General features: G+C 46.0%; 1 protein-coding gene across 1 annotated transcript; it reads left to right on the top strand.

Annotated features, from left to right (window-relative positions):
• The first annotated feature begins 896 nt into the window (after positions 1–896).
• ptprja (protein tyrosine phosphatase receptor type Ja) lies at positions 897–229,448 on the top strand. The gene is made up of 31 exons (XM_086007664.1): positions 897–1,254; positions 58,665–58,683; positions 70,620–70,886; positions 77,735–77,995; positions 112,398–112,670; positions 115,297–115,563; positions 120,855–121,130; positions 122,460–122,732; positions 124,386–124,652; positions 129,944–130,219; positions 131,549–131,821; positions 133,699–133,965; positions 135,531–135,806; positions 140,836–141,117; positions 142,204–142,476; positions 143,275–143,535; positions 153,072–153,365; positions 159,319–159,465; positions 166,780–166,981; positions 173,785–173,900; positions 176,032–176,116; positions 178,945–178,995; positions 183,784–183,795; positions 185,334–185,415; positions 187,340–187,430; positions 196,038–196,111; positions 201,264–201,398; positions 203,141–203,260; positions 210,811–210,971; positions 212,530–212,665; positions 224,871–229,448. The coding sequence occupies exons 1-31, from the start codon at positions 1,189–1,191 to the stop codon at positions 225,024–225,026; spliced, it is 5,739 nt and encodes a 1,912-aa protein (XP_085863790.1). The 5' UTR covers positions 897–1,188; the 3' UTR covers positions 225,027–229,448.
• Positions 229,449–288,358: the final 58,910 nt, after the last annotated feature.

Raw genomic sequence — 288,358 nt, forward strand, 5'->3', positions numbered from 1 at the left:
AGTGTTCAAATCCCTCCTTGGTTCCACCCCTTCCTATCTCTGTAACCTCCTCCAGCCCTACAACCCTCCGGCATCTCTTCATTCCTCCAATTCTGGTCCCCGATTTCCATCACCCCACCAATGGCGGCTGTGCCTTCAGCTGCCTAGGCCCCAAGCTCTGGGTTTTCCGCCCTAAACCTCTCTTCCTTTAATTACATAGAATTTACTGCACAGAAACAGGGCATTACGCCGATGTTTATGCTGCACAGGAGCCTCCTTCCACTCGACTTCATCTCACCATACCCTTCTATTCCTTTCTCTGTCATCTACTTATCTACTGTGCTATTCACCTCAACTACTCCATGTGGCAGCAAGTTCCACATTCTAACTCTCCCAGCCCTGCCTTTCGATCTATTTCATTTCCTTTCCAGTTTTGAAAAAGGGTTAGACCTGAAACTTCGACTCTATTTTCTCTCCACGGATGTTGCCTGGCCTGCTGAGTTTTTCCAGCATTTTCTGTTGTTATTCCACATTCTAACTCATTGGGTAAAGAAGTTTCTCCTGAATTCCTAATTGGATTTATTAGTGACTATCTTATATATTTATGTTTTGGATTCCCCACCCCCACAGATGCTCCTTCAAGTCCACCTCTTCCACCAAGCTTTTGATCATGGCTCAGTGTCAAATCTTGTCTGATAACGCTCCTGTGAAGCGCCTTGAAATGATAAATGCATGTTGTTGATGATTTACACCCTGTTTCAGGTCATTCCGTTTATTTAATATACAGATTAAATATTTGTTGGGGGGGTCTGGGTCTGAACACCTTGCCTCAGACTGTCGGTAACGGATGAAGTTTCAGGTAATTGGGAGCTGCCGCTTTATTCGGGCGGCCCTGGAGTTTCGGCGCTGCTTGAACTTACAGCAGCAGGTCAACGCTCAGCCGGAATCTCTGACGTTTCAGAAAACCGGGCCCCACCCTCTCTCTTTTAATTAAACTTTCTTCCTTCTCCCAGCTTAGGTCAGTGTCTTGGAAACTCCGCGTACACTATGGGCTTCGGCTGAGAGTTTATGAAAAGCGAGATACATTTTGTTCTTTTTTAAACGTTTACAAAAATCGGCGCCGTGAATGTCGTGAGTTGAAAGACGGAGAGGAGAGGGGGGAAAAAAAGGTGGAATAAAAGTTTCTCAAGAGTTGGTGTCGTTTCCTGGATGGGGATGGAGCCAAGTTGGCGGAACGCTGTGGTGTTGCTGGTGGGCAGCGTCTTCCTGTTCCAGGTGAGGACACTCTGGGCAGTGAGCTGAGGTTGGCAGGGCCCCTCCGTGTGTGTGTAAGGCGGGGTGGGGAAGCTCGCTGTGTTGGAGCTGAGGCTGCTCTGTGCACCTGTCGAGCGGACCCGGCCAGCCTCGCCTCTCCTCTTCCCCTCCCGCTGGGAGACAGCCCGGGCTGTGGGGGCAGAGGCTACCCCTGGATGTACGGGTTTTGCCTGCGGTGTTGTGCTCTCTAGTATAACCTTCCCAGGGTCCTAACGCCGAGGCATCGCTAACTTGTTTACCACTTAACTCCACTACATTTACATCATCACGATTTAACAAACGGACATTTAAATCTCAGAAGTTTTAAAAGTATAATGTTTTTCAATCCCTGATATAGAACTGACCCTGTGATCTGTGTAAACAGGTCTGCACTGTTTTATTAGTAGCTTCAATCTATATGTAAAATTAATATACTGTATAAATATGTGGACAGCAACCAGGATTTAGGAGACCTTTTTAGAATACTACATATTTAAAATGCAGGTACCTTATTGAAAATATGTAATATTGTGAAATGCTTCACTGGAATCTTTCAATAATCTTTAGTTTCTTTGTACTATGATTCCCAACATCCAGAAATAGTGCCTTGGGTTACCCATTACACTACTTTAAACTACATCTGTGGTTAATTCTGTGGATGTTCACCCTAAGAAGGAGATGAACCATTCCAACATAATTCTGGGGAATCTGATGCTATACTCCTCAGGGATATTCTCCTTTTTGCTTTCTGTTCCAGTAAAACAGGTGACAGGGAGCAGAAGGGTCCTTGGTGATTTCTGGAGCAGGGCATTAAGTAACTGTAAACCTGTATCTGCGCTCATGTGACCTGGTGTGAATGATGACTGGCATATCTTGAGGATCTAATGAAATATTTCATATGTAAACAATTAATTTCAGACATTACGTTTTAACGAGTAGAATTCACGAAGAATTCCTGGAGAAAAAGCACATATTAAGTTTTTTGTTTTCTATTCAGTAATTTTTATAGAAATAAATCATTGTGTTTCTTGAAATTTTAATGTCCCCCCTCACTGTGGGCAGAATACAAGTACAGCTGAAAGGCAGTCGGAATACGCAAACACCTTATCAGGTTCATGGGTAATCGTCCATAATAGCGTTCTGACTAACTGCTTCTAAATGCAGCCAGCAGGGTCGGGTGCTTCCCCACCCACTTCTTTTCTTGCATAAACGGATTTGAGATTACCCAGTTTGTTTCCTTTTATAAGAACTTCAGTAACCCAACATAGGCACTGGTTGATGTCATGTCGCATTTACTCAAAGTCCCAATTGACAATGAGTCGAGCTCCAGGTTGACTATATTTAATTAATAGTTTTGTTTGTAAAATAAACTTCCTTGTTGTAATGGTTTCCTTTTTTTTTACTGTAGTTTCACATGAACGCTAAGTCAGTTTCAGTCTCTGGCTCAGTTTCTGCAAAGTGTAGTTCACTTCAGTTAGTCGTCTTGAGGGCTGGTTTTCTGAATAAAATGACAGCAGGATAATAATTATTTTGCCGTCAAGATCTGAGAATTCAGTACCAGGTTCTGAAGTGTCAGTAAACAGGAGATGTTAAAACTATTTAGTTAAAATGGCAGCTTCTGTTCATTTGGGCTCTGTGTCGAGAAATGCTAGAAGTTAATCCCTAAACAAATGTTCAGATCTGATGTAGAGCAGATATATTATTACTCACTCGCATTTCTAGCTTCAGTTCTACACTAGAAGTGGAACCATTAAATTGCTGGTCAATATTAATATTGGGGTAGGTGTTCCTCCTGAGTTTTTCTCTCTCGTTACTTAGGTTCCAGTATTCTATCCTATGCCACCTTCCTCCTTGCATTCTCACGATGTTCGAATCAAGGCTCGTCACACCAGCTCTTACTCCTAGGATCGCAAAGCTGTGGAACTTGTTACTTCCCTCAGTCTGCCACTCCAGCTCTGAACTACAGCCTTTTAAAATTCAAGCTTGGGATCCCCTAATCCTCCCTCCTGTGACAAAATACAAGAAGACATTAATAAACTTGCAGATTGGGCATGTAATTGGCAAATGAATTACAATATAGAAAAGTGGTAGGAAGAATAAGGAGACCACACCATACGTGGTTAATAAGAGTCTAAATGGGGTAGAGGAGCAAAGGGATCTAGGGGTACAGATACACAAATCACTAAAAGTGGTGACGCAGGGTATTAAGGCCATTAAAAAAAAAGCAAACCAAGCAGTGGAAGCACTCTGACTCATTTCTAGAATTGAAAAGCAGAGAAGTTATGTTAAACTTGGATAGAACCTTGGTTTGAATACACTTGGAGGACTGTGAACAGTTCTGGTCTCCATATTATAAAAAGGATATAGAGGAACTGACGAAAGTGCAAAAAAGATTCACGAGGATATACTTATCACGAAAGGTTGAACAGGTTAGGGCTCTTTTTGCTAGAAAAGAGAAGGCTGAGGGGTCACCTGATAGAGGTCTTTAAGATTATGAAAGGGTTTGATAGGGTAGAGAAAATGTTTCCACTTGTGCAGGAGTCATAAATATAAGATAGTCACTAATAAATCCAAGAAGGAATTCAGGAGCAAGTTCTTCACCCAAAGAGTGTTAAGAATGTGGAATGCGCTATCACAAGGAGTAGTTGAGGCAAATAGCATAGATGCATTTAAGGGGAAGCTAGATAGGGTTAGATGACGAGGGGTGGGAAGATGCTTGTGTGGAGCATAAATGCCGGCATAGACCAGTTGGGCCGAATGGGCTGTTTCTGTGCTGTTTACTTCCTGATTTACCTCATCATTGCTCCTACACTTTTGCAGTGTTGTCCTGCAGTCTAGGTTTAGGCTCTCCACTTTGGTTTGTTAAAAATTGCAGTGCTTGTTGGGTCTCAACTCAATGGAAGGGGTTGGATATTCATTTATTGAATTGCATTCACGCATGTTGACTATCAAGTCAACTCCCGGAAATGTGAAGTATTTTGGTTAACACATCTTCTTTGATCTTTCTGAACTACACACTGTCCATGTCCAAGAGGGTAACCTAACCCTTACCCTAACCCAAGAGGGTAGTTTGGCAACCTGCTCCTCGGTCCCAGCTGTTGTATGTCAACACGAGGCTACATGGCAGTGGCCTGGAGTGAATCGCCCTGCGATGTCATTTTTTGTCCCTTTGCTTCCTCTGGGAGATGCTTGGGCAACACTCTGCACCTCCCCAAAGCAGTATAACTGATTGGGAACCTAGCATGTTGCATTTCATGGTAGGGAGCTTGGGTGCTACCACTCTGCTGCCCCTTACACTGCTTTGTTCTCACTGCTGTTACCCTCTATTTCATCTCATCCTTTCTTGAAGTTGCTGATTCTGTTGGGGATGATTCTTCAGATACCAAGTGCTTATTCTGCATATGAGAGTCTTGACAGATGGTGTCAGCAGGCAATTCGACTATGGGGCCAAGTCTGATTGTGTCCTTATTCGCCAAAGGCACCTTCTAACAGGAGCTATTGGCTAGACTGGGACAGAAGCTTTCATTCTTTTTCTGCCTGTGTGAGGACGTATATATATTGTCAGAAGTGAAGACATTTCTTGATGGTTGGCCGAAGTCATGTTTTGGTCTTCTGGGACGGGCAGGGTTACATACATTCAGTTGTTTATGGAAAAGTCGGCTCCTCCCTCCGACCTCGAGAGATTTCTACCTCTGTACTTTGTCTAAGTTAAAATGGGGCACTGCAGCTCTGTTTCTTCTCATCTCAAACCTTGTTCAGTGGTGTCTGCGTATATTAATTAAATTGGTCACTGGCCGGCATGCCCAGTTTAGTAGCACCAAGTTCAGCTTTTTGTGTTGTAACCGACAAGTGTAATTTTTCTCAAAGGACAAAAAATAATTGCAGCCTAGCACCTCTCTCTCACCCATGGTTCATTAGATTGCTGACACTCAACTGTCCAGGTTTACAGATAAAGAATAGCCATTTGGGTGAGATGTTGAAAACGCCTCTCAATGGAAAAACCCCTCCCTTCTCTACAATCTATAGGCTTTTAAAACCAAAGTTTGACATTCCTTAATCACTATCTTTGTGAATTAACGCCTCCTCTCTTCTACTCTGTCCAACCTCTATGGTGCCGTTCACAGGTTTTTCAGTTTAAAAATAAATCAAAAAATATGAAATTTTGCTCCACCAGAACCTTGAATTTCATGGTGCAGATGGAAATCTACTGGTTAATGGATTAAGTGTAACCTTGTCTTTTAAGAAGTTGTGAAATCTCCCTTCCAATCTGCTGATTTTTCTGGAGGTCCTACAGTTGGTCCTACTACCATCAGTATATATTTTTTTGAGGAGCATATCCTGCTTAGAGGACATATTGCCACTTTAACACTGGCAGTTACTGTAATCAGATTATATCAGCCGATACCAGGGTGGGGATCCCATAACCCATCGACGAGGAGCGGGGGCGGCACCCACACCCACTGGGCGCAAGTAGGCTGCTGGATGTCAGCCCAGAATTTGGAACCGGAGCTCCAGTCTCCACTTACTAAGGTTGCCTGTAGTGGGGCTCGAACCTTACGCCTACTAACTCGGAGGTGGGAATGCTAACCACCAAGGTAAAGGCTTGCTTCTGACAATCAACATATGACTTTCGTAAACTACAACTGACAGATGGTTTCAAGTGGAAGGTGTCTACACACTGATGCTACTCTGAGCATTAGACCTCCCTCCTACGATGTTTTGTTTATGTTGAAGTGTCTAGGTCAACTGTAAACCTGCTCGTGAGGTGAAGCGGCACACACACATGCCTGCTATTTTATTCTTTTATGACCCTCTTGCCTCCGGTTTGTTAGAACATCCTTTGATTTCCTGTTTCATGAGGAGAATATGGAAATGAAGAAGAAAGAACTTGCATTTATATAGCGCCTTTCACACCCTCGGGGTGTCTCAAAGCGCTTTACACTTGTATTTTTGAAGTGTAGTCGCTGTTGTAATGTAGCAAACGCAGGAGCCAATTTGTGCATAACAAGGTCCCACAAACAGCAACATGATGATGATGAGATAATCTGTTTTAGCGATGTTGGTTGAGGGAGAAATATTGGCCAGGACACCGGGGAGAACTCTAGTGCCATGGGATCTTTTACGCTCAACTGAGAGGACAGACAGGGCCTGGGTTTAATGTCTCATCTGAAAGATGGCACTTCTTGCAATGCAGCACTCCCTCAGTGCTGCACTGGACTGTCAGCCTAGATTTTGTGCTCAAGCCTCTGGAGTGGAGCTTGAACCCATGACCTTCTGACTCAAGAGGCGAGGGTGCTACCAACTGAGCCATGGCTGACACCGTGACCACTTGCATTTGTGTCAAGGCTTTTACAGAGTACAACGTCCCATGGTTCTTCACAGTTGCCAGTTATAACTGAGCAGAGTGGAGATGACCAAAAGTGCTGTCAAAGTCGTAGGCATTATGGAGGTTTTGAAGCTAGGAAGAGATGAAAAGGTAGGCAAGGTGACTGCTGTGCTGCCAATGGTGGAGGGGAGGACTGCTACAGTGTACTTTGTCTAAGTTAAAGCGGGGCTTTGCAGCTCTGTGCAGGAAAAACCTTGCAGGAACATGCAGTGTTGGAAGAGTGAAGGGTGCGAGCAGGGATATGGGGCTGGAGGAAGTTGCTGAGGACCGTTGTGGCGTAATGGACATGGACAGTGTGTAGGTTAGAGAGATCAAAGAATGCTGTGAGCCCCTGGAGGAAAAAATGGGGATGGAGTTGGGGGGGATGGAGTTGGGTGACATGGAGATGGAAGTAGGTAGTTGTGGTGTTGGACTGGACGTGAAGTTTGAAGGTCAGGTCAGGGTCAAGCAGGAGTTGTGCACTGTCAGGTTTAGCTTGATCGTAAATGGAACTTGCCTGCCGAGGTCAGCACTCTTCCCACAGGTTCCAATTTTACGCTCATCTCCTACAAATATGCAGATTGGGCTCCGATGATGTAATCGGGGGCCCAACTGCTATTTTAACCAGAGGCCTGCATGGAGAAGCCATTGTGGCTTTCCTGCCTGGTCAGCCTTGTGGGAAGAGGAGTCTGGGCCAGAGGAGGCTGAAAAGGTAAGTGTTTTTACTTTTTTTCACTTTCCTTGAGGGGCCAGGAGGAGCAGGAGCCCTTCCCAGCCACTCACCTGTTATCATTTATCTAGATATCATTTGTTTGGACTTCCAGAAGATCTTTGAAGTGCCACATGAATTACTGATTTAACCAAAATCCTGGGAATCCATGGTAGATTGTGGGTCTGAATAAGAAATTGGATTTAAAAAGTGGAAATTGAAATATTCATGAGCAGTCTAGTGCCAGACTTGATAAAGATGATTGCACTACTTTATCTGGTAGGTAATCAAGGTGGTTGCAGTGTATGTAACTGTTCTACCTTTAAGAGAACTATTGTATGTAACCGTCCACCTTTAAGAGAACTATTTTAGGTGTGGCACTACTTTATCTTGGCTGCTGTATACTGTAATACCGACGGTGACCACACCGGTATATAAGTGCTGTGTCAGGATTTATTGGGCAGATTCGCCCTGACCTTCGAATAGTAAAGTCCTGTTAAAGTTACTCTTGTAGTCTGTGTATTAATTCGCCATAATACCTACAGACTTTACAGTGGCGACGAGTTCGATCTTACCCTGCGGCAACAATACTTCCGAAGCAGTTAACGAGCGTCGAGAAGAGGCACCCGCCCTCGTCATGCTGCTGAGAGAAAACTCGAGTCTGCAGAGCAAGGAAGAAGGAAGAATTCAGACACGAAGCCTTCCATCAGTAACAGGCACTGATTGTCCCTTCTGCCACGGTGGTGAGTGAGCCGATCAGCACGAGAAGCAAGTCGGCCACGGTGACTGTGAGTAAAGGGAAAATTAAAAAAAAATAATAAACGGAGGATAAGGGCGGTGAACTCGACCACGGTCGGGGGGAAAGGAGCCGGACAGAAGTCGGGCCCAGAGGCGCTGAGACTGGGGCAGCGTGGAGCACGGAAGCCACGGTACAAGCGGGCTGGGAGACGCAACGGCGTCGTGAGACAGCTAGACCGCGACCGGCGAAAAAGGCCGGGCAGCTACCGAGGCCACGAGGCGCTGCGACCGGGATCGTAAGGCGCGGGAAGATATAAAAATAGATAAACCGCGGTGAACTCAGCCGCAGCCGGGGAGGAAAGCACCGGACTGCGAGAGGGCTGGGAGGCGCGATTGGAGTGAAAAAGGCCGGGCAGCGACCGAGGCCACGAAGCGCTGCGACCGGGATCGTAAGGCGCGGGAAGATATAAAAATAAATAAATCGCGGAGAACTCAGCCGCAGCCGGGGAGGAAAGCAACGGACTGCGAGAGGGCTGGGAGGCGCGATTGGAAGCCGCTGAGGGAGAGACAGAGCCCGAGCGAGGGAGACTGAGCGAGATCCAGCCCAGCGGCTGAAACTGTTCGCCATCAACGGGTTGTACCCAGCGCCGGTTGCCCTGCTGAGAAAAGGGAACAAGGAACGCACTGAAGCCGACGCGCAGGCTACGAACCCCGAAAGCCAGCGGTCATCGCCCGAGGGAAAAGCTTACCCCTCCCGCCAGGGGAAGAAACGCGGGAAGCCGCCAGTAGGCGGGGAAGAAGACAGAAGCGGGAAACCGCCATTTTGAAAGTGGGCGGGGAAAGAAGACAAGCGCGGGAAACCGCCATTTTGAAGAGTGTGAAGATGCCTAAGCGTAGTAACATCAACGGGTTCGATTCCGATGTGGAAGATTGGGCCACGTATGTAGAACGCATCGAGATATATTGTAAGGTCAATAAGATAGCAAATTATGACAAAGCTCTAACCTTACTAAACTCAATGGGTGCGAAGACATACGGGTTATTGAAGCATCTTCTATCACCAGCTAAACCGACGGATCAGTCTTTCGCTAATATTGTTGCTGTCCTGAAGGATCATTTTAACCCCGCACCGCTGATGTTAGCGGAACGATCTAAATTTTACATGAGAACGCAACGAAAAGAGGAAAGCAACGCGGAGTACCTGGTTGAACTGCGTAGGCTAGCAAAATACTGTCAGTTTGGGGTAAATCTGACAGAGGCGCTGAGAGACAAGTTCGTGTGCGGGATGTCGAAGGAAGGAACACAAAAACGACTGCTCGAAGAGAACGATCTTACACTTGATAAGGCTGTCCTTATTGCAGCATCGCACGAAGCCGCAGCGAGAGGCACGGCGGAAATGCAGCGGAAGACAGCGGTACTCAGTGTGGATCAAATGACTTCGGGTACAACGAAATGTTATCGTTGTGGGAAGACAACACACGACCAGAACCAATGCTGGTTTAAAAACCAGGAATGTAGGAAATGTGGCAAACTTGGTCACATAGCTAAGGTATGCCGGTCAGGAAAGAAGACCAGCAATAATAAGTCACCGCAGAAGAAGTACAGAAAGGTACATAAGGTGACTGGGAAGAGTCCAGATGAACAGAATTCGGACTCAGACTCCAACAGCAAGGAACTGGGTAGTCTGAGGATTCACAATGTGAGTAAAGAAGCTGACCGACAAACTATCTGGGTCACACTACAGATTGCAAAAGTCCAAGTGAAGATGGAAGTGGACACCGGATCGGCGTTGACGGTCATGAATAAGCAAGATTACAAAAAGTTATTCAAACATATTCCCCTACGGGATACGGAGATAGTATTGCAGACATACACGGGGCACAAAGTATACCCCATCGGAAAGATAAAAGTCAAGGTGAGATACAAGGACAAAGATCACCAAGGGATGGACATGTATGTGCTGCCCAAGGGAGGTCCACCACTTCTGGGATGGGAGTGGATCAGGAAAATAAAGATAGACTGGCATTCACTAAACACAATGACGGTAGATTCTGGAAAGGAAGATGTCAAACCTGAACGGTTGTCCAGAATATTGGACGAAGCTAAAGAGGTATTCCAGCAAGGACTGGGAACACTGAGAGGAATTAAAGCAAAAATCAAGATTGCAGAACATGCAAGCCCAAAATTTTTCAAAGCCAGATCGGTACCTTACGCGATACGACCTGCTGTGGAGGCAGAACTGGAAGAGCTTGAACGTTCAGGGGTACTGTCTAAGGTGGACTGGAGTGAGTGGGCCACGCCCATTGTTCCCGTCATGAAGTCTTCATCAAGTAACAAGCCAGGGGGACCGGGAAAGGTCCGCATCTGCGGAGACTTCAAGATCACAGTTAATCCGGTGCTTCACACGGTACAATACCCGCTTCCGCGGATTGAGGATATCTTTGCTTCATTGTCTGGCGGGAAACACTTCACCAAGATAGACCTGGCACAAGCATACTTACAAATGGAAGTCGAGGAAGAGTCGCGCCAGTATCTCACAATCAACACGCACAGAGGCTTGTATCGTTATAATAGACTGGTTTTTGGAGTAGCTTCGGCTCCAGCAATTTGGCAGAGGGCCATGGAGCAGGTCTTACAGGGTATTCCAAGCACGCAGTGTTACTTGGACGATATCCTGATTACGGGAGAAGACGAGGAGGAACACCTCACAAATTTGAAACTGGTGCTCACCAGGTTGAAGGAATATGGCCTTCGAGTTAATCGCCAGAAATGTGAGTTCTTCCAGAAACGGATCTCGTACTGCGGTCATGTCATTGACCAAGAGGGGCTGCACAAGTCACCTGACAAGATAGCAGCTGTCGTGAAGGCCCCCGCTCCGGAAAATGTATCACAGTTGAGATCGCTTCTGGGGTTGATTAATTATTACCACAAGTTTCTGCCAAATCTATCCACGGTGCTGCATCCGCTGAATGCTCTGTTGCGGAAAGAAGTACCATGGAAGTGGAGTGAGGACTGTAAGAAGGCCTTTCGCAGAAGCAAGGCGTTGATTACCTCTGAGGAAGTGTTGGCTCATTTCAACCCAACGTTACCTCTTCGTCTAGCTTGTGATGCTTCCCCTTATGGAATTGGAGCAGTACTTTCACACAAGTTACCAAATGGCTCGGAAAGGCCAGTCGCATTTGCGTCCCGATCATTGACCTCCGCTGAGCGAAATTATGCTCAGATAGATAGGGAGGCCCTCAGCCTTGTGTGGGGAGTAAAGAAATTCAATCATTACCTGCAGGGCAAGAAGTTCACATTACTGACAGACCACCAGCCGTTGGTGTCCATATTCAACCCTAACAAGGCCGTTTCCACTATGACAGCGCAAAGGCTACAGAGGTGGTCCGTGTTACTTGGGGCACACCAATATGACATCGAATACAAAAGGTCCAAACAGCATGGAAATGCTGATGGGTTATCGCGCCTACCGTTGCCAGTAGTAGAAGAGGCGGCTACAGTGGACCTGGTAGAGATGTTCCACTCATCCATAGTGGAATGTCTACCAGTAACAAATTCGATGATCGAAAATGAAACAAGAAATGACCCGACTCTCTCTCGAGTCTACGATTTAACAGTGGAGGGATGGCCAGCACATGGCGAACCAACGCTGCCCGCATTTTCGCAAAGAAAAGAACAGCTGTCAGTGTGCCGAGGAACCTTGATGTGTGGATCTAGAGTGGTGATTCCACCCAAACTTCAGCATAAGGTGCTAAAGGAGCTTCACGAGGGGCATCTGGGTGGAGTGAAAATGAAGAACCTAGCAAGAGCGTTTGTGTGGTGGCCAGGTATTGATGGAGACATCGAAGAAATAACCAAGAGCTGTCTAGGATGCCAGAAGGTCCAAAACGCGCCACCACAAGCTCCTCTGCATCCATGGGAGTGGCCCTCATCTCCTTGGCAAAGGGTACACGTCGACTTTGCTGGTCCATTTATGGACTCAATGTTTCTAATCGCGGTGGATGCACACTCCAAGTGGTCGGAGGTAATAAAGATGTCCTCCACCACCACGGAAAAAACCATCACAGTATTAAGGACCATATTTGCCAGGAATGGGCTGCCGGAACAGATCTGTTCTGATAATGGACCGCAATTTGTGTCCGAAGAATTCAGGAAGTTCTTAAAAAGGAATGGGGTCAAGCACGACACGTCAGCCCCATACCATCCCGCCGCCAATGGATTAGCTGAAAGGTTTGTCCAGACCTTCAAGAAGGCCATAAAGGCCATGGGTAATGAAGACATCAACCTACAACATAAGGTAGATAACTTCTTGTTGGCGTATAGGAATGCAACACATGCGGTCACAAACCAAACTCCCGCCATGATGTTTTTCAATAGAAGACTAAGATGCCGGCTGGATTTGATTAAGCCAAACGTCAGAAGGGACGTAGAGAACCGGCAATTTCAGGGCATGAATGAAAGGCCAACTAGATCCTTTCAGATAGGTCAACAAGTTTTGGCCCGGGACTACCGTACCGAGAAATGGCAGCCTGGAACTATTGGGAAAAGGCTAGGGCCGCTGATGTATACCGTGGACATTGGTGACAGCATAATAAGGTGCCATGTTGACCAGATCATAGGGTCATCCACAAAGGACCAACCTACGCCACAACCTTACACGGCTAATGTTGAAGCAGAGATACCCAGAGCACTTACCTCCGATCTGGTAATACTGGAATCAGATGAACCTGACACTGTCCTTCAAGCCGAATCGACCTTGTCAGAAGAACCTACTACCCCGCCGAAAACTACTACACCACCGAGGCGTTATCCGGACAGAGTCAGGAAGCCTCCAGAGAGACTGAATCTGTGAACTGTTTTGCATAAGTTGTATATATGTTATGTTAATGGGGAATAAGTATGTTGTAAGCTAAAAAGGGAGGATTGTAGTGTATGTAACTGTTCTACCTTTAAGAGAACTATTTTAGGTGTGGCACTACTTTATCTTGGCTGCTGTATACTGTAATACAGACGGTGACCACACCGGTATATAAGTGCTGTGTCGGGATTTATTGGGCAGATTCGCCCTGACCTTCGAATAGTAAAGTCCTGTTAAAGTTACTCTTGTAGTCTGTGTATTAATTCGCCATAATACCTACAGACTTTACAGTGGTGAGGGGTGTTCATCATCCAAAAACACAGCATCAGGTTCCACATGTATGCTGACAACACCCAGCACTACCTCACCACCACCTCTCTCGATCCCCTCACTACCTCTGATTTGCCATGTTGCTTGTCTGACATCCAGTATTGGATGAGCAGAAATTTCTTCCAATTAAATATTAGGAAGACCGTTTAGTCCCTGCTACCGACCTCATCCTTCTCCCTGGCCACTGTTGGAGGCTGAACCAGACTGTTCACAACCTTGATGTCCTATTTGACCCTGAGCTGAGCTTCCAACTCCATCTACTCTCCATCATTGCTCATGAAGTGAGTTACCAATCTCTGCCATCCCCTCGTGGTGGAATATTGAATGGATTCCCATGCCGAGTTTCTCCCGATCCTACTATTTTGCAGATGCTCAGAGGTTGTGCCAGAGGCCTGGGGCTGGGAGGTAGTCCGATTTTGCATTATCGCCAATAGAGGTAACGAGAGGAAGGGCAGAAAGTTCAGCATTTTTTTAAAATTTGAGGTTCCATGAATCGGTTACAGGAAGCTCAGATAGCATTGGCCCCGAGCTGCCTGTCACAGATTTGCTGGCCCATATCTATATTTTCTTCATAAATGAGGATGCAGCATACAATGGGTGGTGTTCTTTCAATTTTTGTTACTTCCTCCTTAATTAACCTGTTTGACTTAAACCACCGGCCCCTCTATGGCCTACGTTGACCAGTTTACCTCACATTGGAAGGCTAATCAACGACTCCTGGTAATTGAAGTCTCTTTGGAGTCAAAGTACCTCCTGGGTGACATGCCTGGAAATGGAAGTTAGGAACAAAGTCAACACCTTTGAATCAAGCAGGTCACCGTTCTCCAGGACACTGTTAATGAGTTACCAGTCAGCCTGGCTCACTAATAAAATCTAGAGAGAGAGAGGCCCATCATCAGGGGCTGGGGGGTCTTCCCATATGACTTCAGATAATCACACAAGTTAATCACCAAACAGTAGGGTGTTCTTAGCTGGACAAGCTACCAATGGTTTTAGCTGGTTGATCTCTAGCAGCACCCCTGTGAACACACTGAGTCAATAAACCTTCCCTCTGCAAACCTGTACCTATGCTCTGTGGAGCTAGCTAAGTCGGGTGTGTCCCTATGGGGATATAATGTCAGCACTCCATATCAGGCAAACAGAAATTCTTCCGATGCAGATATCTTAGTAGCTTGGTTTAGAGACTATTAAATATGGTGTCCGATTTCGGCATGTGCCGGATATCTCGATAATTAAAAGAAACCTCGTAGATTTGGTAACCGACCAGAGTTTGGAATGAGCTTTAACACCGGTTTATAAAAGAAAAGCAGAAGATGCTGGAAATACCTTTCAGATGCTGACAGACTTGCTATGTAACAGTCAGGGTAACAGGTACAGAGGGACCCTTTATCAAAACTTATTTTTTCCTCATCTGCCATTTAACGTCTACTTCTTAAGCATTTACAAGGATGGAGTTCAAATGGCTTGTGTATAAAATGAAGACAGTAAGTGTCGGGCTGGACTCTTATTGGGGGGAACGGGGGGGACAGGGTACTGCTGGAGATTCGGATTGTTTACATGTAGATTAATAATCTGTGACCCAGTCATGGATATTAATCTTTTACGTAAAATGTTTTTTCTGTCTTCTTCATGAGGTTTGTCTAGTATATTGGTGAGACGACTTCAGTGAAGGGTCTCTGACGTGCTGCTGGCTCACCAGTGGAAAATTGCTCGGTGGTATTTATAGGTTGGTGGTTGGGTTGTGACCTTTTTATAAATCTCATATGAACCACATGGGATTAAATAGGGTGAAAAGGGGAAGTGTAGAGTACAGCTCTCATTGCTACACTGCTGGGTGCAAAACTAAAATCTCCTAAAAACAGCCTGGCCAGTTCTAATCATGCAGAAATATGTGAAGAAAAGGATGGTGGAGCCCATTAGCTTGAGCCTTTACTGTTACTGTGTTTCAGATTTGTTCATGTTGCTAGAAGTTGTCTCGCTCTCTTTTTTGCTTTCAGTTTCCTCCACTCATTTTCTGAAGGCATTGACATGTTGGTGTACAGTTCCACAGGTGCTACCAGCCCTCCAGTATCTCACCCAAGTAGTTATGTGTGACCCTAGACAGTGAATGTTGATAGGATAGTCAATTATGGAGGGTGTCACAACTGAACCCAGTCAGATCCTTGCCTAACATCTACACAGACTCATTTTTAGCAAAAGTTACTGGATAATGATCAGAATCAGGAACCCCTTTCTTAATTCAGTAACCTTGAGGCCAATTGTAATGCCTCCAGTACCCTGGCTGGGGTCAGTTAACTCATCACAGACCATGGATGCTATGCTTCTGGTCTTGATGGTGTTCAACTTGCTGCAACCCTTGATAATTTCCTGCAGTAACCCAGGGGCCTAGTTACTTCAGACCAGATGGGGTGAAGTAACAAAAAGGTGCAGTGATTGGCAGAATGTATAAAGCACTTATGACAAAATGTAATTTAAAAGGATTATTTGAAAAAGGAACCTATCACATTAATACTGATAATTATACTAGCTTCCCCTCATGCCCTGAGTAATCCTTTTAAACAAAAAAAAATAGACGCGAGAATGTCCTTGTCAATGGGCTCCGAATCCCCGATGGGGAACTATGAAACACCTCTTTGCTAGGCAGGGGGAAATGCTCCAAGGAGCCCTGCTATTGATAATTATCAAGCGACTTCTTCTGGAAAATGCATGTATGGACTTGACTGAAGGCAGAATCAGGCTTGGCTGTGAATCCCCACCCCGCCCCCTCCCCCTCCAATTGGTTGAAGAGCACACCAACATTCTCAACTAACACAAAAAGAAAATACTGCAGATGCTGGAAATCTGAAATAAAAACAGAAAATGCTGGAGAAACTCAGCAGGTCAGGCAGCATCTGTGAAGAGAGAAACAGTTAACGTTTCGGGTCCATGACCTTTCGTCAGAACTGGCCAGTTATGGCGAAAAGTCATCGACCTGAAACGTGCTGGTGCATGTTGGACTGGAGCCTGAAAAGAGCCTATGCCTTCAAGAAAATAAGGGAGAAAACTTGCAAGAAAAAGAAACTTGTGGCTGAGAGGCATGGGACATTGGTAGAGAGAGGGGGAGCTGCATCAGGACTCGAGGGTATGTTTCCTCCAGCTCAACACCCAAAATGCCAACATGCATAGATATTTAAAAGAAATAAAATCAGAAACTGAATTTTGAACTATTCTGGGTGTTTGTTATCCAGTTTTTTTAAAGGTTTTAAGATAAAGCAAACAGTCTGATACACATTGGATGCTCGGGTATTGTGGGAAATCAAGGTTAAGGACATGGACAGTCCAGGACATAGGTGTGTGTGTGTGTTCTGTTCAAGAAGGCTCCTGGGCTGGGAGCTCCTTTGCTGTGCAACTTGTTCTATCCTTGCCCATCCTGTGCCCTTTCTCCCCCGCTATCTTTCATTGTTTTAAGTTCCCCTGGCTCTAATAGTGGGTGCATTTTAGCTCGAACTACAAGTTCAAGCTGCAAGTTTAAAGTTACCTGGGCCCCACTGCCCCCAGCCATGCCTGCTCTTTTTGTTTTCATCAGTAACTGTTAAATCCGTGTATCTTGATGTTGTGTGTCCTTCAATAACTAGACAGAGACTGCATGGGAACGATCAACAGGTGTTTACTGGATGAGGGTTACTCTAAAACTAACAGTACAGATCCCTACTCAGGGTTTATATACAGGTGTGGTCACTGCCGGTACTACAGTATACAGGAGCTGTAAAAAGTAGTTCTCCCCTTAAAGGTACATACACTACAATTCCTCCCTTTTTAGATTAACAGTACCATAACATTCATTTAACAATTAACACTTTTAACATGCAACATTAACTGAAAATAGTCCATTTATAAATTCAGTCTTTGGGGCGGCTTCCTGATCCTTTCTGGATAGCGCCTTTCCTGAGTGTCTTGCTCTTGGTGCGGAGGCGATTCTGGCCCCCTGTCGTCGGTTTGTTCATCAGCTTCCGATGCTACTGTTTCTGGGGTAGATGCTACCTGTATGTCGGGTTCATCACCAGGTACGCGAGACATGGGGTTGACTCGTTCCTGTGACTCTAGGATCTGGTCGACATGGCGTCTCACAATGTTCTCCCCAACATCCACTGTGTACATTAGTGGCCCCTGCCGTGTGCATATCGTTCCTGGTTGCCATTTCTCTGTTCGGTAGTCGCGGGCCAAGACTGGTTGCCCTACATTGAAGCTCCTTGTCGGCTTCTCATTGATGTGCTGGAATTGCTTATTCTCAACATCTCTTCGTACATTTGGTCTGAGCAAATCCAGACGAGATCTCAACCTTCGGTTAAAGAACATCATGGCCGGGGTCTGGTTGGTGACTGCATGTGTCGCATTTCTGTAGGCTAACAGGAAATTGTCCACCTTATGCTGCAGTGGAATGTCGTCATCGCACATGGCCCTTACTGCCTTTTTAAAGGTTTGTACGAACCTCTCAGCCAATCCATTTGATACAGGGCGGATGTGTAATGCCTTACCCCATTCCTTTTCATAAATTTCCGAAACTCTTCGGACACAAACTGTGGTCCGTTATCAGAGCAAATCTGCTCTGGCAAGCCATTCCTGGCAAATATGGTCCGTAGGACTGCAATCGTTTTCTCCGTGGTGGTGGAGGACATTTTGATCACCTCAGGCCATTTCGAGTGCGCATCCACGGCTATTAAGAACATTGAGTCCATGAATGGACCAGCAAAATCAATATGCACCCGTTGCCATGGAGAGGAGGGCCACTCCCATGGGTGTAGAGGGGCATGTGGTGGTGCATTTTGGACCTTCTGGCATCCTGAGCAGCTCTTTGTCAGGTCCTCGATTTGCTGATTGATCGATCCCCGGCCACCACACATAAGCCCAAGCAAGGCTTTTCATTTTCACCCCTCCCAGATGGCCTTCGTGAAGCTCATTGAGCACTCTCTCCCTTAACTTGGGTGGAATTACCACTCAGGATCCACACATCAAGGTCCCCTGGCATACTGACAGCTGTTCTCTTCTGGATGAGAATGCTGGCAACAGTGAGTCGCCATGTGTTGGCCATCCCTTCACCATCAAGTCATATACCCGAGACAGTGTCCGGTCATTTCGGGTCTCCTCTATATCCGCGTTAGTTACTGGCAAGCGTTCAATTATAGTCGAATAAAATATTTCGACAGGGTCCACTGCTGGTGCTTCCTCCGCAGTAGGCAGGGGCAGGCGTGATAGCCCATCAGCGTTTCCATGCTGTTTCGTGCCCTTATACTCTATTTCATATTGGTTCGCCCCTAGAAAAAGGGACCATCTTTGTAGCCGTTGCGCAGTCATCACCGGAATGCCCTTCTTTGGATTAAAGATGGAGACAAGTGGTTGGTGGTCAGTTAGCAAGGTGAACTTCTGCCCGTGCAGATAGTGGTTGAACTTTTTCACTCCCCACACTAGGCTGAGGGCCTCCCTGTCAATCTGGGCGTAGTTACGCTCGGCTGAGGTTAGTGACCGAGACGCAAAGGCTACCGGCCTCTCCGAGCCGTCCAGGAATTTGTGCGACAGCACCGCTCCAATGCCATAGGGTGATGCATCACACGCCAACCGAATTGGTAGTGCTGGGTTGAAATGAGCCAACACCTCTTTTGATGTGATCAATTCTTTGCACTTCTGGAAAGCTTGTTTACATTCGTCATTCCACTTCCATGGTACCCCCGTTTGCAGTAGGGTGTTCAGTGGGTGTAGTACTGTAGACAAATTCGGCAAGAACTTATGGTAGTACTTCACCAGCCCGAGGAACGACCTCAGTTGTAACACATTTTCCGGTGCTGGAGCCTTAACTACTGCCTCAATCTTTTCAGGGGACTTATGTAACCCCTCTTCATCAATAACGTGGCCACAATACGAGATCTGCTTCTGGAAAAACTCGCATTTGTGGCGATTAGCTCGGAGCCCATATTTCTTCAATCTAGTGAGCACCTGCTCCAGGTTGGCGAGGTGATCACTGTCATTTTCGCCCGTGACCAGGATGTCGTCCAAATAACACTGGGTCCCTGGAATCCCTTGCAGGACTTGATCCATTGCCCTTTGCCAAATAGCCGGAGCTGATGCTACCCCGAACACCAGCCGGTTGTATTGGTAGAGACCTTTATGAGTGTTGATCGTGAGGTACTGTTTCGAGGCTTCTTCTACCTTCATTTGCAGGTACGCCTGGGCCAGATCAATCTTAGTGAAGCGTTTCCCTCCAGATAGCGAGGCGAAAATATCTTCAATCCGCGGAAGCGGATATTGTACAGTGTGAAGGATTGGGTTCACTGTCACCTTAAAGTCCCCACAGATGCGAACCTTCTTTGGTTCCCCAGGCGTATTACTCAACGACCTCTTCATTACAGGAACGATGGGTGTAGCCCACTCGCTCCAGTCCACTTTGGACAGTACTCCTGAATGTTCCAAACCTTCCAGCTCTGCTTCGACGGCTGGGCGGCTCGCATAAGGTACCGGTCTGGCCTTAAAAAAAACTTTGGGCTTGCATTTTCCACTATTTTGATCGTCGCTGTTATGCCTTTTAGTGTTCCAAGTCCCTCCTGGAACACTTGTGTGTCAGTTAGCATTTTTGACAGTCGTCCAGGTGTGCCGTCGTCATCCTTTTTGGCATCTACAGTCAGTGCTTGTATGGAATGCCAATCTAGCTGTATCTTCCGGATCCATTCACGTCCTAGTAGTGGTGGTCCTCCATCTGGCAATACATATAGGTCCATTTTTGGTGTTTCCTTGCCGTTATATATAACGTTCACCCTTATTTTTCCTTGGGGTAGACTTTTTGCCCCGTGTACGTCTTCAAGACAATCTCTGTATCTCTCAAGGGTATATGTGAGAATAGCCGCTTGTAGTCCCTTCGGTTTATGACTGTTAGGGCTGATCCTGTGTCCAATTCCATTTTCACTTGGACTCCATCTATCTTGAGCGTGACCCAGATAGTTTGGTGATCCTCCATTTTGATTACATTATGTAGTTTCAGACAACCCAGCTCCTTGCTTCCGGAGTCTCACTTTTCTGTTCATCTGAACTACTCTCCGTCACCTTATGTACCTTCTTGTACTTCTCCTGTGGAGATTTCTTGCTGCTGGTTTTCTTTCCCGACCTGCAGACACTTGCTATGTGTCCTACTTTTCCACACTGTCTGCACACTTGGTCCTTGAACCAACAATCCTTATGGTCATGTGTTGTTCTGCCGCAGCGATAGCACTTCACTGTTCCGTATGACATTTCATTTGTGCCATATTCTTGCGGTCTCCGTTGTATCTCTGCAGCGCCCCATGCGGCTGCTTCGTGTGATACTGCCATGCTGAAAGCCTTGTCCAGCGTAAGATCCTTTTCTGATAGAAGCCGTTTCTGGGTTCCTTCACTTTGAAGCCCACACACAAACTTGTCCCTTAAAGTATCTGCTAGTCCCGTTCCAAACTGGCAGTGTTTCGATAGCTTGCGCAGTTCCGTTAAATACTCAGCATTACTTTCATCTTTATGTTGGTTCCTTTTGTGAAACTTAAATCTTTCTGCTATCAGCAGCGGTGTGGGGTTTAAGTGGTCCCGTCGGATTGACACTATGTTTTCAAAATTCTTTTCCGCTGGTTTCTCTGGGGTTACTCGGTTTCGCAGTAAGCCATACGTTTTTGCACCCATGGAATTCAACAATACCAGTGCTTTCCTGACATCTGGTACTTCATTCGCCTTGTAGTACACTTCTATGCGTTGGACATATGTTGCCCAATCTTTGACTTCATTGTCGAACGCTGTGACACTGCCACTCTTCGGCATCCCTGGGTGTGGTTAGACTGGCTAAAAATGGCGTCTCCCGCGCTCTCCCTTCTCCGCTGTGGCTCAAAATGGCGTCTCCCGCGCTCTCCCTTCTTCTCCGCTGTGGCTCAAAATGGCGTCTCCCGCGCTTTCCTTTCTTCCCGCGCTCTCCCTTCTTCTCCGCTGTGGCTCAAAATGGCGTCTCCCGCGCTCTCCCTTCTTCTTTGCTGCGGCTCAAAAAAATGGCGTCTCCCGCGCTCTCCCTTCTCCGCTGCAGCTCAAATGGCGTCTCCCGCGCTTCCTTTATTCCCCGCGGACGCTGCTCAGCTCTTGAACACCGGCTGCGCTCTGCGTGTTTTCCTGCACGCCTCTCTCGTTGACGCCGCTCGGTCCTGAACAGCGGCTGTGCCCTGTGCGCTCTACCCTCTCTCTTCTCGCGTCGACGCCGCTCGGTCCTAAACAGCGGCTGCGCCCTGTGCGCTCTACCCTCTCTCTGCTCCCGTTGACGCTGCTCGGCCTTTTCCTGTGCCGTCGGTCGGCACTAGCTGCCGCTGTGCGGGAAGGGTCTGCGCCGTACCTGTTGCTAGCCCATTTCGCTGGAGTCTCCGTTGGATGGTCGACGCCCGTGCTTCTGGAATCGGCCTTCTGCAGAGTTGCAGGTAGGTTCAAATCGACTCATTGCCAATGTTAAATCCATGTATCTTGATGTGTGTCCTTCAATAACTAGACAGAGACTGCAGGGGAACAATCAACAGGTGTTTACTGGATGAGGGTTACTCTAAAACTAACAGTACAGATCCCTACTCAGGGTTTATATACAGGTGTGGTCACTGCCGGTACTACAGTATACAGGAGCTGTAAAAAGTAGTTCTCCCCTTAAAGGTACATACACTACAGTAACCACTGGATCTTTGCTCGAATTTGGCTTCCAAATTCCTGCAGTCCTCTGGACGTCAAAACTACACTTCTCCACTAAACTACACTGTAAGACTCGGCTGCTGTGACTCTGATCTTCTGGTCAGTTGCTTAAGTTTTACAGTAACTTTGTCTAGTTTACAGCCCATCCCCCACTGCTGCTATTACCTGCTGACTTTCTGACTGTCCTACAGGTCCTACTGGTTTTTCAGCATTATTTTGCTACAGTGTAGTTCCTGGCTAGAAATTCACTCTCTCCGCTTCTGAATTTTATAGTGACTTCCTACTTCGCCGTTGTTTTTCTGCCCTGCGATTGATTCTGCACACCTCCTGGCTCTTCATTCCCACAGATATGCTTCCAGCAGCGTGACATCTAATACTCTACCCTTCAATTAGTTCCTGGACTCACTTGTTTTCTACACCTGTCTCTGAACCTGGACATCAGTTCACCGATGCTCCAAGCTGACCCCATCCTATCTATGTCAACTTTATCCATTGATGACTGTACCGGAAAAAGAGGCAAGGGAGGCGACCAGAGTGGGACTGGAACAAAGAGTGTTCCACATATCCCACGAAAAGGCAGGCATAACTAGGCCCCATGCAGGTTCCCATAGCAACACCTTTAATTTGGAGGAAGTGAGTGGAGTCAAAGGGGAAGTTGTTCAATGTGAGAACAAGTTCAGCCAGGCGGAGGAGGGTGGTGGTGGATGGGGACTGGTTGGGCCTCTGTTCAAGGAAGAAGCTGAGCGTCCTCAGGCCATCCTGGTGGTGGATGGAGGTGTAGAGGGATTGTACGTCCAGTGAAAAGGAGGCGGTTGGGGCCAGGAAACTGGAAACTGTTAAAGCTTCCGGTCGCCTGTCATTTTAATTCTCCGCTCCACTCCCACTCGGACCTCACCGTCCTCGGCCTCTTGCATTGTTCCACAGAAGCTCAGCGTAAGCTCGAGGAACAGCACCTCATCTTTCGATTAGGCACTTTACAGCCTTCCGGACTCAACATAGAGTTCAACAATTTCAGATCATAACCTCGGCCCCTATCGTATATATATTTATATTTTTTATCCACACTTTTTGTCTTTTTTTTCTCCTCCCCCACATGGCAGCTGTCTTTCATTCTGCCAGCGCAATTCACACTTCATCTGGAGCCATCCTTTGTTTCTTAACCTGTCCCATTACCATCTCCTTTTACCTTGAATATCTCTTAATGTCTCTTAACCGCTTCCACCTTCTATCCTATCACTGACCTTCCCTTTTGTTCTTTCATCCCCTCCCCCCTTTCCCAGCCTCTTCACTTGCTTAAAAATCTGTTCCATTTCCTGCTTTTTTCCAGTTCTGATGAAAGGTCATCGACCTGAAACGTTAACTCTGTTTCTCTCATCACAGATGCTGCCTGATCTGCTGAGTTTCTCCAGCATTTTCTGTTTTTATTACACATATGTAATGTAAGTTTCCATATGTTCATTCATGAGCACGTTTTGGCTGTCACTCTGGACCCGAGCCTATCACTTCTATTTCCCCTTTTTCCTCCCCGTTTCTTAATTTCTCTTTACCCTTTACCCCTCCAAGGCCCTGTTCTTCTGTCATCATGCCTCCTTTCATTTCTGCCCTCCCAAAATCCCAACCCCAACCCTTCAGCGCTCCTCCAATTCTGGCCTCTTATGCATCCCCGATTTCAATCGCTCCACCATTGGCGGCTGTGCCTTCCGCTGCCCAGGCCCGAAGCTCTGGAATTCCCACCCTAAACCTCTCTGCCTCTCCACCTCTCTCGCTTCCTTTAAGAGACTCCTTAAAACCTACCTCTTTGACCAAGCTTTTGGCCATCTATCCTAATATCCCCTGATGTGACTCTCAAATTTTGTTTGTTAACGCTCCTGTGAAGCGTCTTAGGGTGTTTTACTCCGTTAAAGGCGCTATATAAGTGCAAGTTGTTGTTGTTGTGTAGGTGTTTGGTGAGGATAATCGGGGGGCAGTACTGTTTGGCGGGGGCAGGTTGGTAGAGGACCTTTGTCTTACGGATGCTCTCGTATGCTTCGGTGAAGGTGTTGACGATGGTTTGGAGTTCGACCTCCGAGTGAGCGCAGACGCAAGCGTCGTCTGCATACTGTAATTCAACGACAGAGGATGGGGCGACGGAGGTTGAACAGTTTCCCGTTTGTTCTGTAAATTAGCTCCATTCCAGTGGGGAGTTTACTGAGGGTGAGACGGAGCATTGCAGCAAGGAAGATCGAGAAAAGCGTTGGTGCGATGACACAGCCTTGTTTGACCCCGGTTCATACGTGAATTGGGTCTGTGGTGGAACCGTTGGTCAGGATCACGGCTTGCATGTCGTCGTGAAACAGGCGGAGGATGGTGACAAACTTTTGAGGGCAGCCGAATTTGAGGAGGACACTCCATAATCCCTCATGGTTGACAGTGTCGAAGGCCTTTGTGAGATCAAAGAAGGCCACGACAAGGCCTTGGACAACATGGACCACTTTCCATACCTCGGGAGCCTACTGTCAACAAGGGCAGACGTCGACGACGAAGTCCAACACCGCCTTCAGTGTGCCAGTGCAGCCTTCGGTCGCGTGAGGAAGAGAGTGTTTGAAGACCAGGACCTCAAACCCGGCACTAAGCTCACGGTCTACAGAGCAGCAGTGATACCCGCCCTGCTGTATGCCGCAGAGACATGGACCATGTACAGCAGGCACCTCAAAGCACTGGAGAGGTACCACCAACACTGCCTCCGCAAGATCCTGCAAATCCATTGGCAGGATAGGTGCACCAACGTCGGTGTTCTTGTTCAGGCCAACATCCCCAGCATCGAAGCTTTGACCACGCTCAATCAGCTCCGATGGATGGGTCACATTGTCCGCATGCCCGATGCGAGACTCCCAAAACAAGCGCTCTACTCAGAGCTCCGGCACGGCAAGAGAGCCCCAGGTGGGCAGAGGAAATGCTTCAAGGACACCCTCAAAGCCTCCTTGAAAAGGTGTAACATCCCCATCGACACCTGGGAATCCCTGGCCCAAGACCGCACAAAGTGGAGGAGAAGCATCTGGGAAGGCACCGAACACCTCGAGTCTCTTCGCCGGGAGCAAGCGGAAGCCGAGCGCACGTCAACCCAAGCGCCCCTTCAACCACCGTCTGCCCCACCTGTGACAGAGACTGTAGGTCCCGCATTGGACCCATCAGTCACCTGCGAACTCATTTTTAATGTGGAAGCAAGTCATCCTCGGCTCCGAGGGACTGCCTAAGAAGAAGGTGAGGATAGGATTAGGCTCAGTTGTAAGCTTGCATATCCGCCCCCACCCCCAGTCAGATAGGGTCACACAAAGAATGGGCACTTGGATGAGGTGCGAATGGAACTGTACCCATAAGAACCTTCGGCAGAGGAGGGAAGAAAACTTGGGGGGGGAAGAAGGATTGGGTGAAACAGTTTCTTAGTGCTTTGTGAGATGTTGCATGCCCCTTGCTATGACACTCTGCCATGTATCCCTCACAACTCAGAAGGGAGTCCTGGCTCTCTTGCTTTCAGTTCTTTTTGGAGCAGTATTTGCTTTCCCCATGGGGCTGTGCTGTTTTGGAGCTGATGCTTTTGTGTTCAGGATCCATTTTAACCAGAATAACTTCTATTTTGAAACGAGCTGGAAGAGACAGTACTGGATGGGATCTGCAGTCAAATCCAGGGACTGCGACTAGTTATTGGATGAATGAATGTCTGGAATGTCGGCGCTTGGTGAGTTTCAAAGTACAGTATTTAGAACCACTTTTTAAGCAGATTCTCGATCTTATCAGCAGAGAGTTCAGTGCTCTAACAATTTCCTCCTAAACTTCCTGATTTAGTTTCAGTGGATGCTGCAGCATTCAAAAAGCCAATACATTCTTAAAATTGCTTTTAAAATTTTTTTTTAAGCCAAGCAAGCACCCGGATTGTCCTGTTGATTTGGGATTTCCATTTTTTTCCTGTTTCTATAGAAGTTCCTTAGAAAACTGAGGGGATTAGCTTATCTTTATTGTTCATCAGCTGTCTGAAGATTGAGTTGTTCTGACCTTTCCTGAACAAGGAGGCTCCCTGCATTATAAAACCATATCCTATCCAACTTTTCATTTCAGACCACTGGCAGTTAAATGCAGGCCCAAGTCTCCCGCACATTTCATCCATTTATACAGCTGGAGCCATGCCACACAAATTACGCTGGCATTGGGGACTGGGTGGTGCACTGTTCTTTCTCCTTCTGGGAGCTTGGATCCAGCTCAGGCCGATTGGATGAAAATCCCTGTTTTCCTTTTCCCCCCACCTCCTCCTCCCCACCCCGTCTCTAAGGGCCCTAACATGAAATTATTTCGGGCAGTCCTAACTTAGTTCCCAGTTGGCAATTTGGGTCCACAACACAAACTTGTGAATATTTGGGCACTCGTTGTCATTCTCACTCCAGCAACAAGAACGGCTGCAAAATGATGGTCATGCTGGTGAAGTGGGAAGGTGCTTTTGAGGCGAGGATTGAGGCATATTGTTGCGACAGGATACCTGGAGTTTTACTGTGTCTAGCGAATGCTGCAGCTCACCTGGAAGTGTTTAATGGGAAAGTGTAGAAAAGTTTTACTCTGTATCTAACCCATGCTGTAAAAGGCATTTACTCTGTAGCTAACCCATAATATGCCTGACCTGGGAGTGCATAATCATCACACTTGGGTAAAAGTTTTAAAATCCCAGCACTGACATCCCTTACTTCATGGAGCTCAAAGTTTGCCAAAAAGAAAAATTGACTGAGATTGTAATGGTGATTGGAGCTGGGCTTGTAATAATTTTTGGAACATTTACAAAGCCTCGGTGTTACTTCAGAATTCTGATATTTCAGCAGTAGCTTGTGGTTTTAAATTTGAGTTGAACTAGCAAAGTGTATTTGAATTTTGCTTTTGCTCCTCTGTAGTTCCCATTGTATCATTCCCAGGCTGAGACAGTGGAATCCGAGTGTCCTGTTCCCAGGCTGAGACAGTGGATTCCGAGTGTCCTGCTCCCAGGCTGAGACAGTGGATTCCGAGTGCCCTGCTCCCAGGCTGAGACAGTGGATTCCGAGTGTCCTGCTCCCAGGCTGAGACAGTGGAATCCGAGCGTCCTGCTCCCAGGCTGAGACAGTGGATTCCGAGTGCCCTGCTCCCAGGCTGAGACAGTGGATTCCGAGTGTCCTGCTCCCAGGCTGAGACAGTGGAATCCGAGCGTCCTGCTCCCAGGCTGAGACAGTGGATTCCGAGTGTCCTGCTCCCAGGCTGAGACAGTGGCACTCTGTAAGCAGCATTTAGGCAGATTTGATATGGGCCTGTCGGTGTGCCCCAGCTGCACCCCCGCCCAGCTCCGTCATCTTTTTAAAATTTTTGTGGGGTGTTTTCTACTGCTGCGTGATCATTTCTCGTTTTCTCTCGGTGGAGATTGACAAATGGTTGTGTGTGCACACTGACACAGTAATGGTAACATTGTACTGCACAAATGAGCTGATTAAATCTGGTTTTATTTTAAATTACCTGAATAACATTTGCTGCAGTGCTCCTTTGTGGTCATTTGAACTCTTTTTGAAAAAAATTACATTTCATGCTTCAAATTCCATTTGGTGTTGAGTGACCAATGGCGAGACTCCACCTATTAACCTTGCGGGATCTTGTTTCAGGTTAAGATCTGCCCAAGTTGGCCTCCCAGGCTTTGCTTGAAGCTATTTGCTTTCTGTTCTGTTCTGTGTGCACGGCTAGTCCTCTGAGCACACGGCGTCCAGTACATGCTGTTAACTGACTCATGTCGCACCAGTTCATTATTTAGCATTTGGAGAGAAAATCCTAACCAGTCTCAACAGCATTACAGAGTAAAATCCTAACCAGTCTCGACAGTATTACAGAGTAAAATCCTAACCAGTCTCGACAGCATTACAGAGTAAAATCCGAACCAGTCTCGACAGCATTACAGAGTAAAATCCTAACCAGTCTCGACAACATTACAGAGTAAAATCCGAACCAGTCTCGACAGCATTACAGAGTAAAATCCGAACCAGTCTCCACAGCATTACAGAGTAAAATCCGAACCAGTCTCCACAACATTACAGAGTAAAATCCAAAAGCTCTGAAACTGAAAAGCTGCCAAGGTCAAAAAAGTATAAAAATGAAACTGCACTTATTTGAATAATTTATTTCTGAAACCCTCACTCTCACCAGAAGCTGTGTGACCGGACTGTGATAATTTGTTTAGTGTGATAATAGGAGACAGCTGATGATAACGTATTTTTTTAAATATTTGTTCCTGGGATGTGGGCGTCGCTGGTAAGGCCAGCATTTATTGCCCATCCCTAATTACCCCTGAGAAGGTGGTGGTGAGCAGCCTTCTTGAACCGCTGCAGTCGGTGTGGTGAAGGTACTCCCACAGTGCTGTTAGGGAGGGAGTTCCAGGATTTTGACCCAGTTAAAGGAACGGCGATATACTTCCAAGTCAGGATGGTGTGTGACTTGGAGGGGAACTTGCAGGTGGTGGTGTTCCCATGTGCCTGCTGCCCTTGTCTTTCTAGGTGGTAGAGGTTGCAGGTTTGGCAGGTGTTGCCGAAGAAGCCTTGGCGAGCTGCTGCAGTGCATCTTGTAGATGGTACACACTGCAGCCAAGGTACACCATTGGTGGAGGGAGTGAATGTTTAAGGTGGTGGATGGAGTGCCAATCAAGTGGGCTGCTTTGTCTTGGATGGTGTCAAGCTTCTTGAGTGTTATTGGAGCTGCACTCATCCAAGCAGGTGGAGTGTATTCCATCACACTCCTGACTTGTGCCTTGTAGATGGTGGAAAGGCTTTGGGGAGTCACGAGGTGGGTTACTTGCCGCAGAATACCCAGCCTCTGACCTGCTCTTGTGTCCACGGTATTTATGTGGCTGGTCCAGTTAAGTTTCTGGTTAATGGTGATCCTCAGGATGTTGATGGTGGGGGATTTGGTGATGGTAATGCCATTGAAAGTCAAGGGGCAGTGGTTAAAATCTCTCTTGTTGGAGATAGTCATTGCCTGGCACTTCTGTGGCATGAATGTTACTTGTCACTTATCAGCCAAACCCGATTGTTGTCCAGGTCTTGCTGTATGCGGGCATGGACTGCTTCATTATCTGAGAAGTTGTGAATGGAACTGAACATTGTGCAATCGTCAACGAACATCCCCACTTCTGACCTTATGATGATGGGAAGGTCATTGATGAAGCAGCTGAAGATGGTTGGGCCGAGGATACTGCCCTGAGGAACTTCTGCAGCAATGTCCTGGGACTCAGATGATTGACCTCCAACAACCACAACCATCTTTTGTGCTAGGTATGTCTCCAGCCAGTGGAGAGTTTTCCCCTGATTCCCATTGATTTAAATTTTACTAGGGCTCCTTGATGCCACATTCAGACAAATGGTGCCTTGATGTCAAGGGCAGTCACTCTCACCTCACGTCTGGAATTCAGCTCTTTTGTCCATGTTTGGACCAAGGTCTGGAGCAGGGTTGTCCTGGCGGAACCCAAACTGAACATCGATGAGCAGGTTATTGGTGAGTAGGTGCCGCTTGATAGCACTGTCGATGACACCTTCCATCACTTTGCTGATGATTGAGAGTAGACTGATGGGGCGGTATTTGGCCAGATTAGATTTGTCCTGCTTTTTGCGGACAGGACATACCTGGGCAGTTTTCCACAATGTCAGGTAGATACCAGTGTTGTAGCTGTACTGGAACAGCTTGGCTAGAGGCGCGGCTAGCTGTGGAGCACGACAGCCGGGATGTTGTTTGGGCCCATTGTGGTGTATGTGCCTTTAAGAGCAATTATGGTGTATGTGCCTTTAAGAGCCCCAGGTGTGCGTAATGCCTGTGTATTGTGTATATCCTTTAGAAACCCCCCCCCCCCCAGACTTGCTTAGTAAATACCTATGAACCAACTCCTGTCTTCAGTGTTTTTATCTACACACGGACACTACAGTGGCGACGAAGTGGAAACGGACTTACCTGCAATTCGGCAGCACCTCAAGGACATCGATTCCTCCAGCGTCCAGAAGACTCAAGGAAGTAAGAGAAACTGTGGTTTCACCAGCTGGCCAAGCTGGTGACAGGTACTGCGCTAATCCTTCCTGGGCGTCAGGCTGGAGCTCCAGCGGTGGGCTCTACAGCTAAGACAGGCAGCGAAATCGGAGGCAAGCAATAACGGACTGGGAGGGTGCACTCGAGAGACGGCCGGCGCGGCAAGCAGGTCAGCGTTTAGACCTCCGTCGGGAACGAGTCTCCAACAGTAAATAAACGGAAACCACAGTAAAACAGCGTTGTTATCGGTAGCAGCGGCGGGAAAGCGCGGGAAGCGCCATATCGTTGCTATAGAGAAAAAAAAAAGAAAAAAGAAAAAAAAGCGCGGGAAGCGCCATATCTTTTCTGAAATGCCTAAATCTGGTAATATTGAGGCTTTTGATGGCGAAATAGAAGATTGGACCACATACGTGGAAAGAGTAGAGGTTTATTGCACTGCAAATGGAATAACAGATGAAAAAAAAGCTTCAGTACTTCTGAACTTAATGGGCGCGAAGACATACGGGCGGTTACGAAATTTAATCACTCCAGCCAAACCAAAGGACAAGACTTTTAAAGAAATTGTTGATACCCTGCAGGAGCATTTAAACCCAACACCGCTGCTGATAGCGGAACGATTCAAGTTCTTCAAGAGAAATCAACACAAGAATGAAAGTAACGCTGATTACCTAACTGAATTAAGAAAGCTATCAAAGTACTGCCAATTCGGAGCAGGACTATCGGATTATCTTCGAGACAAATTTGTTTGCGGTCTCTTAAGTGAAGGAACACAAAAAAGACTGCTTTCTGAAAAAGATTTAACATTGGACAAAGCTTTCAGTATGGCTGTATCATACGAAGCAGCAGCAAAAGGAGCTGCACAGATACAACAAGAGACACAGGACTTCGGCACCCATAAAATGACACAGGAGTTCGGAAGATGTTATCGCTGCGGCAGATCCACCCATAACCAGAGGGACTGCTGGTTCAAGGGCAAAGCATGCAGGCAATGTGGTAAGATTGGACACATTGCACGGGTATGCCAATCTGGACAAAATAAATCCACTGACAGAAAACAAAAAATCAATAAAGAAAAGTACAGGAAGGTACAAATGTTGACGGACAATAGCTCCGAAGACCAGAATAGCGATAGCGACTCCGGAAACAAGAGACTAAGCTGTCTCAAATTACATAATGTACTTGCCAAAGAGGATTACCAAACCATTTGGGTTACCCTCACAATAGCAGGGTCCCCAGTTAAAAGGGAGCTAGATACAGGATCAGCTCTAACCGTAATAAATCGACGAGATTACGAGAGGCTATTTTCGCATATACCTCTAAAAGACACATCCATTATCTTAAAAAACATATACGGGGCAGAAAGTCTACCCCAAAGGAAAAATAAGGGTGCCTGTGGTATACAACGGCAAAGAAATACAAAAGTTGTATTTATACATTCTACAAGATGGTGGTCCACCGTTGTTGGGACGTGAATGGATAAGGAAGATACGTTTAGACTGGCACTCCATTCAGGCACTGACGGTGACCAGTAAGGAAAAAAACAATGATGACATCATACCTGAACGATTAAAAGACATCTTGGCCAACGCCAAAGAAGTGTTTCAAGAGAAACTAGGAACCTTGAAAGGCATCACCGCCTCAATAAAAGTGGAAGATACAGCAATTCCAAAATTTTTTAAGGCAAGACCGGTGCCATACGCAATACGTCCGGCAGTCGAGGCAGAGCTGAAGAATTTGGAAAAGGCAGGCGTATTATCCAAAATAGATTGGAGCGAATGGGCAACACCCATCGTTCCAGTCATGAAAAAAACATTGAAAAATAACTCTGAGGAACAGAAAAAAATTCGCATCTGTGGGGACTTTAAGGTGACTGTAAACCCGGTCCTTCACACGGTACAGTATCCTCTTCCGAGGATAGAAGATATTTTCGCCTCACTATCCGGAGGGAAACGTTTCACAAAAATTGACTTGGCACAGGCATATCTACAGATGGAGGTTGAGGAGACCTCTTAAAAAGTATCTCACAATAAACACACACAAAGGCCTGTACCAGTACAATCGACTGGTTTTTGGAATAGCATCGGGCTCCAGTATCACCCTCCAATCTATTTTGGATAATACGCCTGCCTTTTCCAAATTCTTCTCTGCCTCGACTGCCGGACGTATTGCGTATGGCACCGGTCTTGCCCCATACCATCCCGCCACCAATGGATTGGCTGAAAGGTTTGTCCAGACCTTCAAGAAGGCCATCAAGGCCATGGGTAATGAAGACATAAAACTTCAGCACAAGGTGGATAACTTCTTATTTGCATATAGGAATGCAACGCATATGGTTACTAACCAAACTCCCGCCATGATGTTCTACAATAGAAACCTAAGATGCCGGCTGGATTTGGTCAAGCCCAACATCCGAAGGGACGTGGAGAACCGGCAGTTTCAGGGCATGAATGAAAGGCCAACTAGGGCCTTCCAGATAGGCCAACCGGTTTTGGCCCGGGACTACCGTACCGAGAAATGGCAGCCTGGAACTATCTGCACACGATTAGGACCACGGATGTATACCGTGGACATCGGAGACAGCATAATAAGGCGCCATGCTGACCAAATCATCAAGTCATCCGAAAAGGGACAACCTACACCACCACTCTATACATCTAACGATGAAGTAGAGATACCCATATCTACCTCTGATCTGGTGATACTGGAGCCCGATGAACCCGACACTGGCCTTCAAGCCGAATCAGCCTTGCCAGAAGAACCTACTACACCACCAGAAACTACTACACCCCCGAGGCGTTATCCGGACCGAGTCAGGAAGCCTCCTGAGAGACTAACTTATAATTAATTAATACAGCAATGTATATTATTTTGCATATAACATGTAATTAATAATTACTTAAAATATGATGTACTAGTTAGCTAGAAGGGGAGGAATTGTGGTGTATGTGCCTTTAAGAGCAACTATGGTGTATGTGCCTTTAAGAGCCCCAGGTGTGCGTAATGCCTGTGTATTGTGTATATCCTTTAGAAACCCCCCCCCCCCCCCAGACTTGCTTAGTAAATACCTATGAACCAACTCCTGTCTTCAGTGTTTTTATCTACACACGGACACTACACCCATAGCCTTTGCTGTATCCAGTGCACTCAGCCATTTCTTCATATCATGTGGAGTGAATCGAATTGGCTGAAGACTGGCTTCTGTGATGGTGGGAATCTCAAGAGGAGGCTGAGATGGATCATCCACTCGGCACTTCTGGCTGAAGATAGTTGCAAATGCTTCAGCCTTGTCTTTTGCACTCGCACGCTGGGCTCCACCAACATTGATGATGGGGATATTTATGGAGTCTCCTCCTCCTGTTAGTTGTTTAATTGTTGCAGCTTCCCCAGTTTGGCACCTCATTTTTAGGTATACCTGGTGCTGCTCCTGGCATGCTCTTCTACACTCCTCATTGAGCCAGGGCTGGTCCCCTGGCCTGATGCTAATGATAGATTGAGTGATATACCAGGCTACAGATTGTGATGGAATACAATTCTGCTGCTGCTGATGGCCCACAGCGCCTCATGGATGTCCTGTTTTCAGCTGCTAGATCTGCTAGTGAGAAGGAGGAATTAAAGGAAATTAGTATTAGTAAAAAAATAGTGCTGGAGAAAGTAATGGGACTGAAAACCGGGAAATTCCCAGGGCCTGATAGTCTGCATCCCAGAGTACTAAAAGAAATAGCCATTGAAATAATGGATGCATTGGTTGTTATCTTCCAAAATTCAATAGATTATGGAACAGTTCCTGCAGATTGGAGGGTGGCAAATGTAACCCCTCTATTTAAAAAAGGAGGGAGAGAGAAAACAGGGAACTACAGACCGGTTAGCCTAACATCAGTAGTAGGGAAAATGCTAGAGTCTATTGTAAGAGATGTGATAACAGGACACTTTTATGAAAGGAAAATTGTGTTTGACAAACCTACTGAAGTTTTTTGAGGATGTAACTGGTAGAATAGATAAGGGAGAACCAGTGGATGTGGTGTATTTGGATTTTTAGAAGGCCTTTGATGAAGTTTGATGATAAGAGGTTAGTGTGCAAAATTAAAGCACGTGGGCTTGAGGGTAATATACTGGCATGGATTGAAAATTGGTTAACAGACAGGAAACGGAGAGTAGGAATAAATGGGTCTTTTTCGGGGTAACAGGCAGTGACTAGTGGGGTATCATAGGGATCAGTGCTTGGGCCCCAGCTATTCACAATATATATCAATGATTTGGATGAGGGAACCAAATGTAATATTTCCAAGTTTGCTGATGACACGAAACTAGGTGGGATTGTGAATTGTGAGGAGGATGCAAAGCGGCTTCAAGGCGATTTAGACAAGTTAAGTGAGTGGGAAAATGCATGGCAGATGCCGTATAATGTGGATAAATGTGAAGTTATCCACTTTGATAGGAAAAACAGAAAGGCAGAGTATTATTTAAATGGTGATAGATTGGGAAATGCTGATGTGCAAAGGGACCTGGGTGTCCTTGTACACCAGTCACTGAAAGCAAACATGCAGGTGCAGCAAGCAGTTTGGAAGGCAAATGGTATTTTGGCCTTCATTGCAAGAGGATTTGAGTATAGGAGCAAGGATGGTTATACAGGGCCTTGGTGAGCCCACACCTGGAGTACTATGTGCAGTTTTTGTCTCCTTACCTAAGAAAGGAGAAACTTGCCATAGAGGGAGTGCAGCGAAGGTTCACCAGACTGATTCCTGGGATGGCAGAACTGTCGTATGAGGAGAGATTGGGTCGACTAGGCCTGTATTCACTAGAGTTTAGAAGAATGAGAGGGGATCTCATTGAAAAGTATAAAATTCTGACAGGGCTAGACAGACCGGATGCAGGGAGGATGTTTCCCCTGGCTGGGGGGGTCTAGAACGAGGGGTCACAGTCTCAGGATACGGGGTAGGACATTTAGGACTGAGATGAGGAGAAATTTCTTCACTCAGGGCGGTGAACCTGTGGAATTCTCTACCTCAGAAGGCTGTGGAGGCCAAATCACTGAATATATTTAAGAAGGAGATAGATAGATTTCTAGACACAAAAGGCATCAAGGGATATGGGGAGAGAGCGGGAATATGGTATTGAGATAGAGGATCAGCCATGATCATATTGAATGGCGGGGTAGGTCCGAATGGCCTACTCCTGCTCCTATTTTTCTATGTTCTGAATCTATCCCATTTAGCACGGTGGTAGTGCCACACAACATGATGGAGGGTGTCCACAGTGTGAAGATGGGACTTAGTCTCCACAAGGCCTGTGCGGTGGTCACTGCTACTAATGTAAACAGGACAGGGTGTGCCATTGTCGTGTCTGAAGCCAGTGCCTAGGTCGATGCCAGGTGGTCCATCTAGTTTTATTATTGTTTCTCGTAGCAGTGGCTTGCAGTTAAGAGTCAACCACGTTGCCGTGGGTCTGAAGTCACACATAGGCCAGATTTCCTTCCCTAAAGGACATTTGTGAACCAGATGGGTTTTTACAACAATCTGATAGTTTCATAGCTTTTTATTTAATTGACTGAATTTAAATTCCCCAGTTGCCGTGGTGGGATTTGAACTTGTGCCTCTGAATCATTAGTCCAGGCCTCTGGATTACTAGTCCAGTAACATAACCGCTAAGCTACCATTGCCAATAATGGAATGGTCAAGAGATCAGTGTATTGGCTGGAAGTCTATCTGAACTGTGTAGGCTAGTGGCCAAAGTTCCAGATTGGATTAGGTAGAATACCCAAAGGCAGAATAATAACAAATAGACAGGATTTCTACTTGAGATTACTAACCAGTAACCCCCACTGGAAAACATGTAGAGTTCAGGTGAAGACAGGTTTGTGTGTTGCTGTGATGTTCTCCATAGTCGAATACTCTGGTTGACATATTGTCTAGACTTACCATGAAAAATGGTCACCTGGGTGAGGTACTGGAGGGCTATCAAATGCCTTTGAAACTGTAACCCAGAAAGAATCTGCACTTCAAGGAGAGGGAAAGAAAAAACAAGGAAGTGCAGTTACTTGCCATACAGGCAAAAAGGAATGAGTTTGTAAAGTGTGGCAGTCACTGTTCCACTCAATTTGCTGTAGCTTAATGTTTGACTCAGTTGCCTGTCTCTACTGAATGGGCCACCTTTCCATTAGTGATTGTTCAGTTGATGAATCTAAATATCTATCGGTTCAACTACTCTAATTGGTCTGTGATGGATTCATTGATCCTCACACAGCTGACTTGAAGTAGCGATTTTCATCTTCCTCTCCTGCAAGCACTAACTTCCTCGGCTATGGTTCCACAGACATTGCCTGCCCTCTGTACCCTGCACAAGTGACCATTTTTAATGCGTGAGCCTGAAAAGTAAGTGTCCATGGGGGATTTACTATGAGGGGCATCACAGCCAGAGCCAATCCTGTCATCAGCTAAACCCATAGGTGCACTTTACAGCATGAATTATTGACCAGGAGCAAGAACATGGCTGATTTTTTTTTTCATTTCCTAGCTGAGGGTCATTGAGGCATATTGCTGCACTCCGATCACTCTGAGATCATCTAACTCCGCACAGGCCGAGATGGAACCGGGGATTTTCTGGTCTACATGGTGCAGTACAACACCAGACAGTGGCCTAGAAATTCAGTATAGCCACGTTTGGGGCGCTACAGCCGGGCGGCCGCTAAAGTTTGCGCCCGGCGCAAATTCGCGCCACCTTCGCCGATATTCAGTGGCATCGCCCCAAGAGGTTGCTGCTGCGCTAAAACAGGCGATGCACGACTATCATTAGGCGCTAAGCCGGCAGCCCGGGGCGAAACCCCCGAGGGCGGGCGCAGCGCAGGTGCGGCGAGCTGCTGATTGATGGCAGACACTCTGGCGCCGGTGAGCTCTTAAAGGGGGAGGGTGGATTTGTTTTTTTGAAAGGCCAAGACTGGTGTATTTGTGTTTTTTGAAAGGCCGAGACTGCTCGATTTGTGTTTTTGGGGGGGGGCTTCTCTGCATTAGTTTGTTATGTGGGAAGGGCACAGAGGTATCAAAGTAATAAATGTTCTTAAATCGCACTGTCCATGCTTTCTTTTGGAAGTCCTGGTTGCCCTGCTCGGCTGAGGGCTTGTGGAGCGGCTACATTCATCTTCTGCCATTGGCATAAGCCATTCCCTGAGAGGGGGCCTAGAACCGACGTTCAATAAGCCGCCGACGGGCGGCCCTTGCACTTTCTGCCTCCCTCCTGTGCTGGTCCTCCTCCTCCTCCTCTGGTGGTCCTCCAATGTCTGCTGGCAGTGGTTGAGTCCTGCGGATAGCCAGGTTGTGCAGCGTGCAGCATGCAGCACACGACCACGAAATGGGAGACTCGCTCGGGCGAGTACTGTAGGGCTCCTCCGGAACAATCCAGACAGCGGAACCGTTGCTTCAGGACGCCGATTGTTTGCTCAATGAGGTTCCCGGTTGCTTGATGGCTGTCATTGTATCCCTCTTCAGCAGGGGTGCTGGGCGCACGGAGCGGGGTCATCAGCCAGGTGCACAAAGGATAGCCTTTGTCCCCGAGAAGCCATCCTCGTGGGTGAGGCTGGGCCTGGAACATGTCTGCCACAGAAGTCTGGCGCAGGATGAAGGCATCGTGGCTGCTGCCTGGAAAGCGGGCATTGACAGCTAGGATGATCTGCCTGTGGTCACACACCAACTGCACGTTGAGCGAATGGTAGCCCTTCCGGTTGCGGTAATCCTCGGCATGCTCTAGAGGTGCCCGCAAAGCCACATGCGTGCAGTCAATGGCGCCCTGCACCATGGGGAAGCCCGCTAATGCTGCAAAGCCCATTGCACGCTGTTGCTGCTTGACAAGGGCCATGGAGAAGGAGATGAACTGACGTCTCCTTCTGAAAAGGGCATTGGTCACCTGGCGGATGCAGCAATGTACGGCAAACTGGGAGATGTTGGAAATGTCCCCAGCAGCGGATTGGAAGGAGCCAGTGGCATAGAAGTTGAGAGACACCGTCACCTTCACTGCCACCGACAGAGACGTCCTGCTCCTCAGCTGTGGCTGCAGATCTCCGCGAAGCAGGTGGCAGATCTCCGTGACCACCGCCCTTCGGAATCGCAGCCTCCGAACACACTGCTCGTCAGACATGTTCAGATATGAGAACTGCTGGCGGTATACCCTGGGTGGGTAAGGCCTCCTTAGCCGACGCCTGTTGCCCCTTCTCCCTCTGGCCATGACTGCCACTCTCTCACGGCGTCTCTGAGCCCTTTGAATGCAATGGAGAAGGCCAACGTTTGCACCCATTGCAGCCCCCATTATATGTTTCCAATCAATGCTATGGCTCTGAAGTTAAAGACAAGTGCAAAGCTGTGGCCTGAGGCCACAAGTACCTGTGCGAGTGTTGAGCCAAACCAGAAAGCTCTCTGCCTTTGTCTCTCCGCAAAGATCCATCTCTCACAAAGAAGGAGTGTTGCAAAATGGCTGCCATTTCTACTGCAGGAGGAGTGCCCTTTAATTAGCGCGCCCCGCAGCGACTGGGAACCGTTCCCCTCTACCAGTCGCTAGGGGCGCCAGGCGCGCAATAGGCCGGCGCCACTGAATTTCCGGTTTGGGGCGCACAAAGGGCGTTGCACGATGAAATGACGTCAGGATCTGCGCGCGCAGCTGAGCGCGCGCAAAGGCTTTGCGCCGCCGCTAAATCTTTACTGAAGTTGGGGAGAGGCGCAGATCGCACAGCGCCCGGCCGCTAGCCGCCTAGCGCCCCACATCTCCTCCTCCTAAGGCGCTAGCGGCTGGCGCAAACAACTGAATTTCTAGGCCAGTGACTTTACTCATTGAGCCATGGGGAGAGCATGAATTAACATTGGATGACTTGTGGAGCCTGTGCTTAGAGTTGGGAAAGCTCTGCCAAGACTGGTGACTGTAGGTTTGTGTTCGAGTGTTTACACATGCTCAGACAAACCAGAACTAACTACCAGCACCCAGCTGCTTATAGAAAGGGTTCTTAATGACCTACAGATTAACCAGTTAAAGCACATTCCCATAGACCTGGTTGAGCATGCAGTTATGTACACAATTCTGTGTTGTGATGGCCTTTTATAATTGGAAGGTTTGACAGATTTTGTCACCACCTGGCCCTTCTTTTCTATAGAGCCATAGAGTTATACAGCACAGAAAGAGGCCCTTCGGCCCATCGCGTCCGCGCTGGCCATCAAGCCCTGTCTAATCTAATCCCATTTTCCAGCATTTGGTCCGTAGCCTTGTATGCTATGGCATTTCAAGTGCTCATCCAAATGCTTCTTGAATGTTGTGAGGGTTCCTGCCTCTACCACCCTTTCAGGCAGTGAGTTCCAGATTCCAACCACCCTCTGGGTGAAAAAGTTCTTCCTCAAATCCCCTCTAAACCTCCTGCCCCTTACCTTGAACCTATGCCCCCTTGTTATTGACCCCTCTACTAAGGGGAAAAGTTCCTTTCTATCCACCCTATCTATGCCCCTCATAATTTTGTACACCTCAATCAGGTCCCCCCTCAGCCTTCTCTGCTCCAAGGAAAATAACCCCAGCCTGTCCAGTCTTTCTTCATAGCTGAAGCGCTCCAGCCCAGGTAACATCCTGGTAAATCTCAGCTGCACCCTCTCCAAAGCAATCACACCCTTCCTGTAAGTGTGGCGACCAGAACTGCACACAGTACTCCAGCTGTGGCCTTACCAGCGTTTTGTACAGTTCCATCATAACCTCCTTGCTCTTATATTCTATGCCTCGGCTAATGAAGGCAAGTATCCCATATGCTTTTTTAACCACCTTATCCACCTGTTCTGCTGCCTTCAGGGATCTATGTACATGCACACCAAGGTCCCTCTGATCCTCTGTCTTTCCTAGGGTCTTACCATTCATTGTGTATTCCCTTGCCTTGTTAGTCCGTCCAAAATGCATCACCTCACACTTTTCAGGGTTAAATTCCATTTCCCACTGTTCCGCCCATCTGACCAACCCATCTATATCGTCCTGTAGCCTGAGGCTTCCCGCCTCGCTATTTACCACCCCACCAATTTTTGTGTCATCTGCGAACTTACTGATCATACCTTTTACATTCACATCCAAATCATTAATGTAGACCACAAACAGCAAGGGACCCAGCACCGATCCCTGCGGTACCCAGGCTTCCAGTCACAAAAACAACCTTCCACCATCACCCTCTGCCTTCTGCCACTAAGCCAGTTTTGGATCCAATGTGCCAAGGCACCCTGGATCCCATGGGCTCTTACCTTCCTGACCACATCCACTGCACTACCCTCATCCACACACCTAGTCACCCCCTTGAAAAATTCAATCAAATTGGTCAGACATGATCTTCCCTTGACAAAGCCATGCTGGCTATCCCTAATTAATCCCTGCCTCTCCAAGTGGAGACCAATTCTGTCCCTCAGAATTTTTTCCAATAATTTCCCTACCACTGATGTTAGGCTCACTGGCCTGTAATTCCCTGGTTTATCCCTACTACCCTTCTTGAATAATGGTACTACGTTAGCTGTTCTCCAGTCCTCTGGCACATCCCCTGTGGCCAGAGAGGTTCTGAAAATTTGTGTCAGAGCCCCTGCAATCTCCTCCTTTGCCTCACATAGTAGCCTGGGATACATCTCGTCTGGGCCTGGGGATTTATCCACTTTTAAGCCTGCTAAAACCGCTAGTACCTCCTCCCTCTCGATGCTAATATGTTCAAGTATATCACAGTCCCCCTGCCCGATTTCTATGTCTACATTGTCCTTCTCCATAGTGAACACAGATGCAAAAAATTCATTTAAAACCCCACCTACACCCTCTGGCTCTACACACAGTTTGCCACTTTGGTCCCTAATGGGCCCTACTCTTTCCCTAGTTATCCCCTTGCCCTTAATATACTTATAAAACACCTTAGGATTTTCCTTTATTTTGCTCGTCAGTGTTATTTCATGGCCCCTCCTTGCTCTCCTAATTTCTTTTTAAGTATCCCCCTGCACTTTTTATACTCCTCTAGGGCTTCCTCTGTCTTTAGTCCTTTGTATCTGCCAAAAGCCCCCCTTTTTTTCCTAATCCATTCTCGTATATCCCTTGACATCCAAGGTTCCCTGGGTTTGTTGGTCCCACCCTTGACCTTTACGGGAAGATGTTGCCATTGTACTCTCTCAATTTCCTTTCTGAAAGACTCCCATTGCTCCGATGTGGATTTTCCTTCAAGTAGCTGATCCCAGTCCACATTGGCCAGATCCTGCCTTATCATATTAAAATCGGCCTTCCCCCAATTTAGAACCTTTATTTCCGGTCCATCCTTGTCCTTTTCCATGACTACCTTAAATCTCACCGAATTATGGTCACTGTCACCAAAGTGCTCACCTACTAACACTTCTACCACTTGCCCAGCCACATTCCCTAGAATTAGGTCCAGTACCGCCCCCTCTCTTGTAGGGCTTTCTACATGCTGGCTCAAAAAGCTCTCCTGGATGCACTTTAAGAATTCTGCACCCTCTAAGCCTTTCACACTCTGACTATCCCAGTTAATATTGGGGAAGTTGAAATCCCCCACTATAAATTACCCTATTATTTGCACACTTCTCTGAGATTTGCCTACATATCTGTTCCTCTATCTCCCCCTGGCTGTTTGGGGGCCTATAGTACACTCCCAGCAAAGTGCTAGCCCCCTTTTTGTTTTTAAGTTCAACATTAGAGGAACCTGTTAATATATCATCCCTCCTTACAGCAGTAATTGTCTCCTTAATTAATATTGCGACACCCCCTCCTCTTATACCCCCCCCCTCCCTCTGTCTCGCCTGAAGATTCTATACCCCGGAATATTGAGCTGCCAGTCTTGCCCCTCCCTCAACCATGTCTCCGTGATAGCAACAATATCATACTCCCATGTGTTCATCAACAACTTCAGTTCATCCACCTTATTCGTAAGACTCCTTGCGTTAAAATAAATGCCATTTAGCCTTGCCCTACTCCCTTGTGCCGTTACATATTTGCTCTGCCTTCCAGCCTGACTCATTTTTTCCTCTATATTTGGCTGTACATCACCCCCTATTATAGCTCCACTCTGTATCCCATCCCCCTGCCAAGTTAGTTTAAACCCCCCGAACAGTGCTAGCAAACCTCCCCGCAAGGATATTTGTCCCGTTCTGGTTCAGGTGCAACCCGTCCGACTTGTACCAGGCCCAGTGATCCAGGAAACTAAAGCCCTCCCTCCTGCACCAACTCTAGCCACGCATTCATCTGCTCTATCCTCCTATTCCTATACTCACTAGCACGTGGCACCGGGAGTAATCCAGAGATTACAACCTTTGAGGTCCTGCTCTTTAATCTGCTACCTAGTTCCCTAAATTCTTGCTGCAGGACCTCATCCCTCTTCCTACCCATGTCATTGGTCCCAATGTGAACCATGACCTCTGACTGTTCACCCTCCCCCTTCAGAATGCCCTGCAGCTGTTCAGTGACATCCTTGACCCTGGCACCAGGGAGGCAACAAACCACCCTGGAGTCACGTCTACGGCAACAGAAATGCCTATCTGTTCCCCTTACGATAGAATCCCCTACCACTATTGCTCTCCCACTCTTTTTCCTCCCTTCCTGAGCAGCAGAAGCACCCCTGGTGCCAGGAAGTTGGCTGCTGCTGCCTTCCTCTGGTAAGTCATCCCCCTCAACAGTATCCAAATTGGTATACCTGTTTGAGAGGGGGATGTCCACAGGGGACCCCTGCACTACCTGCCTGCTTCTACTGCTCCGCCTGATGGTCACCCATTTCCCTTCTGCCTGTGCAGCCCTTACCTGCGGTGTGACCAACTCACTAAACGTGTTACTCACGACCCTCTCAGCATCGTGAATGCTCCAAAACTCATCCATCCGCAGCTCCAGCGCCACAATGTGGTCTACTAGTAGCTGCAGCTGGATACATTTCTGGCACACATGGTCGTCAGGGACACAGGCAGCATCCCTGAATTCCCACATAGAGCAAGAGGAGCATAACACGGGGCTGGGCTGTCCTGACATGACTTACCCTTTAATTAATTTAAATTAATTCAATACCACCAATTAAAGATATACACTAGGGCGCTTGTAGGGTTTACCAACAGTCCCCGCTACACCAGAAAGACCTTAGCAACTATAAACCAGAGTTAAAGTTTAAAAAATAGAGAAATACTCGCCAACCAATCACTTACCTGCTCCCTGGTGATGTCACACTCTGATTACTTTTTACCTCTCTCCCCACTGCTGAGTTGGTCGGGCCTCGCTGCTGCTCTCCCCCAGGTCCAGCCGCTGTGGTCGGGCCTCGCTGCTGCCACCGCTTTTATGCTCCGCCTCGGTCGCTGCTCTCCCCCAGGTCCAGCCGCTGTGGTCGGGCCTCGCTGCTGCCGCCGCTTTTATGCTCCGCTTTGGTCGCTGCTCTCCCCCAGGTCCAGCCGCTGTGGTCAGGCCTCGCTGCTGCCGCCGCTTTTATGCTCCGCCTCGGTCGCTGCTCTCCCCCAGGTCCAGCCGCTGTGGTCAGGCCTCGCTGCTGCCGCCGCTTTTATGCTCCGCCTCGGTCGCTGCTCTCCCCCAGGTCCAGCCGCTGTGGTCGGGCCTCGCTGCTGCCGCCGCTTTTATGCTCCGCCTCGGTCGCTGCTCTCCCCCAGGTCCAGCCCTGATCCTCAGGGCCCAATTTTTCTTTTCAGGTTGAATTGCATAGAATTATCATTACCACCATTTGTTCCTTTCTATTGTACCGTTCCAACTTGCATGACCCTTTATTTGTGATTATCATCAGTCGGGCCCTGTTTTACCGCAGTCCGGAGAATCAAATCTACATATTTATAATCCTGGGAATTCTTGGTCTCAAAAACCCTTTCTTGAAGGAAAAAATTGATCCAAAGAAGTGAATGGAAATTAAATAATATGAGGTAGTAGGAGAAACAATTGAAAGATCAGCCTGCCCCTTTCTCCCCCACTCCAGGATCAAACAACTCAATCGGGAAAAAGTACTATTAGCTTCAAACTTTGGTATTGATTCCCCGATGCCTTATGTGTAAATGCACCATCCAGTGTGGTACTGAGCTAGGAAGGTCTCTGATTTAATCTCCGCTCAGTTAGCTGGGATGGTGATAGGGCTGCTACAACTAGCCTCAGACCACTGGGTTAAGGAAGAGAAAATTCCTGGCATTGAATTCTGTCTGCCACTTTTTAGCCCATTTCCCCATCTTATCAATATCTCTGCAGCTTTGTTACGTCTTCTAAAAAAATTAACTATACCTCCTATTTTGGTATAACTTATAAATTTGACCACTCCCTCTTGGCCTATATCAAAATCATAATATACACAGTGAATGGAAGTGGCTTCAGAACTGAACCCTGTGGGACATTACTACCTAGTTCCAACCACTCTGGAAAACAGCCCTCAACTCCTACTCTCTGTTTTCTCCCTTTGAACTAATTTTTAATACTTTACAATCTGGTTGATATTGACCTCTGCAGATGGCCCCAAAATTGCCAGTCATTCATTCACTGCATCTACATTGAGTTGACTAGGGGAAGGTTAACAACTGCCACTTTCTATAGGCTGCCCAACAGCGAGTTGAAACTCTCTTTGATGTTGGCGCACAACAGGGTAGTGGACTCCACTTCTATCCGAACCATTTGGTGCACATCTTGGGAGAGGCCATGCAGAACCTCCATGTGTGTGTGATGCTCTGCTAGCATCCTTCTCTTCATGGCAGGACCACTGTTGTTCTGCAGCCAGTGGCTGACATGTTTTACACCTCCGCTCAACTGCATCGAGCTCCCTTCCATATCGGCATCATCTTTTTTTGTGCTCTCTGTCTCACTGTGTGTCAATTCCTCATCTACACTATCTGTACTCCCTCGAGTTGATGCCTTTGGGCTGCTGTGTCCAGGGGAAAGGTGAATGACTGGGTGCGTGAGTGGTTGCCAGAGGTACAGAGGATTGCAAGGTCTTGCTCTTGACTATTCTCCGCTGTATCCTGGTATGCAACCTCCTGGAGCAAGTAACAATACTGTTAACTTTGGTGTGTGTAAGCAACAATTACTTATAGATCTCTGGCTCGCACTCCAGCGCAGTACTGAGGGAGTACTGCACTGTCGGAGGTGCCGTCTTTCAGGTGAGACATTAAACCGAGGCCCCCCATTAACCTCCTCAGGTGGATGTAAAAGATCCCATGGCACTATTTTGAAGAAGAAATGGGGAGTTCTCTCTGATGTCCTGGCCAATATTTATCTATGATTCTAGATTCTCTGTGATTCCGCTATCTGCCATTATTCATCTGAAAACACTCCGTTTTGCTGACCTTGTTAGATCATTAAACGGCTTTTGACACGACAAAGGGGTCCTTGGGGTTATGGAGGTGCTGCCTACAGCCACCTGTTTCCACATGGCATATACTGCTGCATGTAATGCCCTCTCCTTTGGTACTCCAACTATTGGATCCCTCTTTTCTCCAATTTGGGCAGCAGCACCTCACATCAGCCATACAAAAATAGATGCTCACCTTTTCCTTTCCACTGCACCGTCCACTTCGGTCCCTCCTCCAAGAGCCTGCTCAGCCCTTTAACTTCATGCAGCTCTTGAACTATTGCAGTTGATCCACCCCTTCCCACACTTTTTGGCCTATGCTGGTGGGACTATGGTCCTTGCATTATTTAAATTAGTTGACCCTGGGATTTGTGATGGGGTCAGTGTTCTCCAATTTTGACGGGCACAAGTCATACCCTGCTGCACTTGTGTCACTACATCGGTGACCCAGGAATTTGCAGGCTTGTGTGTATGTGGACATTGGATGAAAATAAAATTGGGCTCAGCTGTCATGACCCTGTAGTCAAATAGCTAGCCAACACTCGCTATCAAGGTTCACATATGAAGAATGGTCACTTGGGTGGGATACAGTTGAGAGCTATCAGGACAGCTACAGTACAGGTACGATGCTGAGTAAACCTCCCTCTACACTGCTCCATCAAGCACTCCCACAAGTATAGCATGGGTTATATGCAATGAAGATACCTTGAACAATCTGCCACCTCCTGCTTTTTGATTATTTCTAACCAGCTTATCCCCAAGAGCAGGTCCAAGCTGTTGGAGATTGTCTGCTTAGGAGCAAGAAATGTTTATAGTTATTACAGCCTCCAGTTGTAGTGCACTCTGCCTCCCACGGCCTATTCTCCTCGGCTATGGAGGGGAAAATCAGCCAGGGTTCCCAGGACTGATCTCCTTCCGTTGACCACTGCTGGAAAGTACACGTATGTGAATGATGAGGAATGATTTGATGGCACACACAGTCAAATAGCCAGCTGACATTCACTGTCTAGATTCATGCATGAAGAATGGCGATCTTGGTAACAGAGAGCTGCTGATACCCATGGGACCGTATCCCAGCGAGATATGGCATCTTCAGAAGAGAGGAGAGGAAATTGAAACGCAGACACCAGAAGAAAAGTCTCCTTTTTAAGCTCAGCTGGGTCTGCGTGCCGCTTGCTAGACCTGAACTATAACCTTTTGTTGGAGGAATGCAAAGCTCCTTTTGTGCCCTGCAAAGGACTAACCGGTTTTGTTTTACTCCAAATACTTCCCCATTCCTACATGTTTTTTAGTTGAATATTTCATAAACCTGACCACACCTACACCGAATCTTGTCCAGTAACAAGGTGAAAAAACACAGAGCATCTTTGTATCAAAGAGCTGCAACCCACAAAGGAATGTAGGTGCAGGGGGGTGGGGGGGGGAGGAGGATGTTGGCGGTGGAACCTTGTGTAAGATAATATCCCCTCCCTGGGCCAGTGAAATCTTTAGACTCTAGCACAACCTATCTTTGTATTTCACTTTTTGAACACTATCATGCCACTGCTGCTATGCATTTTTTTCTCACTCCTTCCTCCTAGATTCTAAGTGTGTTTTCTTACATGCTCTCCTTTCTCCCTACATTCTCTGTTTTGAAATGAAGACTTGGGGCACCATCTCCTACTCTAACTCATTCTTTTCCAGCCTAACTCCTCACCTCTTTCAGTTTTTCCTTCCTCAAAAAATCTACAGTCTTTTGGAACCCAAGCTTGATGTTATCTTATTACTATTTTCTGATTTACTTTCTCCTCTCTCCTACTCATTTCAATGTTGGTATCCTGCACTATTGGTCCTTCACCTAGGAAGACCAAATGATGAAAAAAGAGCAAATAGGATTCTGTGTGGGATAACAGATCCACTGGGAGCAGAAACATTGAATGAAGACTTGTTGCTCCTTCAGTGAGATATTTTTAACTCCATGCTGGATGAATGAATTTCAGTGTAACTCCGCTTTAGTCAGAAGGGTAGTAGTGGCAGTCTTCTGTGAGGTAGATGCATCCCAGAGAATTGAATGAGGCTTTTGAAAGTTTGTAGCCACCTGAATAAATGGAGCTGTGGCAGAAGCATGGCCAGTTGGTGACTGAATCAGATATGTTCCGGTTCCACAGAGCAAAGGCATATATACATACCAACCATTTGTGAAGAGTCAATGTTAAGGAATCAGTAGCCACTTACCAGAATTTAGGAACAAAATAAGTGATATTCCAGTTCTGCCACGTTCCAGTTCGGCCACTCCCAGGTCTGATCTGATTCTGTAGCTCTGGGGAATGATTCTGCATGATTTGCAGGGGAATTCTTGTGATATTTTTGAGAGATCTGGAATTCCCACCCACAGCTTGCGACAGGGTTCCATCCTCTGGGGCAGCAACAGAATTGGGTGGGAGCTGGCAATGGTAATGAGAGGAGAAGATGCCAATGTGAAGTGGGAAAGGACAGAGAGAAGAGTGTCAGCTTGGACTGGAGCAGGGGAAAGGGAGCGCTGGTATGAACTGAGAGGGGTGAGGTGGAAGAGTGCCAGAGGACTGGAGGAAGAACCAGGAGTGCCATCTTGAACTGAAGGAGGAAGGGGAAAGAGTGGCAATGTGAGTGCTTCCATGTACCTGTGATCTTAAACAATTTATTAATGCGATTTAGCAATGGAGAGTACAAATACAGTAGCCCACCATTTTGATTGAGTGTGTTTGTTTTCCTCCCTCCTTTCCGAAAAGCATTGACCTTCGTTGTAGTGCTGTTCGAAGGGTACCTGCAACCCTCTGGTATCTTGCACGAATAGCTAGTCTCCATATGTGAGTCCAGAAGTGTTCACAGGTTGTTTGGCTGTGGAGTGCACCATTAGTCAAGCCCAAATCTGTCCCTGCCCAACATCTGAACACGCGTACTTTTCAGCAGGAATTACTGAACTGATTGCTCCTTCCTAGCCCAAAGCACGGCTAAAATCAGTTAATTCAGAGAATGGGAATTAAACCTGGTAAATTCTGGGTTCTATGGTTACATATCACACCATGTGTATTATCCCACAAGGCCACAGGAAGAGCTACAACACAACCATTTACATCTAGAAAAATCATATTTGAAAATTATCACATTATCAAAGAAATTGTGACTACATTTTGAAAGCACTTCATTGGCTGTTTTGGATGTCGCAAACAGCACTACATAAATTAAATTAATTATTTCTTTCATTGTGCCTGTGCTTCTAGAGCACACTGGCTCCTCCTCTGTACACTGGCCCCTCCTCTGAACACTGGCCCCTCCGTGTACGTCAGGCCTGGGGCCTCTCTCCCTCCACTGTACCTCGGGCCTGGGGCCCCTCTCCCTCCACTGTACCTCGGGCCTGGGGCCTCTCCCTCCACTGTACCTCGGGCCTGGGGCCTCTCTCCCTCCACTGTACCTCGGGCCTCTCTCCCTCCACTGTACCTCGGGCCTGGGGCCTCTCTCCCTCCACTGTACCTCGGGCCTGCGACCTCTCTCCCTCCGCTGTACCTGGGGCCTCTCTCCCTCCGCTGTACTCGGGCCTGGGGCCTCTCTCCCTCCGCTGTACCTCAGGCCTGGGGCCTCTCTCCCTCCTCTGTACTCGGGCCTGGGGCCTCTCTCCCTCCGCTGTACCTCAGGCCTGGGGCCTCTCTCCCTCCTCTGTGTATCTCAGGCCTGAGGCCTCTCCTTCCCTCCTTTCCCCCACACCCTCCCTGCCTCCCCCCCCTTCCCCCCCACTCCACTGTACCTCGGCCTGTTGCTGTAGGGGTCAGTTAACTAAAAATTGCGGTCTTTTGCAACTCATTGCTTGATAGACACAAGAAGGTTAACCACACTGCCACCTTTGCCCTCAGCCTGGGCCATAGCCTTCTTGCACTATTTTTCCCATTCTGCTGTTTAAAATACCAGTGTTTCCTTTTCCCTGCCCCCCCTACCCCTGCCAACAGAGATTTGTTGCTTTATCAGTGCTCAATTAAATTATTTTCTAAATATTTTGTTCATGCCAGTAAAATAATAATTCTCTGTTCCTCCTGGTGTTGTGTCCCTTCTGTTTTGAAATGTAGATCTTTTTGTTGCTAACTCCAGCCTTGTCATCAAGTAATTTTCAATTAAGAATAAAGCTGGCAAATAAAACCATTTATGGTGGATCGAATGGATCATCCCAAGGGATCACGGCAGGGGTACTGCTTGGCTACGTTACATAAGCCCCTCTCACGGTGTGAAACGCCCTCTCTGTCCTTTTAATCCTGCCTGTACACGGCCTCATCGGTCTTTTGTTCTGTCAATACTGTTCATGTTGTTTTGTTTTGAGTGTGTAATGTTGCTGTAGTGTTTGATTAAAGACCATTTTTTAGTTTTTATGGGATGTGGGCGTCGCTGGCAATGCCAGCATTTATTGGCCATCCCTAATTTCCCTTGAGAAGGTGGTGATGAGCCGCCGCCTTGAACCGCTGCAGTCAGTGTGGTGAAGGTACTCCCACAGTGCTGTTTGGTAGGGAGTTCCAGGATTTTGACCCAGCGACGATGAAGGATTGGCGATATACTTCTAAGTCAGGATGATGTGTGACTTGGAAGGGAACTTGGAGGTGGTGGTGTTCCCATACGTCTGCTGCCCTTGTCTTTCTAGGTGGAAGAGGTCACAGGATTGGAAGGTGCTGCCAAAAAAGCCTTGGTGGGTTGCTGCAGTGCATCTTGTAGATGGTACACACTGCAGCCACGGTATGCCGGTGGTGGAGGGAGTGGATGTTTAAGGTGGTAGAGGGGCTGCCAAACAAGCGGGCTACTTTGTCCTGGATGGTGTCCAGCTTCTTGAGTGTTGTTGGAGCTGCACTCATCCAGGCAAGTGGAGAGTATTCCATCACACTCCTTACTTGTGCCTTGTAGATGGTAGAAAGGCTTTAGGGAGTCAGGAGATGAGACACTCGCTGCAGAATACCTAGGCTCTGACCTGCTCTTGTTGCCACAGTATTTACGTGGCTGGTCCAGTTAAGTTTCTGGTCAATGGTAACCCCCAGGATGTTGATGGTGGGGGATTCGGTGATGGTAATGCCATTGAATGTCAAGGGGCGGTGTTTAGACTCTCGCTTGTTGGAGATAGTCATTGGCTGGCACTTCTGTGGCGTGAATGTTATCTGCCACTTATCAGCCCAAGCCTCAACGTTGTCCAGGCCTTGTTGCATGTGGGCATGGACTGCTTCATTATCTGAGGAGTTGTGAATGGCACTGAATACTGTGCAGTCATCAGTGAACATCCCCATTTCTGACCTTATGTTGGAGGGAAGATCATTGATGAAGCAGCTGAAGATGGTTGGGCCTAGGACACTGCCCTGAGGAACTCCTGCAGCGATGTCCTGGGGCTGTGATGATTGACCTTCAATCACCACAACCATCTTCCTTTGTGCTAGATATGACTCCAGCCAGTGGAGTGTTTCCCCCCCCCCGCCCCCCCAATTCCCATTCACTTCAGTTTTACTAGGGCTCTTTCATGCCACACTCGGTCAAATGCTGCCTTGATGTCAAGGGCAGTTACTCTCGCCTCACCTCTGGAATTCAGCTCCTTTGTCCATGTTTGGACCAAGGCTGTAATGAGGTCGGGAGCCGAGTGGTCCTGGCGGAACACAAACTGGGCATCCGTGAGCAGGTTATTGGTGAGTAAGTGCCGCTTGATAGCACTGTCCATGACGCCTTCCATCACTGTTGATGATTGAGAGTAGACTGATGGGGTGGTAATTGGCCTAATTGGATTTGTCCTGCTTTTTGTGGACAGGACATACCTGGGCAGTTTTCCACATTGTTGGATAGATGCCAGTGTTGTAGCTGTATTGGAACAGCTTGGCTAGAGGCGCGGCTAGTTGTGGAGCACAAGTTTTCAGCACAACAGCCGGGATGTTGTCAGGGCCCATAGCCTTTGGGAAGGCTATATCCTGTTTTGCTTAGCATAATTATTTTCTGCGGTAGACTTATTATTAATGAGATGCAGAAAAACAAAATTTTAAAATGGAAATGGAAAAAGATGCTTCCAGCAATGTTTAATTATATCAGGACTGAGCTTTTCAAAAGAATCAGGTGTTTGGCTGAATTCACTCTACCCAGAATGATTATTGAGACATTACAATGTATGTGTGCGTCCTCTTCATATGTCCTCTTGCTCTGTATCTGTCATATGTTCACTCTCGGCCACTCACTCTCTGCCTGACTATTAACAGTATTTATTTTATTACTTTTGCTGAGTTGAGTAGGTATTGGGCGGCTCCACTCTCTCCTGTTCACACACTGATTTATTTTTGTTGCTGTTGTAATGGAAGTTCCTCTTTCAGACTGCAATAACTTCTGATACAGTGTCTTCTCTTTGAGCTGTTTCTCCATAAATTGGGGACAATAAGCCTTCCTGAAGTATACAGAAGTCGATACAGTGAATGGTCTCTCTCAATTCTATCAATTATGAAGCAGCTTCTAGTTTTTAAATGCTTGTGTTTGTTTTATGGCCCGGCTAGTGCGGAACAGATAACAGTGAATGTATGGATCATTGTGTAGGAGCTGAGTCAGTTCCTGTCACTCTGAGAGTTTCCTCAACACCAGTCACTCTGATGATGTGTGTGACATCTTGAGTTCAAACTATGAAACAAATTTAATATTTATTACACGAGGATTTGACTAATTATTGTCTCTTTATTCTATTGTACTTTTTTAAAAAAAAAAACAACTCTCCCAGATCTGGCCGAATTCTTATGTCAGATTATGGTCCTTCATCCTCTGTCTCAGCAGCATAGTCTCCCACATCTACATACTATACTGTTAATTTCCAGGCCTATAGTTTTCATAGCAAACTTTAACTACCACTGTGAATGCTCGGACAGCCCCATCTCCAAAGCTTTGCCATGCTCTCAAGTAAGGTAAAGAAAGAAAAAGCTTGCATTTATAAAGCACCTTTAACATCACAACCTCAGGATGTCCCAAAGCATCTCACCGACAATGAAATACATTTATCTTTTTATCTACTTCGAAAGTGCCATGGGATCTTTTATGTCCATCTGAGTGGACGGTTTAATGTCTCATTCGAAAGACGGCACCTCCAACAGTGCAGCACTCCCTCAGTACTGCATTGAAGTGTCAGCCTGGATTACGTGCTCAAGACTCTGGAGCAGGGCTTGAACCCATGACTTTCCTGACTCCGGGGCAAGAATGGTACCCCTGAGCCAGACTGACACCTTGCAATTACTTTAAACCAGGAACTCTCAAAGTCAGATGGGCATTGAAAAAATGGAGAGAGTGGGGAGAAAAAGTAGGAGAGGAGCACAATACATTAATCTCTCTCCACGGATGCTGCCTGGCCTGCTGAGTATTTCCAGCATTTTCTGTTGTTATTTCAGATTTCCAGCATCCGCAGTATTTTGCTATTACAATACATTAATCAGTGTGTATTCTTCCATGTACTGGGGAGACCAAATGCAGATAGGGTGAATCCTTGCCCAATAACTGCCTTTATCAGAAGCATTATCCCGATCGCCCTGAGGTTATACATTTTGACGCCACCTCACATTTTTACTTTGTCTTTTCCACCTTTAGCTCAACACAAATTTCAGCAGTATCTCTTCCTCCCGGGCACTCTAGTTTGAACATTGATTTTAGTTGCTGTTTTTCTTTACATTCATATTTTACTTTATTAGTTTGGAGCTGTTATTACTCACCTGTCTTTCTAATCTATTTTGACAGTCTGACTGAGATGTACATTGTTATTGAGCTGTTTCCAGTTTAAAAAAAATCAGTTTAAGCTATGAACCTCGTGAGCAGTTCCTCTTTTTAGATCAGCATTTGGCATGTTTGTCCAATGACCTCTGAGCTCTGTCCTCCACTTCCATTCCATTTATCCCTCCTGTAAAGGGGTTTGCCTGCCTTCATTTTCCAGGTCTGATGAGGGCTTTGACCAGAAATGTTATCCTGCGCTTTTTTTTTTAAATGCTAAAAGAATTTATCTGTACTTCCAGCACTTTGTTTTATTTCAGATTTCCAGTATGTGTAATTTCTTAATGTAAATATGCTAACTGCTGCACCAACCGCTGTACATGGCCTTCTTTGATCTCACAAAGGCCTTCGACACTGTCAACCGTGAGGGATTATGGAGTGTTCTCCTCAAATTCGGCTGCCCTCAAAAGTTTGTCCGCTATCCTCCGCCTGCTTCACGACGACATGCCGTGATCCTGACCAACGGTTCCACCACAGACCCAATTCATGTACGAACCGGGGTCAAGCAAGGCTGTGTCATCGCACCAACGCTCTTCTCGATCTTCCTTGCTGCAATGCTCCATCTCACCCTCAGTAAGCTCCCCACTGGAGTGGAGCTAATTTACAGAACAAACGGGAAACTGTTCAACCTCCGTCGCCTCCAGTCCAGATCCAAGGTCGTCCCATCCTCTGTCGTCAAATTACAGTATGCAGACGACGCTTGCGTCTGCGCTCACTCGGAGGTCGAACTCCAAACCATCGTCAACACCTTCACCGAAGCGTACGAGAGCATGGGCCTTACACTAAACATCCGTAAGGCAAAGGTCCTCTACCAACCTGCCCCTGCCACACTACTGCCCCCTGATTATCAAAATCCACGACAAGGCCTTGTACAACGTGGACCACTTTCCATACCTCGGGAGCCTACTGTCAACAAGGGCAGACGTCGACAACGAAGTCCAACACTGCCTTCAGTGTACCAGTGCAGCCTTCGGTCGCCTGAGGAAGAGAGTGTTTGAAGACCAGGACCTCAAACCCGGCACTAAGCTCATGGTCTACAGAGCAGCAGTGATACCCACCCTGCTGTATGCCTCAGAGATATGGACCATGTACAGCAGGCATCTCAAAGCACTGGAGAGGTACCACCAACACTGCCGCCGCAAGATCCTACAAGTCCATTGGCAGTTTAGGCGCACCAACGTCAGTGTTCTTGCTCAGGCCAACATCCCCAGCATCGAAGCTTTGACCACGCTCAATCAGCTCCGATGGACGGGTCACATTGTCCGCATGCCCGATACGAGATGCCCAAAACAAGCGCTCTACTCGGAGCTCCGGCACGGCAAGAGAGCCCCAGGTGGGCAGAGGAAACGCTTCAAGGACACCCTCAAAGCCTCCTTGAAAAAGTGTAACATCCCCACCGACACCTGAGAATCCCTGGCCCAAGACCGCACAAAGTGGAGGAGAAGCATCCGGGAAGGCGCCGAACACCTCGAGTCTCTTCGCCGGGAGCAAGCAGAAGCCAAGCGCAAGGAGCGCACATCAACCCAAGCACCCCAGCCACCCACCCCTTCAACCACCGTCTAGCCCCACCTGTGACGGAGACTGTAGGTCCCGCATTGGACTCGTTAGTCACCTGTGAACTCATTTTTAATGTGGAAGCAAGTCGTCCTCGGTTCCGAGTGACTGCCGAAGAAGAAGGAGAAGAAATATGCTAAAGCCACTTGGCAGTCCTTCCAGCTCGCACGACAAACACAGCTCGGTTCCACCCGCCCGCCCCTCCAATCTGTCTGTCTCTCTCACTGTGTTGTGTGTGTATCTCTCTTTATATGTGTATCTCACTGTCTGTTGTTCTGTCTTTGTCTCTATTTCTTGCCTTTTTTCCTTTTTTTTACTTCTGATTTTCCTCTACTCCTCTGCTGAAGCTGCTGACTGATGCTGAAGTGTGGAGCCACTGGTACCAGCTTCCCTCCAGTATCTTGCCTAAGTGGCCATTCTTAACAAGGGGGCCTGGACAATAAGTTTGGCTAGAAATCTAGAGTGTCACAGGTTGGCAAAAGAGAGGGCAAACAATTCATATTTCCAACTACGTAAAAAAAAAATTCCCCAACTGCTTTTGAGTCAACACTATATTTGAAATCTCGGACTAATAGAAAATACTGTTGGAATTTCCCCAAGGAATGCTGTTTACATCAAGTCTAAAGGCCAAAAATTGTGGTCTGCTGCACATGAAATGTTTATTTCAGCTACCAGGTTCCAAGGTCTGTCCACACCATCTGAATACAAGCAACTATTTCCTGGTGTCCAATGCAGAATTTTGCACATGTGCTGATCATCTGATTGATACTCAAGGGAAACACTTTCAAGCCCAGCAGTTCCCAACTGAGACTGGAGGGAAAGAAAAATGCCGCATGTCCTTGTGGCACAAGCACTTTCTGGTTGCATGCAAATAAAAATGCTTTAGGTTACTGTTTCACAGAGGTCACTGGAAACATTAGTTAATTATTCAATCATTGCTGTGACAATGGTAGTTTTCAAGAGCTGATAATTGGTTATAATGTAAAATAACAAACTCTCATTTATACAGCGACTTTCACATCCTCAGAACTTCCCAAAGTGCAGCACAGCCGATGAAGTACTTTTGAAATGTAGTCACTCTTTTGGTTCTTTTGTAACCTTTTCATCCAGGACTATTCCAACAATCGTATTTTAGATCATTCTTGAAGGTCCTAGCTCCATTTACCTTCTGTTGTCACCTCAAGTTCTAGGTTACTAGTTAGACAAGCATGGCAGCCAGTTTGCACACAGCAAGGTTCCACAAATGGAAATGAGATCACTGGCCAGTTAATCTATTTGGTGTGGTGTTTGAGGATGTTGTGTTGGCCAGGACAACAACAAAGCTCTTTGTATTTCTTTGAATATTGCAATGGGATCTTTCATGTCTGTTTCAACAGGCAAATGGGGTCTTGGTTTAATGTCTCATCTGAAAGACTTCACTTCCAACATTGCAGTACTCCCTCCATACGACACTGCAATGTGGGCCGAGATTATGCACTGAAGTCCTGAAGTGGATGTTTAACCCATGATCTCTGACTTAGAGGGGAGGTTGTTACCAAATAAGTGAAACTGACACTGTGGTATAATGTACAAGTTTTCCTTTCACTTCCTTTCAACAAAACAAAGCAACCTTGTTTACTTTGAACCAATTAGCATTCATCAGCTTGGGAGATAAACATTCTAATTAAATGAAGCTATTCCCCATGACTGGCTAGACGTACCATATATACCAGATCCACTACTAGTGGTTGTCTGTGTTTTGAAGTCATCTAGATTTAGCGATAAGGGGCACGGCCAAGATTTCCCATCATCTGATGGTGAATGCAACTTTAAAGGGTGCACATGCATCATAACTTTACAATTCTGTGCACGTGCCGGTTGGGGAATAACAGCTATGTGATGTATCGTTTGACTGAATGTCATAAAGACAGTTGCAGATCCCTGATGGCCTAGTGAGTAAGGTGCTTCACTGTTGCAGTACTGAGCCATACTGGCCAGGATGGTCCTAAGTTCAAACCATACTGTGAGTATATAAGGATATACATCAAGTCCAAGAGCAGTATATCTGACAACAGCACTGGTCTAGAACATTCTGTGTCAACCACTGGAATCCCAGTTTCTTTTTGGCTATGGTGAGACTAAAATACAGAGCGACTCACTCTCTCGAGTGATGTCTATGAACTTGCTTGCTCAGACTCTGATCCTTATCATTTCTCCACTTACCTGCTCCATTAGATCCTTTGTGTCCTCGTGCAGCTCTTCCCGCTCCTGCTGACTGCTTTTTGGGGGTGGTTTATTCCCAAAATTCATCCCCATTAGGCACTGAGTTCGCGGTCGGCGGCGTAGCTAAGGAGTATGCTGCCAACATCCAAACTAAATCCGCACTTGCTTCATGATCCCCCTTCGAGAAGTTGCTTTCAAACGCTGCAGAGTTGTGCGCAGCGTAGTGCCCCCCAGATCCCAGGAGCACACCGCTGTGCGTCTGTGAACCCGGGATCACCTGGGCCGGTGCTCCTTTCACTTCCTGACTCTGAGCCCATCAGGAAACCGAGGAGATTGCTGATTTCCCCACAACTCATTTAAAATAATTTAGCAACCAGAAATGCTATTTTATTAATAAATTATTTGCAATAGTATTTAAAACACTAACCAAGATTTCAACATTAATATAATTCGATCAAGCGCTGAAAATTCTTGAGAGACTTTTTACTGAAGGTGTCCTTAAATCCATAAAACTTGATTTGGATGCTTTTTATACCAAGCATGCAGCTGAATTAACATCGGCCTTTTAATTCTGGTCCATGACAACATTAACCTGTAATTACAGTCTTATAGTCCTATCGAATTGGTTTCTCCTCTATTAGAGTAAATAATTTTTGATTAATTTAAGTAATCTAAAATCGAGAGTTTAAATGTCTGATAACATGAGGAAATCATGAAAATGAATTAAATCCTATCTAAATAAAAGTTGGGAAATAATTAAACTGAAACTACAAAAGGCTTTTGGGCAGCAAAGACAGTGACACAAAAAGGCCCTGTTTTCAAACTGGAACCAATGAATGTTTTTTTCAGAGTTTGTATCCGATCAGATACGAACCAGTGTCTCATTGTTATGGACTGTAGCATAAATCTAGCTCAACACTAATACAATTTTCTCATCCCTCCTCCGCTTACGCTGTTCAACAGGCTTCCTGCGCCTGTTTGCACCAGACGTAAAAATTTTCCGGGTAATTAATTCGCAGTAGGTGGGCAATTAGCCCAACTTTTCGCCAGCACGTTGATTTGAATGAGGAGGTGAAACGTGCAGCGAAGCCGATGCGCAGTTGGAACTTGATGGATCGCAAGTTTGGGAATTAGCGCTTGCGGAAATCCCAAACTTGTGGTCAATTTCAAAGGCAGTATGACGGCGTACTCAGAGTACGTCGTCATGCCAACCGTGAATTCAGGGCCAATGCCTTGTAAACTCTGATCAGTTGACGTCATGTGCAAAAGGAACAATGACTGAAATGCAAATTGAGTTTCCTAGGCTCCCATACTCTAGCACCTGCCATCACCACTTAAAGCACAGCGAGGCTGAGACAACAAAATGGAGGCAGCAGTAAGGGAATAATAAAGAAGGTTTTTGTGCTATCTGATGACTCGGTGGTTAAAGGCATCATCCTGTGTGGTACTGCGCCATATGGACCAGGAAGGTACCAGATTCCATCCCTGATCTGTGCTTAGTCAGCTGATATCTACCACGACAGCAGTAAAAGCATTAGAATCAGCATCTAGGATTAGCGAAGGGAAAACAATCGGCAAGGGTTCATACTCCTAATTGTTATCTAGTGACGCCAGCTACAAAATGTGCTTGTGTTGTCATCAGGTGAGAACAGAATAAGCCTCAACTCTAATGTTCAGTTTTGGTTCACAATGGAAAATTATCATTTGGTCAAAGTATCAAGGGGCTGGCTGTTGGTGCCTCTGGAACTGTACTCCAGCAAGAGTTGGGGCCTTCAGGAGAAGAGGGGAGTGGGGGGAAGGGGAATATTCAAATATTTATCTAACGTGTTTTATTGGTTTTTTTTCCTCATAGGGCATCATCACTGCTAATTGTAAGTATCCTTTTTAATTCTATAAGTAATCATATTTATTGCAAACCAGGCTATTGAATCCGGTGCATACATGTCAATGTTTAAAAAATCTCTCAAAAGCTGACAAGCAGTCCAAAAAAGCTGACTCTTCAAATACAACCAAAAACTCAAAAGCAGCCCTCCATATAGGCCTATGAGCAGGACCACTTCATTACAGTTACAGAATAAGTTCAATTATCTTTTATTACATGGCATTCCAGAACTTTTACCATAGGAACATCAGCAGGCCATTCAGCCCCTCGAGCCTGTTCCACCATTCAATTAGATCTGTTTCTTAACTCCCATCAACCCACCTTGGTTCCGTAACCTTTAATACCCTTGCCTAACAAAAATCTATCAATCTCAGCTTTGAAATTTTCTCACGCTCGCTCTTCCCTTTCTCACACTCTTCTGTTTGTCTCTCCAGCGTCTTTGTCTCTTTTCTGTTTCTAGTTCCCTCTCTCTTTTACTTACCCCTCTCCCTGTCCAGCCATCGGGCAACGGTGGAGAGCCTGATTTAGACACAAGCAAAGGAACAAATTGGAGCCTGGAACATAGGAACAGAAGTAGGCCATTCAGCCCCTCGAGCCTGTTCCAGCATTCAATTAGATTATGGCTGATCCATATCTCAACTCCATTTACCCGACTTGATCCCATATCACTTAATACCCTTCCCTAACAAAAATCTATCAATCACAGTTTTGAAACTTTCAATTGACCTAGCCTCTACAGCAGTAAAGGAGTGAAGCACGCACAGTTCAAGAATCCGATGAGGAGTAGAAGTTGATCCAGGAGCTGCCACAGGATTAGAAGTGATCTTGTAGCCATTGAATGGGCAAGGAATTGACCAGGAGTTGCTTCCAGAGGATGGTGGGCAGTTGGAGATTGATCCAAGGGAAGGAAATGGGGGGAATGAGAAACAGAATGCTGCATATATAGCATTCAGGACGCTTCTGAGGTTTGGGAGTTTGCCAACAGCAAACATATTGAACTCTCTTTTTCTCTCTTTTCAATTTGTTATTTATAACTTTCAATTTAAATATTTCCCTGTGTAGTACAGCTTAAAAAAAACCTACTGAAGTTTAAATATGTTGCGATGAATGAAGCTCTAATATTTAGCATAGTTTGATGTTGTGCTGTGAAACACTGAGGCCAGCAAGAGCTATTAGTGCCACCTAGTGACAGAAGTAACCTGGTACCTGGAAAGGATTCACTGACATCTGCTGGATTTACCACAACTTGCATTCATGAAATAATTTTGCATTGTTACCTTTGTTCTCCACAAACTGATTTGGGATTGTGCAATCTTTGGAAATTGAAGTAATTTTCCTGAAGAATGTATTTTTCAAAAATTTCACTCCTCTTCTATTAAAGGTTTGGTTTACTTGTTACTTCACCATCCCATCGAGTGTTACCCCTAAAGCTTCACAAATCCTCCAAAATGAGCAGACAAGGAAAGTTGCAAATGGTTCTGAATGAGCCTGGCTGAACACAGATGTCTAGTCGGTGCAGAGGGAAGGAGCAGGAGTGCACAGAACAATCTAAGCATGCCTATAGGCTGTCCTTTTCAACCATCCTCCCACTGCCAGAGATATCTTCATGCTTCTTCTATGCAGGCTTTCTTTCTGACTGGCATATCGAAGGCAGAAGAGCAGGAAAATCTATGACAAGACTGAGCCCTATGATGGCTGGTGCAATCCACCCCCAACAGAATGGGAGAAAAATTGGACTATTCCAATGCTCCCCTGGCTGGCCTCCCACCTTGCACCCTCCATAAACTTGAGCTCATTCAAAACTGTTCTGCCCGTATCCTAACTCGCACCAATTCCCATCACCCTTGTGCTCGCTGACCTACATTGGCCAGCAATGCCTCAATTTTAAATCCTTGTTTTCAAATCCCTCCATGGCCTCACTCCTCCCTATCTTTGTAACCTTCTCCAGCCCTACAACCCTCTGAGATCTCTACGCTTCTCCAATTCTGGCCTCTTGAGCGTCCTCAATTTTCATTGCTCTACCATTGGCTGCTGTGCCTTCAGCTGCCTAGGCCCTAAACTCTGGAGTTCACTCCCTAAACTTCTCTACCTTTCTCGACTCCTTTTAAGATGTTCCTCAACACCTACCTCTTTGACCAAGCTTTTTGTCACCTGTCCTAATGGCTCCTTGTGTGGCTCAGTGTCAAATAATGCTGATGTGAAGCACCTTGGGACATTTTACTATCTTCAGGGCTGTGCCTTCAGCAGCCTAGGCCCTAAGCTCTGAAATTCTCCGCCTATGCCTCTCTACACCTCTCTCCTGCTTTAAGACTCTCCTTAAAGCCTTTTGACCAAGCTTTTTTGTCACCAGTCCTAATATCTCATTATATGACTAGGTGTCAAATTTTGTTTGATAACATAGAAACATAGAAGATAGGAGTAGGCCATTTGGCCCCTCGAGCCTGCTCCGCCATTCAATGAGATCATGGCTGATCATCCAAACTCAGTACCTTGCCCCTGCCTTCTCCCCATATCCCTTGATCCCTTTAGCCTTAAGAAATATATCCAACTCTTTCTTGAATATATTTAATGAATTGGCCTCCACTGCCTTGTGTGGTAGGGAATTCCACAGGTTCACCACTCTCTGGGTGAAGAAATTCCTCCTCATCTCAGTCTTTAGACTGTGACCCCTAGTCCTGGACTCCCCTGCCATCGGGAACATCCTTCCTGCATCTAGTCTGTCTAGTCCTGTTAGAATTTTATAAGTTTCAATGAGATCCCCTCTCATTCTTCTAAACTCCAGCGAGTATAAGCCCAATTGACCCAATCTCTCCTCATACGTCATTCCTGCCATCCCAGGTATCAGTCTGGTGAATCTTCGCTGCGCTCCCTCCATGGCAAGAACATCCTTCCTCAGATAAGGCGACCAAAACTGCACACAATACTCAAGGTGTGGTCTCACCAAGGCCCTGTACAACTGCAGCAAGACATCCTTGTTCCTGTACTCGAATCCTCTCACTACGAAGGCCAACATACCATTTGCCGCCTTAAACGCCTGCTGCACCTGCATGCTTACCTTCAGCGACTGGTGCACAAGGACACCCAGGTTTCGTTGCACTTCCCCTTCTCCCAATCTATTGCCATTCAGATAATAATCTGCCTTCCTGTTTTTGCCACCAAAGTGGATAACCTCACATTTATCCACATTATACTGCATCTGCCATACATCTGCCCAATCACCCAACCTGTCCAAATCATACTGGAGTTTCTCGGCATCCTCCTCGCAGCACACACGCCCACCCAGCTTTGTGTCGTCTGCAAACTTGGAGATATTACATCTAGTTCCCTCGTCTAGATCATTAATATATATTGTGACTAGCTGGGGTCCTAGCATCGATCCCTGCGGCACCCCACTAGTCACTGCCTGCCACTCGGAAAAAGAGCCGTTTATTCCAACTCTTCTTACAGGGTAAGTTCAGCACTGCGCTAATGTTAAACAGCAGGCAGCACCAAAATACCAGTGCTGCCCCACCAACTCTAACGCTTCTGTGAAGCGACTTAGGACATTTTACTATGTTAAAGGCGCTATATAAATACAAGTTGTTGATGATATTGCTATGACATATCTAGGATTGGGGTTCATCAGGAAGCCTCCCCAACCAATTTCTCTTTTTTTTTCTGGGGAGTTAGAGCGCTAAAAATTCCAGTCCGTCGAAAAGCTGCTGGTGCCACCATGGGCCGCAGTTAATAGCCGCCCGAATTAATCGCGCAGGCAGCACTGGTATTTTGGTGCTGCCTGCTGTTTAATATTAGTGCAGTGCTGAACTTACCCTGTAAGGCTGGTTTTCAGGCGCTACTCTCAGCAGGAGGCCCAATGTAGCATCCCTGCTGCAAGAACAGTGTTATCTTAAAGCTAGCCTGTCATTTTAGAAAGCAGTTTAAAGGGAAATTGCCTTCTAAAATGAAAAAAATAAAAAATCATTTTACAATAGGTGGGCCTAGAAATTGAGTGCCCTTAGCGCCGATTTTGCGGCGCTAGAGGGCCTAGCGCTGCATTTGGCGCCGGCGCCGAAATTGCCTGGGGCCCTTACGCCGCGGTAGACCGGTAGCGCTGCGCCGGCACCGATGACGTCATCGGTGTGCGCAGCGTCCCGGTTGCCATGCCGACGGGCCCCAGCGCCGAAATTCAGTTGCGGCCGCCTCGCCCGTGACAGCCGCAACTAAGACTCTGGCAACAGAGTCTTACGAGTCTTTGCGCCGGCGCATTAAAGGCCCCGCGGCGGCCGGCCACTTTCCCGCCGGCCGCCTGGCCGCAGCTCCCTCCCCGGACTTCCCCCCCCCCACCCCCCGGAACAGAAGCAAGCCCGGCACTTGTCCGAGGTGCCGGGCTCATTTTTTAAAAGATTTTCGCGGCCCGCGATCGGGTGCAGGCAGCTCCTCCTTAAGGGAAGGAGGAGGCCTGCACGTCCCAAGCCTGCCGCACCGCATCGGGTGCCGCAGCGCCGGAATTGCGGCGCGAAACGGCAGTTAGCGCCGATTTACCGCCGCAAAGACCCTTCAGTAGCGCCGGCAGCCGTTTGGGCGCGGCCCTGCTGAATTTTTGGCGCGCGCAGGGGGACTTAGCGCCAGCACTAACTTCCGGCGCTAAAGCCCTGGCTAAGCCAAAACTCAATTTCTAGGCCGTGGTTTTTAATCCTTAGAGCTCAACTGCCTTCTGAAAAAAAACATTTAAAAGAATTCCCAGATAGCAGTTTTCAGCTCTTAAAGCTGAATTGCCTTCCGCACCTAAAAAAAAAAGGGTAAAGTGCATCAGCACTAACACAAGTGGCTCAGCAAGCCAGGGAAGGGCACCCAGGGTCTCGCACACAGCACTCCAGCTTTGTGCAGGGGGTCAACACTACGAGAGGTCCTCTACCCACATCACCGAGGCTGTCACTGCCAGCAGTGTTGCCCCCACAACATGGCTCCAGTGCCCAAAGAAGCTTCTTGACCTCAGACCAGTGGGCAAGGTCAGTGCATGCATCTTCAAAAGCCATCTCCGACCGCCTGCACCACTAGCCTCACACACTTCTCAATGCACGACCCCCATCCCCAATCACTCACCTACCAAACACAAGGCACACTTCCCATTCCTAGCCTCACCTCGCCCCCTTGGAGGAGACAATGCTGGCCATTCTTGGCAGGGGCATGGCTAAGCCCTTGGCCAGCAGCGGGGCTGAAAGGATACAAGATGCTGGTATCTTCATACGTTATCCTCCTTCTCACATGCACCTCTTAATTTCCTTTCCTCCCCTCACCACAACTGCACAATTGTGCCTTTCTCATTTCACACACCCAAGAAATGCAGTCTGCCCAGCCAATGGTTGACCGAGGAGAGTGAAGAAGAAGAAGAAGGAACAAAGTCACTTGATTTCACACTCCCAGCGCTTCGAGGTTGTCTAGCAAGGCCAACTGCAGTGTCCCCAACTGAAAGTCAGCAGCTTTCCAACAGCCATGCTGCAGCCACTGGGGTAGCACTGTGTGTCATCAGGAGGATAGGCAAAGGCACACACAAGACCGTCACTAAGGGAATGCATAAGTGAGATGAGTTAATTTCTTGATGTCATGAGGGTTTCTGCCTCTACCACCTTTTCAGGCAGTGCGTTCCAGATCCCCACCACCCTTCAGGTGAAAAAAGTTCACCTCAACTCCCCTCTATTCCTTCTACCAATTACTTTAAATCTATGCCTCCTGGTTATTGGCCTCTCTGCTAAGGGAAATAGGTCCTTCCTATCCACTCTATCTAAGCCCCTCATAATTTTATACACCACGGGAACAGTAGCGTAGTGGCAATGTCACTGGGCTAGTGATCCAGAGACGTGAGTTTGAATCCCACCACGGCAGCTGGAGAATTTAAATTCAGTTAATTAAATAAATCAGTGTCAGTAATGGTGACCATGAAACTATCGGATTGTTGTAAAAACCCATCTGGTTTACTAATGTCCGAAATGGCCGAGCAAGCCACTCAGTTGTAACAAACCGCCATGAAACAAAATAATAAGAATGAAACCGGACGGACCACCCGACATCGACCTCGGCACCGGCTATGGACACGGCAACGGCACACCCAGCCCAGTCAACCCTGCAAAGTCCTCCTCACCAACATCTGGGGACTTGTGCCAAAATTGGGAGAGCTGTCCCACAGACTAGTCAAGCAACAGCCTGACATAGTCATACTCACAGAATCATACCTTTCAGCCAACGTCCCAGTCTCCTCCATCACCATCCCTGGGTATGTCCTGAACCACCGGCAGGACAGACTCACCAAAGGTGGCGGCGCAGTGGTATACAGTCGGGAAGGAGTGGTCCTGGGAGTCCTCAACATTGACTCCAGACCCCATGAAGTCTCATGGCTTCAGGTCAAGCATGGGCAAGGAAACCTCCTGCTGATTACTACCTACCGCCCTCCCTCAGCTGATGAATCAGTACTCCTCCATGTTGAACACCACTTGGAAGAAGCACTGAGAGTAGCACAGAATGTACTCTGGGTGGGGGACTTCAATGGCTCGGTAGCGCCACTACTGACCGAGCTGGCCGAGTCCTGAAGGACATAACTGCCAGTCTGGGCCTGCGACAGGTGGTGAGAGAACCAACCTGAGGGAAAAACCTACTTGACCTCGTCCTCGCCAATCTACCTGTTGCAGATGCATCTATCCATGACAGTATTGGTAGTAGTGACCACCGCACAGTCATTGCGGAGACGAAGTCCCATCTTCACACTGTGGACACCCTCCCTCGTGTTGTATGGCACTACCACCGTGCTAAATAGGATAGATTCAGAACAGATCTAACAGCTCAAAACTGGGCATCCATGAGGCAATGTGGGCCATCAGCAGCAGCAGAATTGTATTCCACCACAATCTGTAACCTCATGGCCAGGCATATCCCTCACTCTACCAGTACCACCAAGCCAGGGGACCAACCATGCTTCAACAAGGAGTGTAGAAGAGGATGCCAGGAACAACACCAGGCGTACCTAAAAATGAGCTGCCAACCTGGGGAAGTTGCAACACAGGACTACATGCATGCTAAAAAGCGGAAGCAGCACGCTATAGACAGTGCTAAGCGATCACACAATCATCGGATCAGATCAAAGCTCTGCAGTCCTGCCACATCCAGTTGTGAATGGTGGTGGACCACTAAACAACTAACGGGAGGAGGAGGTTCCAAGAATATCCCCATCCTCAATGATGGTGGAGCCCAGCACGTGAGTGCAAAAGACAAGGTTGAAATGTTTGCAACCATCTTCAGCCAGAAGTGCCGAGTGGATGATCCATATCGGCCTACTCCTGAGGTCCCCACCATCACAGAAGCCAGTCTTCAGCCAATTCGATTCAGTCCATGTGATATCATGAAATGGCTGAGCGCACTGGATAGCAATGGCTATGGGCCCTGACAACATCCAGGCTATCATGTTCCAGAACTAGCCACGCCTCTAGCCAAGCTGTTCCAGTACAGCTACAACACTGGCATCTATTTGACAATATGGAAAACTGCCCAGGTATGTCCTGTCCACAAAATGCAGGACAAATCCAATCTGGCCAATTACCGCCCCATCGGTCTACTCTCAATCATCAGCAAAGTGATGGAAGGTGTCATCAACAGTGCTACCAAGCGGCACTTACTCGCCAATAACCTGTTCACTGATGCCCAGTTTGGCTTCCGCCAAGACTACTCTGTTCCCGGCCTCATTACAGTCTTGGTCCAAACATGGACAAAGGGGCTGAATTCCAGAGGTGAGGTGAGAGTGACTGCCCTTGACATCAAGGCAGCATTTGACCGAGTGTGGCATCGAGGAGCCCGAGTAAAACTGAAGTCAATGGGAATCGGGGGAAACTCTCCACTGGCTGGAGTCATACCTAGCACAAAGGAAGATGGTTGTGGTGATTGAAGGTCAGTCATCACAGCCCCAGGACATCGCTGCACGAGTTCCTCAGGGCAGTGTCCTAGGCCCAACCATCTTCAGCTGCTTCATCAATGACCTTCCCTCCAACATAAGGTCAGAAATGGGGATGTTCGCTGATGACTGTACCGTGTTCAGCGCCATTCACAACTCCTCAGATAATGAAGCAGTCAATGCCCGCATGCAACAAGACCTGGACGGCATTCAAGCTTGGGCCGATAAGTGGCAGGTAACATTCGAGCCACAGAAGTGCCAGGCAATGACTATCTCCAACAAGCAAGAGTCTAACCACCTCCCCTTGAATTCAATGGCATTACCATCGCCGAATACCCCACCTTCAAAATCCTGGGAGTCACCATTGACCAGAAACTTAACTGGACCAGCCACATAAATACTGTGGCAACAAGAGCAGGTCAGAGGCTAGGTATTCTGCGGCAAGTGTCTCATTTCCTGACTCCCCAAAGTCTTTCTACCATCTACACGGTACAAGTAAGGAGTGATGGAATACTCTCCACTTGCCTGGATGAGTGCAGCTCCAACAACACTCAAGAAGCTCGACACCGTCCAGGACAAAGCAGCCTGCTTGATTGGCACCCCATCCATCACCTTAAACATTCACTCACTCCACCACCGGCGCACCATGGCTACAGTGTGTACCATCTACAAGAAGCACTGCAGCAACTCACCAAGGCTTCTTCGGCAGCACCTCCCAAACCCGCGACCTCTTACACCTAGAAGGACAAGGGCAGCAGGCACATGGGAATACCACCACCTCCAAGTTCCCCTCCAAGTCACACTCATCCTGACTTAGAAGTATATTGCCAATCCTTCATCGTCGCTGGGTCAAAATCCTGGAACTCCCTACCTAACAACACTGTGGGAGTACCTTCACCACACAGACTGCAGCGGTTCAAGAAGGCGGCTCACCAGCACCTTCTCGAGGGCAATTAGGGATGGGCAATAAATGCTGGCCTTGCCAGCGACGCCCACATTCCATAAACAAATTTTAAAAAATTATGTCTCCCCTCAGCCTCCTCTGTTCCAAAGAAAACAACCAACTTCTAAAAAGCGTTCGACAAAGTGCCACATAATAGGCTTGCCAGCAAAGTTGAAGCCCGTGGAATAAAAGGGACAGTGACAGCATGGATGTGAAATTGGCTAAGTGACAGGGAACAGAGAGTAGTGGTGACTGGTTGTTTTTCGGACTGAAGGAAGGTACACAGTGGGGTTCCCCAGGGGTAAGTACGAGGACCACTGCTTTTCTTGATATATACTAATGACTTGGACTTGGGTGTACAGGGCACCGTTTCAAAATTTGCAGATGACACAAAACATGGAAGTATAGTGAACAGTGAGGAGGATAGTGATAGACTTCAGGAGGACATAGACAGGCTGGTGGAATGGGCAGATGAAATTTACCCAGTGCGAAGTGATGCATTTTGGTTGGAAGAACGAGGAGAGGCGATATAAACTAAAGGGTACAATTTTAAAGCGGGTGCGTGAGCAGAGAGACCTGAGGGTATATGTGCACAAATCGTTGAAGGTGGCAGGGTAGGTTGAGAAAGCAGTTTAAAAAAAGCATACGGGATCCTGGGCTTCATAAATAGAGGTATAAGAGTACAAAAACAGAGGTTCAGACTCAACTGGAGTATTGTGTCCAATTCTGGGCACCGCACTTTAGGAAGGATGTGAAGGTCTTAGAGAGGCTGCAGAAAAGATTCACGAAAATGATTCCAGGGATGAGGGAATTCAGTTACGTGGATAGACTAGAGAAGCTGGGGTTGTTCTCCTTAGAGCAGAGAAGATTGAGAGGAGATTTGATAGAGGTGTTCAAAATCATGAGGGGTCTTGACAGAGTAGATAGAGAAACAGTTCCCATTGGCGGAAGGGTCAAGAACCAGAGGACACAGATTGAAGGTGATTAGCAAAAGAACTAAAGGCGACATGAGGAAAAACTTTTTTATGCAGCGAAAAACTTTTTTACGCAGCGAATGGTTAAGATCTGGAATGCACTGCCTGAAAGGGTGGTGGAGGCAGACTCAATCATGGCTCTCGAAAGGGAACTGGATAAGTACCTGAAGGAAATTTTTTTGCAGGGCTACGGGGAAAGGGCGAGGAAGTGGGACTAGCTGAAATGCTCTTGCAAAGAGCCAGCATGGGCTCGATGGGCGGAATGGCCTCCATCTGCGCTGTAACCATTCTATGATTCTATAACCCCAGCCTATCCAATCTTTCCCCATAGCTACAATTCTCCAGTCCTGGTATCATCCTCGTAAATCTCCATTGTACCCTCTCTACTGCAATCACATCTTTCCTGTAATGTGGTGACCAGAATTGTACGCAGTACTTTAGCTGTGCCTAACTAGTGTTTTATACAGTTCAAGCATAACCTCCCTGCTCTTATATTCTATGCCTCGGCTAATAAAGGAAAGTATACCTTCTTAACCACCTTATCTACCTGTCCTGCTACCCTCTGGGATCTGTGGACATGCACTTCGAGGTCTCTCTGTTCCTCTACACTTCTCAGTATCCTACCATTTATTGTGTATTCCCTTGCCTGGTTAGCCCTCCCCAAATGCATTACCTCGCACTTCTCTGGATTGAATTCCAATTGCCACTTTTCATCCACCTGACCAGTCCATTGATAGCTTCCTGCAGTCTACAGCTTTCTTCCTCACAATCAACCACACGGCCAATTTTTGTATCATCTGCAAACTTCTTAATCATGCCCCCTACATTGAAGTCTAAATCATTGATATATAGCACAAAAAGCAAAAGACTGTGTACTGAGCCCTGTGGACTCCACTGGAAACAACCTTCCAGTCACAAAAACACCCGTCGACCATTACCCTTTGCTTCCTGCTACTGAGCCAATTTATATAGCACCTTTAACAGAAAACATTCTATAGCACTTCATTAGAAAAAAGGACACAGATCCGAAATGGAAGAGTTAGGAGCCGTTACCAGAAACATAGACCAGAAATACATAGGAAGTCAAAAGTCGGAGGATGAAAGGGCATGGGCAGAGATATAATGGAAGAGGTTGCAGAAATAGAATTGCATGAAGCCGTGGAGGGATTTGTAAATGAGTATGAAGATTTGGAATTCATTGGATTGATGGAAAGAGACTGAATGGTGATGGGTGAGTGGGACTTAGTGCACAATAGGATGTGGGTGGTGGAGTTTTAAATAAGTTGGAATTTGTAAAGGGTGGGGGGAATTGGGCATAACAAAAGTGTAAGGGCTCAATTAAATTGTGCAAGTGCTGAGATCCTCTCTTTGTTTTTCAGCTGTCTCAGTAGAAAGACTTGGATGAGGGAAAAGGGATCCTATAAAGGGAGAAGTGAATTGGGAGAAACAAGGAATAAAAATGTGGGAAGATAAAAAGGGTTGGTTAAAAAAAAATGGAAATACACAGCAGCTCAATCAGCACCATTTTGGGTGGAGACTGTCTGAAATGCTGTAAAATTCCAATAGTTCCTGTTTTTATGTTACTAAATTAGTCAGATGGTTTATTGATTTAGATGGTATGCTAGAGCTGAAGTGGGAGCACTTATCTGAACTCTTACTGGTTATGAGCTCACTGAGTTGTTCATCTCCATTTTGAGGGGAATGTTGGAAAGCTACAGGGAATCACTGGCTCATGACCTGGTTTGCTAACTGATCCCTGGGATTTTGAGATTTTAAAACCTTAAGGAGTTTAGAGTGAAGGAAGTAAATGACCAAGGAGATGAATTGTCAGTCAGCCACATAATGTAGGCTTTGAGATCAGAGTAGTGTCTGCACTATTGCACATGATGTCTTTGTTTGTGAATACAGCAGCTACCAGAAAAGGCACTCCATTTAAAATCTTTCACCTGTCATTGTTTGTTTTGGGTTTTACGAAGGAGATATGTCTGTGAAGTGAACAACTTTTTTTGCATTATGTCAATTGCAAATGAAGCATTCAGTTAGATGCTATGGTTTTAATGATGGTATAACATTCAGTATTTTGTTTTAAACAGCTGTTGCAATGCCTGGAGATATTGTGGTGACGAGCATTACCAACACTTCCATAACTCTGAGCTGGGGCAGACCTGCAAACATGAGTGGCACCCAATACAACTTCAGCATTACGTACAGTCATTCTAATGGAAGTGATTTCATTACAGTAACTCCAAACTTCACCACAATAACTGGCTTACTTCCTGGAACCAATTACACTATCTCTGTAGTGACTATTAATCAGAATGGGACAGCGAGTGCTCCTCTAGCTATAACTCAATTTACAAGTAAGTAAAGCACGGTTTCTGTGAGGGGCGGGATCAGCAAATTGCACCCAACACTGCGCTGGCTTTGCCATGCTGAAGTTACTCCCAATTTTTTGCGCAGACTCATTAGCATAAGCCCGCATGTAAAATCTCCTGTGAATCAGCGCAATCAAGCAGTATAATCGCGCGTAATGGGTTTGTGACTGGAACAGGGCCAATGGGGCCTCAAGGTGCTCAGGTGGGGTAATCTAAAAGGTAAGGGGGAAAAAATGTTCCTTTACAGTGAAACTGGAGACCGCAAGGTAAGCACCACTTTTTTCTCTGTTTAAACTAATTGATGATTTCTGCAGCAGCAGGGCAGACCTGTGGCTTCAATTGACTGCTGTTTAGATGATTAATGCTGGATTCATGTGACCACGGTGTCTGTGCGCCTGAGAATCTGGGCGCAATGTGATGAGCACACACCCCACCCACCCACCCCAAACAAACGCAAACAGCGGAAACGCACCTTTCCAGCCTGGGGCGTGCCCAGTTTTGTGGGCAGTGATTCAGTGACTGGTTCGAACGAAGAGACTGTTGAACTGGTGTAAAAGATACTTGAGCATAAAGTTGTTATGGGCACAGCTCACTTGCGCTTAAAATTCCAGAATCTTTTGCACTATTTGATTTTATTCCACCCGGATTAAGCTGTTATGTGTGTGGCGATCATGCGGAAACGCCAGGTCAATTTTTGACGCAAAACTTAGTTGAGCTGCTTGTGAGCAGGGACACAACCCACATTTTGTTGAAATTTTCAACTTGTGGAATGGCTATAAAGTTATTGCAGTTCTGTTGTTGGATATTTTACACACTCTATATTGGTTAGGTTCAGATTTACTGGGCACTTCCAAAAGTGTACCTTGCCACCCTACCAATCTACCAACCACTTTGTGCTGTTACCCGTCGAATGTCAAGGTAAATCTATTAGGACCCAGGGTTGAATAGAAAAACCTTATGACTGTACTCTGGCTTCTTGGTTATATCATATTCCACCACTTAACATCCTTGACTTCAGAAGGTAGAAAAAAGTAACACTATATTAGACTGTAGCACAGTTTCAAAGTTCAGACTACTCTTGCTGCAATTTTGCCAAGATATAAGAAAGAACACTTTTGAATATATTTCTGTTAATTACATGTGGGTGCTCATTCATCCTAATGATTCAATAATACAGCTGCTAAACAAACCGGTACTGTATAGGGCCCCACAGGAGTCTTGTAATTGAATGTAATGGCTTGGCCCCGCAAACACTTTGATTAACCTGTGATTGCAGGAAATTGCCACTTGTCCAGACAGCTATCGGGGATACTGCTGGACATGATGGGGTAAAATGTCAGCTTGTGGCATAGGCATAAAACTGGAGTTGCAGTTGAGCCATCCATTCCAAAAACCGCCTGTTTTTCATTTTCATAAATTTCCAAATCCTCCATTCAGATTCCTCCCTAGCTCTGCAACCTCCTGCAGCAATGTTCCCTCCCTCACCTTCAACTCTTCAAACTCTAGCCTATATAAATGGAAGTTATTACTGTAACATCAGTGTAATACTAAAAATGTACACTCTAAACAAGAACATTCTTAAGAAACCTAGCTCAGCCTTGCATCTTCCATGCCGGAGAGTCAGTGTCCCAGTTACCCTGTCTGTCAAATTATGTTTTCATGCTACATGAGCACATTCCATGGATCATCTCCATACAGAGAGACAGATGTACATGAAGGAGCCCAAATGTGAGGTGTTTGTTTGAGAATCATATATATTTGTTGTTAAGTTCTAAAGAAAAGCATGATGGTCCATTTTCCAAGTGGGGTGATTGATTAAGTTTATTTCAGGTCTTCAGAAATCATCCCATCTCAATGTTATGCACTGAATTCTGTTCACACTCCTTGTGTGGAAGACCTGGTTTAAATTAGCTAAAAGTAATTTAATATGTGTGTTTGCAATAGAAACAATTAGATGCAGAATGGACCAAGCTCCCACTATTTCCATAACATCTTTTGGGAACATTTCCAAAAGAGGTCGAAGTGGCCTGATCAACACTACTTCATTTTCACCATTCTTGTTAGATGGCATAATTATTGCAATCGGCAATTGACACACTCATTACAAAGTTTATCAACGCAACTCACAGTTGGAACATACATCACTTTTCCCTCAATTTGTCCTCTCTGCTTAAAAGCACTAATGTAGAGAGGTGCCATTCTAGGTGCAACGAAGTCCAAGAAAAGACCTTGGGGTCCTCTTTGGTATTCAGAATCAGGACCTCTCGACAGAGAGGAGTCGGTCTGTTTTTCATTTGGACCTTACTGAGGAAGTTATCAAATTGGCCTTTGTTACCATTTTATTTGTGAGTGATATGAGAATATTGAAAAACTTACACTGGAATTGACATGACTGTCAATGGGAGCACTGTCACTGTTGGAAGGAAATGTGGATTGGATATTGGTGTAGTAAAAGTCGTGCAGAAATATTCAGGTGAGATTGATGTAATGCCCAGCACCTCTGAACAATGTAATTGTGAAGCACAAGACCACTTTAGTAACTGGAATGGGACACCACACCTGACTAAGACCCTGAGTACAATTAGAGGATGGAAAGAATAGGAAGTCTTTATTCAATTACAGGCTCTAAAATTCACTATGAGACAGAACCCTAAAACTAGTTACATGCTCAATGTGTCACACTGTCAGCAGATATCACATCAACTGCTCATCAGATCTTTCACTACAGGTTGGAAGTGTTGGGAAATCTGGTCTCATGCTTCATGTGAGGACTTCCATGTTCTTGTTAGATGGCGAAGAGGAAGGAAACTCCATTCGTTAATTGGTGCTTAAGAATGTATGAGTGAATCACATTTAAAACTGAATTTGAAATTACGTAACTATACATTCCAGATGGAGAGGTCAAATATATTTGTTCACTGTTTGCCAGCTCTCCCAGTGGATGGACTTGGTTGATGGGAAAGGTCTTCTACAGAAGGAAGTCCACTGACAATGTGGAATCAAAAGTGTGATAAGAAATTTGTATAGGGTCGGTTACCTGTTTTTGATAGTGATGATGTCCTGATGCGCAACTGGTAACACTTAACCGCACATGGAAGGACTCTGCATTCTTCTGGGTTGTGAGCACCATGTCCTGAGCAGTCCTGCGTTTACATGGGAAAGCAAGTATTGGAAACCTGCAGACAATCGCAACTCTACTAAAGGTTTAGTGGCTCAAGTGACTCCTGTGGTTTGAGATTCTGCAAGCCTTGAAGAGTCAATCCTGAATGAGTCAATTGGCCAACCAGACAACTTGTCCACCTTTTTGGCTTGGCCAGCACAGTTGTAATTATAATTCATTAGGACGATTGAAAGTGGTTGCATTGTTTTAAAGGATCTTCTTGAAGTATTAAACAGCCACAAGCAGGTCGTTGATGTGATTGGCAGTGCCATCACAGTGGAAAGGAATTTTTAAAAATTTGTTTATGGGATCTGGGCGTCGCTGGCAAGGCCAGCATTTATTTCCAATCCCTAGTTGCCCTTGAGAAGGTGGTGGTGAGCTGCCTCCTTGAACCGCTGCAGTCTGTGTGGTGATGGTGCTCCCATAGTGGTGAGGTAGGGAGTTCCAGGATTTAGACCCAGCAACGATGAAGGGTCGGCGATATACTTCTAAGTCAGGATGGTGTGTGACTTGGAGGGGGACTTGGAGGTGGTGGTGTTCCCATGCGCCTGCTGCCCTTGTCCTTCGAGGTGGAAGACGTTGCGGGTTTGGGAGGTGCTGCCGAAGAAGCCTTGGCGAGTTGCTGCATGCATCTTCTAGATGGTATACACTGCAGCCACGGTACGCCAGTAGTGGAGGGAGTGAACGTTTAAGGTGGTGGATGGGGTGCCAATCAAGCGGGCTGCTTTGTCCTGGATGGTGTCGAGCTTCTTGAGTGTTGTTGGAGCTGCACTCATCCAGATAAGTGGAGAGTCTTCTATCACACTCCTTACTTGTGCCTTGTAGATGGTGGAAAGGCTTTGAGAAGTCAGGAGGTGAGACACTTCGCCGCAGAATACCTAGCCTCTGACCTGCTCTTGTTGCCACAGTATTTATGTGGCTGGTCCAGTTAAGTTTCTGGTTAATGGTGACCCCCAGGATGTTGATAGTGGGGTATTCGGTGATGGTAATGCCATTGAATGTCAAGGGGAGGTGGTTAGACTCTCGCTTGTTGGAGATAGTCATTGCCTGGCACTCGTGTGGCGCGAATGTTACCTGCCACTTATCAGCCCAAGCCTGACTGCCGTCCAGGTCTTGTTGCATGCGGGCATGGACTGCTTCATTATCTGAGGAGTTGTGAATGGCGCTGAACACTGTGCAGTCATCAGCAAACATCCCCATTTCTGACCTTATGCTGGAGGGAAGGTCATTGATGAAACAGCTGAAGATGGGTGGGCCTAGGACACTGCCCTGAGGAACTCCTGCAGCGATGTCCTGGGGCTGTAATGATTGACCTTCAGCCACCACAACCTTTGTGCTAGGTATGACTCCAGCCAGTGGAGTGTTTTTAATGGGAAAGGTAGTGTAGTGGTAATGTCACTGGGCTAGTAATCCAGAGGCCTGGACTAATGATCCACAGACATGAGTTCAAATCCCACCACGGCAGCTGGGGAATTTAAATTCAGTTAATTAAATAAATCTGGAATAAAAAGCTAGTATCAGTAATGTTAGCCACGAAACTATCGGATTGTCATAAAAACCCAACTGGTTCACTAATGTCCTTTCGGGAAGGAAATCTGCCGTCCTTACCTGGTCTGGCCTATATGTGACTCCAGACCCACAGCAATGTGGTTGACTCTTAACTGCCCTCTGAAATGGACTAGCAAGTCACTCAGTTGCAACTAACCGCTACGAAACAAAATAAAAAGAATGAAACCGGCTACAGACATGGCAACGGCACACCCAGCCCAGTCGACCCTGCAAAGTCCTCCTCACCAACATCTGGGGACGTGCCAAAATTGGGAGAGCTGTCCCACAGACTAGTCAAGCAACAGCCTGACATAGTCATACTCACAGAATCATACATTTCAATCAATGTCCCGAACTCCTCCATAACCATCCCTGGGTATGTCCTGTCCCACCGGCAGGACAGACTCACCAGGGTGGTGGCACAGCGGTATACAGTTGGGAAGGAGTGGCCCTGGGAGTCCTCAATATGGACTCCCGACCCCATGAAGTCTCATGGCTTCAGGTCAAGCATGGGCAAGGAATCCTCCTGCTGATTACCACCTACTGCCCTCCCTCAGCTGATAAATCAGTACTCCTCCATGTTGAACACCACTTGCAAGAAGCACTGAGACTTCAATGTCCATCACCAAGAGTGGCTCGGTAGCACCACTACTGACCGAGCTGGCCGAGTCCTGAAGGACATAACTGCCAGTCTGGACTTGCAACAGGTGGTGAGTGAACCAACACGAGGAGAAAAACCTACTTGACCTCGTCCTCACCAATCTACCTGTCACAGATGCATCTGTCCATGACAGCATTGGCAGCAGTGACCACCGCACAGTCATTTTGGAGATGGAGTCCCGTCTTCACACTGAGAACACCCTCCATCGTGTTGTGTGGTACTACCACCATGCTAAATGGGATAGATTCAGAACCGATCTAGCAGCTTGAATCTGGGCATCCATGAGGCAATGTGGGCCATCAGCAGCAGCAGAATTGTATTCCACCACAATCTGTAACCTCATGGCCAGGCATATCCCTCACTCTACCATTACCACCAAGCCAGGGGACCAACATGCTTCAACAAGGAGTGTAGAAGAGCATGCCAGGAGCAGCGCCAGGCGTACCTAAAAATGAGCTGCCAACCTGGGGAAGCTGCAACACAGGACTATATGCATGCTAAAAGGCGGAAGCAGCATGCTGTAGACAGGGCTAAGCGATTCCACAATCATCGGATCAAATCAAAGCTCTGCAGTCCTGCCACATCCAGTTGTGAATGGTGGTGGACCATTAAACAACTAACGGGAGGAGGAGGTTCCACGAATATCCCCATCCTCCATGATGGTGGAGCCTAGCACGTGAGTGCAAAAGACAAGACTGACGCAACCAACTTCAGCCAGAAGAGCCGAGTGGATGATCCATATCGGCCTCCTCCTGAGGTCCCCACCATCACAAAAGCCAGTCTTCAGCCAATTCGAAACACTCCACGTGATATCAAGAAACGGCTGAGCGCACTGGATACAGCAAAGGCTATGGGCCCCGACAACATTCCGGCTATCGTGCTGAAGACTGGTGCTCCAGAACTAGCCGCGCCTCTAGCCAAGCTGTTCCAGTACAGCTACAACACTGGCATCTATCCGACAATATGGAAAACTGCCCAGGTATGTCCTGTCCACAAAAAGCAGGACAAATCCAACCCGGCCAATTACCGCCCCATCAGTTTACTCTCGATCATCAGCAAAGTGATGGAAGGTGTCATCGACAGTGCTGTCAAGCAGCACTTAGTCACCAATAAACTGCTCACTGATGCCCAGTTTAGGTTCCACCAAGACGACTCGGCTCCCGACCTCATTACAGCCTTGGTCCAAACATAGACAAAGGAGCTCAATTCCAGAGGTGAGGCGAGAGTGACTGCCCTTGATATCAAGGCAGCACTTGACCGGGTCTGGCATCAAGGAGCCCTAGGAAAACTGAAGTCAATGGGAATCGGGGACCAAACGCTCCACTGGCTGGAGTCATACCTAGCACAAAGGAATTGGAATGATACAGATTGACTCTGCACAGGTTATCATGGATCATCGACGACAGCGGAGCATGAGGCGGTGTGAGATTGATATTATTCTCAACATCTCATTAATATTTGCAGAACCAAATCCTGTGACCAATGTAACAGTTTTGAATCGCAACACCACTTCAGTTACTCTAAGCTGGGTCCGTCCAATCGGCCACAAGCCTCAGTACAGATACAGGGTGGAGACGAGGGAAATTCCATCTTCCAATAGCACTGTTACTAATGAATCCATTACCGTGGCACAACTGGACCCTGGAACCAGATACACGTTCAGCGTGTTCACACTGGCGGCAGATAATACATCAGCAGATCCGGCCACCATCTCTCTGTCTACAGGTAGGAGGGCGGTTCACTATGTACTTTGGTTTAATGAGAGTTCCTCCATGACCATGATTTTGAAAAACACTGGTTAGGCCTCAGCTGGAGGATTGTGTTCAGTTCTGGGTACTCCACTTTTGGAAGGATGTCAAGGGCTTGGAGAGGGTGCACTTGACCGGTACCAGGGATGAGGGACGTCTGTTGTGTGGAGAGACTGGAAAAGCCAGGGTTGTTCTCCTTAGAACAGAGAAGGTTATGAGGAGATTTGATAGAGATGTTCAAAAATCATGAATGGTCTTGATAGTGTAAATGAGGAGAAACACTTTCCAGTGGCAGAAGGACCGGTAACCAGAGGACACAGATTTAAGGCGATTGGCAAAAGAAGCAGAGGCGACATGAGGAAACATTTTTTACACAGTGAGTTGTTGTGATTGGGAATGCACTGCCTGAAAGGGTGGTGGAAGCAGATTCAGCAGTAACTTTTAAAAGGGAAAGTGGCTAAATATTTGAAGGGGAAAAAGTTGCAGGGCTTTGGGGGAAAAAGTGGGCGAGTGGGGCTAGTTGGCTAGCTCTACCAAAGAGCCGGCACAGACACGATGGACCGAATGTCCTCCTCCTACGATAGATGGGTAAAACTGGAAACCGTCGCTTCTTATTCAATCCTAAATAAGTGGACACCCATGAACAGAATGAAAACATCAAGGTGAAAATTCATGTGACGGATGTAATTAGACTTTCAATCTTCTAGAATTGAGATCCAAATAATGGTGGATGCCTTTTATGTTAGCAGGTGGAAAGGGTCTAAAGTCAGAAACTTAACTGGACCAGCCAAATTGGGCTGTAGGCCAAAGAAATTAGCTAAGAAAACAAACTAGCCTTTTCCATTTCAGTCAGCAACATTTGTTGATTTGACCCTGACTCACATCTTGGATGGTTCAATATCATGATTTTTGTGTGTAACTTTCCTCCAACAGCTCCTTCCAAGCCTGGAGCTATTACAGTGACAAGCTTTACCAACAGTTCAATCTCTCTGAGCTTGGGGAAACCTACAGGCATGAAGGTCGCTCAATACAACTTTAGCATTATATACAGTCATCCTAATGGAAATGGCTCTTTCATTGAACGTACAAACTCCACCACAATAACTGGCCTAGAACCTGGAACCAATTACACCATCTCTGTAACTACCATTGTTTCTGGTGATGTGAAGAGTGAAGCTGTAGTTATAAACCAATTCACAAGTAAGTGAGACACAATTTCTGCTGTGGAACTCGATCTTAATGGACTGTGTGCGTGGATGGATACAACCAATAAATGGCCTGCTCTAAAGCAATTGAGAACCCTAACTGTGGAATGGCTCTGATGAGAGGTTATTGGAAGGTGCAAGGTTGGCATTGGCAGAAACCTTGGTGAACTCTGTTAATGACCGCTGTAGAGTGTATCGGTTTATTGGCAACCTTTCACACAGAAGAAGTGAATATTTTGTGTAAATGCAACCTTGTTGAGAAAGATGGTACTTTTGAAATGGGATAGACTAATGTATTGAATTGGCAGGCTCTGGTGTCAAAATTTGATTGATGAGTGGACATTTCTTTGACATAGGTATCCATAGGGGTAGTAGAAGAGGAGACAAGATGAGTGGACTGGACTAATTGCCAGTATAAAGCATCTTCGTTATCAAGATAGGCTAAAAGAGCTGGGGCTCTACACTTTAGAGAAGCGTAGACTTGGGGTGATCTGGTTGAGGTTTATAAGATGATGAATGTAATAGATTGTGTACCAGTTGTCTCTTTGTTCCAATTAAATAGGTTAGGGAGGACTAGGGGGTCACAATTTGAAGTTGTGTAAGGCCAGATCTAGGTTCGATGTGAGGAGGTGGTTCTTTTCCCAGAGAATAGTGGACCTCTGGAACAGGCTGCCCGTCTCATGCAGCGGACGCCGACTCGCTGAATTCCTTCAAGCGAGAGCTGGACCTGTTTCTGGTTGGGGTGGACATCACCTCTTACGAAAGGTAGGTATTTCACGGAATTCAGCGTCCGAGTGATCTCCTGGACTAGTTTTGTTCGCCTAGAGGGTCAGTGAGGAATTTCCCAGATTTCTTTTCCCCAAATTGGTCTGGGTTTTAAAGATCACATGGTTTCGGGTGGGGTGGAGATATTACGATTGTGTGGGGCATGCTGGATGGAGCAGAGGGCTTTTACCTGTCGGTCATTGTTCGTATGTTTGTATATTTGCTGTAAATTACATCAAAGTTTTAGTAACTAATAGTAACCGTTTCTCACCAATGGAACATTGGACCCATTGGCTCCCTGATACATTTGGCACAGAAGACCACAACAACAGCAACTTGCATTTATATGATGCCTTTAACGTAGGAAAACATTCCAAGGTGTTCCACAGAAGGGTTCTGGAAACAAAAATTGACACCGCTGCATATCATTGAAGAATACTGTCTGCAGTGGAACACATGGGAATATATTTCAAAAAATGGCGTGGATGGAACAGATGGGACAGTTGTGCAGTTGTGTGGAATCAGCACTGTTGGCGTCATCAGTTGATGGGCAACTGAGATCGAGGAAAATTAAGGCTGTTGCAAAAGTTGTTCAACTGAAAGGCAAGGCAATGGTTTATTGGACACAAATTGCAGTAATGATGATTGACATCTACAGACAGGTAGCCTGTGATGATGTGACAAAGTCAGCTGTGGCCATCGGATGTTGCATCAAACTGGTGGATTCTGCCAGCGGCTTGGAATGAAGATGCTTAGAGGCGAGGACGCTTATAATCTCAGGGTTGACATCAAGTTGATGTGTGCACATTGCAGTACCTCTGCCCATTATCTAGTTATGAAATCTACTTGCTTTTCTATAATGCTGTTCCTGTGCAGAGAAATGTCTCAAACCTGTTTGCAGGGTGGCAGACAAAGCGTAAGCATCTAGCACGAGTGATGGTCAAAATTCTGTAAGATATTTTGTAGATAGAGGGGCCAGAAATATATGTTCACTGTTTGCCAGCTCTCCCAGTGGAAGGACTTGGTTGGTGGGAAAGGTCTTCTACAGGAGGTAGTCCACTGACAATGAGAATCAAAAGTGTGATAAGAAATCTGTGTAGATCAGGTTGGTTACCTGGTTGTTGAGGTTGACATTGAGGAGTTGACCCTGAATGAGTCATTTGACCAACCAGACAACTTGTACAGCATAGTTGTAATTATGATTAATTAGGACGGTTGAAAGTGGTTGCATTGTTTTAAAGGATCTTCGTGAAGAAGTATTAAACAGCCACAATGAGGTTGTTGATGTGATGGTTGTGATTGGCAGTGCCATCGCAGTGGAAAGGAATTGGAATGATATAGATTGACTCTGCACAGGTTATCATGGATCATCGACGACAGCGGAGCATGAGGCGGTGTGAGATTGATATTATTCTCAACATCTCATTAATATTTGCAGAACCAAATCCTGTGACCAATGTAACAGTTTTGAATCGCAACACCACTTCAGTTACTCTAAGCTGGGTCCGTCCAATCGGCCACAAGCCTCAGTACAGATACAGGGTGGAGACGAGGGAAATTCCATCTTCCAATAGCACTGTTACTAATGAATCCATTACCGTGGCACAACTGGACCCTGGAACCAGATACACGTTCAGCGTGTTCACACTGGCGGCAGATAATACATCAGCAGATCCGGCCACCATCTCTCTGTCTACAGGTAGGAGGGCGGTTCACTATGTACTTTGGTTTAATGAGAGTTCCTCCATGACCATGATTTTGAAAAACACTGGTTAGGCCTCAGCTGGAGGATTGTGTTCAGTTCTGGGTACTCCACTTTTGGAAGGATGTCAAGGGCTTGGAGAGGGTGCACTTGACCGGTACCAGGGATGAGGGACGTCTGTTGTGTGGAGAGACTGGAAAAGCCAGGGTTGTTCTCCTTAGAACAGAGAAGGTTATGAGGAGATTTGATAGAGATGTTCAAAAATCATGAATGGTCTTGATAGTGTAAATGAGGAGAAACACTTTCCAGTGGCAGAAGGACCGGTAACCAGAGGACACAGATTTAAGGCGATTGGCAAAAGAAGCAGAGGCGACATGAGGAAACATTTTTTACACAGTGAGTTGTTGTGATTGGGAATGCACTGCCTGAAAGGGTGGTGGAAGCAGATTCAGCAGTAACTTTTAAAAGGGAAAGTGGCTAAATATTTGAAGGGGAAAAAGTTGCAGGGCTTTGGGGGAAAAAGTGGGCGAGTGGGGCTAGTTGGCTAGCTCTACCAAAGAGCCGGCACAGACACGATGGACCGAATGTCCTCCTCCTACGATAGATGGGTAAAACTGGAAACCGTCGCTTCTTATTCAATCCTAAATAAGTGGACACCCATGAACAGAATGAAAACATCAAGGTGAAAATTCATGTGACGGATGTAATTAGACTTTCAATCTTCTAGAATTGAGATCCAAATAATGGTGGATGCCTTTTATGTTAGCAGGTGGAAAGGGTCTAAAGTCAGAAACTTAACTGGACCAGCCAAATTGGGCTGTAGGCCAAAGAAATTAGCTAAGAAAACAAACTAGCCTTTTCCATTTCAGTCAGCAACATTTGTTGATTTGACCCTGACTCACATCTTGGATGGTTCAATATCATGATTTTTGTGTGTAACTTTCCTCCAACAGCTCCTTCCAAGCCTGGAGCTATTACAGTGACAAGCTTTACCAACAGTTCAATCTCTCTGAGCTTGGGGAAACCTACAGGCATGAAGGTCGCTCAATACAACTTTAGCATTATATACAGTCATCCTAATGGAAATGGCTCTTTCATTGAACGTACAAACTCCACCACAATAACTGGCCTAGAACCTGGAACCAATTACACCATCTCTGTAACTACCATTGTTTCTGGTGATGTGAAGAGTGAAGCTGTAGTTATAAACCAATTCACAAGTAAGTGAGACACAATTTCTGCTGTGGAACTCGATCTTAATGGACTGTGTGCGTGGATGGATACAACCAATAAATGGTCTGCTCTAAAGCAATTGAGAACCCTAACTGTGGAATGGCTCTGATGAGAGGTTATTGGAAGGTGCAAGGTTGGCATTGGCAGAAACCTTGGTGAACTCTGTTAATGACCGCTGTAGAGTGTATCGGTTTATTGGCAACCTTTCACACAGAAGAAGTGAATATTTTGTGTAAATGCAACCTTGTTGAGAAAGATGGTACTTTTGAAATGGGATAGACTAATGTATTGAATTGGCAGGCTCTGGTGTCAAAATTTGATTGATGAGTGGACATTTCTTTGACATAGGTATCCATAGGGGTAGTAGAAGAGGAGACAAGATGAGTGGACTGGACTAATTGCCAGTATAAAGCATCTTCGTTATCAAGATAGGCTAAAAGAGCTGGGGCTCTACACTTTAGAGAAGCGTAGACTTGGGGTGATCTGGTTGAGGTTTATAAGATGATGAATGTAATAGATTGTGTACCAGTTGTCTCTTTGTTCCAATTAAATAGGTTAGGGAGGACTAGGGGGTCACAATTTGAAGTTGTGTAAGGCCAGATCTAGGTTCGATGTGAGGAGGTGGTTCTTTTCCCAGAGAATAGTGGACCTCTGGAACAGGCTGCCCGTCTCATGCAGCGGACGCCGACTCGCTGAATTCCTTCAAGCGAGAGCTGGACCTGTTTCTGGTTGGGGTGGACATCACCTCTTACGAAAGGTAGGTATTTCACGGAATTCAGCGTCCGAGTGATCTCCTGGACTAGTTTTGTTCGCCTAGAGGGTCAGTGAGGAATTTCCCAGATTTCTTTTCCCCAAATTGGTCTGGGTTTTAAAGATCACATGGTTTCGGGTGGGGTGGAGATATTACGATTGTGTGGGGCATGCTGGATGGAGCAGAGGGCTTTTACCTGTCGGTCATTGTTCGTATGTTTGTATATTTGCTGTAAATTACATCAAAGTTTTAGTAACTAATAGTAACCGTTTCTCACCAATGGAACATTGGACCCATTGGCTCCCTGATACATTTGGCACAGAAGACCACAACAACAGCAACTTGCATTTATATGATGCCTTTAACGTAGGAAAACATTCCAAGGTGTTCCACAGAAGGGTTCTGGAAACAAAAATTGACACCGCTGCATATCATTGAAGAATACTGTCTGCAGTGGAACACATGGGAATATATTTCAAAAAATGGCGTGGATGGAACAGATGGGACAGTTGTGCAGTTGTGTGGAATCAGCACTGTTGGCGTCATCAGTTGATGGGCAACTGAGATCGAGGAAAATTAAGGCTGTTGCAAAAGTTGTTCAACTGAAAGGCAAGGCAATGGTTTATTGGACACAAACTGCAGTAATGATGATTGACATCTACAGACAGGTAGCCTGTGATGATGTGACAAAGTCAGCTGTGGCCATCGGATGTTGCATCAAACTGGTGGATTCTGCCAGCGGCTTGGAATGAAGATGCTTAGAGGCGAGGACGCTTATAATCTCAGGGTTGACATCAAGTTGATGTGTGCACATTGCAGTACCTCTGCCCATTATCTAGTTATGAAATCTACTTGCTTTTCTATAATGCTGTTCCTGTGCAGAGAAATGTCTCAAACCTGTTTGCAGGGTGGCAGACAAAGCGTAAGCATCTAGCACGAGTGATGGTCAAAATTCTGTAAGATATTTTGTAGATAGAGGGGCCAGAAATATATGTTCACTGTTTGCCAGCTCTCCCAGTGGAAGGACTTGGTTGGTGGGAAAGGTCTTCTACAGGAGGTAGTCCACTGACAATGAGAATCAAAAGTGTGATAAGAAATCTGTGTAGATCAGGTTGGTTACCTGGTTGTTGAGGTTGACATTGAGGAGTTGACCCTGAATGAGTCATTTGACCAACCAGACAACTTGTACAGCATAGTTGTAATTATGATTAATTAGGACGGTTGAAAGTGGTTGCATTGTTTTAAAGGATCTTCGTGAAGAAGTATTAAACAGCCACAATGAGGTTGTTGATGTGATGGTTGTGATTGGCAGTGCCATCGCAGTGGAAAGGAATTGGAATGATATAGATTGACTCTGCACAGGTTATCATGGATCATCGACGACAGCGGAGCATGAGGCGGTGTGAGATTGATATTATTCTCAACATCTCATTAATATTTGCAGAACCAAATCCTGTGACCAATGTAACAGTTTTGAATCGCAACACCACTTCAGTTACTCTAAGCTGGGTCCGTCCAATCGGCCACAAGCCTCAGTACAGATACAGGGTGGAGACGAGGGAAATTCCATCTTCCAATAGCACTGTTACTAATGAATCCATTACCGTGGCACAACTGGACCCTGGAACCAGATACACGTTCAGCGTGTTCACACTGGCGGCAGATAATACATCAGCAGATCCGGCCACCATCTCTCTGTCTACAGGTAGGAGGGCGGTTCACTATGTACTTTGGTTTAATGAGAGTTCCTCCATGACCATGATTTTGAAAAACACTGGTTAGGCCTCAGCTGGAGGATTGTGTTCAGTTCTGGGTACTCCACTTTTGGAAGGATGTCAAGGGCTTGGAGAGGGTGCACTTGACCGGTACCAGGGATGAGGGACGTCTGTTGTGTGGAGAGACTGGAAAAGCCAGGGTTGTTCTCCTTAGAACAGAGAAGGTTATGAGGAGATTTGATAGAGATGTTCAAAAATCATGAATGGTCTTGATAGTGTAAATGAGGAGAAACACTTTCCAGTGGCAGAAGGACCGGTAACCAGAGGACACAGATTTAAGGCGATTGGCAAAAGAAGCAGAGGCGACATGAGGAAACATTTTTTACACAGTGAGTTGTTGTGATTGGGAATGCACTGCCTGAAAGGGTGGTGGAAGCAGATTCAGCAGTAACTTTTAAAAGGGAAAGTGGCTAAATATTTGAAGGGGAAAAAGTTGCAGGGCTTTGGGGGAAAAAGTGGGCGAGTGGGGCTAGTTGGCTAGCTCTACCAAAGAGCCGGCACAGACACGATGGACCGAATGTCCTCCTCCTACGATAGATGGGTAAAACTGGAAACCGTCGCTTCTTATTCAATCCTAAATAAGTGGACACCCATGAACAGAATGAAAACATCAAGGTGAAAATTCATGTGACGGATGTAATTAGACTTTCAATCTTCTAGAATTGAGATCCAAATAATGGTGGATGCCTTTTATGTTAGCAGGTGGAAAGGGTCTAAAGTCAGAAACTTAACTGGACCAGCCAAATTGGGCTGTAGGCCAAAGAAATTAGCTAAGAAAACAAACTAGCCTTTTCCATTTCAGTCAGCAACATTTGTTGATTTGACCCTGACTCACATCTTGGATGGTTCAATATCATGATTTTTGTGTGTAACTTTCCTCCAACAGCTCCTTCCAAGCCTGGAGCTATTACAGTGACAAGCTTTACCAACAGTTCAATCTCTCTGAGCTTGGGGAAACCTACAGGCATGAAGGTCGCTCAATACAACTTTAGCATTATATACAGTCATCCTAATGGAAATGGCTCTTTCATTGAACGTACAAACTCCACCACAATAACTGGCCTAGAACCTGGAACCAATTACACCATCTCTGTAACTACCATTGTTTCTGGTGATGTGAAGAGTGAAGCTGTAGTTATAAACCAATTCACAAGTAAGTGAGACACAATTTCTGCTGTGGAACTCGATCTTAATGGACTGTGTGCGTGGATGGATACAACCAATAAATGGTCTGCTCTAAAGCAATTGAGAACCCTAACTGTGGAATGGCTCTGATGAGAGGTTATTGGAAGGTGCAAGGTTGGCATTGGCAGAAACCTTGGTGAACTCTGTTAATGACCGCTGTAGAGTGTATCGGTTTATTGGCAACCTTTCACACAGAAGAAGTGAATATTTTGTGTAAATGCAACCTTGTTGAGAAAGATGGTACTTTTGAAATGGGATAGACTAATGTATTGAATTGGCAGGCTCTGGTGTCAAAATTTGATTGATGAGTGGACATTTCTTTGACATAGGTATCCATAGGGGTAGTAGAAGAGGAGACAAGATGAGTGGACTGGACTAATTGCCAGTATAAAGCATCTTCGTTATCAAGATAGGCTAAAAGAGCTGGGGCTCTACACTTTAGAGAAGCGTAGACTTGGGGTGATCTGGTTGAGGTTTATAAGATGATGAATGTAATAGATTGTGTACCAGTTGTCTCTTTGTTCCAATTAAATAGGTTAGGGAGGACTAGGGGGTCACAATTTGAAGTTGTGTAAGGCCAGATCTAGGTTCGATGTGAGGAGGTGGTTCTTTTCCCAGAGAATAGTGGACCTCTGGAACAGGCTGCCCGTCTCATGCAGCGGACGCCGACTCGCTGAATTCCTTCAAGCGAGAGCTGGACCTGTTTCTGGTTGGGGTGGACATCACCTCTTACGAAAGGTAGGTATTTCACGGAATTCAGCGTCCGAGTGATCTCCTGGACTAGTTTTGTTCGCCTAGAGGGTCAGTGAGGAATTTCCCAGATTTCTTTTCCCCAAATTGGTCTGGGTTTTAAAGATCACATGGTTTCGGGTGGGGTGGAGATATTACGATTGTGTGGGGCATGCTGGATGGAGCAGAGGGCTTTTACCTGTCGGTCATTGTTCGTATGTTTGTATATTTGCTGTAAATTACATCAAAGTTTTAGTAACTAATAGTAACCGTTTCTCACCAATGGAACATTGGACCCATTGGCTCCCTGATACATTTGGCACAGAAGACCACAACAACAGCAACTTGCATTTATATGATGCCTTTAACGTAGGAAAACATTCCAAGGTGTTCCACAGAAGGGTTCTGGAAACAAAAATTGACACCGCTGCATATCATTGAAGAATACTGTCTGCAGTGGAACACATGGGAATATATTTCAAAAAATGGCGTGGATGGAACAGATGGGACAGTTGTGCAGTTGTGTGGAATCAGCACTGTTGGCGTCATCAGTTGATGGGCAACTGAGATCGAGGAAAATTAAGGCTGTTGCAAAAGTTGTTCAACTGAAAGGCAAGGCAATGGTTTATTGGACACAAATTGCAGTAATGATGATTGACATCTACAGACAGGTAGCCTGTGATGATGTGACAAAGTCAGCTGTGGCCATCGGATGTTGCATCAAACTGGTGGATTCTGCCAGCGGCTTGGAATGAAGATGCTTAGAGGCGAGGACGCTTATAATCTCAGGGTTGACATCAAGTTGATGTGTGCACATTGCAGTACCTCTGCCCATTATCTAGTTATGAAATCTACTTGCTTTTCTATAATGCTGTTCCTGTGCAGAGAAATGTCTCAAACCTGTTTGCAGGGTGGCAGACAAAGCGTAAGCATCTAGCACGAGTGATGGTCAAAATTCTGTAAGATATTTTGTAGATAGAGGGGCCAGAAATATATGTTCACTGTTTGCCAGCTCTCCCAGTGGAAGGACTTGGTTGGTGGGAAAGGTCTTCTACAGGAGGTAGTCCACTGACAATGAGAATCAAAAGTGTGATAAGAAATCTGTGTAGATCAGGTTGGTTACCTGGTTGTTGAGGTTGACATTGAGGAGTTGACCCTGAATGAGTCATTTGACCAACCAGACAACTTGTACAGCATAGTTGTAATTATGATTAATTAGGACGGTTGAAAGTGGTTGCATTGTTTTAAAGGATCTTCGTGAAGAAGTATTAAACAGCCACAATGAGGTTGTTGATGTGATGGTTGTGATTGGCAGTGCCATCGCAGTGGAAAGGAATTGGAATGATATAGATTGACTCTGCACAGGTTATCATGGATCATCGACGACAGCGGAGCATGAGGCGGTGTGAGATTGATATTATTCTCAACATCTCATTAATATTTGCAGAACCAAATCCTGTGACCAATGTAACAGTTTTGAATCGCAACACCACTTCAGTTACTCTAAGCTGGGTCCGTCCAATCGGCCACAAGCCTCAGTACAGATACAGGGTGGAGACGAGGGAAATTCCATCTTCCAATAGCACTGTTACTAATGAATCCATTACCGTGGCACAACTGGACCCTGGAACCAGATACACGTTCAGCGTGTTCACACTGGCGGCAGATAATACATCAGCAGATCCGGCCACCATCTCTCTGTCTACAGGTAGGAGGGCGGTTCACTATGTACTTTGGTTTAATGAGAGTTCCTCCATGACCATGATTTTGAAAAACACTGGTTAGGCCTCAGCTGGAGGATTGTGTTCAGTTCTGGGTACTCCACTTTTGGAAGGATGTCAAGGGCTTGGAGAGGGTGCACTTGACCGGTACCAGGGATGAGGGACGTCTGTTGTGTGGAGAGACTGGAAAAGCCAGGGTTGTTCTCCTTAGAACAGAGAAGGTTATGAGGAGATTTGATAGAGATGTTCAAAAATCATGAATGGTCTTGATAGTGTAAATGAGGAGAAACACTTTCCAGTGGCAGAAGGACCGGTAACCAGAGGACACAGATTTAAGGCGATTGGCAAAAGAAGCAGAGGCGACATGAGGAAACATTTTTTACACAGTGAGTTGTTGTGATTGGGAATGCACTGCCTGAAAGGGTGGTGGAAGCAGATTCAGCAGTAACTTTTAAAAGGGAAAGTGGCTAAATATTTGAAGGGGAAAAAGTTGCAGGGCTTTGGGGGAAAAAGTGGGCGAGTGGGGCTAGTTGGCTAGCTCTACCAAAGAGCCGGCACAGACACGATGGACCGAATGTCCTCCTCCTACGATAGATGGGTAAAACTGGAAACCGTCGCTTCTTATTCAATCCTAAATAAGTGGACACCCATGAACAGAATGAAAACATCAAGGTGAAAATTCATGTGACGGATGTAATTAGACTTTCAATCTTCTAGAATTGAGATCCAAATAATGGTGGATGCCTTTTATGTTAGCAGGTGGAAAGGGTCTAAAGTCAGAAACTTAACTGGACCAGCCAAATTGGGCTGTAGGCCAAAGAAATTAGCTAAGAAAACAAACTAGCCTTTTCCATTTCAGTCAGCAACATTTGTTGATTTGACCCTGACTCACATCTTGGATGGTTCAATATCATGATTTTTGTGTGTAACTTTCCTCCAACAGCTCCTTCCAAGCCTGGAGCTATTACAGTGACAAGCTTTACCAACAGTTCAATCTCTCTGAGCTTGGGGAAACCTACAGGCATGAAGGTCGCTCAATACAACTTTAGCATTATATACAGTCATCCTAATGGAAATGGCTCTTTCATTGAACGTACAAACTCCACCACAATAACTGGCCTAGAACCTGGAACCAATTACACCATCTCTGTAACTACCATTGTTTCTGGTGATGTGAAGAGTGAAGCTGTAGTTATAAACCAATTCACAAGTAAGTGAGACACAATTTCTGCTGTGGAACTCGATCTTAATGGACTGTGTGCGTGGATGGATACAACCAATAAATGGTCTGCTCTAAAGCAATTGAGAACCCTAACTGTGGAATGGCTCTGATGAGAGGTTATTGGAAGGTGCAAGGTTGGCATTGGCAGAAACCTTGGTGAACTCTGTTAATGACCGCTGTAGAGTGTATCGGTTTATTGGCAACCTTTCACACAGAAGAAGTGAATATTTTGTGTAAATGCAACCTTGTTGAGAAAGATGGTACTTTTGAAATGGGATAGACTAATGTATTGAATTGGCAGGCTCTGGTGTCAAAATTTGATTGATGAGTGGACATTTCTTTGACATAGGTATCCATAGGGGTAGTAGAAGAGGAGACAAGATGAGTGGACTGGACTAATTGCCAGTATAAAGCATCTTCGTTATCAAGATAGGCTAAAAGAGCTGGGGCTCTACACTTTAGAGAAGCGTAGACTTGGGGTGATCTGGTTGAGGTTTATAAGATGATGAATGTAATAGATTGTGTACCAGTTGTCTCTTTGTTCCAATTAAATAGGTTAGGGAGGACTAGGGGGTCACAATTTGAAGTTGTGTAAGGCCAGATCTAGGTTCGATGTGAGGAGGTGGTTCTTTTCCCAGAGAATAGTGGACCTCTGGAACAGGCTGCCCGTCTCATGCAGCGGACGCCGACTCGCTGAATTCCTTCAAGCGAGAGCTGGACCTGTTTCTGGTTGGGGTGGACATCACCTCTTACGAAAGGTAGGTATTTCACGGAATTCAGCGTCCGAGTGATCTCCTGGACTAGTTTTGTTCGCCTAGAGGGTCAGTGAGGAATTTCCCAGATTTCTTTTCCCCAAATTGGTCTGGGTTTTAAAGATCACATGGTTTCGGGTGGGGTGGAGATATTACGATTGTGTGGGGCATGCTGGATGGAGCAGAGGGCTTTTACCTGTCGGTCATTGTTCGTATGTTTGTATATTTGCTGTAAATTACATCAAAGTTTTAGTAACTAATAGTAACCGTTTCTCACCAATGGAACATTGGACCCATTGGCTCCCTGATACATTTGGCACAGAAGACCACAACAACAGCAACTTGCATTTATATGATGCCTTTAACGTAGGAAAACATTCCAAGGTGTTCCACAGAAGGGTTCTGGAAACAAAAATTGACACCACTGCATATCATTGAAGAATACTGTCTGCAGTGGAACACATGGGAATATATTTCAAAAAATGGCGTGGATGGAACAGATGGGACAGTTGTGCAGTTGTGTGGAATCAGCACTGTTGGCGTCATCAGTTGATGGGCAACTGAGATCGAGGAAAATTAAGGCTGTTGCAAAAGTTGTTCAACTGAAAGGCAAGGCAATGGTTTATTGGACACAAATTGCAGTAATGATGATTGACATCTACAGACAGGTAGCCTGTGATGATGTGACAAAGTCAGCTGTGGCCATCGGATGTTGCATCAAACTGGTGGATTCTGCCAGCGGCTTGGAATGAAGATGCTTAGAGGCGAGGACGCTTATAATCTCAGGGTTGACATCAAGTTGATGTGTGCACATTGCAGTACCTCTGCCCATTATCTAGTTATGAAATCTACTTGCTTTTCTATAATGCTGTTCCTGTGCAGAGAAATGTCTCAAACCTGTTTGCAGGGTGGCAGACAAAGCGTAAGCATCTAGCACGAGTGATGGTCAAAATTCTGTAAGATATTTTGTAGATAGAGGGGCCAGAAATATATGTTCACTGTTTGCCAGCTCTCCCAGTGGAAGGACTTGGTTGGTGGGAAAGGTCTTCTACAGGAGGTAGTCCACTGACAATGAGAATCAAAAGTGTGATAAGAAATCTGTGTAGATCAGGTTGGTTACCTGGTTGTTGAGGTTGACATTGAGGAGTTGACCCTGAATGAGTCATTTGACCAACCAGACAACTTGTACAGCATAGTTGTAATTATGATTAATTAGGACGGTTGAAAGTGGTTGCATTGTTTTAAAGGATCTTCGTGAAGAAGTATTAAACAGCCACAATGAGGTTGTTGATGTGATGGTTGTGATTGGCAGTGCCATCGCAGTGGAAAGGAATTGGAATGATATAGATTGACTCTGCACAGGTTATCATGGATCATCGACGACAGCGGAGCATGAGGCGGTGTGAGATTGATATTATTCTCAACATCTCATTAATATTTGCAGAACCAAATCCTGTGACCAATGTAACAGTTTTGAATCGCAACACCACTTCAGTTACTCTAAGCTGGGTCCGTCCAATCGGCCACAAGCCTCAGTACAGATACAGGGTGGAGACGAGGGAAATTCCATCTTCCAATAGCACTGTTACTAATGAATCCATTACCGTGGCACAACTGGACCCTGGAACCAGATACACGTTCAGCGTGTTCACACTGGCGGCAGATAATACATCAGCAGATCCGGCCACCATCTCTCTGTCTACAGGTAGGAGGGCGGTTCACTATGTACTTTGGTTTAATGAGAGTTCCTCCATGACCATGATTTTGAAAAACACTGGTTAGGCCTCAGCTGGAGGATTGTGTTCAGTTCTGGGTACTCCACTTTTGGAAGGATGTCAAGGGCTTGGAGAGGGTGCACTTGACCGGTACCAGGGATGAGGGACGTCTGTTGTGTGGAGAGACTGGAAAAGCCAGGGTTGTTCTCCTTAGAACAGAGAAGGTTATGAGGAGATTTGATAGAGATGTTCAAAAATCATGAATGGTCTTGATAGTGTAAATGAGGAGAAACACTTTCCAGTGGCAGAAGGACCGGTAACCAGAGGACACAGATTTAAGGCGATTGGCAAAAGAAGCAGAGGCGACATGAGGAAACATTTTTTACACAGTGAGTTGTTGTGATTGGGAATGCACTGCCTGAAAGGGTGGTGGAAGCAGATTCAGCAGTAACTTTTAAAAGGGAAAGTGGCTAAATATTTGAAGGGGAAAAAGTTGCAGGGCTTTGGGGGAAAAAGTGGGCGAGTGGGGCTAGTTGGCTAGCTCTACCAAAGAGCCGGCACAGACACGATGGACCGAATGTCCTCCTCCTACGATAGATGGGTAAAACTGGAAACCGTCGCTTCTTATTCAATCCTAAATAAGTGGACACCCATGAACAGAATGAAAACATCAAGGTGAAAATTCATGTGACGGATGTAATTAGACTTTCAATCTTCTAGAATTGAGATCCAAATAATGGTGGATGCCTTTTATGTTAGCAGGTGGAAAGGGTCTAAAGTCAGAAACTTAACTGGACCAGCCAAATTGGGCTGTAGGCCAAAGAAATTAGCTAAGAAAACAAACTAGCCTTTTCCATTTCAGTCAGCAACATTTGTTGATTTGACCCTGACTCACATCTTGGATGGTTCAATATCATGATTTTTGTGTGTAACTTTCCTCCAACAGCTCCTTCCAAGCCTGGAGCTATTACAGTGACAAGCTTTACCAACAGTTCAATCTCTCTGAGCTTGGGGAAACCTACAGGCATGAAGGTCGCTCAATACAACTTTAGCATTATATACAGTCATCCTAATGGAAATGGCTCTTTCATTGAACGTACAAACTCCACCACAATAACTGGCCTAGAACCTGGAACCAATTACACCATCTCTGTAACTACCATTGTTTCTGGTGATGTGAAGAGTGAAGCTGTAGTTATAAACCAATTCACAAGTAAGTGAGACACAATTTCTGCTGTGGAACTCGATCTTAATGGACTGTGTGCGTGGATGGATACAACCAATAAATGGTCTGCTCTAAAGCAATTGAGAACCCTAACTGTGGAATGGCTCTGATGAGAGGTTATTGGAAGGTGCAAGGTTGGCATTGGCAGAAACCTTGGTGAACTCTGTTAATGACCGCTGTAGAGTGTATCGGTTTATTGGCAACCTTTCACACAGAAGAAGTGAATATTTTGTGTAAATGCAACCTTGTTGAGAAAGATGGTACTTTTGAAATGGGATAGACTAATGTATTGAATTGGCAGGCTCTGGTGTCAAAATTTGATTGATGAGTGGACATTTCTTTGACATAGGTATCCATAGGGGTAGTAGAAGAGGAGACAAGATGAGTGGACTGGACTAATTGCCAGTATAAAGCATCTTCGTTATCAAGATAGGCTAAAAGAGCTGGGGCTCTACACTTTAGAGAAGCGTAGACTTGGGGTGATCTGGTTGAGGTTTATAAGATGATGAATGTAATAGATTGTGTACCAGTTGTCTCTTTGTTCCAATTAAATAGGTTAGGGAGGACTAGGGGGTCACAATTTGAAGTTGTGTAAGGCCAGATCTAGGTTCGATGTGAGGAGGTGGTTCTTTTCCCAGAGAATAGTGGACCTCTGGAACAGGCTGCCCGTCTCATGCAGCGGACGCCGACTCGCTGAATTCCTTCAAGCGAGAGCTGGACCTGTTTCTGGTTGGGGTGGACATCACCTCTTACGAAAGGTAGGTATTTCACGGAATTCAGCGTCCGAGTGATCTCCTGGACTAGTTTTGTTCGCCTAGAGGGTCAGTGAGGAATTTCCCAGATTTCTTTTCCCCAAATTGGTCTGGGTTTTAAAGATCACATGGTTTCGGGTGGGGTGGAGATATTACGATTGTGTGGGGCATGCTGGATGGAGCAGAGGGCTTTTACCTGTCGGTCATTGTTCGTATGTTTGTATATTTGCTGTAAATTACATCAAAGTTTTAGTAACTAATAGTAACCGTTTCTCACCAATGGAACATTGGACCCATTGGCTCCCTGATACATTTGGCACAGAAGACCACAACAACAGCAACTTGCATTTATATGATGCCTTTAACGTAGGAAAACATTCCAAGGTGTTCCACAGAAGGGTTCTGGAAACAAAAATTGACACCGCTGCATATCATTGAAGAATACTGTCTGCAGTGGAACACATGGGAATATATTTCAAAAAATGGCGTGGATGGAACAGATGGGACAGTTGTGCAGTTGTGTGGAATCAGCACTGTTGGCGTCATCAGTTGATGGGCAACTGAGATCGAGGAAAATTAAGGCTGTTGCAAAAGTTGTTCAACTGAAAGGCAAGGCAATGGTTTATTGGACACAAACTGCAGTAATGATGATTGACATCTACAGACAGGTAGCCTGTGATGATGTGACAAAGTCAGCTGTGGCCATCGGATGTTGCATCAAACTGGTGGATTCTGCCAGCGGCTTGGAATGAAGATGCTTAGAGGCGAGGACGCTTATAATCTCAGGGTTGACATCAAGTTGATGTGTGCACATTGCAGTACCTCTGCCCATTATCTAGTTATGAAATCTACTTGCTTTTCTATAATGCTGTTCCTGTGCAGAGAAATGTCTCAAACCTGTTTGCAGGGTGGCAGACAAAGCGTAAGCATCTAGCACGAGTGATGGTCAAAATTCTGTAAGATATTTTGTAGATAGAGGGGCCAGAAATATATGTTCACTGTTTGCCAGCTCTCCCAGTGGAAGGACTTGGTTGGTGGGAAAGGTCTTCTACAGGAGGTAGTCCACTGACAATGAGAATCAAAAGTGTGATAAGAAATCTGTGTAGATCAGGTTGGTTACCTGGTTGTTGAGGTTGACATTGAGGAGTTGACCCTGAATGAGTCATTTGACCAACCAGACAACTTGTACAGCATAGTTGTAATTATGATTAATTAGGACGGTTGAAAGTGGTTGCATTGTTTTAAAGGATCTTCGTGAAGAAGTATTAAACAGCCACAATGAGGTTGTTGATGTGATGGTTGTGATTGGCAGTGCCATCGCAGTGGAAAGGAATTGGAATGATATAGATTGACTCTGCACAGGTTATCATGGATCATCGACGACAGCGGAGCATGAGGCGGTGTGAGATTGATATTATTCTCAACATCTCATTAATATTTGCAGAACCAAATCCTGTGACCAATGTAACAGTTTTGAATCGCAACACCACTTCAGTTACTCTAAGCTGGGTCCGTCCAATCGGCCACAAGCCTCAGTACAGATACAGGGTGGAGACGAGGGAAATTCCATCTTCCAATAACACTGTTACTAATGAATCCATTACCGTGGCACAACTGGACCCTGGAACCAGATACACGTTCAGCGTGTTCACACTGGCGGCAGATAATACATCAGCAGATCCGGCCACCATCTCTCTGTCTACAGGTAGGAGGGCGGTTCACTATGTACTTTGGTTTAATGAGAGTTCCTCCATGACCATGATTTTGAAAAACACTGGTTAGGCCTCAGCTGGAGGATTGTGTTCAGTTCTGGGTACTCCACTTTTGGAAGGATGTCAAGGGCTTGGAGAGGGTGCACTTGACCGGTACCAGGGATGAGGGACGTCTGTTGTGTGGAGAGACTGGAAAAGCCAGGGTTGTTCTCCTTAGAACAGAGAAGGTTATGAGGAGATTTGATAGAGATGTTCAAAAATCATGAATGGTCTTGATAGTGTAAATGAGGAGAAACACTTTCCAGTGGCAGAAGGACCGGTAACCAGAGGACACAGATTTAAGGCGATTGGCAAAAGAAGCAGAGGCGACATGAGGAAACATTTTTTACACAGTGAGTTGTTGTGATTGGGAATGCACTGCCTGAAAGGGTGGTGGAAGCAGATTCAGCAGTAACTTTTAAAAGGGAAAGTGGCTAAATATTTGAAGGGGAAAAAGTTGCAGGGCTTTGGGGGAAAAAGTGGGCGAGTGGGGCTAGTTGGCTAGCTCTACCAAAGAGCCGGCACAGACACGATGGACCGAATGTCCTCCTCCTACGATAGATGGGTAAAACTGGAAACCGTCGCTTCTTATTCAATCCTAAATAAGTGGACACCCATGAACAGAATGAAAACATCAAGGTGAAAATTCATGTGACGGATGTAATTAGACTTTCAATCTTCTAGAATTGAGATCCAAATAATGGTGGATGCCTTTTATGTTAGCAGGTGGAAAGGGTCTAAAGTCAGAAACTTAACTGGACCAGCCAAATTGGGCTGTAGGCCAAAGAAATTAGCTAAGAAAACAAACTAGCCTTTTCCATTTCAGTCAGCAACATTTGTTGATTTGACCCTGACTCACATCTTGGATGGTTCAATATCATGATTTTTGTGTGTAACTTTCCTCCAACAGCTCCTTCCAAGCCTGGAGCTATTACAGTGACAAGCTTTACCAACAGTTCAATCTCTCTGAGCTTGGGGAAACCTACAGGCATGAAGGTCGCTCAATACAACTTTAGCATTATATACAGTCATCCTAATGGAAATGGCTCTTTCATTGAACGTACAAACTCCACCACAATAACTGGCCTAGAACCTGGAACCAATTACACCATCTCTGTAACTACCATTGTTTCTGGTGATGTGAAGAGTGAAGCTGTAGTTATAAACCAATTCACAAGTAAGTGAGACACAATTTCTGCTGTGGAACTCGATCTTAATGGACTGTGTGCGTGGATGGATACAACCAATAAATGGTCTGCTCTAAAGCAATTGAGAACCCTAACTGTGGAATGGCTCTGATGAGAGGTTATTGGAAGGTGCAAGGTTGGCATTGGCAGAAACCTTGGTGAACTCTGTTAATGACCGCTGTAGAGTGTATCGGTTTATTGGCAACCTTTCACACAGAAGAAGTGAATATTTTGTGTAAATGCAACCTTGTTGAGAAAGATGGTACTTTTGAAATGGGATAGACTAATGTATTGAATTGGCAGGCTCTGGTGTCAAAATTTGATTGATGAGTGGACATTTCTTTGACATAGGTATCCATAGGGGTAGTAGAAGAGGAGACAAGATGAGTGGACTGGACTAATTGCCAGTATAAAGCATCTTCGTTATCAAGATAGGCTAAAAGAGCTGGGGCTCTACACTTTAGAGAAGCGTAGACTTGGGGTGATCTGGTTGAGGTTTATAAGATGATGAATGTAATAGATTGTGTACCAGTTGTCTCTTTGTTCCAATTAAATAGGTTAGGGAGGACTAGGGGGTCACAATTTGAAGTTGTGTAAGGCCAGATCTAGGTTCGATGTGAGGAGGTGGTTCTTTTCCCAGAGAATAGTGGACCTCTGGAACAGGCTGCCCGTCTCATGCAGCGGACGCCGACTCGCTGAATTCCTTCAAGCGAGAGCTGGACCTGTTTCTGGTTGGGGTGGACATCACCTCTTACGAAAGGTAGGTATTTCACGGAATTCAGCGTCCGAGTGATCTCCTGGACTAGTTTTGTTCGCCTAGAGGGTCAGTGAGGAATTTCCCAGATTTCTTTTCCCCAAATTGGTCTGGGTTTTAAAGATCACATGGTTTCGGGTGGGGTGGAGATATTACGATTGTGTGGGGCATGCTGGATGGAGCAGAGGGCTTTTACCTGTCGGTCATTGTTCGTATGTTTGTATATTTGCTGTAAATTACATCAAAGTTTTAGTAACTAATAGTAACCGTTTCTCACCAATGGAACATTGGACCCATTGGCTCCCTGATACATTTGGCACAGAAGACCACAACAACAGCAACTTGCATTTATATGATGCCTTTAACGTAGGAAAACATTCCAAGGTGTTCCACAGAAGGGTTCTGGAAACAAAAATTGACACCGCTGCATATCATTGAAGAATACTGTCTGCAGTGGAACACATGGGAATATATTTCAAAAAATGGCGTGGATGGAACAGATGGGACAGTTGTGCAGTTGTGTGGAATCAGCACTGTTGGCGTCATCAGTTGATGGGCAACTGAGATCGAGGAAAATTAAGGCTGTTGCAAAAGTTGTTCAACTGAAAGGCAAGGCAATGGTTTATTGGACACAAATTGCAGTAATGATGATTGACATCTACAGACAGGTAGCCTGTGATGATGTGACAAAGTCAGCTGTGGCCATCGGATGTTGCATCAAACTGGTGGATTCTGCCAGCGGCTTGGAATGAAGATGCTTAGAGGCGAGGACGCTTATAATCTCAGGGTTGACATCAAGTTGATGTGTGCACATTGCAGTACCTCTGCCCATTATCTAGTTATGAAATCTACTTGCTTTTCTATAATGCTGTTCCTGTGCAGAGAAATGTCTCAAACCTGTTTGCAGGGTGGCAGACAAAGCGTAAGCATCTAGCACGAGTGATGGTCAAAATTCTGTAAGATATTTTGTAGATAGAGGGGCCAGAAATATATGTTCACTGTTTGCCAGCTCTCCCAGTGGAAGGACTTGGTTGGTGGGAAAGGTCTTCTACAGGAGGTAGTCCACTGACAATGAGAATCAAAAGTGTGATAAGAAATCTGTGTAGATCAGGTTGGTTACCTGGTTGTTGAGGTTGACATTGAGGAGTTGACCCTGAATGAGTCATTTGACCAACCAGACAACTTGTACAGCATAGTTGTAATTATGATTAATTAGGACGGTTGAAAGTGGTTGCATTGTTTTAAAGGATCTTCGTGAAGAAGTATTAAACAGCCACAATGAGGTTGTTGATGTGATGGTTGTGATTGGCAGTGCCATCGCAGTGGAAAGGAATTGGAATGATATAGATTGACTCTGCACAGGTTATCATGGATCATCGACGACAGCGGAGCATGAGGCGGTGTGAGATTGATATTATTCTCAACATCTCATTAATATTTGCAGAACCAAATCCTGTGACCAATGTAACAGTTTTGAATCGCAACACCACTTCAGTTACTCTAAGCTGGGTCCGTCCAATCGGCCACAAGCCTCAGTACAGATACAGGGTGGAGACGAGGGAAATTCCATCTTCCAATAACACTGTTACTAATGAATCCATTACCGTGGCACAACTGGACCCTGGAACCAGATACACGTTCAGCGTGTTCACACTGGCGGCAGATAATACATCAGCAGATCCGGCCACCATCTCTCTGTCTACAGGTAGGAGGGCGGTTCACTATGTACTTTGGTTTAATGAGAGTTCCTCCATGACCATGATTTTGAAAAACACTGGTTAGGCCTCAGCTGGAGGATTGTGTTCAGTTCTGGGTACTCCACTTTTGGAAGGATGTCAAGGGCTTGGAGAGGGTGCACTTGACCGGTACCAGGGATGAGGGACGTCTGTTGTGTGGAGAGACTGGAAAAGCCAGGGTTGTTCTCCTTAGAACAGAGAAGGTTATGAGGAGATTTGATAGAGATGTTCAAAAATCATGAATGGTCTTGATAGTGTAAATGAGGAGAAACACTTTCCAGTGGCAGAAGGACCGGTAACCAGAGGACACAGATTTAAGGCGATTGGCAAAAGAAGCAGAGGCGACATGAGGAAACATTTTTTACACAGTGAGTTGTTGTGATTGGGAATGCACTGCCTGAAAGGGTGGTGGAAGCAGATTCAGCAGTAACTTTTAAAAGGGAAAGTGGCTAAATATTTGAAGGGGAAAAAGTTGCAGGGCTTTGGGGGAAAAAGTGGGCGAGTGGGGCTAGTTGGCTAGCTCTACCAAAGAGCCGGCACAGACACGATGGACCGAATGTCCTCCTCCTACGATAGATGGGTAAAACTGGAAACCGTCGCTTCTTATTCAATCCTAAATAAGTGGACACCCATGAACAGAATGAAAACATCAAGGTGAAAATTCATGTGACGGATGTAATTAGACTTTCAATCTTCTAGAATTGAGATCCAAATAATGGTGGATGCCTTTTATGTTAGCAGGTGGAAAGGGTCTAAAGTCAGAAACTTAACTGGACCAGCCAAATTGGGCTGTAGGCCAAAGAAATTAGCTAAGAAAACAAACTAGCCTTTTCCATTTCAGTCAGCAACATTTGTTGATTTGACCCTGACTCACATCTTGGATGGTTCAATATCATGATTTTTGTGTGTAACTTTCCTCCAACAGCTCCTTCCAAGCCTGGAGCTATTACAGTGACAAGCTTTACCAACAGTTCAATCTCTCTGAGCTTGGGGAAACCTACAGGCATGAAGGTCGCTCAATACAACTTTAGCATTATATACAGTCATCCTAATGGAAATGGCTCTTTCATTGAACGTACAAACTCCACCACAATAACTGGCCTAGAACCTGGAACCAATTACACCATCTCTGTAACTACCATTGTTTCTGGTGATGTGAAGAGTGAAGCTGTAGTTATAAACCAATTCACAAGTAAGTGAGACACAATTTCTGCTGTGGAACTCGATCTTAATGGACTGTGTGCGTGGATGGATACAACCAATAAATGGTCTGCTCTAAAGCAATTGAGAACCCTAACTGTGGAATGGCTCTGATGAGAGGTTATTGGAAGGTGCAAGGTTGGCATTGGCAGAAACCTTGGTGAACTCTGTTAATGACCGCTGTAGAGTGTATCGGTTTATTGGCAACCTTTCACACAGAAGAAGTGAATATTTTGTGTAAATGCAACCTTGTTGAGAAAGATGGTACTTTTGAAATGGGATAGACTAATGTATTGAATTGGCAGGCTCTGGTGTCAAAATTTGATTGATGAGTGGACATTTCTTTGACATAGGTATCCATAGGGGTAGTAGAAGAGGAGACAAGATGAGTGGACTGGACTAATTGCCAGTATAAAGCATCTTCGTTATCAAGATAGGCTAAAAGAGCTGGGGCTCTACACTTTAGAGAAGCGTAGACTTGGGGTGATCTGGTTGAGGTTTATAAGATGATGAATGTAATAGATTGTGTACCAGTTGTCTCTTTGTTCCAATTAAATAGGTTAGGGAGGACTAGGGGGTCACAATTTGAAGTTGTGTAAGGCCAGATCTAGGTTCGATGTGAGGAGGTGGTTCTTTTCCCAGAGAATAGTGGACCTCTGGAACAGGCTGCCCGTCTCATGCAGCGGACGCCGACTCGCTGAATTCCTTCAAGCGAGAGCTGGACCTGTTTCTGGTTGGGGTGGACATCACCTCTTACGAAAGGTAGGTATTTCACGGAATTCAGCGTCCGAGTGATCTCCTGGACTAGTTTTGTTCGCCTAGAGGGTCAGTGAGGAATTTCCCAGATTTCTTTTCCCCAAATTGGTCTGGGTTTTAAAGATCACATGGTTTCGGGTGGGGTGGAGATATTACGATTGTGTGGGGCATGCTGGATGGAGCAGAGGGCTTTTACCTGTCGGTCATTGTTCGTATGTTTGTATATTTGCTGTAAATTACATCAAAGTTTTAGTAACTAATAGTAACCGTTTCTCACCAATGGAACATTGGACCCATTGGCTCCCTGATACATTTGGCACAGAAGACCACAACAACAGCAACTTGCATTTATATGATGCCTTTAACGTAGGAAAACATTCCAAGGTGTTCCACAGAAGGGTTCTGGAAACAAAAATTGACACCGCTGCATATCATTGAAGAATACTGTCTGCAGTGGAACACATGGGAATATATTTCAAAAAATGGCGTGGATGGAACAGATGGGACAGTTGTGCAGTTGTGTGGAATCAGCACTGTTGGCGTCATCAGTTGATGGGCAACTGAGATCGAGGAAAATTAAGGCTGTTGCAAAAGTTGTTCAACTGAAAGGCAAGGCAATGGTTTATTGGACACAAATTGCAGTAATGATGATTGACATCTACAGACAGGTAGCCTGTGATGATGTGACAAAGTCAGCTGTGGCCATCGGATGTTGCATCAAACTGGTGGATTCTGCCAGCGGCTTGGAATGAAGATGCTTAGAGGCGAGGACGCTTATAATCTCAGGGTTGACATCAAGTTGATGTGTGCACATTGCAGTACCTCTGCCCATTATCTAGTTATGAAATCTACTTGCTTTTCTATAATGCTGTTCCTGTGCAGAGAAATGTCTCAAACCTGTTTGCAGGGTGGCAGACAAAGCGTAAGCATCTAGCACGAGTGATGGTCAAAATTCTGTAAGATATTTTGTAGATAGAGGGGCCAGAAATATATGTTCACTGTTTGCCAGCTCTCCCAGTGGAAGGACTTGGTTGGTGGGAAAGGTCTTCTACAGGAGGTAGTCCACTGACAATGAGAATCAAAAGTGTGATAAGAAATCTGTGTAGATCAGGTTGGTTACCTGGTTGTTGAGGTTGACATTGAGGAGTTGACCCTGAATGAGTCATTTGACCAACCAGACAACTTGTACAGCATAGTTGTAATTATGATTAATTAGGACGGTTGAAAGTGGTTGCATTGTTTTAAAGGATCTTCGTGAAGAAGTATTAAACAGCCACAATGAGGTTGTTGATGTGATGGTTGTGATTGGCAGTGCCATCGCAGTGGAAAGGAATTGGAATGATATAGATTGACTCTGCACAGGTTATCATGGATCATCGACGACAGCGGAGCATGAGGCGGTGTGAGATTGATATTATTCTCAACATCTCATTAATATTTGCAGAACCAAATCCTGTGACCAATGTAACAGTTTTGAATCGCAACACCACTTCAGTTACTCTAAGCTGGGTCCGTCCAATCGGCCACAAGCCTCAGTACAGATACAGGGTGGAGACGAGGGAAATTCCATCTTCCAATAGCACTGTTACTAATGAATCCATTACCGTGGCACAACTGGACCCTGGAACCAGATACACGTTCAGCGTGTTCACACTGGCGGCAGATAATACATCAGCAGATCCGGCCACCATCTCTCTGTCTACAGGTAGGAGGGCGGTTCACTATGTACTTTGGTTTAATGAGAGTTCCTCCATGACCATGATTTTGAAAAACACTGGTTAGGCCTCAGCTGGAGGATTGTGTTCAGTTCTGGGTACTCCACTTTTGGAAGGATGTCAAGGGCTTGGAGAGGGTGCACTTGACCGGTACCAGGGATGAGGGACGTCTGTTGTGTGGAGAGACTGGAAAAGCCAGGGTTGTTCTCCTTAGAACAGAGAAGGTTATGAGGAGATTTGATAGAGATGTTCAAAAATCATGAATGGTCTTGATAGTGTAAATGAGGAGAAACACTTTCCAGTGGCAGAAGGACCGGTAACCAGAGGACACAGATTTAAGGCGATTGGCAAAAGAAGCAGAGGCGACATGAGGAAACATTTTTTACACAGTGAGTTGTTGTGATTGGGAATGCACTGCCTGAAAGGGTGGTGGAAGCAGATTCAGCAGTAACTTTTAAAAGGGAAAGTGGCTAAATATTTGAAGGGGAAAAAGTTGCAGGGCTTTGGGGGAAAAAGTGGGCGAGTGGGGCTAGTTGGCTAGCTCTACCAAAGAGCCGGCACAGACACGATGGACCGAATGTCCTCCTCCTACGATAGATGGGTAAAACTGGAAACCGTCGCTTCTTATTCAATCCTAAATAAGTGGACACCCATGAACAGAATGAAAACATCAAGGTGAAAATTCATGTGACGGATGTAATTAGACTTTCAATCTTCTAGAATTCAGATCCAAATAATGGTGGATGCCTTTTATGTTAGCAGGTGGAAAGGGTCTAAAGTCAGAAACTTAACTGGACCAGCCAAATTGGGCTGTAGGCCAAAGAAATTAGCTAAGAAAACAAACTAGCCTTTTCCATTTCAGTCAGCAACATTTGTTGATTTGACCCTGACTCACATCTTGGATGGTTCAATATCATGATTTTTGTGTGTAACTTTCCTCCAACAGCTCCTTCTAAGCCTGGAGCTATTACAGTGACAAGCTTTACCAACAGTTCAATCTCTCTGAGCTTGGGGAAACCTACAGGCATGAAGGTCGCTCAATACAACTTTAGCATTATATACAGTCATCCTAATGGAAATGGCTCTTTCATTGAACGTACAAACTCCACCACAATAACTGGCCTAGAACCTGGAACCAATTACACCATCTCTGTAACTACCATTGTTTCTGGTGATGTGAAGAGTGAAGCTGTAGTTATAAACCAATTCACAAGTAAGTGAGACACAATTTCTGCTGTGGAACTCGATCTTAATGGACTGTGTGCGTGGATGGATACAACCAATAAATGGCCTGCTCTAAAGCAATTGAGAACCCTAACTGTGGAATGGCTCTGATGAGAGGTTATTGGAAGGTGCAAGGTTGGCATTGGCAGAAACCTTGGTGAACTCTGTTAATGACCGCTGTAGAGTGTATCGGTTTATTGGCAACCTTTCACACAGAAGAAGTGAATATTTTGTGTAAATGCAACCTTGTTGAGAAAGATGGTACTTTTGAAATGGGATAGACTAATGTATTGAATTGGCAGGCTCTGGTGTCAAAATTTGATTGATGAGTGGACATTTCTTTGACATAGGTATCCATAGGGGTAGTAGAAGAGGAGACAAGATGAGTGGACTGGACTAATTGCCAGTATAAAGCATCTTCGTTATCAAGATAGGCTAAAAGAGCTGGGGCTCTACACTTTAGAGAAGCGTAGACTTGGGGTGATCTGGTTGAGGTTTATAAGATGATGAATGTAATAGATTGTGTACCAGTTGTCTCTTTGTTCCAATTAAATAGGTTAGGGAGGACTAGGGGGTCACAATTTGAAGTTGTGTAAGGCCAGATCTAGGTTCGATGTGAGGAGGTGGTTCTTTTCCCAGAGAATAGTGGACCTCTGGAACAGGCTGCCCGTCTCATGCAGCGGACGCCGACTCGCTGAATTCCTTCAAGCGAGAGCTGGACCTGTTTCTGGTTGGGGTGGACATCACCTCTTACGAAAGGTAGGTATTTCACGGAATTCAGCGTCCGAGTGATCTCCTGGACTAGTTTTGTTCGCCTAGAGGGTCAGTGAGGAATTTCCCAGATTTCTTTTCCCCAAATTGGTCTGGGTTTTAAAGATCACATGGTTTCGGGTGGGGTGGAGATATTACGATTGTGTGGGGCATGCTGGATGGAGCAGAGGGTCTTTACCTGTCGGTCATTGTTCGTATGTTCGTATGTTTGTATATTTGCTGTAAATTACATCAAAGTTTTAGTAACTAATAGTAACCATTTCTCACCAATGGAACATTGGACCCATTGGCTCCCTGATACATTTGGCACAGAAGACCACAACAACAGCAACTTGCATTTATATGATGCCTTTAACGTAGGAAAACATTCCAAGGTGTTCCACAGAAGGGTTCTGGAAACAAAAATTGACACCGCTGCATATCATTGAAGAATACTGTCTGCAGTGGAACACATGGGAATATATTTCAAAAAGTGGCGTGGATGGAACAGATGGGACAATTGTGCAGTTGTGTGGAATCAGCACTGTTGGCGTCATCAGTTGATGGGCAACTGAGATCGAGGAAAATTAAGGCTGTTGCAAAAGTTGTTCAACTGAAAGGCAAGGCAATGGTTTATTGGACACAAATTGCAGTAATGATGATTGACATCTACAGACAGGTAGCCTGTGATGATGTGACAAAGTCAGCTGTGGCCATCGGATGTTGCATCAAACTGGTGGATTCTGCCAGCGGCTTGGAATGAAGATGCTTAGAGGCGAGGACGCTTATAATCTCAGGGTTGACATCAAGTTGATGTGTGCACATTGCAGTACCTCTGCCCATTATCTAGTTATGAAATCTACTTGCTTTTCTATAATGCTGTTCCTGTGCAGAGAAATGTCTCAAACCTGTTTGCAGGGTGGCAGACAAAGCGTAAGCATCTAGCACGAGTGATGGTCAAAATTCTGTAAGATATTTTGTAGATAGAGGGGCCAGAAATATATGTTCACTGTTTGCCAGCTCTCCCAGTGGAAGGACTTGGTTGGTGGGAAAGGTCTTCTACAGGAGGTAGTCCACTGACAATGAGAATCAAAAGTGTGATAAGAAATCTGTGTAGATCAGGTTGGTTACCTGGTTGTTGAGGTTGACATTGAGGAGTTGACCCTGAATGAGTCATTTGACCAACCAGACAACTTGTACAGCATAGTTGTAATTATGATTAATTAGGACGGTTGAAAGTGGTTGCATTGTTTTAAAGGACCTTCGTGAAGAAGTATTAAACAGCCACAATGAGGTTGTTGATGTGATGGTTGTGATTGGCAGTGCCATTGCAGTGGAAAGGAATTGGAATGATATAGATTGACTCTGCACAGGTTATCATGGATCATCGACGACAGCGGAGCATGAGGCGGTGTGAGATTGATATTATTCTCAACATCTCATTAATATTTGCAGAACCAAATCCTGTGACCAATGTAACAGTTTTGAATCGCAACACCACTTCAGTCACTCTAAGCTGGGTCCGTCCAATCGGCCATAAGCCTCAGTACAGATACAGGGTGGAGACGAGGGAAATTCCATCTTCCAATAGCACTGTTACTAATGAATCCATTACCGTGGCACAACTGGACCCTGGAACCAGATACACGTTCAGCGTGTTCACACTGGCGGCAGATAATACATCAGCAGATCCGGCCACCATCTCTCTGTCTACAGATAGGAGGGCGGTTCAATATGTACTTTGGTTTAATGAGAGTTCCTCCATGACCATGATTTTGAAAAACACTGGTTAGGCCTCAGCTGGAGGATTGTGTTCAGTTCTGGGTACTCCACTTTTGGAAGGATGTCAAGGGCTTGGAGAGGGTGCACTTGACCGGTACCAGGGATGAGGGACGTCTGTTGTGTGGAGAGACTGGAAAAGCCAGGGTTGTTCTCCTTAGAACAGAGAAGGTTATGAGGAGATTTGATAGAGATGTTCAAAAATCATGAATGGTCTTGATAGTGTAAATGAAGAGAAACACTTTCCAGTGGCAGAAGGACCGGTAACCAGAGGACACAGATTTAAGGCGATTGGCAAAAGAAGCAGAGGCGACATGAGGAAACATTTTTTGTGGAGAGAGAAACAGAGTTAATGTTTCAGGTCAATGACCTTTTGTCAGAACTGGAAGAAATTTGAGACGTAACAACAGGTTTTAAGCAAGTACAGATGCAGCGAAAGTGTGGGGGAAGGAAGGAAAGAACAAAAGCGAAGGCCTGTAATAGGGTGGACGGCAGAAGTGCTTAAATGACCAAAGGATGATGGTGCAAGGCAAAGGGGGATGGTAATGGGATAAGTAAAGAAATAAAAGATGAGTTTAGAGGCGCTGTATATGGCAACAGCAGAGCTATTACCAACACCTGCTGTCCGAAAAAATTGGAGCAGTGGTTATGATCTGAGATTGTTGAGTCCGGAAAGTTATTAAGTGCCGAATCGAAAGATGAGATGCTGTTCCTCGAGCTTCCATTGAGTTCCATTAGAACAGTGTGGGAGGCCAAGGACAGAGGTTAAAGTGGGAGTGGGGTGGAGAATTAAAATGGCTAGCGACCGGAAAATCAGAGTCCTGCTTGCGGACTGACTGAGGTGTTCAACAAAGCGATCACCCAATCTGCATTTGGTCTCCCCAATGTAGAGGAGACCACATTGTGAGTGGCAAATATAATATACTAAATTGAAAGAAGTGAAAGTAAATCGATGTTTCACCTGGAAGGAGTGTTTGGGACCCTGGACAGCGGAAGGGAGCAGGTGAAGGGGCAGGTGTTGCTCTTGCACTGGAAGGTGTCATGGGAAGGGGAGTTCTATCTCCCTGGTAAATACTGAAGCAAAATAATTATTTAATATTTCTGCCATCTCTATCATTACCTGTGGTATCATCCTGTCTATCCCTTAATGGCCCTATTTCCATCCCAACCTTTTTTATTGATTTGCCTGTAAAATATTTTACTATTTTGTTTAATGTTCCTTGATAATTTAATTTCATAGTTCCTCTTTGCCTTCCTAATTTTTTTTGACTTCTCTCCTAATCTCTTTGTATTCTCCCTTATCATGCACTCCCCTGCTGTCTGTGTAATTAATATATGCCTCTTTCCTTACCCTCAGTTGTTCCCTTATGGCTTTATTCATCCATGGAGTCTCAGTGGTGTTTAGTTTGTTCTTTCCTTTTAGCGGAATATATTGTTCCTGCACTCTGTTGAACACCATTTTAAATGTTTCCTATTGCTGTTCTACATCGTTGTTTGCCAATATTGTTGCCCGTTTTATTTTCCCAAGCCCCTCAAAATCAGCTTTTCTCCAATCTATTACCCTGGTTTTCGTCATACTTATGGCCTTCTCAATTATCATCTTAAATCATATATTATGGTCACTATTGCCTGGATGTTCCCCTACTTTTACTTCACTTATCTGCCATGGTTCATTCCCCATTACTAGATCCAATAGCGAATCCTTCCTTGTTGGGCTTTTTACATATTGGGTTAGAAAGGAGTCCTGTACAGATTGTAGAAACTCCATTCCCTTATCCCCTTTACCTACCTCTTCTGTCCAATTAATATTGGGGTAGTTGAATTCCCCCATTATTATTATTCTATGTTTTTTACTCATTTCCCTAATTTGTCTGCATATTTCTTCCTCCAACCTCCCTTCCACTATTAGACTACACCCATTAGTGTGATTGATCCTTTATTATCTTTTATCTCTATCCATATGGATTCTATTTTTGTCTTGCTGATAGCTGCGTCACTTTTTTCTACTGCCATTTTATCCCTAATAAGTACAGTTACTCCACCTTCCCTTTTTCCCTCTCTATCTTTTCTAAATATGTTATACCATGCAATGTTTAATTCCCAGTCCTGATTTTTCTGTAGCCATGATTCAGTAATCCCTACTATGTCTGGTTCCTCGCAACGCATGATTGCCTCCAGCGCCCTTGTTTTATTACGGACACTGTGATGATCCATTGACAGTGGAGGCTGGTGGAAGGTCAGGACAAGGGGACCCCTATCATGCTTCTGGGAGGGAGGGCAAGGGATGAGAGGAGAAGTACAGAGAATGGGACAGACATGGTCGAGGGCCGTCAACCATGGTGATGAAGAATTCTCCTTTAAGGAAAATGGAAGAGATATCAGAAGCACTGGTATGGAAGGTGGCATCGTCAGAACAAATGATACGGAGATGGAGAAACTGGGAGAAAGGAATAGAGTCCTGATAGAAATCTGCGGGGGGGGGGAGTTGGGGAGGAAGATTCACAGATGTAGGTGTGAAGAGACTGGGGCAAGAAACAGGTTGGAACGATGGGTCTACCAGGGCAGTCCTTTTTGTGGATATTGGGAAGGAGGTATAAGCAGGCTGTGCGTGGTTGGGGGACTATGAGGTTGGACGCCATGGGGCGGGGGCAGATCTCTCGTGGAGATGAGGTCGGTGACAGTCTGGAAAATGATGGCTTGATGTTCGGTGGTGGGGTCATGGTCCAGGCAGAGGTCGGAGGTGATGTTAGGGAGTTGGCATTCAGCCTCCGCAAGGTAGAGTTCCATTCGCCAAACAACATGAAGAATATGCTGTGGGTGATGAGCAATGTGGAGGTTGATCCAGTAACTGCAAGAAAGAAACAGTGGCTTCTAGTAGGTTTTGGGAAGTTTGGATACTATAATTTTTCAAGATTTTTGACTATTTGGCCAAGGAGAGATTTCGGGTTAACTCATATTAAGATGCTGCTGTTAAGTTAAATTCAATGCACAAGAGGTTAAATCAACACAATCACAACTTCTGGAAACTCGCATTAAATTCAGACATGGAGGGCGGAATTTTAACCCCAAAAAATAGGTGAGTTGGGGTCGGGTGGAAGGTTAAAAGCGTTTTAAAGAAAAACTGAATCCTGTCTCCAACACGCCCACTTCCAGTTACTGAGGTGGGACGGGGCGTGGGCAGCCAATCTGCTCTCAGGAGGCAGGTCATCCATTTAAATGTTATAATGAGGCTGGGGTGCCTCAGATTTAATAATCATTTTAAATTGAACTGTGGCTGGTTGGGTTTCACAGGCCTCTGGGAACCTGACAACTACTGGAAGGCGAGGACCGCTGGATCCAAGAGGTAAGTACCTTTACACTGAATTCCTGGATCCAGCGTCCCTGCCTCACCCACCCACCACGATCGGAGACCCCCCTCACGAGGCCTCCAATTTTCCCCCCAACCCTTCGATTCCCCCCCGCCACGAGGCCACCGATTGCCTTTCTAAACTCCTCCCTCCCCCCCCCCCCACACGATGATCAGACTGACTGCAATCCTCTCTTTCTCTCCCCCCACCTCCCCTCGATGCTGCCGCACCTCTCTTTTCCGCCCCCCCCCCCGTTCCCCCCCCCCCCCCCCGAAGCTCGAATCCAGCCCCCACTCAATCCCTCCCCTCTGCGACCTAGTGCCGCAGGCCTACCTGCCCGCAGCCAGCCAGCCTCTCCATCTGGTTGGCTGTGGGTGGGAAGCAGAGGTTTAAAATGCAAATTAGGCCCTGCCATTAAATTCAACAAGGCCTGTGGGAAACCCGATCTCCCGGGTTTCCCGACCGCTTCCTAACTGCCCCCCCTTCCCCCAGCTCCCAACCTGCCTCCCGATTAAAATTCCGGCCACAGTGTTTGTCCAGGGCGATGCTTTTTACAAATCAGGTCAGTTTGAGACAATGTTGTTTTTTTAAGACAGTCTAGTGATATTCATACCTTTTATATAATGGAATAGCTCCATTCTCCATTCCACCCATGGTAGCATCTAGATGCCAGGACACTACAACTTTTGATTGCAACTCATCTTGCCAATCTCTAGAGGCAGAGCTGGTAGAGGGTCAGAAGTTAAGTCTTTAGCTTCCTGTCTATCTGGGACACAATCCCAATCTGCAAACTTTGGTATGGAAATGATCAGTGAGTCAGCGAACTTTGTTCCTAAGTGTAGAGCTGGTCACTCAGCAAATACTGACTTTTAAAAGTGAAGCTGGCCTGCATCGGGGGTTATGTTTGCATAATTTATTATTTTTCATGCTACGAGGCATGATTGGGATTAATTACATTGAATTTAAATGTATAATTTTCAATTTGTACCATTTTTAGAGTAATAATATCCTTTTTATTAATGAATCTCAAGTTACACACCGTATTCTAGTTGGAATCTGACCAAATCTAATAAAGCATCGGTACAACCACTTTTCATTCATACTCTTATCCCTCTGCTACTGCAACCCATTACCTTATTTATGCTTTTGCTGCAGCTGAACACTGTGTTGATGGCTCTTATAAGACTGTTCACAATATTCCATCAGAGAAAGCCCAGCTAATGCAGGCTATGTACTTTTCTATGACCTGCCCCAAAGCTTCGATGAAATCGGATGCATACCCCAAACTTAAGGTTGTTTGCTTTGTGTCAACTCAAGTAATAGGTAACTTATCGACAAGTGCAGGTAAAATGACTGTATTCTTCTAGATTGTCTACATGTACTTAAAGCGTGCTGCAGCTGGCATTCTGCTGCTCAAAGACTCAAACTTACTTCTTCCATCTCAACAGAACCTGCACAGATACCACAAGGGAACATCACAGTGGAGAACAATGGGACAGTGGACAAGTTGACTGTCTCCTGGACCCCTCCGCCTGGCCAAGTGGAGAAATTCTTTGTCATTGTTAAAGATATAAAAAGTTCAGAAGAGCAAACCCACAGCACAGATTCCACATTGCTTGAAACATTCACCAATCTTCGACCTGGTCGAGAGTACAACATCACAGTGATTACAAATAGCGGACCTTTCAATGTAACCTCTGACAATGTGCGGGGTATAACAGGTATGTGGAATGTGCGAAAATCAATTTGGATTGAATCCACGTGACTAATCGGGTGGGGGCTTCATCTTCTCAGAAATGGTAAAAATGAACAAGTACTTATCAAGTACCCTCTGCCGAGAGCTATGGAGCATTTAAGTTTTCACTACCATGGGGATCCTACGCTTACTGCCTTCTCGGTGGAACAGAATCACTGCAGTGGGGCCTTTGTTGCATAAAAATTCTGTAAGAGCAAAGAGTTAATGTGTTGAACATAGGATAGTAGTAAGCAGACTTCATATCACATGTCAAAATACTCACACATTGTTGGTGAATTTCTTCAAACATTTACAGCTTCATGATCATGACCCACAGAATCTGTGCGTTTAGTCCAGCAACATGGCAGTACCCCATGCTGATTTTGTAGTATTTCAGAGCACTGGAGTAGTAATCTCCAGATTAAAAACTCAATCGGAGCCCTTGAGTACGAGCATGATTCACGTAATTTTGGTTGTTGACTTTCTCCAGAGGGCCGTAAACCAATCTCTTGGAACAATATGTCAATATGTAATTGTCAAAGTATGACCACTACATGTCCTAGTAGGTACCACATTAAACTTTGCAATGTATACCAGCAACCACATGCTAAGACAGGCATCCAAAAGATTCTGTTTACCACTGCTCTTTGTTGCACTTTTATCATAAGTAAAGAGGGAAAAATCCATCCTTGATTCAACCATAACATTCCTCTGTTCCACTGCCATTCTCATCCATGCAGCGGAACCTCTAATCCAGCTCTAAAACACACCAGCCAATTGTTGTGATTGGCTTTTTCTGCACTGTGCTATTCTACAAACTACTGAGTAATGGGAATGAGTGCAAGCTGCCCTGCCTGCACCAGAAAATCCTCCAATGTAGTTCCTCCTACATGCTGTTGTTTAGCTTCTACTTTTTGAAGGTTGTGAACTGAATTTTGCTTGTAATTTATTTCAGATTAGATCTATTGTTCAGTGAATTCTGCTTCTCCTTCAGCATTCTTCTGGTGCATAAGAAGAATTTCAAACTCTAATAACTCCTCGACTCCAGTATGTTACAGCCAATACGTTAAATCAAACTGAATGGATGATGTTGCAGTTATCCTCTCTGTTGCGGGTGAACTTTTATAATTGGTCACGCTGCTTGTCCATCATCCAGTACTTGATGAGCAGAAATTTCCCCAACTAAATATTGGGAAGGCCGAAGCCATTGTCTTCAGTCCCCGCCATAAACTCTGTTCCCTAGCCACTGACTCCATCCCTCTTCCTGGCCATTGCCTGAGGCTGAACCAGACTCTGGGATGAGCTTCCGACCCCATATCCACTCCATCAATAAGACCGCTTACTTCCACCTCCGTAACATCACCAGTCTCCTCCCTTGCCTCAGCTCATCTGCTGCTGAAACCCTCATCTGTGCTTTTGTTACCTCTAGACTTGACTATTCCAATGCACCTCTGGCTGGCCTTCCACCTTGCACCCTCTGAAAACTTAAGCTCATCCAAAACTCTTCTGCCCACATACTAACGCGTACCGTCCTGCTCACCCATCACCCCTGTGCTCACGGACCTACATTGGCTCCCAGTCTGGTAGCGCCTTGATTTTAAAATTCTCATCCTTGTTTTGAAATCCCTCCATGTCCTCGCCCCTTCCTATCTCTGTAACCTCCTCCAGCCCTACAACCCTCCAAGATCTCTGCACTCCTCCAATTCTGGCCTCTTACGCGTCCCCGATTTTAATCGCTCCACCATTGGCGGCCGTGCCTTCAGCTGCTTAGGTCCTAAGCCCTGGAATTCCCTCCCTAAACCTCTCTGCCTCTTTCTGCTCTTTTAAGATGCTCCTTGAAGCCCACCTCTTTGACCAAGCTTTTGGTCACCTGTCCTGATATCTCTACATAGCTCAGTGTCAAAGTTTGTTTGATACCGCTCCTGTGAAGCACCTTGGGACGTTTTACTATATTAAAGGAGCTATATAAATGCAAGTTGTCATTATTATCCATTTGTACATTATATTTTTTCCCAAACTGGTCAATAAAATCAGCAAGGAAGTGTTTCTTCCCAACTGAACATACCATCATTCCTCACCTTGTGTTTAGTAAGTAATGGAGGTAATGAGGTCTGATGATCAAACCAGAGAACTCCCTGCACCTGAAGTTCTAGATGAATTACTGTGAACAAAACAGACATTGTCAAGTTAGGCATTCTTCTCGGTGTCCATCTGCCCGCCTACCAATCATCTGCCGCCTTGTTGTGCTCTTTTTCATCATCTTCCACCCATTCCTGTTGCTATGTCTCCCATTTTCTTTAACTCCTACTTCATTTCATTCCTCCTTTAACTTAATGAATGGAACGTCAGAGTTTTCCTGTCCGGAAATCCACCCCGCACTCCCGTCCACTCTCTTCACGGCTCTGAGTAAATCTCGTGACTGTATTCTCGTCATTCGTTACACGCACACACGCACCTCTTCCAAGCCAATGACAACTTGCATTTTTATATAGCACCTTCAACATAGAAAAACATCCCAAAGTGCTTCAGAGGCATATTAAAAAAAGAAATCAGGAAGCTGCATATACTGATGCAGCTGGGAGTAATTCGATGGTATTTTTTATCCCACTCAGTTCCCAGCATTCCTGGAAGTATCAGTGTGACCAACTTCAGCACCAGTTCCATCTCATTAAACTGGGGAGCACCTGCGGACATGGATGTTGGAAGTTATACCTTCAATGTCACCTACGATGACGGTTCTAGTGCTAAGTCTATGACAGCAGATATAAACTCCACCACAATTTCGAACCTTACTTCTGGAACTGATTACACCATTTCTGTGGCCACCATTGGACCTGGACAATTGCAGAGTGACTTTGTGTTGACGACTCACTTCACCAGTAAGTGTAACTTCCATTCTCAATTCCCAAAAGGAGTTTAGAATAAATAACGACTTCTTCTCATCCTTCCCCTTTTTTGTGCATATTCATACCGCCCTCAGCTGTGAGATCAGATGACCACCTCCTCTCTGCGTGTATTGCTGTAAAACGGATTGCTGAGAGCTGCGTCCAAATTACTTGGACTAACTTTCTCTGTCACGTGCCTGGCGTCCTCTTACCACTTACTCTCCTGGCTGAAATCAGTAACTAAACATTTAAGCGATGCCAAATGAACCTGGTGCCACCACTCCCTGGCACAGTACATTAATGCTTTGGCACACTGGACTGTGTTGGTAATGGTATTTTTTTCCTTCTGTCAAAGTGGTGCAACTCGAATGTTTGGTTATTAATATGCTTACTTAATTATGAGAATTATGAGTCGTCACTGAGTTCCTTTCTTTATCCACATCTATCCTGGGAAAGTCAGTGTAGGTTGAAGATGTCACCCATCTTTGGCAAAACAAGACAGCACTTTGCAGTTTTCTCTCTCTAGATATCACACGTGTGGAAAGTTACTGTATAACTGTTTATAAGTAAATGGGGAATTTTAGGTTTTTTTTATTGCCGCCTTCATTTTCACAATTATTACCAAAATAGGAAGCAATGTGTTCCATTAGATTGCTGTTGGTTAAGTGAATTCAAGTGTTAAATTTTAAGTAGGAGATGAAATTTTGTTTGGCTTGTGTTTCAGCTCAGCCAAACAAAACTTCCAACTTGGTCTGATGTTTGCTTAGCTTAGTCACTTTCTGTCAAGCCCACCTCTACTGCATGTTAATACCTCCTAGTGAGCTGTGAAACCTCTCCCTATTCAAAATCCTCCAATCATGTTTCTGTCGTGCCCACAGCAGTAACACCATGCTGGTCAAAGACAAAAACAACATATTATGTGGCTGTGACCACAGATCACTGTCCCTGCTCAAGCTCTTTGACCACCTGGTGACCATTCTATCTTCCTCCTGTATCCCTTTTCCACACCCCACATCGACGGCACTGCTGTCTCGTGGTTCCATTCTTACCTTTCATTAAGTAATCTCTAATAACTTCTCCTATAATAACTTCACTCATCACGTCTGATATACCCCACAGGGCTAACTCTGCTCCATTCCTCTTCATTTATGTGCTCCAAGGCTTTTGCTATTGTCTGCTTGTCCAACATTAAAGCCTGGATAAGTCACAAATGTCAGAAAAATTGAAACGTCCTCTCCAGATCCTGCAAACACTAGTCTTTATTGATTCCCTCATTATCCCTGGCTGGCACCTCCGAGTAATCCCAAAGGTACTAAATCTTGACATGTTGCTCAAATCTAAGCATATATTTCCCCCCCCCCCATCCAATTTAAGTCAGTGCAGGTTGAAAATGTCGTCCATCTTTGGCAAAGCATTCTTTTACCTCCAAATCATTGCTCACATCTGCCCCATTTCTCCCCCTCCAGTGCGAAAACAATAATTGACATCACCTTAGACACGATTTCTCTAACCTTTTCCTTGTCACCATCCCTGCTTCCACCCTCCACAAACTATTATTTATCCAGAATATCACAACCCACACAAAGGCCCACTATGCCCTCAACACTCATTTTCATCAGTTTCACTAGCTCCCTATACACCAGGGAATTGATTATAAGATACTCACGTTTAAACTGTTCCATGGCCTTGCCGACACCCTACCACAGCAATCTCCGGATGTATGTACTTGCACGTGATTTCCACACCGCCAACACTGGTTTCCTCTTTGTTCTCACTGCCAACACTAATATCCAGTCCTTCAGCTACTGTACTCCATCCCTCAACACCTCCATCTTCACAGAATCACAGAAACCCCACAGTGCAGATAGAGGCCATTTCGGTCCATCGAGCCTGCACCGACACATATCCCACCCGATCCCCGTAACCCCTACACCAACACATATCCCACCCTATCCCCGTAACCCCACGTATTTAATCCCCCTAACACTAAGGGTCAATTTATCATAGCCAATCAGCCTAACTCGCACATCTTTGGACTGTGGGAGGAAACCGGAGCACCCGGAGGAAACCCACGCAAACACGGGGAGAATGTGCAAACTCCACACAGACAGTCGCCCGAGGCCGGATTCGAACCCAGGTCCCTGGCGCTGTGAGGCAACAGTGCTAACCACTATGCCACCGTGCTGCCCCTCATTTTAATCAGTCAACTCTCTGCCTGCCTTCAAAAACCTCCTTAACACCTTTTTTTCTGACTGCTTTAGCACCCTCCGAACCCCTCTCTTAATTCTCTTTCCTGCGCACTGTCCACTCATTTTGTCCACTGCCTTGTAAAGTACTCTGTATGTGAGGAATACGTTAGAGTTGAACCCAATAGATCTCCCTTTTGTGGGAGAAAACCTCATTGTTTACTCGGTATAAATTTCTACCAGTTTCACAAACACTTTCTTTAGCGATCTTAACCCAGGACATCTCAGTCCTTGGACCGGTGCAACTGCCCACCTCTGATTTCAGAGGTGTTATCCAGTTCTCTAATTCCCTTTTACTACATTTAGTGCTAGAAGTTTCGATTGAACTAGTTTTGCAGTATGAGAAAGTGACCAAAACTTAGGGAAAGGTACAAGTATCCTTTACCTTTGGTAGGTCAGTAAGGTTGATTTATGAAAAAGGGACAGACCTCTGAAGAGAAGGTTATTAGATCTAGGCCTAGAAATTCGGTTGGTAGCGCCAGCGATTAGTGCCTAAAGAGCCCGAGAATTGGGGCGTTACCCAATTTTCGGGCGGGCGCAGTGAATATAGCGCCACCTCCCATAGTTAGTATCCTTTTAGCGCCGGCGCTAAGTCTTTGCGCTCGCCCGCGGGCACAGGCAGATCATGACGTCATTTCAGTGTGCAACGCCTTTTTGGCGCCCCGGACCGGATATTCGGTGGTGCCCGCAACCTTTCCGCCTGGCGCTATTAGTGACAGTTGGATGGAGCGTTCCCAGGCCCTTCTCGGACTCGGGGGGCGCTATTTAAAGGGGACAGCACTAGTATAAAAGCTGCAGCCATTTGGGCTGGCCATTCTGATCGTCGCTGGAGAGAGTTGCTGACCTTCTGTTGGACAGTAATTTTCTCATTGAGCCTTCGGAGGCACTGGCACTGGCAGCTTGAGGGCCCGGCTCCCGAGCTGGTGATGCAGCATCTGAAAGCAGGGAGGTGGAAGAGTGGCTTTAGCAAAAGGACAGCTTGGCAGCAAGGGATGCCAGATTGCGGCAAGGCTATGACATGGGTCCACAGTGAGAAAGCATGCTGGCGGGGGGAACAAGTGGAAGGAGACAGTTGTAAAAGGTGAGAACCTTACCATCGCTGTCGACAATGGGGTCGGCAGCTGCAGTGGTTACAGGACCACTCAGACGTCCTCCAAGAATCTGGTGGACTCTCTCCTCGAGATCCGTGAGAGTGACCACTTGTGGAGGTCCTCCACCGGTGCGAAGCTGGTCTTTGCCAATCCTCACCAGCTTGGACTGCAGGGGAAAGGAGGGGAAGTTATGTTACCTGATGCCCTGAGTGATCATCTCATGCCCCCCATGGTGGAAGAGCCCTTACATGATGCCCTGAGTGATCATCTCATGCCCCCCATGGTGCAAGAGCTCTTACATGACGCCTTGAGTCAAATGTGCATGTGAGTGCCCAGAAAGGGCCATGGGTGCTTGCTGGCAGATGGCCAATGGGGCACAGGCCACCCTGTAGCCATAAAGTCAGGTGCAAATGAAGGGATGCAGAAGTTTGCAGAAACAACACCCACCCTCACGACCCGAGTGAGGTCGTTGAATTTCTTTCTGCATTGGACAGGGCTCCTGGTCACCATGCTGCTGGAGTTGACCCTCTGGCATACATCCCTCCAAGCTCGTCGGTAGTCCTTATGATTCGGCCTCCAGCCATTGTCTGGGTAGAGAACATCTCGCCGGCGCTCCACTGCGGCCACCAATTGCTCCAGAGCCTCATTGGTGAAGCGCTCTGTTCTCTGTCTCACCTTCTCCATCTGGTCCAAGTTTTTAGTGCCAGAGAAGGGCCTGCGCCGATTCTGAGGCCTGCAAAGCGCAGAGTGTGGATGCTGAAGCTGACTGACCCACCCCTTTAAGAGCTGGCCGGCGCCTGGAAGTCTCGTGGTCATCGGTAATTGAGAGCACCTGCGCTGCGCCCGTCCGCTCCGATATTGGGTTGCGCCGGAAGTTTAGCACCTTAGGAGTCCCGTGTAACGCCTGAATTCGCGCCTCAATCACCTTTAGGGACGATGCAACCCAATATCGCGCCAGGTGGCGATAAGTTGCGTCTGGCTATAAACTTTGCGCTGCGCCAATTCTAACGCCCCAAGCGGGGCTATACCCAATTTCTAGGCCCAAGTTACTTAAAATTCTAATGTTTTTACTTCCACGTGACTTAATGGCCTGGATTTTGCAGTAGAAATAACAGTGAGGCCATCAGCACTCACTGTTATTAAAGAGTAAATTGGATAGCAACTTCTGGCAACCGCACATGCGCAGTTAAACATGGAATTCAGGAAGTTGCTGTCTGAGTTGCCCTGCTCCTCCAGAAGCTTCATTGTAACAGTATCTCACTGAGAGACTCGGCATTCAAATACATGGAAGGCCGTAAAGTTGCGGTACTTACCCACTAGATACCCACTAAGCATGCCAGAAAAAGTTAGGGCTTGTCCATTCCAGGCTAAGTGAATTTTTGACAGCATGGTAAGTCTTAATTACTGCCAAGCAACATCTCTGGCACTGAAAATTAACTTTTACAAATGTGGAGTCTCATTCCTTCAGATTTTAATTATTGTTGGAGATTTAAAAATATTTAAAAATGTAATTTTATTTTACTTTTTCTTTCTGTCTCTTATCTCTCTTAATCCCATCTTTCTTTCCCCCTCTTTATTTCACTTTCTATACATGATTTGACATTGAATTAACTATTCTAACTTACATTTAGACTCTGCATGTCTCAGTAAGGATTCTTCAATCTGATTGGTTAAGGAGATATACAGTTTCTTGACCTGTTCACACAGGTCCCAGATCCCCTATAGAGGGCGCCGTGCGGTTTTGGATTTCTTATTACCGCAAAAGCCCATAGAAAGTCTTGTGGGCAAGTGTGATGAATGGCTAATGCAATTCGTTCGCCGTTGACCACAAAATCCAGGCCATTGTTCCTTTATATAGAATGTTTATCACCAATAACTCGATTACTTGAATAATTATTTTCTATTTCTCATTTGACTTATTAACAAAGTGGATAACTCTATTTAACAGAACCAAACCCAGTGAGAAATGTACAGGTTGTCAATGTTGGTACCAACTCCATAACTCTGAACTGGACGCAACCAATAGAATATAGAAATGAGTATTCATATATGGTACTGACAAAGAAAAGCTCAGCACCAACCAGTGACAATGGAAATGTAACTGTAAAAACCGAAAGCGTTACTGTGAGAGATCTGACCCCTGGAATCAACTATACCTTCACCATTATCACACTGGTAGCAAATGGCACCCAAGCTGATTCAGTGATAACATCCAGCTACACAAGTAAGTGCTGCAGAGTGTGGCAACTCATAAAAGTAAATTGACTAATTAAATTAATAAATTAATGAATTTCCTCTCCTCTCTCCTGAGGTGGTAACTCATGCTGGGGTACAGTTCCAAAGACACTGACAGTCCCCCGGTACATCGCCAAAGTGTCCATTTTTCACTTGCTTGCCTAGACAGTGAGTGTGGGGGATGTTGTATCCAAGCCCAATACTTTGTTCACCTGTCATCTACCCCCCCCCCGTGCATTTTCTAGCTGTGGTGATCGGATAACAATCAGAAGCGGGGAACTATAACAGAATTTTTCCCTGAGATGAAATTTAGTAGCTCCATCGTTTATCCCAGGTAAACTCAGCACAAATTATGAATCAAATGTGGGCTCTTGCTTTGCACGGTGCCACACCACGAGCTGCGATTATCCACTGATTTGAGGCCTCAAGTGTTTTTTTAATTCTCTATACGGTGATGTATCCTCACACATAAAAGTCGAGGTCTCTTTTAAATTTTGCTTCTTGGGGAATTTTTATGCTCATCGCAATAAGAAACATCAGTGCTGGGGAAGTGAAAACCTTGCAGTGTGTCACTCAGCACCATTATCAAGGGTTCCCAGATCACGTCTAGATGCCGTTTCCCCTCTGTATACCTTGGGTTAGATGCTTTGCAAACTAAAGCTGTGACTACATTGCCCCACAGAGCACTCAGCTGTAGAAATGGCTGAGGGCAGAGAGAAGCTCTTTTCCAACAGCCTGACCGAACCCCAGCATCAGACACCCAGTGCTGCAACAGTATGAATTTTCTTTGTTGGGCAGGATGGGGGGTTCTGAATAAAATGCACAGTATCTTCTTTTATTCTACAAGGCCACTCAACTTGTCTTCTAGATAGGAGGTACTAGTAGCCCAGGTTATTTAACAAGACCTTCCAGTCAGAGAAACTATTTTGTCTGGTGGGGAAATGCAGGACAAGATGACATAACCTTAAAATTAGAGCCAGGCCATTCAGGAGGCAAATCAGGAAGTACTTCCTCACACAAATCTGGAACTCTTTTCCCCTAAAAGCTGTGGATGCTAGGACAATTGAAGCTTTCTTGACTGAGATCGATAGATTTTTGTTAGATAAGACTATCAAGGGATATGGAGCAAAGGCGAGCAGATAAATAGAGCTGAGGTACAGATCTGCCATGATCTTATTGAATGGCAGAACAAGCTCAAGGGGCTGAATGGCTTACCCCTGTTCCTATTCTGTGATTGACTCTTCCCTCGTCAAGCTCCCCACATTATTCTTTGTATCTGAATCCTCCTGGAAGACTGAAACTTTTTTCAACCCCACAGAACCTGTACAGATACCACATGAGCACATCACAGTGGAGAACAATGGGACAGTGGACAAGTTGATTGTCTCCTGGACTCCTCCACCTGGCCAAGTGGAGAAATTCTTTGTCATTGTTAAAGATATAAAAAGTTCAGAAGAGCAAATCCACAGCACAGATTCCACATTGCTTGAAACATTCACCAATCTTCGACCTGGTCGAGAGTACAACATCACAGTGATTACAAATAGCGGACCTTTCAATGTAACCTCTGACAATGTGCGGGGTATAACAGGTATGTGGAATGTGTGAAAATAAGTTTGGATTGAATCCAAGTGTCTTTAATGCGGGTGGCTTCATCTCCGAAATGGTTAAAAAATGAACAGCTTATTAAGCACCCTCTGCCAAGTGCTGTTGAACTTGAATCACTGAGGTAGAGGAATCTGATCTGTAACATTTCACTACCACTGATTGTTTGGACCAGATACAATGGGCCGTATTTTCCAATTGGAGGCTTCCTGCGTGCGGAGGCCTCTGATCTGGAAAAAATCTACGGACTTACTTGAGGGCTCCCGAGGTCCGGACACTTCCGCTCCTGGGCCTCTCCAACTCAAAATGTGCAGGGCCCACGTATCCCAGAGGCGCATGCGGTTCGGAAGCGTCACTGGGATAACGTGGGCCGTGGGGAGACAATAGAAGGGAATCTCTCTTCATACACTTGACAGATAGACCTGTCAAACATATGAATGGAGATTACCCCAAAAATAGTGTAAAACATTAAATAAATGTTTTTTAAAAATCACATTTTTAAAATGAGTTGAAATTACAATAAATTAAATATTTTAAACAAAAATATAATTTTTTGAAAAAAATAATTAATGTTTTTTACAGGGCTAAAAATAAACTTTTTTTTAAGAAGTATTTTTAAATGATAAATGAGTGGGGAAAAACATTTCTTTTTACTTTTTTCAAATCTTATGCTGGTAAAAGCAGGTCTTACGCCTGCTTTTACCAGACGTAAGATTTCTAAGGGTTTTCTGCGGGCGGAGGTTCTCCAGAAAGTGGAACTATCCACCCGCAGAGGCCCTTCTCTAGGGCAGGCGTCCGATCTGTCAAGAGCTTTCTTGGCATGCCTGAAACCGGCATTTCCGATGTCCCTACGGGTGTGTACACAACACATACGCACCCGTAGGGATTGGAATATACGGCCCAATATATTTGTGGATGTCGCCCAAAAAGAAAGACTTGCATTTATATGGTGCTTTTCATGACCTCAGGTTGTCCCAGATTGCTTTATAGCCAATGACGTACTTTTGAAGTGTAGTTGCTGTTGTAATGTAGGGAAATAAGAAAAGATGAACATTCGTGTATCATTATCAGAGGAGTTCTCGTGTCCCAGCAACGAGTCTGATTGTCATTTACATGTCAACCCTTCCTTGAGCTGGGATTTGACATATGAAAATATCATAATGATTGAGTCATATGATTTTAATGATTTACTAATCTAGTTTTGTCCTACATTACCTTGGAGATGGCTGTTGGTTTAAGACTGCTAAACCTTGTTTCTCTTGAATCTAAAATAATAGGCAGAAGAAATGTTTCCACTCCAGACACTGGACGGGATTTAACTCGTGTATCGAGGGTGAGGCCATTGGCTATGCAGTGGCTTCAATCAAAGGCTGCAATTAACGTCTCTTAACTCTACCCCCACAACATCTCCATGTCCCATTAATATAAGACTTCTCTATCCCTTTATAGACAGGTTTAGTGCTGGTCTAATACTCTGATACCACTCCTAAATCTTGGCCACCTCAAGTAGTGCTTCAGATTGGTAGGGATATTTCCAAGTCAAGGAACATCAAGCTGACCAATATCTCAAAACCCTTCAGGAATCTGTATACATTGGTACAGGTGGGAATAATTTTTTTGTATTTCTTTTCCCACTCAGTTCCCAGCATTCCTGGAAGTATCAATGTGACCAACTTCAGCACCAGTTCCATCTCATTAAACTGGGGAGCACCTGCAGACATGGATGTTGGAAGTTACACCTTCAATGTCACCTACGATGACGGTTCTAGTGCTAAGTCTATGACAGCAGATATAAACTCCACCACAATTTCGAACCTTACTTCTGGAACTGATTACACCATTTCTGTGGCCACCATTGGACCTGGACAATTGCAGAGTGACTTTGTGTTGACGACTCACTTCACCAGTAAGTGTAACTTCCATTCTCAATTCCCAAAAGGAGTTTAGAATAAATAACGACTTCTTCTCATCCTTCCCCTTTTTTGTGCATATTCATACCGCCCTCAGCTGTGAGATCAGATGACCACCTCCTCTCTGCGTATATTGCTGTAAAACGGATTGCTGAGAGCTGCGTCCAAATTACTTGAACTAACTTTCTCTGTCACGTGCCTGGCGTCCTCTTACCACTTACTCTCCTGGCTGAAATCAGTAACTAAACATTTAAGCGATGCCAAATGAACCTGGTGCCACCACTCCCTGGCACAGTACATTAATGCTTTGGCACACTGGACTGTGTTGGTAATGGTATTTTTTTCCTTCTGTCAAAGTGGTGCAACTCGAATGTTTGGTTATTAATATGCTTACTTAATTATGAGAATTATGAGTCGTCACTGAGTTCCTTTCTTTATCCACATCTATCCCGGGAAAGTCAGTGTAGGTTGAAGATGTCACCCATCTTTGGCAAAACAAGACAGCACTTTGCAGTTTTCTCTCTCTAGATATCACACGTGTGGAAAGTTACTGTATAACTGTTTATAAGTAAATGGGGAATTTTAAGTTTTTTTTATTGCCGCCTTCATTTTCACAATTATTACCAAAATAGGAAGCAATGTGTTCCATTAGATTGCTGTTGGTTAAGTGAATTCAAGTGTTAAATTTTAAGTAGGAGATGAAATTTTGTTTGGCTTGTGTTTCAGCTCAGCCAAACAAAACTTCCAACTTGGTCTGATGTTTGCTTAGCTTAGTCACTTTCTGCCAAGCCCACCTCTACTGCATGTTAATACCTCCTAGTGAGCTGTGAAACCTCTCCCTATTCAAAATCCTCCAATCATGTTTCTGTCGTGCCCACAGCAGTAACACCATGCTGGTCAAAGACAAAAACAACATATTATGTGGCTGTGACCACAGATCACTGTCCCTGCTCAAGCTCTTTGACCACCTGGTGACCATTCTATCTTCCTCATGTATCCCTTTTCCACACCCCACATCGACGGCACTGCTGTCTCGTGGTTCCATTCTTACCTTTCATTAAGTAATCTCTAATAACTTCTCCTATAATAACTTCACTCATCACGTCTGATATACCCCACAGGGCTAACTCTGCTCCATTCCTCTTCATTTATGTGCTCCAAGGCTTTTGCTATTGTCTGCTTGTCCAACATTAAAGCCTGGATAAGTCACAAATGTCAGAAAAATTGAAACGTCCTCTCCAGATCCTGCAAACACTAGTCTTTATTGATTCCCTCATTATCCCTGGCTGGCACCTCCGAGTAATCCCAAAGGTACTAAATCTTGACATGTTGCTCAAATCTAAGCATATATTTCCCCCCCCCCCATCCAATTTAAGTCAGTGCAGGTTGAAAATGTCGTCCATCTTTGGCAAAGCATTCTTTTACCTCCAAATCATTGCTCACATCTGCCCCATTTCTCCCCCTCCAGTGCGAAAACAATAATTGACATCACCTTAGACACGATTTCTCTAACCTTTTCCTTGTCACCATCCCTGCTTCCACCCTCCACAAACTATTATTTATCCAGAATATCACAACCCACACAAAGGCCCACTATGCCCTCAACACTCATTTTCATCAGTTTCACTAGCTCCCTATACACCAGGGAATTGATTATAAGATACTCACGTTTAAACTGTTCCATGGCCTTGCCGACACCCTACCACAGCAATCTCCGGATGTATGTACTTGCACGTGATTTCCACACCGCCAACACTGGTTTCCTCTTTGTTCTCACTGCCAACACTAATATCCAGTCCTTCAGCTACTGTACTCCATCCCTCAACACCTCCATCTTCACAGAATCACAGAAACCCCACAGTGCAGATAGAGGCCATTTCGGCCCATCGAGCCTGCACCGACACATATCCCACCCGATCCCCGTAACCCCTACACCAACACATATCCCACCCTATCCCCGTAACCCCACGTATTTAATCCCCCTAACACTAAGGGTCAATTTATCATAGCCAATCAACCTAACTCGCACATCTTTGGACTGTGGGAGGAAACCGGAGCACCCGGAGGAAACCCACGCAAACACGGGGAGACTGTCTGTGTGGAGTTTGCACAGTCGCCCGAGGCCAGATTCGAACCCAGGTCCCTGGCGCTGTGAGGCAACAGTGCTAACCACTATGCCACCGTGCTGCCCCTCATTTTAATCAGTCAACTCTCTGCCTGCCTTCAAAAACCTCCTTAACACCTTTTTTTCTGACTGCTTTAGCACCCTCCGAACCCCTCTCTTAATTCTCTTTCCTGCGCACTGTCCACTCATTTTGTCCACTGCCTTGTAAAGTACTCTGTATGTGAGGAATACGTTAGAGTTGAACCCAATAGATCTCCCTTTTGTGGGAGAAAACCTCATTGTTTACTCGGTATAAATTTCTACCAGTTTCACAAACACTTTCTTTAGCGATCTTAACCCAGGACATCTCAGTCCTTGGACCGGTGCAACTGCCCACCTCTGATTTCAGAGGTGTTATCCAGTTCTCTAATTCCCTTTTACTACATTTAGTGCTAGAAGTTTCGATTGAACTAGTTTTGCAGTATGAGAAAGTGACCAAAACTTAGGGAAAGGTACAAGTATCCTTTACCTTTGGTAGGTCAGTAAGGTTGATTTATGAAAAAGGGACAGACCTCTGAAGAGAAGGTTATTAGATCTAGGCCTAGAAATTCGGTTGGTAGCGCCAGCGATTAGTGCCTAAAGAGCCCGAGAATTGGGGCGTTACCCAATTTTCGGGCGGGCGCAGTGAATATAGCGCCACCTCCCATATTTAGTATCCTTTTAGCGCCGGCGCTAAGTCTTTGCGCGCGCCCGCGGGCGCAGGCAGATCATGACGTCATTTCAGTGTGCAACGCCTTTTTGGCGCCCCGGACCGGATATTCGGTGGTGCCCGCAACCTTTCCGCCTGGCGCTATTAGTGACAGTTGGATGGAGCGTTCCCAGGCCCTTCTCGGACTCGGGGGGCGCTATTTAAAGGGGACAGCACTAGTATAAAAGCTGCAGCCATTTGGGCTGGCCATTCTGATCGTCGCTGGAGAGAGTTGCTGACCTTCTGTTGGACAGTAATTTTCTCATTGAGCCTTCGGAGGCACTGGCACTGGCAGCTTGAGGGCCCGGCTCCCGAGCTGGTGATGCAGCATCTGAAAGCAGGGAGGTGGAAGAGTGGCTTTAGCAAAAGGACAGCTTGGCAGCAAGGGATGCCAGATTGCGGCAAGGCTATGACATGGGTCCACAGTGAGAAAGCATGCTGGCGGGGGGAACAAGTGGAAGGAGACAGTTGTAAAAGGTGAGAACCTTACCATCGCTGTCGACAATGGGGTCGGCAGCTGCAGTGGTTACAGGACCACTCAGACGTCCTCCAAGAATCTGGTGGACTCTCTCCTCGAGATCCGTGAGAGTGACCACTTGTGGAGGTCCTCCACCGGTGCGAAGCTGGTCTTTGCCAATCCTCACCAGCTTGGACTGCAGGGGAAAGGAGGGGAAGTTATGTTACCTGATGCCCTGAGTGATCATCTCATGCCCCCCATGGTGGAAGAGCCCTTACATGATGCCCTGAGTGATCATCTCATGCCCCCCATGGTGCAAGAGCTCTTACATGACGCCTTGAGTCAAATGTGCATGTGAGTGCCCAGAAAGGGCCATGGGTGCTTGCTGGCAGATGGCCAATGGGGCACAGGCCACCCTGTAGCCATAAAGTCAGGTGCAAATGAAGGGATGCAGAAGTTTGCAGAAACAACACCCACCCTCACGACCCGAGTGAGGTCGTTGAATTTCTTTCTGCATTGGACAGGGCTCCTGGTCACCATGCTGCTGGAGTTGACCCTCTGGCATACATCCCTCCAAGCTCGTCGGTAGTCCTTATGATTCGGCCTCCAGCCATTGTCTGGGTAGAGAACATCTCGCCGGCGCTCCACTGCGGCCACCAATTGCTCCAGAGCCTCATTGGTGAAGCGCTCTGTTCTCTGTCTCACCTTCTCCATCTGGTCCAAGTTTTTAGTGCCAGAGAAGGGCCTGCGCCGATTCTGAGGCCTGCAAAGCGCAGAGTGTGGATGCTGAAGCTGACTGACCCACCCCTTTAAGAGCTGGCCGGCGCCTGGAAGTCTCGTGGTCATCGGTAATTGAGAGCACCTGCGCTGCGCCCGTCCGCTCCGATATTGGGTTGCGCCGGAAGTTTAGCACCTTAGGAGTCCCGTGTAACGCCTGAATTCGCGCCTCAATCACCTTTAGGGACGATGCAACCCAATATCGCGCCAGGTGGCGATAAGTTGCGTCTGGCTATAAACTTTGCGCTGCGCCAATTCTAACGCCCCAAGCGGGGCTATACCCAATTTCTAGGCCCAAGTTACTTAAAATTCTAATGTTTTTACTTCCACGTGACTTAATGGCCTGGATTTTGCAGTAGAAATAACAGTGAGGCCATCAGCACTCACTGTTATTAAAGAGTAAATTGGATAGCAACTTCTGGCAACCGCACATGCGCAGTTAAACATGGAATTCAGGAAGTTGCTGTCTGAGTTGCCCTGCTCCTCCAGAAGCTTCATTGTAACAGTATCTCACTGAGAGACTCGGCATTCAAATACATGGAAGGCCGTAAAGTTGCGGTACTTACCCACTAGATACCCACTAAGCATGCCAGAAAAAGTTAGGGCTTGTCCATTCCAGGCTAAGTGAATTTTTGACAGCATGGTAAGTCTTAATTACTGCCAAGCAACATCTCTGGCACTGAAAATTAACTTTTACAAATGTGGAGTCTCATTCCTTCAGATTTTAATTATTGTTGGAGATTTAAAAATATTTAAAAATGTAATTTTATTTTACTTTTTCTTTCTGTCTCTTATCTCTCTTAATCCCATCTTTCTTTCCCCCTCTTTATTTCACTTTCTATACATGATTTGACATTGAATTAACTATTCTAACTTACATTTAGACTCTGCATGTCTCAGTAAGGATTCTTCAATCTGATTGGTTAAGGAGATATACAGTTTCTTGACCTGTTCACACAGGTCCCAGATCCCCTATAGAGGGCGCCGTGCGGTTTTGGATTTCTTATTACCGCAAAAGCCCATAGAAAGTCTTGTGGGCAAGTGTGATGAATGGCTAATGCAATTCGTTCGCCGTTGACCACAAAATCCAGGCCATTGTTCCTTTATATAGAATGTTTATCACCAATAACTCGATTACTTGAATAATTATTTTCTATTTCTCATTTGACTTATTAACAAAGTGGATAACTCTATTTAACAGAACCAAACCCAGTGAGAAATGTACAGGTTGTCAATGTTGGTACCAACTCCATAACTCTGAACTGGACGCAACCAATAGAATATAGAAATGAGTATTCATATATGGTACTGACAAAGAAAAGCTCAGCACCAACCAGTGACAATGGAAATGTAACTGTAAAAACCGAAAGCGTTACTGTGAGAGATCTGACCCCTGGAATCAACTATACCTTCACCATTATCACACTGGTAGCAAATGGCACCCAAGCTGATTCAGTGATAACATCCAGCTACACAAGTAAGTGCTGCAGAGTGTGGCAACTCATAAAAGTAAATTGACTAATTAAATTAATAAATTAATGAATTTCCTCTCCTCTCTCCTGAGGTGGTAACTCATGCTGGGGTACAGTTCCAAAGACACTGACAGTCCCCCGGTACATCGCCAAAGTGTCCATTTTTCACTTGCTTGCCTAGACAGTGAGTGTGGGGGATGTTGTATCCAAGCCCAATACTTTGTTCACCTGTCATCTACCCCCCCCCCGTGCATTTTCTAGCTGTGGTGATCGGATAACAATCAGAAGCGGGGAACTATAACAGAATTTTTCCCTGAGATGAAATTTAGTAGCTCCATCGTTTATCCCAGGTAAACTCAGCACAAATTATGAATCAAATGTGGGCTCTTGCTTTGCACGGTGCCACACCACGAGCTGCGATTATCCACTGATTTGAGGCCTCAAGTGTTTTTTTAATTCTCTATACGGTGATGTATCCTCACACATAAAAGTCGAGGTCTCTTTTAAATTTTGCTTCTTGGGGAATTTTTATGCTCATCGCAATAAGAAACATCAGTGCTGGGGAAGTGAAAACCTTGCAGTGTGTCACTCAGCACCATTATCAAGGGTTCCCAGATCACGTCTAGATGCCGTTTCCCCTCTGTATACCTTGGGTTAGATGCTTTGCAAACTAAAGCTGTGACTACATTGCCCCACAGAGCACTCAGCTGTAGAAATGGCTGAGGGCAGAGAGAAGCTCTTTTCCAACAGCCTGACCGAACCCCAGCATCAGACACCCAGTGCTGCAACAGTATGAATTTTCTTTGTTGGGCAGGATGGGGGGTTCTGAATAAAATGCACAGTATCTTCTTTTATTCTACAAGGCCACTCAACTTGTCTTCTAGATAGGAGGTACTAGTAGCCCAGGTTATTTAACAAGACCTTCCAGTCAGAGAAACTATTTTGTCTGGTGGGGAAATGCAGGACAAGATGACATAACCTTAAAATTAGAGCCAGGCCATTCAGGAGGCAAATCAGGAAGTACTTCCTCACACAAATCTGGAACTCTTTTCCCCTAAAAGCTGTGGATGCTAGGACAATTGAAGCTTTCTTGACTGAGATCGATAGATTTTTGTTAGATAAGACTATCAAGGGATATGGAGCAAAGGCGAGCAGATAAATAGAGCTGAGGTACAGATCTGCCATGATCTTATTGAATGGCAGAACAAGCTCAAGGGGCTGAATGGCTTACCCCTGTTCCTATTCTGTGATTGACTCTTCCCTCGTCAAGCTCCCCACATTATTCTTTGTATCTGAATCCTCCTGGAAGACTGAAACTTTTTTCAACCCCACAGAACCTGTACAGATACCACATGAGCACATCACAGTGGAGAACAATGGGACAGTGGACAAGTTGATTGTCTCCTGGACTCCTCCACCTGGCCAAGTGGAGAAATTCTTTGTCATTGTTAAAGATATAAAAAGTTCAGAAGAGCAAATCCACAGCACAGATTCCACATTGCTTGAAACATTCACCAATCTTCGACCTGGTCGAGAGTACAACATCACAGTGATTACAAATAGCGGACCTTTCAATGTAACCTCTGACAATGTGCGGGGTATAACAGGTATGTGGAATGTGTGAAAATAAGTTTGGATTGAATCCAAGTGTCTTTAATGCGGGTGGCTTCATCTCCGAAATGGTTAAAAAATGAACAGCTTATTAAGCACCCTCTGCCAAGTGCTGTTGAACTTGAATCACTGAGGTAGAGGAATCTGATCTGTAACATTTCACTACCACTGATTGTTTGGACCAGATACAATGGGCCGTATTTTCCAATTGGAGGCTTCCTGCGTGCGGAGGCCTCTGATCTGGAAAAAATCTACGGACTTACTTGAGGGCTCCCGAGGTCCGGACACTTCCGCTCCTGGGCCTCTCCAACTCAAAATGTGCAGGGCCCACGTATCCCAGAGGCGCATGCGGTTCGGAAGCGTCACTGGGATAACGTGGGCCGTGGGGAGACAATAGAAGGGAATCTCTCTTCATACACTTGACAGATAGACCTGTCAAACATATGAATGGAGATTACCCCAAAAATAGTGTAAAACATTAAATAAATGTTTTTTAAAAATCACATTTTTAAAATGAGTTGAAATTACAATAAATTAAATATTTTAAACAAAAATATAATTTTTTGAAAAAAATAATTAATGTTTTTTACAGGGCTAAAAATAAACTTTTTTTTAAGAAGTATTTTTAAATGATAAATGAGTGGGGAAAAACATTTCTTTTTACTTTTTTCAAATCTTATGCTGGTAAAAGCAGGTCTTACGCCTGCTTTTACCAGACGTAAGATTTCTAAGGGTTTTCTGCGGGCGGAGGTTCTCCAGAAAGTGGAACTATCCACCCGCAGAGGCCCTTCTCTAGGGCAGGCGTCCGATCTGTCAAGAGCTTTCTTGGCATGCCTGAAACCGGCATTTCCGATGTCCCTACGGGTGTGTACACAACACATACGCACCCGTAGGGATTGGAATATACGGCCCAATATATTTGTGGATGTCGCCCAAAAAGAAAGACTTGCATTTATATGGTGCTTTTCATGACCTCAGGTTGTCCCAGATTGCTTTATAGCCAATGACGTACTTTTGAAGTGTAGTTGCTGTTGTAATGTAGGGAAATAAGAAAAGATGAACATTCGTGTATCATTATCAGAGGAGTTCTCGTGTCCCAGCAACGAGTCTGATTGTCATTTACATGTCAACCCTTCCTTGAGCTGGGATTTGACATATGAAAATATCATAATGATTGAGTCATATGATTTTAATGATTTACTAATCTAGTTTTGTCCTACATTACCTTGGAGATGGCTGTTGGTTTAAGACTGCTAAACCTTGTTTCTCTTGAATCTAAAATAATAGGCAGAAGAAATGTTTCCACTCCAGACACTGGACGGGATTTAACTCGTGTATCGAGGGTGAGGCCATTGGCTATGCAGTGGCTTCAATCAAAGGCTGCAATTCACAGAATCACAGAATCACAGAAACCCCACAGTGCAGATAGAGGCCATTTCGGCCCATCGAGCCTGCACCGACACGTATCCCACCCGATCCCCGTAACCCCTACACCAACACATATCCCACCCTATCCCCGTAACCCCACATATTTTAATCCCCCTAACACTAAGGGTCAATTTATCATAGCCAATCAACCTAACCTGCACATCTTTGGACTAACGTTTGAATTAACGTCTCTTACCTCTACCCCCACAACATCTCCATGTCCCATTAATATAAGACTTCTCTATCCCTTTATAGACAGGTTTAGTGCTGGTCTAATACTCTGATACCACTCCTAAATCTTGGCCACCTCAAGTAGTGCTTCAGATTGGTAGGGATATTTCCAAGTCAAGGAACATCAAGCTGACCAATATCTCAAAACCCTTCAGGAATCTGTATACATTGGTACAGGTGGGAATAATTTTTTTGTATTTCTTTTCCCACTCAGTTCCCAGCATTCCTGGAAGTATCAATGTGACCAACTTCAGCACCAGTTCCATCTCATTAAACTGGGGAGCACCTGCAGACATGGATGTTGGAAGTTATACCTTCAATGTCACCTACGATGACGGTTCTAGTGCTAAGTCTATGACAGCAGATATAAACTCCACCACAATTTCGAACCTTACTTCTGGAACTGATTACACCATTTCTGTGGCCACCATTGGACCTGGACAATTGCAGAGTGACTTTGTGTTGACAGCTCACTTCACCAGTAAGTATAACAAGGAATGTGATGATCAGAATTGCCAAAGTGAGTCTTAAAAAGCAGAAGCACTTTGCAATGTATAATTCCCTTTATAAGAAAATAGCGAGGAATTTTCTCAATGGAAAAGCTTCTGAGGATTAACTTAGTTTAGAAGTGGGTGAAAATTCATAATGCTACTTTTTATTTAATAACTTGTATACCAGGTTAAACCTGAATTGTGTGCTCTGCGCAATTTGAGAATGCCCTTGTCAGTTATGCCATTTTTGATCAATGTCTCTTCAGATCACTGTCTTGTAATGGTGCTCTTACTAGGGTCAACCATATGAGTAATTGGATCTGATTGTTGTTAAATTAATTATTTGACGGAGTCTCTTTTGGTTGAGTTAGAATAACATGCGATAACTGTAATATTAAGAGCTCCACTGAGAGAGAGCGAAGAAGAAACAAAACTGCAAAATAAATGTTAGAACAGCCCAGGAATACAGCGTGCTTCATCAATGTAAATAAAGGGGTACGGTTATGCTACTGGACTAGTAATCCAGAGGTCTGGGCTAATAATCCAGGGAACATGAGTTCAAATCCACCCAAGGAAGTTTGAGAATTTGAATTCAGTTTGAAAAAAATCTGGAAATAAAAGGCTGTTAACATTAAAATGTGACCATGAAGTTGTCGGATTATTCTAAAACCCAACTGGAAGGAAATCTGCCCTCGTTACTCAGTCTGGCCTATATGTGACTCCAGTCCCGCATCAACGTGGTTGACTCTCGACTGCCCGCCAAAGTGGCCTAGCAAGCCACTCAATTGTATCAAATTACTATAAAGAAGAAGGCCTACCTTCACCTTTCCAGGCTCAACTTGGGATGGGCAATAAATGCCAACCTTGCCAGTGACACCCATATCCTCAGAATGAATAATCATTTAAAAAATTGAATCCTACTAGCTCCTTCAAATGGGTTTCTTTGTTTGGAGATGGACTTGCCCCAACTACAGATAATGCTTCATTTAATCATTCTGGTGCTGCTTTGCTGTGTTGGCAAATAACAGCAGTTTTCAAGCCATGTTTGGTGTTGTAGGAGACTTTTAACAGGTGACATTTCTAATTTATTCTCCTGATAGCTTTTTTTTTCATTGATTTTTGGTTGGCGGTGATCATTGATATGGGGGTGATGTCCAGGGCTGTAAGACATGCACTGTGTTCAGGCTGACAACAACCACAGTTGATGGTCTAAAATGTGTTGTTTGAGTAAAAAGTCAGTGCTCCTTTCCCCATCAACTAGACTGTTGCAATAGTGTGATTGATTCCCCTCTAACAGCTTGCCTCTCTTGTTGATCTGCAGGTTGCAGTTACAGTGAGCAAAATGCAGTTTTATGTTGCAGCTCTGTAAAAATACGTCGTCATTTGGATTCAGAGAGGCACTGGCTTGGGGGCTCTGATATCCCTCGAGAATAGCTCTTTCATTAACTCCAGCTTGATTTGATCAAAATGTTGAAAGATCGCCGGATGGGCCCTCTCGGTGGCTGTGTCCTTGTTAACACCCACAACATATCTGTTTAACTGTTTTCTTCAACAGAGCCAAACCCTGTTAAGAGCCTACAAATAGCGCAGATTGACACAATCAACATAACCGTGACCTGGACAAGACCAGACCAGTATAAAGCTGACTATCAGTACAGGGTGCTGACAGATGGAAGCCCAGCACCCACAGGTAGTAATGGAAATCAAACCGTGACAAATGAAAATGCTACCGTGATGGGACTGACATCTGGAACCAACTACACATTTTCCGTTATCACGCTGGCAAAAGATGGCACACAATCAGATCCAGTTGTTGTAGCTAATTACACAGGTAACCACTCTGGAGCATGAGAATCCAATTATCTACATGAAATTGTTGATTGATTTTTGAAACAGCCGTTCATTCTCATTCCCAGTTCACATTAATAGAGGTGGTGCTGCTATTAAGCCACACACCATGGGGTTCAAACCCTGGTCTGTGATGAATTAGCTGAGTTCAGCCAGGACTTATTGAAACATATAAGATTGTGAAGGGGCTTGATCGGGTGGATGCGGTGAGGATGTTCCCAATGATGGGTGAAACTAGAACTAGGGGGCATAATCGTAAAATAAGGGGCTGCTCATTCAAAACTGAGATGAGGAGAAACTTCTTCACTCAGAGGGTGGTAGGTTTGTGGAATTTGCTGCCCCAGAAAGCTGTGGAATCTACATCATTAAATAAATTTAAAACAGAAATAGATAGTTTCCTAGAAGTAAAGGGAATTAAGGGTTACGGGGAGCGGGCAGGAAATTGGACATGAGTCTGGGTTCGGAATGGTCATGGCCCTGTGGGTAGTGGAGTGGGCCCAGGGGCCGTGTAGCCTTGTTCTGCTCCTACTGTGTTCTAATTCTGTTAGATTTCAGGAGATGGTTTTATTCCTGTTCCTGGCTGGGGTGGAGATCGCCTTTACAGAAGGTAAGTACTGTAGAAAATATAGGGACAGAGTGATCTCCTGGAAGAATTTCGATCGCCTAGATGGGTCGGAGAGGAATTTCCCAGATTTTTTTCTCCCAAATTGGCCATTGGGTCTTTATCTGGTTTTTCGCCTCTCCCGGGAGATCACATGGGTTCGGGTGGATGCAGAGTGATAGAAGATTTGAGGTTAGGATCAGATCAGCCATGATCTTATTGAATGGTGGAGCAGGCTCGAGGGGCCGATTGGCCTACTCCTGCTCCTATTTCTTATGTTCTTATGTTCTTATGTTGACAGTGGTTGGAAGTGTTGCCATTCAGCTCTGTGTCTGCGGGCAGGAGAAGGAAGCAGAAAAAGTTCCTGCTTGTGACTGCTCTCCAGTGGTGTGTGTGTGACTAAATGTGCACATTAATAATGAATAGACACTGGGGTGAGCTATTGGAGAGCTTCTGCTGTCTTTAGAACCATATCCCAATATGAATTATTGGCATCAGAAGAGGAGGAGTAGGGAAGTCTATACCAGTGGCATTGTGTGAGAGGGTGTGAGTTTGCCTCCAAAACTGTCCAATGACTTTCTTTCCTCGTATGAGGCACTGAATAAAGATTTAATCCAGGGAGAGAAAGGCAAAAGGCAAAAACAGTGGAGTGTTTGATCCACGGCCCAGATATGTTAAGGGCACGTCACTGGCACAGGTTTAGAAATGGGTCACTGCAGCTTTGAACCATGAGTGCTCATCTTTATGCCTCACTTTAAAAGACTTCTGGGATCAGAATGGTGTAAAGTACATTGGCGTTCCCAATGGTGGTACTAGGGAGTGCTGAGAGTTTGAATCTTGGCCAGGCATCTGTGGAAGTGCTTGGTGGTGGCCAGTCACTTTGCCGAAAGGGAAGAAGAGAAAATGTTTGAGACAGTCGCTCATGCCACTGTTGTATACCTCAAGCATCAATCAGGACATCAACCTGGGGACACCTGAAATGGGGAGAGAAAATGACTCAGGAATGCATCCAGCCACAATAGCTTATATTTGGAGGTGAACTTTTTTTTGTTAAATGTGAGTGAGTATAATTAGAATCCCTTCTCTTAGGATTGCAGGAAAATAACCATCTTTGAATAGGCTGAGTGGATTGGAGACAAGACTGTGCACTAGATCTCACCTCACTTGTTCATGCTCCCAGTCTGCCTGCCCAGACCCTAGATGTCAACTGCAGCAAAATCTATACAATGCTCTAAGGCTTTTATATGTAATGATTTAGGCAGCTGCAATCTCACTCCTAATGAGCATGGGACCACCATATAAAACTGACCCAACTAAGGCTCCAATTGTCTCTAATTGACAATCTCACTAAGTCATAGGATGGCTGGTAAGGAAAATGGGGAGATTGGCACACTGGTGCATTCGACAGCATGCTTGAGACTGAGACTGGTCAAATTGTTGGGATGGTGTAGAGAGGGGTTTACTCGGCACCTAACCCATGCTGTACTTGACTTGGGAATGCTTAATGAGACCGTGAAGAATGAGGGCTTTACTCAGCAGCAAGCACCCCCCAGTCAGGTACAGCACGAGTTAAATCCAGACACTGGGTAACTGAAATAGGAATTATTCCATTTCCCAGTGCTAACATCCCTTACTTTGTGCACATAAATAAGGCCTAAAAAACAATGACAAAATTGTTTACATTTAAAGGGTTTTATATAAGGAATAATACATACTGTAGATAAGGACCATTATAGAGCCCAATTGTGTAATATTCTGTATTTTTTTATTTGTTCCTGGGATATGGGTGTCGCTGGTAAGGCCAGCATTTATTGCCCATCCCTAATTGCCCTTAAGAAGGTGGTGGTGAGCCGCTTTCTTGAACCGCTGCAGTCCGTGTGGTGAAGGTACTCACATAGTGCTGTTAGTGAGGGAGTTCCAGGATTTTGACCCAGCAACGATGAAGGAACGACGATATATTTACAAGTCAGGATGGTGTGTGACTTGGAGGGGAACTTGCAGGTGATCGTGTTCCCATGCACCTGCTGCTCTTGTCCTTTTAAGTGGTAGAGGTTGCAGGTTTGGGAGGTGCTTTCGAAGAAGCCTTGGCGAGTTGGTGCACACTGCAGTCACGTGGAAGGAGTGAATGTTTAAGGTGGTAGATGGGGTGCCAATCAAGGTGGCTGCTTTGTCCTAGATGGTGTCGAGCTTCTTGAGTGTTGTTGGAGCTGCACCTATCCAAGCAAGTGGAGAGTATTCTATTACACTCCTGACTTGTGCCTTGTAGAGGGTGGAAAGGCTTTGGGGAGTCAGAAGGTGAGACACTCGCCGCAGAATACCCAGCCTCTGACCTGCTCTTGTTGCCACAGTGTTTATGTGGCTGGTCCAGTTAAGTTTCTGGTCAATGGTGACCCCCCAGGATGTTGATGGTGGAGGATTCCGCAGTGGTAATGCCGTTGAATGTCAAGGGCCGGTGGTTAGACTCTCGCTTGTTGGACATAGTCATTGCCCGGCGCTTGTGTGGTGCGAATGTTACCTGCCACTTATCATCCCAAACCTGAATGTCGTCCAGGTCTTGCTGCATGTGGGCATGGACTGCTTCATTATCTGAGGAGTTGCAAATGAAACTGAACACTGTGCAATCAGCAGTGAACATCCCCACTTCTGACTTTATGATGGAGGGAAGGTCATTGATGAAGCAGCTGAAGATGGTTGGGTCTAGGGATAGAATCACAGCAAACAAAGGGATTTCAGAAACACTCCAATAGGTAATAGACATAGACGTGACAAAAATTAAATGCTTTTGTTCAAGTTTTGGTTTGAAAGAAAGACTTGCATTTATATAGCGCCTTTCACAACCACCTGAAGTACTTTTTCGAAGTGTAGTCGCTGTTGTAATGTAGGAAATGCGGCAGCTAATTTACGCACTGCAAGCTCCCACAAACGGCAATGTGATAATGACCAGATAATCTGTTTTAGTGATGTTGATTGAGGGATAAATATTGGCCAGGACACCGGGGACAACTCCCCTGCTCTTCTTCGAAATAGTGCCATGGGATCTTTTACGTCCATTTGAGAGGGAGTAGATGGGGCCTCGGTTTAACGGCACCTCCGACAGTGCAGCACTCCCTCAGTACTGCACTGGAATGCCAGCCTAGATTTTTGTGCTCAAGTGTCTGGAGTGGGACTTGATTCCATAACCTTCTGACTCCAAGGCAAGGGTGCTACCAGCTGAGCCACTGGCTGACACATTTGGTGGTAGTTCCTTTAAATTCAGTCATCGTACATAAGCAGCTTTAAAAAAAATAATAAAGCGGTGGCAGCTCGGATTCCTGTACCAAGCTTATCTCAATTCAGAGTTGCAAGTTTTGTCCGTTCCAGGCTTCAGAGAGGAATAATTCAACCTTAAACAATGGTGTGTGATTGGTTCAGTTTGTATATGACCAACAGTTCCTTTTTTTAAATTTGGGTGATCAGATATTTAAATGCTAGGAAATCCCAGTAACTCTTTTCTAGGATGAAAAAAGAGCTGTTCAGTTTGGATCTGCGAGTCAATTTGAAACTCCGAGAGAAGGAGCGTATTTTTGAGAATTTCTGAGAGACGGATGTTTGCAATAATATTGGCTTCCTCAGTGGCGAGAAATTTAACAGTACATCATTTAAAAGTTATTTACTAAGAGTTATCTTACTATTTAGCTTGTGATTCTTTTATTGGTCTTCCACTAAAGTTGGATATAAGGATTTCTGCTGTAAATAAATAATTATATTATATATGTGTGTTTCTTAATTGCTTTTTTCTCTTTTGTTAAATAAATTTGTTTAATAGTTTAAAACTTAAAATGGGGTCTGAAGGTTTAATGCTCTATTCACTGATGGAAGATGAGGGCGACCTTGTAAAGGTTTAGGATATGTTCAGCAGCTAAAAGTAACTAATAGACTTGGAGGATAAATGTTCCTCCTCTGCATTCCTGGTGCTCGCCAGAAACACATATTGTGAAGTTGCATATCCCCAGCCCCTAAAATGAACGGGTGGAAAATCACAGGCGCAGGATGTGCAATTTTCTGATATGCATCAGGAGCACAGAAGTTGAAAATCTCCAATGGTTTTCTTTCCTTTATCCTGGGCATGTTACTGGCGCTTGCCTAGATCTCAAAGGTATGAGCAGTTGGGATTTTCCCATGAGAGCCAAAATAATCTAGAGGATGAAGAGTAGAAAGGGATATGATCACAGCACCCAGCCAGGAGGAAGATGAGGATTGTGAACTTGGGCCTAGATGGTAGGAGGAGATGAATGGACGCAAAACAGCTCGTTCTCATTCCTATACCCAAAACCTAATCACAGCGTTATTGGTGAGATGCAGCCAGTATACCAGTAACATTATCATGCCATGTCCCACTGGCGTGCACTAATCTTGTTTTATTTCTAAACAGAACCTGTGAAAATACCATTGGAAAACATCGCTCTGAGCAACCAGCACACAACTGATTCATTGACCGTTTCCTGGATCCATCCACCAGGAGGTGTTGAGAATTTCATCATTAACATCGAAGATTCTCTAAACCGAACAGCATACAAGAACAGCACCACTGTAGCATCTTCAACAAATAGTACAGTGTTCAGCAGCCTGCGCCCTGGAAGGTTGTACAGCGTAACCGTGACAACGGTTAGTGGGCCCCATCACATAACTTCAGATTCTGTAAATAATTCCACAAGTAAGTACAGAGTTCATTCAGCCCATGAACCTCCTCTTAATGTTTGGAGTATCTGTTGCCTTTCATCCTCTCTACAATAGAGTTCCTTTATCAGTTTTAAGTTGCACCCAAAATGTTAACCTTTCCTTTCTATTTACAAATGCTCACTGGCCTACTGTGTATGTCCAGCAATTTCTGTTTTTATTTAAAATTTTCAGCAACTTTTTTTTCCTGTTATTTTGGGTGCTGTAGTGGGTCAAACATTGTCCTTTGAATCTAGCCCACATTGATGGAGTGAATGTCACCTCCATTACCTATAAAGGTCTTTTGTGAAATGAGTTTTGGACAGAAACAATCCAATTGCTCAGCAACTAATTAAGGTGGTGGGTCAAAGTTAACAGAGGCTAGGAACTCGACAGTCAAGTTGTCAATTTTATAAAATGGTCTTCAAAACCTGTCACTGGCTTCGGAGACATTCAAGCAGGGCCCGTTCCTCAAGCAGCTTCCTCTGAAAGACCAGTTTCAACATCACCAGATTGGCCACTGTGACAGATTTCCATTGCAGTTGATGTTGAGTGTCCTACAGCGTGAATGTGCCACGTGCATCTGTAAAAAAAAAATGTTAAAGATTCTAAAATGGAACAGTTTCTTTGGGAATTTGTGATCACAGATGTGACAATGTTACTGCATCATGGGACATATGGCAACCAATATAAAATTAATAACCATGTTCGGGGTGTTGCAATTTGCATTAATAACAAAATGTCTGCACCAGTGGGCAGGAGATGATTGCACTGTTTCTATAGGCTGTGACTAGTTTGGACCAACCTTTTTTTTTTAAAGATTCCTCACTATTTGGAGGAGGAAAAGAGGCAGGAACTACCACATGTCATACATATGCATGATTGTTATCCTGATGTCATCTTCATCTGCATTTAGAAAAAAGATGTCTAATGATGTTACAGACATAATGATTCCAGTGATAGAGAGCCAACTTAGATCATATTGGAGGACCAAGACTGAGTCTTTGCAGCTTCTGAAACTGTAAATTCTGTGCTTTTTCTCATGTGTAAAATGTTCCATGATGTAACTTTGTTTCTCCCACAGTTCCCACACCACCCGGAACCATAATGGTGACCAACTTCAGTAATTCCACCATTAAGTTTGGTTGGGGCAGGCCTAAAGATATGGATATCGGAGAATACAACTTTACTGTTACCTACCAGGTGGCACAAGCAGCAAATAAAACAACTTTTGCTGTAGGAGATAACATAGCTACTATATTCAACCTTGACTCTGGAACCAATTACACCATAACTGTTCTTACCACTAACCGTCAGAATTTGAACAGCAGCTTTGTGACAAAATCTCTCTTCACACGTAAGTGCCCTGTGCTGTTGTCCCTCGTACAAGACTGGATTTTTTTTTGCCTTTGTACATGAAAGGAAATTTTTCTCTTGTATTCGTTCTCCCTCTTTCAGTAGATTTCATCAAACTGAATTTCTTTGATTATTGGGAATGTCATTGAAATGGTGCCGCCTAATTGGGTGGAGGTAGATGAAAGGGTTAGTCCCATCTGCTATTACATTGATGTCAATTTCTTGTAATGAGCAGAAACCGGTTAAGCTTCTGTTTACTAGTCTTTGCCCTGATTAGCAGAGCTTTCCATAGTTAATAATTGGCACTTCAGGACTGAGTCCCCGGTAATGAATTTTATTTTCTTCCTTTTGAAGTGAAGTTTCCCTCTGGGAATGAATGCCATAGGACCCTTTTTGATATCTGCTATGCACAGTTGAGTTTGAGTTGTGTCATGAACCTCTTGACACACTGAACATTAAACAATGTAGTGTGTGTTGATGCTCCAACTGACAGTGCCAGATCATAGCTTCATGGCCAAAATGCCCCAGGGTAATGTGTTTCTAACACTTCTCACGAAGATTTCCCAATTTTGGGAATGCTGTCAGGAGAGGAAAGATGGTAATACTCCCACTGGTAGAACGGAGAAATGGACATGGAAATTGTAAGACCATCTGAAAAGTCCAGTCAACAGTAGCATTGGCAGTGACCTGACAACACCAGATTGCCTTCCAACAAGGAGTTGGTATTGAGTGGGGGAGGAAAATTAAACAAGGGAGCAAAAAACACCAGATGATCCTTAACTTAATTTTTTTTCTCTAGAACCAAATCCCATCAGCAATCTCCGTGTTGTGAATAGCAGCACCACCTCTATAAATTTGATCTGGGATGAGCCAGTTGGGCACAAGAGTGAGTACAAATACAGAGTGCAAACAGATGAAAATCCAAGTTTCAATAACACGGTCAATACCAAATTCATTAATGTCAATGACTTGACGTCAGGAGGCCAGTTCACATTCACCGTCTTCACCCAGGCGGCAGATGGCACAGAAGGAAACTCTGTCACCTTGGTCCACTGCGTGGGTGAGTACTGAAGCTCCCAATTATTTGTTAATTTGTCTGTCCTAAGCTGTTGTTTCATCAGAGAGTCAAAGACAAGTAATTCTTGTAATTGTGCACAATTGCTTACGTATACATGTACCCACGTGCACACATTCACCCAAGTATATGTTTATTTATAGGGACATGTAGGGGATGAGTCATGCAAGCAGAAAATAACATTGCATGAAAACAGAAGCAGAGTGTTTCAAGTTCACATCATTCACGAGATCCATAAGTGAAATAAATCCATAATCAGTTGGACCTCCGAAAGAAAAATGATAGGAACATCAGTTTTAAAAATAATTGAAACAGGTTACATAATAATAGAACTGTTGTTCCTAGAGGCAGCTAAATAGACCTTTTTAAAATATTTACAATTATATTGAGCTCTCAGATGGCACAGTAGTTATAGCCACTGTCTGATGTGGTACTGAAGCATACAGATGGAAGGTGCTGGGCTCTGTCCCAGTCCACGCTGAACTTGCTGATCTCAGCTGGAGGAGCAATGGGGACGCTACATTTGGCCTCAGTTCTCCTGAGCTAAGGAGAGGAAACATCAGCCAGGGTTTATACCTGATCACTAGGTAGTGACTCCCACTAGGGTGTCAAGTGATGACCGATTAGGATCAGCTGTGAAGTTCCCCAAGGGACATAGAGTATATATCCCCAAGTATATTTTGCCACAAGTGCTACCATAGAAATGTGGGCTCCAAAGACATGTAATCCTTATGGCAAATTAGGAGCGGTATCAAGTGAGTGGGGGTGTATTGTGGGGTGGGACCCATTTACATTGGCTTTTTGCCCTGTTCCAGAAGTGCTAAGGAGGAAGAAGTCTTTGTTTTTGCATCCACCCTCTGATGTTTGGAATGGAGGCGGGACTGGTGGGGTGATGCTACCTGCTGGATTTCCTGCCAATCCCACCTCTGGTGCTCTCAATGCACTACGCATGCGAGGGGCAGGTGTACGACTTAATTGTGGTGGAAGTGGAGGCCACCAAAATGGCAGAGGCTGGTTTGGGTCCTGCAAGCTTGGATTTTAGAAAGGCTCATTGGTTTATCTTGATGGAAGTTCAGGGCAAACCATGGAGAAAGCTGCTTGGGTCCGTTTCTGTTTATCTCCTCCATCAGCTGCTTGACCTTCTTTGCACTGGACCCAAGCGGCTACCCCAGGCACACTGATAGCAGTACAGACGCCTGAATAGTGTATGCTAACTACTTAACCCAAGGAATTCCAACACTGTCAGGCATGTTACCATGGCAGAACAGAACTCCCGCTCCACCGTGGTTACACCGGTGAAGCAGGATCACAGGTTTTGGGCCCAACTTTCAGGATATGGACTTGTGGGAGCAAAAAGACAAAGCTATCTCTGTGCTGGCTGAGATCCAAGATGGATCCCCTAGCATGAGGAGAAACAATATTTTGGTGTCATTGATTTTGAAAAATAATTTTTCTTTGATTTATTTTTGAAGTTTATTGGAGGCACTTTTAATAGGATCAGTTTACTTTCTAACATGCAGCCATCTATTAAATAGGGACACGTTGCTCATCGAGGTTTACAGCACTGAAAAAGGCTATTCAGGGTTTAAACTAATTTGGCAGGGGGATGGGCACAAGATGTAGCATTAGAAAGGAGAAACAAGGTGCACAAAGAATTAGGAGAGACAGATAGCACTAGAGTAAGAAATAGTACAGTGTTAGGTGGGGTCAGACTAAGAGAGAATACAAGAAGGTCCAAGATAGGTTTACAGTGCATAATAAGGTTGGTGAGCTGCAGGTGCAAATACACACATGGGAATATGATGTTGCGGTGGTAACAGAGACCTGGCTCAAAAAAAGGCAGGATTAGGTATTAAAATTCCTGGATATTAGGTGTTCAGGAAAGATAGGGAAGGAAAGAAAGGAGGTGGGGTGGCAGTACTGATTAAGGAGAATATTACAGTGCCGGAGAGAGAGGATGACCTGGAGGGGTCAAGGACAGAATCTATTTGGTTAGAGTTGAGAAACAATAGAGGTACCATTACACTATTAGGTGTATTTATGGGCCGCCAACTAGTGGGAAGGATATGGAGGAGCAAATTTGCAGGGAAATTACAAAGAGGTGCAAGAACTATAGAGTAGTGATAATGGGGGACTTCAACCATCCTAATATAGACTGGGATAGTAATAGTGTATTGGGGAAGAATTTCTGAAGTGTGTTCAGGAGAACTTACTTGATCAGTACCTTTCCAGCCCAACAAGGAAGGAGGCGTTGCTGGATCTGGTTCTAGGGAATGAGGTGGGTCAAGAAGAGCAAGTGTCAGTAAGGGAACATTTAGGGAACAGTGATCATAGTATCATAAGGTTTAGATTAGCTATGGAAAAGGACAGGGAGCAATCTAGAGTAAACATACTTAATTGGAAGAAGGCCAATTTCAGTGGGTTGAGAATGGATCTGGCCTGGGTAAATTGGAATCAAAGGTTGGCAGGCAAAGGCAGATGCAAAGGCATAGTGAAAGAGGAGGTGGGTGAGATACTGGATGGGATAAAAATTGATAAAGAGGAAGTACTAGAAAGGCTGGCTGTACTTAAAATAGATAAGTCACGAGGACCGGATGGGATGCATCCTAGAATGCTGAGGGAAATAAAGGTGGAAATTGCGGAGGTACTGGCCATAATCTTCCAATCCTCCTTGGATACGGGGGTGGTGCCAGAGGACTGGAGAATTGCAGATGTTCAAAAAAGGGTGTAAGGATAACAACTACAGGCCAGTCAGTTTAACCTCGGTAGTAGGGAAGCTTTGAGAAACGATAATCAGGAACAAAGTTAACAGTCACTTGGACAAGTGTGGATTAATTAAGGAAAGCCAGCACTGATTTATTAAAGGCAAATCGTATTTAACTAACTTGATTAAGTTTTTTGATAAGGTAACAGAAAGGGTTGATGAGGGCAATCATAGAATGGTTACAGCACAGAAGAAGGCCATTCGGCCCATCGAGCCCGTGCCGGCTCCTTGCAAGACCACCTCAGCTAGTCCCACTCCCCCACCCTTTCTCCGTAGCCCTGCAATTTTTTTTCCTTCAGGTACTTATCCAGTTCCCTTTTGAAAGCTGTGATTCAGCCTGCCTCCACCACCCTTTCAGGCAGTGCATTTCAGATCCTAACCACTCGCTGCGTAAAAAAGTTTTTCCTCATGTCGCCTTTGGTTCGTTTGCCAATCACCTTAAATCTGTGTCCTCTGGTTCTCAACCCTTCTGCCAATGGGGACAGTTTCTCTCTCTCTACTCTGTCCAGACCCCTCATGATTTTAAACACCTCTATCAAATCTCCTCTTAATCTTCTCTGCTCCAAGGAAAACAACCCCAGCTTCTCCAGTCTATCTACATAACTGAAGTCCCTCATCCCTGGAATTATTCTTGTAAATCTTTTCTGCACCCTCTCTCAGGCCTTCACATCCTTCCTAAAGTGCGGTGCCCAGAATTGGACACAGTATTCCATTTGAGGCCGAACCAGTGTTTTATACAGGTTCATCATCATTTCCACGCTTTTGTACTCTATGGGGGTGATTTTCACTCAGAAGTCGGGAAGGAGGTGGGACTGCAACTTTCGGGGTTGTAGTCCCGCCTCCATCGACATGCGGCCAATCCACGCGATTTTAACTTGATTGACCTTGTTGAGCCCGCTCAGCGGGCTCAGCAGGCCAATTAAGGGACACCCGGCAACAGGTGATGTCACAGACTGAAATTTCATCTGTCAAGACGTTTTGGCAGATGAAATATCCGTGTTTCACAGCTGTTTGAAGCTGTCAAACACTGACAGTCTTACTTCTAACCTGAGTCCTTCTCCACAGACTCAGTTAGAAATCTCACCGGCACAGAAAGCTGCAGGCTGTCACTTTTGACAGTTCGCAGCCGTTCTGCTTTCTGTGCCGGTTGGATGATGGACTCCCGAAACCTAGAGGAAGGAAGGCTAAAAAGGTAAGTACAGGTAATTTAAACTTCTTTACACACTTTAGACACACCAAACACACTTACCTTTGCACTCATGCACCCATCACTCACCTGAACACCGACATCTCGACCCCTCCAAGCCCTTCAACATGACGGCCCGACTCCTCTAACCTGGCGTGGTTCAGAGGCGTTGGGAATCCCACAGTTCAAGATTAAAAATAGGAATTAGGATAAAAACTGCCTGTTAACTACCTGTTAACAGGCAGTTAATTGTCACTAATCCCTTCCCGCCTCGGGTCGGCGGGTCCCAGTGCAGGGTGGGTACCCGCCTCCTTTGAAACTTACATCGAGGCGGGTTTTGGGCGGGATGGTGTCAGGACCCCCGAATTCGGGGCTTTACCCTCCCACACGCCTCCAATCCCGACTCCACGGGTCAGTTAAAATCAAGGCCCATACCTCTATTCATGAAGCCCAGGATCTCAAGCTTTTTTAACTGCTTTCTCAACCTGCCCTACCACCTTCAATGATTTGTGCACATATACCCCTAGGTCTCTCTGTTCATTACACCCGCTTTAGGATTGTACCCTTTAGTTTATATTGCCTCTCTTCATTCTTTCTACCAAAATGTATCACTTTGCACTTTTCTATGTTAAATTTCATCTGCCATGTGTCTGCCCATTCCACCAGCCAGTCTATGTCCTCTTGAAGTCCATCACTATCCTCCTCACTGTTCACTATACTTCCAAGTTTTGTCATCTGCAAATTTTGAAATTGTGCCCTGTACACTCAGCCAAGTCATTAATATTTATCAAGAAAAGCAGTGGTCCTAGAACCGACCCCTGGGGAACACCACTGTGTACCTTCCTGCAGTTTGAAAAACAACCGTTCACCAATACTCTCTGTTTCCTGTCACTTAGCCAATTTCGTATCCATGCTGCCACTGTCCCTTTTATTCCATGGGCTTCAACTTTGCTGGCAAGCCTATTGTGTGGCACTTTGTCGAACGTCTTTTGGAAATCCATGTACACCACGTCAACCACATTGCCCTCATCAAGGAATAAAAGAGACAGTGGCAGTATGGATACAAAATTGGCTAAGTGACAGGAAACAGAGTAGGGGTGAACGGTTGTTTATCGGACTGGAGGAAGGTACACAGTGGTGTTCCCCAGGGGTCGGTACTAGGATTACTGCTTTTCTTGAGATATATATTAATGATTTGACTTTGGTGTACAGGGCACAGTTTCAAAATTTGCAGGTAACACAAAAATGAGGAGGATAGTGATAGACTTCAAGAGGACATAGACAGGCTGGTGGAATGGGTGGACACGTGGCAGATGAAATTTAACGCAGAAAAGTGTGAAGTGATACATTTTGGTAGGAAGAATGAGGAGAGGCAATATAAATTAAAGGGTACAATTCTAAATGGGGTGCATGAACAGAGAGATCTGGGGGTATATGTGCACAAATCATTGAAGGTGGCAGGGCAGGTTGAGAAAGCGGGTTAAGAAGCATATGGGATCCTGGGCTTCATAAATAGAGGCATAGAGTACAAAAGCAAGGAAGTTATGATGAACCTTTTGGCCTGAACTGGAGTATTGTGTCTAATTCTGGGCACTGCACTTTAGGAAGGATGTGAAGGCCTTAGAGAGGGTGCAGAAAAGATTTACAAGAATTGTTCCAGGGATGAGGGACTTCAGTTAGGTGGATAGACTGGAGAAGCTGGTGTTGTTCTCCTTAGAGCAGAGAAGGTTGAGAGGAGATTTGACAGAGGTGTTCAAAATCATGAGGGGTCGAGACAGAGTAGATAGAGAGAAACTGTTCCATTGGCGAAAGGGTCGAGAACCAGAGGACACAGATTTAAGGTGATTGGCAGAAGAACCAAAGACGACATGAGGAAAACTTTTTTACGCAGCGAGTGGTTAAGATCTGGAATGCACTGCCTGAAAGGGTGGTGGAGGCAGATTCAATCATGGCTTTCAAAGGGAATTGAATAAATACCTGAAGGAAAAAATTTGCAGGGCTACGGGGAAAGGGCGGGGGCGTGGGACTAGCTGAAGTGCTCTTGCAAAGAGCCGGCACGGGTTCGATGGGCCGATTGCCCTCCTTCTTTGCTGTAGCCATTCTATGATTTTGCTCATTGTTCTGTGCCAGCCCTTTTGTTAAAGAAATCTAGAAGTAATTCCACTGCTGTACTCTTTTCTCATGATCTTTCCCATTGTGATCTCACCATGCCATTTTCTCTGCCCTCACTTCACCGCACCCGTGCAATTGTTGGCCCACATCAGCATAGAGTGACCTATCTCAGTCATTTCAAAGTAGTAAAATTGCCAAGTATGTATGAAAAATATTGCATCAATACCCATTTCCTGTCAATTCTTCCATTATAAGTTCCTACATTCACATAATGGAATATAGGAACTTATAATGTCACGCTGAAATAACACGCTCCCCAATGCATATGCTGGTATGTGACAAGTTAATGTAGGCAGTGTCCATTATAAATGTGGATGTAGGAATTTATAATGGAAGATATAAAAATAAGGATGAAATGTATGACTTTAAAATGGAGGCTCCATTCTTTCATTCTCTTTTTCTCTTTCTCTCTATCTAAATTATTATAACAGGTAATAATAAGTTCCCTGCCTTGCCCAAACCTAAGCCGCATCTCTATTATAGCCTTCCATAGTTATTAATGCTGCTAACTCTCCAATTTTGTTTCAAACTTTCTGCATTCACATATGTGTCTCAATCATCTTGCTTTTTCTCTTCCCCCCCTGCCATATTTATTTAAGCCCATCTAAGTAGCACTAAATATTCTTACAACGAGGATATTGTCCCCAGTCCTTTTCAGATGAAACCCATCCATCCATGTCTTTGGGCTAGTCCCTATGTCTGAATCCTTCCTTCCTACACTTTCTCTCCATCTGTGTATTTACCGCCCTTATTTTTCTGTTCCTATACTGACTGAGGTCCTTCTATTTAATTTCTGTTAATTTCTGAAGCTTCCTCTTCAGGATCTCAATTTTCTTCCCTGTTATTGATTCCAATACAAACTATGACTTCTGGTTGTTCCCCTTCCCCTTCCAAAATATTTTACACCTGCTCCATGACATCCCTTACCCTGATCCTTATGAAGCAACAAACCATTTGGGACATGAGGCAAGAAAAACCCCAATAGTGGAGAGCTTTGGGAACCATAGGTCAAAGTCACCTGTTCCTCCCAAGCATTGCTACACTTACCATATGTCATCTGTGACTCAGTTGGTAGCACACTCACCTCTGAGTCAGTCTGTGGGTTCAAGTCCCACTCCAGGGACTTGCGCACATGAAGCTAGGCTGACACTCCAGTGCAGTGCTGAGGGAGTGCTGCACTGTCGGAGGTGCCGTCTTTCGGATGAGACGTTAAACCGAGGTCCCATTTGCTCTCTCTGGTGGACATAAAAGATCCCATGGCACTATTTCGAAGAGTAGGGGAGTTATCCCCGATGTCCTGGCCAATATGTATCCCTCAACCAACATAACAAAAACAGACTATCTGGTCATTATCACATTGCTGTTTGTGAGACCTTGCTGTGCACAAATTGGCTGCCGCGTTTCCCACATTACAACAGTGACTCCACTTCAAAAGTACTTAATTGGCTGTAAAGCGCTTTGAGGCGTCCAGTCGTTGTGAAAGGCGCTATATAAATGCAAGTCTTTCTTTATATGTCATGTCTCAAATTACTCACCTACTGTATCTCAAAATACTATTTTCTGACAGGAATCTATCTAATTTATATTTTAATTAATTAATAATATCTGCTTCCACCATCTCCCTCGGGCGTCAATTCCATAGATTTATCACTTGCTCACTTAAATAATGTTTCTACAGATGAGCTTTAAATTTACCCTCCTTCAAGCATAGCTAAAATTCCCCAGCCCAGGCAACATCCTCATAAATCTCCTCTGCACCCCCTCTAGTACAATCACATCCTTCCTGTAATGTGGTGACCAGAACTGTACACAGTACTCTAGCTGCGGCCTAACTAGTGTTTTATACAGTTCAAGCATAACCTCCCTGCTCTTGTATTCTATGCCTCAGCTAATAAAGGCAATTATCCCGTATACCTTCTTAACCACCTTATCTACCTGTCCCTCTGATCCTCTGCACTTCTCAGTGTCCTACCATTTATTGTGTATTCCCTTGCCTTGTTAGCCCTCCCCAAATGCATTACCTCACACTTCTCCGGATTGAATTCCATTTACCACTGTTCTGCCCACCAGACCAGTCCATTGATATCTTCCTGCAGTCTACAGCTTTCTTCTTCATTATCAACCACACGGCCAATTTTTGTAGCATCTGCAAATGTCTTAATCATACTTCCTACATTCAAGTCCAAATCATTGAGATATACCACAAAAAGCAAAGGACTCATTACTGAGCCCTGCGGATCCCCACTGGAAACCGCCTTCCAGTCACAAAAGCACCCTTTGACCATTACCCTTTGTTTCCTGCCTCTGAGCCAGTTTTGGATCCAACTTGCCACTTTGCCTTGGATCTTTTATGACCAGTCTGCTATGCGGGACCTTATTAAAAGCCTTGCTAAAATTCATATAGACTACATCAAACGCACTACCCTCATCGACCCTCCTTGTTACCTCCTCAAAAAATTCAATCAAGTTAGTCAGACACGACCTTCCCTTATCAAATCCTTGCTGACTGTCCCTGATTAATCCGTGTCTTTCCAAATGAAGATTTATCCTGTCCCTCAGAATTTTTTCCAATAATTTTCCCACCACTGAGGTTAGGCTGACTGGCCTGTAATTACTCAGTCTATCCCTTTCTCCCTTTTTAAACAACGGTACCACGTTGGCAGTTCTCCAGTCCTCTGGCACCACACCTGTAGCCAGAGAGGATTGGAAAATGATGGTCAGAGCCTCTGCTATTTCCTCTCTTACTTCTCTTAACAGTCTGGGATACATTTCATCCAGGCCTGGGGATTTATCCACTTTCAAAGATGCTAAACCCCTTAATATTTCCTCTTTCACTATGTTTATTTCATCTAATATTTCACACTCCTCCTCCCTCATCCTAATCTCAGCTGGGCCAGCAGTAGGGATGCTACAATTAATCTTGGAGCCCCTGGGCTGGAGAACAGAAACATCAGTCAAACTTCCCAGTCCTGATCATCCAGTGAAGATCGGATTAGGCTCCATTACAATGGTCGAACAGCTTGTCGAGACTCACTGGCTAGGTTCACACATGAAGAATAGCTACTTGGGCAAGGTACTGGAGGGTGGTCAATAATCTTGATGGTACTTCAGCAAGTCATTGTCTTCAGGAGAGGAGGAGAGAAAAGTGGGGGAGGGGAGGTCAAACCTGAATAAGGAAACGAATTGGAAGAAAAAAGGAAAGGCTTGCATTTATATAGCGCCTTTCACGACCACCGGACGTCCCAAAGCGCTTTACAGCCAATGAAGTACTTTTTGAAGTGTAGTCACTGTTGTAATGCAGGAAGGGAATAGAACAGAATTTTATTTCCCTAAATCTTGACTTCAATTGAAGAAAGTTTTCTTCCTTGTTGCACTAATGTGAGTTTTTGTTCCCTGCAGATGCAGCTGCAATTAATAGTTCTTCCTTGAAGTGTGAAGGAATGGATCTCCACCCCATCCTAAAGTTGGAGTGGACATGTCCGAGCGGAGTGAATAAAGGCTTTCATATCCAGGCTATACTAAACTCCAACATTGACTTAACTAAAAACAGTACGCATTGTACCCCAGATCAACAACAGCAATTCAACCTGACCAATGTTGCATTCTTCACAAAATATTCTGTGACCATTACCACCTTGTCATGCGGTCTTCCAAGTACACCGACCAGTATAGACTGCAAATCTGGCATTACACGTAAGTATAAACTCAGCACACTCTCTCACAGTGAACGAATAGGTGTGACACTAGAGCACTGGTGTCAAAAGAGACTTCTCAGACTCATCATTCTCATGCATTCTTCTAAAGTTAATTTTTTAAATCAGATTCTAGCAACTTTATTTTTATTCTGGGGGCACTGGTTAGTAGTCCTCTTTCACTAATCAAAACAAAGAACAATTGTGATGCTTTATAGACTTACAGGGGGAGAAATTGAGTATGGCCCCATTTGGGGCGCCAGCCTTGCCAGGGCCCGCCCACCGGAAATTGAGTGGTTGCGCCCCAAAGGGAAGCGCGGCGCTACTGGAGGCGCCCCGCATCCCTCTTGGGGCGCTGCGAGTGAATATCGTGGCGCTACGTGCCGCAGCGCCACACGCTACGGCACGTCGCGCTGCGGTATTGCAGGCCTTCCTCCCCTTCTTAAAGGGGAGGGGCCTTGTGCAGCGCGATCTGGGGCCCAGCTGGGCCCCCGAGGATCAGGAGTGCAGGCAAAAGAGCCCGGCACCAAAGAGAAGTGCCGGGCTCTTGGAACGCAGCTGGCACTCCGCGGGAGGGGGGTTCAGGGGGCCGGGGACGGGAGCGCAGGCAGGTGCTGGCAGGCGGCCAACAACAAAAATGACCGTCCCGCACCTCGCCTTTAATTTGCACCTCCCCGGCCGCAGGTAGGCCCCCCTGAACCGGTCAGACATAGCGTCCGGTAGTAAATCAGGGGGCGCTGCCGAATATCGCGGCCGGGGCGTCAGCGGGGCGCTGCGCACACCGATGACGTCATTGGCAGCGGCGCAGCGTTAACGGTTAGCGCCACCACTAACATCCCGCAGAATTTAGCGGGAGGCGTGGGCAGTGCCACGCCCGGGCGCTAGTTGGCTTGCGACCCACTTAGCGCCCTCTTAAGGCGCTAACGGGTGGCGCAACCTACTGAATTTCTCCCCCACAGAATCTTACAGTACAGAAGGAGGCCATATGACCCATTGTGCCTGTGCCAACTCTTTGAGCTATCTAATTAGTCCCACTTTTCCGCTCTTTCTCCATAGCAATTTGTTTTTCTTTTCAAGTATATATTTAATTCTCTTTTGAAAGTTTCTATTGAATCTGCGTCCACCATCCTTTTCAGGCAGTGCATTCCAGATCATCATAACTTGCTGTGTTTTAAAAAAAAAAAAAGTCTCCTCATCTCCTTTCTGGTTCTTTTGCCAATTATCTTAAATTTGTGTCCTCTAGTTACAGACCCACCCACCACTGGAAACAGTTTTTCCTTATTTACTCTATCAAAACCCTTCATAATTTTGAACACATCTATTAAATCTCCCTGTAACCTTCTCTAATCTGAGGAGAACAATCCCAGTTTCTCCAGTCTCTGCACATAACTGAAGTCCCCCGATTCCTGGTGTAATTCTAGTAAATCTCCTCTGCACCCTTTCTAAGGCCTTGACATCTTAAAGCGTGGTGCGCAGAATTGGACACAATATGCCAGCTGAGGCCTAACCAGTGATTTTATAAAGGTTTAGCATAACTTCTTTGCTTTTATGCTCTATGCCTCTATTTATAAAGCCAAGAATTCCATATCTTTTTTCAAACAGCTTTATCAACTTTTCCTGCCACGTTAAAATGTTTGTGTTTGTGAATCCCCAGGTCTCTCTGTTCCTGCAACCGCCCCTCCCCCCTTTGAAATTGTACCAGTTAGTTTATGTTGCCTCTCCTCATTCTTCCTCTCAAAATGCATCACTTCAGTGGTCCTAATACTGACCCCTAGGAGACACCACTGTATACTTCCCTTCAGTCTAAAAAAAACAACCATTCACCACTACTCTCTGCCTTCTGTCTCTTCGCCAGTTTTGTATCCATGCTGCCACTGCCCGGTTAATCCCATGGGCTTCAATATTGCTAACAAGTCTGTTATGTGGCACTTTATCAAACGCCTTTTGAAAGTCCCTATACACAACATCAATTGCACAACCCTCATCAACCCTCTCCATTATTTCAGCTAAGAACTCCAGTTTGTCAGACACGACTTGCCTTCAACCAATCCATGTTGGCTGTCATTAATTAACCCATGTTTTTTCAAGCGAAAATGAATGTTGTCCCGGATTATGGTCTCTAGAAGTTTCCCCACCACCAATGTTAGACTGACTGGATTATATTTTATCCCGCTCCCCTTTTTTGAACAGGCTTGTAACATTTGCAGCCCTCCAGGGCTCTGGCACTACTCCCATAGCCAAGGAGGGTTGAAAGGTCGTGGCCAGAGCCTCCACTATCTCCACCTTTATTTCCCTCAGCAACCTAGGATGCATCCTATCCGGACCAGATGAATTTTCTACTTTGAGCATTGCAAATCTTTTAAGTACCTCCTCTTCATCTATTTTTATCTTATCCAATTTTCTATCCCTTCCTCCTTTACTATGACACTGGCAGCATCCTCTTCTTTTGTGAAGACAGATGCAAAATTCTTATTCAGTACTACAGCCATGCCCTCTGCCTCCTCAAAAATATTTCCTTTTTGAACCCTAATTGACCCCACCCTTCATTTGACTATTCTTTTACTCTTTATATGTTTAGAATAGACTTTAGAGTTGCCTTTTATGTTAAGGTCGCAGATATTGCTACTATATCAAAACCCCATGAGGCCAAGTGCGTCTGCAGCTTGCCAACCTTTTCTCAAAAAGTCACTTTGACCGTATTTTATTTTTCAGTTCTGCCTGATTCTCTACTATATTATGAACTGGACATTTATCATAAGCCTCCTTTTTTCTGTTTCATTGTAATCTCAATTTCTTTAGTCATCCAGGAAACTCTAGCTTTGCATTTCCTTCCTTTTCCCCTCATTGGAATGTGTTCAGTCTGTACCCGAACTATCTCCTCTTTGAAGGCCTCTCTCAGGTGGATGTAAAAGATCCTATGACACTATTTCGAAGAAGAGCAGGAGAGTTATCCCCGGTGTCCTAGTGAATATTTTTCCCTCAATCAACATATAAAGCAGATTATCTGGTCATTATCACATTGCTGCTTGTGGGAGCTTGCTGCGCGCAAATTGGCTGCCGCATTTCCTACATTACAACAGTGACTACACTTCAAAAAGTACTTAATTGGCTATAAAGCGCTTTGGGACGTCCTGAGGTTGTGAAAGGTGCTATATAATGCAAGTCTTCCATTCGTCCATCCATCCATCTGAATCTATCTATCTGATTCTATTTTTGAGCCCTCTAGCACATGAACCCTTACCAGGGCTGCAACAGTACTGTAACCAGGAATGTTAAGTTCCCATTCTTGATCTTCTTTGATCCAGGTCTCGTATATTGCCACTATGTCAAAACCCCATGAAGCCAAGTGCGTCTGCAGCTTGCCAACCTTAACTGTCACACTCCGTGCATTTACACACGTGCATTCTAAACCCACCTTAGTCTGCTTTGCATTTCTCTGCTGTCTGATCCTTCCACTTTTTGGACTTCCCTTTAGTCTAATGCCGTTTGTCTCTTCCACCGTTATTTCTCCTTTCTGATGCTTCATCCTGGTTCCCCTCCCCTCCGCCAAATTAGTTTAAACCTTGTAATTATGTAAACAGCGCACTCCGCATCACTAACCAAGTAGTAAAGCACAGATGCAGCAAAGGGGATGGGGAAGCATTGTCCTTTTAATATGTTTTCCTCAAAATAACAAAACAAAGTCAGTAGCTGTCCCATTATCAACCATATACAGTGAGCTCAGAGTAGCCACACATTATTATCTGGATGCGATTAACGTGACATTACATAACACAGTGGTTATATCCCTCTTTGGTAGTTCAGAGATCACTGATTTGAGTGACAGGGCTGCATGTCACTTACAGCTACCAGCCTCTGTCTTCCTTTGTAACTCATGATACCAGAGCCATCCATCACTGGCAGAGCATGTCGCCCAACACAGTCACATCTTCATCCAACCAAAGAACAGCATTAGCATTAGTCACGAAGAGATCTACAGCTTAGTTGGATTAACCTCATTAGCTCTGCCACATACAGCAGCAGTCTCGCATGTGGAATCACAATCTCCCAATAATGGCAGATCCTGGTATCCAAACAGCAGAGTGGCATAGAAAAGGTCGTTTGTTAGATGTGCTGCTCAAACCCAGAAGAAAACTTCATCTACGCATGTATGTAACATCCTGCCATCCTTAAATCTGCATGTGGACAAAATCTACTTCGGATGGCTGGTGTGCAGTTTACAGAAGGAATAGTGAGCAGCGTGGTAGAAGAGCAGGCTAAACTGACAGCATACCATTTCAGTAAAAATTGAGTTTTTGGACGATTTGGGAGCAGAGACTGAAAAAGAGGCAGCTCCAAAGCCATTAGCTTATGAAGAGTCTTCAAAGAACCTCCATTCCAACTGTTCTAAATTGATCTCCAGCTACCTCCAGCCAGCCAAGAAGACTGAGTGAAAGGGCAGGCAATCAGTGCAGAATAAGTGATTGATATTTGATTATTTTTGCTAAGCACATTAAATGGTATATAAGGAAAGACTTGCTTTTATATAGCATCACATTTCAAAATACTTTGCATAATGAAGTACAGTCATGGTTGTTAAGTGCACAAATGTGGCAGCAAGATTTTACAAACAGTGTTGAGAGGAATGACCAGTTAATGTGTCTTTGGTGCTAGTTGAAGGAGGAATGTTGGCCAGCATACTGGGAGATTTCCCTGGTCCTCTTCAAATGCTGCCATAAGATTTTTAACATCCACTTGAACCACTACAACCGACAGATGATGTTTCAAAGGACAGAACCTCTATTAATGATGCAGCACTCACTCAGTACTACCCCCAGATCATGGGCTGAAAGCCTGGAGTGGGGACTGGAACTCAACAACCTTTTGGCTAGGGGGGGGGCGGGTGGAAGTGCTTCAACCGGTCAGCCTCCTCGTAACTTTATTTGTTTTCCCTTCCTCTGCTTCTGATGCCACACTGCTTGGTGTTTACATTGATTTTGGTGCTTCTGGTGCAACACTGAGAGTACATATCGGTAAATTTGGCAACCCAGCCATTTTCCAACCACTTATTTTAATGGACAGGAAATCACAGACTGGGTGGGGTGGGGGGAGGTGCAAGTTTCCAATATGCATGTCCTGTATGTGCCAGGACTGCTGAAACAAGTCTTGATATAACTCACTGCTACAATAGATAATTGGATGGTGCAGTGGACTAAATATTGGCCTTTTCATATCTAACCCAGACAGAGTGGATGAAGGTCTCCTCTGTTTGGGAGATATAAAAGTCGCATGTGAAATGTCTTTGGCAGTCTCAATCCAGGGCACTGCACACAAAATTCAGCTGGATTTTTAGGCAGTAACAGGTACATTTTCCACTTGCAAGCTCCTGACACAAGGCCTCGCATGCCAGGAGTACATATTGGGAAATCCCATGATTTCTGTCCATTAATCGCCCAATCGGAATTGTTGCCTTAAAATTGGCTGCCTCACTCGAGACTTGTGTAACCGTTCCAATTGCGCTGTTTTGAGGTTCGGGCTGAGGCACGGTGTTGGAACAGCGTAAAAGGATTTTACTCTGCATCTAACCCTGCTATACCTGACCTGAGGGTGCCTGAAATGGAACCTAGGTGCCTGAAATGCAAAGAATCCCATTCCCCAAAAATAGGAGTAAGAAAGGGAAGTCGAGCAGAACTTTTTCACCCACAGTGTAATGGGCTTGAAATAAGCTGTCAGGTAAATTAATTGGGTTTCAAATATTTTTTCTACAAAGTGAGAAAAAATTGAGGGATGTAGTGAGAAGAGCAGGTGGGGTTGGTCCATGAATAAGGGGCAGTGGTTTTGTCTTTTGTCATCCTAGAAGTGCTTGTATTCGAACATCCCTCTCCTTGTTGAGCAAAAATTCACATACACAAACGCACAAGTTATTAAAAAGGAACATAGTGCCTTTTCACACTGCCTGTCTTATTTATTCGCAGGACCTGCCCAGCCTTCTGCTAACTTAGATTTACCAAATCTTGACGTTACCCACAACACAATAACGTTCAACATCAGAGATGATGTGTTTAATTCCAACAGTGGTCCAATTGTGGCAATTGCTGTGATTGTTACAAAAGAACAAAGTGGTAAGTACTTCCATTTTTTTAAATTGATTTATTATCATCCCTCCTCTGTGAGGTGTTGGACTCGTCTAGTGATCCTGATCCCAGGTGATTTGCACCTTGTATTATACCATCCTTGGCCCTGAGATTCTTCAAGCTTTGCCTGTGCCTAGAAGTGAAGTAGGTTAGGACTTCTGGCCACCAGTTCTCAACTCCTGACGGTGGGTTCATTTACATAAATAGGGTGGGCACCCAAGACATTTACAGTATTCCTTGGGTGCTTAAACCATGCAGGGGTCAGGAAGATTGGAGAAATACGTTGCCAAACCACTGGCAGGTAGGGGTTGCCATTCCAGCTGAAGGGTAGCTTTCTTCTTAATGGCAGCAATTTCTCGATTACTCTTCATCTATGATCTGGAGAAAGGCATCGAGGGAACTGTCTGCAGGCTCACCGATAGATAGTACAAAGACTTTGGGCTGGATTTTCATTAAGCTGTCGGGAAGGAGGCGGGACTACAACTTTCGGGTTTTAGTCCCGCCTCCATCGACGTCCGGCCAATCGACGCGATCTTCCCTTGATTGACCTTGTTGAGCCTGCCCAGCGGGCTCAGCAGGCCAATTAAGGGCCACCTGACAACAGGTGATGTCACAGACTGAAATTTCATCTGTCAAGAGTTTTTGACAGATGAAATATCAGTGGCCCAGAAATTCGGCTCTCCCCGGGTGAGTACGCACGGGGTACTCGCCCGTAGGCCGAATGGAATTGCCGGTTTCCTGCATGCACTGCGCATGCGTGGGAAACCGGCACTTCCAATCCTCTGAACGAAGAGGTCGAACGTGCGCGCAGGGGAGGCTGCGCGTGCGCTTTGAACTTAGGTTTTTTTTGCAGGTTTTCATGTGAGGTTAAGCCTGCAGGATTTACACATTTAAAAAGCAGGCGTAAGGCCTGCTTTTTACAAGGTAAGTGGTCAATTAATTAAAATTAAAACATTTTTTCCACAGGTTTATTATTTTTAAATACTTTAAAGCAAGGTAAGTTTATTTTTAGCACCATTGGAATATAAAATTATTTTTTTCAAAAATTTAAATTATTGTTTAAAATAGTTACTTAATGTAATTTGTAGTTTATTGAAAAAGTGTGATTTAAAAAAAAAAAAAAAATTATTTGAAGGTTTAATGCTATTTTGAAGCCCGTAGTATTCATAAGTTTAGACAGGTCTTCCTGTCAATCTTATGAATGGGCTTTTCCCTCCTCCGATTGGCTGCCCATGGCTCACGTGATCCCAGGGGACGCATCGCACTAACTACGCCCCTGGGACACGCAAGCACAGCACGCCGGCAGCTGGGCCAGGCCCCGGAGCGGAATTCCACGGGGCCCTACAGCTCAACTGTCGGCGCGCAAGGTAAGTGCAGGTCGGGGGCTTGCACCCGCGGGAAGCCCCCGACCCGAATTTCTGGGCCAGTGTTTCACAGCTGTTTGAAGCTGTCAAACACTGACAGTCTGACTTCTAACCTGAGTCCTTCTACGCAGACTCAGTTAGAACTCTCACTGACACACAGAAAGCTGAAAGCTGTCACTTTTGACAGATCGCAGCCATTCAGCTTTCAGTTCCGGCTGAGTGATGGACTCCTGATGCCTAGAGGAAGGAAGGCTGTTAAGGTAAGTACAGGTAAGTAAAACTTCTTTACACACTTTAAACACACCAAACACCAAACCTTTGTACTCATGCACCCATCACTCACCTGAACACCGACATCGCGACCCCTCCAAGGCCTTCAACCTGACGGGCCCGCCTGCTCTAACCTGGTGTGGTTTGGAGCCGTCGGGAATCCCACACGACACCCCTCAAAATAGGGATTAGGCTAAAAACTGCCCGTTAACAGGCAGTTAATTGGCACTAATCCCTTCCCGCCTCGGGTCGGCGGGTTCCAGTGCGGGGCGGGTACCCGCCTCCCTTGAAACTTACATGGAGGCAGGTTTTGGGCGGGATGGTGTCAGGACCCCCGAATTCGGGATTTTTGCCCCCCACACGCCTGAAAGCCTGCCTCACGGCACACTGAAAATCTGGCCCTTTGTGTGGGTGTTAGAAACTAACTAACAGTAGCTGACATCACTATGAGATGAGATAGGTGAGATATGTGGGGATGTGTCTCCCAGTCACTGTGATCTCCTGGAAATTGTTTGACCATCTTTGGGGACGGGAGAGGAATTTCCCAGAATTTTCTTCCCCTGCCCCCCCCCCCCCCCCCCCCCCCACAAATTGGCCTTTTTATTGCCTCTCACAAGGGATTGTGCAGCTGGTTGGTGGTGAGGTGCGAGTGGATGGGGGCCATGAGTGCATAAGTGACAGCATGGGGCAGGCTTGATGAACCATCATCTTCACATGTTTGTACCAAATAACAGCTTGGCTAAATAACAGCTTTGAAAAAGATACATACGCAATAGGAGTAGAACTGTACAAAATAGTCCACAATGCAGCTTGCATAACTTATTTGACCTATTGAAAGTAAACTGGTCTAAAATGGCCTCAGTAATTCCTTCCCATCCACTCCTTGGTATCCAAGGTCACGTTAAGAGCTGGAGCTTTCCCCTACCTGCTGTTGTAGTACAGAGATGGCAAGAGTTCTGCCGGATCTTCTTGGACCACATCTTTCACAACTTTTTGTGTATTAACGCTTAAGACCCGGGTTATCAGTGCTTGTGCGGAAAACCTTCCAATTGGGTATATAAAGGTTGATTTTATGAGGTTCTGCTGCTGGTGAGGAGCCTTGCTCACGAGGAACATAAGTCTAGAATTGGTTGCACAGAGCAGCTTGCCTAATCCACAACGGGCTAAATTTTGATTATGAAGCAAAAAGCCAATATTTTGAGGATGCACTATTACAGTACAAGCTTCATTAAGATACAGATTTGATATAAATAGGACCTTTGGTGATGAGCAAGATGGGAATTCTTTTGGGGGTTCCAATGAATTTGAAGGAAGAAAGCAATTCCTGAGCGCACAAGAAAGGCAGGTCCAATCATACCTGACTCATTATGTGCGCACCTGCCTGTATCCCAGGAGCAGAATTTACTGGGCCAGACAGATTTTTCTAACTTCAGGAGCTCTGCTCAACAAAGGGGTTGTCACACAGATAGACCAGCTCTTGGAGGCTGGCCTGCAGACAACTTGCACCACAAGAGCCACTCTTCCTGTGGAGGTGTGTTAAACCTTTACCCTCTTTCTCCACACCAATAAGATCCTTCCAAGCCACCTTCAGTGACCGATGTCAAATTTGTCAGCTCTCCATAGATGCAAGTGCACAGGCCTTTTTTGCAAGGCTCGACATGTTCATTACTTTCCTATGGAAAGGAGGCATCAGCTTGACCAGGAACAGAACTGCTAGGGTTCCTAAGAGAACAGGGCCTAGTAGATGTCACCATGATCGCCACGTCTTGACAGGTATGGTGCATGACCTTTCATCTGGGGAGGATGCCCTGAAGTGCCACAGAATGCTCGTTTAGCAGCACATGCACTTTGCCAGCTATCAAATGGGGCTGTTAGGTTTTGCACTGCTCCGTCACTTGCCTTCAGACATTGTTTTGTACCTCTATATTGGGGTTTCCTTTCCTCTTCTCCCCAGGCTTGGCAAAGGTTGCCAAATATTTAACATTTATATTTTGAAATTTTCTAAAGCCTGAAGCAATGTTTGCCCCCCTATGCAGCCACTTAGCTTTAAGTAAGTACATCCCTTTAAATTTAAGCTGCAACAACAGATTCTGTCCATCCTCCTTAAGCTTGCTGTCAGCAGAGAACCAAAAATGTGCTGGGAACTTTGCTAATTAAAATGAGCTGACCTGGTAAAATTGGACAGTCACATCAGTGTATTGTGGGTTATGGGATACAGTTGACTTGTCGTTCTGGTACTAGACTAGCAAAGCAGATGTTGAGAGTTCAAATCCCCCCAAGTTGTGAAATTCAATTTTGTAAAAATCTGGTGAATTATGGGCTGACACCAGAAAAACAACCATGAAAGCTTCTGGATTGTCATAAAAAGCCAATTGGGATACTAAGGTTCTTCCAGGAAGGAAACCGACCACCCCACCTGCATGCATCTCCAATCCCATACTTACAAGTCATGGACTTGTCATGCCCTCACGACAGCTAGACATGGGTATTAAATGATGTCTTGACAGTGTTGTCCGTATCCCATCCCAGAATAACTTTTAAAAGGCTTGATCGCAGCAGCTGGCCATCTTGTCACAGTTTTTCCTCGTCTCGCAAAATCGGGGCTCTCATGCCAGCATCAAGCACTCCTTTGTCTCAAACCATGTCCAGTACAGTTAGATGCAAAATAAAGCTACCTCTACTCTAGATCAACATCATCATTCAGCTCCAAGCTCAGCAGAACATTCCCTACTGCATCAGTGCGGCATTTTCCCATTTCCCCACATTAATCTCCTGCGGGAGATTGTCCTAATCCAGTGCTAATTGATGATATACCGTGGGTTTCGACTGCCCAAACTAAGTTAACACAATCAGCATACAGAGGGGACTTTCGTCTTGAAATGGATTTGTGCCCGGCTCCAGTGTCCAGCCACTGCACCACCCCAGTGCCCCAGCATCCTTCACCTTAAAGAGAACAAACAAACAGAAATGTTTAAAAGGGCACTGTGTTGATGGAAATCTGTTTCGAAAACTTTTTAATTTGTGTAGACATCCACAATGCAATTGTTTTAAGTCACACTGGACCACATCAAGGTGTCATACATGGGTGATGATTCATTATTATGAAAATAACATGTAGCTATTCTGGTTCTTTTCCCTCCCCAAACACTTTTTTGAGAAGCATGCCTCTTCAAAGTGCTCCTGGTACATCTTGAGGTTTTTGGAAACTATGAAGTTTAAGTTGGGTCCTTTCTTTGAGCTATACCCAACATGTTTCTTCGAGTTCCCAGTTGTGCTGAGATACTTCGGTGCTTTTAATTGCCAATGTTAATTTTATTAATTGTGGTAACTGTCCAAAATGGATTGTATCTAATTAGAAACAGGAATGTAGATTATAAAGGATGATTAAATAGCCGGTGGAACATTATTGGCATGAAACTGGGATCGGTAGCGCCTGTTGTTTGGGCACTATGGGTGCCGTTTGGTACAAAAACGACGTCTGATATGCACGCAGCTAACGTCCACTGGAAGTCTGCAGAGCAGGCAGATCATGACGTCAATCAGCTGCTTTGATGCCAGCGCTGCCATTTTGGAGCTCAACGCTCCAACCAATGTCCTCCCTTAAGCTCACACAGCTGAACATGCATTCAGAAGCAGGAAGGACCCCCCGCCAGCGCTATTTAAAGGGATCATCAACTACTTACAGGTTAGTTGCTGATTGATTACTTCTGGTTGTTGTTACAAGTGTTTGATGCTTTCTATAGTTGTTTCAAGTTGCAAAAGTCTACAGGGAGCTGAAGGACTTTTTGCTGACTTCAAGGCTTCTGCACAAACTACTTGCTGCTAGACATGGGTGTACTAGTAGGCATTCCCCTTGAAATACAGCATGGAGAATGAACAGAGGCCACGCAGAGCAGGACAAGCTGCTGGAAGAGGGAGGAGGAGGAAAAGGGCTCTCAGCAGGAGGTCATATCCGCCCAGGGTGTTCAATGCTCCAAGCATTTCATTGTGCATACCCATCAGCCTGCCCCATTGAAGTCCTCATCTGCAGCAGAACTCATGTGTGACCTCGCCCTCCGGCGTGCTGGCACCTGCGCTGTCCTTGCCCCCTGTTCTGGCTGCAGGCCACTCGTGCACGGTGTCTCACCATGTGCAGATCCCACTTCTATGCAATCCTCTAAATTACGCGTAGTGTCAGTATCTGAGCTGGTGGCTGCGAGTGTGAAATCCAGTGACAGTGTTTCTTCATCATCATTGTCTTCTTGCTGTTCCTCCACTCCCTGGCCAGGTTGCACCTCTTGGTTATCTAAAAGGAGAAAGGCACAGAGTAAGATTGTGGTGAGTGGAAGGGCGAAAAGTAAGAGATGCATGCTTACACCATCTGCAGCTTGCAAATCAGAACAGATTGTGGGATGACAGGGAAGGAGGATTGGGTATGAGGATGGTTTCAGCCGCGCCGCTGGCCACTGCTTCAGCAGTGGCTGTTCCAATAATGGCCAGCACCATCTCCTCCATGGGATTTAGGACATGCAGGAGCGCCTGTGCCCTGCCGGTTAGCTTCTGCTACCTCTGGTTGTGTGCCGCCTTGTCCTGGAAGAGAGAGGGAAGTGCGTCAGTGAGTGTCATGCAATTTATTTGGGTGATGTGGCTGCCATGGTTGAATAGGTGGCAGCGTATGCAAGCTGCGAGTCTGAGGCTTGCAGCACTGTTAAGTGTGTGAGGGTCAGGTGAAGCTAAGAATGTTTGGTATGAGTCCTGATTGATAGAGATTGTTGGTAGGTGAGTGATGGGGGTATGCTGCATTCAGCAGTGGCTGAGGGTAGTGGTCCAGTTGGTAAGATATAGCATTTGAAGATGCATTCACTAACCTTGACCACTCCTGTGAGGTCATTAAACTTCTTGCTGCACTGCATCCAGTTTCTCTGGGCTTGACTCCTGGCATTGACCTCCACGGCTATCTGCTCCCACTGCCTTCTGAGTGTGTGTCTGGAGGGCCTCCTGGCCCGCTACAGATACAGGACATCTCCTACTTTCCACGTCCTCCACCAAGACCTCCAGTGCTAGCATCCGTAAACTTTAGAGCCCACTCTCTCCCATGTTGTGCCATTCTTCACTGTTTCCCAGGTCAGAATCTCTTCAACCATGACTCCCAGCACCTGCTGCAGCTACAATCCACCTCCCCATTAAGAGGTGCAGGCTAGCTTTAACTTATGCTAGCCACTCACAAAATTGGGCACCCCCCCTGCTAATGTGTCCAGCCAATGAACAGTGCAGTTAGTGCCGACTGGACACAGAGATCATTTAAATGAGCAGGCAGCACAAAATTGGCATGGTGCCTGCATTGCAATCAATGGGCACAGGTTAATCAGCATGCCCATTTTCAGGGGCAATGCAATTTAGCCCCCTATGACTCTTGAGCTGTTGGAACCATGAAAATCTTAAGCTAAGCAACTGGTCAAGCAAGCATAATTTAAGATATGATGATCTTACACAGATTTTCAGGAATGATTGATGTGGGGAATGAAGTGAAAAACTTTATAGAAGCTTTTAGAAGATTCAACGAATCAAATAAAGTTGATGATAAAGGGGATTATATATTGTTTATGGAAGGATTAGAATTGCTGGTTCAAGTGGTTTTGTCTCATTTCACGCTTTCTTCTGTTAAGATTTCTTTTCATTTCTATTACAGATAATATGCCTGATGGGAAAGCTATTGAAACAGCCTTTAGTCCTGCTGCCTCCACCTATGTAACTCAAGTCATACAATTTCCACCTAGAACTCAAAATACCAGAGCAGCTGCTCGAGCAGGTCCCATCTCTGTCAACATAGGAAATGGATCTAAAAGTTTGGACTATGTTAATCAAGAGTTGACTCCTTTGAACGTGTACCAGTAAGTTCTGTGATGATTATACATTTTTAACAACTGACTGAAAAGAAACAGTGCTATTATGATATGTAATGTGATCATTGTCTCTCGGTGTTGAAATCCTCTTGCCGAATCATTCCTCTCGGAGGGCATTATTCACTGTTCCAACCATTTAGGAAGGTATATGACTCGAACAGTTTCTTTTCCCTCGCAGCACATTGTGCGAAGACAGCAAAAACTTGCATGACATGGCGACTATTCGATCCCCAAGCAACACAATTATATTAATGGGAAAAGGAGAATTAGCGGCTCGCTATCGTATATTCTGCAGCAAGACCTATCAGACTGGCTGATGCATTTCTCTAATGTTGATACTGGTATTTTGCTCTGTCTCCTCCGTTTCCTTAATGGACTGGCATAGAAACATAGAAGATAGGAGCAGGAGTAGGCCATTCAGCCCCTCGAGCCTGTTCCGCGATTTAATGAGATCATGGCTGATCATCCAAATTCAATACCCTGTCCCTGCCTTCTCCCCATATCCTTTGATCCCTTTAGCCTTAAGAAATATATCTAACTCCTTCTTGAATATATTTAATGAATTGGTCTCAACTGCCTTCTGTGGTAGAGAATTCCACAGGTTCACCACTATCTGTGTGAAGAAATTCCTCCTCATCTCAGTCCTAAATGGCTTACCCCTTATCCTTAGACTGTGACCCCTGGTTCTGGACTCCCCGCCATCGGGAACATCCTTCCTGCATCTAGTCTGTCTAGTCCTGTTAGAATTTTATAAGTTTCAATGAGATCCCCTCTCATTCTTCTAAACTCTAGCGAATATAAGCCAAATTGACCCAATCACTCCTCGTATGTCATTCCTGCCATCCCAGGTATCAGTATGGTGAATCTTCGCTGCACTCTCTCCATGGCAAGAACATCCTTCCTCAGATAAGGCGACCAAAACTGCACACAATACTCAAGGTGTGGTCTCACCAAGGCCCTGTACAACTGCAGCAAGACATCCTTGCTCCTGTACTTGAATCCTCTCGCTATGAAGGCCAACATACCATTTGCCTTCTTAACCGCCTGCTGCACCTGCATGCTTACCTTCAGCGACTAGTGCACAAGGACACCCAGGTCTTGTTGCACTTCCCCTTTTCCCAATCTATTGCCGTTCAGATAATAATCTGTCTTCCTGTTTTTGCCACCGAAGTGGATAACCTCGCATTTATCCACATTATACTGCATTTGCCACGCATCTGCCCAATCACCCAACCTGTCCAAATCATACTGGAGTTTCTCTGCATCCTCCTCACAGCACACACGCCCGCCCAGCTTTGTGTCGTCTGCAAACTTGGAGATATTACATCTAGTTCCCTCGTCTAGATCATTTATATATATATTGTGAATAGCTGGGGTCCTAGCACCGATCCCTGCGGTACCCCACTAGTCACTGCCTGCCACTCAGAAAAAGACCCGTTTATTCCAACTCTTTGCTTCCTGTCTGCCAACCAGTTCTCTATCCAAGACAGTACCTTACCCCAATCCCGTGTGCTTTAACTTTGCACACTAATCTCTTATGCTGGACCTTATCGAAAGCCTTCTGAAAGTCCAAATACACCACATCCACTGGTTCTCCCTTATCTATTCTACCAGTTATATCCTCAAAAAATTCCAGTAGATTAGTCGAGCATGATTTACCTTTTGTAAATCCATGTTGACTTTGTCCGATCCTGTCACTGTTTTCCAAGTGCTCTGCTATTACATCTTTTATAATGGACTCTAACATTTTCCCCACTACCGATGTCAGACTTAATTCCCTGTTTTCTCTCTACCACTTTTTTTTAAATAGTGAGATTACATTAGCTATCCTCCAATCCATGGGAACTGTTCCAGAGTCTATAGAATTTTGGAAGATGACCAGCAATGCATCTACTATTTCTAGGGCCACTTCTTTAAGTACCCTAGGATGTAGATTATCAGGCCCTGGGGATTTATCGGCCTTCAATCCCGTCAACTTCCCTAACACCATTTCCCTACAAATACTGATTTCATTCAGTTCCTCCCTCTCATTAGACCCTATGTTCCCCGACATCTCTGGGAGGTTATTTGTGTCCTCCTTTGTGAAGACAGAACCAAAGTATGTATTTAATTGGTCTGCCATTTCTTTGTTCCCCATTATAAATTCCCCTGATTCTGACTGCAAGGGACCTACGCTTGACTTCACCAATCTTTTTCTCTTCACATATCTATAGAAACTTTTACAGTCAGTTTTTATGTTCCCTGCAAGCTTACTCTCATAATCTATTTTCCCCCTCTTAATTAATTCCTTTGCTGAATCCTAAATTGCTCCCAATCCTCAAGTTTGTTGCTTTTTCTGGCCAAATTATATGTCCTCTCCTTGGATCTTATGCTATCCCTAATTTCCCTTGTTAGTCACGGTTGAGTCACCTTTTTTGTTTTATTTTTATGCCAAACAGGGATGAACAAATTCTGTAGTTCATCCATGCGATCTTTAAATGTTTGCCATTGCCTATGCACCATCAACCCTTTAAGCAATGATCCCCAATCCATCCTAGCCAACTCGTGCCTCATACCATCGTAGTTTCCTTTTATTTAAATTCAGGACCCTAGTCTCTGAGTCAACTACTTCACTCTCCATTTTAATGAAGAATTCTATCATATTATGATCGCTTCTCCCCAAGGGGCCTCGCACAACAAGATTGCTAATTAATCCTTTCTCATTACATAATACCCAGTCTAAGATGGCCTGATCTTTAGTTGGTTCCTCAACATATTGGTCCAGGAAACCATCCCGTATACACTCTAGGAATTCTTCCTCCACAGTAGTGTTACTAATTTGGTTAGCCCAATCTATATGTAGATTAAAGTCACCCATGATAACTGCTGTGCCCTTATTGCACGCGTCTCTAATTTACCGTTTAATGCCATCCCCAACCTCAGCATTACTGTTTGGGGGTCTGTATACAACTCCTACTAATGTTTTCTGCCCCTTGGTATTTCTCAGCTCTGCCCATACAGATTCCACATCATCAGAGCTAATATCCTTCCTTACTATTGTGTTAATCTCATCTTTAACCAGCAATACTACCCCCCCTTTTCCTTTTTTCCTGTCCTTCCTGAATATTGAATACCCCTGGATGTTGAATTCCCAGTCTTGGTCACCCTGGAGCCATGTCTCCGTAATCCCAATTATATTATATCCATTTACATCTATTTGCGCAGCTCATTCATCCACCTAATTACGAATGCTCCTCGCATTAAGACGTTGAGGAGGCGTGTAGGAGGCGGGACTACAATTTTCGGGGTTGTAGTCCCGCCTCCATCGAGTTGTGGCCAACCCACGTGATTTTCACTTGCTTGACCTTGTTGAGCCCGCCCAGTGGGCTCAGCAAGCCAATTAAGGGCCACCCGGCAACAGGTGACGTCACAGATTGACATTTCATCTGTCAAAAGCTTTTGACAGATGAAATATCAGCGTTTGACAGCCGTTTGAAGCTGTCAAACACTGACAGTCTGTACTCCAAGTTAATTCCTTCCTCTCAGGCTGATTTAGAGATCTCTCCAGAACAGAAAGCTGAATGCTGCAACCTTTGACAGCTTGCGGCCATTCTGCTTTCTGTGCCAGTGAGATGAGGAACTCCCGAGACCTGAAGGAAGGAAGGCTGTAAAGGTAAGTAAAGGTAATTAAACTTATTTAAACACTTTACACACACCAAACACACTTACCTCTGCACTCATGCACTCACCTGAACACCGGACATCTCGAACCCTCCAAGCCCTTCAGCCCGACGGTCCGCCTCGCTAACTTGGCGTGGTTTGGAGCCATCGGGAATCCCACACTTCAGCAATAAAAATAGGGATTAGGCTAAAAACTGCCTGTTAACTACCTGTTAACAGGCAGTTAATTGGCACTAATCCCCTTCCCGCCTCGGGGAGGCGGCTCCCAGCACAGGTCGGGTATCCGCCTCCTTTGAAACTGGCATGGAGGCGGGTTGGGGGCGGGATGGGATCGTGCCCCCCGATTTTGATATTTTAACCCCCCACACGCCTCCAATCCCGCCTCCACGACCCAATGAAAATCCTGCCCGAAGCCTTCAGGCTTGATTTTTTTTAACACTCTTAGAGGGAGAAATTCGGTTGTTAGCGCCACCGATTAACGCCTAAAGAGGCCGAGAAGTGGGGCGCTAGTCAATTTCTGGACGGCGCAAGGCGCCTAGCGCCTCGCCCCATATTGAGCATGCATTTAGCGCCGGCGCTAAATCTTAGCGCCCACTCATGGGCGCAGGCTAATTATGACATCATTTGAGTGTGCAACGCCTTTTGGGCGCCCCGGACCGGCAATTCAGTGGCGCCCCCCTCCGTAGCGCCTGGCGCTAATAGTGACCGCTTACCTGCACCTTACCAAGTCGCTCTCGGGTTGGAGGAGCGTTATTTAAAGGGGACTGGTGTGGTTTAAAAGCGGCAGCCATTTTTGGAGCACAACTTCCTCGAGAGCTACAAAGAGTTGCTGAGCCGCACACAGAGCCATTTGACCACTGAGCCAGCGCAGGCAGATGATCTTCAGCCTTCTGACCATCACCTTGCTGTTGGTGAGCCTTGACAACGGGGAACCTTCCTGTGGGCACTTATTATGGGGGCTGCATTGGAGGGGAACGTCCTGCTGCTGAATCATCTGGAAAGGGCACTGAGACGCTGGGAGAGGGGGGTGGGCATGGCCAGACGGAGGAGGGCCAACAGACGTCGCCACAGCAGACCTTTCGCTGGCAGGGTTTTCCGACAGCAGTTTTCCTACATGAACATGCCGGAGGAGCAGTGTGTCAGAAGGCTGCGATTTAGAAAGGAGGTGGTGACTGAGCTGTGCCAGCTGCTTCAGCCAGATCTGCAGCCTCCGATAAGGTGCAGGACATCTCTGTCGGTGGCTGAGAAGATGCCTGCTGGCCTGAACTTAGACGTGAGCGGCTCTTCTCAGGCTGCGCGTCAGAGGCTGATCAGAAGTAGCTTCTAGGCCCCTCTCACGGAATGCTTGCTGCCATTCCAAGAATGGAACCGGTCTGATACCCCAAGCCTGTGAAGGGCGAGATGCATGTAAATAGCAGGCATGGCCATTGTAAATGAAGAAAGTGTTTCATTAAACAAAATGTGGTTCCTTCAAACATGAGAAAGCTATGGCAACAGAAAGCAAAACTAATACACTGACACATAACTGCCTCTCACACCCAGGAGACTGTCCAAAACATAAATCACATTCCGACCATCTTCCTTGGCCTTGATTCCACTGTGCCAACCAAAGCATCCAATGCCCCATCAGTGAGTTGTTCCGCCCTCTGGCTCACCCTTCCATGTCTTGCTAGGCTGGTGCGCCACAGGTAGGCTCCCACCGCTTTGAAGGCCTACAAGGCAGTGAGTGTGTCTGGTGATGCCAATTGACCTGCCCCTTTAAGAGCTGGCCGGCGCCACTGTATCTCAGGGAAAGTGATTATTGACAGCACCCTCGCTGCACCCCACCGCGGCGAAATTGGGTTGCGCCGCCGGGTTAGCGCCTTAAGAGTAGCGTGCAGCGCCGCAATCACCTTTAGGGGCGCTGCAACCCAATATCGCGCTAGGTGGCGCTAAACTTTGCGCATCGCCAGGACTAGCACCCCAAACGCGGCTATACTGAATTTCTAGGCCTTAGTCCTTTTAGAATTATTATTTACTGTGGTCCTGTTTGATTTGCACCCTTGATTTCTCTGCCTTCCACTTTTGCTTTTCTCCTTTCTGTCTTTTGCTTCTATCCTTGCTTCCCTTTCCTCTGTTTCCCTGCACAGGTTCCCAACCCCCTGGCATCAGTGATGAGCACACTATCCTTAACATAGCTTTTGAAAATTAAATTGTAAAACTTGCTGTAATACTCTATTTTCTGCTCTGATCCCCAGATCTATAGCTTGAGAATTGATTGAATTATGTCCCTATTGGACTAGTTTGCTTCAATCTGGATGTGCAAAATGGTTTTGGTTGGGCTGTTGGGTTGTACCCCAATAACCCGTCTGTCAAGTAACCACCCAACAGGCATCACTGATGGTTCAATGCCTCTCTCTTGGTTGACCAATTTCTTTCAAACTTAAATTGGCACCTTTTGTAAAGAATTACATAGCATGACATTTTACCCCGATTTTATCCAGAAGGATACGGCAGGCTCACCACTATCCGAATGTATTTTTTGCTCTGACAACAGGTTTTCTTGTCAGCAGCAAACTGGCCAAACAGGGCATACATGGGATTCACGTTGCTGGTCAGGAGCACACAGTTTCTTTGTGCAGATGATGTATTTCTCGACCGTTCCAACCAACAAGACCTTCCTGCCTGGTGCTCCCTACTCCCCCTGAGTATTAAAACTTCTCCATGCAAATGGATGAAATTAGTTTCAAGTATTTTTGGGTACATGTCATTCACAATATGCAGTTACTGTCGAGAATAGATCGGCTCCATTTGGCCTTCTCATGAAGAGTCATTGTTCCTCCTCCTGCTTGTTGTGCATATCCCAGTGCACATTTCCATGGCCAATTCCAAGGAATTTGACCAACTTGATGTGAACTAGGAAAATGCCTAATGCCTCAGATTCCCTATTAGCGAGGCCCCTTACAGAGTGCTGTTCCCTTTCCCGGAGGTTGTTTGCCCTGCCTACCCAGTGCCATTCTCTCGATTGCAACAAAACTTTTTTTCTTAAAATATCTAGATCTCCAATTTACAAACTCCCAATGAGCAGCCTTCAGACAACACATTGCAGTATCTTCCCTGATGTTCTTTGCTTTGCTTTGTGCTTTTTTCAGAATCAGCTTGGCTGGATTTACAAAACTGGAAGTGGACACTGGCAAAATCGTTTCAGACAAATCCTTCTACGCAGCATATCATTATTCAGACAGGATTACAATGAAGCAAAGTCCAGGTTTATATTTTAAAAAGCCAGTTTATATGATTTCAAATTTGGTTCCTGTCTCTTTGGAGTTTTTACTGTACCTATTTGTTTTTTGGCATAATTTTATCTTTTTCCTTTTTTGCATTTTGTAAGCCCCCTACAGTTCCCCCAATTCCCACCACCAGTATGCCTCTGCCCTTGCTGATTGGACAGGCTGCAGGCCCTATTTTTGCTGCTTGGGGTCCCGAGTTTAGAGGGGCACTCTCTGTTGCGGTAGTGTGACATTTGTTCATTTCTCACACCATCTTTTTGGCATCTCTTATGGGGATTGCCAATTGGACTCAAAATATCGGTGCCATTTCCTGCTCTCGCCCTGAACTAGACAATTTAATTCACTTTGCCTCCAATTTCCACCCTTCCCTCACCTTCACATGGTCCATCTCCGACTCTTCCCTTCCCTTCCTCGACATCTCCGTCTCCATCTCTGGGGATAGGTTATTGACCAACATTCACTACAAGCCCACTGACTTCCACAGCTACCTGGACTACACTTCCTCCCACCCCGCCTCCTGTAAGGACTCTATTCCATTCTCCCAGTTTCTCCGTCTCCGCCGCATCTGCTCCGACAATGCCACCTTCCACACCAGTGCTTCCGACATGTCTTCCTTTTTCCGCAACCGAGGATTCCCCTCTACTGTGGTTGACACAGCCCTCGACCGTGTCCGTTCCATCTCCTGCACTTCTGCCCTCACCCCTGCCCCTCCCTCCCAGAACCACGATAGGGTTCCCCTTGTCCTCACCTTTCACCCCACCAGCCTCCATATTCAACGGATCATCCTCCGCCATTTCCGCCACCTCCAAAGTGATCCCACCACCAAACGCATCATCCCCTCCCCTCCCCTTTCAGCATTCCGTAGGGACCGCTCCCTCCGAGACACCCTAGTCCACTCCTCTATCACGCCCAGCACCCCTTCCCCTTCGCCCGGCACCTTCCCGTGCAAGCGCAGGAGATGCAACACCTGCCCTTATACCTTCCCCCCTTCCCACTGTCCAGGGCCCCAAACACCCCTTCCAGGTGAAACAGTGATTTACTTGTACTTCTTGCAATCTAGTATACTGTATTCGCTGCTCACGATGTGGTCTCCTCTACATTGGGGAGACCAAACGCAGATTGGGTGACCACTTTGCGGAACACCTCCGTTCAGTCCGTAAGGGGGACCCCAAGCTTCCGGTCGCTTGTCACTTTAATACACCGCCCCATTCCCACTCAGACCTCACTGTACTCGGGCTCTTGCATTGTTCCACGGAAGCTCAACGTAAACTCGAGGAACAGAACCTCATCTTCCGATTAGGCACTTTACAGCCTTCCGGACTCAACATCGAGTTCAACAATTTCAGATCATAACCTCGGCCCCCATTACATTTTTGCTTATATTTTATCCACATCTTTTTCTCTCTCCCACACGGCAGCTGTCTCTCATTCTGCCAGAACATTTCACACCTAATCTGAGCCGTCTTTTGTCTCCACTAGTCCTATCACCATCTCGTCTCCTTTTGAATACCTCTTAATGTCTCTTCACTTCTTTTGTTCTCTCCCAGCCCTGCCTTTCGATCTATTTCATTTCCTTTCCAGTTTTGAAAAAGGGTTAGACCCGAAACGTCGACTCTATTTTCTCTCCACGGATGTTGCCTGGCCTGCTGAGTTTTTCCAGCATTTTCTGTTGTTATTTCAAAATATCTTTGCTTTAGCTGATGCCCACTGGAAACTGCATTAAGGCTGCCCCAAACTTATTTTATGCAGTACCCTTACAACCAGTAAAGAGAGAGAAGATTTTCATCCCATCAGTCTGGGCTAAATTTTAACACGGGTTCTAGAGGTGGCAGGATCAGGTGCTAACCCACTGGAGCAACCAGTTCCAGCTGGTTCACATTTTCCCTTCATAAAATAATGTAATTTGGGTAGAAGGAGGAGGAAGTTGGAGAAATTGATTTATTTTCCCTTCAGTTACTAAACATGGGGCAATATAGGTCCAAAATATGTTACCCCAAGATTATAGTTGTTACAGACCATAGATTTCCACAGATGAGAGAAGTGTTTTTTTTCTGACTCAGATACTGGCTTGCAAGGTTTGTCAGTGTCTGTTGGTGTTGTGTATTCCAGGTGTTATTGCTGGAGCTGTGGTTGGAGCTATCTTGGGTGCAATTGTCATAACCCTGGTGCTGCTGCTTATTTGGTGGAAGAAACGGTAAGCAACATCCCCGATTGTACGGCCATCTAATACGTGTCCAATCAGCCTCATCTGTCCTTTCAATCGCATAACCCGACTCATAAGAGGCTACTCTCTGGCCTTCCATCTTGTATAATGAGGCCTGAACCTTTACCATCCCAAGAACGTGTAGAAAAGCGAAGTGTCTGCTCATTAAATTTAAACCTAGTTGCTGCATAAATGATTTTAAGCAGGCTCATACAAAAATATAACAGACCAGTGGTTCAGTAGATGACTGGATAGCTTGGTGTGATACTGAGCCAAACACATCAGGAAGGTCTCAGCTGGTCTGTACTGAGTTAGCTGAGCTCAATGGGTATAATACAAAAATCAACACAGACGCTTTCTAACCCAGGGACATTAGGGATCAGCTTCAAGGTCCTTCTCTGCACCACTTCCAGGACTTGGAAGGATCCCTTGTATCTTGGTGACCAGCAATGATCACCATAGTCCAGATGCAATCTGACCAGAGCACAATGCACCTTCAGCATGACTGCCCTAAGATTATACTCTACTAATTTGATGATATTGCTCAACATTCTGTTTCCTTTGTTAATTACTGCTTTGCAATGACTGGGCATGTGTCAATTTTGAGTCTACTGTTGCTCCCATATCTCTTTATACCTCTCTCATAGCTAGTATGACACCATCAATTCATGAACTTCTTCACCATGCCTGGCCTAGACAGGGTTAAAAAGTGAACAAGGTTACCAATGATTGATTTCTGAGGCAAACAGAACCAGGACTGTGATGCCTTCTACAGTCAAATATCTTGACACTGACTGGCTAGGCTCACACAAGAATGGCAAATTGCTAAGTTACCAGAGGGCTGGCCAGTGCCCATCACAACAATGCTCAGTGGCAGTGAGTAAAGCACTCTAGATGTTGGGATGTATTATCAATATTGAGCCATAACAGTGAGCTAAGCCTGCTACTTTATAAATCATCGGTGCAATTGCACTTCGAATACTGTGTACAGTTCTGGTTGCCACCGTACAAAAAGGATATTGCAGCTGATGAAAGGATACAGAAAAGAGCAACCAGAATGATTGCGGGGATGAAGGGATTGGATTATGATGAACAATTAGGTAAATTAGTCATGTTCTCATTGGAAAAAAGAAGGTTGAGAGGTGATATTATTGCTGTTTTGAGGTTTCTAAAGGAACTAGATAATGTAGACCATGATGAACAGTTTCACCTTGTCCAGAACAGTCGAACCAGAGGACATGGACTGTGCTTGAAGTGGGGGGGGGGGGTAAATTCAAAACAATCTTCAAAACATTATTTCAGTGGGCAAGTGATAAATTTATGGAGCAGGCTCCCTCGGGAGATTGCAGCAGATAGTATTGATTCATCCAAATGCCAATTAGCTAATTACTTTCAGAAAGGAATATTTTGGTATACAGTATATGAGTAATTTGAGGCATGACGTGGTAATGCTTGGGAGAAACGGGTGACTTTAGACCTTTGGTCCCCAAAGCTTTCCAGCATTGAGGGTTTTCTTCACCTCATGTCTGGGTCTGTTGTAGACTAATTGGTAAAGATTGATTGCCATGATTAGTCAACAACTCCATTATCGTTGTATCTTTCAGCTACCAGGATAGTTGAAGGCAAACTAGATGGACCTTGGTCTTTTTTTCGTCTAGTGATTCCTACATTCCTAATTACAGACAGAAAAAGTCAACCCTTCAAGGGAAAAAATGAGAGAACTGAAAGCAAAACACTTGTGGTCCCCATAAAAACTGCTGCTTTGGAGATGGGGGCAATGGATAGCTTTTAAATGCTGTGTGTCACAGGATATAAGCTCACACTGATAATTACCTGTGCAGTGTGTTTCTGATCTTGGCCATGCCATCAGGAAGGATACTGAATTGAAATTGGGTACTTCCCCACTGGGAGACACTGAGCTGAGGCCAGACACTTCCCTTGGGGATGTAGAGCTGAGGCCGGACACTTCCCCACTGGGAGACACTGAGCTGAGGACGGACACTTCCCTTGGGGATGTAGAGCTGAGGCCGGACACTTCCCTTGGGGAGACACTGAGCTGAGGACGGACACTTCCCTTGGGGATGTAGAGCTGAGGCCGGACACTTCCCTTGGGGATGTAGAGCTGAGGCCGGACGCTTCCCTTGGGGATGTAGAGCTGGGGCCTGACACTTCCCTTGGGGATGTAGAGCTGAGGCCGGACACTTCCCTTGGGGATGTAGAGCTGAGGCCGGACACTTCCCTTGGGGATGTAGAGCTGAGGCCGGACGCTTCCCTTGGGGATGTAGAGCTGAGGCCGGACGCTTCCCTTGGGGATGTAGAGCTGAGGCCGGACACTTCCCTTGGGGATGTAGAGCTGAGGCCGGACACTTCCCTTGGGGAGACACTGAGCTGAGGCCGGACGCTTCCCTTGGGGATGTAGAGCTGAGGCCGGACGCTTCCCTTGGGGATGTAGAGCTGAGGCCGGACACGTCCCTTGGGGATGTAGAGCTGAGGCCGGACGCTTCCCTTGGGGAGGCACTGAATGGAGGCTCAACACTGCCAATGAAGAGATACTGAATCCTAGCTAGCCACTTCCACTGGAGAGGCACTGAGTGGAGGCTGGAGAATTCCTTTTAAAACTTAGATAACACAGAAGAAGCACGTCTACGTTCCATGCTCACACACCAGATGGTGCATATTGTGAGGAGACTTCAAGAGGGGAAGAATAGTGCTGCCCAGGTGAAATATTTCTGGGTACATCTGCAATGCGTTGATTGGTGCTGAGTTGTGTTGCTGTCTCAATTACCAGTTATCAACCTACTGTTTCTGTCTGTTTACAGAAGAAAGTCTAACGACAAGAATTTAAACCAGCTTCCAATTCCGAACATGAGGTAATTTTTTTTTATTGGGTAACCCAAACAAAAGGCTAAAGTCAATAATGTAGAACATTACCAAGATTGAAAAGAGAATGGGCTAAGATGAGGTAAATCGGGAAGTAGTGTTTAACTTGGATTTTATAGTCCTTTAGATTGTAGCAGCAAGGCAAGGCGAGGGTGGTAAGGAGTTCCATAGTTTGAAAGTTCTACAAAAGAATGAGTTAGAGTAGGAGATGATGAGGTGAGTCTTAATTCCAACAGTGAGGATATAGGGAGGGTAAAGAGGGCATATTTGGAGCTTAGGGGGGACAAGAAAGGAAAGTTAAGAGGAGAAATAACCGCATTTTTATTAAAACAGAGAGAGAAAAGATTGAAGGCCAGAAACGATCAGCGGAGACTCTATAGTTAGAATTGAGGAATAAGAGAGGACTTAAAACTGTAATGGGAGTTATCTACAGGCCTCCTGATAGCAACAATGAAGTGGTAGAATGTATTAATTCAGAGATTAGAGAAGCTTGTAGCAAAAGCATCGTTGTTTTAATGGAAGACTTCAATCTTCATGTAGATCGAGAAAAGCAGAGTAGCTCAAGTCAAAAAGGTAGTGAATTTCTTGAGTGCATTCAAGATTGTTTTCTGGAGCAATATGTTCTAGAACCAACAAGAGGGCAGGCCATACTAGATTTAGTCATGAGAATGAGCCAGTCTCAATTAATAATCTTAACAGTAAGGGAACATTTATCTAACAGTGATTATAATATGATTGAATTCAATGTTGGGGTTGAAAATGAGAAACCTCCCACAGTTACAAAGATGGTAGATTTTGGTAAGGCTAACTTTAACAGGCTGAGACAGAGACGGACGACAGCAAACTGGTCAAAACAGTTCTCGGGTAAAACTACAGATGAACAGTGTTCAAAAAAGAATTGAGCTTAATACGGGACCAGTATAGACACCCCTAAGGGGCAAGAGCTCTACGTATCAAATAAAACCGCCATGGTCGACAAAAGAGGTGAGAGATAACACAAAAATAATGAAAAGAGCATGTAAAAGTGCAAAGAATAGTGTAGTTCCAGGGGACTGGGAGAGATATAAAGAACAGCAAAAGAAGATAAAAAAGATAGTAAGAGCTGCAAAAAGGGAATACGAAAAAAACTTGCAAGGGATATCAAGATTAACATAAAAAGTTTTTACAATTAGGATGTTCTTGCCATGGAAGGAGTGCAGTGAAGATTCACCAGGCTGATACCTGGGATGGCAGGAATGACGTATGAGGAGAGACTGGGTCGACTGGGCTTGTACTCGCTGGAGTTTAGAAGAATGAGAGGGGATCTCATTGAAACTTATAAAATTCTAACAGGACTAGACAGACTAGATGCAGGAAGGATGTTCCCGATGGCAGGGGAGTCCAGAACCAGGGGTCACAGTCTAAGGATAAGGGGTAAGCCATTTCGGACAGAGATGAGGAGGAATTTCTTCACCCAGAGAGTGGTGAACCTGTGGAATTCTCAGTAGAGGCCAATTCATTAAATATATTCAAGAAGGAGTTGGATATATTTCTTAAGGCTAAAGGGATCAAGGGATATGGGGAGAAAGCAGGGACCGGGTACTGAATTTGGATGATCAGCCATGATCGCATTGAATGGCGGATCAGGCTCGAGGGGCCGAATGGCCTACTCCTGCTCCTATCTTCTATGTTTCTATATTAGAAGAAAAATGGTAGGTAATGGTAATCTGAGTCCTTTAAAAACAGATGTGGATAATATTACAAATGAAAATAAGGAAGTGGCAGACTTGTTGAATAATTACTTTGCGTCAGTCTTCATAGTAGAGGAAGAGGATAACGGCCCGGATTTTGCGGTTGTAACGACAGCGAAACTGTCAGCATTCGCCGTCATTACCCTGAGAAATTAACAGCAACTTCTGCCGTCCGCATATGTGCAGTTAAACGCACATGTGCAGTTAAACGCGGAAATCCAGAAGTTGCTGTCGGTGATTTCCCTGCTCCTGCACAGTTGGAAACTCCGCAGATGGCAATCTTTGAGAAATCACTGAACTGACGAGAAATTCCGTTTTACACTGTAGTATCACTGTTAAAAGCCCCCGAAAAAGTTGAGCCTTGTTCATTGAGGTGCAACTAGGTTTTTAATAGTATATAATTACTGCTGAACAACCTTTCTGGCCCTGAAAAACTAATTTTATATATTTGTGGAATGTCAAATTTTTCCATTATGATAAAAATTCTATATATTTTTTATGTAAACATACTTTTTTTTTAAATGTTTTATTATGATAGTTCAACTTCTACCTTAATCCCATGTGTATGTCCCAATCTTTATTTTGCTTTCTGTAAAATTTATAATAAGTGAAGGGTAATCAGTGCATTTTACTTCCTGGTTTGCTGTCTGTGAGAATTCTTCAACGTGATTGGCTGCTTAGCCTTTCTTCAAGGTCAGCGGCGGGTGTTGTCACTTCTACGTTGACCGCAAAATCCAAGCTAACATACCTGGCATTCCAGGGGAAACCAATAATGAATCAAGGACTGGAACTCATTAAAATTAGAGTAAGCAAAAAAAACAATATTAGAAAAAATAATGGCACTAAAGTCTGACAAACCCCCAGGACCTGATGGTTTGCACCCCAGGGTTGTATAGAAGTAGGTGAGGCAATTGCAGATGCTTTAGCCATAAACATCCGAAGCACTTTCGATTCAGGAATTATCCCTTTAGATTGGAAATTTGCAAATATAACTCAATTATATAAGAAAGAAACCAGGAAACTATGGACCTGTTAGTCTAACATCTGTTGTGGGGAAGTTATTAGAATCTATGATTAAGAACAAAGTGACTGAGCACTTAGAAAAATTTGAGCTGATTAGAGAGAGCCAACAGTGATTTGTAAAGGGTAGGTCATGTCTAACAAACCTAATTGAACCTTTTAAAGTCATCCATTTTGGACCAAGAAAGGAGACATTTTTTAAATGGTGAAAAGCTAGAAACCATGGAGGTCCAAAGACAGTTAGGGCTCCATGTACACAGATCACTAAAATGTAGTGGTCAGCAATGTTCCCTGTAATTTTTCTGGTGCCGTGCGGCCCCTTAAAAATATTGCGCGTGTGCGGTTTTTACATTGAAAAGCCGGCTGCGCGGGATCCTTGGAGCACCGTGCGGCTTACAGGGAACATTGGTGGTCAGTACAAAAAATAATGAAAATGGTTAATGGAATGTTAGCCTTTATAACATGAGGGCTAGAATATAAAGCGGAGTAAGTTTTGCTACAACTGTACAAATCCCTAGTTAGACCACATCTGGAGTACTGTGTAGAGTTCGGGGCATCACATCTTAGACAGGATATATTGGCCTTGGAAGGAGTGCAGCACAGATTCACCAGAATGTTATCAGGGCTCCAAGGGTGAGGTGAGATGACATAAAATAGGTTTATATTCCCTGGGTTAAGGGGTGATTTTATTGAGATTTTTAGGATTTTGAAAGGATTTACTCAGGAGCAGGAGTTGGCCATACGGCCCCTCGAGCCTGCTCCACCATGCAATAAGGTCATGGCTGATCTTCGACCTCAACTCCACTTTCCTGCCCGATCTCCATATCCATTGATTCCCCTAGAGTCCAAAAATCTATCTATCACAGCCTTGAATATACTCAATAATTCAGCACCCTTTGGGGTAGAGAATTCCAAAGATTCACAACCCTCTGAGTGAAGAAATTCCTCCTCATCTCAGTCTTAAATGGCCTACCCCTTATCCTGAGACTGCTCCCTAGTTCTAGACTCTCCAGCCAGGGAAACAACCTCTCAAAATCTACCCTGCCAATCCCCCTCAGAATCTTATATGTTTCAATGAGATCACCCCTCATTCTTCTAAACTCCAGAGAGTATTGGCCCATTTTACACAATCTCTCCTCATAGGACAACCCTCTCAACCCAGGAATCAATCTAGGGGTAGATAGAGAAACTTTTTCAGCTGATGGGGGAGTCTAGGAGAAGGGGGAGTCTAGGAGAAGGGGACATAACCTTAAAATCAGAGTCGGGCCATTCAGGAGAGAAATTAGGAAACACTTCTTCACACAAAGGGTGGTAGAAGTGTGGAACTCTCTCAAAAAAAAAATAACAGATGCTAATTTTAAATTTGAGATCGATAGATTTTTGCTAGCCAAGCATATTGAGGAATATGGAGCCAAGGTGTGTAAATGAAGTTAGGATGCAGATCAGTCATAATATCATTGAATGGCGGAACAGACTTGAGGTGCTGAGTGGCCTACACCTGTCCCTATGTTCACAAGAAATCAAAGATGCTCTTGCTGCAAACAGCCTGTACACTGTTGCATTCTGACAAAGGACAGTCACAGTGTCCTGGTTCTTGGTGACCTACAGCCTTTAGCCAGTGTGTTTAAGCTACCTGCCTCATTGACTGAGGACCAGGAGCATGTGACAAAAACCACTTTACATGTGCTTGCATGTACAACGTGCATGAAACCGAGAAGGCAAACAGGAAAGTCAGTCTGCAGTGTTTGAAGTTCAGGAAAAGGCAACAGGGGATACCTTTGATGCAAAATGATGGCTAATGTCGTCCTCCTTTTGATAAGCAACTGACTTGTACTATAAAGGGAGCTGTTTTGTTCTGTGAATCCTGCAGTGCAAATAAGTGAAGTCAATTTCTAAAGGCTAACCAATTGAAATTATAACTTACATTTATGTAGTGCCTTTAATGTAGAAGAATGCCAATGCCAAAGGTGCTTCAGAGGCTAAGCAGAAATAAATGAATGCCAAGCCAAAAAAGGAAGTATTAGGAAGGGTGACCAAAAGGTTGGTCAAAGAGGTGGGTTTTAAGGAAAGTCTTAAAGGAGGACAGAGAGATGGAGGAGGGGAGCGACTTAGGCAGGGAATTCCAGAATATAGTGGCTGAAGGCACAGGGGCCAATAGTGGGGTGAGGGGGGAGATGCACAGCTGGCCAGAGTCAGAGGAATGGAGAGTTTTGAGGGTTATAGGGCTGGAGCAGGTTACAGAGATAGAGAGGGGGCGAGGCCATGAAGGAATTAAAACATGAGGGTAAGAATTTTAAATTGAAGGCATTGAAGGACTAGGTGTCAGTGTAGGTCAGCAAGGACGGGGGTGATAGATGAACGGAATGGTGCAGGATGGCATATAGGCAACAGACGTTGGGATATCTTGAAGTTTACGGAGGGTAAAGGATGGCAAACTGGCCAGGAGAGCATTAGAATATTCGAGTCTGGAGATGACAATGGTGTGAATGAGGCTTTCAACAAATTCTCTGACATTGGTTTAGTATCTTTGTCCTGCATAGTGCTTAAATGCTGCATTGAAATAACGAGAACAGTCGGGACCAGTGATCTGCTGGTAAAGAGGAAAGCAGTGCTCAGAGATTATGGCATCTTCTTGAACATAATTTTCCTGGCACCCGAGCATCAAACTAAAAGCACCTTTAAAGTATCTGTGATGCAGGAATATACTGATCAACAATTAACTCTCGCTCTCTCTCTCTCTTTCTTTCAACAGGGTACCAAGATGGTAAGTATGAGACTTGGTTTTCTAATTTAGCAATGTTCCCATACTTTGCAGTCAAATAGCCTGCTGTCACTCATGGTCTAGGTTCACTCATGAGTACCGACCACTCGGCCCAAGTGTCAGAAGGCTGCTGGTGCCCATGGAATCATGTACCCGGTTGTACGGGGGGTGGAAGGAACAGACAAGTTCACAATAGCTGTGTAAAAATATGTGCCTTCGTGTCCAGTGAGGAATATGACTGAGGTATCCCTCAGTGGCCACTGTGACATATACACTCGTGGATTATGGAGGCATTCCCCATGCTGACACGCTCCACAATAATGCTTAGTGGACAGCTGTGCCTGCTTCATCTCACTGCAGTAATCTTTGGTGTTGCTAAAATATTTCTGATATCAGCTGATGAATGTTCTAGAAACTGCAACAACCTCGCATACTGAAAGCTCGTCAGGAAACTTAAAAGTGCCAGTAAAACAAGGGCGTTTGAAGAACATTCTCCTTTTTAGCTTATGGAATGAATGTTCCCCTTCTCAGCTGGCTCCAATGTAAATGGGAGTGGTATAAAGAAACCTGTACAGTACTAACCTGATCTGAAAGTATTTGGGGCAGTGTAAAGGGAGTTTCACTCTGCATCTAACTTGTGCTGTAGCTGACCTGAGATTGCAAGATACTGACAAAGTTCACATGTTCCATTCCCCAGCAAAGACATTTTTAATCTTGAGGCCAAAAACTGACCTAAAATGTTAATATTTTCAAGGGTGTAAATGAATTAACACGAGGACCTGAGGATTGATTGTTATGCTTTTGTTATTGTTCACAGTGCCATCAATGTGGATTATTTTGAAGGATATTTCAGTAAGCAACACGCCGACTCTGACTGTGGATTCGCTGAAGAGTATGAGGTTAGAATATTAATCCTTCCCTGTGATTTGTTTCTGTTCTCTGTCCTGCTTTAGTTCCATTCTGGTTCAGGGCAGGCTGTGTTCACTGTTCTTTATGCCACAATCAGCAGCAATGACTTACTTTAGCATTACCTGGGTTTATGTGGCCTTGTGTTGCCAGAGTGTTATTTGGCCTAATGTTGCAGTTATCATGTAGAATTCTGCAGGCTGCCTCGCTCACTGACCCCTCTTCTGTTGCTACAGCTCGTGATGTTTTTACTTGCTGCCAAAGGAGTTGGTGTTGCTGTTAATCCTCCCTCCTCCCCCTCAGCACACTTTCTATTGGATGAACACCGATTGGTGCCCATGTTATTTGGGGAGGCCTGACACATCAGTCATTTCATCTGAAGGACCCTGCAAGTTAGCGATTCAGTGCGTGTGTATGTTTGTTCTCTTGACTTATGGATTATATTTCCTATGCTCATTCATGAGGCAAATGAACACATTATTAAAATATTGAGGGAGTGGGTTCCAAATCCTAGCCACCCATCTCCCGACAGTGCAGCTGGAATGTGACTGTGACCTTGCCATGTAGATCAGAGCCTGCTCCAATTTAGAATGGGTGCCTTGGAGGGTAATGAACGAAATATTTTTAAAACATACAACCATGTGGCAGATTGTTGGAAGATGGCAAAAATAAGGAATCTACTTTATACTAATAATAGAAAATGCTGGAATTACAAATCAGATCTATCATACTCCTAATCTGGCTCTCAATTTCCAGGACCTCAAAACTTTGGAATTCTTTACCTTCTTTAGTCTTCCCTTTTACCTACAAGTTGCACTGTGAGTATAATAATCTGGGATGTTATGATTAAGGTTATCCACCAGGTGGTGCTGTAGCCAATGCTGCTACAAAGGTCAGAGGTTTGCTTCCTGTATAGGTCAGTTTTCTGCCCTCGCAGCGCGTTCCTATGCAGAGCTAGACAGATAGCTAACAACTTGATATCTTCCCATAAAAATCACAAGGCTTGACTTTTCTTGTAAAGCTTTACTGAAAGATTCTTATTGTAAAACTGAAATACAACACAGAAATGGAAGCACACATTAGTATACAAGCGCATAACTGAGATGCATACACAAATTTAGGTACGCCTGAGCAACACAGTACATTTGGCATGTAAATTACCAAACACGTGGAAACACAGCTTACTGTGAATATACATTTAGCAAACTGGAGGGCATTCTCTTTAAATTAGCCCTGTACATAGTGCATCAAAATACAGCTACTAGTTAACCAGCTAGACAGAGCGAGCACTTCACGGCTAGCTGTGTAAGTTTGCTTACAGAGAAAAGTTACAAACTAAACATTTTCTGCAACATACAGTGTACACTAATCATCTATAACATTCTCAAGTACTTACAGACAGATAATATCCAAGACTCAGGCATGGGAACAATACAACTTCCCAGAGCATGTGCCACTGTAGGTCTGTAGTTTACTGCACTTACTGTGCTTTACAGCACTTTACTGCACTTTTACTGCAGTTGCTAGGTACCAAATAGCCACTAGGTGGCAGCACACAATGGGAATGACCCAACTTACTCAAACCCCTGAATTAACTGGAAAACTAACATAAATTGCTACAGAGAGACAGCACAGTCAGCACAAGGTGGAATGCCAGGATGCTGATGCAGGCTGTCTGTAAACATGTTTCCCAGTTCTTAATAAAGTACTCGTATTAATTCTAACATCTAGCCTCTTTGAGTTCCTTGTTCCACTTTCTGGATTTATCACAGTGAGCCTTGGCCCCTTCGCCTTGGTTCCTCAAGGGAAAAAAATCTGAAAATTCGAGAGATTGGCTAAACAGATTTTAATACATTTTTCAAGTGAGAAGCCCGTCTTCCTGGACAGACCTTTCACTCCTGAATCTCCTCTTTCCAGGAACTGAAGACAGTTGGAACCGTGCAGTCAACACAAGTCTCCCAGCAACCCCTGAACAAGCCTAAGAATCGCTACAATAACGTCTTACCCTGTAAGTATTCTGTGCGTGTGTCAATCTATCTGTCTGCCTCCCTTTGTCCTTCACTCACGCAGCCTGCTGGAATGTGTCCCCGCTCCCTTCTCCTTTCTGTATATCTCACCCTCTCTCTTTCCCCCCCCTACCCCCGCCACTTTTAATTTTCACTTTTCTCTTTCCCTTTCTTACTCTTCTGTGTTTACCTTCCTTTCGTGTTTCCTTGGGCGGAGAGAGGCAGTAGCATTAAGACTTGGGCAGGCAGATTAATGGTAGCAATACTGAAGACCATTGTCACTGGTGGAAAGAAATGTTGGAGACCCTGCTTATGCTAAGAGGTTCCTGCTTGCAGGGTTTCTGCAGTTTACTGGGGAGCAGGGGTGTTGGAGTATTGATGTTCGCATACAAGGCTACGGACCAAGTGCTGGAAAATGGGATTAGAATAGATAGGGCTTGATGGCCGGCGCGGACACGATGGGCCGAAGGGCCTCTTTCTGTGCTGTATAACTCTATGGGGGAGAAATTGGGTGGAGCCGCAAACGGGGCGCCAAGCTCGCCTGGGCGCTGGATTTAGCGCAGCGTTCGGAGCAGCAGCGACCGCTGGAAATTCAGCTTGAGCGCCCCAAGAGGGACACGGGGCAAGGCTCGAGGCACTCCGCGTCCCTCTTAGGGCGCTGAAACTGAATATTGCAGCGCAACGTGCCGCAGCGCCACACGCAGCACGGCACGCTGCGGTACTGCAGGCCTTCCTCCCAGTCTTAAGGGGGAGGGGCCTGCACCAGCGCAATCGGAGATCGCGAGTGCTGGCAAAAGAGCCCGGCACCGAGGAGAAGTGCCAGGCTCTCGGAAAACAGCCGGCAATGCTACGGGGGGCGATCAGGAGGCCGGGGACGGAGGTGCTGGCAGGCGGCCGCCGGAAAAAACGGCTGCCCTGCACCTCCACCTTAATTTTCGCCACTGCTGCCACAGGTAGGCCCCGTGAACCGGGCGCCATTTGCGAACGGCGCTACAGAGGCGGTCGCTGCCAAATATCGAAATCGGGGCGGTAGCGGGGCGCTGCGCACACCAATGACGTCATCAGAGGCGGCGCAGCGCAACAGGTTAACGCCGCCATTAGCGCCCCAGCTAAATATCGTGGGAGGCGTGGCCAGTGGCGCTAAAGCCACTGAGTGCCCTCTTTAGGCGCTAACTGGTGGTGCAGCCCACCGAATTTCTAGGCCTATGACTATGAACCATAGCTGCCTTTAGTGAACTTTTTGATTGTATTAGGGCCCTCTGAGATGGACTGTCCAAGTCTAACTGCAGCCCCCTCTCCTGCTTCCACCACAGCCATTCTGAGTGAAGTGAGCTTCCTGTGGTAAACCACTTTTATCGTTCACTATCGTTACACTATGGTTATCACTGTTTATATCGTTACACTATGGTTATCACTGTTTACACTGTTGTATCACTACACAAGGTCACCTCTTGTCACGCTGTTATACCTGGGCTGACCACAGCTGACTCCGCCCATGGCTCTGCCTGCTTGCCCAGGTATAAAGGTGGTCGACTGGCTGGTATTCCTCCTTGTTGGATCCGATCACCCACGAGGGTGGGCTCTGTTATTTAGCCAATAAAAACCTATAGTTACTAACTTAACTCGTCGCTTTTCATGAACTGAATTGATAGGTATATCAATTTTATTGGCTAAATTTTGAAATGTCTACAACGGAGCAGCCAAACGACCAGTCAGACGTACAGCCTCAGCCAAACGGCCATCTACAACAGCCCCAGCAGCCGGCCTGGCTACGAGCCCTCCGGCCACCGTACCTGGATCTAAACCCACAGGCTGCGAATTCAGCCCTCGACTTCGAACACTGGCTGAGCTGCTTCGAAGCCTACCTGGGAGAATCCGGCGTGCCTCCGGCATCCAAACTAAGAGTTCTGACCGCTCAGGTGAGCCCTAAAGTATTTGCACTCATCCGGGACATTGCCACATACGAGGACACCCTCAACCTGCTAAAAGAACAGTATCGGAGACCTGTAAACTCAATGTACGCCAGGCATCTCCTAAGATCCCGCTCGCAACAGCCAGGAGAGTCGGTTGATGATTTCTTACGGGCGCTGCAAATACTCGGCAGGGACTGTGACTTTAAAGCCGTAACAGCTGCAGAACATACAGATGGAAACATCCGAGATGCCTTTGTGAAAGGCCTTCGGTCAGACTACTCATGGCAAAGACTGCTGGAATCAAAGGACCTCGACCTGAAGACAGCTGCTACCCTCGCTCGCTCCTTGGAAGTGGCCCATCGGGACCTCGAGGCGTACTCCAGGTACTGTGCTGCGCGACCCTGGGACTCGGGCCCGACCCCGGCCGCAATACCCCTCGCACCGCCGCCTCTGGGACCTACCACAGCGTCGGTGTCCCGGAACCGATCGGGACCGCCACCCCCGGTACCGGCTGCGACATCGGAGCCCCGCGATCGGGCCGCCGGCTGCTTCTTCTGTGGCCAGGCGAAACACCCGAGGGCGCGCTGCCCTGCAAGAAACGCGACCTGCTCCGACTGCCACAAGAAAGGCCACTTCGCGAAGGCCTGCAAGGGGAAAGCCACAGACTCCAGCAGTGCCTCATGCGAGTTGTGGGGGCGGCCATCTTTCATCAAGGCCACAGATGCCAGTATCCCCTCGTGTGAGTCGTGGGGGCGGCCATCTTTGATCAAGGCCACCGACGCCGGCAGTGCCTCGTGAGTTGTGGGGGCGGCCATCTTCTCCGCCATCTTATTCAACGTCGTGGGCGCCGCCATTTTGTTCACCACACTCGACCGCCACCTTGTCTCCAGACCCGACCACCGCCTCACCCGCAGACTACAGCAGCTCGCTCAGCCATACACTAGCCTCCGTCACACTTGACCAAGCTCGCCCGCATCACCTGTCCAAGTCCATGATGGACATCAAAGTAAACGGCCACGCCACGACCTGCCTGTTCGACAGCGGAAGCACGGAGAGTTTCATCCATCCAGACACGGTGAGCCACTACTCCCTCACTGTCCGGCCAACGCGCAACCGGATCTCGATGGCGTCGAGGTCCCATTCTACAGACATCAGCGGCTACTGTGTTGTGACCCTGTCGGTTAGGGGCACGGAGTATAAAAATTTTAAACTTCTCGTCCTGCCCCAGCTCTGCGCTGCCATCCTACTAGGGCTGGATTTCCAATGCCACCTCCAAAGTGTCACTTTGGCATACGGTGGACCCCTCCCCCCACTCACAGTCTACAACCAGCAGCTTTTAAACCGCCCACCGCGTACCACCTGCGGCCTATCCACCCTCAAGGTCCCGCCCCCCTCCCTGTTCGCTAACCTCACCCGCGACTGTAAACCCGTCGCTACCAAGAGCAGGCGGTACAGCGCCGGGGACAGAGCTTTTATTAGCTCTGAGGTGCAGCGTCTCCTGAAGGAGGGCATCATCGAGGGGAGCACCAGCCCCTGGCGTGCCCAGGTCGTAGTCGTTAAGACCGGCAATAAAAACCGCCTGGACATCGACTACAGCCAAACCATAAACCGGTACACCCAGCTGGACGCATACCCCCTTCCCCGCATATCTGATATGGTCAATCAGATTGCACAGTACCGGGTATTCTCCACCATCGACCTTAAGTCGGCCTATCACCAACTCCCTATCCGCCCTGAGGACCGCCAGTATACCGCCTTCGAGGCGAATGGCCGCCTCTACCACTTCCTTAGGGTTCCCTTCGGCGTCACCAACGGGGTTTCGGTCTTCCAAAGGGAGATGGACCGGATGGTTGACCAGAACGGGCTGCATGCCACGTTCCCTTATCTAGATAACGTCACCATCTGCGGCCGCGACCGGCAGGACCATGATGTTAATCTGGAGAGATTCCTCCGTACGGCCCAACGGCTGAACCTCACCTACAATAAGGAGAAATGTGTGTTTAACACCTCGCGTCTTGCCATCCTCGGCTGCGTAGTAGAGAATGGAGTCATCGGCCCCGACCCCGAAAGAATGCGCCCCCTCATGGAGCTTCCCCTTCCCCACTGTCAAAAGGCACTGAAGAGAACCCTGGGGCTCTTCGCCTACTATGCCCAATGGGTGCCCAATTATGCGGACAAAGCCAGACCCCTCATGAAGTCAACCTCCTTCCCCCTGACGGCAGAAGCATGCGCAGCCTTAAGGGAGACATTGCTAAGGCCACAATGCACGCGGTGGATGAGTCTATCCCTTTCCAAGTGGAGAGCGATGCATCCGACTTCGCCCTAGCTGCAACCCTTAACCAGGCGGGGAGACCTGTGGCCTTCTTCTCAAGGACCCTCCAGGGCCCTGAGATCCGACACTCTTCGGTCGAGAAGGAGGCCCAGGCGATCGTGGAGGCAGTACGACGCTGGAGGCATTACCTGGCAGGCAAACGATTTACCCTCCTCACCGACCAGCGTTCGGTCGCTTTTATGTTTAATAACAAGCTGAGGGGCAAAATCAAGAACGACAAGATCTTGAGGTGGAGAATCGAGCTCTCCACCTACGATTATGATATCTTGTACCGGCCTGGTAAACTGAACGAACCCCCAGATGCTCTATCACGAAGTACATGCGCCAACGCGCAAATTGATAGACTGCAGACCCTCCACAACGACCTCTGCCACCCAGGGTCACCAGACTTTACCACTTCATTAAGGCCCGCAACCTGCCCTACTCCATCGAGGAGGTCAGGACCATGACCAGGAACTGCCAAACCTGTGCCGAATGCAAACCGCATTTCTTTAGGCCGGACAGAGCAAGCCTGATCAAGGCCACCCGCCCCTTCGAGCGCTTGAGCATCGATTTTAAGGGGCCCCTCCCGTCCTCTGACCGTAATGTGTACTTCCTCAACATTATTGATGCGTACTCCCGTTTCCCCTTTGCCTTCCCCTGCCCAGACATGACCAGTACCACGGTCATCAAATGCCTGAACGACCTCTTTGCCTTGTTCGGGTTCCCGAACTATATACATAGCGACCGGGGCTCATCCTTCATGAGCGAGGAACTTCACCAGTTCCTACTAGCGAGAGGTATTGCTGCAAGCAGGACCACCAGCTACAACCCCCGAGGGAACGGCCAGGTGGAAAGAGAGAACGCGACTGTCTGGAAGGCCGTTCTCTTAGCCTTAAAGTCTAAGGGCCTCCCAACCTCTCGCTGGCAGGAAGTCCTCCCGGCAGCGCTGCATTCCATCCGGTCACTGCTTTGCACTGCCATTAACGCCACCCCCCATGAACGAATGTTTGTTTTCCCCAGGAAGTCGACTACGGGAACCTCGCTACCAACATGGCTGACTTCTCCGGGGCCCGTCTTGCTGCGAAAGCACGTGAGGGCCCATAAAACGGACCCCCTGGTCGAGAGGGTGGACCTCCTGCACGCCAACCCCCAGTACGCCTATGTGGCATACCCAGACGGGCGGGAGGACACAGTCTCCTTACGAGACCTCGCACCCTCGGGCACCCCTGAGACACCACCGTTACCCCCCACCACCCCCCCAAATCCAGCCCAGGTAGACGGCATGCCGGAACCCCACGAGCCTTCGCCGACCACGCAGACACCAGCATTAACATCGGATACTGCAACACCGCCGCCGCTGCTGCGCCGATCAGAAAGGCTTACGAGGCCTCCGGACAGACTGACATACCCAAACTGGTAGTACACTTCACCCCGCCGGACTCAAATTTAAACAAGGGGTGAATGTGGTAAACCACTTTTATCGTTCACTATCGTTACACTATGGTTATCACTGTTTATATCGTTACACTCTGGTTATCACTGTTTACACTGTTGTATCACTACACAAGGTCACCTCTTGTCACGCTGTTATACCTGGGCTGACCACAGCTGACTCCGCCCATGGCTCCGCCTGCTTGCCCAGGTACAAAGGTGGTCGACTGGCTGGTATTCCTCCTTGTTGGATCCGATCACCCACGAGGGTGGGCTCTGTTATTTAGCCAATAAAAACCTATAGTTACTAACTTAACTCGTCGCTTTTCATGAACTGAATTGATAGGTATATCACTTCCGTTATACATTGGCCCAGATATTCCGATCGCAGGCCTCCCGCGGGCAGAGGACTGCGATCTGGAAAAATTTGCGCCCTTACCTGAGGGCTCCCAGGAGGCACACAATTCCGAAGCTGGGCCTCTCCAAACTGCTGGTGCGCAGGGCCTACGTATCCCAGAGGCCCAGGTAGTTTGCAATGTCCCTGGGATCACGTGGGCCATGGGGAGCCAATCACAGAAGGGAATCTCCCTTCATACATTTGACAGGAAGACCTGTCAAATATATGAATGGAGATCACCCCCAAAACACAGTAAAACTTTAAATAAATGTAAAAAAAATCACATTTTTAAAATGACTTGAAAGTACAATAAATTAACTATTTTAAACAATACTTTAAATTTTTGAAAAAAATAATTAAAGTTTTTTACGGGGCTAAAAATAAACATTAAAAAAAAAAATTTTTTTTAATGATAAATCAGTGGAAAAAAAATTTATTTTACTTTTTTCAACTCTTTTATCCTGGTAAAAGCAGGCCTTATGCTTTTACCAGGTGCAAGAATTGTAAGGGTTTTCTGCGGGCAGAGGGTCTCCAAAAAGCGGAACTATCCGCCCGCAGAGGCCCTGCTCCAGGGCAGCCGGAGGATCTGTCAAGAGCTTTCTTGACAGATCGGAAATGCTGGTTTCCAGCGCATGCGCTGTGCATACCTGAAACCGGCATTTCCGATGTCCCTACGGGTGGATACACAGCGCGTACCCACCCGTAGGGATCGGAATATCCAGCCCATTACAATGCATTGGTGGGTCGCAGAATTTCACGCAATACCTGTTGCTCCTGTAGGTGGTGCTGTGACAGGAATTAATTTACATGTTATTTAATGTTACCATCTTTCAAAAGAACTACGGTTGACAGGTTTTTCCATTCTGACCTGTATTGCATTTAACAGCCACTAGGTGGCTCTTTCCTGGTGCTGTATCCCCAACACTGAGTCAGGGCTTTAGTACGATAAAGATATAAAAGTATGATTTGTAATATCTTAACATGTCGCTTAAGATTTTATTTTCAGTTTCCTGTCCTTACCAACTCGACACCTGCTGTTGCAATCTCTTGGTTCCCACCTGCGAACTACAACAGCCAGCGATGCTCTGCCAGTTTTGCTCCTTACAGACAAGGTCTCTGGAAACAGTCACAATGGCGTTCCCAACCCTCCTTCCCCCTGCTTTGGCCACAAGAACGCCTTGACTGTGAAGGAAATGGAATGCACTCTCCCCCACCCCTGCTGAGAGCATCCAACTCCTGGAAGGGGAACTCCCACCTCTGAGATGATGGCTCTGGCCTCCAGTATATGCAAGGCTGCAAAGGCCAAGATCCAGTTTTGACCCCAGCAGATGGACAGGCAGTGCATCTCCCCCACAGAGGGTTTGGAGCCTTTGGTCCCTCTCATTCCTCTCACCATTCCCCTCCTGCTCCTCCACACTTTCTCCTCCCATGTCCCTCTCCTCTTTACTTTCAACTTTCCCTTTCCTATCTCTCCTCTCTTTTCCTTCTCTTCCCCCTCTCTCCCTTTCTTTTTCTTCCCCCATCTGTCTTCCTCCACCCACCTCCCTTGCCTCGTTCCATTTATCCTCTTGCCCTCTAACCCTGCTTGGTCTCACTACTGTACTTCATTTTGATTTCCCATGTGCAACATTATGGGAGGTCAGAAAGTGCTCAATTCTAGAAAGAATCTGCTGGCGGTAACAAGTAGCCTGATGGTGATGAGTGAAACAGATAGAGCTGCTGGTGTGGCAAAATATATTCACCCATAATAGACCTTCTCTTGGCCAGTCCATCCCAGTGCAGAGTCTGTCCCCTCAACAAAAACTCTTCCCTTCAACAAATGAAGTTCCAGCCCCAAATGTATCATGCTAACCCAGTAAGATTTTATTCTGAAATAAATGTAGTAGGTGGGATATATTTATTTTGCAACACCAGCTATTCATTGGGGGCACAGTGGGTTGACACACACCTCCCAGTAGGCAATTCGCATCCTCTAGTTGGGATCTGCAGTGTTGTGGATTTCCAAGGTAGGTGCTTGCTGGCGAAATGGAGCAAGCTGCTGTCTGCTCACTTTGCCCCCACTAATAGAGCTGGCGTGTTTCACTCTGCACCTCAGATCAGCTGTTTCTGCTGGCCAGTTTTATTTTTTTTGAGCAGAAACTGTGGAAACGGGATGGAATCATCCTGTAGGCCAAGGGTTGGGAATTCCACAGTTAGAGTAGCGGAGGGATGAGCTTTGATGAGCCGAATAATCTCTTCTCGTCCTTGGCTTTTCTTATGTTACAATATTGATACTGTATGACTGAATTGGAAAGTGTCCCGTTCCCTATCACTAGCATATCGCTCCTCGATTAGCACAAAAAACTATAATACCAGATTTTTAAAAGAACCTGACCTTTCTTCATGTTGTCAAGTAATGACTGAGTTAGCAGAGATCTACTGCGAGGTCAGAGCAGGTACTTTGCTAATGCCCATTGAAGTGGTCAGGCGAGCTCTCGTCTCCTGCCAATGTGCTGCACACCCTTGTGCATTTTTATCACTTGTGTAAAATAATCATGTTTCTGTTAATCTTTAGATGATGCCAGTCGAGTTAAACTCTCTGCCTCTGCAGACCCATCCAGTGATTACATCAATGCTAATTTCATGCCGGTGAGTTACATCAATTTATTCTATATAGAACTAGTAGATCTAGTTATACATGGTCTTTCAAAAGGCCTTCGATAAGGTACCGCATAGTAGACTCATGATTTAAGGTCAGAGCGTGTGGAGTTAAGTGACGAGTAGCAGAATGGTTAGCAAACTGGCTACAAAAGAGAAAACTAGAGTTTGGGTTAAAGGTACAGGAGACTTTGGTTTATCCGGAGGTTGTATGTCCGGAAACCTCGATCTACCGGCAGAAATCAGGAGCCGTTCTGTTAGGTTGTTTTTCTTCTCGTGGCTTTTTTTTCCAACAGTCAGGCTTTGGAAAGTCTCTCTGAAGCTGTTGCTAAGCTACAGAGACGCATCCAAGGTGCGGGCCGACTGTTTGAAGCTGTTGCTAAGCAACAGTGTTTGTTGTCAGATACGGAGATGAAAATCTCCGTATGCTTCAACATTAACTTTGTATGTCCGGCAGTTTTGATAGATCGGCAACAGCTCGGTCCCATCGGTGCCGGATATCACAACATTTCCTGTAGTTAGTCAGACTCGTGGAAAGTGGTGTTCCACAGGGATTGGTGATAACTGATTTGGACTCTGGAACTGGAAGTACAATATCAAAATTTGGTACACTACATATGATCAGACTGTACAATCTAAATTCAGTTCAGAGTCACAGCTTTGGGCAAAGATATCTGGGCCTTCAAGTAAAAACTTCAATGAGTTCAATGGATAAATTAAATCGTCTTATTGTGAACTATGTAATTTTTTCATTTGTTATATTTTGTTTAAACCTTTATTTTGGATATTAGAGATTCACTTACTGAAGAAAAAAAAATTAAACAAATTTCCATAAAGTATTTGTGCAATCTGGCTACCAGATTCCCAACAAATCAGAATGACGGGTTTACATAGAGAAAAGCCACTATAAGAATGGACATGGGAATTTATAATGGGCAAAAAGTGTGACAAAAATGTGGACAACAGGAAGTCGAGTTGTGCAGACAGGCAGTGCACACAAATGTAACATTTTTAATATTGTATAGATAGGGTGGGACACACACACTGAGATCCTGTTATACACTTTGGGGTGCGTCATTTTCTTTCTCCCTCTCTCTGGCCGGAATTTCCCGGGGGTTCAGTGGGCGGGATCGGTGGCAGGTCGGGTGGGAAATTTGACCCCGCTGCAACGTGCCTTTCCCAATGTCGGATCTGTCAGCATTGAGCAGACCCGACAGGCAGCGGCAGGCGACCCAATTAATCTCCTTAACATCTAGTTGACAGATCATTAACAGGCTTTTTAACTTACCTTTTCACTTTAACTTCATGGCCACGGGAACTACACTGTTCAGGGACCACGGCTGTCAACCTGAGGCGGGAGTTCAGTGACCATTGCTCCATCTGATTACTTGACAGCTTCAAATGTACAGTAAAAGCTCCCACCTGACAGACCATCACTTTCCTCAGCCACAAGCTGTTTCTCGGTCCATTTCCAGCACAGATTCTGCAGACTTTCCACTCTCCATCCACTCTCTCACCTCATTGGAAGAACTCTCTCACCATTGACAGAATGCTTCTGTCATCTCTACTTCACGTGCCATCTATTCCATCAGCATGGGTGCCCTTTATATTGTCTCACCTTGGTCCTCAGAATCTGACCACGATCAGCCCCAACACCAGAAGCACCAACAACAACACCAACCTTCTCCACAATCAACTGATGCTGCACAGGACACAGGGCATCAGCACCCGGAAGGCAAGAGATGACCTCACCGTAGCCAGATTTACTTCACTTGACGCTGTACACCCATATGGCTGCCACATGATGCGCCTTGTTGTCACCACCCCACACCAACACTATGTCCAAGCCATTCCTTTCACACTCGCCACCATTGCGGGAGGTACAGTTATGCCTCGCCATTCACTGCACCTCACTAAGCCACTTCCAAAGGTGCACACACATCTATCTGTCCAAGAACGCAAAGTGTTGAAAATAAAGATTTCAATATTTGACAGCACATTAACAGAAACTTCACATGAACATTGGATAAAACACCTGAGTGGCTACCCTTGTTTGTTGTTAGTTGGTATGATTACACTAGGATGAGGGTGAGTGTGAGGGGTGGCTCGTGAGATTGGAATGTGATAATGTAGATAGAGAGAGGGGGATGGGTGGAGGTGCAAGGTAAGTTGGTGTGAGTAAGGATGTGCAGGAGTAGGGTAGGGAAGGCAGAGTGATGGGGATGTGATGAGAGGCACAGCAGGATGAAGGTGAGTGCGGCTTTGTACTAACGTTTTGTGATCTAATGTTTTGTGATCTAATGAGATCATTGAAAGGTTTGTGCCACTGCACCCAGGTCCTCCTGACCACATCCCTGCTTGTGCCCTCCTCTGCAATGTGCAACCAGAGGAGGTCTATTCCACCCATCGGAAGGGAAGAGGACCTCCCTGCATGCTCTGACACACTCCGTAAGCATATGGAGGGAGTCATGGTGAGCCTGGGTGCAACCCTGCACCTCTGTGCAATCGCTCCGTATTTGCAGCACAATGCTGTAGAACACTGACAGCACAGATGTCAAAAGAAAATCGGCCATGTACCCTTTAAGGAAACCGGCTGATGACGTGTCATGAATGACGTCACCAGACCCGCTTCCTCTAATTGAACTGGAAAACGCACTGGCGGGCCTAATAAGCCCTATCAACGAAAAATCATTTTCCAGAGTGGGATGGAGCCAGCAGTCGGGTCCGGACTCGCCGAAGTGAGGAAAATCTCGGCCTCTGTCTCTCTCGCACACACACCCTGTTGCATATAGGATGGGACACCCACACAATGGGCAGCTCTAATTGCCAACATGAACTGAGTGCAGCAGTGTTAACTGTACAATGGGAATGTACAAGTGGTTTCACGAACAGAAACAGGAGGGGGTTAATGACAATTTTACAACAACAACAACAGCTTGTATTTATATAGCGCCTTTAACGTCGTAAAACGTCCCACGGCGCATCATAGGAGTATTAAAAGACAAAAAATTTGACACCGAGCCACATGAGATGTTAGGGCAGGTGACCATAAGCTTAGTCAAAGGGGTAGGTTTTAAGGAGCGTCTTAAAGGAGGAAAAAGAGGTAGCAATGCAGAGAGGTTTAGGAAGGGAATTCGAGAGCTTAGGGCCTAGGCAACAGAAGGCATGGCCACCAATGGTTGAGCGATTATAATCAGGGATGCTCAAGAGGGCAGAATTAGAGAAGCGCAGATATCTCGGGGGATTGTGGGGGCTGAAGGAGTTTACAGAGATAGGGAGGGGCGAGGCCATGGAGGGATTTGTAAACAAGGATGAGAATTTTAAAAGCGAGACGTTGCTTAACTGGGAGCCAATGTAGGTCAGCGAGCACAGGGGTGATGGGTGAACGGGACTTGGTGTTAGGTAGGACACAGGCAGCTGAGTTTTGGATGACTTCAGTTTACGTAGGGTAGAATGTGAGAGGCCAGCCAGGAGTGCGTTGGAAAAGTCAAGTCTAGAGGTAACAAAGGCATGGATGAGGGTTTCAGCAGCGGATGAGCTGAGGCAAGGGCAGAGACGGGCGATGTTATGGAGGTGGAAATAGGCGTTCTTAGTTATGCTGTGGATATGTGGTCGGAAGCTCGCTTCAGGGTCAAATATGACACCAAGGTTGCGAACAGTGTGGTTCAGCCTCAGACAGATGTTAGGGAGAGGGATGGAGTCGGTGGCTAGGGAATGGAGTTTGTGGCAGGGACCAAAAACAATGGCTTCAGTCTTCCCAATATTTAATTGGAGAAAATTGTTGCGGACAAGCAGTCTGAGAATTTAGACACCGTGGAGGGATTGAGAGACATGGTGGTGAGGTAGAGCTGGGTGTCGTCGGCGTACATGTGGAAACTGACGCTGTGTTTACAGATGATGTCACCAAGGGGCAACATGTAGATGAGAAGTAGGAGTGGGGCCAAGGATAGATCCTTGGGGGACACCAAAGGTAACGATGCGGGAGCAGGAAGAGAAGCTGTTGCAGGTGATTCTCTGGCTACAATTAGATAGATAAGAATGGAACCAGGAGAGTGCAGTCCCACCCAGCTGGACGACGGTGGACAGGCGTTGGAGGAGGATGGAGTGATCAACCATGTCAAAGGCTGCAGACAAGTCCAGAAGGGCGAGGAGAGATAGTTTACCTTTGTCGCAGTCACAAAGGATGTCATTTGATGAGAGCCGTTTCGGTACTGTGGCAGGGGCGGAAACCTGATTGGAGGGATTCAAACATGGAGTTGCGGGAAAGATGGGCACGGATTTGGGAGGGGACAACATGTTCAAGGACTTTGGAGAGGAAAGGGAGGTAGGAGATCGGGCGGTAGTTTGCAAGGATGGAGGGGGTCCAGGGTTGGTTTTTTGAGGAGAGGAGTAATGACGGCAGATTTGAGGGAGAGGGGGATAATATCCGAGGAGAGAGAACCATTAACAATGCCAACTAACATGGGAGCCAGAAAAGGAAGTTGGGTGGTCAGCAGTTTGGTGGGAATAGGGTCAAGGGAGCAGGAAGTGGGTCTCATGGACAAGATGAGCGCGGACAGGTCTTGAGGGGAGATCGGTGAGAAACTGTAGAAAGATGTGAGTTCAGGGCTAGGGCAGGGGGAACCTTAGAGGAAGTTTGGCCCGGTGAGCTAGGGGAAGGAAGGGAAGTGGCAGAGGCAGCTGAACGGATGGTCTCAATCTTAGAGACAAATAAGTGCATGAGCTCCTCACACTTGTTGTCGGAGGTGAGGGTGGAGGAGAAACAATTTAGCAACCAAGTAACAATATTTATCTGCAGTTTACTGCAATTTCTCTAAGAAATGAGGGAAATCCCCATTATTTTTGCCACAATTCTGCAGTGCCACTGGGCGTTATGACAGTTTAAATGATAATTTCAATTTGACCGAGATAAATTGTATGGGCCTTGACACTCCTGCAGTAAGTCATAGGTGACATTGGATGCCACTGCAGCATCTGCAATGACTGATCATTAATTCAGCATCAGGGGTGCTTTCCTTCGTTGTCTCCTGTATATTTGTGATAATTTTTCTGAAGATTGACTTTTCCCGCTTTGCGATAGGTAGCTGTGCCAAATAGTCTGGTTCTCTATCATCTCTTAATTTTATGTTCCATTTCCTTCCAGGGCTATAACACAAATAAGGAATTCATTGCTGCACAGGGGCCACTGATGAGTACAGTAAACGATTTCTGGCGAATGATTTGGGAGCATCACGTGCCAGCTATCGTCATGCTCACCAAGTGTGTAGAGCAAGGGAGGGTATGTGGAGCATTCTCATTCTTACTGATAATGTGCTATAAATGTGAAACTACATTCCGGTATTTTCACCAGCCAGCAGCAGGAAGTTCATGTTACATGGCAGCCCCCACACTCTTGACGTGCAAGCCAGATGTATAATGAGCCTGTTCTTTTCCGAATCTCAAGGTGGCACACTTCATGGATGCTGCATTTAGCCAGGACCTTCCTGTTGGTTCCATTGTGGGCTTGTGGTTTTTAAGTTTGGCTTGTCATTACTTCAGACACCAGGACTTGTGAACCCAGATAATGGGAGTCATTTTCACCTTCACCAACTGGGCAGTAATCTGCTGGAGCAAATCGCCCATCCATTGTAGAACCTGCCTGATTATCACCCAGGCAGTGATGGTGATAATTGCCCCCAATATGTCACCAGAAATGTGTGCTGGCAAGAATGGCACCAACAGGAGTATGCCATTCTCCGGTAAGCTCTTCCCTACCAGAAGTTGCTACTGCACTAGGGTGCTCTGGCTGCCCCTCATCCTACTGCCACTAAAAGACCAAATGTGAGATCCCAAGAAAGAGGTGAGTCCAGAGAGGCCACCTATGAGAAACTGGCACAAGCCTCACAGGCACAGTAAAGGCCTAGCCTGGTATCAGGGCCTTGCAGGTAAAGTGAGAAAGAAGGCCATTTGAGAACCAACAGTTGGTCAAAAGATGCTGTCTGTGAGAGAGCAGATTGGTCTGAGAAATATGGTAACGTCTGAGGAGAACGGCTGCATCTGAGGAGTCCCTGTGTGGAATGTGTTGATGGGTGAGGATAACTTGTTGGTCCCATCGTTTATTCAGTACTGCTACATTGGAGAAGGAGCTAGCCTGTTCAGCTCGATAAGAGAAACTTATCACTGTGCAGCAGACAGGACATCCTGATAGGAAGTTTCAATAGGCTTGGGATGAAAGGTTGATGAATATTAAGGATTTCCTGAACAGTCTTTGTAATTAGTGAGACTTTTAATGATCTGTTACCTTTGACCTGCCAAAGCTGTTGGATATCCTGTCATGTCTTGAGTTGAATGAATAGAACTCGGCCATCAACGTCAGAGGGAAGAGTGAGACTGATCACAAACCCATTTAAACACATGAAGATGTGTTTATCTTTAAGAGTAAGAGGCATCAAAATAGGTGACATTTTTAAATCGGCGATGCTTCCAATAAGTCAGATTTTCCACATCAAAAAAAGTAACTGTGAGGCTTGTGTTGCTCCTGTTGCTGCCCTGTTACTAGATTAGGCCTATACTGTGCCTATGAAGCTTGTGTTCTTTAACTAGTTCTGCACCACTTGTGAGGTTCTTGTACTGATATGGAATGAGCACTTATCGTAGGGTACAGGAAGTTGTCTAACTGTTCCCTCTGACCTGGGAGGAGTTTGTATGGCTGACAGCTGAAGTGTAGAGTCAAAATGACTGCACATTTATTTTGCACTGAAGTCTTTGTTCTTTATTATCGATAAGAAACACCACAGCCCTGTTACTAAACTGGGTATTTCTTTCACATGAGGCTCTGTTACCAGGACTGGCCTTTATTTAATCTATAACACAGCAAGATAATTCCTATTGTGTACAAAGAGAATAAAAACTTTGTCTCTGTCTCTGTATTAACATTCTATTCCCTGAAGCTGATCAATTGAACCAAGACTTCATTAGAATATCATGAAATTCTCAGTCGGATTTGATTTTGATTTTTAATTTTTTTGTGTCACATTCTAGGCAAAATGTGAGCAGTACTGGCCAACTGAACGTCCTCTCATCTTTGAAGACAAAATTGTTACCCTGACGTCTGAAGTAGTTCTCCCAGACTGGGCCATCAGAGACTTCACAATAGTAAAGGTGAGTCACCGAAAGGACGGAATCTTTACCTTTCCAACCCGCTGGCAGCGGGGGAACCCTGGATTGCGTGGGGAACCCGGAAGTTGAAGCGGTGCGTTTTGCAGTGGCTTTTTAACGAAGATTTTATTCTGACGTCGGGGTTTTCCGACCGATTAACAGGAGCGGGCATGATGATGTCACGCATGGGTCCAATTCAGCTCAGGTATTTAAAGGAGCAATGCGAAGGTTAGTGGAAATTCAAGAAAGGTTGATGGGGAAGAGTGGTTTGTCTGGAGAGTGATTTGTTTGTTCCTAAGGAGATTTATATTGCTGCAGAATAAAAAATGCAGGCTCAGCACCCCGAGATTTAGTGTTGCCTCCCTGGAACTCCTGCTCCAAGGAGTCAGGGCCCACGGGGAGGTCGTATTTCCTGCTGACGGGAAGAAGAAACCAGCTGCAGAGACCAAGAAGGCATGGCTGGAGATAGCGGTAAAAGTGAGCAGCAGCAGTGTGGCCAAGTCATGGATACAGTGCAGGAAGAGATTTAATGACCGCGAGGGTAGGAAAGGTGAGTACAATGCCACATTCATCCTGATGTGCATGTCATCCCAACCCTCCTCACACTGCTTTCCAAAGCCTATTCCTGCACAACATTCCTCACACCAACCTACCTTGAAGGTGCACCCATCCCTCTCTGTGCACCTTCTCACATCCCCATCTGACCATCCACAACTGACACTCACCCTCATCTTAATGCAATGTCATGCCTCTCCCTCATAGTCACCCTCTACAGATATTGCCCATCCATCCCTTCCCCTCATTCCATGACTCTCACTCAAAAGTCTCTTGTTTCCCTCCTTGCAGGAAAAGAGAGCACAGAACAGCCGGGAGACGCAGAAAACCAGAGGTGGCCCTCCAATCATAACAACAATGACTGCAGCAGAGGAGGAGGCACTGGAGATCAGTGAAGTAGCAAAGTTGATGGACGTGGGAGATGGAGAGACCGGGAACTCCGAGCTACCTGGTGACAGAATTAAATATCGCATAGCCACATGGACTACAACAGTCACTCATGTTGACTTGATGTCAGCAGCCAGTGAAATAGAATCATGTGCATAATGGTCACTTAAAACATTCTTATCACAACTTCTAATTCATGTCTTTACTCTCAGGCCCATCAAGTGTCCCACAAACAGTTCAGGCAGAGGAGAAAGAAGATTCCTCAGAGGAGGTCACGGACTCTGAGGGTGCTCTATCACACGACCCATGCACACTAGGCACCAGCACAGATACACGCACGTCAGCGGGACTAGTAAGTCAGATAGTTGTGTTGTCACCTGGTGTCTCTCACATCACGTGAGCAAGAGCAGATGGTGCAGACAGGGAGCACCTGCTGGTGCTGCTGGTGCTCATCTTGGTCCTCATCTGATGTCCAAGGTGAAACAGCATAAGCAGCACCCAACGTATGTGAGTTAGGAAGTCGGTCTCGTGGGATAAATATACATCAAAATGTCCCTACACTTCTGCTCTATTTTGGCCTTTTAGATCACAGGCAGGATTAAAGAAGGTTTTTGATTAGCTGAGAAATCTCATTGGACCAATGACAAACAAGCCATTTCACTCAGCTGCAAAACCTCCACTGTATCTAAGCCATGGCTCCTGAAGATAAATGACAAGTGTGTTTCTGAGGAAAAATAATTTAGGCCATCCAGATTATCCAACCCAAAGGCCCAAACAACTCTTTCAACGTCCAGCCCCTGACACAACATCTTATCTGACCAATTGTCACCTTTACACCAATGCATATCTCTGCCTTTGTTTTATCAAGAATTGATCAAATTCTCTTTGGATCCTTTAACAAAGTTGGGCTTTAATGCACCAGGTGGCAGTCTGTTCCATAAATCTATGATGACTAAGCATGAAGAAGTTTTGCATTGTGCTGAGTTTAGCTTGTGGTCTTTCTAATTCAGAATCCTTTCCTTTGGTTCTTCCACCCTCGCTTCACACAAAATGTCTCTCCATGTCTACACAGAATCTTTAGAAAACTTGTATCATGGCCTTACTATCTTTTTTTGAATGAGAATACATAGGATTACATCGGATATACAGCACAGAAACAGGCCGTTCTGCCCAACCAGTCCACGCTGGCGTTTATGCTCCACACGAGCCTCCTCCTGTCTTTCCTCATCTAAATCTATCAGCATAACCCTCTATTCCATTTTTCCTCATATGCTTGTCTAGCCTTCCCTTAAATGCATCTATACTTTTCACTTCACCCACTCCCTGTGGTACCGAGTTCCACATTCTCACCACTCTTTGGTAAAGAGGTTTCTTCTGAATTCCCTATTGGATTTCTTGGTGACTATCTTATATTGATGGCCTCTAGTTATGCTCTTCCCCACAAGTGGAAACATTCTCTCTGTATCCACTCTATCAAAATTTTTTATAATTTTAAAAGACCTTTATTAGGTCACCCCTCAGCCTTTTTTTCAAGAGAAAAGAGACCCAGCCTGTTCATCCTTTCCTGATATGTATATCATCACATTTTTGGTATCGTCCTTGTAAATCTTCTCTGCACCCTCTCCAGTGCCTCTATATCCTTTTTATAATATGGCGACCAGAACTGTACACAGTACGCTAAGTGTGGTCTAACCAAGGTTCGATACAGGTTTAGCATAACTTCCCTACTTTTCAATTCTATCCCTCTAGAAATAAACCCTAGTGCTTGGTTTGCTCTTTTATGACCTTGCTAACCTGTGTCACAACTTTTAATAATTTGTGTATTTGTACTCCGAGATCTCTTTGTTCCTCTACCCCACCTAGATTCGCACCCTCTAAGTAATAAGTGACCTCCCTATTCTTCCTACCAAAATGTAATACCTCACATTTATCTGTGTTGAACTTCATTGGCCAATTATATGCCCATTCTGCAAGTTTATTAATGTCCTCCTGTAACTTGTTGCAGTCCTCCTCAGTATTGACTATCCCCCTCCCACCCAATTTGGTGTCATCCGCAAATTTAGAAATTGTGTTTTTGATTCCTAAATCTAAACCGTTAATGTAAATTGTGAACAGCAGTGATCCCAGCACTGATCCTTGTGGAACACCACTACCCACTTCTGCCACTGTGAATAGCTGCCCTTTACTCCCACTCTCTGCTTTCTGTCCTGAAGCCAGCCAACAATCCATTCTGCTACTTGTCCCCTGACTCCGCATTCTCTGACCTTGTTCATCAGTCTATTATGAGGTACCTTATCAAAGGCCTTTTGAAAATCCAGATAAATTACATCTACTGCATTACCATTGTCTACTCTCTCTGTTACCTCTTCAAAAAATTCAATAAGGTTGGTCAAGCAAGGCTTTCCCTTTTGAAATCCATGTTGACTATTCATTATTATATTTTTGGTTTCTAGATGTTTTTTTCCATTAGTAGGGATTCCATTATTTTTCCTATCACCGATGTGAAGCTGACTGGTCTATAATTCCCTGAACATGTTCTACCCTCCTTCTTAAATAGCAGTATTACGTTAGCTATCTGCCAGTCCTTTAGCACTATACCTTTTTCTAATGAATTATTAAATATGCATAGTAATGCCTCTGCTATATCTTCCCTAGATTATTTTAAAATGCATGAATGAAATCCATCCGGACCAGGGGTTTTATCCTCTGAGTTTGATTAATTTATTTAATATATTCCCCTTTTTTATTTTAAATGCACTTATCTCATTACTAATCTCATCATCCAATGTCATGTCCACCTGTTCTATCTCCCTGGTAAATACTGAAGTAAAGTAATTATTTAATATTTCTGCCATCTCTCTATCGTTACCTGTGGTATTATCCTGACTATCCCTTAATGGCCCTATTCCCATCCCAAACTTCCTTTTTTTTATTGATGTGCCTATAAAATATTTTACTATTTTGTTTTATATTCCTTGATAAGATAATTTAACTTCATAGTTCCTCTTTGCCTCCCTAATTTTTTTTGACTTCTCTCCTAATCTTTTCGTATTCTCTCTTATCATGCACTCCCCTGCTATCTATGTACTTAATGCATGCCTCTTTCCTTACCCTCAATTGTTCCCTTATGGCTTAATTCAGCCATGAAGTCTCATTATTGTTTAGTTTGTTCTTTCCTTATAGCGGAATATATTTTTCCTGCACTCTGTTGAGCAGCGTTTTAAATGTTTCCCATTGCTGTTCTACATCATTGTTTGCCAATATTGTTGCCCTTTTTTCCCAAGTTCTATTCTCAGCCCCTCAGAATCAGTTTTTCTCCAATTTATTAACCTGGTTTTTGTCATACTTATGTCCATCTCAATTATCATCTTAAGGCATATTATATTATGGTCACTATTGCCTATATGTTCCCCTACCTTTACTTCTCTTATCTGCTCTGGTTCATTCCCCATTACTAGATCCAATAGTGAATCCTCCCTTGTTGGGCTTTTTACATATTGGATTAGAAAGGAGTCCTGTACAGATTGTAGGAACTCCCTTATCCCCTTTACCTACCTCTTCTGTCTAATTAATATTGGGGTAGTTGAAATCTCCCATGATTATTATTCTGTTCTTTACTCATTTCCCTAATTTGTCTGCATATTTCTTCCTCCACCTCCCTTCCACTATTAGGTGGTCTGTAGACTACACCTATTAGTCTCCCCTTTTTCCCTCCCTATCTTTTCTAAATAGGTTATACCCTGCAATGTTTAATTCCCAGTCCTGATTTTTCCATGTAACCATGTCTCAGTAATCACTACTATGTTTGTTTCCTCACAATGTATGATTGCCTCCATATCTCCTGTTTTATTACGAACACTGTGTGCATTACTCTACAGACAGTTTAACTCATTTTTAATACAGTTTCCTCTCTTTATATTTAACCATCTTTTTAGACTTCTGTTCTATAACTCTATTTATTCCCTTGCCATGAATGTCCACCCTTACTTTATTCTTTCCTGTGCTCTCTTTTCCTGTTTTATTTATATTTAGGCTGGTTACGTTTCTTGTAGATCCCTCCCCCCATCTTACTAGTTTAAAGCCTTTGCCCTTCTCTATTTACCCTTTCTGCTAGGACACAGGTCCCATCCCGGTTCAGTTGGAGGCCGTCCCATCGGTACAGCTTCTTCCTGTCCCAGAACTGGTGCCAGTGTCCCATGAAAAGGAACCCCTCTTTCCCACACCAGCCTTTTAGCCATGTGTTAATTCTCCTGATCTGTTTGCTTCTATGCCAATTTGTACGTGGCTCGGGCAATAATCCAGAGATTATTACCCTCGAGGTCCTGCTTTTTAATTTAGATCCTAACTCCTGATGCTCTTTCAGCAGGACCTCCTCCCTGTTCCTACCTATGTCGTTTGATCCAACATGGACCACGACAACTGGATTTCCACCCTCCCTTTCTAAGTTCCTCTCCGTCGTAAGATATCCCTTACCCTGGCACCAGGTAGGCAACACACCCTTCGGGATTCTCATTTTTGACTACAGAGAATGCTATCTATCCCCCTAATTAGAGAATCCCCTATCACGACCACACTTGTATTCTGCTCTTTTTAAAAATTTGTTTATGGGATGTGGGCGTCGCTGGCAAAGCCAGCATTTATTGCCCATCCCTAATTACCCTTGAGAAGGTGGTGGTGAGCCGCTTTCTTGAACCGCTGCAGTCCATGTGGTGAAGGTACTCCCACAGTTTAGGTAGGACGTTCCAGGATTTTGACCCAGTAATGATGAAGGATCGGCGATATACTTCCAAGTCAGGATGGTGTGTGACTTGGAGGGGAACTTGGAGGTGGTGTTCCCATGCGCCTGCTGCCCTTGTCCTTCTAGGTGGAAGAGGTCACGGATTTGGGAGGTACTGCCGAAGAAGCCTTGGTGAGTTGCTGCAGTGCATCTTGTAGATGGTACACACTGCAGCCACGGTATGCCGGTGGTGGAGGGAGTGAATGTTTAAGGTGGTGGATGGGGTGCCAATCAAGCAAGCTGCTTTGTCCTGGATGGTGCCCAGCTTCTTGAGTGTTGTTGGAGCTGCACTCATCCAGGCAAGTGGAGAGTATTCCATCACACTCCTTACTTGTGCCTTGTAGATGGTGGAAAGGCTTTGGGGAGTCAGGCAGTGAGACACTCGCCACAGAATACCTAGCCTCTGATCTGCTCTTGTTGCCACAGTATTTATGTGGCTGGTCCAGTTAAGTTTCTGGTCAATGGTGACCACCCCCCCCCACCCCAGTATGTTGATGGTGGGGGATTCGGTGATGGTAATGCTGTTGAATGTCATGGGGCGGTGGTTAGATTCTCGCTTGTTGGAGATGGTCATTGCCTGGCACTTCTGTGACACGAATGTTACCTGCCACTTATCAGCCCAAGCCTGAACGTCGTCCAGGTCTTGTTGCATGCGGGCATGAACTGCTTCATTATCTGAGGAGTTGTGAATGGCGCTGAACACTGTGCAGTCATCAGCGAACATCCCTATTTGTGACCTTATGTTGGAGGGAAGGTCATTGATGAAGCAGCTGAAGATGGTTAGGCCTAGGACACTGCCCTGAGGAACTCAACCACCACAACCATCTTCCTTTGTGCTAGGTATGACTCCAGCCACTGGAGAGTTTCCCACCCCGATTCCCATTGACTTCAGTTTTGCTGGGGCTCCTTGATGCCACACTCGGTCAAATGCTGCCTTGATGTCAAGGGCAGTCACTCTCACCTCACCTCTGGAATTCAGCTCCTTTGTCCATGTTTGGACCAAGGCTGTAATGGGATCGGGAGCCGAGTGGTCTTGGCAGAACCCAAACTGGGCATCAGTGAGCAGGTTATTGGTGAGTAAGTGCTGCTTGATAGCACTGTTGATAACACCTTCCATCACTTTGCTGATGATTGAGAGTAGACTGATGGGGCGGCAATTGGCCAGATTGGACTTATCCTGCTTTTTGTGGACAGGACATACCTGGGCAGTTTTCCACATTGTCGGGCAGATGCCAGTGTTGTAGCTGTACTGGAACAGTTTGGCTAGAGGCACTGCTAGTTCTGGAGCACAATTCTTCAGCATGATAGCCGGGATGTTGTCGGGGCCCACAGCCTTTGCTGTATCCAGTGCGCTCAGCAGTTTCTCGATATCACGTGGAGTGAATCGAATTGGCTGAAGACTGGCTTCTATGATGGTGGGGACCTCAGGAGTAGGCCCCCCCTTTGACAGTCTTCTGAGCCATGGTGGCTGTCCTCCCTGCAGTCTTTCTCCTTGTCCTCACAGGTAGCGAGTACATCGTAGATTCATAGATTCAGCTTCCTCCACTACCCTTCAAAGCTCAGTAATCTAAAACCTGGAAATATCTAAGTTGTCTTCTCTGAAGTCTTGCTGTCGAACAATGAATAGTGGAATGTAACAACAAGGACAGGTTGGCAAATGTACCAATAGCAGGTAGCTGCAAAGTGTATATTTGCCTTGGCTTCATCACTGGCATCTGTGTCATAATTCCAAATCATTGTGTGGTACCATGTCCAAAACTACCATAGTCATTTGTTGTTTGGCTTTGCCTATTTAGCTCCTCTGACAATGTGTCTGTTTCTTCCTTTCCTGCAGGATAAATCCAGAGAGAAACGCACCCTACGGCAATTCCACTTTACAGGCTGGCCTGACCATGGAGTTCCTGGCACCACTGGTGTCCTCATCGAGTTCAGGAACTTAGTGCGGCAGTACATCGATCAGCACCCAATGAGTGGGCCCACTGTGGTGCACTGCAGGTAATGAGACCACCACTTCACTGTTCTTTGAGTTTTGTATAATACCTTTGCACTGAATGACTAGTCTCTGCAACGGGACTGTATTTAAGAGGCACTCTCCTTTCGGTGTCTGAGTTACACACAGGGTGAGGCGAGGGCTGGCAGTACTGGTGCAGAGATGAATATCTTTACCTCCCTGTAAACTGCTTATAATCTGCTTGTAATTGTGGGTGGAGTAGAGTGAGTGAGAGAAAGGCGCAGTTAAAATGGAGCAGTGCCATTCCCACTGATTCCACATTTTAACACTGCTGGTTTTGCCGGCAGATGAGGCTCCCACCAGTCTCCAGCCAGCTGCCGGAGAACCACGGAAGCCCTCTAAGGAAAGTTTTTTTAAAAACTTTCATTGGTGAGGCCAAGAGAGGCTTGAGTCTCCTCCAGGCCCCCCAAGGAACATCCAGCCCTCTGGCGCTCATCCCTAGTCGCCAGACTTTGCAACACCCCCCACCACCCCCCACCCAACTTCTGGACTTCCCTTTCTGCCGGCAATCTTCTCTTGGTGCCACCGGGTGGGGGGAAGACCTCTGTGTCCCCCAATTCCCCCCCCCCCCCCCCCAACCCAGCTGGCCAGCTGCTGTGTTCCAAATAAAACGGGCAAGTAGCTGTCCGGCAGCATTCAGCAGTTAAACTCTGCTGAGAATCTGCCAATGATTCCTGCGTGGGATTGCCCTCTGGTCCCACCGGCTTCCCGCTGGAAGGTAAAATCAGCCCAAGAGATAGATACACAGACACATACGACATATACAGGAGGAGCTAGAGATTTGCAGTCACAGGAAGTCTGAAATGGTAAGATCGAGGGAGACACACAGACCGAGACACTGGGAAGAACTTCTAAAATCAGACTGTACTGTTGCCATTGGCTTGCTCCTGGTTGTTCAGTTCAGTTCCATGTACAGTTGCAATAAAAGATTTCCTGTTCTTGCCTTTAAATTTTTCATGTGCATCAAGGTGAGATCTATTCGTGCTGGGGTTTGGAACTCTTCCCATTTCCCAGTGTCCACATCAAGTTTCCCAGGTTAATATGGCACAGCAAGATGCAGAGCAATACTCCCCATATGTCCCGTACTGCATCATCATCAACTTGCACTTTTATATATCACCTTCACCATTGAAAAATGATCCAAGGTGTATCGGTGTGATTTTATTCTTCCATTTCCCACACCAGCCATCTTTTGGTCTTGCTGAGTGAGATTACCAGTTAGTGTTGAATTAGGGATAGTTTTGTGCTGTAGGCCCAGGCTTACTAGGTACTGAAGGCTGCACAAATTAATTTCACAAAGAACTCTTGCAGTGAGATGCCTTTCATTCCATCAGTCTCTGGGCTATATTTACACCCATGCTGCAGAGGTGAAAGACTAATGCTAAACCATTGTGCCACTCAGTTTCTCATGAAAGGATTTTCTTCCCCTCACCTAACATTACTGGTAACAAAGACGGGTGGGGAGTGACCGACAGGACAGAGGAGTTCATCTCTCCATCATACTTGCAATGTGACTGACTTTTGGTCTCGTTTCTCACACAGTGCTGGAGTTGGTCGGACAGGGACATTCATTTCCATAGATCATATGATTTATCAGATAGACAACAACAGAAAGGTCGATATCTGGGGTACAGTTTATCAGCTCCGAATGAACCGACCACTGATGGTGCAGACTGAGGTAAGACACCCAGCAACAGTGAATAGTGCAGATGTCCATCTGTGAACAGGGTCAACACCATATGGCCTGGACATCTGCAGTGGCACCAATGCATATCAATCACAGAGAATCACAAGCTTGTCCCCACAACTAAGTGTCAGTGAATAGGGACATCCCAACCTATGGCATATAGGCCATTTCTGACCCTCAAACACTGGTAATCTAGCCTACAAAGCCCAAGCACTTCAGTTATATTTGTGCTTCTATTTCTTTCTTGCTGGAGTCCAGAGGTTTAGGCAGTTCTATTGATGTGTTTGCCTTATTGGTGATTAAATGCTAGAGCATCAAGAACTGCTGGTATCCACAGCTTGACATATATACAAAATAATGAGAATATTTATTTAAATGTTTTTATGTGGCTCTGACGCTTCATAGAACTTAGTTAAATGTACTTTTATTCTACTTTTTTCTGTGTAATTATTGTTATTGAAACAATGCAGATGACATTGCCAAAATACTGAGCATAGCACAGGGAAGAAGTTAATCCAGCTCTCTGTGTTGGGTTCAGTGAGCAGTCAATCAGCACCCTATGTTCATGGCCAGATCTCCAGTTAATCCATTTCCTTCAGATTATCAAATTTAGTAACGCCTCACAGCCAGCATGACTTGTTACTGACTGTATCGCTACTATCAAGAACAGTACCTGCTCCCAGTCAGCACCTCCGGTGATGATATCAGCACTAACAAAACAGAAGTGTAAAACTCATCATTATCAAAGTTAACGATGACTCTTTGGACTGATTCCACAATCTGACATTCCCAGTCAGGAGTTAGTGGGTGCTAGTTGTGCAATTGCAGGCCTACAGTACCAGACTTTCCATCCATTAATTTAAATGGGTGGAGAATCAACTACTGTGGACCCAAGATATCCTGACCAGCACTCCTGTGAGCGCCAGCCCTTGTCAAGAGTGCCCACTTGGGGAATCAGCCCTCTTGTGTCTTGATGTTGAGACTGAAAGACCTCAAATATTTTAAATGTCATTTTTAAATCCACATTGCAATGTCATGAGTACAATTGACTGGTGTGCTACATCTTAGGGTTAGACACAAATCACCACATATGGTATCAGTTATACCATGGTTGACGGTGAGGGCCTCACTGAGGGCGCAGTTAGTCTCAATGGATGGATAGGTGATTGAACGTAAAAAATAGGAGCAGGTGTAGGCCATATGGCCCCTCGCACCTGCTCCGCCATTCAATAAGATGGTGGATGATCTTCGACCTCAACTCCACTTTCCCACCGTATCCCCATATCCCTCTCAGCATCTACCCTGTCAAGCCCTCTAAGAATTTTATACGTTTAAATGAGATCTCCTTTCATTCTTCTAAATTCCAGAGAATATAGGCCCATTCTACTCAATCTCTCCTAGTACAACAACCCTATCATCCCAGGAATTAATCTGGTGAACCAAGGCAAGTATTAAACCTCTTGGGTAAGGAGATCAAAACTGCACAGTACTCTAGGTGTGGTCTCACCAAAGCCCTGTACAATTATAGCAAGACTCCTTTACTCTTATACTCCAACCCCCTTGCAATAAAGGCTAACATACCATTTGTCTTTCCTAATTGCTTGCTGTACCTGCATGTTAACTTTCTATGATTCATGTACAAGAACACCCAAATCCCTCTGAATACCAATTTACTAGACTCTCACTTTAAAAAAAAAAAAAAAAAAAATCTGCTTTTCTATTCTTCCTACCAAAGTGGACAATTTCACATTTTCCCTCATTATACTCCATCTGCTACCTTCTTGCCCACTACTTAACCTGTCTATATCCCTTTGCAGTCTCTTTGCATCCTCCTCACAGCTTACTTTCCCACCCAGCTTGTATCATCAGCAAACTTGGATACATTACACTCGGTCCCCTCATCTAAGCCATTGATATAGATTGTAAATAGCTGAGGCCTAAGCACTGATCCTTGTGGCACCCCACTCGTTACAACCTGCCAACCCGAAAATGAACCGTTGATTCCAACTCTGTTTTCTGACTGTTAACTAATCCTCAATCCATGCTAATACATTACCCCAATCCCATGACTCCTACTTGTGCAACACCCTCTTGTGTGATGCCTTATTGAATGCCTTCAGAAAATCCAAATATATTATATCCACTGGTTCCCCCTTATCTACCCTGCTAGTTACGCCCTCAAAAAACTCTAATAAATTTGTCAAACATGATTTCGCTTTCATAAAAGTGTATCGACTCTACCTAATCATATTATGATTTTCTAAGTGTCCTGTTACCACGTCCCTAATAATAGATTCTAGAAATTTCCCTGCTACTGATGTCAGGCTAACTGGCCCGTAGTTCCCTGTTTTCTATCTCCCTCCTTTCTTGAATAGCAGGGTGACATTTGCAACCTTCCCGTCCACAGAGACCATTCTAGAATCTAGGGAATTCTGGAAGATCAAAATGCATACACTATCTCTACAGCCACCTCTTAAAACCCTTGAATGCAGGCCATCAGGTCTAGGGTGATTTATCAGCTTTTAGTCCCATTAATTTCTCCAATACTTTTTCTTTATTAATATTAATTACTTTAAGTATCTCACTCTCATTAAACCCTTGTTTCCCCACAATTTGCAGTATGTTTTTTGTGTCTTCTATTGTGAAGACCGATACAAAATATTTGTTTAATGTCTCTGCCATTTCCTTATTCCCCATTATTATTTCTCCTGTCTCTGCCTCTAAGGGAACCATGTTTACTTTCGCTAATCTCTTCCTTTTTAAATCCTTGTAGAAGCTCTTACAATCTGTTTTTATAGTTCTTGGTAGTTTACTCTTGTATTCTATTTTCCCCCTCTTTATCAATTTCTTGGTCATCCTTTGCTGATTTCTAAAACCCTCCCAATGGTACCGTTACTGTCATAGAGAAGGTGAAGGATGGGTATATGATGGAAGCAAGCTCTGTTATGATTCAAAAGGAACACTTTCTGGATTGTATCTTTTTTATATGTTAACTTTACATAGATGGAATATTGTAATTTAAAGATTGATTTCAGGCAGCTGAATTTTTAATGGCCCAGAAATTCGGGTCTCAACGCGTGAGTACGCACGGGGTACTCGCGCGTAGGCCCAACGAAAGTGCCAGTTTCGTGCATGCACTGCGCATGTGCGGGAAACCGGCACTTCCGTTCCCCTGAAAGAAGGGGTTCAGCAGTCGAACGCGTGCGCCGGAGAGGCAGCGCGTGCGCATCGAACTTATGTTTTTTTTCCAGGTTTTTCCCAGGAGGATAAATCTCCAGTAGTTACACTTTTAAAAAGCAGGCGTAAGGCCTGCTTTTAACAAGGTAAGTGGTGAATTAATTAAAATTCAAACATTTTTTCCACAGGTTTATTATTTTTAAATACTTTAAAGAAAGGTAAGTTTATTTTTAGCCCCGTTAGAAAATGTAATTAATTTTTTCAAAAATTTAAATTATTGTTTAAAATAGTTATTTCATGTAATTCATAGTTTATTTTAAAAATGTGATTTTTTAAAATTTATTTGAGGTTTTAGTGATGTTTTGGGGCTTATAGTATTTATAGGTTTGACAGGTCTTTCTGTCAAACTTATGAATGAAGCATTCCCTGCTACCATTGGCTCTCCATGGCCCACGTAATCCCAGGGGACGCTTCGAACTAACTGCGCCCCTGGGATACGCAAGCACTGCGTGCCAGCAGTTGGAGGAGGCCCAGGATCGGAATCCCACGCGGGCCCACAGCACAACGGCCGGCGCGCTAGGTAAGTGCAGGTCGGGGGCTTGCACCCGCGGTGTGGTAAACCACTGTTTGTATTCCACTGTGTACATGCCTGGACATGCCTCGGCTGACTCCTCCCACAAGTCCTAGTATAAAGGTGACTGCTCCCCAGCCCTTTGTATTTCTGGACCGGTCGACCACTCGAGGCAGACCTTCATTCTTTTGTTAATAAAAGCCTTTAGTTACTCTCTTAACTCTCAGTCTTTTATGAGTAATTGATAGCGCATCAATTTTATTAACAACATTTTTATAATGGAGAAGATCCTCACACCAGCATGCCTGGACTTAGATCATCGGGAGGCGGACTCATCCACCAAGTTTACTCACTGGCTTAAGTGTTTCGAAAAATTCCTGACCGCCTCCGCAGCAATCAAATCGGACGAGGACAAACTGGATGTCCCGACCTCCAAAGTGAACCACCGAGTGTACTCGGTCATCCAAGACGCGACCTCGTACGCGGACGCTATCAAGCTCCTCAAGGACCAGTACACACGCCCAGTGAACGAAGTGTACGCCAGGCACCTTCTGGGGAGTCGTAAACAACAACCTGGGGAATCGACCGTGGAATACCTTCAGGCACTGTCTGTGCTTGGCCGGGCCTGTGGTTGTAAGGATGTAAAGGCCGCCGTGTACACAGAGGAATTTATCCGGGACGCTTTTGTAGCGGGCCACAGATCCAATTACACCCGACAGCGACTGTTGGAGCAGAGTGACCTCGACCTCAACAAGGCCTCTGAACTCGCACTATCATTGGATGCAGCCTACCGGGGCATGGATGCCTATTCCTCTGCACCGTGGACGCCGTGGGGAATGACAGCCTGGGACACGGTAGGACCGCCTCATAGCGCCGTGCCACCCCAGCCACACCCCAGCAACGGCCCAACTACCGCAGCAGTGTCCCAAGGCCAGACAGCAGTGCCCCAAGGCCAGAAATGCTACTTCTGTGGCCAGGCAAAACACCCCAGAGCGCGCTGCCCAGCGAAAAACGCGATCTGCCCGGGCTGCGGGAAGAAGGGACACTACGCTAACGTCTGCAGGGCCAAAGCCACCCCGAACCCCAGCAGCGCCGCATGTGGGCCATGCGGGCCGCCATCTTGGGCCTCCCTGGCCATGTGCGAACCACCGGTACAGCAGCCATTTTGGACGCCTCCAGCCACATGGGGATCATGGACGCCGCCATCTTGGACGACAGCCGGAACGCAGCAGGCCCCCAACACCGCCTCATCTGATACCCGCAGCGACACACCGACCCCTACGCTGGCATCCGTTACACTGGACCAAGCGAGACCGCACCAGCTGGCCAGTTCCACAATGGACATTAAGGTAAATGGCCACGATACAATCTGCCTTTTTGACTCTGGGAGCACGGAGAGCTTCATCCACCCTGACACGGTGCAGCGTTGCTCTCTCCCAGTCCTGCCTGCACACCAGCGGATTTCTATGGCCTCCGAGTCCCAGTCGGCGGACATCGGCGGCGACTGCGTAGTGACACTCGTAGTAGACGGGACCGTGTACGATCATTTTAAACTTCTGGTCCTGCCCGACCTCTGCGCTGCCGTCCTGCTGGGGTTAGATTTTCAGTGCCACCTTAAAAGTGTTACGATGGCGTACGGTGGACCCCTACCCCCACTCACAGTCCGCAGCCAGCAGCTCCCAAATTGCCCGCCGCGCACCAGGTGCAACCTCTCCACACTCAGAGTCACCCCCCCCCCACTGTTTGCTAACCTCACCCCCGACTGTAAGCCCATCGCCACAAAGAGCAGGCGATACAGTGCCGGGGACAGGGTTTTCATTAAAACCGAAGTGGAGCGGCTCCTGAAGGAAGGGATTATTGAGGGCAGCACCAGCCCCTGGCGAGCCCAGGTTGTGGTCGTTAAGACCGGCGAGAAGCAGCGCCTGGTCATCGACTACAGCCAGACAATAAATCGCTACACCCTGCTGGACGCCTACCCACTCCCCCGCATAGCTGATATGGTCAACCAGATCACGCAGTACCGCGTCTTCTCGACCATTGACCTGAAATCAGCGAACCACCAGCTCCCTATCCGCCCTGAGGACCGCCAGTATACTGCCTTTGAGGCAAACGGCCGCCTCTACCACTTCCTTAGGGTTCCCTTTGGCGTCACCAACGGGGTCTCCGTCTTCCAAAGGGAGATGGACCGGATGGTAGATCAAAATGCGTTGCAGGCCACCTTCCCATATCTGGACAATGTGACCATCTGCGGCCGTGACTTGCAGGACCATGAAGCAAACCTCGAAAAATTCCTCCGCACCGCCCAACTCCTGAACCTGACATATAACAAGGAGAAGTGCATATTCCGCACAAACCGCCTCGCCATCCTTGGCTGTGTTGTGGAACACGGAGTCATCGGCCCCGGCCCCGACCCCGACCGGATGCGTCCCCTTATGGAACTCCCACTGCCCCACTGCCTCAAGGCCCTGAAGAGGTGCCTAGGGTTTTTCTCCTATTATGCCCAGTGGGTCCCCTACTATGCGGACAAGGCCCATCCGCTGATCAAGTCCACCTCTTTTCCCTTGACGGCAGAGGCCCGCTTAGCCTTCCACCGTATCAAGGAAGACATTGCCAAAGCCACCATGCACGCAGTGGACGAATCCATCCCCTTCCAGGTGGAAAGCGACGCGTCCGACTTTGCCCTGGCCGCTACCCTCAATCAGGCGGGGAGACCCGTGGCCTTCTTTTCACGAACCCTCCAAGGCCCGGAGACCAGACACTCCGCTGTTGAGAAGGAGGCCCAGGCGATTGTGGAGGCTGTGCGTCATTGGAGGCACTACCTGGCCGGAAAACGATTTACCCTGCTCACTGACCAACGTTCAGTTGCTTTCATGTTTAACAACAAGCAGAGGGGCAAAATCAAAAATGACTAGATCTTGAGGTGGAGAATCGAACTTTCCACCTACAATTACGAGATCTTGTACCGGCCCGGGAAGCTCAATGAACCCCCGGATGCGCTATCGCGTGGCACCTGCGCCAGCGCGCAGATCGATAGACTGCGGGCCCTCCACAATGACCTCTGCCACCCGGGGGTCACCAGGTTCTTCCACTTCATCAAGGCCCGCAACCTGCCTTACTCTATTGAGGAGGTCAGGACCATGATCAGGAACTGCCAAGTCTGCGCTGAGTGCAAACCGCACTTTTATAGACCAGACAGGGCCCACCTGATAAAAGCCACTCGCCCCTTCGAGCACCTGAGCGTTGATTTTAAAGGGCCTCTCCCCTCCTCCGACCGCAATGTGTACTTCCTCAATATTATTGATGAGTACTCCCGTTTCCCGTTCGCCATCCCCTGCCCGGACATGACCAGTGCCACGGTCATTAAATGTCTGAACGACCTCTTCACCCTGTTCGGTTTCCCCAGCTATATCCATAGCGACCGGGGCTCATCGTTTATGAGCGACGAACTCCGTCAGTACCTGCTAACTAGGGGTATTGCCACAAGCAGGACCACCAGTTACAACCCCCGGGGAACGGACAGGTGGAAAGAGAAAATGCGACAGTTTGGAAGGCCGCCCTGCTAGCCTTAAAGTCTAGGGGCCTTCCAACCTCCCGCTGGCAGGATGTGCTCCCCGATGCGCTCCACTCTATTCGGTCACTGCTCTGCACTGCCACTAACGCCACCCCTCATGAGAAAATGTTTGTCTTCCCAAGGAAGTCCACATCGGGGACATCGCTACCGCCATGGCTGACGTCCCCAGGGCCGGTCCTACTGAGAAGGCACGTGAGGACCCATAAAACGGACCCCCTGGTCGAGAGGGTCGACCTCCTCCACGCCAACCCCCAGTATGCTTACATTGCATACCCGGACGGGCGGGAGGACACAGTCTCCATAAGAGACCTTGCACCCTCGGGGGCCGCAGTAACTCACTACCACCCCCCCCCCCCCCCCCTCCACGATCCGATATCCAGCCCCAGCAGACGGCAGGCCTGGGCCCCGCAACCTGCTCGACATCTACGAGGACGACACGCCTGTGCCACAGCCCACGCAGGACTCGACGCCGGAAGCTCCACTACCCCTGCCGTCGCCACGCCGATCACAGCGGCAGACAAGACCTCCGGAGAGACTCCAATACACTAACTTTTAATACACTTCACCCCGCCGGACTCAATTTTAAACAAGGGGTGAATGTGGTAAACCACTGTTTGTATTCCACTGTGTACATGCCTGGACATGCCTCGGCTGACTCCTCCCACAAGTCCTAGTATAAAGGTGACTGCTCCCCAGCCCTTTGTATTTCTGGACCGGTCGACCACTCGAGGCAGACCTTCATTCTTTTGTTAATAAAAGCCTTTAGTTACTCTCTTAACTCTCAGTCTTTTATGAGTAATTGATAGCGCATCACGCGGGAAACCCCCGACCTGAATTTCTGGGCCAATATCTTCCAAATGCTTACCATATCTAATTTGTCTTGTTGGTACCTGCCTCACACTGAGCAGATTTTTTCGGGTTATTATCAATAATCACAAACAAACACGTTCCCTTTTCAGCCTCTGCCAATGAAGAAACAGCCTTTCATGTTATACTCATTTATTTTGCCTCTTCCTAAATGTACATCCCATTCATATTTCAGACAATCTATAATTGGTACGAGTATCATTCTATTTACCTTCTCAGATTACTTCATATTATCAGCAACTTCAATGCTACCACGACAGACACCCTGTTCCATATCATGCACAAATATTGTGACTAGCAGAAGTCCCAGAACAGATCCCTATGGAACACCACTGCTTAATTTTTATCTAGGGCAAAGCATTTTCCATTGGCCACCACTATCTCTGATGTTCCTAAACTGGTTCTCAATCCATTTAGACATGAGCTTTAATCTCCCTCAAAATCTCACATTAGGATTCTTGTCTAAAGTGTTTTGAAAATCCAAGTTCAACCTCTCTGCAGCCTTTGATATGATTAACTATGCCATCCTGCTCCAACGCCTTTCCTCTTTGTCCAGCTGAGTGGGACTTCCCTCGCCCGATTCCACTCTTACATATCCTGTCATAGAAAGTGAATACCCTGTAATGGCTTCGCTTCCCATCCTGGCACTGTTACCTCTGGTGTCCCTCCCAAGGACCTATCCTTGCCACCTCCTATTTTTCATCTACATGCTACCCCTCGGCGACATCATCCGAAGACATAACCTCAGGTTCCACATGTATGCTGATGCCACCCAGCTCTACCTCACTACCACCTCTCTCGACCCCTCCACTGCCTCTGTGTTTTCAGACTGCTTGTCTCCCCTGCCTTCAGCCGTCTAGGTTATAAGCTCTGGAATTCCCTCCTTAAACCTCACTGCTTCGCCACCTCCCTCTCCTCTTTTAAGACTCTCCTTAAAACTTACCTCTTTGGCCAAGCATTTAGTCATCCACCCCAATATCTCTTTCTTTGGCTCAAGGTCAATTTATGTCTGATTATGCTCCTGTGAAGCAGCTTGGGATGTTTTCTTGCGTTAAAGACATTATGTAATTGCAAGTTGTTATTGTAAATTAAATCTACTGTTTTACCCTTGGTCATTAGCAAGGCGCCTCCACAAATAATTCCAGTAGCTTTTAAGGCATGACAAATTACTTCTAACACCATGTTGACTGATGTGTCTGATACCTATACTCTTAGATGTTCATTTATAGCATACCGAAGAATGTCTTGAAACATTTCCCTCATTATGGATGTTGAGCAAACCAGTCTGTAATTTGAATTTTGGAACTATACTTGTCATCCTGCAATCCTTAGGTGGTACTCAAGTATTTATCGATTTCCTGAAAAATATCAACCAAAACATTGCTATTTTCTCTCTTAATTCCTTCAGGAGTTCAGATGTATCCCATCTCACGTAGTAGTCTTGTGACTGTTTAATCCTTCCAGTTTCTGCATAACCTATTCTTTACTTTTTCAGCTATGGATTACTTAGCCCCATTTACTATGACAGAGGATTTGTGAAGAATCCATGCAATATGTCTGCCATATCCTAATTGTGTATAGTAATTTTACCCACCAAATCCTTTAATGATTCACCCAGTTCTTTGTTTGCCTTCTACTTTTAACACCATTCTAAAAATATTGGGCCCTTCATACTCTCTCCATTTTACTATTGTTTCTAATACTATAATTGGCTATCTTCAACCACTTTTGAATCCCAATCTGGCCTATTTTCAGTTTCCTTACATAGAATTACATAGAATATACAGCACAGAAACAGGCCATTCGGCCCAACTAGTCCATGCCGGCATTTATGCTCCACTTGCGCCTCCTCCCAGCCTTCCTCATCTAACGCTATCAGCATAACCCTCTATTCCCTTCTCCCTCATATGCTTATCTAGCTTCTGCTTAAATGCATCTATACTATTTGCCTCAACTACTCCCTGTGGTAGCGAGTTCCACATTCTCACCACTCTCTGGGTGAAAAGGTTTCTTCTGAATTCCCTATTTGATTTCTTGGTGACTATCTTATATTGATGGCCTCTAGTTTTGCTCTTCCCCACATGTGGAAACACTCTCTGTGTCTGCTCTATCAAAACCTTTCATAATTTTAAAGACCTCTATCTGGTCACTGCTCAGCCTTCTCTTTCAAGAATAAAGAGACCCAGGCTGTTCATCCTTTCCTTCTATCTTGTAAAGTATTTCTACTTGTTTTTTAGGTTCCTTCCAAACTCATTTTTATACATTTAAACCTAGATCTTGATTTGCCTTATTAAACTTTCCTTAAATACGCTCCATTCTTCTGGTCTATTTTTAAGCATAGTTTCCAGTGAAATTTCCCTAACATTCCTCTCATGGCTCCAAACTCTGCTTTTTTTAATTATTATTTGTTCTTGGGATGTGGACAGCACCAGCAAGGCAGCATTTATTGCACATCCCAGCTGGCCTGAGGGTATTAAGAATCAACCACATCGTGTGGAACTGGAACCACATGTAGGCCAAACCAGGTTCCCTACCCTGAAGATGACTGTAGTGAGCCAGTTGGGTTCATAATGCACTGTGGTGAGGGGCTTTGAACTTGCAATCTCTGGTTTGCTAGTCCAATACCATAACCACTAGGCTACAATCTTGTAATGCCACATTGCTGATCTTGGCCTTAGCTTTGGCAGCAATATCAAAGCTAACAATACAATGATTGCTCAATCTCAGGTGCTCACTAATTCCTAGGTTGCTACCAGCTCTGGTGACTGTTAAACAGTCTTTGCTCTGATGGCTTAACTCAGGAAACAATCTCATTGCCTCAGTGAAATTGCTAATATTTTCACCCCTCCCTCTGGTTATTCCTGATCTATCGGTTCAAGCTCTCAGTTATTGAAATCCCCTATTATTACCAAATTACGACTTTCAGCTGCCCGCGTTATCAACCCAAACTGTTCCCCATCCACCTGCCCATCTTGAGCTTTTGTTCAATTAATAATTGATAGTTACCAGTTAATAATTTGCTGCCTTTGTCATTACTCAGTTCTATTCATATTGTTTCAACTTTCTCCCCTTCAGCTGCTATATCCAAAACTTTCTATAGCAGCTATATCATTCCTTATCAATAATGTAACTCCCCTGCCTCCCTTTGTATCCATGTGAAACACTTCATACCTTCTCAGCTCCATGGCTCTTAAATGCCAACAATACCAATATTCTTGCTAATTTCAGATTTACCTCTAAATCCAGTACTTTATTTCCCCATGTTCCTTGCATTTATATAAAAACATTTAAGCCCATCCTTCGAAACATAAATTTTCTTATTTGATCTTTTTGTTACTGATGTCATTGATTTATTTATCTTTGGGCTGTTTTGTTTACCCCTCCCCCTGCCTCACCAGCTTGCATTGTCCCCACTGGCCTACTTAGCCTCTATGCAAGAAAAGTTAATGCTGAGAGTTTCACTCTGGGAGGTCTGGATGGTTGGCACTGTCTGTCTGTAGTAGGATGGGTGGTTTGTACTCTTGGTCTCTTTAGAGGATGGGTAGTTCCTACTCTCTGGAGTTGGGTGACGGACAGTTAGTCTTACTGTGGAAAGATGAGTAGCTGGCACTCTCTGAGGCATGGGTGACATGCATTATTGGCAGAGTCTCATTGGGGCTGGGTGACTGGCACCGTCAGTCTCATTGTAGGAAGATGGGTGCATGGCATGGTTAGTCTCACTAATGGAGATAGGTGGTTAGTGCTGTTGATCTAACAGTGGGGGATGGATGACTGGTACTGTTGCTCGTTGTGGGGGATGGGTTGGGTCGCACTGATGGTCTCATTACGTGAGCAAACAGAGTTAGTGATCTCAGTCTTGCTGAGGGGTGGAGGTGGGGTGGGATTAGGAGTAGCAGGCCCCCGGGCAGTTACTGTTTGAGTAACCTTCCTGGAATCCAAGCATTAATCTGAAGGTCACTGTGTACCTGTCTTGTTGCCTCTCTTCACTAGCTTCTCTTTTCTCTCCCCAGTCTCAGTACGTCTTCCTGAACCAGTGCGCTATGGACTACATCAGATCAAGCAAACAGCAAACCAATGATGGGATCTACCAAAACACACCTGCCCTCATCTACGAGAACACCTCCGCCATCCGAGCAGCCCAGGTGTCCAATGGCCACATACTTTAATGGAAATGGCCTCGGAGCCGCCTTTTTAGATTCAACTGCACCCCTTCACTAATTTTATTTTGTAAATTATAAATGTACTTTATTTTTTAAGAGGAATATATATTCATTCAGTAAGACATGTTTAAAAGTTCTGTACTTTTTAATGCTGATTTGCTATTCTTTCAAAATATAAGACTACTCTGGAACAATGGCTGGGCAATGCCCAAGAACTGTAGGCAATCTTTGCCAAGCCCTCTGGAACTTTCAGGAATACTTTGAAACCTTTGAGAACCATCCACATAATTCTTTGCAAATAGTGAACCCTTTCGAGTGTGTCATATTGACTTTTGATGCATGGGTTCTCTCTGTAATTTCATGTTAAATGTGACCTCTTTACGATAACACTGATTGGTGTGTGAAATAGAGATTGTCTTTGACAGGACTGTCTCAAAAGTATTTAATCTTCCCATTCTTCAGTCAGTGAAATAAATTTATTGTTAAATTATCTGAATAGCAATATTTAAGGTGTGACCTCTCCAGGCCTCATACTCGTGAAGCACTGCAGAAATGCAAACCCTTAGAAATATCGCCAGAATCTGGCACAAGCTGTGAGAGTTGTTTCCTGAAGTTGATCCCTTACTTGCTTTCGCCAAACCTGATGAGACATTGAAGCCATATTTTATAGTGATTGATTTCTTCAAATCAGGCCCACAGATTAAAAAGGAGCCATTTCTCCAACGAAATCCAGCATCGTGGCATGAAGTGAAATGGGAAACTGTTTTCTAAACTGACTAGTTATCCGCACTGGCTGGATCTCTCAGCATGCCCTATGTGGTATAATTACTTAATTGTGCTGTTTTCAGGTTCCATGTTTAATTAATATTTAGCATGCAGTACAGCACTGGAATTGAGATATAATCAGCCTCCAGGTTATTCACCTATCCAAACGGAGAGATTTCTCACACTGTTTAAATAAACTATGTCCTACCAGACCAGGCTTTACTCAGATGTTCTGAGTCTTCCAACATAGCTAACGGACAAAACAGCAACAAGAGGCAGCTTAGACAACAGAGAATCAATCCTGTGTGTGTGTGCATGCAGTATGCTGAGTAACTAGCTGAATGTAAAGTTGTTTCTGGATTCAGATGTGTATAAGGCAATGCATAAAACCTGAATGTTTATTTTGTTTTGCTAACTTAATATTTTCATTGCTTTCAATACTGATGCATGTCTGAATTGAGTGGAGGGCTTTTAAAGAATTTGTCTCAAAGTGATCGATCTCAGTTATTGCTGAGAGGTAGTTGGATCTCTGAGTCATTGCCAAAGACGGTAATGAGAGATCTCTGTGTGACTTAAGCAATATTGGGAGTCTTCCAAAGTGTGAGCCAGATACAGATTCGATATCTATTGCATATGCATTAGTTAAAACTTTTAAGGAGTGTAATATATGAATTTTGATTTAATCTTGAAGTTGCAGTGAAAAAGTGATTGAACCTCTCGGTGTTGGTGTATTTTAAATGCTCATGCTAAATCTCTGTAGCCTAATTTGAGAGCATATGATTTGATGTATTTTGAATTTGAACAGTGATGTATTTATTTGTTGGACTTTGATCCTACATAATTGGGGTGAATAAGGGAAAATCAGCGTACCACAGCCAAGTCCACTGAACTCATAGGATCCAAGAACATTATTACAGCTGGAGCATTTGTTTTAAATTTAATCTGTGTATCACAAAGAGCTTTGATTCAAGCAGCACGCTTTATTCAGGGCTTTATGGGGCCACCACGTCACTGGAAAATGCTGCATGGGGATGGGGTTGACCTTTAATCATTGCCACTAGTTCCTTCCTTCTGTCAGTCACATTCTGACTAGGAGGCCCACGTTCAACAGGCACAGATCAGCGTGGATTGCAGGGGAGTCCTGATAACCATTACCTGTCAAATAGATTTTCAACCACTCATCAATCTCTCACAGGTAGTGCCACTGACAGAGCTGGTCTTGCCTGGTGAGCTGTTTGACTTTTTTGGGGGGTGAGGGGGGAATAATTGAGAAATCCAAAGCTTGGCCTGAAATTTTAACTTCATTTGGAGAAGGCTGGAGCAGCCAAACTGGGACCTAAAGAGGCTGGAACAATCAATATTTATATTGCAATATGGAAACAAATTGGAGCTGAGCCACTTGTACATTAGGTTAGGAGGGGGATGATATTAGCAGTTGGTGCTGGCCCTGATTCGATTTCCGTTTAAACTATTAAAAACGCGTGCATACTTAGAAAGTTACATTTTAATATTTGATTTAAAACAGATAAGGGGTGAGTTATTAATGGCCACAGCTTTATTTGTTTTTCATTCTCTTCAACTTGCAGAGGGATGATATAAGTGATGGGACAAGATGGTGAGGCCCAGCTAGTTCTGGCTTTATGTACAAGGCGCCTCACTGTGAGGCTCTTCCTCCATATACAAATCGGGCCCAAATCCAATAGAGGGATGCTGGAACACTGGTCAAGTGAAGTAGTTGCAAGAATTTTTTTTAATGCAAATGTCGAGATATAACACAATACTGTATTAACACCCCCTCCTGTGGAATGCCTTGACACTGAGTACTGCGACTCCTTGATTTTTATAATACGCACTTTAGCTGTTGTGCGTGTGTTTTTTGTGTGTGTGTGCCACTGAATCAGTCACCTCTTTGCGATGTATGGGACAGGTATCCATGAGTTGCTTCACGGAGCTGATCTCTGTGCGTAAAGCATAGGTGATGCACCTATGTGCCGTGCATGCTTGTGTGTTTCCTCCACCCCCTCCCCCATTGAACATTTTGGAATGTGAAACCTGGCTGAAGGCACAAATCTTTATTCACCGTGTACCTTATGAATCAATGAATAGAAATTGTAATTTTTTATAATTTATTTTTTCAGTGCACAACTGTTGCAGCTGTGGGTCCTGATGCCAGCTTGCAACATGTGGCGCTGCTGTGCAGAAGATTCTGGCAATATTAGCACTGTACTGTGCACAGTGTCAGAAGTGGAAGTTAGAATGTTTACCAGAGTGTCACCAGTGAAGGAGTATGATGAATGTCCTACACTGTAGACATTTTGTTTTCTGTTGAAGGTGCTGACTCCAGCAGATCCACAAGCAGGAGCAGTGCTTGGGTACCTCACCTAAGTAGCCATCCTTCCTGTGTGAGTCTAGACCGAGTTTGTCAGCAAGATATTCGCCCATGGAGGGCTTGACAATCGAGTCAGATTCTGCCCTCATCTCATGTCCACATACGCACTTTCCAGCAGGAGTCACTGGAGCAGGAACCCTGGCAGATTTTATTTCCCTACCCCTACCCCAATCAAGTTGTGATGAATCCCTAACTGCTTGCTGGCTGAGATCAGCTAACTCGTCGCAGACTAGGCCCTTCCGACTCTCTCTGACTGTGTGGTACACTGAGTGATGCACGGATGTCTCTTTAGGTATTTTTCACACAGCTCTGGGGCCTGTAGACTCCAGTAGGGATTCATTAGATCCACCCTATCAACGACTTGATTCCCACCCTCACTTGTCATTTATCTTCAGTGTCATCCTGCTGGTCCTCCTTGAGCCACTGGAGGGCAGACTTTGAAGTAGCAGATTCCTCCATCTTGAAGGAGGAATGGAAAGTACATCGAGGTATCTGTTCACCCCAATGAAGTAGACCTCCTGTCAGCTGATAGTAGCGGCATCGGGAGGGATTGAGATGATCCAGGCTTGATGAGTCTGTTGCCGGTCAGCAACAGAGAGGGTGAAAAGAAAGGGAGAATGTTTAAGAGTTCTTTAATCATGTTTCCGTGTGCATAACAGATCAGCAGAATACTAGCCCTAATCTGATTTTGGCTATATTTGAGTTACATGTAGAAAAATCTGTCCACTGTTTGTTGGTACAAGCAATTTAAGTCATTCCACTCCAGATGAACGGGTAAAAGTGAAAGGGATTGTAAGATTAGAGCACAGTGTCCAAAATTCATAAGCAGCAGCACTGTGGAGACCGGGTGGAAGTGAGAGACACGGTGAAGGAAGAAGAAGCCATATGCAACAGCACTTTCTGTCAATTATTGTACTAGAAATGTTAACATTAAATTAGAAACTAGATGTGTATATATATATTGGATAATGTAGTAAATGCACTGGATGCATCTTCGGGAGAAATCAATTTATCCTGTCTGTTCACTTCTATTCACAGAAAGGGACTGGTAATTTTATCAGATGTAGAGTTATATTTTTGTGGTTTTCTATGATTCTTTACACTGTCAGTAACGGTAGGGAGCTATGCATTAATGTGATGACCTGAGACACCACCTAAACCAACCGTCAGTGATGCTCCATTTTGAGCTTCCTGTGTTACAATTTAATGAGGTATAAATTGTGTTTTCTAAGTAATGTACAAGGAAAAAAGTTGCCAATAAAATGATCTTTTTACTCTGTGGCCTCGTCTTTGGAAGTAAGAGCAGGATGACCAGCAGGAAATAGCAGTACAATTGAAAAGTTCTGGTATGGAAATGTTAGTCGTGCACACTTCTGGGTTTGGGGCAACCTAAAGGGAACTTCACTCCGCATCTAGCTCATGCTGTACTTGACCTGGGAGTGTTCGATGGGACAGTATAGAGGAAGTTTCACTCTCCTCTAACCTGGGGATGTTTGATGGAACACTTATCTTGATGTCAACAAGTGAATAATTCTTGGTTGTTTTAAATCTGCCCTGTTATCTAAAGGTCATTCACCCTTTGAAGCATTTCTCTCTATTCTCTACGATCTTACTGACTTGTGTTGATGTCTGCGACCTCCTGCATTGCCCTAAGTCAGGAATTTCATTTATTGGATGACATTATAGCCAGGCCTGATCCTCTCCTCACCTGATGTCTACACACATGCACATTGTAGACAGGGACACTGGATAGTGATCAGCAATGGGGAATTTTCCACTCCCTAGCCCAGGGATGCGGAAGTCAGGTGTGCCCCCTACTGCCATTCCAACTGAGACCAGCTACAGACATGCAGCAGTTAATGGGGACCCAGTCAGTGTGTCCGCGTTTTATGACAAAAATCAATACAGACTGGGTCCACCGCACCCCAGTCCTCGAGTCAAGCTGCTAATGCTGCGAACTAGGTCCCTCTCCTAAACCTGCTCCCAGTGCTAATGGCAGAGGTTACAGCTTCTGTATATGACAGGCAGAACAGAAGAGGTGCTTAAAGAAGGAGCGATTCAGTCTAGTGCATTAGCAACTAGACCCTGGTAGAAGTGTGACCGATTGGGCAAGGGGATTGAATGGCAATGAACAGGAGAAGGAAATGGATAGTGATGAAGGGAAGAAGAGAGAGGGAAGGAGCTGGGACCAGTACTTTAGGATGGGGAAAGGAGAGTGCAACATTAACTGAAGAATGTGAAGAGAGAGTGCCAGTATGAATGGGGGTGGGGAGGGGGGAGTGCCAGTTTGCTATGGTAAGTGGAAGATGAGTACTAGCTTAACTCGGTTGAAGGAGGAGAAGGGTGCGGAGTTAAATTGAGAGGGGAGAGGTCAAAGACTACCAGTAAAAGCTGGGAGTGTTGGAGAAGAAGAGAGCATATCTGTGATAGAATGGGAAATTTGATGGGGTACAGTATCACTGATAATGGAGTCTGGAGGGATTACTTTGTAAACTAGAGCACTGGGGATTGAAGGTACTTTGAGAAAAGTGATGGTCTAGTTGGTCTGAAAAATCCAAATGTCATTTTTTATTTTTTAGATGAAAAATCTATCAATTGTAAAGTATAAATTGCTTTTAACATTAACCTACTGCGTTATTTTTTAATGTAAAAATTCATACTTTTTCAGGGGAATATGCCCAAGAATATCTTTTTCCCCCTCCCCCACAAAAAAACCCAACAATTTTGTGCCTTCAATATTTGGATTTCTCCTCCAGATTGACTTGTATTATATATTTTTTGCCGGAGGTATGAGGGGTGAGTTGGCTATGGTAAATTGGGAAACTAGATTAAAAGGTATGATGGTAGATAAGCAGTGGAAAACATTTAAAGAAATATTCCAATATTCTCAATGATATACATTCCATTGAGAAATAAAAAATCCACGGGAAAAGTGAAGACACCGTGGCTAACTAAAGAAGTTAAGGATAGTATTAGATTAAAAGAAGAGGCTTATAATGTTGTGAAGAATAGTAGTAAGCCTGAGGATTGGGAGAGATTTAGAAACCAGCAAAGGATAACCACAAAATTGATAAAAAGGGAGAAAATGGAATGAGAGTAAATTAGCAAGAAATATAAGAACAGATTGTAAGAGCTTCTACAAGTATGTAAAAAGGAAGCGAGTAGCAAAAGCAAGCGTTGGTCCCTGAGAGGCTGAGACAGGAGAACTTTATTGGGGGGGGAAAGGAAATGGCAGTTGTGGTGTATGTAACCTGTTCCACCTTAAGAGAACTACCTTAAGAGATGTACTACTTTCTCTTGGCTGCTGTATACTGTAATACCGGTGGTGACCACACCGGTATATAAGTGTTGTGTAGGGATTTGCTGGGCAGTTCAGCCCTGACCTCCGAATAGTAAAGACCTGTTAAAGTTATTCTTGTGGTCTGTGTCCAGTGATTTATAATAAGCTTAACTGGGACACCCAGACTTAACAGTGGTGACGAGTCCGATCTTACCCTGCGGCAGTTTTACATCCAAGGCAGCTTCGTCCTCAGAACGGGCGTCGAGAAGAGGCATCCGCCCTCATCATCCTGCTGAGCACCATCGCACGGGAGGCATCGAGAACCCGGGTTAAAAAGAAAATTCTGACCACGAAGCCCTCCATCAGCGACAGGCAGTGATCATCCCTTCTACCACGGTGGTGGGTAAGCCGATCAGCGACACGAGCAGAAAGTCGGCCGCGTTGACTGTGGAGTGGGGGAGGGAAAACGGAGGAAAAAGGGCGGAGAACTCGACCACGGCCGGTAAAAAGGGCCGGGCTGCAATCGAGGCCGAGAGGCGCAGCGGCTGGGGCAGCTTAAGGCACGAGAGCCGCGGAGAACTCAAACGCAGCCGGTGTAAAGGACCGGGCTGCAAGCGGGGCTGCGAGGCAAAGCAGCGTCGGGGAATTGAGAACCGCTGGGGAGGCGAGAACGGCAGCAGCACGGCAATCGCCATTGCAGCCAGCGGGGGAAGAAGGCAAACGCGGGAATCCGCCATTGTAGTCGGCGGGGGAAGAAGACGAGCGCGGGAAAGACCGCCAAGCGTGGGAAGCCGCCATTTTAGTAGGCGGGGGAAGAAGACAAGCGCGGGAAGCCGCCATTTTGAGAAAAAGAAAAATTTAAAAAACTTGCAAGGATGCCTAAACATGGGAACATTAATACCTTTGATAGCAATATCGAAGATTGGACCACGTATGTAGAACGCATGGAAGTTTATTGTAAAGCAAATAAGGTACCAGATGATGAGAAAGCACTAACCTTATTAAGCTCAATGGGTGCGAAGACATACGGGCTATTGAAGCACCTTCTATCACCAAATAAACCGGCGGATCAGACTTTCGCGAATATTGTTACTGTCCTGAAAAATCATTTAAACCCCACGCCACTGATGATAGCGGAACGATTTAAATTTTACAGAAGAACGCAGCTGAAAGACGAAAGCAACGCTGAATTTTTAATTGAACTGCGTAAGCTATCAAAGCACTGTCAGTTTGGAACAGGACTAGCAGATGCGCTGAGAGATAAATTTGGGGAGAATGATCTTACACTTGATAAAGCTGTCACTATTGCAGCATCGCACGAAGCCACAGCGAGAGGCACGGCGGAAATGCAGCTACGGTCACCGGAACTCAGCACCAATCAAATGGTCTTGGGTACAGTAAAGTGTTATCGTTGTGGAAAGACAACGCATGATCAGAACCAGTGCTGGTTCAAAAATCAGGAATGCAGAAAATGTGGCAGGCTTGGTCACATAGCTAAAGTATGCCGGTCAGGAAAGAAGACCAGCAACAAAAAGTCACCGCAGGAAAAGTACAGAAAGGTACACAAGGTGACAGAGAACAGTTCGAACGAACAGAAGTCAGATTCAGACACCAGCAGTAATGAACTGGATAGTCTAAGAGTACACAATGTTGGTAAGGAAGCAGACCTCCAAACAATTTGGGTCACACTTCAGATAGCAGGAGTCCAAGTGAAGATGGAATTGGACACTGGATCGGCATTGACGGTCATGAATAAGCAAGATTACAAAAGGTTATTCCCACATATTCCCCTACGGGATACGGAGATTGTATTGAAAACATACACGGGGCAAAGAGTATACCCCATCGGGAAGATAGAGGTAAAGGTGGTCCACAAGGGCAAAGAAAGCCGAGGAATGGACTTATATGTGCTACCTGAGGGAGGTCCACCACTACTGGGACGGGAGTGGATTAGGAAAATAAATATGGACTGGCATTCCTTAAAAGCACTAACGGTAGATTCCGGTAAAAAAGATGTCAAACCTAAACGATTGTCCAGAATATTGGACGATGCTAAAGAGGTGTTCCAACAGGGACTGGGAACACTGAGAGGAATTATGGCAAACATCAAGGTTGAAGAACATGCAAACCCGAAATTTTTCAAGGCCAGACCGGTACCTTATGCGATACGACCTGCTGTGGAAGCTGAGCTGGAAGGGCTAGAACGTTCAGGAGTACTGTCTAAGGTAGACTGGAGTGAGTGGGCCACGCCCATTGTTCCCGTCATGAAGCGTTCATCGAGCAACAAGCCGGGGGAACCAGGGAAGGTTCGCATCTGTGGAGATTTCAAGATCACTGTTAATCCGGTGCTTCACACGGTGCAGTATCCGCTTCCGCGGATTGAGGATATCTTCGCTTCATTGTCTGGCGGGAAACACTTCACCAAGATAGACCTGGCGCAGGCGTACTTACAGATGGAAGTTGAGGAAGAGTCACGCCAGTATCTCACGATCAACACGCATAGAGGCTTGTACCGGTATAATAGACTGGTTTTTGGAGTGGCATCGGCTCCAGCAATTTGGCAGAGGGCCATGGAGCAGGTATTACAGGGAATTCCAGGCACACAATGTTACCTGGACGATATTTTGATTGCAGGAGATGATGACGAGGAACACTTTGCAAATTTGGAACTGGTGCTCACCAGATTGAAAGAATATGGACTTCGAGTTAATCGCCAGAAATGTGAGTTCTTTCAGAAGCGGATCTCGTACTGTGGTCATGTCATTGACCAGGAGGGGCTTCATAAGTCTCCTGACAAGATCGAAGCTGTTGTGAAGGCTCCCGCTCCGGATAATGTATCCCAGTTGAGGTCGTTCCTAGGGTTGATTAACTATTACCATAAGTTTCTGCCAAATTTATCCACGGTGCTGCACCCGCTGAACGCTCTTTTGCAGAAGGGAGTACCATGGAAGTGGAGCGAGGACTGTAAGAGGGCCTTTCGCAAAAGCAAGGCATTGATCACCTCAGGAAGTGTTGGCTCACTTCAACCCAACGCTGCCTATTCGTTTGGCTTGTGATGCTTCTCCATATGGTATTGGGGCAGTACTCTCACACAAGTTGCCAAATGGCCTGGAGAGGCCAGTCGCGTTCGCATCCAGATCATTGACCTCCGCTGAGCGCAACTATGCTCAGATAGATAGGGAGGCTCTCAGCCTTGTGTGGGGAGTAAAGAAGTTTAATCATTACCTGCAGGGCCAAAAGTTTACGCTCCTGACAGACCACCAGCCGTTGGTATCCATTTTTAACCCTAAGAAGGGTGTTTCGGTGATGACAGCACAGAGACTCCAGAGATGGTCCCTTTTCCTAGGGGCACATCAATATCAGATTGAATTCAAAGGTACAAAGCAGCATGGTAATGCTGATGGGCTGTCGCGCCTGCCACTACCTACAGAGGAGGAGGCACCGACGGTTGACCCTGTTGAGTTATTTCACTCGACCGTCATCGAATGTTTACCAGTCACCAATGCAAGTGTTGAAAGAGAAACCAGGAACGACCCGACACTGTCCCGGGTCTATGAAGTGACAGTGAAGGGATGGCCAGCACATGGTGATCCACTGTTACCGGCATTCTCAGCAAGACGAGAACAGCTGCCCGTCTGTCAAGGAACATTGATGTATGGAACAAGGGTGATTATTCCTCCTAAGTTAAGAGAGAGAGTTCTAAAGGAACTGCATGAAGGTCATCTGGGGGGAGTCAAGATGAAAAGCCTTGCCAGGGCTTATGTGTGGTGGCCGGGTATCGACCAACAGATAGAGGATCTGACGAAAAGCTGCTCAGGGTGCCAAAAAGTGCAAAATGCACCTCTGATTGCACCGCTGCATCCATGGGAATGGCCTTCAACCCCATGGCAACGTGTACATATTGACTTTGCTGGTCCATTCATGGACTCCATGTTTTTAATTGCGGTGGACGCACATTCTAAATGGCCAGAAGTGATTAAGATGACTACCACTACCTCGGAAAAGACGATCGCGGTGCTAAGAACGATATTTGCAAGAAATGGATTGCCAGAACAAATATGTTCAGACAACGGACCGCAGTTCGTGTCAGAAGAATTCCAGAAATTCATGAAGAAGAATGGGGTGAAACATTATACCTCTGCCCCATATCATCCGGCTACAAACGGGTTGGCCGAGAGATTTGTACAAACGTTCAAAAAAGCAATAAAGGCCATGAGCGAAGATCAGATTCCATTACAACACAAGGTGGACAAATTCCTACTGGCATATCGAAACGCCACTCATGCAGTGACAAACCAAAGTCCTGCCATGATGTTCTATAACAGGAGGTTGCGGTCCAGGTTGGACTTGTTAAAACCAAATGTGCGGAGGGAAGTTGAAAACAAACAGTTCCAGCATATAAATAACAAGACCACTCGGAGTTTCGAAATAGGACAACCAGTGTTAGCCCAGGACTATAAAAACGAGAAATGGCAATCTGGAACAATTCGGGCCAGACAAGGACCCCTGATGTACACGGTAGATATTGGTGAAAATGTAATACGGCGTCATGCTGACCAACTGGTAGAATCGAGAACAAGGGTCGAACCTATGGTTACGGCAGAGACAACCGTGGAAGAAGTTAGTGAACCTGAAGCATCTACCTCAGAAGTGAATGTACCTGATGATGATGTCCAATCCATAAGAGACCAACTAGATGAGTCACCCCAGCAACGAGAATCAGAGACCCCTGACAGGCGTTATCCAACTCGAATCAGGAGGCCTCCTCAGAGACTGAATCTTTGAACTGTTTTGCATGAAGTTGTATATATATATGTTATTATGTTATATTAAATGGGGATATAACTGTTAAGCTAAAAAGGGAGGATTGTGGTGTATGTAACCTGTTCCACCTTAAGAGAACTACCTTAAGAGATGTACTACTTTCTCTTGGCTGCTGTATACTGTAATACCGGTGGTGACCACACCGGTATATAAGTGTTGTATAGGGATTTGCTGGGCAGTTCAGCCCTGACCTCTGAATAGTAAAGACCTGTTAAAGTTATTCTTGTGGTCTGTGTCCAGTGATTTATAATAAGTCTTTGTGTCCCAGTTAAGCTTAACAGCAGTGACCTTAAATAAATATTTTGTATCCGTCTTCACAGTAGAAGGCACAAAATGTATACCAAAAATTGTGCAGAACCAAGGGGCTAATGAGAGTGAGGAACTTCAAGTAATTAATATCAGTAGAGGAAAAAGTACAGTAAACTCTTTCGTATCCAGCACCTACGGGACCGGGATGGTGTTAGTTGATTAAAAATTCCGGATAACGGAAAGGTATACCTACCAAGGCAATTTATACATCGGCCGACCTCAGACCAAAAGAAGGGACATGGAGTGACAATGGCCCATGGTACGAGAGCCCTGATCACACAGCCACAAGTACAGGAGCCCCGATCACACAGCCACAAGTGCTGGAGCCCCGATCACACGGCCACAAGTGCAGGAGCCCCGATCACACAGCCACAAGTGAAGAAGCCCCGATCACACGGCCACAAGTGCTGGAGGCCCGATCACACGGCCACAAGTGCAGGAGCCCCGATCACACGGCCACAAGTGCAGGAGCCCCGATCACACGGCCACAACTGCAGGAGCCCCGATCACACGGCCACAAGTGCTGGAGCCCCGATCACACGGCCACAAGTGCAGGAGCCCCGATCACACGGCCACAAGTGCAGGAGCCCCGATCACACGGCCACAAGTGCTGGAGCCCCGATCACACGGCCACAAGTTCAGGAGCCCCGATCACACAGCCACAAGTTCAGGAGCCCCGATCACACGGCCACAAGTACAGGAGCCCCGTTACAGCCACAAGTGCTGGAGCCCCGATCACACGGCCACAAGTGCAGGAGCCACGATCACACGGCCACAAGTGCTGGAGCCCCGTTACAGCCACAAGTTCAGGAGCCCCGATCACACGGCCACAAGTACAGGAGCCCCGATCACACGGCCACAAGTGCAGGAGCCCCGATCACACGGCCACAAGTGCTGGAGCCCCGATCACACGGCCACAAGTGCTGGAGCCCCGATCACACGGCCACAGGTACAGGAGCCCCGATCACACAGCCACAAGTGCAGGAGCCCCGATCACACGGCCACAGGTGCTGGAGCCCCGATCACACGGCCACAAGTGCTGGAGCCCCGATCACACGGCCACAAGTGCTGGAGCCCCGATCACACGGCCACAAGTGCTGGAGCCCCGATCACACGGCCACAAGTGCTGGAGCCCCGATCACACGGCCACAAGTGCTGGAGCCCCGATCACACGGCCACAGGTACAGGAGCCCCGATCACACAGCCACAAGTGCAGGAGCCCCGATCACACGGCCACAGGTGCTGGAGCCCCGATCACACGGCCACGTGCTGGAGCCCCGATCACACGGCCACAAGTGCTGGAGCCCCAATCACACGGCCACAAGTGCTGGAGCCCCAATCACACGGCCACAAGTGCTGGAGCCCCGATCACACGGCCACAGGTGCTGGAGCCCCGATCACACGGCCACAAGTGCTGGAGCCCCGATCACACGGCCACAAGTGCTGGAGCCCCGATCACACGGCCACAAGTGCTGGAGCCCCGATCACACGGCCACAAGTGCTGGAGCCCCGATCACACAGCCAGAAGAGCTGTAGCCCCGTTACAGCCACAGGTGCAGGAGCCCCGATCACACGGCCACAAGTGCTGGAGCCCCGATCACACGGCCACAAGAGCTGGAGCCCCGTTACAGTCACAGGTGCAGGAGCCCCGATCACACGGCCACAAGTGCAGGAGCCCCGATCACACGGCCACAAGTGCAGGAGCCCCGATCACACGGCCACAAGGGCTGGAGCCCCGATCACACGGCCACAAGTGCTGGAGCCCCGATCACACGGCCACAAGTGCAGGAGCCCCGATCACACGGCCACAAGTGCAGGAGCCCCGATCACACGGCCACAAGGGCTGGAGCCCCGATCACACGGCCACAAGTGCTGGAGCCCCGATCACACGGCCACAAGTGAAGGAGCCCCGATCACACGGCCACAGGTGCTGGAGCCCTGTTACAGCCACAAGGGCAGGAGCCCCGATCACACAGCCACAAGTGCCGGAGCCCCGATCACACGGCCACAAGTGAAGGAGCCCCGATCACACGGCCACAAGTGAAGGAGCCCCGATCACACAGCCACAGGTGCTGGAGCCCCGATCACACGGCCACAAGTGTTGGAGCCCCGATCACACAGCCACAAGTGCTGGAGCCCCGATCACACAGCCACAGGTGCTGGAGCCCCGATCACACGGCCACAAGTGCAGGAGCCCCGATCACACGGCCACAAGTGCTGGAGCCCCGATCACACGGCCACAAGTGCAGGAGCCCCGATCACACGGCCACAGGTGCAGGAGCCCCGATCACACGGCCACAGGTGCTGGAGCCCCGATCACACAGCCACAAGTGCAGGAGCCCCGATCACACGGCCACAAGTGCAGGAGCCCCGATCACACGGCCACAACTGCAGGAGCCCCGATCACACGGCCACAAGTGCTGGAGCCCCGATCACACGGCCACAAGTGCAGGAGCCCCGATCACACGGCCACAAGTGCAGGAGCCCCGATCACACGGCCACAAGTACAGGAGCCCCGTTACAGCCACAAGTGCTGGAGCCCCGATCACACGGCCACAAGTGCAGGAGCCACGATCACACGGCCACAAGTGCTGGAGCCCCGTTACAGCCACAAGTTCAGGAGCCCCGATCACACGGCCACAAGTACAGGAGCCCCGATCACACGGCCACAAGTGCAGGAGCCCCGATCACACGGCCACAAGTGCTGGAGCCCCGATCACACGGCCACAAGTGCTGGAGCCCCGATCACACGGCCACAGGTACAGGAGCCCCGATCACACAGCCACAAGTGCAGGAGCCCCGATCACACGGCCACAAGTGCTGGAGCCCCGATCACACGGCCACAAGTGCAGGAGCCCCGATCACACGGCCACAAGTGCTGGAGCCCCGATCACACGGCCACAAGTGCTGGAGCCCCGATCACACGGCCACAAGTGCTGGAGCCCCGATCACACGGCCACAAGTGCTGGAGCCCCGATCACACGGCCACAAGTGCTGGAGCCCCGATCACACGGCCACAGGTACAGGAGCCCCGATCACACAGCCACAAGTGCAGGAGCCCCGATCACACGGCCACAGGTGCTGGAGCCCCGATCACACGGCCACGTGCTGGAGCCCCGATCACACGGCCACAAGTGCTGGAGCCCCGATCACACGGCCACAAGTGCTGGAGCCCCGATCACACGGCCACAAGTGCTGGAGCCCCGATCACACGGCCACAGGTGCTGGAGCCCCGATCACACGGCCACAAGTGCTGGAGCCCCGATCACACGGCCACAAGTGCTGGAGCCCCGATCACACGGCCACAAGTGCTGGAGCCCCGATCACACGGCCACAAGTGCTGGAGCCCCGATCACACGGCCACAAGTGCTGGAGCCCCGATCACACGGCCACAAGAGCTGGAGCCCCGTTACAGTCACAGGTGCAGGAGCCCCGATCACACGGCCACAAGTGCAGGAGCCCCGATCACACGGCCACAAGTGCAGGAGCCCCGATCACACGGCCACAAGGGCTGGAGCCCCGATCACACGGCCACAAGTGCTGGAGCCCCGATCACACGGCCACAAGTGCAGGAGCCCCGATCACACGGCCACAAGTGCAGGAGCCCCGATCACACGGCCACAAGGGCTGGAGCCCCGATCACACGGCCACAAGTGCTGGAGCCCCGATCACACGGCCACAAGTGAAGGAGCCCCGATCACACGGCCACAGGTGCTGGAGCCCTGTTACAGCCACAAGGGCAGGAGCCCCGATCACACAGCCACAAGTGCCGGAGCCCCGATCACACGGCCACAAGTGAAGGAGCCCCGATCACACGGCCACAAGTGAAGGAGCCCCGATCACACAGCCACAGGTGCTGGAGCCCCGATCACACGGCCACAAGTGCAGGAGCCCCGATCACACGGCCACAAGTGCTGGAGCCCCGATCACACGGCCACAAGTGCAGGAGCCCCGATCACACGGCCACAGGTGCTGGAGCCCCGATCACACAGCCACAAGTGCAGGAGCCCCGATCACACGGCCACAAGTGCAGGAGCCCCGATCACACGGCCACAGGTACAGGAGCCCCAATCACACGGCCACAAGTGCTGGAGCCCTGTTACAGCCACAAGTGCTGGAGCCCCGATCACACGGCCACAAGTGCAGGAGCCCCGATCACACGGCCACAAGTGCAGGAGCCCCGATCACACAGCCACAGGTGCTGGAGCCCCAATCACATGGCCACAAGTTCTGGAGCCCCAATCACACGGCCACAAGTGCTGGAGCCCCGATCACGCGGCCACAAGTGCAGGAGCCCCGATCACACAGCAACAGGTGCTGGAGCCCCGATCACACGGCCACAAGTGAAGGAGCCCCGATCACACAGCCACAAGTGCTGGAGCCCCGATCACACGGCCACAGGTGCTGGAGCCCCGATCACACGGCCACAAGTGCTGGAGCCCCGATCACACGGCCACAAGTGCTGGAGCCCCGATCACACGGCCACAGGTGCTGGAGCCCCGATCACACGGCCACAAGTGCTGGAGCCCCGATCACACAGCAACAGGTGCTGGAGCCATGATCACACGGCCACAAGGGCAGGAGCCCCGATCACACGGCCACAAGTGAAGGAGCCCCGATCACACAGCCACAAGAGCTGGAGCCCTGTTACAGCCACAGGTGCTGGAGCCCGAGTTACATGGCCACAGGTACAGGGGACCCGGTTACACAACCAGCGGTGCAGGAGCCATGGTTACGGCAAAAGGTACGAGAACCCCGGTTACACAGCCACAAATATACAGTATATGGAAGCCTCAAAATCTACTCCTGAATTTTGCCAGTTATTAAGAGAATTCTAGATAATTAGGTGCCGTTTAAATGAGAGTTTCCTGTACTTGGGAAACTAATGGGATTAAAAGCCAACAAATCCCCTGGACCTGATGGACGACATCCAAGGGTTCTAAAAGAAGTTGCTGCAGAGATAGCAGATGCATTGGTTGTGAGCTTCCAAAATTCCCTAGATTCTGAAAAGGTCCCGATGGATTGGAAGGTAACTAATGTAACCCCGCTATTCAAGAAAGGAGAGAAAGAGAAAACCGGGAAGTACAGTTGCATTCCCTCTATGGCAAGTATATCCTTCCTTAGGTAAGGAGACCAAAACTGAACACAATACTCCAGGTGTGGTCTCACCAGGGCCCTATATAATTGCAGTAAGACGTCTTTACTCTTATACTCAAATCCTCTTGTAATAAAGGCCAACATATCATTTGCTTTCCTAATTGCTTGCTGTACCTGCAATGTTAACTTTCAGTGATTCGTGTACAAGGACACCCAGTTCCCTCTGAACACCAATATTTCCCAATCTCTCACCATTTAAAAAATGCTCTGCTTTTCTATTTTTCCTACCAAGTGGATAACTTCACATTTCTCCACATTATATTCCATTTGCCATGTTCTTGCCCACTCACTTAGCCTGTCTATATCCCCTTGAAGCCTCCTTGCATCCTCCTCACAACTTACATTCCCACCCAGCTTTGTAACATCAGCAAACTTGAATATATTACATTTGGTCCCCTCATCCAAATCATTGATGTAGATTGTAAATAGCTGAGGCCCAAGCACTGATCCTTGCGGTACCCCACTAGTTACAGCCTGCCAACCCAAAAATGACCCATTTTTTCCTACTCTCTGGTTTCTGTCCATTAATCAATCCTCAATCCATGCTAGTATATTACCCCCAATCCCATGAGCCCTAATTTTGTTTAATAACCTCTTGTGTGGCACCTTATCGAATGCCTTCTGAAAATTCAAATACACCACATCCATTGGTTCCCCCTTATCTATTCTGTTAGTTACAACCTCAAAAAACTCTAACAGATTTGTCAAACACGATTTCCCTTTCATAAATCCGTGTTGACTCTGCCCAATCCTATTATTATTTTCTAAGTGCCCTGTTACCATGTCCTTAATAATAGATTCTAGCATTTTCCCTACTACTGATGTCAGGCTAACTGGTCTGCAGTTCCCCGTTTTCTCTCTCCCTCCTTTCTTAAATAGTTGGGTTACATTTGCTACCTTCCGATCTGCGGGAACCATTCTAGAATCTATGGAATTTTGGAAGCTGACAACCAATGCATCCACTATCTCTATAGCCACCTCTTTCAAAATCCTAGGATGTAGGCCATCAGATCCAGGGGTTTTATCGGCTTTCAGTCCCATTTTTCCAGTACTATTTTTTTACTAATACTAATTTCTTTCAGTTCCTCATTCTCGTTAGACCCTTGGTTCTCCATTATTTCTGGGAAGTTTTTTGCGTCTTCTTCCATGAAGACAGACACAAAAGGGCTCGATTTTCCTGCAGGTGTGGGGAATTGTCGGGTTCCCCGATGTCGGGGTTCCCACACGAATCTAAATGGGTCTGCCAGATTGATGCAATTTTCCCTCAATTGGCCAATTCATTTCCAGCGTGTGGGAATCCTTGCTAATTGACTATATCCAGCCAGAAAGCCGCACAGTATGATGTCATTATTCGTGGTGCTTTTAAGGTCCACAGCAAGCATTGCTTCCTCTGCAGGCTTCTAAACGAACCATACAGGATGGCAGAGGAGCCTGCAGCAGCTGTGGCCAGTGCCAGTCCCCGAGCTGCCTCCAAATTCGACGAGGCTTCACTGCAGGCATTATTGGATGGGGTTAGGTCAGGGAGGAAGAGGCCTCCCATTGAGACCAAGGCTGCATGGATGCAGGTGTCAGCAAATGTCAACTCGCTGGGAGTCACCAGAAGAACCTGGATACAGTGTCGGAAACGATTCCATGACCTTCACCGTACAGGAAAAGTAAGTATGAAGTTTCCATCACCCTCAAACTGATCCCCATTGCCTTTCCCCACCAGCACTCAGCTTTAGCACTCTCTTCCTCCACATCCCACTTCACAGTCACATCCATGCACCCTTACCCATTCCCTCTCTCTCTATGCTCACATTCACATAACTATTCCACCATGCAGCCCTCACACTCGCTCTCACTCTGATGCTTTGAACACAACTGACAACACACAGGGAGGGCCCTTGGTCTTGCAGCCTCACACCATCTTTGTCTCCCTCTAAGTATCTATGCTATGCAATCTCTACACTCACTCCTTCATTCTCACTCAAACTCCACTTGTCTCCCTCATTGCAGGAAAAGAGAGCTCACAACAACAGAGCGCGAACTAGGACTGGAGGAGGCCCACCCTCAATAGCCCACCTGACCCCCTGGGAGGAAGGAGTGCTGGAAATTGTCGGGGCTGATGTGGCTGCGGAAGCTGGGGAAGGAGAGACAGGGGCAGTCCCGCAAGCTGGTGACAGAAGTTTTCCATCTCTCTCATTGACATAGTATGAGTCGCTGTTATGATTCTGAAGCTACGTCATTTGGACTTATGAACATCTGCAAAACCCAATGTGTATGTAACCTTGGCATCACATCTCTAACTCTTTCCTTTACTCCCCCACAGGACCATCCGGAGCCCCCGTCCCCACTGTGGAGGAGGAAGAGGCTGAGCAGCCAGACTCCTCAGAGGAAGCTCCAACCTCTGAGGGCGCAGCATCAGCAGAAGTAAGCGCACCCAGCACCAGCGCAGACACTCACACATTGGGGGGACCTTCGGGACATAGAGTAGTGTTGTCACCTGGTGTTTCACAGCTCACAAGTGAGCATCAGCAGATTGTGGAGACAGGGACAGCAGTGGAGAGTCCTCGTTTGAGGGCGCAGGACTCTGCCAGCTCAGCTCAGCTGCATGTCGACCCTGTGCCTCTGGGTCCATCTGCAAGAGAAGAGGTGATGGATCTCCATGCACAGATGCAGGAGTCTCTGGCAGGTTTTGTCTCCAGGGTCGCTGCGAGTGTAGAGCAAATGGAGGAGTCCATAGCGAACATGAGCAGAGCCTTAGTGGAGTCATTGGCGCATGAACACATCACCACGGAAAGGCTGGCTACCGTAGAGGAGAGGATGGCTACGGCCGGGGAGGGGAGGGCTACGGCCGAGGAGAGGAGGGCTACGGCCATGGAGGAGCTTATTCGTCAGGCTATGGAAAACATGGTGAGTGTTCAGAATAGAATGATATCTCTTGAGGAGCGATGGGCATCTATTGAACACAGAAACCAGACCTTCATGGAAGTCCTTCTGAGTAGGACTTCCAGTGCAGATACGGGTCCCCATGGCCCCCCTGATGTGCAGCAAGGTGCTCTCCAGCCACTTGCAGGTGCTGAGGGGGACCTGACCCATGAGAGGGAGGTTGTTGGCACACCTCAAGGAAGTGGGGGCTCCTCTCCACGCGCTCACACTTCCATGCCACTGCAGAGCCCTCGGTCAGAGCCCTGCCGGAGTCCACACCCAAGTGAGAGAGGCGTCTCAACCCCTGCACAGCCGCAGGAGCAGCAGACTGCTGGCGAGCCCTCACAGGCTCGCCACCCCAGAGGACGCCCGCCAAAGGTGTTGAGACAGGAGCAGCAGGAAAGTGAGCAAGGGGCCTGCACATCTGCTGAAGCCACAGGGGAACCACTATGTAGGAGCACACGTAAGAGAAAAATAAAGCACCACTAATCACAAGGGTAGTCACTTGGGTGAAAAGTTTTGTATATAGTTATTATGTCATCAGTATCCTGTTTATAAAAATTCTGATGGCAACTGCTGCAGTTGTGGCGTGTGTCATTTGGCGAATGGGGATTTCACATTGAGGCCTTAGGATTACTTGCAGTTGTCAGGATGCTGGTCAAATAGGTAGGAATGCACAGGGTTTGGCCATTGTCGATGCTCAGGTAAGAAGCAGCGAGGCGACAGTGTTTGATGTACTAGGCTAAGCAAATCTGGACAGGATGAGTGCATTCCTTGCATCCCGGGCAGCAATGTTCTCGCGTAATGGTGCCGCTGGTTGATGGGCCTCTGCAGGATGGTCGTTTTCACCCTCCTCGTCCTCCTCAGCATCACTTCATCCGAGGCGGGTCTGTGAGGAGCCACTTGGTCCTGAGGAATCTGCAAGCCACGACGCTGTGCCATGTTGTGAAGTACACAGCAAACCACAACGATTTTGGAGACCCTGACTGCTGAGTACTGTAGGGCTCCACCTGATCTATCCAGGCATCTGAAGCGCATCTTCAGCAATCCGATGGTTTGCTCGATAATGCATCTGGTGGAAATGTGGCTGGAGTTGTAGCGCTCCTCAGCTTCGTTGGTTGGTCTCCTCAACGGCGTCATTAGCCAAGTCTGCAGGGGATAGCCCTTGTCTCCAAGTAGCCATCCCTGAAGTTCGTCTGGCGGCCTGAATAGCGGAGGCACAGTAGACTGGCGCAGTATGAAGGAGTCATGGCAGCTGCCAGGGTACTTGGCACAAACATGCAAAATCTCCTTCTTGTGGTCACACACCAGCTGAACGTTAAGGGAGTGGAAGCCCTTGCGGTTGACAAAAACTCCTGGATTGCGATGGGGTGCCCTAAGGGCCACATGTGTGCAGTCAATGACGCCCTGCACCCTTGGAAAGTCTGCCAGATGAGCTAATCCAAGCGCTCGTGCCCTCACACTTGCGCGATCCCTGGTGAAATGGATGTGATTGTGCGCGAGGGCAAAGAGGGCATCGGTTATCTGCGTGATGCAAGTGTGTGCGGCCGCCTGGGAGATGCCGCTGATGTCTGCTGCTGATCACTGGAAGGAGCCTGAGGTAAAAAATTTGAGTGCGGTGGTGACTTTGAGGGCCACTGGTAAGGAGTGTCGACCTGGTGCCTTGGGCTCCAGGTCTTGCTGCAGCATTGCGCAGATGTCAGTCACTACGTCTCGCGAAAGTCGGAGCCGCCTTTGGCACTGCTGCTCAGTCATGTTGAGGTAGCTGACCCTGTGTCTGTAGACCCTGTTTGGGGGTTATCTCCTGCGCCGACGGCCTTCCATGCGCTGGCCCCTTCTGGCCTGTGCTGCCTCAGGTGGGTGAGCAGCAGCCTGTCGCTCCTGCTGCTGCTGCTGCTGCTGCTGGTGCTGCTGTTGTTGCTGGATCTGCTGCTGCCGCCTCTGCTGCTGGAGATCCTCTAATGCCAAGAAGGGAAGGAAAAAAAGGCCTCCATGCTTCTGGTAGATGCCTCCGTTGAGGAAGCGCTGAGTGAGGGTGGCGAGAGGGGCTTCCCAGGAGCTCACACTGGAGAAGTGTGTGAGGCTCCAACCTTCCACAGCTGTGCCTAAGGCTGGAACAAGTTGCCCCAAGCCTGAAACAACAAGGTCCTGCAACCTACAAATGATGTCTGATTAAATCTCTTCTTTCCTGATTGACCTGCAGCTGATAGTCAGCAATCCGATATCGTTCACGCCAGGTTTCATCAGCGGGGTTCCCACCAGGTGTGTTTAACATGGGAAAAGGCTGAAAATAGCAAGGGCCCCTTAAAATGGCATTATAGATGCCAATTATTGGTGATTAAGGTGCCTGAAGACCAGTCCCGCCTGCTGCGGGCGGGACTGATTCGGGTCGGACAGAAATGCCTGGGTGAAAATCGGACGGGGCGGGGAATCAGGCGCGGGGGGTCGCGACCCCCTATTTTTGCGATTTCCCCCCCCCCACACGCCTGAAAGCCCGTCTGACGGCTCCAGGAAAATTGCCCCCAAAGTATTTGTTTAATTTCTCTGCCATGTCCTTAGTCCCCATTATAATTTCTCCTCTCTCAGCCTGTAAGGGACCCACATTTACTTTTGCTAATCTTTTCCTTTTTACATACCTATAGAAGCTTTTACAGTCTGTTTTTATGTCTCTCGCTAGTTTACTCTCATTCTCTTTTCCTTTCTTTATCAATTTCTTGGCCCTCCTTTGCTAAATCCTCCCAATCCTCAGGCTTACTACTCTTTTTGGCAATATTATAAACCTCTTCCTTTGATCTAATACTAGCTATAACTTCTCTTAGCCACGGTTGGACCACCTTTCCTGTGGGGATTTTGTCTCTTAAAGGAATGTATATTTGTCGTAAATTATGTATTAATTCTTTAAATGCTAGCCATTGCTTGTCCACCGTCATACCTTTTAATGTAGTTTCCCAATCTACCTTGGCCAACTCGTCACTCATACCAACGTAGTTTGCTTTGTTTAGATGTAAGACCCTAGTTTCGGATTTAACTAAATCATTTTCAAACTCAATATAAAATTCTATCGTATTATGGTCACTCTTCCCGAAAGGCCCCTTTACTATAAGGTTATTAATTAACCCTTTCTCATTGCTTAATACAAGATCTAAAATAGCTTGTTCCCTAGTTGGTTCCTCAACATACTAATCTAGAAAACTATCTTGCATACATTCCATGAATTTGTCCTCCACACTATTACTGCAAATTTTATACTCTGCCCTACATTACAACTACTATTTGGGGGCCTATAAACAACTCCCACCAATGTTTTCTGTCCCTTGCTGTTTCTTATCTCCACCCAAACAGATCCTATTTCTTGATTTTTGGAGCTAAGATCCTTTCTCTCTACTGTCTTTATCCCATCCTTTATTATCAGGGCTACCCCTCCTCATTTTCCATTTTGCCTATCTCTTCTAAAAGTTAAGTATCCTGGAATATTTAGTTCCCAGCCTTGGCCACTTTGCAACCATGTCTCTGTTATGGCTATTAGATCAAACCTGTTAATTTTTATCTGCGCTATTAATTCATCTATTCTGTTGCAAATGCTTCACACATTCAGATATAGTGCCTTTAGCTTTGACTTATTTCTATTTTTCCCTGATGTCACCTTAATCACTGATGCCTTATTACCTTTGTTACTCTCTATCCCTTCATGACCCACTCTGTTATGTTCATTAATAACTAGTCGTTTTTATTAAGAACAGCTAGCTTTTGCTAGACACTTTATTGAGCACATGTGGACTAGGTACAATATCTGTAGAAGCCTCCATCTTGACTGCTGCCTTGTGGGTAGCCTAGTGCATCCTGAGTAGCCCACTCTTATATACATACAGCACCACCTAGTGTACCATTCCAGAATGACAGGTTACTGATCATTACATCCCCCTTTCTTTGAGGTTAAACAAAATCAGTATCAATCAATATCAATCAATAACAACATAAACATCTTCAACAGTCAATACATTTTCAATGTAGTTTTCTTTGTACTCAAAGATTAAGTCTATCAGGCTTTTTTACTTCACGTGTGGATCTTCTCAGCACAGGTAAGTCTGATATGTTTTCATGAGAGCCTGTATGTGTATTTGTGTTAGATTGTTCTGGTGGTGAGTGACAAGATTCAGTTGCGGCATTGTCATCGATTTGCTCTTCGATAGTCTCTTGTGTTTTTACGAGGGAACGGCGGTTCCTCCTGAGAATCTGTCCTTCCCCAGTTCTAACAGTGTATGACCTTGGTCCTACTTCCTCAAGAACTGTAGCTTTCCTGTTCCATGCATCTGGATCCTCAATCCTGACAACATCATCCCTTGTCAATGGTTTCAGAGTTTTGGATGACTTGTCATAGTATGATTTCTGTTTCAGCTTTAACAGTTGAAGTCTCTGTCTCAGTTCCTTACTCTGCTTTTCTTTTGCACAGCAGGGTAGCATGGTACGCAACTTGCGACCCATTAGGAGTTCAGCAGGTGAAGAACCAGAGTCTAAAGGTGAGGCTCGGTAGCTCAGCAGGGCGAGATAAGGATCAGACTTGCTTTCTGTCGCTTTCTTCAGTAGCTGCTTGAGAACTTGAACACCTTTCTCTGCCTTACCATTCGACTGAGCATACAAAGGATTGGATGTGATGTGTTGAAAGTCATAATGTGCTGCAAACTGTTGCCACTCCTTACAGTTGAAGCACGGACCATTGCCGCTAACGGCAATCCTGGGAATTCCATGTCTGGCGAAGATGGATTTCACATGCATTATGACACTGCTTGCTGTGGTGCTTGAGAGCAGCGCCATCTCAGGATAGTTAGAATAGTAGTCAATCACTATTAGATAGTCTTTACCATTTAAATGAAAAAGGTCCATACCAACCTTTTGCCATGGTGCTGTTGGTATGTCAGTTACTATCATTGGTTCCTTTGTTTGTTTTGGTGTTTCTGACATGTCTCACATTTGCCTATCATGTTCTCAATGTCCTTATTTATGCCAGGCCAATAAACAGTGCCTATTGCCCTCCTTTTGCATTTTTCAATTCCGAGGTGTCCCTCATGAATCCTTTTGAGCATGTCTTGACGTAGAGCCTGTGGAATGACTATTCTGTTCTGTTTTAGTAATAGTCCACTTGCGACACTCAATTCTGACCTTATGTGAAAATATTTTGGACAGGAACCTTTTGGCCAACCATGATGAATGTTCTCTATTACTGTTTGTAATACTGTATCTTTTACTGTTTCTTCTGCTATTTGCTTTGATTTTGTGTCTGACACGGGCAGCGCAGCAGTGACCATACTCACATGAACATCCACGTCTTCTTCAGTAGAGCTCACATGACTCATTGTGGGTGCTCGGGATAGTGCATCTGCTAACACTATGTATTTGCCTGGTGTGTAGATCAGTTCAAAGTCATATCTTTGCAGCTTCATCATGAGTCGTTGAATCCTTGGAGACATCTCATTCAGGTTCTTTTTTATGATGGCAACCAGTGGGCTGTGGTCTGTCTCAACTGTGAAGGTGGGAAGTCCATATATGTAGCCATGAAACTTTTCTAGTCCAACTACCAAGCCTAGACATTCCTTTTCAATCTGGGCGTATCGACACTCAGTATCAGTCATAGACCTGGAGGCATAGGCAACAGGCTTCCAATCTTCACCCTCTGCTTGTAGCAAGACTGCACCTAGGCCATCTTTTGATGCATCCATTGACACTTTGATTCTTTTTGTTGGGTCAAAGAAGGTGAGTACAGGTGTGGTTGTCAGCACTGTTTTGAGGTTTATCCACTCTTGTTCATGTCTTTCTGTCCATGCGAACTCATTTGTTTTACGTAGCAGGTCTCGCAGACCGTCTTGGCTGACAAGTTAGGAATGAACTTTCCAATGAAGTTTATCATCCCCATGATGCGTAGCACTCCTTTTTTGTCAGTGGGTCGGGGCATTTTGAGTATGGCGTTTACTTTTTCCATATCTGGCTGTATTCCTTTACCAGATAGATTATCTCCTAGGAAAGTGACTTCCTGGACACCAAACTGACACTTGGCTTTGTTGAGCTTCAGTCCATTCCGGCGTATGCTCTGTAGCACTTTAGTCAGTCTCTCATTGTGTTCTTTCAGTGTGGAGCCCCAGATGATGATGTCATCAACATAGACTCGAACTCCTTCCAGACCTTCAATTATGTGTTCCATCGCTCTATGAAAGATTTCAGATGCAGATATTATCTCGAAAGGCATTCTGAGGAAACAATACCTGCCAAATGGTGTGTTGAAGGTACAGTATTTGGTGCTCTCTTCATCCAGTTTTAGTTGCCAAAATCCTTGTGAGGCATCGAGCTTTGTAAAGTATCTGGCACCTGACATTTCACTGGTGATTTCTTCTCGCTTGGGAATCTGGTAGTGTTCACGTTTTATGTTTGCATTTAAGTCCTTTGGATTCATGCATATTCTTAGATCATTGTTCTTTTTCTTTACACATACCATGGAGTTAACCCAGTCTGTTGGCTCTTCGACTTTCCTGATGACTCCTAGTGTGGTCATTCTGTCCAGTTCTTTCTTGAGCCGGTCACGCAGGGGTGCTGGAACTCTTCGTGGAGCATGTACCACTGGCTGAGCATCCTCCTTTAGCTGGATCTTGTAAGTGAATGGTAGAACTCCAAATCCTTTGAACACATCCTGGAAATTATTCACTACAGAATCCACCGAGTCATCTGGTCTGCTTATGGCACAGTTTATACGGTAGACTCTCTTGACCAGTTCTAAGTCCTCACAAGCTTTGTCACCCAGTAGTGAATCAAGTCCTTCAGCCACAACAGAAAACATGAGATGATGCACTTTGTCTTTGACTGTCACTTTAAGTCTGCATACACCTAAGCTATCTATTTTCTGTCCATTATAGTCCTTCAGTAGTACTGACTTTCTGTATTTTGGGCTTTTCTTTCATACTTTTAATGTCACTCATACTGATTAAGTTTGCTTTTGCCCCAGTGTCTAGTTTCAATGTAACTAATGCTCCATTTACCTGCAGTGGGATCATCCATTTGTCCTCTTTTACTGCATTAACTTTATGTTCAGCATTGTTAATTCCTGAGGGCTGCACATTTTCTGTATCCTTTTTGATATTGTCACATGACACCATTCCTACAAAACATGTCTCACTTAAATCAGTGTCCTCAATTACATTAACTCGTTGCCCTTTCTTAGTTTTTACTTTTGAAAAGCATTGTTTGGCAAAGTGATTCTTTCCATGACATTTTGTGCACATTTTTCCAAACGCTGGACATTGTTTTAACTGGTGTTTGTAACCACAGAGTTTACAATTAAAAATTCCTTCCTCCGATTGCTTTTCACTTCTGTTCTGCCCATGTTTCTTCCCCTTGTAGGACACAGCACTGACAGCAGCACTTACTGCAATTGCATCATCATTGATTTCACTGAAAGTCTTGGCATGCTTTTGAGCTAGCTCGCTAGCTTGGCATATTTTCACAGCAATTTCCAATGTTAGTTCAGTTTCTCTCAACAGACGTTCCCTGACTTTTTTTATCATGAATACCAAACACAATCTGGTCACGAATCATGGATGCTTTCAGCTCAGAGAAATTACATGTCTGTGCTTTCAGTTTCAGATCAGTCACAAAGCTAGCAAAAGTCTCATTTTGCTGCTGTGTCCGAGAACAGAACACGTACCTTTCATAGGTCTCATTCTTTTTGGGAGAACAATGTGTATCAAATTTCTTTAGCACATCTTCTAATTTTTCTCTGTTCTCCTCTGGATTAAATACAAATGTATTAAATACCTCTATCGCCTGTGGGCCTGCAACCGTGAGCAGCAACGCTATTTTCCTTGCGTCTGGCTTTGTACCGTACCCGATGGCAGCAATGTAGAGTTCGAATTGTTGTTTAAAAGTCTGCCAATTGTAGTCGACATTTCCTGTGAGTTTCAAACGCTCTGGTGGCTTCAAATTCTCCATGTCGCGTTGCACAATATTCAGCAGATCTTACCAATCCTGGTACCATGTTATGTTCATTAATAACTAGTCGTTTTTATTAAGAACAGCTAGCTTTTGCTAGACACTTTATTGAGCACTTGTGGACTAGGTACAGTATCTGTAGAGGCCTCCATCTTGACTGCTGCCTTGTGGGTAGCCTAGTGCATCCTGGGTAGCCCACTCTTATATACATACAGCACCACCTAGTGTACCATTCCAGAATGGCAGGTTACTGATCATTACACACTCAACTTATTTTTACCCAAAACTCTACTCTGCTCTAGAGCCTTGACATTTCTCTTGCTGCTTTTAAATTTATCCCACGCCCCCTTCATTAGTTTAAAGCTCTGTCTACTGCCCTAGTTATTTGGTTTGCCAGGACACTGGTCCCAGCCCGGTTTAAGTGGAGCCCGTCACAATGGAACAGCTCCCACTTTCCCCAGTACTGGTGCCAGTGCCCCATGAACTGAAACCCCTTCCTCCCACACCACTCTTTGAGCCACGCATTTAAACCTCTAATCTGTTTGTCCCTATGCCAATTTATGCGTGGCTCAGGTAACAATCCAGAGATTATTACCTTTGAGGTTCTGTTTTTTAATTTGGATCCTAGCTCCTCAAACTCCCTCAGCAGAACCTCATTCCTAGCTCTACCTACGTTGATGGTTCCAAGTGGACCACGACAATTGGATCCTCTCCCTCCCACTCCCACTCCAGCTGCGCGGAGATGTCTTTAACCATGGCACCGGGCAGGAAACACAACCTTTGTAACTCTCGGTTGTGGCTACAGAGAACAGTATCTATCCCCCTGGCTATACTGTCCCTTACCACAACTACAGTCCCTTTCAGTCCCCCCTCTTGAATGGCCTCCTGCACCATGGTGCCATGGTCAGCTTGCTCATCCATCCTGCAGGCTTTTCCCTCATCCACACAGGCAGCAAGAACCTCATACATGTTGGACAAGGGCAAAGGCTGAGGCTCCTCCAGCACTGCACCTGGGGTCCCCTTACCTGCCTGAGTTGCAGTCACACCCTCCTGTCCCTGACCACTGACCACTAACTAGACCTGTACCACTACCTAACCTAAGGGGTGTGACTGCCTCCTGGATCAAAGTGTCCTGGTAACTCTCCCCATCCCTGATGCCCCGCAATGTCTGCACCTCAGACTCCAGCTCAAAAGCTCTGAGCTGAAGCTCCTCAAGATGCAGACACTTACTGCAAATGTGGTTGTCCAGGATCACAATGCTCTCCACAAACTCCCACATGCTGCAGTTGCGACACACCACCTGTACTTTTTAATTTTTTTAATTTTTTATTCATTGATGGGATGTGGGCGTCACTGGCTAGGCCTGCATTTAGTGCCCATCCCTAATTGCCCTTGAGAAGATGGTGGTGAGCCGCCTTCTTGAACCGCTGCAGTCCATATGGTGTAGGTACACCCACAATGCTGTTCGGAAGGGAGTTCCAGGATTTTGGCCCAGCGACAGTGAAGGAACAGTGATACAGGTCCAAGTCAGGATGGTGTGTGGCTTGGAGGGGAACTTGTAGGTGGTGATGTTTGTTAAGTCTGTGTGTTATATTGAGAATTACTACACAGACCACAAGAGTAAAATTTAACAGGTCTTTACTAGTCGAAGGTCAGGGCGGAACTGCCCAATAAATCATTACACAGCACTTATATACCGGTGTGGTCACCACCGGTATTACAGTATACCGCAGCCAAGATAAAGTAGTGCAACCCTTAAAATAGTTCTCTTAAAGGTGGAACGGTTACATACACTACAATCCTCCCTTTTTAGCTTAACAGTATATATTCCCCATTAAACATAACATCATAACATATATACACAACGTCATGTATAAACAGTTCACAGATTCAGTCTCTGAGGGGGCGCCTCCTGCGCCTCCTGACTCGGTCCGGATAACGCCTCGGTGGTGTAGTAGTTCTCGGTGGTGTAGTAGTTTTCGGTGGTGTAGTAGGTTCTCGTTGCTGGGGTGACTCATCTAATAGTCCTTCACTGGACTTAACAGCTTGAACTTTCGTAACTTCAGAACCAGCATTGCTGACTTCTAAAGGCTCGAGTACCTTGGGAAGTTTTTCTACTTCCAGACTGATTTGGCTCAGTTCGGAGGGACCACGTGCGTGACCTGGTAGGGGTGATAATGGTTCAGATGAGTCATCATCTTCTGCTTCTTCTCTATTGTCTTCTATTTCCTCCATCACTTCAGCTTTTGCCTCTGCCACCAATTCCCTGAGTGGCTTATTACTGCTGACACTGCTCACAAAAGGGTGCTCTTTCTTCTTAGCTTTCAACTGATCGATGAATTTGACATATTCCCTTTCTTGCTCAGCTTTGATTCGTTTGGCTTCCTCGCGCAGACGGTTTGTGTGATCCTGCTCCATTTTCTCAATCAGCTGCTTCTGCTGTCTTTCCAGATTCTCCCACTCTGTGTCAAAGAACTTTTTCTTTGCATTTATCTCTTGCTCAAAACGGCGAATCATTTGTTCTAATTGCTGTTGTAGTTTGAAATGGAGTTGAGTTCGAGCCCGGTGTTCCTCAGAAATGTGCCTGTCTGTAGACTGGACAGACTCAGAATTCTCTGTCAAACTATGCTGTTGTTGTTCAGTGGAATTCTGTTCTGATACTTTGTTCTCTTCTGAAGCATTTATGCACTCCTTCATTTTTCCATCATTAGTCTGCAAGTCCATTTTAGACTTGTCTTTTGCACATGGGCTGGTCTTACCGTCATCAGTTCCAGAGTCTGAGCTGATTGTCTTCACCGAGTTCTCACTCTCTGTTATTGCTTTTAGGGAGTGCCAGTCCATATTTATTTTCCTGATCCACTCCCGTCCCAGAAGTGGTGGACCTCCCGCAGGTAGTACATATATGTCCATTCCTTGGTGTTCTTTGCCCTTGTGTACCACCTTGACTTTTATCTTTCCGATGGGGTATACTCTTTGCCCCGTGTATGTCTGCAATACTATCTCTGTATCCCGTAGGGGAATATGTGTGAATAACCTTTTGTAATCTTGCTTATTCATGACCGTCAACGCCGATCCGGTGTCCAATTCCATATTCACTTGGACTCCTGCTATCTGCAGTGTGACCCAGATAGTTTGTCGGTCAGCTTCCTTACTCACATTGTGAATTCTCAGACTACCCAGTTCCTTGCTGTTGGAGTCTGAATCCGAATTCTGTTTAGCCACCTTATGTACCTTTCTGCACTTTTCCTGTGGTGACTTTTTGTTGCTGGTCTTCTTTCCTGACCGGCATACTTTAGCTATGTGACCAAGCTTGCCACATTTTCTACATTCCTGGTTTTTAAACCAGCATTGGTTCTGATCGTGTGTTGTCTTTCCACAACGATAACATTTCGTTGTACCCAAAGCCATTTGATCTACGCTGAGTACCGCTGCCTTCAGCTGCATTTCCGCAGTGCCTCTCGCTGCGGCTTCGTGCGATGCTGCAATAGTGACAGCCTTATCAAGTGTAAGATCATTCTCTTCCAGTAGCCGCTTTTGTGTTCCTTCTTTCGACAATCCACACACGAATTTGTCCCTCAGTGCCTCTGTCAGTCTTTCCCCAAACTGACAGTATTTCGCCAGCTTACGCAGTTCAATTAAATACTCCGCGTTGCTTTCCTCTTTCCGTTGCGTTCTCGCATAAAATTTAAATCGTTCCGCTAACATCAGCGGTGTGGGGTTCAAATGATTTCTCAGGACAGCAACAATATTAGCGAAGGTCTGATCCGCCGGTTTAGCTGGTGATAGAAGATGCTTCAATAGCCCGTATGTCTTCGCACCCATTGAGTTTAGTAAGGTTAGTGCTTTATCATTATTTGATATTTTATTTGCCTTACGATAAATCTCTATGCGTTCTACATACGTGGCCCAATCTTCAACATCGGAATCGAAATCGTTGATGTTACCACGCTTAGGCATCCTCGCAATCTTCTTGAGAAACAAAAAGAAATTTTTCTTTAACTTTTTTTTTTTCAAAATGGCGGTTTCCCGCGCTTGTCTTCTTCCCCGCCTACGAAAATGGCGGCTTCCGCGTTTGCCTTTCTCCCCCGCTGGCTGTAATGGCGATTGCCGTATTGCTGCGTTCGCCCTCCCCAGCGGTTTTCAAATCGTGCCTCCCAGCCCCTCTTGCAGCCCGGTCCTTTTCCCCGGCTGCGGCTGAGTTCTCCGCGTTTTTTTTAATTTTTTTTATTTTCTCCCGCGCCTTCCGTTGTCCCGGTCACTGCGCCTCGCGGCCTCGGTAGCTGCCCGGCCTTTCTCACCGGTCGCGGTCGAGCTCTCTCTCGACGCTGTTGCGTCTCCCAGCTCGCTTGCAGCCCGGTCTTTTACACCGGCTGCGTTTGCATTTACCGCGGCTCCCGTGTCTTACGCTGCCCCAGTCTCAGCGCCTCTGGCCCCGACTTCTGTCCGGCTCTTTTCCCCGGCCATGGTCGAGTTCTCCGCCCTTATATCCTCCGTTTTTCCCTCCCCTACTTCACAGCCAACGTGGCCGACTTGCTCTCGTCGCTGATCGGCTTACCCACCACCGTGATAGAAGGGATGATCACTGCCTGTTGCTGCTGGAAGGCTTCGTGTCAGAATTCTTCCTTTGCTCTGCCGACCCGAGTCTTTTCTCAGCAGAATGATGAGGGCGGATGCCTCCTCTCGACGCCCGTTAAACTGCCTTGGATGTATCTCTGCCGCAGGGTAAGATCGTACTCGTCGCCACTGTTAAGTCTGTGTGTTATGTTGAGAATTACTACACAGACCACAAGAGTAAAATTTAACAGGTCTTTACTAGTCGAAGGTCAGGGCGGAACTGCCCAATAAATCATTACACAGCACTTATATACCGGTGTGGTCACCACCGGTATTACAGTATACCGCAGCCAAGATAAAGTAGTGCAACCCTTAAAATAGTTCTCTTAAAGGTGGAACGGTTACATACACTACAATGTTCCCATGCGTCTGCTGCCCTTGTCCTTCTAAGTGGTAGAGGTCGCGGGTTTGGGAGGTGCTGTTGAAGGAGCTTTGGCGAGTTGCTGCAGTGCATCTTGTAGATGGTACACACTGCAGCCACAGTGCGCCGGTGGTGGAGGGAGTGAATGTTGAAGGTGGTGGATGGAGTGCCAATCAAGCGGGCTGCTTTATCCTGAATGGTGTCGAGCTTCTTGAGTGTTGTTGGAGCTGCACTCATCCAGGCAAGTGGAGAGTATTCCATCACACTCCTGACTTGTGCCTTGTAGATGGTGGAAAGGCTTTGGGGAGTCAGGAGGTGAGACACTCGCCGCAGAATTCCCAGCCTCTGGCCTGCTCTTGTAGCCACAGTATTTATATGGCTGGTCCAGTTCAGTTTCTGATCAATGGTAACCCCCAGGATGTTGATAGTGGGGGATTCAGCGATGGTAATGCCATTGAATGTCAAGGGGAGATGGTTAGAGTCTCGCTTGTTGGAGATGGTCATTGCCTGGCACTTGTGTGGTGCGAATGTTACTTGCCACTTGTCAGCCCAAGTCTGAATGTTGTCCAGGTCTTGCTGCATATGGACACGGACTGCATCAGTATCTGACGAGTCTCGAATGGTGCTGAACACTGTGCAGTCATCAGCGAACATCCCCACTTCTGACCTTATGATGGAGGGAAGGTCATTGATGAAACAGTTGAAGATGGTTGGGCCTAGGACACTGCCCTGAGGAACTCCCTATATGACTTTGTTGTATTTAATTAAATTTAATTAAATTTGTAGTTAGATAACTTAGTTTACAATGTAGTTTCTTGACTACTTATTTGGTCTAGCTTAAGTTAAGGGTACTGAAATTAAATATCTACCTGTAACACAAAGCACTACAAGTAGTGTAAGCATAAAGCAACAACAACTTCTCCCAGTTCTCCAAATTCCCACTCTTTCCAAATTCCCAAATAAAACACTCTGTTCAAGTCCACTCCGTTTTAATCCCGCTCTGCAGAAATGTTTACTCTTATACTCTAGGAGCCGCACCCAATTTATAAGTGATGACTCCACTCCCGTGCTCCTGGTGATTGGTGCCTATTCAAGACAAACACTTACAGCTGACCGACAGTTAACTGCCACTGGCAGGCAGCTTCTGTTTATTGCAGTTTTTAAAGCTTTAGGTTAAAATCAAAATCTTAAAGTAAATTTCACTTTTTACAGCTTCTACTTACCCAATACTTACCAGAAATTCCCACTCGTTCCAAATTCCCAAATAAAGCACTCTGTTCAAGTCCACTCCGTTTAATCCCGCTCTGTGCAGACCGGGTCGGACTTTTAAGACTGAAACGAGGAGGAACTTCTTCACTCAGAGAGTTGTGAATCTTTGGAATTCTCTGCCCCAAAGGGCTGTGGATGCTCAGTCATTGAGTATATTCAAGGTTGAGAGAGACAGAATTTTGGACTCTCGGGGAATCAAGGGATATGAGGATAGGTCAGGAAAGTGGAGTTGATGTCGTAGATCAGTCATGATCTTATTGAATGGCGGAGCAGGCTCGAAGGGCCATATGGCCGACTCCTGCTCCTGATTCTTATGTTCTTATGTTTCCAGGGAAGGAATGTTTGGATATAGTGACAGCTTGTTTCAAAGCCCATGTAGCTACTTGTTTTCACATGACATGGTTCTTCCTGAGTCTCAGTTTTTGGGGGGCCGTATTAGCTTTTTTGAAGCTGTTGTATAGATTCTGTAGGCGGCTAACTCAGCATAGACTGACAATCAAACCTGGGACCTTTTGGTTTTGATGGCTTAGATGCCAAATTGGCAGTTGTGTTTGCCTACGTAACAACAGTGACTACGCTTCAAAGTAATTAATTGGCTGTGCAACACTTTTGGACATCCTGAGAACAAGGGAAGCACTAAACAAATTCAAGTTATTTCTTTACTTCAAACTAAACCATCACAGTGGGACAAAGGGCCGCATGTTTAAACTGTAACCACACAGACAGAACTTCTGGGTTGAGCAATAGAGGTGAAAAACCTGGAATTATTTAAGAAACCGCTGGATTCTGTGGTGGGAACTGTAGGCTCATATTGCATGCAGGAGCTAAGATGGAGCTAAAGACTTTCCTCATCTGTATCTATCTTGAGATGAAGAATAAAACTAAAGGCAAAACAATTGGAGGTAAGGGATGATCAGGACCTGTAAAAGATGAGGAAATCTGTCTTTGAAGAATTGAAACAGACAAGATTTTTAGTGTCCCATCAAAAGACTTTTAATAAAATGTTTATGGCTCTCTTGACCAATTCTTTTGGTGCTGGATGTAATGTTTGAATAGCTAGAACTTGCATCACACACATTCCTTGTTATCAATTGTATTCAGTGGGAGGGCTTCATATGACCACTAGGAATTGCCAGGGATCTAGTGATGCTCTCCCTACCAAAGCATCTAGTTCTCTCTTTGTGAGCATTGGTTTTCATAATGTTTTCGAAATCCATCACATGCCTTTTTAAATATTCTTCCAACACAGTGTTCACCATGCTGAGTAACCCTCACACCTACACCCTTGCAAGCTGCCAGTTAGTTCATTTGAGTAATTGAAGCACAGATGCTTAACTTAATTAATTTTACTCATCAAGGTTCTGTCAGTTCAGTGTCCCCAAAATGCATCAAAATTCATCTGCAGTCACTGGATATTGTTAGTTTTGTGTTATGTGACATTAATCTTACATTAGTCTTAAGTCTTCCATTGCAAAGGCTGAGAATCATTTTTCTTGCCAAGAATTTTTTCAAGCCCACCACTTGAACACTGCTGGGTTTGAATACCTGGGGAGGGTCACCCTTCACCTCTCACTCCTAGAATCTTAAAAGGAACAGAAAATGCTGGAAACACGCTGCTGATGCAAGAGGAGGTGAATAATTATGTTGAATCATAGCTCTCTCACCTCTACTACAACAACTCACATTTATATAGCGCCTTTAATGGAGTAAAATGTCCCATGGTGCTTCACAAGAACTACCAAACAAAAATTGACACTAAGTCATGTGAGATATTAGGACAGGTGACCAAAAGCTTGGTCAAAGAATTGGGTTTTAAGGAGCATTTTAAAGGAGGAGCGCGAGGCGGAGAGGTTTAGCGAGGCAGTGGAAGGCACGGCTGCCAAGGGCGGGGGGATGAAAATTGGAGATGTGCAAGAAGCCAGAATTGGAAGCAGCGCAGAGATCTCGGAGGGTTGTAGGGTTGGAGGAGGTTACAAAGATAGGAAAGGGCGAGACCATGGAGGGATTTGAAAACAAGAATGAGAAGTTTGAAATTGAGATGTTGCCGGATCGGAAGCCAATGTAGGTCAGCAAGCACAGGGGTAATGGGTGAATGGGACAGCAGAGTTTTGGTGAGTTCAAATTTACAGAGGGTGCAAGGTGAGGGGCCGACCAGGAGAGCACTGGAACAGTCAAGTCTAAAAGTAACAAAAGCTTGGATGAGGGTTTCAGCAGCAGATAAGCTGAGGAAGGGTCAGAGACAGGCAATGTTACGGAAATGGAAGTAGGTGGTCTTGGTGATAGAGAGTATATGGGGTCGGAAGCTCAGCTCAGGGTCAAATAGGATGCCAAGGTTCCTAATGGTCTGGTTCAGCCTCAGCCATTGGCCAGCAAAAGGGGTGGTGTTGGTAGCTAGGTAATGGAGTTTGTGATGGGGACCGAAGACAATGGTTTTGGTCTTCCCAATATTTAATTGGATGAAATTTCTGTACTGGATGTCTGACAAGCAGTGTGACGAATCAGAAGCAGTTCAGGGATCAAGAGAGGTAGTGGAGAGGTAAAGCTACGTGTCGTCAGCATTCATGTGTAACCTGATGTCGTGTTTTAGAATCATGTATCCGAGGGGCAGCATGTAGATGAGAAATAGGAGGGGGCCAAGGGGGACTCTAGAGGTAATGGTGCAGGACTGGGAAGAGAAGCCATTGCATGTGATTCTCTGGCTACAACTGGATAGATAAGAATGGAACCAGGCGAATGCATTCCTACCCAGCTGGACGACGGAGGATAGGCATTGGAGGAAGATGCCTCTAATCACTCTCTCTAATTATCCCATTTGGTTCTCCTTGGAAAATCAAATTATTTTTTCTAGTTATTCTTTCAATGGCTGTGGGGTCAGAGCAATTGTGTAAAATATCTTTACTAAAGCCTCATTTCCTCTTTCTCTGATTTTTCTCTCCATCTGATACTTCTGTCTCTGATTTTCTCTATCTCACTCTCTCATTGACTTTCTATCTTTCTAATTTTTCCATCTTTGATTTTTTTTCTCAATGTTCTCTGATTTTCTTTCTTGTGATACAAGGGGGCTGATTTTGCCAATGGGGAGCTTTTGGAGGCGGGTATCCCACTTGTCGGGTTTTAGTCCCGCCTCCATCAACTTCTAGCCAACCCACGCTATTTTCCCTTAATTGACCTTGTTAAGCCCGCCCAGCGGGCTTAGCAGGCCAATTAAGGGAAAGCAGGTTGCAGAGAACGTCAACATATGATGTTTCATCTGTCAAAAAATTTTGACAGGTGAATTGTCATCGTTTGACAGCTCTGCGAAGCTGTCAAACACTGACATTCTCTGTAGTTTGATGAGGTCTTGAATTCAAGACCGCATCAAACCTCTTTCTTTTGCAGAAATTAGATGGTTGTTGCATTGGAGAATGCAACGGCCATCTGTCATCTCTACCACGGAGGTGCGAGACTCTCCGCATACCCACTGACAGAAGCCTGCAGGAAGAAACAAAGGTAAGTACACTTTTTCTAACACTTTCCACTTACCTCAGATACTCTCCTCTCCACACTTGCACCCATCACTTACCTTCACAGTGCACTTTTGCACCCCTCCGACCCCCGCAGACTCACTGCTCGCCTCGGTGATTCTGGCGGGGTTTGGAGCCTTCGGGAAGCCCGCACTTGTGTGGGCAAAATGGTGATAAGCCTATTTTCTGCCTCATAACTACCTGTTAACAGGCAGTTAAGTGGCTGTAATCCCTTCCCGCCTCCAAGGAGACGGGACCAGGCGCAGGACGGCTACCCGCCTCCTGGTACGATGGCATGGAGGCGGGTTGGGGGTGAGTGCCCAATTCTGCCATTTTCCCGGCAGTCCCGCCTCCATACCCGCCTCCCCAGGGCTTGCAAGATCGCGCCCCACGATTGATATTCAATTGCGGGACATCACAGCTCAGCCCAATCCAGTCCTCAACTGACAGCCACACACATGCACTTTGGATAATGATCAGCAGCAGAAACCCTACCAGGTTTTTCCTCATCAAACTAGGCCAGGGGCACTTAGACTAATTATAACACCCCTCACTGCCCTGACAGGCAGCAATCACTTACTGTTGACAGGTTCCAAGTCCCTAGTGTTAACTGCCTGGGCCAGTTGACTGAAATCAAAACACACCTCCCACGGTGGTAGTTATGGACTATCTCACAGTCAGAGGACTACCAGCAGTTAATGATATGTGTTATCAGTATGTTACCATCTCAGAGATCCCCTCCAAGTCACACACCATGCTGACTTGGAAATATATTGCTGTACCTTCATTGTCGCTGGGTCAAAATCCTGGAACTCCCTACCTAACAGCACTGTGGGAGTATCTTCACCACACGGACTGCAGCAGTTCAAGAAGGCGACTCACCACCACCTTCTCAAGGACAATTAGGGTTGGACAATAAATGCTGGCCTTGCCAGCAATGTCCACATCCCGTGAATGAATTTTTTTTTAAAAATCAGGCAGAGTCACAGAAATGGGTGTGGGTATATCAAACAGTGTTATAGTGAGGGATGGGCATATAATGGATAGTCTTCGAGTGAAGGGGGTGAAGTATAGCAGACAGGGATGCAATGAGGAGTGTGAGGGATATCAGTGTTAAAGTGAAAGGTGTGCGGTTTATCAGTCGGCATTTTGAACTGGCAGCACCTCACTAGGGACTTGTCAATCAGAAGCTCCTGCTGACTGTGGTCTTCTTCATTGTGCTCGCTGAGGCTGTCCTATTTCATGTAGAAAAAACTGGGACACCGGGGCAGCTTCAGTCTGTGAGGCGAGGATGTGAAAGAACAAGAAAGAACTCCATGCATTACTCATGCCCTGAGGCACCGTAAGTACATATAGGAGAGGTGACAGGAATGAGTGTGTTCCCTGCTGTAAAGTCCATGAGTGTTCACTTGGTAACATCAGGAGTGGGGTTAGCCAGGCCTGGGGTCGATTTTCCTGGAGCTGTCAGGTGGGGTTTCAGGCATGTGGGGGGGGGGAAATCCCGAATTCGGGGGTCCCGACACCATCCCGCCCAAAACCCACCTCAACGTAAGTTTCACAGGAGTCGGGTACCTGCCCCGCACTGGGACCCGCCGACCCGAGGCGGGAAGGGATTAGTGCCAATTAACTGCCTGTTAACAGGTAGTTAACAGGCAGTTTTTAGCCTAATCCCTATTTTGAGGGGTGTCGTGTGGGATTCCCGACGGCTCCAAACCACGCCAGGTTAGAGGAGTCGGGCCGTCATGTTGAAGGACTTGGAGGGGTCGAGATGTCGGTGTTCAGGTGAGTGATGTGTGCATGAGTGCAAAGGTGTGTTTGGTGTGTCTAAAGTGTGTAAAGAAGTTTAAATTACCTGTACTTACCTTAACAGCCTTCCTTCCTCTAGGTTTCGGCAGTCCATCACTCAGCCGGCACTGAAAGCAAAATGGCTGCGAGCTGTCAAAAGTGACAGCCTTCAGCTTTCATTGCCAGTGACAGTTCTAACTGAGTCTGCGTAGAAGGACTCAGGTTAGAAGTCAGACTGTCAGTGTTTGACAGCTTCAAGCAGCTGTAAAACACTGATATTTCATCTGTCAAGACCTCTTGACAGATGAAATTTCAGTCTGTGACGTCACCTGTTGCTGGGTGGCCCTTAATTGGCCTGCTGAGCCCGCTGGGCAGGCTCAACAAGGTCAATCAAGTGAAAATCGCGTGGATTGGCCGGACGTCGATGGAGGCGGGACTAAAACCCAAAAGTTGTAGTCCCGCCTCCTTCCCGACAGCTTAATGAAAATCGACCCCGTACTGTCCAGGCTCACAACAACAACTTGTATTTATATAGCGCCTTTAACGTTGTAAAACGTCCCAAGGTGCTTCACAGGAGTATTATAAGACAAATAATTTGACACCAAGCCATATAAGGAGAAATTAGGGCAGATGGCCAAAAGCTTGGTCAAAGAGGTAGGTTTTAAGGAGCGTCTTAAAGGAGGAAAAAGAGGTAGAGAGGTGGAGAGGTTCAGGGAGGGAATTCCAGAGCTTTGCGCCTAAGCAACAGAAGGCACGGCCACCAAAGGTTGAGCGATTATAATCAGGGATGCTCAAGAGGGCAGAATTAGAGGAGCGCAGATATCTAGGGGGGTTGTGGAGCTGAAGGAGATTACAGAGATAGGGAGGGGCAAGGCCATGGAGGGATTTGAAAACAGGGATGAGAGTTTTGAAATCGATGTGTTGCTTAACCGGGAGCCAATGTAGGTCAGCGAGCACGGGTGACGGATGAACGGGACTTGGTGCGAGTTAGGACACGGGCAGCCGAGTTTTGGATGACCTCAAGTTTACGTAAGATAGAACGTGGGAGGTCAGCCAGGAATGCATTGGAATAGTCAAGTCTAGAGGTAACAATGGCATGGATAAGAACATAACATAAGAACATAAGAAATAGGAGCAGGAGTAGGCCAATCGGCCCCTCGAGCCTGCTCCGCCATTCAATAAGATCATGGCTGATCTGATCCTAACCACCAATCTACTATCACAGAGCCATCTCCTGAATCTAACAGAATTAGACACACAAAATAGGAGCAGGATCAGGCTACACGGCCCCTGGGCCCGCTCCGCTACCCATAGGGCCATGACCGATCCGAACCTAGACTCATGTCCAAATTCCTGCCCGCTCCCCGTAACCCTTAATTCCCTTTACTTCTAGGAAACTGTCTATTTCTGTTTTAAATTTATGTAATGATGTAGCTTCTACAGCTTTTTGGGGCAGCATATTCCATGGACCTACCACCCTCTGAGTGAAGTAGTTCCTCCTCATCTCAGTTTTGAAAGAGCAGCCCCTTATTCTAAGACTATGCCCCCTAGTTCTAGTTTCACCCATCATCGGGAACATCTTCCCCGCATCCACCCAATCCAACCCCTTCACAATCTTATATGTTTCAATAAGATCGCCTCTCATTCTTCTGAACTCCAATGAGTAGAGTCCCAATCTACTCAACCTCTCCGCATATGTCCATCCCCTCATCCCCGGGATTAACCGAGTGAACCTTCTTTGTACTGACTCGAGAGCAAGTATGTCTTTTCTTAAGTATGGACACCAGAACTGTATGCAGTATTCCAGGTGCGGTCTCACCAATACCTTGTACAACTGAAGCAATACCTCCCTATTTTTATATTCTATCCCCCTAGCAATGAAAGCCAACATTCCATTGGCCTTCTTAATCACTTGCTGCACCTGCATACTAACCTTTTGAGTTTCGTGCACCAGGACCCCCCGATCCCTTTGTACTTCAGTGCTTTCCAGTTTCTTGCCATTAAGATAATAACTTGCTCTACGATTTTTCCTGCCAAAGTGCATAACCTCACACTTTCCAGTATTGTATTCCATCTGCCAAATCTCTGCCCACTTACTTAGCCTGTCTATGTCCCCTTGCAGGTTTTTTATGTCCTCCTCACTCACTACTTTCCCTCCCATCTTAGTATCATCTGCAAACTTTGATATGTTACACTCGGTCCCCTCCTCCAAATCGTTAATATAGATTGTAAAGAGTTGGGGACCCAGCACTGACCCCTGCGGAACACCACTAGTTACTGATTGCCAGTCTGAGAATGAACCATTTATCCCAACTCTCTGCCTTCTGTTAGATAGCCAATCCTCTATCCATGCCAGAATATTACCCCCAATCCCGTGATTTTTTATCTTAAGCAATAATCTTTTGTGTGGCACCTTGTCAAATGCCTTTTGGAAGTCTAAATACACTACGTCCACTGGTTCCCCTTTATCCACCCTATATATGTTTCAGCTGAGGTAAGGGTGGAGACGGGCGATGTTACGGAGGTGAAAACAGGCGATCTTAGTTATGCCGTGGATATGTGGTCGGAAGCTCATTTCAAGGTCAAATATGACACCAAGGTTGCGACCAGTGCGGATCAGCCTCAGACAGATGTTAGGGAGAGGGATGGAGTCGGTATCTAGGGAACAGAGTTTGTGGCGGGGACTGAAAACAATGGCTTCGGTCTTCCCAATTTTTAATTGGAAAAAATTACTGCTCATCCAGAACTGGATGTCAGACAAGCAGTCTGACAATTTAGACACCATGGAGGGTGTAAAGTCCGCGCCTCAATAATACACGGACTTCGGGAGAACAGTTTAACAGGTACTTTACTGAACAAGAGGCAGCTTGAAACTGAAACTACAGAAGCCTGCTAGGGCCTTTTATACAGGGGTGGTCACTGCCGGTACTGCAGTCTAAGACCAGTTATTCTCTTAAAGGTACATACACAACAATTCCTCCCCTTTTAGATAAACAGTACATAACATTCATTTAACAACTAAATAATAACTACTTACATTTACAATTTTCTCAATAATATATACATCAACTGAAATAGTCATTTAGAAGTTCAGTCTTTGAGGAGGCTTCCTGATCCGGGCTGGATAGCACCTTTCTTGAGTATCCTGTTCTGGCGGTGGAGTCAATTCTGGCTCATTGTCATTGGTTGGTTCATCAGCTTCCAATACACCTGCTTCTGAGGTAGACGCAATCTGTACTTGGGCTCATTACCAGATGCACATGCTTGTGGTACAGGTTTGGCTTGTTCCTGTGACTCTAGAATCTGGTCAGCATGGCGTCTCTCGATGCTCTCTCCAACGTCCACTGTGTACATTAGTGGTCCCTGCTGTGTGCATATCGTGCCTGGCTGCCATTTTTCTGTTCGGTAATCGCGGGCCAAGACTGGTTGCCCTATCTTGAAGCTCCTGGTTGGCTTCTCATTTATGTGCTGGAACTGCTTATCCTCAACATCTCGTCTTATGTTTGGTTTGAGCAAATCCAAGCGACATCTTAGTCTCCGGTTAAAAAACAGTACGGCTGGAGTTTGGTTGGTTACTGCATGTGTCGCATTCCGGTAAGCAAACAGGAAGTTATCCACCTTGTGTTGCAGTGGTATGTCGTCATTATACATTGCCTTGATGGCCTTTTTAAAGGTCTGAACAAACCTCTCAGCCAATCCATTTGTGGCTGGATGATATGGGGCAGATGTGTAATGTTTCACCCCATTATTCTTCAGGAACCTCCGGAAATCCTCAGACACAAACTGTGGGCCATTGTCGGAACAGACCCATTCCTGGCGAAGATGGTCCTTAGGACTGCAATAGTTTTCTCCGTGGTGCTGGAGGACATTTTAATGACCTCTGGCCATTTCGAATGGGCGTCCACAGCGATTAGGAACATTGAGTCCATAAATGGACCAGCGAAATCAATGTGTACCCGTTGCCATGGAGATGAGGGCCACTCCCATGGATGTAGCGGGGCCTGTGGTGGAGCGTTTTGGACCTTCTGGCATCCTGTGCATCTCTTGGTCATACCCTCGATTTCTTTATCGATTCCCGGCCACCACACAAACGCCCTGGCTAGGCTCTTCATTTTTACCCCTCCCAGATGACCCTCGTGAAGCTCATTGAGTACTCTATCTCTCAACTTGGGTGGAATTACCACTCGGGATCCACACATCAAGGTTCCCCGGCACACTGACAGCTGTTCCCTCCTTGGCGAGAATGCTGGCAACAGTGAGTCGCCATATGCTGGCCATCCCTTCACCGTCAAATCATAGACCCGAGAGAGTGTCGGGTCATTTCGGGTTTCCTTCTCAATACTTGCGTTTGTAACAGGCAAACATTCGACTATGGTCGCATGGAATATCTCCACCGGGTCCACTGCAGGTGCTTCTTCCGCCGTAGGCAACGGTAGGCGCGACAGCCCATCAGCGTTTCCATGTTGTTTCGTACCTTTGTACTCTATGTCATACTGATGTGCCCCTAGAAAAAGTGACCATCTTTGCAGCCGTTGCGCCGTCATCACCGGAACGCCCTTCTTTGGGTTAAAAATTGAGACCAGGGGTTGATGATCAGTCAGTAGGGTGAATTTCTGCCCGTGCAGATAGTGATTGAACTTCTTCACCCCCCACACCAGGCTGAGGGCCCCCCTGTCAATCTGGGCGTAGTTACGCTCGGCTGAGGTTAGTGAGCGCGATGCAAAGGCTATTGGCCTCTCTGAACCGTCACGGAATTTGTGTGACAGCACCGCTCCAATGCCGTAAGGTGACGCATCACATGCCAACCGAATCGGTAGTGTTGGGTTGTAGTGGGCCAATACTTCTTTTGAAGTGATTTGGCATTTACATTCCTGAAAGGCACGCTTACACTCATCACTCCATTTCCATGTTACACCAGTTTGAAGGAGGGCGTTCAGTGGGTGCAGAATTGTAGATAAATTCGGCAAGAACTTATGGTAGTAGTTCACCAACCCGAGGAACAACCTCAGTTGCGACACATTTTCTGGTGCTGGAGCCTTGACTACAGCCTCAATCTTGTCCGGCGACTTATGCAACCCTTCCTCATCATGTGGCCACAATACGAGATTTGTCTCCTGAAGAACTCGCATTTGGGACGGTTGGCTCGTAGCCCATATTCCTGCAATCTCATGAGCACCTGTTCCAGGTTGGCAAGGTGTTCATTGTCATTTTCGCCCGTAACCAGGATGTCGTCCAAATAACACTGGGTCCCCGGGATCCCTTGCAGGACTTGTTCCATTGCCCTCTGCCACATAGCCGGGGCCGATGCTCCCCCAAATACCAGTCAATTGTACTGGTAAAGGCCTTTGTGAGTGTTTATCGTGAGGTATTTCCTAGATGCTTCTTCCACCTCCATTTGTAGATACGCTTGAGCCAGGTCAATCTTTGTAAAACGTTTCCCTCCAGATAGTGAGGCGAAAATATCTTCTATCCGCGGAAGTGGATACTGTACTGTGTGCAGGACTGGGTTCACAGTCACCTTGAAGTCCCCACAGATGCGAACCTTCCTTGGCTCCCCAGGCGTGCTGCTCACTGCTTTCTTCATTACAGGAACGATGGGTGTGGCCCACTCGCTCCAGTCCACCTTAGACAGCACCCCCAAACGCTCCAGACTCTCCAGTTCAGCTTCCACAGCTGGGCGTATCGCGTATGGCACCGGTCTGGCCTTGAAAAATTTTGGGGTTGCGTTATCCTCAATCTTTATGGTTGCCTTTACTCCTTTTAGAGTCCCAAGTCCTTGTTGGAACACCTCTTCCGCGTCAGATAGAATTTGTGACGGACGTCCAGGTGCGATGTCATCATCTTTTTTGTCAGTCACAGTTAGTGCCAGAATGGAATGCCAATCCAATTGTAGTCTTCGGATCCATTCACGTCCCAATAATGGTGGTCCTCCATCTCGTAGTATATACATGTATAGTTTCTGTGTTTCCTTTCCGTTATATTCAACTGGCACCCTTATTTTTCCTCTGGGGTAGACCTTTTGCCCCGTGTACGTCTTCAATACAATGGACGTGTCCTTTAAGGGTATGTGTGAGAATAGCCGCTCATAGTCTCGTCGATTCATGACAGTTAGGGCTGATCCTGTGTCCAATTCCATCTTCACTGGGGACCCTGCTATCATGAGGGTGACCCAAATGGTTCGGTGATCTTCTTTTGCTATCACGTTGTGTAATTTTAAACAACTTAGTCGCCTGCTCCTGGAGTCCTTATCACTCTCCTGATCTTCGGAACTACTATCTGTCAGTTTCTTTACTTTCCTGTACTGTTCCTTAGTAGTCCTTGTCGTGTTGGTCTTCTTTCCCGACCTGCAGACTCTTGCTATATGTCCCATTTTCCCGCATTGCCTGCATATTTTGTCTTTAAACCAGCAGTCCTTCTGCTCATGGGTTGTTCTGCCGCAGCGATAGCACTTTTCGGCTCCATACGCCATTTCATTAGTGCTGTATTCTTGTGGTTTCTGTTGTATTTCCGCAGCTCCCCGCGCTGCTGCTTCGTAGGATACTGCCACGCTGAAAGCCTGTCCTTTTTTGAAAGTAGTCGTTTCTGGGTTCCTTCACTCTGGAGCCCGCAGACAAACTTATCCCGTAAGGTGTCTGCCAGTCCTGCTCCGAACTGGCAGTGCTTCGATAACTTGCGTAGTTCCGTAAGATAGTCAGCATTGCTCTCATCTTTGTGCTGGTTTCTTTTATGGAACTTGAATCTTTCTGCTATCAGCAGTGGTGTAGGGCTTAGGTGTTCCTGTAAGATATGAACAATCTCCTCAAAACTTTTCTCCATTGGTTTAGCTGGGGTAATTAAATTCCGCAATAGGCCGTACGTACTCGCACCCATCAGATTTAATAATACCGACGCCCTCTTTCCATCAGCCACCTCATTTGCCTTGCAGTACACTTCGATTCTTTCTACATACGTGGTCCAGTCTTCTACCTCGTTGTCGAAAGCAGTGATACTGCCACTTTTCGGCATCTTGGGCAATTTAAAATGGCGCCTCCCGCGCTTTTGCTTCTTCCCCAATGGAATAAAATGGCGCCTCCCACGCTTTTGCTTCTTCCCCTTACTGCCACGCTGCTCCTAGCGTTCTACGGGGTAATGGCGGTGACCCGCAGCTTCGGCGCGTCTCGCTTTCCTTCCACCCCGTTTGGTTTCTCTCCGCTGTCCTGTTCTCGAGCACCGACCGCGCCCTGTGCGCTCCACCCTCTCTCTCTCATTTTCTTTTCCCGGCGACGCTGCGCAGCCTGATTTGTAGAGCCGCTCGATCGAGCTTGAGCCCGCCGCAGTCCGGAAAGGTCCGCGTGCTACCTGCTACCAGCACGATTCACTGGAACCACAGTCTCTCCCGCAATTCTCCAAACACCGATGGATTCTTTGGGCGGTTGCCCTCGGTCGACGCCCGTTGCTCAGACTACGACCTTCCAGGACCTTCCTTTCAGGCGAGATCCCCGTGAGATGATGCCACACTGCAGGTGAGTTCGAACTTACTCGTCGCCACTGTAAAGTCCGCGCCTCAATAATACATGGACTTCGGGAGAACAGTTTAACAGGTACTTTACTGAACAAGAGGCAGCTTGAAACTGAAACTACAGAAGCCTGCTAGGGCCTTTTATACAGGGGTGGTCACTGCCGGTACTGCAGTCTAAGACCAGTTATTCGCTTAAAAGTACATACACAACAGAGGGGTCAAAAGAAGTGGTAGTGAGGTAGAGCTGGGCGTCGTCAGCGTACATGTGGAAACTGACGCTGTGTTTCCGGATGATGTAAATGAGAATTAGGAGGGGGCCAAGGATAGATCCTTGGGGGACACCAGAGGTAACGATGGGGGAGCAGGAAGAGAAGCCATTGCAGGTGATTCTCTGGATACAATTAGATAGATAAGAATGGACCCAGGCGAGTGCAGTCCCGCCCAGCTGGACAATGGTGGAGAGGGGTTGGAGGAGGATGGAGTGGTCAACCATGTCAAAGGCTGCAGACAAGTCAAGAAGGACGAGGAGGGATAGTTTACCTTTGTCACAGTCACAAAGGATGTCATTTGTGACTTTGATGAGAGCCGTTTTGGTACTGTGGCAGGGAGATCACTGGGCAGCTGCAGTCTGTGAGGCAAGGATGTGAAGGAACAAGACAGAACACCGTGCATTACTCATGCCCTGCTGCACCGTAAGTACACAACATAGAATATCTGGATAAATGTTGGCAACTCAATTGGTTATATTTCTGCTGGGTGTTAAAGTTGGCAGAAACCTGATTGGAGGGATTCAAACATGGAGTTCCAGGAATGATGGGCACGAATTTGGGAGGTGACAACACGTTCAAGGACTTTGGAGAGGAAAGGGAGATTGGAGACGGGGCGGTAGTTTGCAAGGACGGAGGGATCAAGGGTTGTTTTTTTGAGGAAAACACATGAAGAATTTTCTCTTGGGTGCAGTATCGAGGGCTGCCAACACCTGTGGAGCCAGATTCCTGAAAGAGTTTACTTCATTGATCGTTGCCAGAACTGCATTATGGGTAGGAACCACCTGTCAATCCCCTCCTCCCCCCAGAGTACGTGCTTCCCAGTTGGTTGTACGCACCACATTTATCTGGCTTGAAAACAGGAGGCGGTAAGAAAAGGTTATGGATAAGAATGAAAGGTAAGAAGAAGGACTGTGATCCAGTTTGGTGCATCAGACACTATCCAGCTGAATGCAGTAAAAGCGAGCTGCAACGATTTAACTGGTGCTTGGGATGCTTAGAGCTGAGTCAGCAGTTTGAGCTGGCAGCACCACACGAGAGACCTGTCCAATAGAAGCTGCTGCTGGCTGTGATCTTCCTGCATTTCTGCTGGCTGAAGCGGTGCTATTTCATGTAGTGAAAACTGAGATCACCAGGCAGCTCCAGTCTGTGAGGCGAGGATGTGAAGGAACCAGACAGAACTCTATGCATTACTCATGCCCTGCTGCACCGTAAGTACACAGCATAGACTATCTGGATAAATGTTGGCAACTCAATTGGTTATATTTCTGCTGGGTGTTAAAGTTGGCAGCTCTGGAGTGGGGAGTACAAGTGGTGGAAAACCAGGGTAAAATGTGGTACCAGCACCTGCTGCCAGGATGAACCTATTCTATTGTTTTCCAAACACTGTTTGCCACTGCTTCTAAACACGGAATACACATAACAATGAAAAACTAGGGGAAAGTAATAAATATCTGTTTGTTAACATGTCACAAGTAAATAGTGGGCTTATCTGCTTGATGAAATGGTAATGAGAGGAAGGAAATATCTCACATGTTTAATGTTTAATGTGAACATGTAATAAGTATGCGCAGACTCGATGGGCCGAATGGCCTCATTCTGTGCTGTACTATTCTATGAAATATTGACACAGGTCTACGGTGTGATGTGTTTTCACTTACGTGTGCATGATGTGATTTATTTATGTATATAACACTAATAGTGTTTTGTGTGTGTGTAACTGAAATCAGTGCTGTTTGTGTGTATGTAACTGATACCAGTGCTGTTTGTGTGTGTGTAACTGATGCCAGTGCTGTTTGTGTGTATGTAACTGATACCAGTGCTGTTTGTGAGTGTGTAACTGATACCAGTGCTGTTTGTGTGTGTGTAACTGATACCAGTGCTGTTTGTGTGTGTAACTGATACCAGTGCTGATTGTGTGTATGTAACTGATACCAGTGCTGTTTGTGTGTGTGTAACTCATACCAGTGCTGTTTGTGTGTGTGTAACTCATACCAGTGCTGTTTGTGTGTGTGTAACTGATACCACTGCTGTTTGTGTGTGTGGAACTGATACCAGTGCTGTTTGTGTGTGTGTGTAACTGATACCAGTGCTGTTTGTGTGTGTAACTGATACCAGTGCTGCTTGTGTGTGTAACTGATACCAGTGCTGTTTGTGTGTGCAACTGATACCAGTGCTGCTTGTGTGTGTGTAACTGATACCAGTGCTGTTTGTGTGCGTAACTGATACCGGTGCTGTTTGTGTGTATGTAACTGATACCAGTGCTGTTTGTGTGCGTAACTGATACCAGTGCTGTTTGTGTGTGTGTATAACTGATACCAGTGCTGCTTGTGTGTGTGTAACTGATACCAGTGCTGTTTGTGTGTGTGTATAATTGATACCTGTGCTGTTTGTGTGTGTGTATAACTGATACCAGTGCTGTTTGTGTGTGTAACTGATACGAGTGCTGTTTGTATGTGTGTAACTGATACCAGTGCTGTTTGTGTGTGTGTAACTGATACCAGTGCTGATTGTGTGTGTAACTTATACCAGTGCTGTTTCTGTGTGTGTGTGTAACTGATACCAGTGCTGTTTGTGTGTGTGGAACTGATACCAGTGCTGTTTGTGTGTGTGTAACTGAAACCAGTGCTGTTTGTGTGTGTGTATAACTGATACCAGTGCTGTTTGTGTGTGTGTATAACTGATACCAGTGCTGTTTGTGTGTGTGTGTAACTGATACCAGTGCTGTTTGTGTGTGTGTGTAACTGATACCAGTGCCGTTTGTGTGTGTGTGTAACCGATAGCAGTGCTGTTTGTGTGTGTGGAACTGATACCAGTGCGGTTTGTGTGTGTACAACTGATACCAGTGCTGTTTGTGTGTGTGTGTAACTGATACCAGTGCTGCTTGTGTGTGTGGAACTGATACCAGTGCTGTTTGTGTGTGTGGAACAGATACCAGTGCTGTTCGTGTGTGTGTGTAACTGATACCAGTGCTGTTTGTGTGTGTGTGTAACCGATAGCAGTGCTGTTTGTGTGTGTGGAACTCATACCACTGCTATTTGTGTGTGTGTAACTGAAACCAGTGCTGTTTGTGTGTGTGTAACTGATACCAGTGCTGTTTGTGTGTGTGTAACTGATACCAGTGCTGTTTGTGTGTGTGTAACTGATACCAGTGCTGTTTGTGTGTGTGTGTAACTGATACCACTGCTGTTTGTGTGTGTGTGGAACTGAAACCAGAACTGTTTGTGTGTGTGTGTAACTGATACCAGTGCTGTTTGTGTGTGTGTGTAACTGATACCAGTGCTGTTTGTGTGGGTGTAACTGATACCAGTGCTGTTTGTGTGTGTGTAACTGATACCAGTGCTGTTTGTGTGTGTGTAACTGATACCAGTGCTGTTTGTGTGTGTGTAACTGATACCAGTGCTGTTTGTGTGTGTGGAACGGATACCAGTGCTGTTTGTGTGTGTAACTGATACCAGTGCTGTATGTGTGCGTGTGGAACTGAAACCAAAGCTGTTTGTGTGTGTGTAACTAATACCAGTGCTGTTTGTATGTGTGTGTAACTGATACCAGTGCTGTTTGTGTGTGTGGAACTGATACCAGTGCTGTTTGTGTGTGTGTGTAACTGATACCAGTGCTGTTTGTGTGTGTGTAACTGATACCAGTGCTGTTTGTGTGTGTGGAACTGATACCAGTGCTGTTTGTGTGTCTGGAACTGATACCAGTGCTGTTTGTGTGTGTGTGTAACTGATACCTGTGCTGTTTGTGTGTGTGTAACTGATACCAGTGCTGTTTGTGTGTGTGTAACTGATACCAGTGCTGTTTGTGTGTGTAACTGATACCAGTGCTGTTTCTGTGTGTGTGTGTAACTGAAACCATTGCTGTTTGTGTGTGTGGAACTGATACCAGTGCTGTTTGTGTGTGTGTGACTGATACCAGTGCTGTTTGTGTGTGTTTGTAACTGATACCAGTGCTCTGTGTGTGTGTAACTGATACCAGTGCTGTTTGTGTGTGTGTAACTGAAAGCAGTGCTGTTTGTGTGTGTGTAACTGACACCAGTGCTGTTTGTGCGTGTGTGTAACTGACACCAGTGCTGTTTGTGTGTGTGTGTAACTGACACCAGTGCTGTTTGTGTGTGTGTAACTGATACCAGTGCTGTTTGTGTGTGTGTAACTGATCCCAGTGCTGTTTCTGTGTGCGTGTAACTGATACCAGTGCTGTTTGTGTGTGTGGAACTGATACCAGTGCTGTTTGTGTGTGTGGAACTGATACCAGTGCTGTTTGTGTGTGTGGAACTTATACCAGTGCTGTTTGTGTAACCGATAGCAGTGCTGTTTGTGTGTGTGTGTAACTGATACCAGTACTGTTTGTGTGTGTGTGTAACTGATACCAGTGCTGTTTGTGTGTGTGTGTAACTGATACCAGTGCTGTTTGTGTGTGTGTAACTGATACCAGTGCTGTTTGTGTGTGTGTAAATGATACCAGTGCTGTTTGTGTTTGCGTAACTGATACCAGTGTTGTTCGTGTGCGTGTAACTGACACCAGTGCTGTTTGTGTGTGTGGAACTGATACCAGTGCTGTTTGTGTGTGTGTAACTGATACCAGTGCTGTTTGTGTGAGTGTAACTGATACCAGTGCTGTTTGTGTGTGTGTAACTGATACCAGTGCTGTTTGTGTGTGTGTTTAACTGTTACCAGTGCTGTTTCTTTGTGAGTAATTGATACCAGTGCTGTTTGTGTGTGTGGAACTGATACCAGTGCTGTTTGTGTGTCTGGAACTGATACCAGTGCTGTTTCTGTGTGTGTGTAACTGATACCTGTGCTGTTTGTGTGTGTGTATAACTGATACCAGTACTGTTTGTGTGTGTAACTGATACGAGTGCTGTTTGTATGTGTTTATCTGATACCAGTGCTGTTTCTGTGTGTGTGACTGATACCAGTGCTGTTTGTGTGTGTAACTGATACCAGTGCTGTTTCTGTGTGTGTGTGTAACTGATACCATTGCTGTTTGTGTGTGTGGAACTGATACCAGTGCTGTTTGTGTGTGTGTAACTGATACCAGTGCTGTTTGTGTGTGTGTGTAACTGATACCAGTGCTTTGTGTGTGTGTAACTGATACCAGTGCTGTTTGTGTGTGTGTAACTGAAAGCAGTGCTGTTTGTGTGTGTAACTGACACCAGTGCTGTTTGTGCGTGTGTGTAACTGACACCAGTGCTGTTTGTGTGTGTGTGTAACTGATACCAGTGCTGTTTGTGTGTGTGTAACTGATACCAGTGCTGTTTGTGTGTGTGTAACTGATACCAGTGCTGTTTGTGTGTGCGTAACTGATACCAGTGCTGTTTCTGTGTGCGTAACTGATACCAGTGCTGTTGGTGTCTGTGTAACTGATACCAGTGCCTGTTTGTGTGTGTGTAACTGATACCAGTGCTGTTTGTGTGTGTAACTGATACGAGTGCTGTTTGTGTGTGTAAATGATACCAGTGCTGTTTGTGTGTGTGTAACTGATATCAGTGCTGTTTGTGTGTGTGTAACTGATACCAGTGCTGTTTGTGTGCGTGCAACTGAAACCAGTGCTGTTTGTGTGTGCGTGTAACTGATACCAGTGCCTGTCTGTGTGTTTGTGTAACTGATACCAGTGCTGTTTCTGTGTGTGTAACTGATACCAGTGCTGTTTGTGTGTGTGTAACTGATACCAGTGCTGTTTGTGTGTGTGTAACTGATACCAGTGCCTGTTTGTGTGTGTGTAACTGATACCAGTGCTGTTTGTGTGTGTGTAACTGATACCAGTGCCTGTTTGTGTGTGTGGAACTGAAACCAGTGCTGTTTGTGTGCGTGTAACTGATACCAGTGTTGTTTCTGTGTGTGTAACTGATACCAGTGCTGTTTGTGTGAGTGTAATTGATACCAGTGCTGTGTGTGTGTATGTAACTGATACCAGTGCTGTTTGTGTGTGTGTAACTGATACCAGCGCTGCTTGTGTGTGTGTGGAACTGATACCAGTGCTGTTTGTGTGTGTGGAACTGATACCAGTGCTGTTTGTGTGTGTGTGTAACTGATACCAGTGCTGTTTGTGTGTGTGTAACTGATACCAGTGCTGTTTGTGTGTGTGGAACTGATACCAGTGCTGTTTGTGTGTCTGGAACTGATACCAGTGCTGTTTGTGTGTGTGTGTAACTGATACCTGTGCTGTTTGTGTGTGTGTATAACTGATACCAGTGCTGTTTGTGTGTGTAACTGATACGAGTGCTGTTTGTATGTGTGTAACTGATACCAGTGCTGTTTGTGTGTGTGTAACTGATACCAGTGCTGTTTGTGTGTGTAACTGATACCAGTGCTGTTTCTGTGTGTGTGTGTAACTGATACCATTGCTGTTTGTGTGTGTGGAACTGATACCAGTGCTGTTTGTGTGTGTGTGACTGATACCAGTGCTGTTTGTGTGTGTGTAACTGACACCAGTGCTGTTTGTGTGTGTGTGTAACTGACACCAGTGCTGTTTGTGTGTGTGTGTAACTGATACCAGTGCTGTTTGTGTGTGTGTAACTGATACCAGTGCTGTTTGTGTGTGTCTAACTGATCCCAGTGCTGTTTGTGTGTGCGTGTAACTGATACCAGTGCTGTTTGTGTGTGTGGAACTGATACCAGTGCTGTTTGTGTGTGTGGAACTGATACCAGTGCTGTTTGTGTGTGTGGAACTTATACCAGTGCTGTTTGTGTAACCGATAGCAGTGCTGTTTGTGTGTGTGTGTAACTGATACCAGTACTGTTTGTGTGTGTGTGTAACTGATACCAGTGCTGTTTGTGTGTGTGTGTAACTGATACCAGTGCTGTTTGTGTGTGTGTAACTGATACCAGTGCTGTTTGTGTGTGTGTAAATGATACCAGTGCTGTTTGTGTGTGCGTAACTGATACCAGTGTTGTTTGTGTGCGTGTAACTGATACCAGTGCTGTTTGTGTGTGTGGAACTGATACCAGTGCTGTTTGTGTGTGTGTAACTGATACCAGTGCTGTTTGTGTGAGTGTAACTGATACCAGTGCTGTTTGTGTGTGTGTAACTGACACCAGTGCTGTTTGTGCGTGTGTGTAACTGACACCAGTGCTGTTTGTGTGTGTGTGTAACTGATACCAGTGCTGTTTGTGTGTGTGTAACTGATACCAGTGCTGTTTGTGTGTGTGTAACTGATACCAGTGCTGTTTGTGTGTGCGTAACTGATACCAGTGCTGTTTCTGTGTGCGTAACTCATACCAGTGCTGTTTGTGTCTGTGTAACTGATACCAGTGCCTGTTTGTGTGTGTGTAACTGATACCAGTGCTGTTTGTGTGTGTAACTGATACGAGTGCTGTTTGTGTGTGTAAATGATACCAGTGCTGTTTGTGTGTGTGTAACTGATACCAGTGCTGTTTGTGTGCATGCAACTGAAACCAGTGCTGTTTGTGTGTGCGTGTAACTGATACCAGTGCTGTTTGTGTGTGTGGAACTAATACCAGTGCCTGTCTGTGTGTGTGTGTAACTGGTACCAGTGCCTGTTTGTGTGTGTGTAACTGATACCAGTGCTGTTTGTGTGTGTGTAACTGATACCAGTGCCTGTTTGTGTGTGTGGAACTGAAACCAGTGCTGTTTGTGTGTGTGTAACTGATACCAGTGCCTGTTTGTGTGTGTGGAACTGAAACCAGTGCTGTTTGTGTGTGTGTAACTGATACCAGTGCTGTTTGTGTGTGTGGAACTGAAACCAGAACTGTTTGTGTGTGTGTAACTGATACCAGTGCTTTGTGTGTGTAACTGATACCAGTGCTGTTTGTGTGTGTGTAACTGATACCAGTGCTGTTTGTGCGTGTGTAACTGATACCAGTGCTGTTTGTGTGTGTAACTGACACCAGTGCTGTTTGTGTGTGTGAAACTGATACCAGTGCTGTTTGTGTGTGTGTAACTGATATCAGTGCTGTTTGTGTGTGTGGAACTGAAACCAGTGCTGTTTGTGTGTGTGCAACTGATACCAGTGCTGTTTGTGTGTGTGTAACTGATACCAGTGCTGTTTGTGTGTGTGTAACTGATACCAGTGCTGTTTGTGTGTGTGCAACTGATACCAGTGGCTGTTTGTGTGTGTAACTGATACCAGTGCCTGTTTGTGTGTGTGTAACTGATACCAGTGCTGTTTGTGTGTGTGGAACTGAAACCAGAACTGTTTGTGTGTGTGTAACTGATACCAGTGCTGTTTGTGTGTGTGTAACTGATACCAGTGCCTGTGTGTGTGTGTAAAAGATACCAGTTCCGTTTGTGTGTGTGTGTAACTGATACCAGTGCTGTTTGTGCATGTGGAACTGATACCAGTGCTGTTTGTGTGTGTGGAACTGATACCACTGCCTGTTTGTGTGTGTGTAACTGATACCAGTGCCTGTTTGTGTGTGTAACTGATACCAGCGCCTGTTTGTGTGTGTAACTGATACCAGTGCTGTTTGTGTGTGTGGAACTGATACCACTGCCTGTTTGTGTGTGTAACTGATACCAGTGCTGTTTGTGTGTGTGTAACTGATACCAGTGCTGTTTGTGTGTGTGTAACTGATACCAGTGCTGTTTGTGTGTGTGTGTAACTGATACCAGTGCTGTTTGTGTGTTTGGAACTGATACCAGTGCTTTTTCTTTGTGTGTAACTGATACCAGTGCTGTGTGTGTCTGGAACTGAAACCAGTGCTGTCTGTGTGTGTCTGGAACTGAAACCAGTGCTGTTTGTGTGTGTGTAACTGATACCAGTGCTGTTTGTGTGTGTGTGTAACTGATACCAGTGCTGTTTGTGTGTGTGTGTAACTGACACCAGTGCTGTTTGTGTGTGTGTAACTGACACCAGTGCTGTTTGTGTGTGTGTAACTGATACCAGTGCTGTTTGTGTGTGTGTAACTGATACCAGTGCTGTTTGTGTGTGTAACTGATACCTGTGCTGTTTGTGTGTGTGTAACTGATACCAGTGCTGTGTGTGTGTGTGGAACCGAAACCAGTGCTGTTTGTGTGTGTGTAACTGATACCAGTGCTGTCTGTGTGTGAAACTGAAACCAGTGCTGTTTGTGTGTGTGTAACTGATACCAGTGCTGTTTGTGTGTGTGTCACTGATACCAGTGCTGTTTGAGTGTGTGTAGCTGATACCAGTGCTGTTTGTATGTGTGTAACTGATAGCAGTGCTGTTTGTGTGTGTGTCACTGATACCACTGCTGTTTCTGTGTGTGTGTAACTGATACCAGTGCTGTTTCTGTGTGCGTAACTGAAACCAGTGCTGTTTGTGTGTGTGTATAACTGATACCAGTGCTGTTTGTGTGTGTGTGTAACTGATACCAGTGCTGTTTGTGTGTGTGTGTAACTGATACCAGTGCCGTTTGTGTGTGTGTGTAACCGATAGCAGTGCTGTTTGTGTGTGTGGAACTGATACCAGTGCTGTTTGTGTGTGTATAACTGATACCAGTGCTGTTTGTGTGTGTGTGTAACTGATACCAGTGCTGCTTGTGTGTGTGGAACTGATACCAGTGCTGTTTGTGTGTGTAACCGATACCAGTGCTGTTTGTGTGTGTGGGACTGATGCCAGTGCTGTTTGTGTGTGTGTAACTGATAACAGTGCTGTTTGATGTGTGTGCAACTGATACCAGTGCTGTTTGTGTGTGTGGAACTGAAACCAGTGCTGTTTGTGTGTGTGCAACTGATACCAGTGCCTGTTTGTGTGTGTAACTGATACCAGTGCCTGTTTGTGTGTGTAACTGATACCAGTGCCTGTTTGTGTGTGTGTAACTGATACCAGTGCTGTTTGTGTGTGTGTAACTGATACCAGTGCCTGTGTGTGTGTGTAAAAGATACCAGTTCCGTTTGTGTGTGTGAGTAACTGATACCAGTGCTGTTTGTGCATGTGGAACAGATACCAGTGCTGTTTGTGTGTGTGGAACTGATACCAGTGCCTGTGTGTGTGTGTAAAAGATACCAGTTCCGTTTGTGTGTGTGTGTAACTGATACCAGTGCTGTTTGTGCATGTGGAACAGATACCAGTGCTGTTTGTGTGTGTGGAACTGATACCAGTGCCTGTTTGTGTGTGTGCAACTGATACCAGTGCTGTTTGTGTGTGTGGAACTGATACCAGTGCTGTTTGTGTGTGTGTAACTGATACGAGTGCTGTTTGTGTGTGTGTAACTGATACCAGTGCTGCTTGTGTGTGTGGAACTGATACCAGTGCTTTTTCTTTGTGTGTAACTGATACCAGTGCTGTGTGTGTCTGGAACTGATACCAGTGCTGTTTGTGTGTGTGTAACTGATACCAGTGCTGTTTGTGTGTGTGTGTAACTGATACCAGTGCTGTTTGTGTGTGTGTAACTGATACCAGTGCTGTTTGTGTGTGTGTGTAACAGATACCAGTGCTGTTTGTGTGTGTGGAACTGATACCAGTGCTTTTTGTGTGTGTGTAACTGATACCAGTGCTGTGTGTGTGTGGAACTGAAACCAGTGCTGTTTGTGTGTGTGTAACTTATACCAGTGCTGTGTGTGTGTAACTGATACCAGTGCTGTTTGTGTGTGTGTAACTGATACCAGTGCTGTTTGTGTGTATGTAACTGATACCAGTGCTCTTTGTGTGTGTGTGGAACTGATACCAGTGCTGTGTGTGTGTGTGGAACTGATACCAGTGCTGTTTGTGTGTGTGTAACTGATACCAGTGCTGTTTGTGTGTATGTAACTGATACCAGTGCTGTTTGTGTGTGTATGTAACTGATACCAGTGCTGTTTGTGTGTGTGCAGAACTGATACCAGTGCTGTTTGTGTGTGTGTAACTGATACCAGTGCTGATTGTGTGTGTGTAACTGATACCAGTTCTGTTTGTGTGTGTGTCGAACTGATACCAGTGCGGTTTGTGTGTGTGTAACTGATACCAGTGCTCTTTGTGTGTGTGGAACTGATACCAGTGCTGTTTGTGTGTGTGGAACAGAAACCAGTGCTGTTTGTGTGTGTGTGGAAGTGATACCAGTGCTGTTTGTGTGTGTGGAACTGATACCAGTGCTGTTTGTGTGTGTGGAACTGATACCAGTGCTGATTGTGTGTGTGTAACTGATACCAGTGCTGTTTGTGTGTGTGTAACTGATACCAGTGCTGTTTGTATGTGTGTAACTGATACCAGTGCTCTTTGTGTGTGTGGAACTGATACCAGTGCTGTTTGTGTGTGTGGAACAGAAACCAGTGCTGTTTGTGTGTGTGTGGAAGTGATACCAGTGCTGTTTGTGTGTGTGGAACTGATACCAGTGCTGTTTGTGTGTGTGGAACTGATACCAGTGCTGTTTGTGTGAGTGGAACTGATACCAGTGCTGTTTGTGTGTGTGCGTAACTGATACCAGTGCTGTTTGTGTGTGTGCGTAACTGATACCAGTGCTGTTTGTGTGTGTGCGTAACTGATACCAGTGCTGTTTGTGTTTGTGCGTAACTGATACCAGTGCTGTTTGTGTGTGTGCGTAACTGATACCAGTGCTGTATGTGTGTGTGTAACCGATAGCAGTGCTGTTTGTGTGTGTGGAACTGATACCAGTGCTGTTTGTGTGTGTGTATAACTGATACCAGTGCTGTTTGTGTGTGTGTGTAACTGATACCAGTGCTGTTTGTGTGTGTGTGTAACTGATACCAGTGCCGTTTGTGTGTGTGTGTAACCGATAGCAGTGCTGTTTGTGTGTGTGGAACTGATACCAGTGCTGTTTGTGTGTGTATAACTGATACCAGTGCTGTTTGTGTGTGTGTGTAACCGATACCAGTGCTGCTTGTGTGTGTGGAACTGATTCCAGTGCTGTTTGTGTGTGTTTATAACTGATACCAGTGCTATTTGTGTGTGTGTGTAACCGATACCAGTGCTGTTTGTGTGTGTGGAACTGATACCAGTGCTGTTTGTGTGTGTGTAACTGATACCAGTGCTGTTTGTGTGTGTGTGTAACCGATAGCAGTGCTGTTTGTGTGTGTGGAACTCATACCACTGCTGTTTGTGTGTGTGTAACTGAAACCAGTGCTGTTTGTGTGTGTGTAACTGATACCAGTGCTGTGTGTGTGTAACTGATACCAGTGCTGTTTGTGTGTGTGTGCAACTGATACCAGTGCTGTTTGTGTGTGTGTAATTGATACCAGTGCTGTTTGTGTGTGTGTGTAACTGATACCAGTGCTGATTGTGTGTGTGTAACTGATACCAGTGCTGTTTGTGTGTGTGTAACTGATACCAGTGCTGTTTGTGTGTGTGTAACTGATACCAGTGCTGTTTGTGTGTGTGTAACTGATACCAGTGCTGTTACTGTGTGTGTAACTGATACCAGTGCTGTTTGTGTGTGTGTGTAACTGATACCAGTGCCGTATGTGTGTGTGTGTAACTGATAGCAGTGCTGTTTCTGCGTGTGGAACTGATACCAGTGCTGTTTGTGTATGTGTCACTGATACCAGTGCTGTTTGTGTGTGTGTAGCTGATACCAGTGCTGTTTGTATGTGTGTAACTGATAGCAGTGCTGTTTGTGTGTGTGTCACTGGTACCACTGCTGTTTGTGTGTGTGTGGAACTGATACCAGTGCTGTTTCTGTGTGTGTAACTGAAACCAGTGCTGTTTGTGTGTGTGTATAACTGATACCAGTGCTGTTTGTGTGTGTGTATAACTGATACCAGTGCTGTTTGTGTGTGTGTGTAACTGATACCAGTGCTGTTTGTGTGTGTGTGTAACTGATACCAGTGCCGTTTGTGTGTGTGTGTAACCGATAGCAGTGCTGTTTGTGTGTGTGGAACTGATACCAGTGCGGTTTGTGTGTGTATAACTGATACCAGTGCTGTTTGTGTGTGTGTGTAACTGATACCAGTGCTGCTTGTGTGTGTGGAACTGATACCAGCGCTGTTTGTGTGTGTTTATAACTGATACCAGTGCTGTTTGTGTGTGTGTGTAACTGATACCAGTGCTGCTTGTGTGTGTAACCGATACCAGTGCTGTTTGTGTGTGTGGAACAGATACCAGTGCTGTTCGTGTGTGTGTGTAACTGATACCAGTGCTGTTTGTGTGTGTATGTAACTGATACCAGTGCTGTTTGTGTGTGTGCAGAACTGATACCAGTGCTGTTTGTGTGTGTGTAACTGATACCAGTGCTGATTGTGTGTGTGTAACTGATACCAGTGCTGTTTGTGTGTGTGTCGAACTGATACCAGTGCGGTTTGTGTGTGTGTAACTGATACCAGTGCTCTTTGTGTGTGTGGAACTGATACCAGTGCTGTTTGTGTGTGTGGAACAGAAATCAGTGCTGTTTGTGTGTGTGTGGAAGTGATACCAGTGCTGTTTGTGTGTGTGGAACTGATACCAGTGCTGTTTGTGTGTGTGGAGCTGATACCAGTGCTGTTTGTGTGTGTGGAACTGATACCAGTGCTGTTTGTGTGTGTGTAACTGATACCAGTGCTGATTGTGTGTGTGTAACTGATACCAGTGCTGTTTGTGTGTGTGTAACTGATACCAGTGCTGTTTGTATGTGTGTAACTGATACCAGTGCTCTTTGTGTGTGTGGAACTGATACCAGTGCTGTTTGTGTGTGTGGAACAGAAACCAGTGCTGTTTGTGTGTGTGTGGAAGTGATACCAGTGCTGTTTGTGTGTGTGGAACTGATACCAGTGCTGTTTGTGTGTGTGGAACTGATACCAGTGCTGTTTGTGTGAGTGGAACTGATACCAGTGCTGTTTGTGTGTGTGCGTAACTGATACCAGTGCTGTTTGTGTGTGTGCGTAACTGATACCAGTGCTGTTTGTGTGTGTGCGTAACTGATACCAGTGCTGTTTGTGTTTGTGCGTAACTGATACCAGTGCTGTTTGTGTGTGTGCGTAACTGATACCAGTGCTGTATGTGTGTGTGTAACCGATAGCAGTGCTGTTTGTGTGTGTGGAACTGATACCAGTGCTGTTTGTGTGTGTGTATAACTGATACCAGTGCTGTTTGTGTGTGTGTGTAACTGATACCAGTGCTGTTTGTGTGTGTGTGTAACTGATACCAGTGCCGTTTGTGTGTGTGTGTAACCGATAGCAGTGCTGTTTGTGTGTGTGGAACTGATACCAGTGCTGTTTGTGTGTGTATAACTGATACCAGTGCTGTTTGTGTGTGTGTGTGTAACCGATACCAGTGCTGCTTGTGTGTGTGGAACTGATTCCAGTGCTGTTTGTGTGTGTTTATAACTGATACCAGTGCTGTTTGTGTGTGTGTGTAACCGATACCAGTGCTGTTTGTGTGTGTGGAACTGATACCAGTGCTGTTTGTGTGTGTGTAACTGATACCAGTGCTGTTTGTGTGTGTGTGTAACCGATAGCAGTGCTGTTTGTGTGTGTGGAACTCATACCACTGCTGTTTGTGTGTGTGTAACTGAAACCAGTGCTGTTTGTGTGTGTGTAACTGATACCAGTGCTGTGTGTGTGTAACTGATACCAGTGCTGTTTGTGTGTGTGTAACTGATACCAGTGCTGTTTGTGTGTGTGTGCAACTGATACCAGTGCTGTTTGTGTGTGTGTAACTGAAACCAGTGCTGTTTGTGTGTGTGTAACTGATACAAGTGCTGTTTGTGTGTGTGTAACTGATACCAGTGCTGTGTGTGTGTAACTGATACCAGTGCTGTTTGTGTGTGTGTAATTGATACCAGTGCTGTTTGTGTGTGTGTGTAACTGATACCAGTGCTGATTGTGTGTGTGTAACTGATACCAGTGCTGTTTGTGTGTGTGTAACTGATACCAGTGCTGTTTGTGTGTGTGTAACTGATACCAGTGCTGTTTGTGTGTGTGTAACTGATACCAGTGCTGTTACTGTGTGTGTAACTGATACCAGTGCTGTTTGTGTGTGTGTGTAACTGATACCAGTGCCGTATGTGTGTGTGTGTAACTGATAGCAGTGCTGTTTGTGCGTGTGGAACTGATACCAGTGCTGTTTGTGTATGTGTCACTGATACCAGTGCTGTTTGTGTGTGTGTAGCTGATACCAGTGCTGTTTGTATGTGTGTAACTGATAGCAGTGCTGTTTGTGTGTGTGTCACTGGTACCACTGCTGTTTGTGTGTGTGTGGAACTGATACCAGTGCTGTTTCTCTGTGTGTAACTGAAACCAGTGCTGTTTGTGTGTGTGTGTATAACTGATACCAGTGCTGTTTGTGTGTGTGTATAACTGATACCAGTGCTGTTTGTGCGTGTGTGTAACTGATACCAGTGCTGTTTGTGTGTGTGTGTAACTGATACCAGTGCCGTTTGTGTGTGTGTGTAACCGATAGCAGTGCTGTTTGTGTGTGTGGAACTGATACCAGTGCGGTTTGTGTGTGTATAACTGATACCAGTGCTGTTTGTGTGTGTGTGTAACTGATACCAGTGCTGCTTGTGTGTGTGGAACTGATACCAGCGCTGTTTGTGTGTGTTTATAACTGATACCAGTGCTGTTTGTGTGTGTGTGTAACTGATACCAGTGCTGCTTGTGTGTGCAACCGATACCAGTGCTGTTTGTGTGTGTGGAACAGATACCAGTGCTGTTCGTGTGTGTGTGTAACTGATACCAGTGCTGTTTGTGTGTGTGTGTAACCGATAGCAGTGCTGTTTGTGTGTGTGGAACTCATACCACTGCTATTTGTGTGTGTGTAACTGAAACCAGTGCTGTTTGTGTGTGTGTAACTGATACCAGTGCTGTTTGTGTGTGTGTAACTGATACCGGTGCTGTGTGTGTGTAACTGATACCAGTGCTGTTTGTGTGTGTGTAACTGATACCAGTGCTGTTTGTGTGTGTGTGTAACTGATACCAGTGCTGTTTGTGTGTGTGTAACTGAAACCAGTGCTGTTTGTGTGTGTGTAACTGATACCAGTGCTGTTTGTGTGAGTGTAACTGATACCAGTGCTGTGTGTGTGTAACTGATACCAGTGCTGTTTGTGTGTGTGTAATTGATACCAGTGCTGTTTGTGTGTGTGTGTAACTGATACCAGTGCTGTTTGTGTGTGTGTAACTGATACCAGTGCTGTTTGTGTGTGTGTAACTGATACCAGTGCTGTTTGTGTGTGTGTGTAACTGATACCAGTGCTGTTTGTGTGTGTGTGTCTAACTGATACCAGTGCCGTTTGTGTGTGTGTGTAACTGATACCAGTGCTGTTTGTGCGTGTGGAACAGATACCAGTGCTGTTTGTGTGTGTGTAACTGATACCAGTGCTGTCTGTGTGTGTGTAACTGATGCCAGTGCTGTTTGCGTGTGTGCAACTGATACCAGTGCTGTTTGTGTGTGTGTAACTGATACCAGTGCTGTTTGTGCGTGTGTAACTGATACCAGTGCTGTTACTGTGTGTGTAACTGATACCAGTGCTGTTTGTGTGTGTGTGTAACTGATACCAGTGCTGTTTGTGTGTGTGTGTAACTGATACCAGTGCCGTTTGTGTGTGTGTGTAACTGATACCAGTGCTGTTTGTGCGTGTGGAACAGATAGCAGTGCCGTTTGTGTGC

This window comes from Somniosus microcephalus, chromosome 15 (assembly GCF_052327205.1).
Source record: "Somniosus microcephalus isolate GS21.2 chromosome 15, FLI_Smic_1.0, whole genome shotgun sequence".
Lineage (NCBI taxonomy): Eukaryota > Metazoa > Chordata > Chondrichthyes > Squaliformes > Somniosidae > Somniosus > Somniosus microcephalus.

Excerpts from the sequence above, each read along its gene's own strand:
- ptprja (XM_086007664.1), top strand. The coding sequence starts at position 1,189 with ATGGGGATGGAGCCAAGTTGGCGGAACGCTGTGGTGTTGCTGGTGGGC. Across the intron at positions 112,671-115,296 it reads CAATGTGCGGGGTATAACAG|TTCCCAGCATTCCTGGAAGT; the intron begins GTATGTGGAATG and ends TATCCCACTCAG. Across the intron at positions 124,653-129,943 it reads GTTGACGACTCACTTCACCA|AACCAAACCCAGTGAGAAAT; the intron begins GTAAGTGTAACT and ends TCTATTTAACAG.